General features: G+C 40.6%; 6 protein-coding genes and 2 long non-coding RNA genes across 33 annotated transcripts; 2 read left to right on the forward strand and 6 right to left on the reverse strand.

The window, feature by feature from the left end:
- Positions 1 to 905: 905 nt before the first annotated feature.
- MRM1 (mitochondrial rRNA methyltransferase 1) lies at positions 906 to 55,863 on the reverse strand. Of its 2 annotated transcripts, none has more exons than XM_056816466.1 (5): positions 54,385 to 55,863; positions 53,160 to 53,253; positions 51,060 to 51,192; positions 50,784 to 50,903; positions 906 to 1,051 (listed from the first exon to the last, which is right to left on the reverse strand). In XM_056816466.1, the coding sequence occupies exons 1-5, from the start codon at positions 55,137 to 55,139 to the stop codon at positions 975 to 977; spliced, it is 1,179 nt and encodes a 392-aa protein (XP_056672444.1). In that variant the 5' UTR covers positions 55,140 to 55,863; the 3' UTR covers positions 906 to 974. The 2 variants fall into 2 exon arrangements, with proteins under 2 accessions (XP_056672444.1, XP_001370730.2); XM_001370693.4 differs by lacking the exon at positions 906 to 1,051 and adding an exon at positions 47,846 to 50,645.
- A 152-nt stretch (positions 55,864 to 56,015) lies between these two features.
- Positions 56,016 to 66,295, reverse strand: DHRS11 (dehydrogenase/reductase 11). The gene is made up of 7 exons (XM_056816467.1): positions 65,873 to 66,295; positions 61,865 to 62,074; positions 59,031 to 59,125; positions 58,089 to 58,218; positions 57,442 to 57,534; positions 56,922 to 56,987; positions 56,016 to 56,602 (listed from the first exon to the last, which is right to left on the reverse strand). Exons 1-7 carry the CDS (start codon positions 66,116 to 66,118, stop codon positions 56,561 to 56,563), a joined length of 882 nt encoding a protein of 293 aa, XP_056672445.1. The 5' UTR covers positions 66,119 to 66,295; the 3' UTR covers positions 56,016 to 56,560.
- Positions 66,296 to 75,700: 9,405 nt separating this feature from the next.
- Positions 75,701 to 105,622, reverse strand: GGNBP2 (gametogenetin binding protein 2). Of its 13 annotated transcripts, XM_007481878.3 has the most exons (16): positions 105,519 to 105,622; positions 105,065 to 105,142; positions 100,624 to 100,849; positions 93,850 to 93,930; positions 92,124 to 92,377; positions 91,215 to 91,313; positions 89,168 to 89,293; positions 88,958 to 89,071; positions 82,690 to 82,899; positions 81,344 to 81,518; positions 80,066 to 80,260; positions 79,421 to 79,568; positions 79,122 to 79,247; positions 78,878 to 79,026; positions 78,252 to 78,500; positions 75,701 to 76,357 (listed from the first exon to the last, which is right to left on the reverse strand). In XM_007481878.3, the coding sequence occupies exons 2-16, from the start codon at positions 105,112 to 105,114 to the stop codon at positions 76,154 to 76,156; spliced, it is 2,406 nt and encodes an 801-aa protein (XP_007481940.1). In that variant the 5' UTR covers positions 105,115 to 105,142; positions 105,519 to 105,622; the 3' UTR covers positions 75,701 to 76,153. The 13 variants fall into 13 exon arrangements, with proteins under 13 accessions (XP_007481940.1, XP_007481939.2, XP_056672429.1 ...); XM_007481877.3 differs by lacking the exon at positions 105,519 to 105,622 and having other exon boundaries at positions 82,696 to 82,899; XM_056816451.1 differs by lacking the exons at positions 105,065 to 105,142; positions 105,519 to 105,622 and adding an exon at positions 102,893 to 102,910.
- Positions 105,623 to 107,191: 1,569 nt separating this feature from the next.
- On the reverse strand, positions 107,192 to 109,002 carry PIGW (phosphatidylinositol glycan anchor biosynthesis class W). The gene has a single exon (XM_007481883.3). The coding sequence runs from the start codon at positions 109,000 to 109,002 to the stop codon at positions 107,476 to 107,478; it is 1,527 nt and encodes a 508-aa protein (XP_007481945.1). The 3' UTR covers positions 107,192 to 107,475.
- A 1,689-nt stretch (positions 109,003 to 110,691) lies between these two features.
- Positions 110,692 to 170,500, forward strand: MYO19 (myosin XIX). Of its 12 annotated transcripts, none has more exons than XM_056816461.1 (26): positions 110,692 to 110,773; positions 128,117 to 128,255; positions 128,615 to 128,763; positions 129,244 to 129,357; positions 130,943 to 131,075; positions 131,677 to 131,746; positions 132,480 to 132,582; positions 146,448 to 146,544; positions 146,768 to 146,844; positions 147,733 to 147,823; positions 148,235 to 148,406; positions 148,504 to 148,577; positions 150,894 to 151,015; positions 151,337 to 151,450; positions 152,731 to 152,907; positions 156,941 to 157,087; positions 157,589 to 157,696; positions 157,822 to 157,892; positions 160,311 to 160,423; positions 161,472 to 161,647; positions 162,837 to 162,966; positions 163,736 to 163,821; positions 164,272 to 164,562; positions 165,816 to 165,938; positions 166,886 to 169,003; positions 169,877 to 170,500. In XM_056816461.1, exons 1-25 carry the CDS (start codon positions 110,765 to 110,767, stop codon positions 166,955 to 166,957), a joined length of 2,958 nt encoding a protein of 985 aa, XP_056672439.1. In that variant the 5' UTR covers positions 110,692 to 110,764; the 3' UTR covers positions 166,958 to 169,003; positions 169,877 to 170,500. The 12 variants fall into 12 exon arrangements, with proteins under 12 accessions (XP_056672439.1, XP_056672438.1, XP_056672442.1 ...); XM_056816460.1 differs by lacking the exon at positions 110,692 to 110,773 and adding an exon at positions 119,218 to 119,354; XM_056816455.1 differs by lacking the exon at positions 110,692 to 110,773 and having other exon boundaries at positions 127,772 to 128,255; positions 166,886 to 167,073; positions 168,885 to 169,003.
- LOC130457203 (uncharacterized) lies at positions 113,372 to 128,092 on the reverse strand. 2 transcript variants are annotated; one of them, XR_008916318.1, is made up of 3 exons: positions 127,956 to 128,092; positions 119,180 to 119,326; positions 113,372 to 113,645 (listed from the first exon to the last, which is right to left on the reverse strand). It is a non-coding gene; the product is annotated as an uncharacterized LOC130457203 (long non-coding RNA). The 2 variants fall into 2 exon arrangements; XR_008916317.1 differs by lacking the exon at positions 113,372 to 113,645 and adding an exon at positions 113,685 to 114,168.
- ZNHIT3 (zinc finger HIT-type containing 3) lies at positions 167,028 to 172,664 on the reverse strand. The gene is made up of 6 exons (XM_056816468.1): positions 172,501 to 172,664; positions 172,291 to 172,322; positions 171,697 to 171,783; positions 170,221 to 170,302; positions 169,359 to 169,439; positions 167,028 to 167,047 (listed from the first exon to the last, which is right to left on the reverse strand). Exons 1-5 carry the CDS (start codon positions 172,581 to 172,583, stop codon positions 169,436 to 169,438), a joined length of 288 nt encoding a protein of 95 aa, XP_056672446.1. The 5' UTR covers positions 172,584 to 172,664; the 3' UTR covers positions 167,028 to 167,047; positions 169,359 to 169,435.
- A 19,656-nt stretch (positions 172,665 to 192,320) lies between these two features.
- Positions 192,321 to 221,602, forward strand: LOC103101793 (uncharacterized). The gene is made up of 4 exons (XR_008915938.1): positions 192,321 to 192,375; positions 195,906 to 195,954; positions 219,354 to 219,393; positions 221,445 to 221,602. It is a non-coding gene; the product is annotated as an uncharacterized LOC103101793 (long non-coding RNA).
- Positions 221,603 to 288,358: the final 66,756 nt, after the last annotated feature.

The following is a 288,358-nucleotide window of genomic DNA, read 5'->3' on the forward strand; positions in this document are numbered from 1 at the left end:
AGTCATTATCTAATGCCCATCATATGCTTGAAATGTTATCCTATGTTAACCAGTTGTTTTTCTTAACTAGCATAACACTGACATTAAGTCATTCCAGACAACAGCTATATTCAACTATTACTGACTCTCAGAGATGAACAAGTTCTTTAGAAACCATGCAGTTTGAGCTCTTCATTTTATCATAGTATACATGTGATACAATGTAAAAGCCTTGGAATTGGGGTTCAGGTCCCATTTCTGACAGTACTATACAACCTTGAGTAGGTCTTTTAATGAGTAAGACTTTTAATGTCTCAGAACCTCAGTTTTCTCACTCCTAAAATGGGTATTTTTTTCTTGCTCTACTTATATTACAGGGTTGTTACATAGGAAGTACTTAAAGTGCTAACCAGATAAATTTGAGTTATAATTGTTGTTATCGTTGTTATTATATTGAGATCCAACATTAAGAGACATCCATTCTCCACATATATAAGATATACAGGATATGAAAAGAAGCACTGCCTTCGAAGACATGTAAAAGTCTTTTGAGGGGGCAACTAGGTAACCACTAGTAGATCTTGGTGGATTGAGAGCCAGCTCCAGAGACTGGAAGTCCTGGGTTCAAATGTGACCTCAGACTCTTTATAGCTGTGTGATTCAGTCACTTATTCACCATTATCTAGCCCATACCACTCTTCTGCCTTGGAACCAATATGTAGTATTGCTTGTAAGACAGAAGATGAAAAGAAAGGAGTCATTTGATTGCTTTTGCTGATTTCTTTTCCTCTTCTTCCTCTTAAAAAAAATTTTTTTTTGTTATATAGGATGGCTCTCTGAGAATGGGGGTTTATAGGGAGAAAATTTAGATGATATAATAAAATTTTCTTCTTTTTAAAAAAATCCATTTGGTCCAGCCACCAGTATCATGCCTCCAGGCATCTAGGTGATGAAGTGAGTTAGAGTTCTGGTCCTGGAATCAGGAAAAACTGAGGTCAAATCCAGCCTGGGATACTTACTAGCTGTGTGAATCTAGACAGGTCAATTAACCTTCTAGTGGCAGTCTGTTTATCTGTAAAATGAAAATAATAATAGCCCCTATTAACAGGGTGGTTATAAGGATCAAATAAAAAAATTATATATATATATATATACACACATACATATATATTCACACACACATACACTCAGTGTTTTAAAAGGGCTGAATCCAAGATATTAGAGTGAGATGGTTTCCTTTGCTACTACTCCAGTTTTCTTGAAGTAGAATTATGACACTCTTGTCACCATATAGACAAAATCTTGGAGAAAGGTTACTACTTCTGGATGTCCCATTTCTTTCAGTCCTGGACCAGCTCTTGAAGTATACTAGAATTATTCTTACCCTTTGACCAAGAGATCCAGCTTCTAGACTTATAGCCTAAGGAGGTCAGATTCCATCTATAAATGAATAAATTGTGGTATATGAAAGCAATAGCAGCTGATGTTTCTGAGTGCTTTAAGGTTTGTGAAGCACTTTGTGTAGATGAATTCATTTGGTGTCATATAGAATATTCCTGCCTTAGAAGAGACAACACTTATGAAAAACTCAAAGAAGCATGGGAAGATTTGTCTGAACCAATGTGTGAAGTAATCAGAATGGGGAAAATACATTACACAATGACCACAGCAATATAGACAGAAAGAACACTGAAATAAATGAATAATCTTGCCTCAGAGAAAAAGTGAGAAAATGCATTTCCCTCTTTTTCTTGGAGAAGAAGGGAGGGAAGGAGGGAAAAAGGAAGAGAAGAAAGGGGAAAAACATTTATTAAGCACTAACTATGGATTAGGCTCTTTGTAAATATTATCTCATTTGATTCTCACAACAACCCTATGAGATAGGTATAATTGTGGTCCCCATTTTAAAGTTGAAGAAAATGAGGCAAATAGAGGTTAAATGACTTTCCTGGGATCATACAGCTATTAAGTGTTTGAGGCTGGATTTGAAATCAGGTCTGTTTCTCTCCAGGACCAGCATTTTATCTACTGTGACACCCAGACAGGAGAATATGAATATTAAGTATTGCAGTTAGGGGTGGCCACTGTTTAGGAGTGGGTTTCACCCAATCATCTTTCTTTGTTACAATGAAAGCCTTATTTGGAGATAGTAGTGGAGCTTCAGAATTGAATTTAAAAATAGAAAACATCAAAACAATTTTAATTTTTAAAATATTATTAATATACTGATTAACATGAAGGTCCTGAGTCTCTTAGGTACCTGCAGAGCCAAACCACATACAGAATGAGGTTATGGTACCAAGCTTGCCCACTGAAGAATGGAGATGAAAGGAAGGAGAGAGAGCTAAGGAGAGAATATCCCAGAGGCAGGAACTGGCTGAATTGTTTTCTTTAGGCTTAAGAAGAATGGCGGGAAACAGCAAATTGGGATCTCTTCTCCCCTCTAAGATTAAAACAGACCAAAGCTACAAATCAATAACCAGCTGTGAAATATCCCCAGCTAAGCTTCAAATGAAACTAGAAAGAGAAAAAACTAAACAGGGTCTCCGAAAAGGCTATCAAAGAGGAACGAAGCTCACACCTGGTCATCCACCAACTATCAAGCAACAAGCATTTATTGTGTTTGTTGTATATGGGACATTGTGTGAAGCATTGACAATTCAAAGACCAAAGTGAACCAGTCCTCAAGAAGTTTATTATTCTAGCAGATAGGTACACACACATATATTATTTGCCATATAAATGCAAAGTAATTTTGAGGGGGTTAGGCACTGACCACTTGGGAGATAAGGGAAGTTTTCATATGAAAAGTGATGTTTTGGATACTCAATTTGTTGTGAAAACTCAAAGGGAAAATGATCAAAGAAAGAGGACTAGGACCCACATACACAAAAATATTCATAATAGCTCTTTTTGTAATAGCTAAGAACTGGAAACTTAGGAGGCTGCCCATAAACTGGGGGGATGGCTGAAAAAACTGCCATTTAAATTTGTAGGAATACAATTGGTCTCTAAGAAACAATGACAGGGACAATTTCACAGAAACCTGGGAAGACTTGTATGAACTGATGCAGAGTAAAGTGAGAAGAACCAGAAGAACAATTTATATACAATGACAACAGTATGGCAAAGACAAATAATGTTGAAAGATATAAGCTATCTGATCAACATGTCCAGTCATGATTCCAGAAGACTCACGATGGAGCCTGCTTTCTACCTCCTGACAGAGGTGATGGACTCAGATACAGGTTGAGGTATATATATCTTGTAGACATGGCCAAATGTAGGAATCTATTGCTGATTAATTATGCATATTTGCAACAGGGAATTTTGTTTTTCTTTCTTTTTCAGCGGAGGTTAGGGTGAGGGGGATGCAAGGAAGGAGAATTTTCATTGATTGAAAACAATTAAAAAAAAGAAAGTCAGGAAGCCTACGATCATAAGGATCTTCCTTCTACTCTTAAAAAAGGGGGAAAAAAGAATAAAGCTCTAGTTTTTAATAGCCATCTCCATACCCTGAATTGTTTTCTAACGCAGCTGTCATGCTAGATTCCTACTCAGTGTCCTTTAGGACTTATTCTGCCTATCTTGATGACAGAGGAATAAAAAGGGAAACATTTTCCTGGGTTCCTTTATATTAATCAATTAGCAAGCATTAGTAATCTACTATGTGCTAGGTACTGTGCTAGGTTCTGGACACAGAAGCGCAAATAAAAAAAGTCATTCTTCCCTTTTGAGGAGCTTACATGCTATAGATGATAGATAGATAGATAGATAGATAGATAGATAGATAGATAGATAGATAGATAGATAGATAGATGATAGATAGATAGATGGATAGATAGATATACATACATATACATATATATGCAGAAAAATACATCATACTTAGGGAAGAAGGGGCCTAGAAATTGGGGTGTAAGGGAAGGTAATTAGAACCTTCCTTCCCCAAATTTAGCTTCCAGAAACTATGTAGGGTCCATGTGTCCATCCCTCCTAAATGCTCCCTCTCTCTCTGCCACCAAAATGTAATCTTCCTTCTATATCAGTTTAAAAAGGAAGCAAGAGCTGCCCATCAGATTTAATTAGGAGCTTCCAATTGATATTTATGGCAGATACTGGGGGCCTCTGCCAAAATGATATCTGCTCTCACAGACCTTGCCAGCAGACTGAAGGACAAATAAAGCCTAAGAAAAGACCTCTCCCAAGGAAATTACTCTTTATTATCTGAACTGTACCTGGTGTGGAAAGGGCAGGGGCATTGTCCAAATACTGTTTTTACTGGGCCTTGAATTTTCCTGACCTAAGGGAAGTCAACAATCTAAAGATGGCTCTCACTCCTGACCCTTGTCCATTGGTTGGCAGAGAGTAAACCTGAGAAGGGAGAGACTGGAGAAAGGATTTGGGAAGAGGATGTGAGGGGTACGGTCTCTCTGATACCACTCTGAGTTGGCTGGTTTGCAAAAGACAAAAAGAAAGAGAATTGTGTATAATTTTTAGAAACAGAACCAAAATGGGTAGGTAGGGAGGTTCTGATTGGTATTTCTCCAATAATCCAATTAATTTGGAGCTTCTTAGCATAATACAATGGGACATAGGCTATTCATAGAATTAAAGGCCTTGATTTAAATCCAAAAGGCTATACTCAAGTCCTATTTGTGGGACGGCAGAAAAACTACTTCCACTCTCTGGACTTGGGGGGCCAACTGCAAAATGATAGAGTTGGACTAGACAATCAATAAGGTCTCTCCAAGTTCTTTTTTTCTCCAAGTTCTAAAATCCATGAGTCTATAACATTGTACTAGACTATCTCTGAGGTTCTAAGAACCACATTACTATCCTCAAGTGGGATCACAAAAAATATGGTAGAGTTGTGAACTGATCTTACCATTCTGAAGAGCAATTTGGAACCATGCCCAAAGGGCTTATAAAATTGTGCAGACCCTTTGACCCAGCTATACCCCTAACTAGATCTGTATCCCAAAGAGATCAAAGAAAGGGGGAAATGACCTATTTGCACAATAATATGTATAGAAATTCTTTTTGTGGTGGCAAAAGAATTGGAAATGGAGGGGATGGCCATAAATTGAGGAAAAGATGAACAATTGTGGTATATGATATCAATGGAAGATTATTGTGCCTTAAGAAATTATGAACGTGAGGTTCCAGAAAAACCTGGAAAGATATATGAACTGATGCAAAGTGAAGTGAGTAGAACTAAGATAACACTGTACACAGTAACAACAATATTGTACAATGGTCAGCCATGAATGATTTAACTATTATCAGCAATGCAAAGATTCAAAAAAACTCCAAGAGGCTCATGACAAAAAAATGTTCTTCACTGCCATAGAAGGAACTGAGAGAATCTAAATACAGATCAAGCATACCACTTTTCACTTTATTTCCCTCATGTTTCTTCTTGTGTGTGTGATGTGTACCTTCTTTCATAACATGAAGAATATGGAAATATGTATTGCATGATAGTGCATATATAACCTATCTCAGACTCCTGGCCATCTTGGGGAAGGAGGGAGGAAGGGAAGAAGAGAAAGAGGAAGAGAAATTAGATCACACAATATTAGAAAACAAATGTTAAAAACTGCTTCTATGTGTAATTGGGAATAAGAAATGTAATAAAATAAAATATCAGAGAGAAAAAAAGATGCTGGAGTGTTTTTCCATTTCATTTTCCAGATCATTTTCCAGATTAGGAACTGAGGCAAACAGGGTTAAGGGACTTGTCCAGGGTTACACTAGTAAGTATCTAAGGCCGGATTAAATTCAGGAAGATGAGTCTTCCTGACTCAAAGCCCAGCACTCTATCCACTTTGTCACCTAGCTACCCTTTCACAATAAACATACAGAGATGAAAAATTCTACTTTTGTCTCAGTTATTTACCTCAACTGAGCAAGAGTGGAAAGTTGGAGAAATCATGTAAATCAGATAATCATAAATTTAAAGCTATATTTAGATATATGTATGTAGGTGTGCATATATATACATATATGCATTTTAGTAAGCCTCTAAGAAGTGTTTATCTATTTATTATCTATCTGTATTCATCCATCCATCTGTCCATCTCTCTCTCTACATATATATATATATATATATATATTTCTACCTATCTTTCTATCATCTATGTAATAGAAGGATTTGAGAGGGGAATAGTTGAGAGGGGAAACAGGGGAAATGGAATGAGAGAGGGAAATGGGGAGAGGAGAGAGAGAATTCTTCTTCCCCTTTCTTTTACTGGGAGAGAGGTAGCCAAGTCCCCCTGACAGAGGGAATATGTCTCCTCAGAGAATAGTTCTGGGAGATGGAGGATACCCACTGTCACTTCTCTTCAGAAACCTGGGGTCCCCCCACTATCAAGGAGAGATGTTGTTCCTTGGGTTAAGCAGTTTTGATCCCTGGGATCCTGAGATAACCTTCCCCTTTTGGGGAGAGATATGATTCTCCCCAAATCTTCTGTCCCCTTTCCTAGCATCAGAAACCCATCAGACCTAATTCTAAAGTAATAAACAATTTATTTGGATTCACACAAGGAGGGAGAGGTAGGGGTGTCAGGCAAGGAAAGTGGGGAGTAGGAAACCCTAACACTGGTTGCCTCTGGCAGACTGACCCCCCAAGTTCTTGGGGTTCAAGGCTGAGTGCCTCAAACCCTCCTCTGGCCAGCTGCTGGTTGCTCCCTATTCCTCAGTTAACTAGCTTTTAATTCAGAAGTCTAGGAACAAGTCAGGGAGAGAGAGAAATCTCAGGGAAAGATCTGGATGACTTGCCAGCATGAGTCCAAATCCAAAACCCCCTTGAGAATTCTGATAGCTGTTCTTGAAGAATCTTAGTGGAGGTGTTTTTGGGTCCCAGAAGGAATAACAGGTCCCATGCCGATGGGCTCTTCCTCAGCTTCCAGGAAAACCTCCTTTCCTCCTTCACCTCCCAGACTGGAAGGCTGTTGATAGTTGGAGCTTCTCTCTCTCTGCCCCTCCTCCACTGCTCTTCAGCTGATCTCTCCTTCAGCTTGGCTTCCCATTGCAACCCCTTGGATCTCTCTTTCTTACATTACATCTATTATCTATCTTTCTATTTCTAGCTTTGTATCTATTATCTATCTTTCTATCTGTCTATATTTCTATTATCTATCTCTTTCAAGCTTTCTACCTATCCATCTATCTATCTATCTATCTGTCTGTCTGTCTGTCTGTCTATCATCTATTATCCACCATCTGTCTATCTATCTATCTATCTATCTATCTATCTATCTATCTATCTATCTATCTATCTATCTATCTGTCTGCCTATCTGTCTGTCTGTCTGTCTGTCTATCATTGGAAAGGAACCCAGAGTCCCTCTAGTCCAGTTCTATTTTTAAAATGAGATGCCTGAGACCCAGAGATGTAAAATGACTTGTTCATGGTCACACAAGCATTGAACATGTGATCCAGGATTTCAATTCAGGTCTTCTTAACTCTCCAAGGCTAGGGCTTCTTACAATCCCTCACTTCCATTCAAATCCTGTTGCTGCTTCTGATTTAATTAATGCTCTGGCTCAATTCACAGATTGGAGGGGTGAGTAGGGAAGGAGCTATATGTCCTCCCCCCACCCCTACTCCTGCCCCCAATTCTAAATGTTCCAGGTAGAGTACATTTCTCTCTACCACAGGAGTTGGAACTTTGCATAGGGATACTGGGCAAGACTGCAAGCAAAAGGAAAAGGAGACAGCAGAGAATGAAATGAATAGAAAAGTGTCATGGAAACAACAAATATAAACTTGGACAGACTTTGAGAGATATCGGAGTATAGAAAGGTCTGGTGTTCTATGGTCCATGGGGTCATAAAGAGTGGGACACCACCGAAAGACTGAACAACAACAGTAGAGATCCAAGTCAGAGGACTGGTGTCTGCATGTCCCTCAGCCAATCAGCCTTGGGTGGGTAGGTAGAGGTGGCACTGTTAAAAAGCCCTAATTAGCAATAAGTGGTTCTGAACACACAGTTTCCTCTTGTCATCACTAACAGTCAGGAGACACAAATATTTTGAAGACCTTTAAAATAAAAATGAATTAATTCCTCCCCCCCCCAGCCTGTTCTCCAACTAGGCTGCAATAAGTGTAACAAGACAAGCAGAAGGAAGAACAGGATGTCAGGTTGAGTGCAGTGATTAGGGGATGATGGAGGAGGATATCCTATCAGATTAGAAGCTTGGATGGCAAGGAAATGAAAACACCTGTGACCTCTGGGGAACGAGGTCTCTCAGCCAATGTCAAGCCCATCCCCACTACCTATTGGACCCTGATCCCACTGCAATCAGAGAGAGATTTATTTCTTTACACTTTCCCTCAAGGAGACTCTGGAGAAATGGCTCATAATTCCCAGCTTTAGCCTTCCTTCCACACCTGTGGTAGCATCCTAGTTCCCAGAGCTCCAAGATAGAAATACCACCAATCTTTAAAGGAACAACTTATCATAGCTCCCTCAGCCATGTTGCTTTCTGGTCCCCTGGTATCTTTTTATTCTTATTTAGTAGAATATAATCTCCTTGAGGGCAAGACATGCTTCAACTTTTCTTTGTATTCCTGGTATTTGGTTGTGTGCCTGATGGATGTTGTGCAGTTGTTTTAATTGTATTTGACTCTTCATGATCCCATTTAGGGGTTTCTTAAAAAGATACTGGAGTGGTTGACTATTTCCTTCTCCAGCTTATTTTACAGATAAGGAAACTGAGGCAAAAAAGGTTAAGCTACTTGCCCAGGATCCTACAGATGGTGTGAGGTTGGATTTGAATTGATTATCATGAGGATAAGTCTTCCTGACTCCAGATACAATGTTCTATCCACTGCACCACCCAGCTGCCCTGACTGGTGGTTAGAAAGCACTTAATAAATAAATGCTATTGAATTGAATTTACTCTACTCGCTCAATGAACATTTAGAGGTTCCTGTTAAATGGAGAATGTAATATAAGGCAAGGAGAGATGCGAAGATACATTAGACACTGCATCAGAGTACTTCCAGTCTAGTAGAGAAGAGAATCCATACTAAGTATCAGTTCCAAGACAGAAGAGAAGTCAGAGGAGAGGTAAGGGCTAGGCAATTGGGGATTAAATGACTTGCCCAGGAGGCAGCTGGGTAGCTCAGTGGATTGAGAGCCAGGCCTAGAGACTGGAGGTCTTAGGTTCAAATCTGGCTTCAGACACTTCTCAGCTGTGTGACCCTGGGCAAGTCACTTGTCCCCCCATTTCCCAACCATCTCCCCCATTTCCTCTGGGGTCAGGCTGTCTAGCCCCTAGAGAGACCACTGCCACCATCATCTCTAGCCTTTCAAAGAGACCTGGGAGAGGAAACTTCAGGGCCTTCAGCATCTGCACCATCCAAGCTTAGATTTCAAGTTCTCCACCATTCTCTTTCCTCTTGTCCATCCACCGACATTCAGAAAGAATTGGCTAATATCCGAGTGCCACCTAGTGGCTCAATGAACCCAGTGGTCTGTGGCTTGTATGTTTTGCTTCCAAACCTCTCCAGTCCCACTGTCTGTCTGTACAATTCTGTTCTTTGTCTTTGCCCATCACTGAGTCAATCAACAACTCCTGAGCATGTGTACAAGGAGATCCTTGCTGTGTCTGTCCCATTGAGTCCACCTCTCTCCATCTCTCTTTGTCTTGTGTCCTTCTCTGACTGTTTCTGTCTGTTTCTCCCCTACTGGCTGTCTCTCTGTCTCTCTCCTCCCATTCCTTTGTCTGTCTGCCTGTCTGTGTCTCCTAGTCCTATAGATCACTTTGGCCCCATTTTAAAAATACAGCCCTATTTTTTCAGAGCATTTTACTTCCTCCAAATTTCAATAGTCAGAAGAGTCCCCAATTTGAGCCTATTAAAAAAAAACTGGTGAGAGGCCCCTGGGAGATCCCTAGACTTAGTATCCACCCCACATCCTTCTGTGTACATAGAAGATCCTCCATCAGTGTTTGTCAAAGGAATGGCGATATTAGGGTCTGGTACATTAATCTAAAAAGGAAGTAGAGGGCTGGCAAGGGGGAAATGTGTTGGGGAGGCTGACAAAATTAAAACCTATTGAAGGCCTTAATAAGTGACTTATTTAAACATATTAGCAAGTCTCACAGAAAACTCCCCCCACTCTGTAACTGGGGAAGGTGGGCAGTGGCAGAGAAGAGGGAGGAAAGGGTGTCACTCTCTCCTTTCTCAGGGGATAGCCCAGGGAGGGAATGGGAGAGATGCCAGAGAGAACAGCCTCTTTATTAACACAAATTATTTTATTTGACTAAAGGTAATCATCCTAAGTGAGGTCAACAGGGCCTGGCACCAGGGGAGCAACTCTGTGGGCTAGTTGGTGTTGCCATGGTGATGGAGCCAAGTTCACTTGGAGAACTGATCTCTTGTTGCCCTGGGCTGCTCTCCCAAAAGGAAGAAGCTCTGGTCTGCTACCAGCCTGGAATTCTCCCTCCATGGACCTCTTTGCCAACCAGAAAGAACCCAAAAGAACATGGGGATATCCAATATATCCCCTTCAATTTCCAAGAGAGAGAGAGAAATGATGAATACCAGGCTCCAGGTCTCTGGGAAGCCAGTTCTAAGGGAAGCAAGGGGCAGAATCACGAACCCAGATACCAACATAATACCAGTTGACATTTGCCTTCAGGTTTGCAAAGCATTTTCCATACATCATATCTCATTTGGTCATCACAACAGTCTGGTAAGGTAAGTACTATTATTCCCATTTTACAGATAAGGAAGTTGAGGCAAGAGAAGTTAAATAATTTGCCCGAATTTTCACATCTAGTAAATTTCCGAGGTAGGATCAAACCCCCAGTCTTCCTGGGTCTGGTATTCTATTCCTTTTGGGATATGTGGTAGATGAGGGGGCAGCTGAGTAACTCATTGGATTGAGAGCCAGACCTAGAGATGGGAGGTCCTGGGTTTCAAATTTGGTCTCAGACACTTCCCAGCTGTATGACCCTGGGCAAGTCACTTAACCCCCATTGCCTAGCCCTTACTGCTCTTCTGCCTTGGAACCAGTAGTTAGTATTGATTCTAAGATAGAAGGTAAGGTTTTTTAAAACAAACAAACAAATAAATAAATAAATGGTGGAGGAGAATTTAAAGCTCATGGATGTCAACCTCCTATATTTTATAGATGTGGAAACTGAGATCCAGAAAGGTGAGTCAAGTTGCCCAAGGTCACCCAGGCTAGAATTAAGCCCAGGTCCTCAGAATTCAAATCTTATGACCTTTACCCTAGATAATTCTGCATTCCCCTATCAGTCAGTCAACAAACATGAAGCATCATGTGTGTATGTGTGTGTGAGAGAGATTCTGTGCTAAGCTCTGAGGACATTGAAGGCATCAAGAAGCCTTCCTGGTCTCTCCAGTAAATCACTAGATCCTTAAAAAACATGTGCAAAGCAGATAGAGAATAATCTCAGAGGGGAAGGCACTAGCAGCTGGAGAGACTGGGAAAGAACGTTGGCAGAAAGTGGAATCCAAGTTGACTCTTGAAGGAAGCCAGGAAAATGAAAGGGAAGTGAAGGGAATATTCCTGGCATGGGAGACAGCCAGCGAAAAGGAGAATGATGGGAGAATGTCCTATTCAAAGAATAGCAAATAGGCCAATGCCACTGGGTTGTAAAGGGTGTAAAGGGGATAAAGAAAATAGAAGGTTAGGAAAGGAGTCTTCCATTAGCAAAATCATTGCAGAGAAGGGCTTAGAGCATCATCATCAAATCAATGGGGCACTGGGGCTACAGTGCTGGACCTGGAGTCTGAAAGATTTAAATTTAAATCTGGCCTCATTTCCTAAAAGTATGACCCTGGGCAAGTCACTTAATTTGTCTGCCTTAGTTTCCTCCTCTGTAAAATGGGGACAATAATGGCATCTACCTCTCAGAGTTGTCATAAGGATAAAAAGAAATAATATTGGGAAAGCATTTTGCAAACCTTATAGATCCACATAAAAGTTTGTTGTTATTATTAATTATGGAGGAATCCAATTTCTTTCAGATGCCAGACCAAGGAAGGATCTCGTTTCCTTTCACACAGTTACTAGGGTACCATGGGGAGTCCAGAAAGCACCAGGCTTTATATACTCCATAGCCTGGAGAATAAAATGAAGGAGAAAGATCCTTTAGTAGCCTTTCTCTACCATTGGCATCAAATGGACCAACACAAAGACAGTCAGTCTATCAAAAGAACATAAGCCCTTCCTTCTCTCTCTGATAAGCAAGAAGGTAAACTGAGGCAACAAGACAATCCTTCTAGGAATTGGATAGAAGATAAGACAGACTGGGAGGCAAGTCAAGAAGACTAAGTCAAAAGAGATCTGAAATTGAGTCTTTAACTGTAGGCAACTCATTTAAACTCTTTAAGTCTTAGTTTCTTCATCTGTAAAATGTAAAAGTACAATGTCAATAGTACTTACCCCATAGAATTGTTGTCAGTATCATGTTCTGCCAACTATAAGGTCTATATAAATGTCAGCTGTTATTCTTAGTTTCTGCATCTGTTTTCCTACCTGGTAGAGACTATAAGGAAGCTAGGACCTGAAGAGAAAAGGGCTTACACACACATATACATCCCTCCTTTCTCACCAGTGGCTCTATTTTCCCTCTAGGCTAGAATAAAATCTTCTCCTTCACAGTTTGATTCCAACTTATCTTTCCAGACTAGTTATACCTTACTGGCTTACTGAATGTTCTCCATAGCTAATAATCAATCTCCCACTTCTGCACCTTTGTAGGGACTGTCCCTCATGTCTGGAATTACCTCCCTCTTCACTTCTGCTTTTCTTTTTCTTTTTACAAAATTTAATTAATTAAATTAGAATATTTCCATGGTTACATGATTTGTTTTCTTTCCCTCCCCTTTCTTTCCCCCCTCCCGTAGCCAATGTGCAATTCAACTGGGTTTTACATGTATCATTGATCAAGACCTAGTTCCATATTATTATTTGCAATAGAGTGATCATTTAAATCTACATCCCCATTCATGTCCCCATTGAACCATGTGATCAATCATATATTTTTCTTCTGTATTTCTACTACCACAGTTCTTTCTCTAGATGTGGATAACGTCCTTTCTCATAAATCCCTCAGAATTTTCCTGGACCATAATCGCATTGCTGCAAGTAGAGAAGTCCATTACATTTGATTGTACCACAGTGTATCAGTCTCTGTACAATGTTCTCCTGGTTCTGTTCCTTTCACTCTGAATCAATACCTGGAGGTCATTCCAGTTCACAGTTCATTATTCCTTTTAGCACAATAGTATTCCGTCACCAACAGATACCATGATTTGTTTAGCCATTCCCCAATCAAAGGACACCCCCTTGCTATGAATATTTTTGTACAAGTATTTTTCCTCATTATCTCTTTGGGGTACAAATCCAGCTTTACTTCTGATTCTTAGAAACTCTAGCTCCCTTCCAGGGTAAGAATCAATTGCTATCTTACGCCTTCCTCAACTCTCCCATTTATTAGTGTTCTTCTTCCCTGTCCCCTGCCCTCCTCTTAAAAAGGTTTTATTGGTGTGGAGTCATTTTTCAGTGCTGTCTGATTCTTCATGACCCCATTTAGGGTTTTCTTGACACAGATTTCAGAGTGGTTTGCCATTTCCTTCTCCAACTCATTTGACAGATGAGGAAACTGAGACAAAAAGGGTTAAGTGACTTGGCCAGGGCCACACAGCTAGTAAGTGTCAGAGGCCAGATTTGAACTCATAAAGATGAGTCTTCCTCATTCTAAGTCCAGTACTCTACTGTACCACTGAGCAACCCCCAAATTACTTTGCATTTATTTCATATTGACTTTGTAACTACTTTTCTATACTTTTCCCCCTAGTAGAATGAACTCACTGAAGGTAGGGACCATTTTCTTTTTTCTTTTTTATCTTTATATCCTTAATGTCCAAACCTGGCATATAGTAAGAGCTTCATAAATGAATGATGAATTTCTTTGAATGGCAGGGATTAGACTGACCCTGATATTTATGTTTATGTAAGGGGGCAGAGGGATATACTAGGCATCTAGGTAGCAAATTGGATAGTCAGGAAAACTAGAGTTCAAATCCAGTCTCAGATACTTACTAGCCATGTGACCCTGGGCTAATCACTTAATCCTGTTGACCTCAGTTTCCTCAAATGAGCTGGGGAAGAAAATAACAACCCACTCCATTCTCTTTGCCAAGAAAATCCCAAATGAGGTCATAAAGAGTAAGACATGACTGAAAAGCAACCAACAACAAGAAGGGTTACCACATCGGAGGAGAGCAAAGTCAGATCTGCCCTATTTCTGCCCAAAATGGGACAGGGACTTTACACAAATGCTCCAGGAAATCCATCATTCACAGCCTTCAGTATCAAGCCAGCCACCAGATTTCCTTGTCTAAACACTTCTCAGAGCCAATCCTGTAATAGCGTTCAGCTCAAGCCTAAACTTTAATCAATGGATCTGAGACTCAGACACAATCAAGAGATTAGCAGATGCCTAGAGCTGATGGGAGGGAGGAGAGAGGGAGCGCTAGTAATGGGATCTGGGGTTCTTTCACTCTCTCTTCCCCACTGATGGCTGCAAAGGGTACCAGGGCAGCACCCTGGTTACATTGCTGCTAAGTAGGAATTAAAACCAAGGATCTTTGGACCCAAGGAAGAAACCAGAGCCTGTATTCTCAGGTCATTTAAGAGGTAGGGGAAGACCACTGTTCTTGGGGAGGAAATAAAGACCCTGGGACATCATCAATAGTCTCTTTGAGGAAGCTATTGCTTGAAGTGGAGAGAAGGCTGGGAAGAAGCTCTCCTTAGCCCATTCATTCCAGTTTGCTATTTTAACTTATTAATCTTGCTAGCTAGATGTTAAATTGTCATTTCTGTTTGCTGAAGGATTGCAACTATTGTCAGTGCCATCTCAATTTGATGGCCTGGGACAAAGCCCAAGACATGATGCTCTAGAAAAAGATTTTTTCCCTTAGCCCCAGGTCTAAAGAAATGGAATTCTGGAGTAGAGAAATGATTTACTTAAGGTCACACAGCTAGTTTGCAGCCAAGTTGGAACTGAAACCTGGGAATGAATGGAATTCCATGGAAAGGGAGGAGGCACAAGACCTTGGAGCTCTTTCAGAAAAGAGAGATGCTGTAGAGTTCCACTCTATAACTGGGCTATGGCTTGATGCCATCTTTGTGGGAGACAGGAGGCAGGAGGATGGATGGAATTACTGCTGGAGGTCCCCTCCACCTCCTCTGGAGACAGAGGGTGGGAAGAAGGAGGAAACAAACGGGAGTCACCATCTGCCCTGAATAAGTTATTAACACCCAGGCAAGATTAATCAAGCCCAGAAACCTAGAGCGGACCCCTAATTAGTTGCTGCTGATAACTATATTTGTCATCCTCTCCCAATTATTCTACTGTAAATTTCAGAGTTTAATTGCACCTTGTTCTTCATTGAAAGTGTCAGTGTTTGCACACGCTCCCCTAATTCTTTAGCAAATTTGACAAAATTCAGCATTAAATATAGATTATCTTTAGATTTCCCTAATTAACGCAACCAAACTGTCTCAGGCCTAAATATTTCTCCCAGGCCCATAAATCTGGCCTGTCCCCCAGAACATGGAGGGCACTGTACAAGAATTAGGCAGAGACCAGCAGTCATTCAGTCAACAGTTACTTATTTAAGAGTGAGGGGCAATGGCAGGGAAAATATAAGCGTGAACTAACTTTGAACTTTTACACTCATATGAGATCCAGAGTATCTGAGGCACAGAGAATGGAATTAAGGCCAAACTACAGGCAAAAAAGGCCTATATCCCATTTACCAAGACAGTTGCCCCCATATAAGAAGCTAAAAAAGATCAAAGCCCTCCCTAGGGAATGACAAATGGTACCCAAACTTTGAGAGGCACCACTGGTGACTGTGGCTAGATACACTGAATCATCTGGAGTAATGAGCAAGGGATGTGGGGTGACTAACTGATGCTAAAAGGAGAGGTGGAGGAAAGAGGGAAGATCTAAGGTTCATATATTAAATGTAACATGTTCTTAATCCTGTAGACTCTCCATGGCCTCTTCCCTGACACATTATCATCATTACAAAGAAAAAACCTTCACTGTGCCCAAGTTTTGCGATTTCATCTTCTCTTCATTGATGTTCATTTTAACACAATTTCAGTTGTTGGGAAGGGTTTATTCAGTACAAGTAGACAAGTATGTTTATCTTGAGAAAAGGAAAGGGAAAAGTTGTACTATTTATTTCCTGGGGTTGTTGTGAAGAATGTTCCTTGCATACTTTAACATATCCAGTAAATAGAAAAATCTAAATAATGAGCTATTATTATGATTATTGGGCATGATAGAAGATCTAACTCCAAGAAGGCCTCAAACCTTCTTCCCTATCTTCTCTCCAATACCTCTAAAAACATATTTTTTCTGATGTAAGGCATTGTCCTGGGCTAAAATGTAATCCTTCTTATATTAAATTAAAAATGGAGGAAGACCTACTTGTACAAAAATATTCAGAGATGCTCTTTTTGTAGTGGCAAAGAATTGGAAATTGAAGGGATGTCCATCAACTAGGGAATGGCTGAACAAATTGTGGTATATGATGGTGATGGAATACTATTGTGGTATAAGGAATGATGAACAAGATGATTTCAGAAAGAGCAGGAAAGACCTACATGAAGTGTTGCAGAGTGAACTAAGCAGAACCAGGAGAACATTGTATACAGTAACAGTAATATTGTGGAATGATCAACCGGGAAAGATTTAGCTACTCTCAGCAATACAAAGATCCAGGACAATTTTGAGGGACAAAGAATGCTCTCCATGTCCAGAGAAAGAACTACTGTTGAAGTCAGAATGTAGATGAAAGCATATGATTTTTCAATTGTTTATTTGGGCTTATGTTTTGGGGTTTGGGTTTTATAAAATTACTTATAAAATGAACACTATGGATAAAAAATAAAATAAATAAAATTTAAAACTTAAAAAATATAATCTTTCTTATATCAGATATCTCTGATAAGCATTTGCTATACAAATCTATATAATATTTGATAATATATAAATACTAGAATGTAATATAATATTTAATAATATAATCATAATATAGCCACTATTTATATAGTATCTATAATGTGCTCCAAGCTGAGTGTGTTACAAATAATATTTCATTTTAACCTCCTAATACCCCTGGGAGGTAGATGTTATAATTGTCCTCATTTTATTTATGAGGAAACTGTAGCAAACAGAGGTTAAATGACTTTGCCCACAGTTACGTAGTTATTATGTGTCTGAGTTCAGATTTGAACTCAGGTCTTCCTGTTTCTGGAACCAGTATTCTAGCCACTGCAACACCTAGCTGCCTTATTACTGCCAGATGCCTTTTCCCAGTAGATAAGTAGTCAAATGATATGTTTAGCTAATGCTTATAAGAATTATAAACCACAAATAACCATATGAGAGAATGCTACAAATCACTAATAACAAGAAAAGGACAAATCAAAACAATTCTGATATTTTTATCTCCCACCCAGAAAATTGACAATGATGCCAAAGTCAGTGTTGGTGGAGTTGTGGAAAGAAAGGTATGCTCATATAGTAAACTGTTGGTCTAATTATTTTGTAAAGAAATCTGGAATTATGTGAAGAAAATAACAAAAACATCCATTCTCTTTGTCCTGCAGACTCTCTATGTATAGACCTCAAAAAGGTCAGTGACAAAAAGAAAGGCCCCTATATACACTCAGATATTTCTAGGAACATTTTTTGGTAGTAGCAAAGCACTGGAATCCAAGTTAAGTTCCCATTGACTAGGCTAAACAAGTTGTGGCATGTGAATGGAATGAGCTATCATTGTACCTTATGAAATGATCTATGTGACAAAAAGAGAGAAGCATAAAGAGACTTATACAATCTGATGCAAAATGAAGTAAGCAGAGCAAGGACAATAGTAGACAGTAACTACAATATTGTAAACATAAAGAGAGGTGATAATAAAACAGCAAAAACTGAATCATGTAAAATTATAAACATTAAGTTTTGCCCCAAAAAAGAGCAACAAGAAGACACCTCTCCCTCTACTTCTTTGCCAAAGTGAGGAATTATGGGTGTAGAACACTACATGTAATGTTAGGATATTTTACTTGTTGATTAATTTTGCTGAATTGGGATTTTTTCCCCTGTGTTTTTTCTTCTTTTTTTTTTAAAGGACTGATCTCTGGGAAGGGAGAGATATACCTTGGGAAATATAAATGAAATACAAACAAAAGAGGTTAATCAAATTTTATTTTTTTAACTTTCTCCTCTCTTTAATTTTAAGCTTTATAAGTCATACCTCAGAATGTGGGTGAACTTATTAGATCCTTTTTACAGAAGCAGGCTTTGAAGAATGGGAAGGATGAGAGAGAACAGGGGACAGAAGCATGGAGGGAGGAAAGGAGAAGAGAAGAGGGGAGAGGAAAGGAGAAGAGAAGGGAGGGGAGGAGAGGGGAAGGGAAGAGGAATCTGACTCTAATCTTCACCAAGGGTCTACCATCCCTTCTTTTTTAAATTTTTATTATTTTTTAAAATCTTACCTTCCATCTTAGAATCAGTACTGTGTATTGGTTCCAAGGCAAAGAGCAATAAGAGTTAGGCAATGGGGATTAAGTGACTTGCCCAGTCACACAGTCAGGAAGTATCTGAGGTTAAATTTGAACTCAGGACCCCCCCCCCCATCTCTAGGCCAGAATCTCAATTCCCTGAACCACTTAGCCATTCCCCATCCCTTCTTATACATGACCTTCTAAACTAGAAATTAAGTCCTCTGAGGGCAAGGACTCCAGCTAAAGCAAGGTAAAAAAATTTGTAGCTCCCATAGGGGAGCCCAGGGAATAATTCCTCACAAGTTTCATATATACCCAGTCGCATAGAGCAGGGAGTACTTTTATACACAGCTTGAGTCAGAAGACAGAGGAATAAAACCTCTGATCTATCAGTCTCTGTGTGACCTTGGACAAATTCCCTTCACCCCTTCTTTCCTCAATTTTCTCATCTGTAAAATGAGTAGGTTGGACTATACAATGCTGAAGGTCTCTCTTGGCTCTAAATTGCAAATTAATCTATTTTCCTGTTTAATTCTTAATCCAAATGGAGATGAATAAAGCAAGCCTCTGGCTAAATTGAGACATCTTTGAAGTTCATCTTATCCCCCCCCCCCATGCTTCCAGTTCCCTTTTCCCTCTCAGTGGCATCACTGCCCCCCCCCCCCACCTCCCCATCTGTATTATTGCATTCCTAGAAGAGAGTGAGTTTCTCTCACCCATGGCAGTCCTCCAAAGAAGCCTATCTCCAGAACTCAAACCTGGTTCCCCAAGCCAGGACTGAGGAGGGAGAAGGTAGGCTAATTCCCTTTCAGAGAAGCCCTCCCCCATTGGTCTGTTTCAGCCTCAAAGCCCCTTCCCACCTAACCTCCCCCACCTGAAGCAGAGGCAATAGCCAAGTGCAATAGAGAGCAGAGAAGCCAATGCACAGTCAAGAGCAGAAAAAGGCCAGGGTCTCCCCCATCTTTTCCTTCTGTTGTCTCAGCCCAAGAGCTCCCATTCTCTCAGTCCCAAGCCACTGTATGATCTCTAGTGCCCAGACCAAACTGCTGCTCAGAACCCCCAGGAGAGGGCAAAGTGAGATGATCCCGCTCTGTTCAGGAATCTTTAAAAGGCAGAGATTTGGGGTGGGAAAGACCTTGCCAGAACAATAATCAGATTCCTAGGTCTCACCTGTCTTGGGCTGGAGGGATGAAGGAGTGTTCAGGGTCCCCATTGGGTTGGTAGCATAAGGGGGGCTCAACCCCACATTTGGGGGTCCAACAGGAGCAGCTTCTCTGTCCTCTCTCCAGTCACTCTTCCTCTTTCCCCCTCCCCTTCCCCACCATCCAGCCCTGACATTCTCATGCTGGGCTGCCCACCCCTCTCCTTTCAGAAAAGGAGGCTGTATTGAAAGGGATGAAAAAGGGGGAGCTTATGAGGGGGAGGGATGGGAATGGGAGGGCAGTCACATCAAAGAGTCACAAAATGTATTAGAAGCAAATTTGGAAGGAAATCAATGGTATGTAATGAGATTTGATTTTTCTCCATGTTGGGTTGGGCTAGGGGTTATATATGGGATCTCTGTGTGAAAGGAGCACGGAGATTAGACTTGAGGATGAGGGCTCGGCCAGGGGGCCCAGAGCAGCAAAGTGTGACGGCTCCATCATCAGTGTCAGGAGGGGAGAGAGAGGGAAACACACACACACACACACACACACACACACACACACACACACATACTCACAGAGGCAGAGAATGAAACATAGACACAGTAATGAAGAGATAAAGGAACAGGGGGACACACAGACATACATATATATTTAGAGATGGAGACGGCACATACACAAATATACAGAGAGGGAAACACAAATACAGAGAAAAGAACAGGGCACATCGCATATACATTTAAATAAAAAATTGGTACATACATATAAAGAAATACCCCATCATAGAGATGGAGATGCACAGACACAGACACAGAGAAAAAGATACATACACATATACACAGAGCACAGAGAGAGAGGGAGAAAGGCATACAGACACATAGGATCGAGCTGTACTAGCTCATGAGAGCCAATTGTTCAATTTTCATTGTGAGCATTACATTGGAAACTGGCAAACACTATAAACCAGAGTCTTATTTATTGCTTTATTGATTCTAGATTTAAGAAAGTAATGAGGGGCAGCTAGGTGGTTCAGTGGATTGAAAGCCAGGCCTAGAGATGGGAGGTCCTGGATTCAAATCTAGCCTCAGACAGGTCCTAGCTATGTGACCTTGGACAAACCACTTAACCCCAAATTGCCTAGCCCTTCCTGCTCTTCTGTTTTGGAACTGATAGTATTGATTCTAAGATAGAAAGTAGGGAGAAGAAAGGAGAAGGAAGAGAAGAAAGAAAGAAAGAAAGAAAGAAAGAAAGAAAGAAAGAAAGAAAGAAAGAAAGAAAGAAAGAAAGAAAGAAAGAAAGAAAGAAAGAAAGAAAGAAAGAAAGAAAGAAAGAAAGAAAGAAAGAAAGAAAGAAAGAAAGAAAGAAAGAAAGGAAGGAAGGAAGGAAGGAAGGAAGGAAGGAAGGAAGGAAGGAAGGAAGGAAGGAAGGAAGGAAGGAAGGAAGGAAGGAAGAAAGGAAGAAAGGAAGGAAGGAAGGAAGGAAGGAAGGAAGGAAGGAAGGAAGGAAGGAAGGAAGGAAGGAAGGAAGATAGAAAGAGAAAAAGAGAAAGAAAGAAAGGAAAGAAAGAAAGGAAAGAAAGAAGAGAAAAGGATAATAAAGATTAAACTTAAAAGTGCATTTTCCTTTTTTTTCAGAGAGCCAGTTGTTAAATATTTACCAGTCTATCTCTGCATACATCGAGATAGCAAGGGACACAAAGATCCACTTGGATAGCTGTATACCTATATACATATAGAAACAGAAACAGAGCAAGAAACCCAAAGAGACAAAAGGAACATATACAAAGAGGGACAGACACACATACAGAGACAAATACACATATACACAGAGATAGACATACACATAAGCATACACAAGGATAGAGATACACATAAATATATGGAGATGGGAACAAAAATATGCATACACAGAGAATGACATCTACAAAGAGGAATACATTCTTATGAAGAGACAGAAATACCCCCCCACACACACACACAAATACCCAGAGACAGTGAAATAGGTAGGAAAAGCTAGTAATAGCCAGTTATAGGGGAAGGAGGAAGAAGGGAAAAGAAATAAGTATTTGCATAGCATCTACTATGTACCAGGTGCTATGCTAAGGGCTTTACAAATATTATCTTGTTTAAAGGAAGAGACACATGCATATACACATATATAGAAAGAGATCTACACAGAGAAACACACATAGCAAAGAGACACATACAACCACAAAGACAGAGATAAACATGCACAGAGTTAGAGTCACATATATATACACAGATACAAACACACATAGTCAGAGGCAGTCACATCAAAGTTCACATAATTAGAAAGACAAAAAAGCAGAGCCAAGAGAGCAATCTTTGTCTAGCACCTGCTTTCCCAGGGTTAGAATACACCCAATTCTTTGTCCTGTCACCCAACCTCCATCACAGAGGAAGCTGGAACCCAGAATGTATAGTTCTAAAATTTGCCAGAGATCACCCTAAAAAGCTGAGCTAAGAATGGAATATAGTATAGGAATTTTAATTTCCTGGGCCTCTGATGTGGTTGTGGAGCTGTCCATGGTCCAAGATCTCTCAATATAGTAGATCAGAGGGATAGGAAAGAGGAATATACTCAAGAAAGGACCCGTGAGAAGGCATGGGCATTTAGGGGGTCCTAGAAGTACCCATTTGTGATTTTCAACCACTGGTTGAGAAATGCACTAGAAAGAAGGACACAGACTGTTTTCTTGGTCTTCTTCTCCTAATAAGACAGATGGGTCCTGATAGTGATCTGGGAAAAATGTCTTTTTCTCCCCTGTATTCCCCATCTCATGAAATCTCAAGACTCCCAGGTTTCGTGGCCATGAGTGTAACTCAGGGTCAGGGGGAACATGCCACTCTTTTATTCCATCATCACCCCCTGCCCCTAATCCATTAATTCCCCCAGCTGCTATTTCCCACAGTTGGCCCCAATCCCCAATATCTCCCATCAATACTGTACTTCTGGCAGCTCTGCTTTGGCTCCCATCCTAATCAATAAACCAGCAGCTGCTATTGATGAGCCTGTAGGATATTTGAAGTCGGCAGGAACTGAGGGCAAACCAAGCAGGGTGAAGAGTACAAGGCCATTCCTGGGGTTAGGGGAGACCTGGGATCTGGACTGAATTTCCATTGCTTAATAGGGGCACAAAAAAGGGAAATAGAGAAACTGGGACACTCTGAAAGGGGAGAGATACCCCCAAATGGCAGAAATAGGGAGATGGATAGAGACAGGGGCACTGAAACAGACATTCATTCAACAAACTTTTATTAGGGACTATGCTAGGTGCTGGGAGAATGCAAAAGTTAAACAAGACAAAGTCCCTGAATAGAAAATGAGAACAAGATAAGCTAAGGAGAAAGTTATAAGCAGTTGGTGGGAGATGAGTCTCTTATTCATAGGAAGAATCAGGGAAGGCTGTGAAAAAGAGGTAACAGTTGAGCTGGACATGAAAGGACAGATATAGTTTAAATTTTTTTCCAATTAAAAAATATTTATTTTTCCCTCCCATCCCACCTCTGTTGCAAAAGGTTGGAGCAGGGGGAAGAGAAATAAAACCTTTGTAACAAATATGCTTAGTTAAGTAAAATAAATTCCCACTTTGGTAATGTCCAAAATGTATGTCTTATTCTGTACCCTAACCTAAGCCATGATCTCTTTATTGAGAAGTGAGTAGCATGCTTCATATCTAGGATCATGGTTGGTCACATCACTGATGAGAGATCCTAAATTTTCAGGATTGTCTTTATAATATTGCTATTGTATAAATTGTTCTCCTGCTTCTGCTCATTTCACCATGTATCAGTTCAAGTCTTCTCAGGTTTATCTGAAACCATTCTGGTGTTTCCTCCAACATTTCTTGTGACAAAATAGCATTCCATTACATTTATAAATAATGTTTTCTCAGCCTATATTTGGCTGATGGGTACCCCCTTAGCCTCCAATTCTTTTCTATCACTCATAAAAAAAAGTTGCTATAAATAATTGTGTATTTAGGAAGACTTTCCTTTTTTCTTTGATCTCTTTAGAATATAGCTCTAAGTGATATCTCTGGATCAAAGAGTATTAGTGACCGGTAGTTTTAGTGACTTTTGAGGCATAGTTACAAATTGCTTTTCAAAATGGCTGGACAGCTCCACCAACAGTGCATTCATGTATCTGTTTTCCTGAACCCCCTCCAACATTTGTCATTTTCCTTTTTTGTCATCTTCACCAATTTGATAGGATGAAATCAAAATAGGTAGGATTTCTATAAGAGGAAAAGGAAGGACATTTCAGAGATTGCATGATGTAAGTACAAGAGAGATCTGAGAATCACTGTTTGAGTAAAATAAATAGTTTGAGGAAGGGAGCAGTACCAAATGAGTCTTAAAAGTTATGATGGCCTCATATCATGGAGGGCCTTGAATGTAAAACCAATCAGTTTAAAAAGTTAATTATAAATTATTTATAAATATTTTATTTTATATTTTAATGATCTATTATAGATTTATATCTATATATTTATATTATTTTATAAATATAAATAAATATATTTAGAAAATTATATAAAATTTAAAAATAAATTTTACTCAGTAGGCAATAATGAACAATGGAAGAGTTTTGACACAGGAGTGAGGTTACCAGTCCCAAATGTTAGGAAAGGAAGCTGGAAATGGTAGAAAGGTTGAATTACAAATGAGGAGAGACAGTAGGGAGAGCAGAAATGGAAAAAAACCTGTTAGGTAGCTATTGAAATAGTCCAGATGAGTGGTAATGGGGACCTATACCAGGTGGCTATAGAATCAGAGGAAGTATTCAGATGCAAGAGAGGATGTAGAGGTCAAACTGACAAGATTTATTAACTCACTGGATATGACAAGTGAGGGGAGAGAAGAATAAGAGCTAAATCCGAGATTACAAGTGCTAATGCAGAGAATATGATGGTGTCACTAATGAAAAGAGTGAAGTTAAAAGGAAAAGAAGGTTTAGGAGAAAAAATTTGGCTTGGGGCATAAACCAGGCATAAGAATCTCCAAGGGTCTTTGCTCTGAGTAAAAATTCCTAATATTAGGAAACTTTCCAAAATAGTATTAGTTAGATAGATATAGATATAGATACAGACATCGATGATAAAGACTTAGAGATAGGGACAGACATAGAAATATAGATTAGATAGATAAATATAGACATAGATAATATATGGGAAGAGAGCCACATAGAAAGAGGGGAGTAAAGTAGAGTAAAATGGCTGCTTTTTTGCTTAGCTTTTGTTTTTACTCACCTTTATTTGTATGTCAAACAAAAAGGCTCTTGAGAGTCAAGTAGGCTCCACTAACTCAGCCTACTGGGTAGTTAGGTTTGAGTTGTTTTTTTTTTTTTTAAGAATCCCCAAATGGGTTTTATGAGGATATCCCTCTTAAGGGAGTAGTTAAAAGAAAATTTCTAACCTTAAGTCAGATTGCTGTCTGGAACCACGGACTTCAAATGGATATGAAATAATCAATATATTAGCATGAAGACTTCCTGGTCAGATTTTGATGGCTTCCCTTATCTGGCCAATGATAGTTATGGTGTTGGTTGTCTCTCGAACTGAGGATGACGATTGTCTTTGTGCGTTTTTGTGCACAAAGACACCTGTGCATGAAGATTTAAGTGGAAAAGTCGATGCACAGAGACAGTCCCACTCTCTCAGCATTGGAAGCCTGGGTCCATTGGCACGAAAAGTCGTTACACCTGGAGACTTCCTCAGCTGCATTGGATGGCCCTGTTGTCTTTTGTGCTCCAACATGCCCTAAGCACTCCACAGTGCCTTGCTGCATCGCCATCTCAGCCGTTGAACCTTCTTGTTGGTTTCTTCCGCCTGTTTCACCGAAGCAGTCTTCACATGCTGGGTGAGCAAAGCCCTAGTTCACCAGGGGTCGATGACCCGATGGCTACCCTCACAAGGTTTAGCTGGCCTGTTGAAGCCGTTGCCCAGGGTGTGGCCACTGCCGCATGCTAGCAGCTACTGGGAGCCACAAGTGAGAGCTGGGTGTCAGGTGAGGGTCAGAGGTTGGAGAGCTGCCCTAGAAGGGCACGACAAGCCCTCCATACCAGAGATATTACCCCTCCCTGAGCACCCCATACACCCCAAGAGTTAATTGCCCTAGTCAATGAGAAGTTTTCTGGTCATGAATCGTTAACCAATGGAAATTGGGAGCTCACAATAGTGTCTTGAAGAATTAAAATCTAAATCTAAAATCTGGCTAGCTAAAATTAAAACATTGATGGAGTCTCATGAACTATGATTTTGAGAAGGGTCTGACTCACAAATTGCCTTGAATCTGGAGTAGTACTCTATGATGAGCTGTTCTGCCCAAGCTTCATTGGTGAGGGAATTGGGAAACTAAGGCAGATTAGAAGCCATAATAAAACTTTTCCACACTCACAGACTAGCTGTGCATTTGGTGAGATGGGGTGATGCAGGATCAGAAAAGGAATTTAGGATAGGAAGAGAGAGACCTGATTTTACTCAGCAAGAGCTTGGCATTCTACCCAGAAGTAAGAGTTCAATAAATGCTTTTTTCCCTTCATTTATTTGTCCATTCCATCTTTTTTGGCCCAACAACTTTGTTACAAACATGCCCATCATGATGTAATACTATTATGCTATAAAAATAATGACTTCTATAAGAACTGGAAAGACCTCCATGAATGATGCAAAGTGAAATATGCAGAACCAGGAGACCATTATACATAGTAACTGAAACACGGTGGGATGATCAAATGTAATAGACTTTGCTAATAGCAATGCAATGATCAATTTTGAGGGACTTATGAGAAAGAACATTATCCACAGCTAGAGAAAGAACTGTTGGAGTAGAAATGCTGAAAAAAACATATGATTTATCACTTATTTATTTGGTTATATGATTTGGGGTTCTGGTGTTATAAGATTACTCTTACAAAAATCAATAATATGGAAACAGGTTTTGAGTGGTAATACATATAATCCAGTAGAATTGCTTGTCAGCTCTGGGAATGGGGAGGAAAAAGGGGAGGGAGACAACAAGAATCATGTAAATTTGGAAAACTTATGTATAAATTTGTCACTGGAATAAAATAAAAAAAAATAAAATAAAATAACCACAGAAAGAATAAAAAAATATTACCATCAGTTTTCTTTCAGCTACACTAGGGCTGGGGAGAATCTTACTTCAGATACTCAAGTTAACATTTCTAGTTGGCTTAGGGATGCTATTTGATTTTTGTTCTCTTCAGCCATTTCAGAGACATCGAATTTTAAGTTTGGAAGGGACCTGCAAGTCCTCCTACTCAATTGTAAGCTCCAAGGAGGAAGGAATTGTGTCTTGATTTAGTATTCCCCCTAATGATTATCACAGTGTTTTGCATGCAATAAGAACTCAATTTTGTTGAATTGACAAGGAGTAAGCAAGCTGAACTCATACTTATTAACTGTGTGGCCCTGGGCAAGTCACTTAAACCTCTGTTTTCCTTAATCTACTGAGGAAGACAATGGCAAACCACTCTTGGTTCCTTTGCCAAGAAAACCCTTTGGACAGTATAGTCCATGCAAGGGAGAAGAGGACTGACCAGGAGAAATTTTACTCAAGAATCTGGGGTTTGTTGGCATGGTAGTTCATAGATCATAACCACAGATCATATAAAGTCTGAGAGGGCTGCCTCTGAAAAGTTAAAGATCTACCCAGCATCATTAATATCATCATAATAACTAACATTTATATCATTCATATAGCATCTTCTATGTGCCAGTCACTGTGCTAAATGCTTTACAATGATCTCATCTGATCCTCATGACAACTCTGAGAAGCAGATACTATTATTATCCTCATTTTACAGACAAGGAAATTGAGGTGAACGAATCCAATGACTGGCTCATGGTCACACAGCTAGTAAGTATCTGTGACCACATTTGAATGCAGGTCTTCCTGACTAAGACCAGCACTCTATCTACAGTACCACCCAGATGTTCAGTGGATAAAGGATTAACTTTGAGACTGGAAGATCTGAGTCTGAATTCTGCTCCAGAAACTGTGTGACTCTGAAGAAGTTATTTTAAGAAAACAAAGGATCTCTAAGGTCCCTTCTAGTTCTAAATCTCTGATCCTTTGATAAATGTCAGAATTGAAATTTGAACCTAGGTCTTCCATAGTCTAGCTAAAAACGACATTAGCTGTTTTAATATTACCTTTTATAAAAATGTTCTAAATCATTCTTGATTATAGAAGTGCAAATTAAAACAACACTGAGGCATCATCTCACACCTATTAGATTGGTCAACATGACAGTAAAGTGATAAACGTTGGAGGGAATGTGGCAAAATTGAGACACTAATGCATTGCTGGTGGAGTTGTGAACTGATCTAACCATATTGGAGAACAATTTGGAATTAAGCCCAAAGGGCTATAAAACTGTGCCTTTGATCCTGTAATGCCACAATGGGTCTGTATCCCAAAGAGACAATAAAAAATGGGAAAGGACTTACTTGTACAAAAATATTCATAGTAACTTTTGGTGGTGGCAAAGAATTAGAAATTGAGGGGATGTCCATCAATTGGAGAATGAACAAACAAATTGGGGTACATGATGGTGATGGAATTCTATTGTGCTATAAGAAAAGCAAGATGATTTCAGAAAAAGCTAGAAAGATCTGCATGAACTGATGCAGAATGAAATAATCAGAACTGGGAGAACGTTGTACACAGTAACAGCAATATGGGACAGTGATCAATTGTGAAAACTTTGCTACTCTCAGCAATGATCTCAGACAATCCTGAGAGACATGATGGGGAACGCACGCTATCCATCTCCAGAGAGAGAACTCTTGAAGTTGAATAGATACGGATCAAAGCATACTATCTTTCATATCAGTGTCTTTATGGTTTAATTTTGGGGTTTGGGTTTTTATGAGTATGCTCTTACAACAGTGACCAATATGGAAATGTGTTTTGCTTGATAATAAACAATTAAATTAAATAAAAAATGTTACCTTTGATTATTCTATTACAAAAATGAATAATATGGTAATAGTTTCTGAGTGAGTGATAATACATGAATAACCCAGAGGAATTGCTTGTCAGCTCTGGGAGTGGGGAGGAAAGAGCAGAGGGAGAGAACATAAATCCTGCAACCATGGAAAAATATTTTTTAAAAATTAAATAAAAATTATATCTTAAAAAATTAATTAGAGTTCTGGGTCTAGAGTCAGGAAGTACTCAAATTCTTGTTCAAACACTTGTCTGCTGTGTGACTTGGGCAAATCAATAAGCCTCAGGTTCCTCAACTCTAAACCAGGGATAAGAAGGGCACCTCCTAGGGTTATTGTCAGAATTAAGTAAGATAATATTGGTAAAGAACTTAGTACAGTGCCTGGAACATTGCTCATTCCCTGCTCTGGACTGCACCCCCAATGGCATTTGGATATTTGTTTTGAGATGAGTCGTTTTTTGAACGTGATACGGAGAAGTCTCAAAGCTTCTAATGGACAATAACACAGGGCAATAAGCAGGAAGATAAAATTTTAAAACCTTACCCAGGGCACACAAATACTTTGTCCCAGCTCATCATTGAGTCAAGTGGCTCTCAAAGGCTAGCGTGTCTCAAGTTTTACCAGATGTGCCATGAACATTTTAAATATTATGTTTGTTGCAGTTTCTGTTCTGTTCTGTTTGTCGTGTCTGACTTTCTGTGACCCCATTTGGGGTTTTCTTGACATAGATACTGGAGTGGTTGGCCATTTCCTTCTCCAGTTCATTTTACAAACAAGGAAACCGAGGCAAACACAGTTAAATGATTTGCCCAGAGTCATACAGCTAATAAGTGTCTAAGGCCAGACTTGAACTCAGGAAGATGTCTTCTTGACTTCAGGCCCAGTACTCTGTCTACTGCACCACCTAGCAACCCCTAAGTATTAAGTTATTGCAGATCCAAAAAATTCACATATAATTTTGTTTATCCAGAAAGTTAAGTGTTTGCAAAATACTAACCTCAAAGTAGATCATTCCTTAAATTTGCAAAATGCTGTTTTCTTTTTCTTTTTTCCAGTGGAGGAAACAAGAAAGAGAGAAAATAGGCTTTTATTCATTGAAAAAATAAAATGTAATTCTTTTTTGACTCATACCTTCTGACTTAGAGCCAATAAAAAGCATTGGTTCTAAGATAGAAGCACAGTAAAGGCTAACGACTTGCCCAGAGTTACACAATTAGGAAGTGTGTGAAGATAGATTTGAACCCTGGACCTCCCATCTCCAGGCCTGCCACTCTACATCCACTATGCTACCTAGCTGCCCCTAAAATTTAATTTAAGGAGGGACAAAAGGAAAGAGCTTTGCTTACTAAGGGAACATTGTTCTCATATGTCTCCTGACTCTTCTGTTAGGAGATGTCCTCAGTGCCACTATTCCATATGGTAAAGAATTTTGTGCTAGAAGCATTGTCTGAGAAACTCACATCTAGTTCAGCCCCCTCCTGCCTCCCTTATTTTATAGAGGCAGAAAGTAAAGTCCAGAAAGGGCAAGTAGTTCCCCCTAGATCACACAGCAACTTAGGGGCAGAGCTTGGACTAAGACTCGGGAGTTTAGGGGACCCACACTATCTCTCCTATTTCCCATACTATGATTGGTGTTTATATTTTTTAAAAAGGAATAAATCTGAGGTTTAATATATAAATATGTATTTATGTGCATACATATAATCCACAAATTAGATAATCATGAGCTACGATTTATCCATTCACATATTACTCCACAAAACAGAAGGGCCCAGGAGATGGGCTGGTGGCTTGGGGAAAAGACCCCCTCCATCTATCTGGAGGGCTCTGAAGCTAGGGGAGGAGCAGCAACAAGAAGAGGGCTAGGCACCCTCACCCCAGGCCCCAAAGCAGCAGCTGGTGAAGGGCAGCCTCTGAAATTGAATATTGTAATGAAGGGAGGGCAAAGCAATAGAAGGAGGAGGGAGGGGGAATGGAGGAAAAGGAAGGCAGAATTGACATAATAATCCTTTCTAGATTCTAATAGGGAGGGAGACTTATTTAGAAGCTTCTTTCCCAATGATTCTCCTAGTACTTAAGGCATAAACCCAGCAGCCCAATTTGCAACTCCTCTCTGGGACAATGTAAGAAACTGAGAGAATTAAAAGGGAGGGGGCTAACCTTGGAGCTCTTCTCCTGCACATGAAGTGACTGGTGGATGTCTTGATCTCACCTCCTCCCTCCTTTATTAATCCTGGAAAACCTGAATGAGCCAGGCAGGCAAGAGGAGCACAAGCCTAGGGGAGAAAATAAGCCAGAAGGAAGGGGGAACGGGGAACATCCCTGAATGCTATTAGCAGTTTTCCTATAGGAGGGAATATTCCTTGGAGGTAGCCATGATTGAATAGAAAGGGTACTGGATTTGAAGTCTGAAGACTAGGTTCAAATCCCAGTTCTACTACTTACAACCTATGTAACCTTGGACAAAGTTCAAGTCCTCACCTTTACTACATCTTTCTGTGCCTCCATTTCTTTCCCTATAAAGTCAGGGAAGAGGAATGGTTAGTTAAGATCAGGGATTATTAACCTGGGATTCACAAATCCCAAAGAAACTCATGGATCGATTTCAGCAGGTCTATGAACCTGGAAGGGGAAAAATTACATCTTTGTTTCAATACAATTGATTTCCTTTGTAATCCTCTGTACTTTATTTTATACATTTAAGAATATTATTCTGTTGCTTGTGAACTCCAGGAGGGGGGAAGAAAAAGGGGAGAGAGACAACATCAATGATGTAATCTTGGAAAATTTACGTGTAAATTTGTTACTGGAATAAAATAAAGAAAAAAATTTAAAAGAATATTATTCTGGGGGGCAGCTGGGTAGCTCAGTGGATTGAGAACCAGGACTAGAGACGGGAGGTCCTGGGTTCAAATTTGGCCTCAGCTACTTCCCAGGTGTGTGACCCTGGGCAAGTCACTTGACCCCCATTGCCTAGCCCTTACCACTCTTCTGCCTTGGAACCAATACACAGTATTGACTCCAAGATGGAAGGTAAGGGTTAAAAAAAAAAAGAATATTATTCTGAGAAAGGGTCCATAGACTTCACCAAGCTGTCAAAGGAGCCCATGACATAAAAACTGTCAAGAACACCTGGTCTGAATCATCTTTAACATTCTTTTATTTCTAAAATCCTATAATTTTATTTGCCTGTTAGGAAGGATACAGACCTGGAAGGGACCTTAGAGGTCATGTAATCCAACTCCCTAATTTTGCCATTGAGGAATTTAAAGCTCAGACATGGGGAAGCAATTTGATGAAGGTCAAGCTAGTAGTGAGTGACAAAGCTAGGACTGGGACCCAGCTTAGAGAGACAAGAGATGATAGGTAGGTAGGTAGATAGATCAATAGATTGATAAGTGATTGATAGGTAGATGAGAGAAAGATGGATAGATAAATAGATAACTGAGAGAGAAGTAGGAAGACAGTAGATAGGCTGATAAATAGATGATAGAGATAAATGGATGCATGGGTGGATTGATGGGTAAGTAGGGAGGTGATTGACAAACAGAAAGTTAAGTGGGTGATTGCTAGATGGACAGATGATAGAGAGATTCTAGTTAGAGATAGAAAAGTAGGTAGACAATTGCTAGATTAAAAAGTAGGTGTGTAATTGACAGGTAGATGCTAAAGAGATGGATGGACAGATAGATAAATAGCTAGGTAACTGATAGGGAGGTGATAGCAGGATGATAGATAAATATTTAAGTAGGTAGATGTTTGATAGATTCATACATAGATGGATAGGTAGATCATTTATAGGTAGATGATAGGTTGATGATTAATAGATGATAAAGAGATAGAGATGGAAAGATAAGTAGATGGATTGAGAGAGAAATAATAGAGATAGAGATGGATGGATGGATAGATAGATAGAAAGAACTAGAGGGGACCTTAGAGGCTATCTAGTCTAACTCTACCTAGTCCATTTTACAGATGAGGAAACTGAGGCCCAGTGAAGTCCTTTGCCCAAAGGGTCACAAAAAGTAACAAAGCAGGGATGTTAACTCAAGTCCAGTGACTTTATGTTCAGTGCTCTTTCCACGATAGCACAGCTTGAATTCAAATCCAGGGCACCCCCAAATAGGGAAAGGAGAAAAAGTAGCCTGATCTCCTGGCAAACACTCTGCCCCCCTCCCCCAACCTCCTGGGAGGTTGTTTGTACACCTCTCTCAGCTGGCCAACTCTCCCTTATTAAGAAGGTCCCCCCCATATTCTCTAAAGCTCCTTATCTCTGGGTACACCTCAGTCTCCCCAGACCCTCCTCCTGAGCCCTTTTGCCCTCATTCTCTCTGGAGCTCCCCTTATCTGGTCACCTCCCCACCCCCTACTCACTACAGAGAACCAACCCTGAGCTAACTCTTCTCCCCATCCCACCCCCCCAACCCCCCAATCCAACCAAACAGGAGGCCACCTGGGGAAGTGATAATGAATCCCAGCAAGCTGTGAATAGGCAGACACAGGTGTAGTTTCAATTATCCAGCTCCACCTCCCACCCATACCCCCACTTTAATGAGCAGCACTCTACTCCTCTCTGACTATCCCAGAGAAGTTATTTGGTCTTTTCCCTTGCTCCTCTTACTCACGCAGGCTGCCCTTAGGTTCTGAGAGAATACCATGGGGATGGACTTCAGCATCCTCTCCTTCATGATGGAACCAACCAGGGACAGTGGTACCAAGCAGTGAAGAGTGCTGATTCTGAAAGCACAGGATTGGACTTTGGGCTCAGTCACTTGACACACTGTGTGACCTTGCAAGTCACTTCATTTTTTAAAATCTCCTACCTTCCACCTTAAAATCAATTCTGCGTATTGGCTCCAAGGTAGAAGAGCAGTAAGGGTGAGGGAAGTAGCATTAAGTGACTTGTCCAGGGTCACACAACTAGAAAGTATCTGAGGTTATATTTGAATATAGGACCTCCTATCTCTAAGCCTGATTCTCTTCTGCTGAGCCACCTCTGCCACTTTCTATGGGACTCAGTTTCTTCATCTGTAGAATGATTAATTTGGACTAGACAATCTCTAAGATCCCTTCCAGTTCTGTGATCCCATGAATGTTTGTGGTTGTTTCCAGTCAGACCTTCTGAAGACCTAGACAGCCCCACCAGATGAAGGAATCAGCCTGTGGGGTGGAATCCCTGAAATTCTCCCTCCCTCCCATCAAGAGAAGTTAGAAAGTGTCAATTCTGGTCTGCTGGTTCTCTCACTGTCCAGCTCCCTCTAGCCACCACTGTCTCCTAACTCTGTGTGTCTCTCTGCCTCTGCCTGTCTTCCTCCTACTCCCTCTCTCTTTCCTGTCCTTTCTTGGTCTGTCTCTGCCTTTCTCTTTCTTCTCTCCATCCTGCCCCCTCCCAGTAAGCTTCCCACACCTTTATTCCTAGAAAGCTGCCTCCCTACTCATTTCACTTCCTGGGCATCCTTTCATTTTGTTTGTTTTTATATCTCCAACTAGACTTGGAGTCCAGAAGACCCAGGTTCAAAACCTACTTCAGATAATTATACCTCTAAGCCTGATTCTCTTCTGCTGAGCCACCTCTGCCACTTTCTATGGGACTCAGTTTCTTCATCTGTAGAATGATTAATTTGGACTAGACAATCTCTAAGATCCCTTCCAGTTCTGTGATCCCATGAATGTTTGTGGTTGTTTCCAGTCAGACCTTCTGAAGACCTAGACAGCCCCACCAGATGAAGGAATCAGCCTGTGGGGTGGAATCCCTGAAATTCTCCCTCCCTCCCATCAAGAGAAGTTAGAAAGTGTCAATTCTGGTCTGCTGGTTCTCTCACTGTCCAGCTCCCTCTAGCCACCACTGTCTCCTAACTCTGTGTGTCTCTCTGCCTCTGCCTGTCTTCCTCCTACTCCCTCTCTCTTTCCTGTCCTTTCTTGGTCTGTCTCTGCCTTTCTCTTTCTTCTCTCCATCCTGCCCCCTCCCAGTAAGCTTCCCACACCTTTATTCCTAGAAAGCTGCCTCCCTACTCATTTCACTTCCTGGGCATCCTTTCATTTTGTTTGTTTTTATATCTCCAACTAGACTTGGAGTCCAGAAGACCCAGGTTCAAAACCTACTTCAGATAATTATACCTGTGTCACTCTAGGCAAATCATTTACTGTCTCTAGACCTCAGTTTCCTCCTCTGTAAAATGAAAGGGCTAATTAGACCTAATGGTCTCTAAAGAATCTTTACAGCTCTAAATTGATGTTCCAATGTAACTTCTGACATTCTTCATTGGATCTAAGACTGAGTGCTGGAAAGGACCCTTGAGGCTTTGTCATGGAGGCAACCCAAAAAAGGTTTACCCCAAGTCCCAAAGGCAGCGATTAACAGAAACAGGTCTTCTGACTCTAAAATCCAGCTTTCTGGCCAGTGAACTTTGCTCCTCCCAAACTAAAGCTGCCTAGTTCCTTTATTTTATTTTTTATTATTAAGCGCTTTATTTTCCCCATTACACAGAATAACAATTTTCCACATACATTTCCCGAATTTATAAGATCCAAATTGTCTTCTTTCCTCTTCCCGGAGATGGTAAGTGATTCGGTCCCCAGTTGCTTTAGCAGAGGACGACGGTGGGTCCCTCTCCCTGCCGGCACGGAGCCCCACTGCCCTCTGGGTATGCTCATTTGCCAATATCCTCTCTTTAGGACGGTGACCGGAGCCTGGGCCACCCTGCAGCCTGGGATTGACCGGCCTTCCCTCTGCCCCCGGGATGATGCTGGAGCTTTAAACCTGGCGAGCCGAGTTGCTGAAAGCTGGGGAGGTCCGCTGCCCCGGAGGGAAATGCTCCCTGGGCGCGTGGTGACAGATTGTGGGAGCAGGAAGTGAAGGGGAAGGCTTGTGTGCAACACCCGGGTGTGTGGCGCATATTTGTAAACATCATTAATCAGGGATTAGCAGATGGGGATGTTAATTGCACCTGTGGAAGCTTGAGACCTTGAGGTTGATTGCCTTTACAAACTGTGGGGATCCCAGCCACCTGGCTGTGGGGGAGCACAGCGGGGAGGAGGCTGGGAGGAGCCTGAGAGAGCCAGGATCTTGCGTGATAGTGGGGGGGGGACGCTCCCATCCGGGGACCCCTCTGCTCAGATCTCTGTTCAGACCCGCCTCACTTGGGAAAAACCATAGGAAGGGCCTCTCCCGGGCACCAAGAGGGGAGTAGTAGAGGCTGGGCAAAGAGAAGATCCGGACTCCCTCAAGTAGACCCTCTCTCTGCCTTACTCTTACTTAAGACTCAAGAGTTTAAGGTCAGGAAAACTTCCCAGATGAGGATGCACAATTGCAGCCCATTACAATTAACTGTCATTTCGTAGGTACTGTGTCTGCAGATTTCTGGTTAGGGTGCCTTGGGAAGAGGAATGAGACATGCTCCCTGACTTCAAGGCTAACTAGACAGAGAAAATATAAGCATTTGCACACACAAGAATATATGGGGAAAGTGTAACAGACACTGATCACAATTCATCTAGGGCTTTCTTCCAAGAATTTACCAGAACTACATAAAGGTTAAGCAAGTTGCTCAGGGGTAGGATTTGAACCCAATACTTTCCACACTCTCCCCAATAAGCAATGCTGCTTCTATATATTTGTACATCGCAGACAAGTGAATGAATGATGATCCAAGATGTATTAAAAACCATAGAACATCACAGCTTTAACGGAATCTTGGAGATAATCTCAGGCACTTCCTGGCTGTGTGACCCTGGTCAGGTCATCTGTGAAATGGGGGTAATAACAAATGCATCTACCTCACAGGGTTACTGTGAGGAACAAAGAAAATAACATTCATAAGCACTTTGGAAACCTTATATGAATGTAAAAATGCTGTAAATATAAATGTTTAACTGTACAAATACTAGTTGTTGCTGTTCTTATTGCGTGAGATGAGAGATCTGGGGCTGAAAAAGGGAAAGAATTCACCAAAGGTCAGTCAATAATTTATTGCAGAGGCAGGGCCAGAATTCACTTAGGCTTCCTAATTCCTAGCTTAGAATTCTTTCTAATATATCTCACTTTCCCTTTCACGGACAACCAAAACTTATTCTGTCCTTGGTATGGTATTTGTTTAGTCTGGGAAAGACTTCCTAGTATAACAATTAACAACGTGGACCTTAGGCATTGGGACCCTGGGCCCTCCTTCTTTCTCTACTAGAGGGTCCCTGTGCTGTAACACACACACACACACACACACCATTGTGTGCCCAGAACATTAAATAAATTCTTAAAGCTTGGGTTTGGCTTATGCTTAAAGTCTCCCCAAAAGGAGGAATAAAAAGCTATATGCAATGTAAATCAAGTATGGGAAAGCTATTTATTTCCTCTATACAAAAGAAATGCTTAATACACAGAAGACCCACAATTGGCTGTAAAAAGGTCTTACATTGTTACTGCTTCTATAATCTCCAAAGAGGTTGCCATCAAAACATTTTGTGGGACTTCTGAATATTTTCTACTCCACCTTGGTTCTGCACTGTACAAAAAAATTCCCCCTAGGTTCCGTTCTCTGGGCCATCGTTTGGGCTCATTGTCTTGTCAATGACTGTCTTCTCTGGAGCAAACTCACCCTGGAGCCAGTGGGCTCTGACCAATGAATCCAGGACATCTGGACCTTCCAAATTCACAAGGTCCCCTCCAAGGCTGGACATATATCCATCTCGGGATTATTGTTCAGGTATCTAAATTCAGATAAGAAAACACAACGCATGGCTACAGGAGGGGGGTGGGAGGAGGGGAGGAAATAAACAAGAATCATGTAATCATGGAAAGATATTCTAAATTAATTAAATAAAGATTTTCAAATTAAAAAAACACAATGTAGAAAACCAGGCTCAAGCTCACCTCGTTGAGCCCCCTAACTCTATCTGCCCACTGGAGTAGTCATCATTTCTCTTGGGGTCAAGAAAGGACATTATTGCTCTTCTCCATCACCTCTTCAGGGAGAAAGACTTTAATTGACTTCATAAATGTGGAGTTGAGAAAAGGAGGCAGAGGCAGAGACTAGGATACTCCCCTTAAAAACTCACAGAGAACTAAGGATAATTTGTGTGAAAATGCATTATTACGAGCCTTGGAAAGATCCACAGTCATCAATTGGTTCTTCCTGCTCAGTTAGAGACCAACTCTAATTCAATCATTCTCTCCACCTTCCCCAGGTCCCTTACACCTGGGATGGCTCTCTGCCGATTCCTGGTGAAGAAATCAGAAGAATGCAATGAAAGGATTGCAGCTGGATTTGAAATTTGAATTTGATTTTGAATTTGAAATTTCAAATCAGAGGATAAAACTTATGTTCTCTGCATAATGTTGGGCAAATCACTTAACTACTATGGAATTCTGTTTCTTCATCTATAAAATGAGAGTTGGCATTACCAAAAAAAATACCTTTGGAAAATTTGAGAATTGTGATCAATGATCAGCCATGATTCCAAAGGATCAATAATGAAGCTTTCTATCTACCTCTTTCCTGAGAAGTGGTAGATTGAGGGTGCTGAATCAGACATATACTTTTTTTTCTTCTTCTTTTTTTTTAATTAGACACTTACCTTCCCTCTTAGAATCAATACTAAGTATTGGTTCCAAGGCAGAAGAATGGTAAGGGCTAGGCAATTGGAGTTAAGTGACTTACCCAGGGTCATATAGCTAGGTAGTGTCTGAGGCTAGACTTAAACCCAGAAACCCCTGTCTCCAGGCCTGCCTCTCTTTCCACTAACTTGCCTAGTTGTATTGGAATTAACACTTTCATACACTGCTATTGTAGGAATTTGTTTTGCTTAACTATGCATATTTGTTACAAAGGCTTTGTTTTTCTTTTAATCTTTTCCGTTGAGGATGGAAAGGGAAGGAACAAAGAAATAGAGTACCCCAGAAAATAAGGGGGGGAGAAAAGATGGTCACAGGCATTTTTTAATACAGAAAAAAATGAAAAGTCAGAATCACAGATAAGCAAGACAACTTTGAAAGTTACAATTTGATTTTATTATGTACTTAAAAAGGAAAGTAAGCCATACAGAATAGTGACTCACAGTTGCATGAACACTTTTTTTTCTCTTCTACTTAGTATATTAAAAAATGCCTATTTTATTTGGTATCTGTTAATTTCAGCATAAAATACATTTTAAAAATGAAAGTTGGATTAGATAACATAATTCCATCTTTAAATCTATGATCCGATGATAACTGGGGACTTTCCATAATCCATTATTAGAGAAATCACATGGAAAATACAAAAAACATTTTCTACTCCCAGTCAACAAAAATTCTAATGCTTTTTTCTCATTAAATACTTTATTTGTGCTGGTTTCTTTTCTTTTTTTGCACATCACCATCAATTCCCAGTGACCAGTCCCCAAAGAATTCTCTATGGTAACAAGTAAATACAATTTAGCAAAACAAATCAACACACTGAGCGTATCTGTAAAATGTATGCCTCATTTCCCACCTGTAGTCCACCACCTTTCTGCCTAGTGAGGGAGGCATGCTTCATGATCAGAATATTAAGTCAAAATAGGGCCTTGCAGTTCTAATTCTTTAAAAAACAACAAAAACAACAACCACCACCACCTTCCTTTTGTCTTAGAATAAGTCTGGTTTCAAGACAGAAGAGTGGTAAAGGCTAAACAATGGGGGTTAAGTGACTTGCCCAGGGTCACAGAGCTAGGAAATATTTGCAGTCACATTAGAACTTAGAATCCTCCATCTCTAGGTCTGGCTCTCAATCCACTGAGTCACCTTGCTCCCCCTCCCCCCCACTGTAATGATTTTTTTAAACTGTGGAAGTTCTTCTCTCACAGTGCCCTGGTGTGATTGGACAATGAGAGTGTTCCCCAAACTTCCAAAAGAATTCTCTTAGTTATAGGAATATGCTACCAGTACGTCTTTTTAGGAAAGGCTGAAGGGAGATTGGGGAAACAAAAGGAACAAAGGGCCACCTTTCTGTTCAATTCAGACTAATATGAATATGAATCTTTGTTTTCATCACGATGACTAACTCCTTAAACCTTCCCTATCTTCTCTGTTCTGCCTTCAGTTAATTTCCATGGACTCCATGGTCAGCCATTCCAACAAAGTCCTCTCCATCATCACCTTAGAATCCTTGCAATCTTTGACTATCTACCACCTAAATCCCATCCTCTACCTCCTCTATCCCCAGTTCCAGGGTTTGCTGGAAGAAATCACAAGCCTATTCCGGCTACTTATTATCAGCCAACTCTGTGAGACTACTCAAAGAATCTTTTATCTATCTCAAGACAAGTCCTACCATGTTGAAATCATAAATATTGAGCACTGTCTGATCACAGGGGTCGATGGGGATATGACTGGGGATGAAGACTCTAAATGGTCACTCTCTTGCAAATATTCATAATATGGAAATAGGTCTTGATCAATGACACATGTGAAACCCAGTGGAATCGCTTGTTGGCTACAGGAGGGGAAGGAAAGAACATGAATCATGTAACCAAGGGAAAATCTTCTAAATTAATTAAATAAACAATTAAAAAAGAAACATTGAGCACTGATAATGGAAAGTTCTCTGGGTTGTTTCCTCATTAGTAAGATAAGGAAGTCCCATCCAGCTCCAAATCTATGATCCTAAAAGCTTGGTATAATAGTAGTGAGCATTTATATAGCTTCTTAGGGCTGGCAAAGCCTTTTACATACATTATTTCATTCAAACCTCACAAGAAGGTGAATGCTTTATTATCCCCATTTTACAGGCAAAGAAACTGAGGCAAACAGAGGGTAAGTGCAGGATCATGTATCTAGTAAGTGTCTGAGGTCATATTTGAACTCTGGTCTTCCAGATTCCAGTTCCTGTGTTCTATTCGCTACATCATCCGCTGTCTCTAACCCTAACCCTAACCCTAATTTCTGAAGTGGTATAATACATTGGAAAGAGCCCTGGCTCTTGAGTCAAAAGACCTAAGTTCTAATTCTGCCTGTGTCACTTACTACTTGCATGACTACAGGCAAGAATTATGGGTCAAATCTAATTAAGATGGAAATGAGAAGGGATAAATATAAAATCACATGGGTTAAAAAATCAATTTCTCAAGTGTTAAGTAGGGAAGCTAACAAGTCAATAATAGTTCCTGTGAAAAAGACTCAGGCAAGCTCAGTGTGATTCAGCAGTACAACATGGTGGCCAAAAGAATTGGAGATCTTTGTTGTGTTGTTGAGTCATTTAATCTTCAGGACCCCATGGACCATAGCATACCGTGGGGTCTTCTTGGCAAAGATACTGAAGTGGTTTGCCATTTCCTTCTCCAGTAGATTAAGGCAAAGAGAGGTTAAGTATCAGGGGAGCCATTTCAAGTTGGAAGGAAGGGTAGGGGAGCCTATACCCTGGTCTTTTCCAGTGGGTCACATGTGCTCTGGTCCCTTCTTAAAGGACATGCTCAACCAGTGGTTCCTGGTAGGTCACTTAGTCCTCTTGCTGGAAGTCCAAGGAAGGAGGTGTTGGAAGCAGACCATAATCCACCTCTCCTCCATCTTTATGGCTTCTGGTTCTGTGTCTATTTCCTTTGACTGAGCATCCCCTTCCTCTCCTTGGAGGGATTTGGCAGTAATCACAGGTTGAGCATATCCCTTAGCATGCTTAATGGGATTCCTGGGACTTTCCCACTCCTACTCCAAGCCCCCCTCCCCAACCTACTAGATAAGAAAACAATTTCCTAAAAATTAAAAAATTTGAAATTTTATTATGAAATTTTTATTTGGAGGTTTATTTGGAATTGAGAGTAAGGAGGAAGCCAGATGGTTCAGTGGATAGAGTGCCAAGGCTAGAGATGGAAGGATTTGGGTTCAAATTTGGCCTTTGACATTAACTAGCTATATGACTCTGGGCAGGTTATTTAATCCCTTTTGCCTAATCCTCACTGCCCTTCTGCTTTGGAATAAAAACTTAGTATCGATTCTAAGACAAAAGGGAAGGGTTGCTTTTTTGTTGTTTTTGTTGTTTTTTTAAGTGGAAAGGACCATCTCAGGAGGTGATAGGTTTGCCCTCATTGGAAGTCTTCATCCAGAGGCCAACTTGTTTTTTAGGACTGGAGTCAAGGAAATTCTTAGTCAAATAAATATAGTTTGGATAAAATGACCCTTGAGGTCCCTTACAACCCTGAAATTCTGTTATTTTCACCACTGTATTCCCAGAAACATATTAAAACATATTTGACTCTTCTCTCACCCTCATCTCTCACATCTAATCAGGTACCAGGATTCTGTAGATTCCAAATCTGTCCCCTTCTTAATTCCCTTCTCCTTCCAGCCTTTATTACATCCTGGCCAAATACTGAATTAAATTCCTAGTTCGTGAGTGATGACCCACTCCAAATCATCCCATATACCACTATTTTAAACCAGATATTTCTCAGTTCAAAAACCCATTAGCTCCCCATTGCCCTACCCCCAAATAAAACCAAATTTCTTTAGCCTGGCATTCAAGGCCCTCCAGCATGCAGATCCAATTCAGGTCTCTAGCCTCACCTCACTACTCCCCTGTGGAACTGCACATTCCAGACTGGTCCCCATTCCTCTTGCTCATGCTATCCCTTCCATCTGGATTGCCTAATTCCTTATGTTCCACCTACTGAACTCTCTTCCTTTCAAGAGCCAGGTAAGATACCACTTTTTTCCCCCATGAATCGTTTCTGGGTCTGTCTTTTCAGGTTCTGAATATAATCTGCTTTCTATTGTTGTCATTTATGCACATGTATTTGTCTTAATAAAGGCAGTTAGTTGGCTCAGTGGAGAGAATACTGAGCCTGGAGTCCAGGAAGACTTGAGTTCCAATCTGGACTCACCAGCTGTGTCATTTAACCTCTATTTGTCTTAATCCAGTGGAGAAGGAAATGGCAAACCTGGTATCTTTGTGAAGAAAATCCCAAAGGCAGAATTGGGGTGTTATGCAGTCACAAAGAATTGGATGTGACTGAACAACAACAACCCATTTCTCAATCCCCTATCTGGGTATGCACTCCTGGAAGGCAGGGACCAGGCTCTGTTCATTGTTTTACCCCCATACCCACTGCAAGCCTCCAGCATAGTGCCTCTCATCTGGCTACTTCTTGGGAGATGTTTTCTGAATTGAACCCCATTCTCCATTCAGGTAGAAACTCCCCTGTGATTGAATGTTGGCAGTCAGTAACACAGGGGAAGCCTAATGATCTAGGATGCAGAGAGATCTCTGGTTTATCTAGTCCTTTGTGGGGGCAACTAGAGAGAAATTGGAGAAGACCTACAACAGGTGAAGTTTCTGGAAATCAAAAGATGGATGTGGGGGAAGCCAGAATGAGCCAAATAAAAACAGCAAATTCTGGTCTGTAAGCCATCAGGATCCATGAAGTTTCACTATTAATTCAATAAGCATTTATTAAATAATTGCCATGTGTAAGACCCATAGAGAGATACTGTGGAAAAAGCTGGCTTCACAACCAGGAGGACTTGGGTTCAAATCTCTTAAAGTCTTCAGTGTTTTAAGGTCAGAGATGTCAAATACTTGGCCTTCAGGCCATTTGCAGCCCCCAATACTCTAGAGTATCACCCAAGCCAGATTAAAATGTAATTGGATAATGGGTAGAGTAACTGGGTCAAGCCTGGAGTTGGGAGAACCAGGGTTCAATCTGGCCTCAAATACTTCCTAGCTGTGTGACCCTGAGCAAGTCACTTACCCTTGATTCCCTTGGCCCTCCTGCTTTTCCGTCCTAGAATTAATACTAAGACAGAAGGAAAGGGTTTGTTTGTTTTTAGCTTAATTGGGAAATATTTAACAAAACAAATAAAAATATAATAAAGCATAGAAAATATTAATAGATGGTTTTCTAAGTTAATATGTGGCCTGCAAGGATCCTAATTAATGAAAAGATAAATGGCTCACTTCTTTTTGAGTTCGACACCACTTTCTTAAAAATTAAAATAGGAGTTCTTAACTATTTTATGTTATGGGCCCCTTTGGCAGGTTGGTAAAGTCTATGGATAACTTCTCAGAATAATATTTTTAAATAATTGAAGGAAATGCAAAGTTCCAGTTAAAGGTTAATTAAAATAAAGATATAATTTTCCTCCATACAAATTCACAGATTCCCCAATTAAGGACTCCTGCTCTCTGATTATAAGTCACAAAGAATGTCTTGACCTGAATTGGCACAGAATGTTTCCTCATCTAGGAATCCAGATGGATGGATGGACGGGCAGATGGACAGACAGATAGATAGATGGATGAATGGATAGACAGACAGACAGATGATAGATGGGTAGATAGATGGATGGATGAATGGATGAGTGGATAGATGAGTAGATCGACAGACAGAAAGATAGCTATAGATACACACCTGTATAATCATAGATTCAATACTTCTCTCTGTCCCTGGGTGAAAGGCCCTGTGCTAGATGACAGAGACAAACCAAGTTTGGGGCCTAAGAAATTAGGCAAAGGTCCAAACTTTGGAAATAATATTCTAGGTCTAAGGACAAAGATTGGAATGTGAATATCTCCCCTATCCCAGTAGACTAAATATCTTAGGAAGTGGCACAGATGGTTAGGAAAAACAATCTTGAGAAAGAATATATTTTTGTACCCATTTAACCATGAGCTTGCTGAACCCCACAGTACTCATGCTCCCCCCCCCACTCCTTCATTCCTGTGGTTTTTTCCTTTATAAACCCTTCCCCTATTCAATAATCTTTGCTGGCATTAGTTATCAGCTACCAGTCCTTCTGACCCCCAAAAGATTCTAATTTGTCTAGTCTTTTATTTCTCGATCCTACCTAAGGGACCCTCGGCCCCGTCCTGAGCCTTTGGGGCTCTTCTCCCCCCTCTAGGCTCTAACAGCTAGGTGCTAGGGAGTTTACATTCTACTAAGAGGGGAGATTTGTGTAAGCTGAGAAGTAATTATGGGGTCAAATGGAGAGGGAGAGTTATAAACAGGTGGAGTGATGAAAGAAGGTTTCAAAGAGGAGGAAGCAATTGAAGGTAAAGATTCCAAGAGTGCAGGTTTGGAATAAGGGAGGTAGGCAGACAATGCAGTGTTGAGTTTGGGGAACCCTTCTGTGTAGTTGGCTATAATATAAGAGATAGAGCTGAGAGCAATATGAAATAAGATTGGAAAGTTGGATACTCATTTCTAGTGGAATCCCAAAATTGTTGAATCCTTTTGGAGACCAATGTGGTAGCATACATTGACAGTTTCAAACAATATCTCACTTTTTGACCCAGTAAATTCCATTTGGGGAAATATGCTTTCAAGGTGTTATCAAAAACAAACCAAGAGGCAGGTAAATAGCTCAGTGGAGAAAAGTACCAGGAGGATTTGGGTTCAAATCTATATATACTCAGATACATCCTACCTGTGTGATAAGTGATAAGTCACTTAATCTCTATTGCTTAGCCCTCACCACTGTTCTGCCTTGGAACTGATATGTGAATCAATTCTAAGAGAGAGAGTATGGGTTTTTTAAAAAATGAATGAACCAGAAAAAAGACCATCTATTCAAAGATCTTCCTAATATTATATATAGTTATAAATCTTAAAAACAGCCTAAATGGTAAATTTTGATGGTTGTAGTCAAGGAAACACAAGATAGGGCAAATGTAATGATAACCTTAACTAGAGGAGGGGATATGTCAGTTAGAAAGAAGAGCATGGATAAGGAACATGTTGTAGAAGTAAGATTTGACAAGACCTTGACAATTGATTGGACATGGGGGAAGGAGGGATGGAAAGAGAAATCACACGTGGATAATTCAGATCTGCAAATTTTTCTATCAACATTTTTATCACTGTCTGTAGGCTATGAAACGCTTCTAGCTAAGGCTAGAAGTGACTTTAGATTTCGCTCCACAATGCCCCTCCAATTTATTTCAGATGCGGTATTGGGAGACTGGAGACCACAGGCATGTGTTCCAAGAAGCTTAGAAGCTGGACTGTCTAAGAGACTTCATCCCTGCTCTAAGGCAACTGGATTGGGGAAGGAATGGCCTCCACTTCACCTCCCCTACCTTGATCATAGTTAGTGCTCTGGAAGATACAAGGTCTCTTATTCTCTGTACGCCTTCCTCATCTTCCTCACCATCACACAGGGAAATCCTTAGCTGCTTTCAAGGCTCAGTTTAAGGGAACCCCTTACATCTCTTACCAATTCCCACAAGTGGCTGGTACCCTGTCCTGAAATGATTTTGTTCTTTTTTTGTCTATAATTTGTCTGCATGTTGCTTCTTCCCAGTAAGACTGCATAAACCCCTGGAGGGCAGAGACTATCTCATTTTCATCTTTGTACCTAACACAGTGCCTGGCACCAATGAATGTCACTAATTGCCAGTGATGATGCAGAAATGTTCCCATACAGATCAGAACATGCTGGAAAGCCAGGGACAAAGTTCTGTTCCTGGGATACAATTACGGAAGTATTTACTTACTGAGTCACCTCCACACCATGCAGTCTCTACATATTTTCTCTTCAGGTCCCAGTGGAAAGTTGGATTTCACACCTGGAGCTTCTTGGGAAATTATGGCTTGTACTTGTATTCCTAGGACTTGGCACATGGTTGGTTGCTGTCCTTTGTACTCAAAGAAGACCAAAACGACATCTTTGGTGTCAACTTCTGGCTCTCACATAAATTGGATTTAAGTGAGGCAGAATTGCACAAAGTCCTCAGCCTGACTCTCTTTTTCAGAGTCATCCAAGTCCAGTGACAAGACCAAAGTCAAGACAACTGGTGAGGGCTTGGGATGCAGGGGATGACGCTTAGTGTTTTCAACGTCTAACCAAGCACTAAGTGCTCCACAGCACCAGCTTCTGCCACCTTTGTGGCCACTAGAACAAACTGTTCCTTTTTTTGCCAGGGTAAGTCTTCATGTACCTGGCGGTAAACACTCCCCTGAATCCCCCACAACTTTACATCTTGTCAGTAGTCCCAGGACTTAGTACATAGTATGTGCTTAATAAATGCTCCTTTTCTCTCTCTCTCGCTTTCTATCTACCTATTATGAAAAACAAGTGAATGGAACTCAAGATCCTACCTTTGTGAATCTTCCCATCAAGAATATGTCTATTTTCTTTTCCTTTCTTGAGGGAAAAAATTTTGAACCAAAATGACCAGTGTATATTTGTTTGTTTTGTTTAAAGATCTCCCTAGGGCATATGATTCTTAGTATTAATCCTACACACAACCAAAACAATAAAATATACCCACACCATGGAACCTTAGGATGGGGCAGCCTGTCATCTTCTTCCATGAAGAACTGTATTTGGAATTAGAGAACTTATGTCCAAATATATGCTTTGCAATTTACCATCTACATGACCTAGGGAAAATTATCAAACTTTTTTGGCTCTCCATTTGCTCATCTATAAAATAGGGCCTTAGCTATTAATAGTAGCTAATGGGCTAAGTGCTTTACAATTATTTTCTAATTTGATCCTCACAACGACCCTGGAAGGTAGATGCTATCATCACCCCCATTTTACAGATGAGGAAACTGAGGCAGAGATTAAGTGATTTGGCCAGGATCACACAGATGGTTAGCCTCTGAGGTTGGATTTGAACTTGGATCTTCCTTACTCCCAAGCCCAGGGTTCTATCTAATGCTTCACCTAATAGAAAAAGCACCCTTATGTGCAAAAGTATAGCAGCCCTTTTTGTTATGACAAAGAATTGGAAATTAAAGGACTGCCTATTAATTGGGGAATGACTGAATAAATTATGGTGCATGAATGCAATTTCAAAGAAACCTGGGAAGAATTAACTGATACAGAGGGGGGTGAACAGAATGAGAACAATTCATACAATACCAACGTTGTTAAGACAAATGCCTTTAAAATATTTTAGAACTCTGATCAATGCAAAAACCAACCATGAATTTCATGAGGCCAGTGTGTGCTATCTGCCTCCTGACTGAAAGCTATACATTTTCAGACATAGTTAATATGGTGACTTGTTTTGCTGTACTGTGCATATTTGTTATAAAACTTGTTTTTATTCTTTTTTTGGCAATTGGGAGGAATGGAGGGAGAGGAGGTTAGGGTTAGAATTTCTTCCCACCCCCCCACCCCCAAAAGAAATGAAAATGAAAAGAGAGTAGAAGACCAGAAAAAAAATCACATACAAGCAGGCCAGCTTTGAAAGTTACAAGTTGAATTTATTTTAGACTTTAAAAGCAAGCTCTATGATTTCACCTGTATATTTGATATCAAATTGCTTGCTTTCTCAAGGAGGTGGGAGGGATGGGAAGCAGAGAATTTGAAATCCAAAATTTTAAATGGAAACGTCCATTTTATTTGGTTTTTAAGTTTAGAATAAAAATACAAAAAATAAAAATGTTACACTAAATGAGCTATAAGGTCTCTTCCTGGTCCAAATCTGTGAGATATTATGATTTCTATAATCCGGAGACTAGGCACTATGAGGTTAACCTGGCTTGAGAAAGAGATTTATTTTATGCATCCCAGAAAATCTATGCTGCCTCCAAAGGGAGAGGTCAGGGGCATCCACCAGCCTTCACCACTTCCTTCTATCTCAAAGCCTTTGACTAGAGCACAGGCCAACTGAAGAACAAGGGTGCCACCTAATGGAGACAGCCAGGTCTCATGAACCATTCCTAGAACCCTTAGGTGATTCTTTCAAAGCCTCTGGACTGCCTCCATCCTAGTGGGACCAAACAACCAAACTATTAGTCCTTCCACTTCTCCCTAGCTCACTATGCTGAAGATGCATAAAGGTGCAGGACCCCAGGGGCCCAGCTACCTAAGGCTAGTCATCAGATATCTATGGTAGCAAGATATCCATGAAACCGTATTTTCTTCCTTTTTTTTTTGACACAGCTAATATAGGATTTTGTCTTTTATAATTATATATATTTAGAATAGGTTTTGTTTTTCTTGCCTTCTTAATGGTGGGGATGCGGGGAATTTAGAATAGAAAAAATTGAGTCACAAAAAAAACCCATTTTTTAAAAAGGCAAAAAAGAACAAGGCCTCTTTCTATATAGAATACCACAGGAGAGCCCATAGAGCTGAGAAAAAAACAGACCCAGGTCAGCCAGTCACACTCAGCATACCCTAGCATGTCATTTGGGGTATAGTGGGAGAAGATGGGAAAAGAAATGAAGTCCAGTAGAAGCTTTCCATCTTTTTTTCCCCAAAAGGAGAAAGGATCTAGATTTTCAAGGGAAAGCCAAATCTGAATGAACATCCAATTTGGAAAGACTTCTATGAACTGAGGCTGAGTGAAGAAAGAGCAAAAGTGAAAAAACATGTTCACTGACCCCCAATACTAAGAGATACCAGAATTTAGGTGACCTCTCAATGGCAGCCCTTTTAATCCTTGGAAAATAGGAGGAAGGTGGGGTGCAACTAGGTGGGTTAGTGGATAGAATACTAGGTCTAGAGACAGGAAATCCTGGGTTCAAACATGACCCCAGTAACTTCCTAGTTATGTGAACCTGGACAAGTCACTTAACCCCTGCTGCCTAGCCCTTACTGCTCTTCTGCCTTAGATCTGATACTTGTTCCACCTAAGTGTACTGAGGCCTCCATGCCCCCAATGGCCCAAGGAGGAGTTGAGGGGGTGGGCTCTGTAATGGGATGTAAAAGCACTATACCAGGATTGGAGACTTTAAGAGCTCTAGTCCTGGCTCTAAAACAAAAAAGCTGTGAATTTCTTTACCTCCCTGGGCCTGTCTCCTCCTCTGTAAAATGATGATAAGCTAGTATCTTCTAGCTCTGACATTATCCATGTTTCTGTTACAGATGAGGAAATGACCTCTTCAAGAAGTGATTTGGGATTTGAATTCAGATCCACCAGACTCCAGTCCAACTCTCTAATCTATGGTCAGCCAGAGGGACTAGTCATTCCATTCCCTTCCTTCCTAAACCACCTTTCTTTGCCTAGAGTGACAAAGTTAGATCTCAGCACCACTAAACACATATGCACAGAAGTATAATAGCAGCTACATTTATGTAGTAATGTGGTTTTCCTTTGACTTTCTCAAGAACTCTCAAGGGAGGTAACTATCATTATCCCCTTTTTATAGCTGAGGAAGCTGAGGGCAAAGAGTTCCTAGAGTCATCCATTTAGTGTCGGAGGCAGAATCTGAACCCAGGTCTTTTTGACACTAAGTCCAATATACTATCCAATGTGCCATTCTCTTAAGAAAGGAAAATTTCTCATTCTAAGCATTTACCTTCTTTTTGTCCTTGGGGAAGAGAGGTGAGGAACACTGTTGCATTCAACAAAACGAGCAAGTGGCTATTCTCAAATGGTTCTTCCAACAAAGCTCAACAACACAATGAATGAATTACCTTCCCTCAGCCCCTCTACAGAAGACTGCCCAATGTGGGCTGTCTTTATTATCAACAATTGCACATGGGTGTGCTTGTGAACACATTCATAGACACGTACTCTCGAGGATTCAAATGCATTTGGAACTGCCCCAATGCTCAATTTCAATCGACCAAGCACTCAGGTACCTTGAGATACACAGACAAAAGTGACTTGGCCTTGCCCTCAAGGAACTCCCATTCTATCAGGGAAGATAACACTTACAGATCCAAAATAGTTGGGGCAAGAGCAGAGACAGGGCCTCCAGCAGGCAGAAGAGAATCAGGGGAGGCTTCATGCAGAGGAACATGAGCCAAGTCTTGCGAGAATGGCCAAACACAGAAACATAGACACCTGCACACAGTCAATCTGGAAATGAGCAAGTGCCCAAGACCCCAATCAGCTCCCCTTTGGTCTTCCTGATCAAGGCTCTGCAGCTGTAGCTGGTGCCCGCACCCCTAGGCCTTGGCTGGCTCTAGGGTCAAGTTCTTCAGAAGCAGCTGAGGGCTCTAGGGAGTCACAGAGAACAGCTCTTGTCTCCTCCTTAAGCAAGCTGTCCTGTCCCTTCCTCTGGCTGATGATGGAATGGAGAAGGATTCCTGTTCAACACAAAGAGGGCAATGACTCAACTGGTGAGGGGAGAGGAGCTCCTTGAGAGATAGGCTTCTTGTTGTCTTTGAATTCCTAGCACTTACCCCAGTGCCTAATACACCAAAAGGAGGTAAGAGAGCCCTTACCTGCAGCCACGGAGACATTCAAGGACTCCACTTCTGGGGGAAGCTCTCGCCCAGGTAGGATGGTTAGCAAAATATGGCACAAGTTTCTGATCTCATGGGACAGGCCAGAACCTTCATTCCCTACAGGGAAGTGATGAGGCAGAAGAGATAGTATTATCCACAACCTGAGTTTTAGAAAACAAGAACATCAGGGATGTCATGTAATAAAGGGATATAAAGGAAAAAGACAAAACTGCAACAGGTATCCAACCTGGTTGCTGGACTCTTGTCACCCACCTAACACCAGGAGAGTAGATCTGTCCCAAAGAAACTCTAAACAACTGGTGATGGGAATGTCAGAGCACTGAGGAACTACAGACCCTGGGCAGCCCACAGTGCCAGCCACAAGCCAGCCTTGCTGAGCCTTAACCTGGCAAGGGAAAGGAGAACAGTGTGATTTCCTGATTTACTCACCAGGCTTTATCAAGAAACTATGCCATTAATCAAACATTTATTAAGGACCTTCTATGTACCAGGTGCTAGGCTAAATGCAAGGAATAAAAAGGCAAAAATATTTTTATTTTTCCCTACTCTTAAGAAGTTTACATTCTAGGAACAGTGGAATCTCACAAAGAGAGAATAAAAGGGGGCCTACACTGGGTTTTGTGTGAAAGAAATCAGGCTGTAGGCAAAGAATAATGCTGATGGATTAGGAAATTCCATCTCTTCTGCAAAGTTCTTGGAACCTGAGGGAGATTAGTAAGAGATTCTTCTGAATTCTTCTCTACCATTCCCCTTATTACATACAGCTGGTCCCTTGCCTGTCTTCCTTATTCTGAAAGGCTGGCTCCTCACTGCCCTGACCTGGTGCATGGGAAGGGGGGCTGCTAAATAAAGGACAACATTGCCTCCATGTGGCCAACAAGAGAGTCGCAGCTAAAAATTCAGTCAAAGATGTTCAAGGAGTTTATCAGCCTGATTTCTTCCCAAAGTCAAGTACAGTTCTGATATAAGCTAGCCAGGCACCAGCCAGACTGACAGGTGGGTTTAAGTAGTTTTTGAAAGAAGTCAAAACTATATTGAGTCATATGAAAAATGCTCTAAGTCATTATTGATTAGGGGAATGCAAATTAAAACAACTTCGAGGTACCATCTCACATCTGTCAGATTGACTTAAGTGATAGAGAGGATATAGAAAAATTGGACACTAATATACTGTTGGGAGAATTGTGAAATAATTCAACCATTTCAAAGAGAAATTTGGAACTATGGCCAAAGAGTAAAAAAAGCAAACCGTGTATATCCTCCGACTCAGGAATACTACTATTGGGTCTGTTCCCAAGGTAATTAGGGAAAGAGGAAAAGAACCTATATGTTCTAAAATATTTATAGCCATTGTCTTTATGGTGGCAAAGAGCTGGAAATTGATGGGATGTCCATAAATTAGTGAATGGCTAAATAAATTGTAGTATATAACTGCAAAAGAATACTACTTAGGCTATAAGAAATGATAAGCAACTTAATAAAAAAAAAAAACATGGCAAGACTTGCTTGAAATAATGCGGAATGAAACAAGCAGAACCAAAAGGACACTGAATATAGTAACAGCAATATTGTTCAAAGAGTAATTATGAATGACTAAGCTATTCTGAAGTAATGTGAACATTCAAATCAAATACAAAGCAATTATGAAGGAAAATGCAATCCATATCCAGAGAGATAACCAATATATGGAAGTTTATATTGAATAGCTCCACATCTATATATCAATATATAATATGTTGGCCTTCTCTAATGCAGGGCTGAGAGACAAATCAGAACTCAAAATGCAGCAAGAAATACATATATAAAATTTTTTTAAAGAAAATATTAAAAAAAAATGTCTTTAATTCTTTGCATTTCCCAGGGTCTGCAACACAATAGGAGCTTAATAAATGCTGGTTACACTGAATGGAATATAATTAAATTGAATACTCAAAAAAAAGGGGGTCTGATCTGGAACTCTCTTTGGTTAGAGCTCCAAAAAGCATGGATTCCTTCTCCTTTGGGCTGAACTGGGGTCCCTCCTTGGGAATGAGGATGCATCCCAAACACAATGCCAGACCTAGGAGATTCATCTGGGCCTGAAAAACTAATCTCCCTGAAGTCTAGAATGAAGTCTACATATAATAATAACATTACCATTTGTCAATCTCAGTTGTTCTATAGCTGGGTAATCAATTAATAAGCATTTAATAATTGCTTACTATGGCCAGGTATTGTGCAAAAAACAAACAATAACAAAGAAAACAGAAACAATCCTCTCCCTCTAGGAGTTCACATTTGAATGGGAGAGATGACAGCTTTCTAAATGAGGTAACCTTGTAGTAGATACAAGTATAACCCACTGCTAATTACCTTCAGCAAGCCTGGAAGATCATCAGTTGCAAAGACATCCATTACCTCCATGGTTCCTGCACTGGCCTTGCTAACCACTGGAGTCAGAGGACAACTGTAAAGTTCAGTTTCAGTTAGACATAACATATAGTAAGCACTTACTGAGTACAAGACACTAGGGACAAAATCAAAACAGTATTAGCTAGGGGCAGCTAGGTGGATAGAGCCAGGCCTGGAGATAGGAGGCCCTGGGTTCAAATTTAGCCTCAGATACTGTCTAGCTTTGTGACTCTGGGGAAGTCACTTAACCCCACTCCCCTAGGCCATACCACTCTTTTGCCTTGGAATCAACATTTACTAAGACAAAAGTAAAGATTTAAAAACAAAACAATAGTAGCCCTGAGAGTTCAAATTCTTCTGGGGAAGGGGTTCTCTACCTAGAGTCCATGGATAGATTTCAGAAGGGAAATAATAATTTATTTAGCATTTAATATGTGTCACGCACTATGTTCAGAGGGCATATGAACTTGGATAGGAAAAATTACAACTTATGTTACAAATAATAATACATCATATGATTACATTTTATTTTCAGTTTCCTTGGAGAGAGAGAGAGATGGATAAGATATCATGATATAGGGAGGGAAAGAGCCGAGTATGGCATCAGAGGACCTAGGTTCAAGTCAGCACTCTCTCACTTAGGATGTGAGTAATTCTGTGTTGGAAAATGGAGAGTGGAACAGATGACCTCTAAAATCTCTTCACGTTTTAAAGCTATGATCCTAGTTAAAAAAAAATATATATATATATATATATTATATATATATATTTGAGAAGGAAGGCAGAGGATTTGTGCCATATTACCCCAAAGTATGAAGTTAAGAAACCACAAATCCTCCTCACTCCTTACCTCCAAACCTGTACTTCCTCCAATTCAGTCCGGGAAGCTCTGGTCTCAAAGGAGATTAATGTAAATTGGGAAGAAGGTGGAAAGGGAAGGATTGAGTTTGGAAACAAACCGCAAATCTTCTTGGCCTATGAGTTTGGGCTGATGGACAAAAAGCTACTAGTTAGAGCCAAGGCCACAGGTCTAAGGAGCTGGAGTCATGGGGAAGGGGGGGTGGGGGGGGGAGAGGAGGGAGGAAGGAGAAGTATTTATAGGTGGTCAGTGAGGTTCGACCAGAGGTCAGGTTTCTCCCAGCTGAGCAGGAAAGGGGATAAGCCAAGGAGGCGGTGAATGTTTTACCTGTTTCTCCGGCTGGTAATAACCTTGTCCACGCCCAGAAAGTGTGCGGAGCGCAGCACTGCACCTAGGTTTCGAGGGTCTTGAATCTCTTCCAGTATTAACCACAGGCGTCGTGAGGCTGGATCCTCTCTTGGCTCATTCTCTCTGCCTTCTGGCCAGGCTTTGGGGAGCAGCGGGGCTACCTCCATGCACAAGCCCTGATGAATTTGGCCCCGGCAGAGGGCATCCAGCTCTCGCCGCCGCATCAGCTGCACAGGGATACCCAGAGCCTCGGCGTCTCGGGCCACCTCGGCCCGCGGCCCGGAGCCCACGACCCCCTTTTGGAGGAGGAGCCGGGTAACAGCCCGACGGGCGGCACGCAGAGCTAGGGTACAGGGCGCTAACCCGAACAGGATTTCCAACCTCGGGGCCGAGGGCAAGTCATCCTCCCGGAGGCGGAGCAGCTCTGCTCCCCCTGGCCGGGCCTCAGGTCGGGACCCCGACTTCCAGGGGGGCCTCCTCCGGGTGGAGCTGTCCCAAGAGAGGAGCCGCGTCGGGTGGAAGGCCAGAGCGCGCCGGACAGAAACTCCGGGCCATGCCGGCCGTAGTAACAGCATGGCCAGCACACCTGACATCCAGCAGCAGTCGAGTAAATGACGTAGAGGCCACTCACTCCAAGCCCGGAGGAGCGGGCCTCTGGAACCCGAGCAGGGTAGAGGTGCTAGGGGTCCTGGCTCCTTACTGTAGAGGTTCTGAATGGCCAGCACCTCCACCATGAAACACGCGCGGTGAGCGAAAACTAGCAGGTATGTGTCACGTGCTCCCGCACTCACGTGAACGGCCCTCCGTAGACCAAGCAAAGTAGGATTTGGGGCACTGCGTTAGGTAATCACTTAGCTCAGCTTGTGGTTTGTTCTCACAGCGCCACCTGCTGGGTCGGGGGAAGGCCTGGAATCCTTGGTCACATACTTTTAAACGTCGTGGCTTATAGGAGGTAAAGGTTTCATTACTCTTGTCCAGCCAGAACTAGCTTCATGCTCCCAGTGACCTATATTTCAGGCCTGAAATAGAAGGGCTGGGTAGGACTCTAGTGATGGGACAGTGTGTGGAATAAGACATCTATGCAAACACAAGTGCCAGTGGGATGATTTGATGATGATTTTATGCTCTTTCTCCTCTCCACCCTCCCATCCCTCCATCAACACCATGGATAGTTGGAATGATTACCTAGGTTTTTAAAACTCCTCTTCTCCCAGACCAAAAGAATTGGCTGGCACTCTGTGAAGGGCACTGTGTGTCCTGTATTTCACCTAACTACAAGCTCAAGAACAAAGTTTCCTCCTAACAGTGCATTGCCCTAATCTAATATTTTTTTGAAGCTTGCTTATATTTTCAACCTGAATCAGCAGGGGCTTAGAGGCCCCTTAAATTTATTACTCATTCTACTTATCGTTTTCATTTCTCTCCATCATCAGTAGGGCAGTCTGTCCCTACACCAACACCCAGTCCCTCTTCTCTCTCCCTCCAACCCTAAAAGCCATAGAGCTTCCCTTGGGTAGATGAACCTCTTGACTTAGGAGAGCCATATAATATACTATAAACCCCATCACTGTTGAAAGGAGTAAATGGAAATAAATTCTCAAAGCCCAAAGTTTGTTTTTTTCTCTTTTAATTCTAGAAGTGAAAAACTTCTTGGGAGATTGCTGCTGTGACCAGAGTGGAATAATCCCTCCAGAGCCCAGAATCAGATAGAATGGAAAAAAGATTAGTAGGAAGAAAGGAAATAGATACAGGAGAAAGGAAGGAAGTCTGGAGCCACAGATGAGGACCTGATTCCTGACCATAAGAGGAGGTAGAATAAAGAGAAAGAATAGTAAATACTGCTTCTGATCTTGGCCTCCTTCCCAAGAAGGAAAGGAGATAAAGTAGGAGGAAAAAGACCAATGAACCCCAAATAAGGAATATTGGGTAACAAATTAAGAAGTAGAATAGACAGGAACCCAACCACCCAGTTTTCATCTGTAAGTCATATCTGTATATGAAACAATTTGAGATTACCAAAAAAAAAATTTTTTTTTTTAGTCCTGGGGGCAGAAGAAGGAGGTCGAGTCCAGGGTTCAAAAATTAACACCTACAATCCAGATTTAGGAGCCAGGCAGTAAGGGTCCATCCCCCAGGCTCGGCTCCCAACCAGATGCTATGTCACCTGTTCCGTTGGCCTCATCTGGATGTCTCCAATCTGCAAACAGTACAGTGGAGTGGGCAAGACTTAAGCTCTCTCACCTATCTTCCCCAAGAAAAGGATCTCTCCAGAGCTAAAGAAGATCACTGAGAAATACCACACATAAACCCACCCACCCCCAAGCCTCCAATTTCACATATGGCTTTCTGGTAGTAGTTATTATAACAATCCCTCCCTCCAATCCAGAGAGAAATCAGTATAGATATTATGTATATGTGTTTCCCATTTCCATATCTTTTCTACTCCTCTACTGTGAAGTAATATTCAGGGATTCCCCTGGAGTCCCTAAAGGAACAATGATCAAGTCTAGACTCACCTGGACATGTGGTGGGGTGCTGAGGACAAAGATGACGGCTTCAGCTACATCCTCAGGTTTGAGACACTGAGAGCATCAGGAGAAGAGATGAGAGACCATTTCTACTCCTACTCTCCACCCCAATTCTCCCATACACTTGTCCTCTTCCTGATCTCAGCCCTTAGTCATGAGAGGCCTACTGATTATAGGACTTGGCCATTCTAGAAAATGACACTTTTGGCTACTGAAATTTGGGGGTTTAGGAAGTCAGTGACTTGAAGACCGGATTGAATCAAAAATTTTTAGAGCTGAAAGGTCCCTTAGAGATCATCTAGTCCAACCCCCGAATTTTATAGATGAGAAAAATGTAGCCCAAAGAGGTTAGGGCAAATGATTTGTACAATGTCACAAAGCAAGTCAGAAACAGAGCTGGGACTGGGTGGAATCCAGGTGGCCCAACTCCCAATCCAAGGCTCTCTGCATTATACTATGAGGCCTTGTCCTTTCCCCTTGGCTCAATGTCCAGCCCTTCAGATCCCACCTTCATGTGCTCGTAGGTCTCAGCTGCTTTCACAGGGTCCTGGTCATGAAGTTTGAAGGCGAATCCTGTCTCCACCACCCCAGGGGAGATGCACTGGAGGGGCAGAGGGTGCCTGCTCAGGGGATAAGTCTCCATTTCCACTACTCCTCCCCTTCCCATTCCTATCCCATGGGATGGAAAGAAAATCAACAAAAGAGAATAAGCCATGGCGAAGAGACCCACAATAAGAGACCCCCAAATATGCAGAAAAATAAATTGTCTAGGATTCAGAAATGACCCCTCACTGTCTAGCAGTCTTGTCCCCTCCACAAGGAACATCAAACCGTAATCTCCTGTCCTTGATCATATCAGCAACAATCCAAACCCATTTCATGGGAGCAGCCTTCTTGATGCAACCCTGCCTGAGGTCTTTCCTTCCCACCTCAGTGCCTTTGTTTAGTCATTTTGTCCTGGGTTGCAAGTGAGGAAACTGAGGCTTAGATCAGGACCATGAAAACAACAGCAGAGACAGGAAGAGACCCCTAACTTCTGTCTCATTCTGCCTACCACAACTGAATGTACTGTGCATTGAAAAAGGTGAACTGAATTCCCTCTAAGATAGAGATTCACCCGCCTCAAACCCCCCCGTGGGGCAAGTGTTCCCTCACTGTGGCTCGGATGTGGGTGTTGGCCTCTCGAAGTTCCTGCCGAAGTCCCTCGGTCAGTGCAGTAATGGCATACTTGGTTGCACTGTAGAAATGTACCACAGACTGGGGTACCACATGGTGACCAGACATGCTGTTGAGGAAGGGTGAAATTGGGGTATGAGATAAATTCATCCTTGTCCCACTATTTACTGCAAAGCCCTTCCTGGGACTGTTCCTCAGTTACTCTGTTCTCTCCTTACTCCAATATTTTGAATACCTCAGCTTCTTTGCCTACCCTTACTCTCCTGAATTTACTCACTATTCCTTTGACCTCTCTTTATTTGAACTATGCCTGAAACTTCCTTCTCTATCAATGGATTTTCATAGGATCACAGGATTTAGAGAGCTAACCCAGGGATTCTTAATTTTATTTGTGTTAAAGACCCCTACTCAGAATGTTGTAAAATAATTTAAGCAAGTGTAAAATTTTTGTTAGGAGCTAGTGAAAATAAAGATGTAAATTTTTCCCCTATCCAAGTTCATAAACCCTCTGTGATCCAGGGGCCCTTTGAGGGGACTCAAAATCATGAACAGAATTCTGGTCTAATGCAACCCTTTTATTTTACAAATGAGGAAACTGAGGTCCAGAGTGGATAGTTAGTTGACTTATCTAAGGCCACAGAGTTAGCAGAGTTGGGATCTGAACCCAGGTTCTCTGAATCCAAATCTGACTACCATGTTGCTCTCAATTTTTCTCATCATCTGAGTAGTTCCTGAAAGTCTACCTCCTCAAAGGAATCTTTCACAAGTCCTACCAAAAGCTTACCCTGTTCAGATCAATGACATAAATACTTCTGCTTTCTCCTCAGACACGTTTCTCAGTCTAATAGAATAACTAATGGTCAAACATTGCAAAACAATGGCATTGAACCACCCCTGCATCATCACCCACCCACTATTCACCTGTTGATGTTGATAATGTGTCCATCATCCACATTCCTCTCCTTCATGGATTGGTATGCCTCCCGGGTACAGATACTGACCGCCAATACATTCACCTGCAGGTGAGGATTGGGAACTGAGAAGCCCTACCAGGAATATTTTCAGGTTGGACCAGTCCACAATAAAACTGAATGAGTCTGGGAATGCTAACAGTGAAGGAGAAATGGCCTGGGATGATTGTATTTTTAGTAATTTTTTTTCTTCTGAAGATTCTTTAAAGTCATTGGAGGTGAGGAATGGGGGAGAGGAAGATTTATTTATTCTTGCACTTTTTTTTTTAAATGGCAGGTGTGATATTTGTGTGATATTTGAACCAAGTCATGACAGGCCCCAACTCCTAATCTCTATCCATCAAGCCTCACAGCATCTTTTCCCCAACCTGATGTATTTTTTTTTTAACAAAAAAGCTAACAGCATGCAAACTGGGTGATATCTCACAAATGGAGATCTGAAATGTTTGTATCATGTCTTGCCCTGCCCCCTCCTCAAGCTGTTAGCTCATCTCCAGAAAACACAAGCTCACTGTTCCACCAGGGCATCTGCCTGAATCCTACACTGGATGAAGGTGCTGAACAATTCCAGATGTAGCAAAAGATTGGTGCCTCCTTGTCTCTGTCCTTCCCCCATCCTTCTGAAGTAGTGTCTACTAGTGATTAAGAGAACAAGAGCTGGTGCCAAAATGTTGGAGGCCAAGGGACCAGGAAACCTCCCTCACACAACTATCTAGGAACCTCTATGAATGGGTTCACCCAGATCTGCTATGAACTCCCCATTTTACCTTCCATTCTATATATCATAGCCTCCATACTGGGTATCTCCTATTAAATGTTTTGCTCTCAGAATTTCTGGTGTCTCAGCCCTGTCCTTCCTTTCCCAGCAAAGTACTGGCAACAGAATGAGGAATCATGATAAACATCTTTCCCCAGTATCATCCTCCTCCCCCTCTAGCCCCACCTTTCCATACTTCCTACTATTATTTTCCTTCTATTCCCAGAAAAAGGTAGGTAAGGTGGAGATCTGAGGAAAATGTGAATTAAGACAGTTAATTATCCCCAAAGTTTACTCATCCTTGCATATAGGAGACACAGGCTAGCAGCCTCTTCCTCCTTTTGGCCCTTTCTCCAGCTTATCTACATGATATCCCACTAACCCTAAGCTCCTGGCCTAATTACAAAGTTGATTTAGCTTGTTAATGTGGGGGAGGGGGCAGGGGTCTGTACTCAGAGGTCCAGTGAATTACCTTTCTGTGCATCATCAAACCCACATCACCCTGATCTAACTTGTCCTAGCAAAGAGGGGCACTTCCAGAATCTCAATTCTCCAAAGAAAATGGCAAGTAAAGAACTGACTGTACTGTGGCCCCACCATAGCACATTCACTGCTCAAAGACAGAGAGAAGCCTTTCACCAGTTTTTCACATTTTTCCCCTCAAGGAGAGGGGCAACTGGCTAGGAGATTAGATGTTTCTTCTTATTAGATATCAGACCAAAGCCTCAGGAATGGAATACTCAAAGTTTGAACCTGCTTCAACTCCTATTGATATTGAGAAATAAGTCACATGGAGGAGGGGGGTGAAGTGCTCTGTCCCTCTGAGACTTTATGCCAGTAAGCTCTGTACTGAGCAAATATAAAAATAAAACAAAACACCAGGAAATAAGCCCTGGATGTAAGCAAAGAGTAAATTCTGAGCAGGCCAAATAGATTCCAAGAGAAAACATTTTAAACTATAGAAACAATTATTAATAGATCAAGGGATAGCTATGTGGCTCAGAGGATAGAGAGCTAGGCCTGGAGATGGGAGTCCTGGGTTCAAATCTGGACTCAGACCCCTCCTAGCTATGTGAGCCTAGGCAAGTCAGGATAAGTCAATTAATTCCAAATGGACTAGCCCTTACCACTCTTCTGCCTTGGAACCAGTATGTAATATTGATTCTAAGACAAGGTATGGGTTTATGAAAAATAAAAAAATCACTAGATCAGGAACAAAGATCTACTAGGGGGGGGGGGGGGTGAAGATGGTGAAGCCAGGCTTCCAGCAGAAAAGTAGAGAGTTGGAGGAGAAGAATCACAGGAAAATAGGACTTGCCCAGAATCACACAGAGCTAAGTCAGAGAAAGGCAAACCTAGAAGTTGTAAGAACTAATTCCCAGGACTGTGCTCTTTCTACTACACCAAAAGTCACGTTCCTTCTTGTCAAAAGGAATAGAATAAGTTTTAGGGGGAGGGAGAAACTACCTATATAGCCCAATCTTTTAAAGTACTTTCACATATATTCGTATTTAATCTTCATTGTGATTTAAGAAGAATTGTGCTTCTCTAGCAGAGAGCCTTGGAAAAAGCAGACAATTACCAAGTTTTGTTGAGATGAATTATTTTAAAGAAGAAGAAACTGGTGGTTCTTATAGAGAATAAGACCTAAGGTCATACAGCTAGCTACTGGCAGCTTCTGGGAAACAGAATATAGATCTTCTGATTCTTGGGCTGCTGCTTTTTTTTTTCCAGGCAGTAATATTTTCCCAAACTTATAAACTATGAAGAAATAGATATACAGCAAAACTCTGGGGCCAAAGGAAGCAGCAAGGCTAAATATGGTAGTTAAATAGAATGAGGGACTGAAGGGGATTATTAAATTTCCTTCTGTAGGGAGACACATGTCTTTACCAGGGCCTCATTTAGTAAATTCTGGTCCTGAATTATCCACTCCAAGAAGTTGATTGTTCCACAGCATACCCCATCCTCTAAGCAGGCAGGCTCCTCCTTTTCCCCCTATTCCCAACAAAAGCTACAGCTCTCACATTCAGCATATCTTTCCAGCCGCTGGTGTGGCCACTGAGTAGGGGCTCAGGCCGGGCCAGGCCAGCATTATTGATGCAGATATCCACACCGTTGTGCTGATTTCGGACAGCTGAGAACATGGATAGAATGTCCTCTTCATTGGACAGGTCACATTTGTAGGGGAGCAGAGTCCCAGGGTAGCCAGCACTCTTACATTCAGCAGCCAGTGTCTGGGAATAAAGAGAAAAAAATCTGGTCAAGGGACCAAAAGATATGAATTGTTAAGCTCTCTCCCTGGCAAGCCACAACTCTCTCTCCTTCTAGCATAATGTAGCCAGCCTCTGCCACAAAAAAATTCCTTTCCAGTGGTCACCACCAACTTCCCTCTCCACAACGAATGGTTCACTGTCTGAGTGATGAAAAGGCAGAGAGAGAAATGAAGCTGGAGTTAGGTCTTAGTGCCAGGCCTCAGCTCTCTTATCTATAAAATAGGGAAAGAATCTACCCAACCTCTAGTTGTAAGGGGGAGGACTGATCTAGACTACAAGGTAGAGAAAGGGATGGCAAGTAGATTGGGCAAAAGAATAATGTTAGTCTCCATTTGGAAACTCTTCTCACCTGCTCAGCAGCTCATCTCAACCTACTTTCCTCCATTCTGGCCAAAAAATTTCACTGAGCCAGTAACCATAGAGCTTCTAATCTCTACCCTGACAGACCAGGAGCTACTCTTCCTACTTCCCAGAAGGGATCTAGGAGCCACCAAAAAGCAGCTTCCCACCAACCTACCCCCTACTGGACAGGGAGAGAATGAAGTTCAGAAATTTCGCTCTAGAGTTCTTACAGATTTTTAAAAAGGCAGGAGAGGGCTATACCTAGCCTCAGTTCTTCTATCTAACCATCCAGTGACATACCATCCCTAATCTTCTCTCTCCTAATAAGAAGTGTCAAGTGTCCTGGATATATTCCCCCTTTAAGCTTTTTCTTTGGGATTGTAAAATAGGGGAGTTGGTGATATGAGCACGTGCCTCCTAGTGAGGCTCCCTGCAAGCTCCTGCTTCCCCAGGAAGGGTACAGGATATCCACTCTGCAGCTACAGGAACTCTAGAACAGTAGGAAACCCTGAAACAAAGACTCTAGGGAGCAAGGCCAAGACAGAGAAAGAATCAGATAATCCCTAGGTCCTTATGACACTACAAAGAAACTGTCCACGAGGTGCAGCAGCAGAAGGAAAACAAGCTGGTAGCTGGGGGGTGGGTAATGTCCATCTTCCCTGGGCACCTGGGTCCTATGAAAGACATATGGGTGCTTGAAATCCAGGTCAGCTATCTGCTAAGACCTGAGAGAGAGAGAGAGCTCCCTTCCTTTCCACCAGTAAAAGAACCCCCAAAACACATAATTCCTATGTCTCAGAAACAGCTTTTATTCCCTAATCTGACCAAGTACAGGAATACTTCCTTGCCAGGAAGCCAGGCCCCAGACAGTCCTATGTAGAGAGCAGGCACTAGCTTAAAAAAAAAAAAGTCAACTTATAGGTGAAGAAGCAAATGATTTGCAGTGGAAACCTGTGCCTCTCTCCATACCCACCCCTCTCCCAGATAAAGGCAAACATCCCTCCTTCTCTAGACTCATAATGGGCAGGCCAAAGCACTTCCCAACAGAATATTTTGGACTTTAGCCTTGGAGGAACAAGGAAAGAGTGAGGTAAAAAATCCCCATGGTAAAAGTCTGGGTGAAGGGGTCATGGAAATTCAATTCTCCTTATCACCCCCTTTCCATCATCCTTTCTAGTTTTCTGTAATTTTCCCTCCAGAGATCTCCAATAATTTCACTTGCCTCGACCCAGAGGCATTGTACAAAGATCCAAATAAAGACTGTGATCCTGGAGTTTACCCAGTTAGATTGAGAGCCTTCTTGGAACTCAATGACTGTTTCTCTGGGGTTGTTTAGTCCTGAAAAATATGACTATTTTGGTGTTAAAGGGCTAAAAACAGAAAACTAGTAAGATCTGGCCCTCTAGACACCAGGCTATACTGCCCACAGGTCTGGGACTGAGTATGCAGCTTTTAAGAACTGGCTGGAGTGGAGGGGGATGGTAAGGCAAAGGACAGGTGGAGCCAAGTGACCTTGAGAATATCTGAGAAGCTATAAAATGAACCAATGGTCAGTAGTGTCTAAGGCCAGGGACTCTGCCCAAGAAAGTAATAATCTTTCTCACAGACCTTTACCCACAAATCTCTACCTTTACCCCACTGGGACTTTGAACAAGGGATAAATGAAAAAGCAAGGAGCCAAGCAATAGCTCATAAGCCCCAGAAGAAATAAGATTATGGGCAAATTCAAATGTGATTTACCATAGAAAATGCCCTCTGTCCCTATGCTTTGGCTGCTCCCACTAACTCTGATTTCAACCTTTGCTGGGCTGTATTATCCACAGGGTACTTGATGTTCATAACCCCAATACAATCTGTTAGCTCTGTTGGAAGCTGGGACCCAGGTTATGGGAGTCTCTTCCTTGGGGTTCACATATTTAAACCTCAATTAAACACCTGTAATATATAGGATAGTGTAAATGACAGACATATTCCAAGTATCTTGGCTCCATAAAGGATTAATAAACTGTCAAGTAGTTCACCAAGTTGGGATTGGGAAGGAGATATTAACTCTCAGGAATCCTTCTCAGGCTAAAAGTGTGGTGATGGAGAGGGGAAGGAGAGTCTCTCTCAAACTTGCTGCCTAGTTCCACCTGACAGGTCTGGAATGACAAATCCAATAATGAGGTGAACATCCCCTTCTTCCCCCATCTCCCACCAAATATCTGATGGCTCCCCCACCTTTTCTTCTTGGCTTCCCAGTTGGCCAGTGTTCTCTTATTTCCTTTCTCTTTTGATCTAAATTCAGAGGGCTATGATTCATTCCATCAGTATGGATGTCCTGGAGGTAGGTTAAAAAATGCATCTACTAAGAGGAAACTATACCCGGAGGAAGTACCAGGTTTAGGGATGTGTTAGGAAAGATATGGGATTCCTAGCCTTTGAAAGCCACACAATCAGCTTCCAATCAGCTCTGATTATCTCCCTCACGTATCATCCTATTCTCTCTAGGAGAGAGGTTCTTTTCTGTTTTGTTTGTTTTTGTGCCCTAGTCCCCTTTGGCAATCTTGTGAGGGCTTATACACTCCTTAGAATCACCCTTTGAATATCCCAGATCCTAAAAACTCCAGTCAGTCCAGAACTCTCATCTTGTCAGGGCTTGCCTTCCCTCAGATCCCTGCAACTACAGCCTCCAAACTTCCCATCATAGCCTAGCCCTTTTACAGACACCCAATCCCAAATCCTGGAGAACATGGTCTGTCTGTCCCACAGCTCCTTCAAGATCAGAATCCCCAAACTCTAAATAAAGGACTGAAGAGTTTAGACCCCTGTACCTTAACACCCACACTTAGAGCCTAATAATACACATTTAACACAGTTAAAAAACACACTCATAAAAGTATACTCCCCAAATCTCCAGGTTAACTAACTTTCCCCACCCTCATAAGGAATTCCAAATTTCCACTGATCAGAAACCCCTCCCCCCAAATATCCACAATCAAGACTCCTGGGACATCAGTAAACCTGAAACTCCTTTCTATTACAACCCAACACATACATTTCCACTATTATGGCACCCCAAAACACAAAATCTTCATGGTCACAAGTCCCTAACCACATGGGGCACCTTAAACTCCCATAGATCGTAGCCCCTACCATATCTGTCCCTCAAATCAAACTTCCTAAGAGACCCTTGAACCTTAACCTCCCCCCACTAGTACAGTTCTCCAACACAGTCACAAAATATCCTCACTCCCCGCCCCAGGCACCCCAAATTCCCAAAGATCACAGCCCCAACTTCTTAGCCCCCCACCCACCCACCTCTATCCCTCCCCACAGCTCCCCAAAGCCATCCTCATACCATCTGGGCAGTCCCAGTCCCGCCCCTCCCTCCGGGAGTCCTCAGTTCTCCCCAGCTGCGGGCGGAGCAGTAGGTACCTCGATGTTGCTCACGGTGCGGGCGCACCCCAGCACCTTCAGCCCGCGTTGCACCAGGGCCCGGGCCACAGCCGCCCCGATGCCGGCGGAGGCACCCGTCACCAGCGCCAGCCGGCCCCGCCAGCGCTCCATGCTGGGGGTGCTGCAGTACTTCCGAACGCAGCAAGACGTGCTGGTCACGGACGCCAGCTTCGCCTCCTGCCCCAGCAACAGTTCCACCGTCTTCTCCGACTCTAGGGGGTTCATCTTCCTCGGGCCCTGGGACCAACTGGACCTCTTCGCTCCGCTCCGAGTCCAGCTGACCCTAACTCAGTTGGTAGGCCTGTCAGCCACCACTCAGATCCCACTCCGGCCCCACCCCAACCCCGCCTGCTCGGGCCGCAGCCCTCTCCACGCCCACCGTCTCCCAGCCCCGCTGTGCCAGAAGCTCCGCCCCCAGCGCGAGGGAGACTACTCGCCCGCCTTCTCCAGCCAGAAGTCCCGCCCCCAGCGCGAGGAAGAAGGCGTCGCCATACTCGGCCCCTCCCACATCTGAGGAGCAGGTCCGCCCCCCAGCGCGAGGAAGAAGGCGTCGCCATCTTCGGCCTCGCCTCAGGCGTTGTTCTGGACCGCGGGGTTTCCGCACCAACTCACCAGTCCCCATTCAGGTACCCGTGCCTGGGCATCCTGGGCCCTCACGCCGCCTTCAACGGCTCTAGAGCGTGGGCGTGCAACCCAGGCGGGCTTAGAGATTGTGCCTGTCTCCTGAACTAAAACCAGAAGATGGGGTGGAGATGGGGGAATGGCTCTAGCGTGAGGTCTCCAAGGGACCTCTGAGGTCACCTAGTCCAATCCCGGCACTTTACACAGGAGGAAACTAAGGCCCAGGGAGAGAAAGTGAACTTGCCCAAGGTCACACAGGTGACCATTCAGCCAACGTGCATCGACTTTCAGTGAGAGTATGATAGTGGCAGAACCAGAATTCGAACTCCAGGTTCTTTTACTCCAAGTTCAGTGCACTCCGGTGACCATTCTCCAGACTTATTCATTAAACATGTGTTTAAGAAGTAGTTAAATGATGCTGTGGATAGAAGAGTTGAATTTAGACTCAGGAAGACCCAAGTTAAGTTAAAATTTTGCCTCAAATCTCAGCATGTCCCTGGGCAAGTCACTTAATCACTGCTTGCTTCAGTTTCCTCTTCTGTAAAATAGGGATATTAATAGCACTTACCTCTCAGAGTTGCCATGAGGATCAAATGAAATGACATGTAACCCTCTTTGCAAACCTTAAAGTGCTATTCAAATACTATCCACCTATTATCATTATTATCAATTATGTGAACATATATCAGCATTCAATATGAAAGTATCAGAGTTGGAATTCAAACTCAGGTCCTTGGACTCCAAGTTCAGTAGGACAGTTGTCACTCTACTTTCTAAGAAGGGAAGAGAAAATGTTCTGCAGAAACCTTCTGTTCCTTTCTCTAGACCAGAAGGAAGGGTACAAGCTGAGCATTCTTTACTAAGAATCTTCCTGGGGTGGGGAACCACAGAGAGAAGATCAAGATGTGACTTGCCCCAAGACATATCAGGGAGGTGGGGCTGGGACAAGGGCTTCAGGAAGATAAACTGGAGGAGGTGGTTCTAATTGACAAAAGATGGGGAAAGTAGAGGCAAAAAACCGCTGGACTTGGAATCCTGAGACAAATAGGTTCAGATTCTGTCTCTGAATTACTAGTTGTCAGCCACATCCTGGTTTCATCTGTAAAATGGAATAATAACAGTAATGCCCACTTCATGGGTTGGGTTTAAAGCTTTTTTTTTTTTTTTAACCTGAAAGTCCTCTGTAAGTGTTGGCTATTATTCATAGGTTCCTTTTGAGGGTGAGATGACTGAGAGCCAGAGAACCAGAGAAGGGGAACATTCAGATATTAGCTCTGATACTGTGTGCCCCTGGGCAAGTCATAACCTCACAAAGTCTCATTTTCTGTATAAGAACTAGAGAGAGAACTGGATCCCTAGGGTCCCCAAATAGCTCTGAGTCTGTGAAACCTTTTTTCTCTTCCTCTTTATGCTTCTCTACCAAGGCACTGAAAGAACTTCTGGCCTCATCTAATCACAGAAGAAATTAGTCAGTGGTTGAGGAAGGTAAAAGCATCTCCACCTCTGCCCTGCTGGCTGATCTTAAGAAAGTCTCTTACCTAGTCTTCTATGCCAAGGAGGGTAGAGTAAGCAAAGAATCCAGGCCATAACTGAAATCATTTTGGCATTGATTTTTAGGACCAGGTACCTCTCTCTTGAAATGATGAGCTCTGGCCTGGAGATGAAATTAGATACTGCCACAAAGGAGACTAGGATGCAATACCAAGTCTTTGGATTCCTAAGTTTGTGCTTCATGTTTATCCATCTCACTCCTTGCCTCCTCTTACTTTAAAACCTATGTGGGGGTTCACATGGGATTGAGAGCCAGGCCTAGAGACGGGAGGTCCTGGGTTCAAATGTGACCTCAGACACTTCCTAGATGTGTGACCCTGGGCAAGGCACTTAACCCCCATTGCCTAGCCCTTATCACTCTTCTGCCTTGGAACCAATACACAATATTGATTCCAAGACAGAAGGTAAGGAATTTTACTAAAAATTTAAAAAACAAACAACAGCCTATATATTCGTGAGCACCCTCCCACCCCACCCCACATTCCCCAAAACTTTACAATCAGAAGGGAGAGGATCAGAATGATGTACATTCCAACTTTCAAGTGCTGAAAGTGATATCCCATCAAAGGGATGATGTTTGGTAAACTAGATTAGGATGAATAATTAGTTATTCATTCAACAAACATTCAAAGTGAATCTACTAAAAGATTCAAGAAGGGAAAAGGGTAGTGTATTTTGCTAAGCACAGGGACAGATGCAATCTTTGGAGCTTACATGGCAGAAGAGAATGAAACAGAGGTAATACACAGTATGTCACATGCATTAGAGAGTTGCAAAATAGGGCTGTCATGTCTAAGGTCAGTATTGAAGGATCAGGGAAGGCTTTATCACTTCCAAGTGATATTTGAATTAAGGTTTAAAGGATAGATAGGAATGCAGAAGACAAAGAGAGGAGTAAAAAAGGGAAATCATCCTTTAGAAGGAAATGAGTGAATGAATTTAAAAAAAGCATTTATTAAGGATTACTGTGTGCTGAGCCTTGCACAAGACATTGAGAATATACATAGAAAAGCAAAGACAGCCATGTCCTCAGGTATCTTACATTTCTATGGGGGGAAAAGGAGGGGAATGATAGCTAGGTATTGTATTGGGCAGTTTGGTTACTGAATGGTTGCTGGATGGGAAGATATGGTAATAACACCTGTGGCACAGTTAATTAAAATTCAGTTCAAATGCTACCTTCAGAAGGCATTTCCCCTCATACCTCCCCTCTGAGATTACTTAGGCAGTGTAAAATTAGATTTTTCTCCCCAGCTTCCCATGTTCCTTCTCATGTTCCATGCTGGGGGGGGGGTATAAGATTTATGTAGCCCCCTCTCCCTTCCCCTTCCCCTGATCATGGCTGCAAAAGCTGGCTTTATGCCAGGCAGGAGAATCTATACACATTTTGTTAGATAATTAGGTTTGAACTTATATTTCTTTTAGTTTATTTTCTTTCTATTTCAAGTAATTATTAATAAATTTTATTGGATATTAATTTAAATCTTACAGCAGCTAGAGGGCAGTAGATAGAGTACTGGCTCTGATGTCAGGAACACACATATACATTAATACCCCTACCTTCCTCTTCACTTCCTTCCCCTCTTTTTGTAAACCTAGGGAAGTCATCTAATTTCTACCTCAGGATCCTTATTTGTAAAATAAAGATAATAATAGCACCCACTTCCCAGGGTTGTTTTCAGGAGAAAATGAGATATTTGCAAAATGCTTTGCAAACCTCAAAATGCTACATAAATTGTAGCTATTATCTTCCATTTACACTGTATCTATTTTATACAGTTATTTACATGTCTCCTTCCATGAGGATGAGATCCTTGAGAGTAGGGACCATGTTCTTGCCTTTCTTTTGTATATATAATGATTATCATAATTCCCAATACATAATTTTTGCTCAATAAATGCTTGTTCAGGGATCCAGAACTGGAGAGTGTGGGAAGGAAAAAATGGGCAGGCAGGGCAACAGATGGCAAAGGACATAACATGAGAAAAAGTAAGTGTGGTCTTCCTGAAACAATAATCCAAAATAGGCAGTCAGTAATCCAGAGTGTGATCCCAGGAAGAAGTTTCTTCTAGGGCATGGTTCCTGGATAGGGCAGGTGGCTGGAGAGGAGAAAGGGATGTCAGAAGCCAGGGAATCAGTCCAAACCAAACCTGATTTAAAAAAAAAAACACAAACTCTTATGACTTTAAAAAGTCATCATCCCACTTTCCCTTGAAGGCTACTAGGAAGAAGGAACTAAGGACCTCCTGAGGCAACCCATTATAGTCTCTTAGGAACATTTTCCCTTATACTTTCTCTGCTATTCCATTCCTCTGAATTCTGTTCTCTACAGCTAAACAGAACAAATCTAATCCCTCTTCCAATTCAGATCTCCCTTTTCTTCAAGTATGTGAAGATAGAAATCTTTTCCCCCCTTTTCAACTAGATCTTTCCCTAGGAAAAACATTTCCAGTTCTTCTTACTGATCCTTGGAAGGTGTGGTCTCAAAATCTACCACAATCAATCAAAAAGCATTTATTAAGCACCTTATATGTGCTAACTGTTTCTCTATGGGCTTGCAGAGACAAAATCAAACCAATCCCTGCCCTCAAAGAGCTTACATTTTATCTGGGGAAGTGACATGTATGTATATTAGTAAATTAGATACATATATATGTACACATAATACACCAAAAATACAAAGTAATTTCTGGAGAGAAATACTGAAAATTGGAGAGGCCAGGAAAGGTCTCATGTTTCTAAGGCAAAGGCAAACAGGAAGTATATTTAAGGATTTGTGCAAAGCTTTATACAGAGATAGGTCATAGAATGCCGGGTGTGAAGGACAGTGGTAGGCTAGTTTTGTAGAAATGTAATGTACAGAGCAGGGTATGTAATAAGCTTATAAACATAAGCTGGAAACAGAATGTGAAGGGATTTAAATAACAAATAGAAAAGTTTGTATTCTATCTTACAGCCAAATAGGGAGCCACTAGTTTTCTGAGCAGAGTGACATAAAATGTGTTTTATTACTATTGGCACCTATGTTAAGGATGGACTGAAGAGGGGAGAGACTAGGAGTGAACACATAAATCATAGAATTTCAAAGTTAGAAGATATTTTACTGGCTATGTAGTCAAACCCATACATACATGGAAAGGAATCTTCAGTTATAACTCACAAATAAGTCACCTAGCCTCTATTTGAAACCTCCATGAAGGAGGAACATAACCTCTAGAGGCTACCGATTCCATTTGGGGACAGCTGTAATTGTTAGGAAGTTTTTACTGACATCAAGTCTAAATTTGCTTCCCTTTTTGTGCAGTTTCTGCCCCCTGTTGGCAGCCAGTTGACAAAGTATGCTGTGCCTGGAGGCAGGAAGATCTTAGTTCAAATCCAACTCCAGATTCTTACTAGCTGTGCAACCCTGGGGGAAAGTTATTTAACTCCAGTTTGCCTGTTTCTTCTTCTGCAAAATGGGGATAATAATAGCACCTACCAGGGTGGTTGGGAGGATCAAATGAAATGTTAATTATAAAACGCTTAGCACAGTGCCTGGCATACAAGTGCTATATAAATAGTAGGGATTATTATTATCATCATTCCTGATTCTTTAATCTGGGAACAAACAAAACAAGTCTAATCCTTTTCACCATAACCCCATACCTACTTGAAGACAGTTATCACATCCTCCCTAAGCCTTCTTTTCTCCAAGTCAAACATTTAATATCCCTTTAGCAGAACTTCATACGACATGGGCTCATGCCGTTTCAATATCCTGGGTGCTCTCATCTGAACATATTCCATCTTATCAACGTCCTCGTGGTCCCTGGAATTAAATATACTATAGATGAATTCTGACCAGAGCAGACTACAGTAGAACTATTATCTTTCCTTCCTGAAAGTTATGGCCCTTTTAATGTAGCATTGGCTTTTTTTTGGCTGCCACATAACAGTGCTTACCAGTACTGAACTTGCAGTCCACCAAAACCCTAAGATCTTTTGTCAGACCAACTTTTGTCTATAAATGGCTTCCTTATCCTGTGTTTTTTTGTTTTTGTTTTTTTAATTAAGCTATGTCTTAATATTTATCTGTACTAAATTTCATCTCAGCCCAGTGCTCTAGACTGTCAAGATCCTTTTGGATTCTGTCATCCACTGTGTTAGCCATCCCTCCCAGCTTTGTGCCATCAGCACATATGATGAACATATCATCTCTTCCTTTGTCCAAGTCATTGATAAAAATGCTCATGGCAAAGCAGAGATTCCTGGAGTATTCCACTGGAGACCTCATTGACGCTGAAGAATAAATAAATACTTTCACAAAAGCCTTAACATTTTTCTTCTACTACTTTAGTAATCATCAAAAAAGAAAATAAGGTTAATTTGGCAAGACCTGTTCCTGAATAAGCCTAGGCTTTTTGTAATCACTGCTTACTTTTCTATATGTTCTCTAATACTTCCTTTAATTATTGGCTCGAGAATTCTCCCAGGAAGCAAAGTGAAACTTACTGGCTTATAATTTTTAGCTCTTTTCTTTTTTTGGGACATTTGCCCTTCTCCCATCTTGTAGTACTCTTCCTACTTTCCATGTTCTTTTAGATAATCACATTAGCTGGGTCTTTAAGGACCCAAGTGGTAGTTCATCTGGGTCAAGTGGTTTGAATTCATAGCAAGGCAGCTGGTGTGCTTAATGTGTTTATCTTGGGCATAAACAATCTGTTAAAGTTTGCACCGAAAGGTTCACTTTGCAAACACAAAGAATTGAAAATGGCTGCTTTTTCTCTGTTGTCAATTACTACCGTCCCAGCTACCCTAAGTAAAGGTCCTAATCCTTCAATCCTTTTTTCCCCCAATATAGCTGAAACCTCCATGTTTGTTGTCCTTAACTTCCTGCAGCAGCTTTAGCTTATTCTGATACTATATTTAGCATTCCTGACACTTTTTATAGTAGCTAGGTGGCCCAGTGAATAGGGCACTGGTCCTGGAGTCAGGAAGTCCATGATTCAAATCCAGTCTCAGATACTAGTTGTGGGGTTGTTTGCCTCAGTTTCCTCTTCTGTAAAATGGGGATAATAGTGGCACATATCTGAGAGCTGTCTTGAAGATCAAATGAGATAACTGTAAAGTGCTTAGCATAATGCCTGCAATATGTAAACATATAAATATTATCTTCCATTATTATAGGAACATGGGAGAAGTGAAAATCAGAACACATTTGGAATATTGTGTTCAGTTCTGGATGCCACATTTCAGGCTACTTTCTCCTCTTTCAGTTTTCATGACACTGATCTCTCTTGGTTCTCTGACTCCCTATCAGGACATTCCTATCTCCTTTACTTCATAATTCATGTCATCACCTAGCTCTAGCTGTACCCCAAAACTCTGTCCTGAGCTATCCTCTCTGCACCTTGTTTTAGTAATCTCATGCACACATAGGTTCATTCACATTACTATATATGTACAGATGATTTCTTAATCTACATATCCAAATGATGTAGAGATTAAAACCCAGGGCTTCCTGACTCCAGCACTGTGCTATCTTCAAAGACCAACAAACCAAAGAATGTGATCTTAGGCAAAGAGATGGTTCCACATTTTGCAATATGTGGTATGAAGAAGGGATTGGAGAGGAGGCAGGCACAAGTGGAGACAGGAAGACCTTTTAGGACATTGTAGCAATCTTAAGTAGGAAGTGAGAACCTGGGGAAGTGACTGGGACTTTGGATTCAAAATCAGAAGTCAAAGATCAAAAGGTTATAAACATGGTACCCAGATTAATACCACAGTTAAGAGGTTTATGGGTGTAATATTTAATTCAATATCAATAACTTCAAGTATTAATTTTATAAATTTTATTAACTTGAAGTAGAAGGAATAAAAAAGGAAATAGAAGTATAAAAACTTAATTATCTAACAAAAATAGGATCACGTAAGTCTTTCTGCCTGGCCCAAAGCCAGCTTCTGCAGCTTCAATCACGAAGGAGAGAGAGGGGAAGGAGCTACACAAAAATTATATCTTCCCTACATTAGAACATAACATGAGAAGGAATATGGGAAGCTGGGATTTAGAGTCCTGGGGAGAAAAATCTAATTATACATGGGGAAAGGAAAATTCCATTTTAGACAAGTTCAATTTGGGGTGTCAGTGAGACACATACATAGAGGATGTACGTGGATTTGGAGCTCACAAGGTATCCACATATTATAAAATGTTTAATACTATATATACTTCTCATCATTTTATAGTTTATAAAACATTTTCTCATCCTCATGATTTTATTAATTACACAGGCAGAATCACCCTCATTTTACAAATGAGGTAACAGGCTGGGGAAACCCAATTTGCCTAGTCATATGGCTTGTAACTGATTTGGGTCATGGTTAAGAACTTTGAGAAACTATAGCATATGATCTCTTTCCTCCAAGGAACAGAATATGCAGGAAGAAAATGTAGGTGTTAAAAGAGTGGAAAAGCACAAAATGGAAAGAGTTAAAGACATGGCTATACCTATATCTATACCTATATCTATAACTAGCCACATAACCTTTAGCAAGCCACTAAAATTCCATGGGCCCCACATTTCTCAGTCTATAAAATGAGAGGGTTCATCTACTCATCTACATCAGTTCTTTCAGCTTCATTTTAAATGCTGGATGTCAGCCAAATTTCCTCTCCAGGACAATGAGGGCACATAGGGCAATAGTCTTTCCCCTGGTCATCATTATTAGAGCTTCCAGGCAGAATGAGAAAGGAGCTAAAGCAGAATCATGGACTTCATTTAACATCTACCCTTGATTTGTAGGGCTCTAACTAAAAATAAAGCATTTTAGAAATCACACACACACACACACTTAATTACACACAGTTTATCAATTCCGTTTGAAGCCCAAATATCAGATTCACACCATTCCTATGATGCCAAGGGTATTGTGGCCCATTTACTGATAATCATCTGCTGGTATTGTCCAGTGCTGTATGTACAAAATCAGAACAAAAAACACCCCATGTCCCTGTGTTTACTCAGCTACTGACTCAGATTTTTAAATGGAGAAGTGCAAAGCTGGCAGCCAAATGCTTCTCCTCAGGGAATATCTTTCTCTTCCTTCAGTTCTTCGCCTGCCACAGCAATAAGCTGTAATGCAATAGTGACTTTATTGTTAGAAGCCAGATAAGGCTGAACATGCATTTATGCAGACTTCAATGTGTTTAACTACTCAGTACAACTCCTGATCCTAAGCTTTATACAGCGAGTAATTGCCCTATTAAGCAATCCTTAGTTGAAAGTCTGCCAAGTTTTGTTTTCATTCTTATGGATCAATATGAACCTATGAATTCAAGCAGTATTAGGGCACTATTAGTAAGACCAAGTGAAGTATCCAGGAAAATTAGGGTACTAGTATATTTAAAGACATTCTAGTGGATTAAAAAAAAGTATCAAAACTATTTTTTGCAAATTAACTAGGTACATTAGAACAAGTGATCAAGGGAAGGATTTATTCTTCTGCTGAAATCTGGGAGTCACTTTTCTATGAATGTTCATCGAGATTTTCCTCACCATCTCCCCCATCAAAATAGAATTACCAAGTCAGGTGATTGGCAAACTAAACATGGAAATACTATTATTGCATTAAGTAGAAACATGTACACCAGATTGTACTATGCGTATTAATAAATATTCTTTATTTTTAAATTTTGCACATTGCGCTTTAACATATTACATCCAAACATTTTTGCAAGTGGATGTCTACTTTGTAAAACCTTATATTCAGCTCATCATTTCTGTACAGAATTATAAGTACAACATTACTTTTTGCCACTAAGTTGCTTTTTAAAGTCTCACAGTAAGAGAAACATTTAATGAAAAGAGATGGCTTAAATTATAAGGCAGGCTTGCACAGCTACTCAACTAAACATACAAGCCTGAAGAAAGAACAAATTAATGAAGTTACCTCCACCAGCGTCCCCGAAAACAAAAAAAGAGAAAAGAATCACGTTGATTTAAGATAAAATTCTGCCATAAGTCACTAAATTAAGAGTTTTTGAAAGAGAAGGCGCAGTAGTCATCTTGAGTGTTTCAATGAAAGACAGAGCTATTTTATTTATTTTAGTTTGCTCCGGCCGTTGTCAACCAGCCACTACAAATGGGCCTCTTGTGATCATTTAAGCGGCAGTATTTATTAAATTTCTCCTTCAGATGTTGTCGGTACTGTTCTCTATTGCTGTAGAAAGACTGGTTGTTTGCCATAAATGACTGTATTTCATCTTGTGAGATAAAGATTTCCTCATCTGAAGTGCATTCAGACTCATCCTGTAAAGGAAAGTAGCTGTTAAACTAGAACTTGTAAAACAAAGAATGGGAAAGACAGTATAGGATATGCTAATTGAGAGGGAAAATGAAAAAAAAAGGCAGGCTTTTTTAAAGTTTCAATTCAGTTAACAGGCAAGAGTTTCAAATGTAAACCCTTTTAAATAATCTGTTAAAAAATTGATGGCTATCAAAATAAGCAAAATAAGATGATGATGAATAATAATACTAACAACAACAACAGTGGCAATCTGGAGTAGGGACCAGAAGGTAGGGCTGAAAGTCAGAAGTCCTAGGTTGCAGTCACACACAAATAACAAGCTATGTATCCCTGGACAAGTCACACCCTCTCAGTGCCCCAGGCAATTCTCTAAGATAAGTGGCAAAGCAGATGCTGACCATCACTGGCAGAGGGAGTTTCATCTCTCTAAGAGCTTCCTATACTAAAGGAATCACAAGTATAGTTCAAGAATAGTAAGAATAAGTCTAACAAGTGGTTTGAAATTCTAGGCCTGACACTTTGGCTCCAATCCCTTATTTCTTTACCTGAAAATATCAACTAACCAAAGAAGATTCCAAATATTTGTCAACTACTAAATAATCAAATGAATAACCTCTGATAAGGGCAACTAGGTAGCACAGTGGATAGAGTACTGGGCCTGGAGTTGGGAAGCCATTCTCCCCAGTTAAAATCTCTCTCAGATGCTTACTAGCTATACAACCCTGGGTAAGTCACCACACCCTGTTTGCCTCAATTTCTTCATGTTAAATGAGCAGGAGAAGGAAATGGTAAACCACTCCAGTATCTTTGCCAGGAAAACCCCAAGTGGGGTCATGAAGAATCAGACATGACTGAAACAACTAAATTAAAACAACAAACCTCTAAGAGAATAAATATTTGTGTGCAGTTTCTTAAAAAATAAAATTCAGCCTTCATTATACCCAGGGAAAGCACAATATTATAAATCCAGTAAGAACTCCGTTATAAGATCTGAGTCCTCAGCACAACACAAAAGGGCCCTAATCACAGTTAGTAATATCCCAATCCTCAACTTGTATGAGCCAGGTTATCTGAGGTCAAGTACAATTTGCCTATAGTCCCGGCTTTGCCATATTCCTACACGGCATAAAACAGAGACAGCAGGGGACTGTTACATTCTACTTAGCCTAAGCAGCATATTCTTCACTTATCTAGAAGAAAGGCTCTCATAAAAATGACATACAGAGAAAAAGACAGTCAGATATAATCAAGTTTCAAGAATAATGATACTGTACAGCATTTGCAATGAACAGAAGTACATTGTAAATCTAACTTTTTGCCAGAGCTTGATGTAGGGATATATAATAACAAAGAGAGTTCATTCTTACATTCCAACCATTCTTCTACCCTGCCTCCAGGAGGACAATCCAACTCCTCACTTAAGACACTGAACTTTGAGAAATGAAGCAGGGGTGCTGTACAGCAGCCTGTGCCCCCTCTGAAGTAAAATTGAACTGGAGTCATTTAAAAAGAAAAAAAGTAACCCCAAAAGGAAGCTGAGGTATATAGCACAGTGGAAAGAATACCAGGCTTGGAGTCAGGAGGATTAGGTTCAAATCTGGTCTCAGACACCACCTAGATTTGTAATGTTGGAAAAGTCACTCAACCCCTGTTGCCTAGCACTTGCCATTCTTCTGTCTTTAGAATTTATACTAATTTGAGGGTCTTAAGATGTTATCATATCACTAATAATGCATTTTGAAAACTAGTATCCACTAAAGATTTTATAAATTGATACTAAGAAGGTAAGAATTAAAAAAACAAAAAACAAATCCTAAAGTAGATTGTCTTACTTTATTTTTCTTCCTAAGCATTAGTTATCCCCCAAGTTTGTTGGCCATATATCAGGATACTTACAAGGAGTTCAACTAAGCTCTTGGCACCTTTTCCAGAGTCAGGACCGAGTGACGTTTCTGCAGGTTCTGCAAATTGTGGTATGTTTTTCCTATGTTCAAACCAAGGCAGTGGCTGCCCACCCTTTTCGGAGCTGCAGCAGTTTTCAGCATGCGAATCTTTGGTCTTGTCACGGTGAAACACTGTGTGCACGGTATTTCCTGAGGTCTCTCGATTACTCGGATCTGTAATACAGCTTCCAAGCTTTTGGATCTAAAACCACACCAAATAATTAGGCAAATTAATTACAATTCAAGACAGAAAACTCCTTAACAAATCTGTGGAAAAGGTACTTAAGCAGGAAGAGATTGTGAAAAAAAATGAATGAGATCAGTACTTTGAAATGGAATCTAACCCTTAGGTTGAACGATAAAAGGGACAAAGAAGACCAATGTGATAGAACAGCACAAAGAAAATACAAGTCACAGCAGCTCCTTAAATACCCCAGAAACTCACAAAATAAACCCACTGATAACTTAGGGGTTTTTTGCTTTATGATTCCAAGTTTTATCACTTTTAGATGCTGTTAATTGTATAAAATTTTAAAATGCAAAATGAGAATCTTGCTATAGACAAATTATGACACCTACGTGTTCATCACACTTCAACATTTTGCTTTTCTTTTTCTTCTTTTTGTTTTTTCCCTTTGTGTTATTCTCTTCAGAATTAGCCCAACATTCCACACAGCTATCGCCGTCCTCCTCTTTGTCATCACAGTGATGAACACAGGAATCATCACCTGAAAGAGGGAGTACTCTCTCAATTGTGCTCTTTAAGAAAACCAACTACTGGCTACTGTAATCAAAATAAACAGGAAGCTCATTCTGGACCTACCATGTTCATCATGGTTACATATGCCTTCAGTGCAGGCTACATCTGAGCCCTCCCGAGAACCTGTCTCACTCCCTTCCATGCTAGAGGAGTATCCACAATCACTACCATTACAGTGTGGAGATAAACCTGAGAATAAATCAGAGGTTACAGTATAATTTGTACCTGTAGTTAATATAATTTTCTCACAATTAAGAAAAACAGTCCTCGAAATCTGTAACTTACAGATCTATAATTTTATTTTCTTTCATCTAAAGATAAATTAGGACAAACTTAAAAGAATACATGCTTTAAAAGCTCACCTTTTTTTATTTTAGGAGACCCCAATAGATTGCCACTACTCGGACAGGTACACGAAGTATTTTCATTGGTAACAATTACTTCTACGCAGCTGTTACCTTCTTCTGCATTGCCACAGGCTTTGCAACTGTTTTCCACAAAGCCTGTCTCCTTAAAGGATCAAGGCACAAATGATTATAAAAGTCACTTAAATGATTTCTTAGCATTTGTAACACAGATAAAAGATAACAAGGGGGGGGGGACAGCCTAATAATATTCTAGAACATTCAACTAATACAAGCCCCCAAATGTACAATTGTGAGTAAATACTTACAAAAAGGTATATTTTAGAACTTGACAGATTCAAGACCTAATTATTTCAAGTAAGTCAAACACAGGAGTTTTTACTTTGATTTCTGCAGGGTGGACTGACAAATACTACTACCTGATATTATCTTTAAAGTTAGAGAATTCAAGTTTGAGAAACAAAAAAGACATTACATTTCTTGTCCTAATCCTAATCTACTGATTTTGGTAGTAAATGATACAAAATTCAAATCGCAAAGAAAAGTACAATCAAATACACTTTAACCATGAATACTCAAAAAACACACTTAGTCTTACAAGAAGTGGGAATTTTTGATTCACTTCTCATGAGTCAAAATTACCTTTTCTTGGCTTATTTCCTTTTCATCTGCTGTTTGCAAGGGGGCAGGAATGTCACACACACACTTATTTTTCCGCCTATTCTTCCTTTTTTGGCGCTTCTTTTCTTGCTTGAGTTCTCGTACTCTTTCTTCTTCTGAGAACTCTTCACAGAGTTGTTCTAATCGGCTTATACCCTGTACTTTTTCCACAGCCATCTATTTAGAGAAAGATTATACCACTGGATAATTTTTCACTTTAATTTCACAGTGAGATATTATCAGACGCAAACTAATGATGCATTTTGAAAACTAGCTTCCATGGAAGATTTTGTATTTCGGAGAATTTTTTAGAAATTTATAAATATAATGTAACATGACAGTACACTACCTAACCCTCCCTACACACACACCATTACTTCAAGCCAACCATATTTTAACATTTCATTGTTTCAAGACACCAAAATATTTAAATAGAACTCTATCTCAATCCTAGATTCTGGATTATAAGGATAGCCAAATTCTCTTAAAAGCTCTAATTTCTCAAGATTTATAAAAGGGAAAAGAATAAGACAAGGAACAAGTGAGAAGACCGAAACTTTTACAAAATGGAACACACTCTATAACCTAAAAAGCTTATCACAATGGGATATTTAATAAATTTATTTCTCTCAGAATATAATTGAAAATTTCTGACCAAAGGCATTTGGAGTGACTTTCCATCTAATAATATTGAGACAAAAGTCAGTCAAATTGGTGTCTGCACATTTTCAAACCAGTAGCTGTATTCTGAGAGGCTAACCTGAATGATATTAAAATAAGGCTAAAAAGAAGTTTTTAAAAGGTAAATTATTTAAAAGGTAGAAGGGGAGGATGTGGTAGGAGACTTTTGAGTGTAATAAGAAAAAAAAAAACCCAAACCAAAAGGAACTATGAACAGAGAAAGCCAAGTGATAAAACAATAAAAGAAAAAGAGAAGCATCTTAAAATGAATAAAATGTACTTAAGGTTTTATTACATATGTTCTTAAACAGCTATGTATTTCCAAGGGCTTTGCAATCTCTTATAAGTTTTCTTATAACATCCTCTTGAGTAATCATTAGTCTATTTTTTAGGCTAGGAAGCCAAGGATAAAAAAGTGGTAGGTAGATCAGGAAAGAAAGAAAAATTATATCTCCCTATCCAAAAAGACTGTTGGCCACAAATGTTAAGAGAGGAGAATTAGTTGGTTGCCCAGTTTTAGATTCAGTCCACTATTTTGATCAAGCACTCTCAGGTACTGAAACATCTCCCCTTCCTTACCTCAAAACTCTTGCGTAAAGCATCAACACCAAGATAGAAAAGCATCTGCCATGTCTGCTCTTCAGCCCGTAGTTTTTGCCAGATTCGATGCAGTCTTTCATAAAGATGAATACCCAGGCAGGTCAAAACTTCTTCTTGGGCTATGTCTATTGTCTTAGCATGCCTTTCCCTCCGCCTATAAAGCATTAAAATCAGGCAGTGACTTTCCAACAAATCAAGCACATTAATGCTTTTTGTGTAATCAAATTCATATTTTAATACAACCCGAACACTAATATGTAGTAAGAAAGCTAGGTATCTATAAATATACACAGATGTGTATATCTATGTTTATGTAAACATACATGCATGTCTGTGATATCAAAGACACAGAAACACACATGTGAGACTTAAATCTTACAATAGCTAAAAAGGATGGTAATTCAGGAACTGGCACTTGAAAGATTATAGCAACACAATGCTTGCTATGTAGTAATTAGAACTTTGGAATTACCCAGTTAAATACAACTCATTCAGTGTTTTTGTTTTTTTTTTTACTAGTGACAAAAAACCCAGAGCTTTTCAAAGAACATTAAGGAAGCAGGAAGATAGGGATGATAAGGTCTATATTATTCAGCTATATCTCTTATAGAAGAGAAGTGATCCTAAAATGAGAAACTAGTTCACCCACATGCAAAAAAACGATGAAGGGATTAAGAATGTGCTCAATTAAAACAAGTGACCAACTTTTATTTTTTTCTAATTTTGTTTTCATGATACCTAGCCAAAGATTACATTTAGTTTGGTTTTGTTTTCCTTTCTTAAATTTAAAGTAGCATGCACAGTTCATGAATTGCTTACCTTAAAAACAGAGCAATTCTATCCAAAGTGCTGACACCCTGCTGCCAAGCCCATAATCTTGAGCAACATTAGCAAAAGTGGTTTTTCCATAAAACTATTGGAGGCCCATTCACAGCAATTACCCAAACTAAAGCTTTACAATTCCACATGAATGGAAAAGTCACTTTTAGATCATTTCAACTGAAAAAATGACATTCATATAACAAAAAAAATGTCCATCTCCTTTTGATCCAACTTGGAGCATGGAACTGAACCAATAGTCACAAACCATTTTCTTCCTATTTTTTAGTCATAGAATAAAGAAATGTATATATTTCTGTATCAACAGACAGAACCAAGAGAAACATGTATTATGAAGGCTGACTTCAAAACATAGGCTTTATATCTAAGCATATGTAATGAGGCAAAGGTGCAGAAGAGATTTATTTACAAGGCTTAGAAACAAACTTTCGGTAATAAAATAAAGAAGCAAAGCGCTAGATAGCCCATTCTAGCAAATTACATACTCATACCCTCCTGCGAACTCTGGCTCAGCTCGACCCAACAGATGTGCAATGAAATCTGTTTCACAGCATACATGTATGTGTCGTTCATGTGGACAGCACCGCAAGCCTTCATATAGTGCAGCACAATAACCCTTCTCTTTGCTGCAATCAAGCTCACCAATAAGAATATTGTATGCTCGAAGTACTTTATTTTTGCAGTCAGTACAAAACCTAGTAAAAATTTAAAAAGGCAAGCAGTCAAAATAAGAATTGGCTATGATGTAGACTCAAAAGAATGTTAGTACTGGAAGGGATCTTAAGAGATCATTTAGTCCAATTCCCTTATTTTACAAATGAGAAAACTAAGGCCAAGAAAAGGCAACTTGCCCAAAGAAACAGAGCTGGTGATAAGAGTAGGGACTAGAACCCAGGTCTCCTGAATTCTGCCCAATTCAGGGTCTTACTATGTCACTCTGTCTCATTTAATAGCATAATGATGAAGACATTCTTCTCAGTCTACATCATTAAGCAAGCCTCTAGGAATATGCTGAATCAACAGATGAATTTTAGTTTTCATTAAAATATACATTTAAATGTATCAAACAGCTTAAAGTTTTCCATAGTCTTTAAATTCCATTTTACACAAACAAGTTTATTAAGTATTGGGCTTGGGGGTCAGGAAGACCTGAGTTCAAATCCTGCCTCCCTTACTAGCTGTGTGGTCCTGGGCAAGTCACTTAACCTCTCTCAGCCTCAGTTTCCTCATCTGTAAAATGGGGATAATATAATAGCACCTACCTCACAGGGTGGCTGTGAGGATTAAACATATGTAAAGCGCTTTGCAAACCTTAAAGCGCTATAGAAATGCTAGTATTATTATTATTAAATAAGAAAAAAAAGATTAGGTTCCTTATGTCTTAATATTCTTTAAGCTGAAGATCTTGTCATGATGTGGATTACTAGCATCTGCCCAAGGACTGCCAATCTAAAGTGTGCAAGTGTATGTATGTGTGTGCATATATGTGTATGTACATGTATATGTATGTAATTGAAAGAAAAAGCTGTCATGTTCACTACTCCCTCTACTTAGGTCCCCTCTCTTCCACAGCCTCCTTTACCAACAAGGGGTAAGCATCCCCTTTTCTCCACCCCAGCCCCCAACTCCACTTCTGGTGCTGGAGGGGGGTTTCATTCTACTCCCCTAAGACCCATTCACTATCCCTTTAACTATCAGGAACTAAATTGTCCTTCCCTGAGCATACCTTTCCTATGTGTTATTTCCCCCTTTAAAATATAAGCTCTGAGGGCAGGGACTGTCTTTGCTTTTTTATTTGTATCCCCAACACTTAACAAAAACACAGTTCTTAGCACACACTAAGTGCTTAATAAATGCTTTTTCATTCATTCATTTGATTCAAAGTATTCTTTTTCAAATTCAAGCATTTCAGTAGACATGGTAAAGAGACCGACACTTGCAAACTAACACTGTCACTCCTAGTTCATCAGCCTTTTTAAAAAAAAGCATTAAAAAAAAGCAATGACAGTGAAGTATTTTTTATTTTTTTCAGAAAGCTATGTAAGACAGCTAAATACCATAGAATTAGAAGTACAACTTAATTTTTGTTTGTTTTTTTTTTAAATTTTTGCTATACAAAGAATTAAGGTATGTGTTTAACTAGCATAACTGTAAGCATAGAATCAAATAGCACTCTGCAAATGAGTAATAGAGTGATTCTTAGAGTTTGCTAAATCACTTAACAAAGGCAGTTTTACAATTTTTATACATTATCTAAAGATGTGTTATGACAGCACTTAATCCACTAATATAGAGTGTCCCAAAAGTCTATTTTAAGGTATTAAAGCTTAGGATTGCAAAAAGACTTTTGGGACAATCTGTAGTACAGTGAAATATTTACTACTATGTGTTCAGGAAAGCTCACATAAAAGTAGATGATGCTAAAAAAAGGAGAACTATCTGGATGTTCATAAAACATGTTATAATTTTCTACAATGAGGCTGACAAATGACACCTTTAAAATTCAAACCATATCTCAACAATGTTTAGAAACACCAAGTAAAAAGTAAGGATTTGAGATGTTTCAAAATCAAGAATTTGATAGGCAGCAGTTACTCAAACACTCACTACTGGGCTTATATATTGGGAAAAGTCTCTTCTACCAGGAAGGAATTTTGCATCCTATAGCCTATTTATAATAATGCTTGTCCTCTTCCCTATCTTTGCTTCATTTTAGTAACTTTGGTAAAGGTTGGGCAGAGGACAGATGCTAAATATAATGATAAAATAAAGTTCTGATTTGCCTGAGCTATTTCCCCTCCTTAGTATATAATAATTCAGAAAGTTAGTTATGACAAATACTTAAGTTTACATTTGAAACAGATGTTAAAATTCAAGGCATTTTAGAAAACAAGCAATGATTTCTTTTATGACAGCTCTTTAGCAATATTACATGCAGAAGGCAGGGTTTACAAGTTGTTTCTCTTATTGGCAAGTAAGGCAGGAGAACCATTAAAATAAGAAACACAAAATTCTTAGAGTCAGTTAATATAATCTTCTTCAATTATAATTCCTGCCCAAAATATTGCTTACAAAGTAAGAATTCTTGACTGGAGCTGTCCTTTTCTCTCTATTAAAACTGAGTATATGCATCCCTAATATATAAATGATGCCATAAGAAAAACAATGTTGATATTAACTACAGGTATACAGTACTCCAGATCATGAGCTCAGAAAAAATAAGTATTTAACCAAGTAGGACATGGCAAAACTCACTGAAATATAAATTACCTTTGTCTAAGAGACATTGGTAGATATAAAGGTAGAGCTTTGTGAGTGAAGGGGAACTTATTTATTTCCTGTCTATACTAATTACCCCCTTCAAAAATCACAAGTACACTGAAGATAAATGTGTTTTGCCGAGTAGAGCAAGCTACAAAGATATTATATGCTACAACCAAGTACTATAACTGAAAGAGTTATAGAACTGAGCTATAGTAAATGTTTAACTTGAAATTTTAGAGGGTCAGCTCCAAAATTAGCTTTTTTCTTCTCAGAACATATTTAGGAGTAAAAGGCAGCTTTCTGTAATACCAGTCACTCCTAATTGTCTTCTCTAAGTTTTCCTAGAAAGTTTACAAATTGTTTCTAGGAATCACTCAAAGCAGATATGACTACATATTTAATACAACTAGATTTTTAAAAATAAGGTGAATAAAAATTTCTAAATTCAAGTAACTCTAAAATCATGTTTTACTATTAATGAGAAAGGTCTAGAAAATCTATTCCAGAGGCATGAAGGTGAGAAATACCATATAATAGCTAGTTAATAGTTTGTATGTATAGGGTCTTGCCCCATAGTAAGCACTTAATAAATGTTTTGGTTGAGCTATGGGGCAAGAGGGGAGGAAGAGGTTTCATATTTCTATAAAATTTCATTCTTTAGAATTATTTAAAGATAAAAGAAATCTTTACTGTCAAGGGGGTCTGGTTTCTTTTCCACAAGGAATACATGAATAAAGCATTTTTTAAGTGCTTACCATGTGCAAACCACTGTGCTAATTGCTGGGGATACAAATAGAAAAGTAAGACAGTCCTTGCTCTCATGGAGCTCACATTCTAAAATAAGGGAAACAAATACATATGGAAAGTTTAAGTTTCACATCAGATGGAAAGGTTTCATGTTCCTTAGGGTGCATCAGCAAAGCAGATGTTAAAGTCTCTTCTTTAATGTCATTTCCAGTCATAATATCTTATCAGTTTCTGATGATGAACCATTTGACAGTGCCAAGGACTCTGGTGACAAGAACTTTCTTTTTTGGGGTCTTCAAAAGATGTGGCTGTAGCATCTGCAGGAGCAGTTGCCAAGCTGCATCTCCACAAGGGTTGCTTCCCAAGATGATGGCTGTGGATTGTTTTGGAAACATTGCTATTCCAAAGATTCTTGGGTTCAGGGTCCTGGGCTGTCTCCATCAGGGTCTGAGGGGAGATGGTGGTCAAGGTGATTTGACTTGCCTGGCACATGCTGCCTCCTGTCTCTCCCTCAGGGTGCCTTGCTGCTTCAGCTAGGCTGGCTTGCCTGCCCTGTGTAGCAGTTGATTGGCAGCTGGTGGAGGATGACTGGCCCCTTCTCCATAGGAGCTGCCTCCCTGGATGATGGCTGTGAGGGCTGGAATGGAAGCAGGACCGGTGGTCTGGGGGTGCTGCCACTCCCAGGGCACTCCTGTGCCTATCTGCCTGTTGGTGGCAGTTGGTCAGCAGTTGGTGGTAGTGATGAGGAAGGTGGGCCCCTTCTCCACAATGATTTCTCCCCTCAATGGTGGCTGTAGGGGCTGGGCGGAAAGCAGGTCTGGTGGTTTGGGGGACAAGGCTATTCTCAAGGCCAGCCCTTCTACAAACAACCCCATCACCTCCCCATCTCCTCCAACAAATTACCCCACAACCATGCCCCTTCCAGCTAAAATGTTTTAATCTCACACTCTCTCTCCTGACTCTTTCCTACTGTCTATAAACATACCAGATCTACCCTAAATTTGGGGGAAAGGGGGGGACACAACAACTCACTGGATCCTACCACTCCCTTCAAGTGACTGGCCTTCATCTCTCTTCCCTTTCAAAGCCATATTAATTCAACTTCTTTTCTCAACCTGTTGTAGTCTGGCTATGGAGTTCATCACTCTACTGAAACTGATCTCTCCAAGAATTGTCAAACCCTAGTTTTTTCAAAATCATCATTCTTAGCTTCTAAGCCACATTTGACATTACTGACCACCCTTCTCCTAGATGCACACCATTTTCTCTGAGTATTCATGCTACTACTTATTCGTTAAGATTTATCTCCTTTCTGACTTCTTCTCAGTGTCCTTAACTGGAACATCCTTTCTCTCTACATATACTTTCAGTGATGTGTCAGCTTCCATGGGTATATTTATTATTTCTATTCAAGATGACTATGTTTCTAGCCCTAGTTCCTTCCTGTGCTCCAGTCCTATATCACCAAATTAGGCATTTCAAACTCAACATGTCAAAAAAAGAATTCATCTTTTCCTCAAAACCTACCCCTCATCTAAAACTTCCTATTTTAAAGGTACCACCATCTTTCCTTAGTCATCAACTTCACTCTCCTCCCACATATCTAATCAGTTGCTGTCTTGTCTTTCTACTTCTACATCTCTCACTTCTGTCCCCTTATTTCTACTCATACCTATTTCAGATTCTAACCTCTTACCTAAGCCATGAAACCCCAATTCTTCTCCTTGCAGCAAAGCTCTCCCCTCTTTGTTCTATCCTCCACCCTAATGCCAAATTGATAATCCCAAAGCAGAGGTCTGACATATTATGCAATTTAATAAACCCCTCTAAGACCAAAATACTGTGTTTCATGCCCTTCACAATCTGGATCCAACCTACTTTTCTAAGAGCAGACATTGCTTTGGTCATGCATTTTGGTCCAGTCAAACTGATATTTTTGTTCCTCACATATTTTTTCCTCCCAACTCTATGCCTCTACAGAGGCTGATCACACCAGGAATTCACTTCCTACTCCACACCTCCAACTTCCTAGAATTCCTTGCTTCCTTCAAGATTCAGCTTAGATGTTACCTACTACATAAAACTCTTCCTAATAAAATTTCCCCAGCTGTTAGTGCCTCCCCTCAAAAATTACCTTGTATTTGTTTTGTATATACTTATGTACATGTGGTCTCCTCTGATAGAGGGAAAGCTCCTTGAGGGCAAGGAGTGTTTCATTTTTATCTTTGTATCCTCAGTGCCTAACACAATGCTTGGAACATAGTATAGAGCTTAATAAGCATCACTGAGTGATAAAGCTCCCCCAGTGTGGCTAGGGAAGGGATGGTGGGAAAAGAATGGGGAAAAGGGTCCCACACTACATTTGGGGAGGGTGGTATACCACTACGTCTGGCCTTCTGCTATCTGCAACACCTGGAGAATGCTGCCTACTTATGAATGATTGCAGCTGGCTTTGTAACTTATGATCTCAAGAGGGCACTCAGTGCCTGGAGCACTGAGGTTAAATGACTTGCCCATGGCCACATAGCCAGTATGTTTCAGAAGCAGAACTTACATCCCAGGTCTTCCTGGCTATGAGGCTAGCCCATTAGCCACTATGCCATACTGTTATTATATATGAAGGATTGTTTATTTATATCTAGTCATTTTGAAAATTGTGCTGGAAAATGTTTCATGAAAACAAATGAGGGCTAGGGACACTAGTCGTTTAATAACATTACTACACTTTATCTTGAGACTTACCTGTGTTTTCGCAGATAGGTTTCTAATGTTTCTAAAAGACAACTAGAATCAATTAAAACTACTTCATCCCTGCATTCCTGGGACATTAGTTCCCACACATCCATCCAACAACCTCTGTATAAAGAAAGAAAAATGAATACTAATATAAATGATGACTAAATATGGACAATAGCACAATCAAAAACAGGGTGAAGGATTTCTTTGTTTTACCTGGCTGTTCCCTGGAAAGGTCCATAATGGAAAATGATCCTACACTTGCTGTCCTTCCTGTGGTCTTCACTACTTTTCTTATCTGTACTTAGCTTCTCTGAACTGACACTGTTACTGCTCCCTTCACTGTAGTACAGTAGTAGTATTAAAAGACAAATATAAAATCAAAGCCTCACAAATCTTTAGCTATAAGAAGGTATAAAAATTAAGCTAAATCTGTTTTGAACTAAAAGATATAGGTCAAACCCTATTACAGAGAACTCTAAGATACTCTTCAAATTTATTAGTAGTATTATAATAATGTAACAATAATTGCTTAGAATAAGGAGGTCACTAGCTAAGGGTTCTTATGAGTCTAAGTTATAAGAGTTTTTTTGTAATGGAATTTGACCTTACTTCAGTGCTTTAAAATAGTAAACTAATGCATTTCAAGAATTAAATGATACTGATAATCTAAAATAGAATTAAGATTATATCTTTCTACAAAAAAATTGTGATTAAGTATGAAAAAGTTACAGTTAATACTAAGATAAGCAGTAGGTAGTTAGTAAGAATTATCATCAAGCCTAAAGGGCTTGAAACATCATTATTTTAAACATTACATTTTTCCACTTAAATGATTATATATCAAAATGTTAACTAAAAAGTCTCATATCAGTTTTTTTAAAATCAGTTTAAAAATTAGTCCAATAGTTATATCTACCTAGGAAGAAACTTAAAAGTAGCTATAAGTCAAAGGAATATCACGAGACTGTGACAGGTTATAAGTTCTTTATCTTCAAACACACCATCTAGATTTTATTTATGATCTGCCTTAAGTTATGTAATAATAGATTTACATGGATTTAAAACATATTTAGGTCCATCTGTTTAGGTATCAAATAGGTTTGGTACATGTTTTTTAAATACAACTAGAATACCCTGAAGGCCTGACTTCTAAACTCAAACAATACACTGGATTGCAAAACAATTTTATCAGGCCACTAATGCAGAAGCTATTTATCTAAGCAGAAAAACTCACCAGAAAGTATATATAGTTTTCCTCAGAGGGTAAAAAAAAACCAACCAACAGGCATATATAAAGTGAGTGGTGCATTTATTTCATTAAAAAAAAAAATCCATACCTTCTGTCTTGGAATCAATTGATTCCAAGGCAGAAGAATGGTAAGGGCTAGGTAATTGGAATTAAGTGACTTGCCCAGGGTCACACAGCTAGGAAGTTATTTGGTTCTTTCTTACAATATAATAAAAGAATGCATTCAAGGTTAAATCAAGAATGAATTGAAGCTGATTATTAATTCTAATCCAGTTTATTTTATAGAATGTTGACCTCTCTAACAAGAACACTTGATACGAATTATACTTCTTTCTTGACATAACTTGATTTTTTCAAAGATGTAAGAAAAAATTTGACTTTAATTTATATTCCATCTTAGATAAACAGGAGCCACTTTCCAATAACTATATCCTGGTTCCTGTATGACTGTAGCCTAGGATTTGAGAGATCATGGAAGGGGGTTCTAGGGAATAAGTAGAAGATTAGGCCTATGTCTCTAGAACTAACTTCTTGAAAACGACTCTGTGGTGATCTGATTATCAAGAAGGAGAAGCCTTCTTGATTATTAAGTATTATGTACTGCTTATTGACTTGGAAGAATGGTGTACATATAAAAGTTGGGTCATTAGAACAATTAAAGGAAACAAACATTTATACATTTATACTTAAAGCTATTGCCATGATCCAAAAATGGTCAGAGAAACATTCTTATTCTTACTAGTTAAAATAAAATTAATAACATAATTAAACTATGGATCAATTCCCTCCCCCAAAACTTTAAGTTCTAATGCAAAAATATACTTTATGATCAAGTGTGTTCAAAATATCAAGGCAAAAAGTCTTATAAGTATCATGTTCAGATTGACATTTTTGGAAAATATAATCAACTATGAAGAAATTTGTGTTTTTCTTGGTCACTAACCATTGCATTGAACTAATACTTATAATTTTAACAATGATAAATAGCATCTTTTGTTCAACCAAACTTACCCCAAGGGTTTTGGTTTGTGTGTATCTAAGGAGTGCAACTGACATCTCTTGTTCTTCTTACTTTTTGGAATTGCATCTATCATGTCATTTAGTTTGGACCTATATAAAAAGAAATGTATTAAGGTTTACTCAGATATTAAAGACTATACAATTGCATATAGGATCTATAAATCACAGAATATAAGGTTAAACTATTATATGAGTTTTTATTAATGCAAATTTCTTTTCTGAAGAGTGTAATCATCTTAATCATCTTTGCCCTCATGATGATAATAGCTAGCATATTTACATATAATTATGTCATTTAGTTCTCATAACAATCCTATAGATAATATAATTATCCCGGTTTTACAGATGAGAAACCCAGAGAGGTTAAGTGACTTGCCCAGGGTCATAAAGCCAGTAGGTATCAAGAGAAGACCAGGCTCCAAGGCTGGCTCCCTATCCACTATTGTACACACACATTCTTAACATTTTTTTTGTGTCAGAACTCCTTTGTCAGTCTAGTATCACTTATGGGCAAATGTTTTAAGTACATAAAATAAAATAGAAATAGGATTACAAAGAAGATTTATACTGAAATGCAATTCTCAAAATATTTTTAAAAAAAGAGCTAGGCTTTCCTGCACTATACCAAAATACATATATACCACCATAACTATGTATATAGATTTTTTCCTTAACATTAAAAAGCATTACCTTATATAGTCACCTGTCAAATCTAAAGATCTGTCATGTCTACTGTGCTAAGCATTCTTTTGACTATTCTATCATTTCACCATCAGCATCCATATACATGCCACACTGGGAGACAAGGACAAGCTTTTTATGCAAATCTGAAATATTTTATCCATTCTCCAAAATTGTCAAAAATCACAATTTAAACATATTTTTCTTTGTTTGACTTACCCATGCACATAAAATAACGTATAAAGCTTCTTTGCATCAGTCATACAGCTTCGAGTAACAGAAAGGACTCCCTTGGGCCCTACAGTAAGAGGCTCAAGGGCAGGATTTCCCGACTCTACAAGCTGGGAAAAGAGGCGCTCCACACTGCGACGACAACCAACACATGGGACAAGCTGAGAAAGTGCACTCAAGACTTCACGCGATGTCACCATCATGGCAATATTCAGATCTTGCTGCTTAAGCATGCTATGTCGCTGAGAGCAAAAGGGAAAGCAAAAATGAAAAGAAACCCTTCAAAAATGTAACTAATAGAGGTAACACTGCTGAATGAAATACATATGTGTTGATACCTCTAATAGCACATTTTCAAAATAACATATCCCTGTTCAAGAAAAAAAAAGGATTTGAAATTTTAAAAAATCCTTGTTTTCCATCTTAGAATTAATACTGTATATTGGTTCCAAGCAGAAGAATGGTAAAGGCTAGGCAATGGGGGTTAAGTGACTTTCCCAGGGTCACATAGCTTGGAAGTATCTAAAGCCAAATTTGAACTCAGGACCTCCTTTCTGTAGACCTGCTCTCAATTCACTGAGTCACCTAGCTGCCCCAATTAACTGAAGTTTTAAAATAAAAATTCAAGTGGATTACAAGTTTAGTATATTTTAATATTTCTCCAATAGATGATGCTAAAGTGGAAAAGAAGGGAATAAACATTGATACTATATATAAATTAGTGGACTCCAAAAAGAGGCATGACCCCAGAGTTTGTGAAAAATCAGCTGTAGGGTGGGAAGATGAAATCACATCCTATCCTTCTGAAATAGCCAACCATGGGGCTTCATCTTTAAAACAACATGTGTATCATTAAATCATTACTCTCCTACAAGACTCTCATTCCCTGATGAAAGTGTACATTGTCCTAAACTTTCCCCTTTTAGGCCAAGTATTGGTCCCTTGGGGCATATAACCTTCACCACAGCAACAGTCTGCAGTCTGCACTAGCAAACTAGATACTCCCTTCATCCTTTCAACAAACCCATCAGAAAAAAAAAATTACTAATGGGTAGGAAAGCAAAAAAGCTTGGAGACTATTGCTATAGAGCAATATAGAAACTGTATTATTACGTGTTCCCTGTAGTGAAGTGTTTGTTCTTGCAAATTGTTATCTATATTACTAATATGTTCTCAGTTTAAAAAGGCCCCAAAAAAAGTTATGAAAAGAAATAGAGATTAAAAGTAAGACAACCAATTATTAAGAAACTCTCAATTCATACTTGCATTCAAATTTTCATTCACAATTTTTGGAAATTTGTGAATTAAGACTTGTAATACAAGATAACAATTTTTGTTAGATCAATTCAAAACACAATGTCATTCTCTTTTCTATTTCTACATCTATTTTCTATTCAAAGTGAAATGACCAGAAAACTAAAAATTTCTTTAGCCTTTCATATTAGTACCAAAAAACTCACCATATATTTTGTCTGTTCCCTCCCCCAAAAGACAAACACAAAGACAACAAATTATATTTAGAAATCTCAAGTCTTAAATACAATTTCCTATGCATAATGGTCACCTATGACCATTCACTTTCAATCAAAGACTGGTGATAAATTAAAAACTACAAAATTGATGCAACTTACCCAGTTATATCAAATCAATTGATTTAACAAATTAAACAATTACAGTTAGTAAATATCTAATGCAATAATATTTGAGACTTTACCTGAATGAACTGCTTTAGTTGTGCACCGTTATTCTGATGCCCATCAAGATTTAGCACATTATCAGGAAATTCCATCACCATCTTAAAATAAAAAATAAAAAAAATATTCAAACCAAAATTCTTTCCCTATCCTAAAACATACAAAGCAATTTTTATTCATTCATGTGCTGAATGCCAATATATTTAAAGTAGATTTGCATGAATGGAATACCAACAAGAGGATGTTTCCTCAGCCATGTCCTACTTGGATGCCTCAATAAAGTCGTGGTAGTAACTTTGGGTCCTCTCCGGCCATATTAACAAAAATGTAAATTCTAGAAGGCCTTAAAGAAATTACAATCTAGATCAGTAGAAACAATATCCATAGTGTCAAAAATCAGAGATTCCTAGAACTTCTTAAACAGAGAGGATATCAAGTTTTATCTGAGCTGTCTTTTCCAAACATTGGGAACAAAACAAGCACTTAATTTTGTGAAAGAATAAGATAGTCATATTAACATAGATAACTCTCGACAACACATATCCATCAAAAACTTCCTTGCAAACAGGTTTAAAAAAGAGCAAGCAAAAAGATGCAGGCCAGGACTTTACATAAGAGTTATGGTATGAAAAGGTCACCATTAAATATTCATTCATTAAGTATGAAACCAGGAGTCCTGGAGTAGAAAGTAGAAGAGTAGAAGGAAGAACCGTAACAATGATTTCTATTAGGGAAGTCTGCCATATAACTTGTGCAAGAGGCAGGGGAAAAAAGAGCAAATTCTGGGGAGAACCTGCCAAAGTGAAAGTCAAGTGACCCCTGATAGTACCCAGAATAAAAAGCTTTCTGGGGTATCAAAGCTCTAGAGTTGGAAGGAATCTCTTAAGTCACTGTTTAACTCTTGTTTTATGGATAAAAATCCAGAAGCTTTTCAAACGAAGTTAAAATGCCTCAGCCAAGGACACATTGCTAGTAAGCAACAGAGCAAGGATTTAAATCCAGGCTGATTACCAATTCAATATTCTTTCCACTAAACCAGGCATACTTCTCTATTCCTACATTATTTCTGAGGGACTCCTAACCCTTCTAATTTTTCCATTTTTCCCTGACTAATACTCCTTTCATTTAAGAAATAGTAATTTAATTAAAAAGGCACATCCATTACACAATTAATTACTTGGTCTAAAATGCAAATGCCATGTGAGATAATCCACTGAATGTCTACTAACAATTACAAGTAATTATAAGTGAGTGGTACGAATGTGAAGAAGAAAGTAAGAGCTCTAGTTATTGAAGGGGAAATGGGGGGAGGGGACAAAAATTCACTACAATCTGTTAGACCTGTTTTCTTTCACCTGGGTAGCTTCCAAGAATAAATCCAACTAACTTTTGTCATTGACCACAAAAGCAAGTTGCTGTACTACCTTAATTTGATTTCTTTTTAATTTCTAGTGAAGGAATTCATTTGAGAAGGATTCAGTTAGGTAAGGTATCAATTGCTCTATTTATATATAGTATTATTCTTCAGCTTTCTAAGATAGCATTAAAGTAATCACTGTTTCTATAAGAGTGATAAAGTTAGATATTATACCTACCTAATAGAAGATCTACACATAAAGACACTGAATTTACAAGCAAAATAATTAAATAGCAATTTTTAAAAATCATGTCCACTATATGTATTACCACATCCCTTCCTAATCTGCTCAACACTTTTGAAAGACCAGTGCTACATACACCTCCTTATATATATTAGTCTCATATGGTAAAATCTAAATCACACAGGGGTTGATTATCCAGTTTAATGATTAACCTTTTTTTGTTTGTTTCTAGTTCTCCCCAGCAGCCTGTCCACACTTTTTACTAGGGTATTAAAGTAGCAGAATAAAGGTGCATTCAGGTTATTTATCTTAATTTGGATAATGCAACTTTAAATGGTTTGATGAGGGAAAAGGCAGTTAATCCCAAAACCTTACTTTAACCAGGAATTTTCAATTATAATACTCCTGTTTCTTTTATCATGGGCTGAACTCAAGCTCAAGTTCTATTCCAATTGAGCCATTAAATAATAATCTGGTTATCAAATGATCTTAACTGATAAGAAAAGCCCAAGATTTTATATACTAGAGGCATTAAGGTTTGATTTTATACATAAACATAATTTAAATTAGCAATTAATTAGGCATTAAGACAAATCTTTGGAGCTATAAAATTCAACAGAAGCAACATGCCATCTCATACCTAACTACTTAAGCAAAGTACTTGCAATCTGTATCCCTCAACTGCTTAAATGAGAAATATTACCATGTTATGTTGTAATTGGGCATTATACTAACCTATGATTTAAATCCAATTACACAAAATTTATTAGTAGCTCATTATTTACATTGTTTTCAGTCAGTCATCAAGCATTTATTAAGAACCCAAAATATCAATCTTGGAAGACTTGGAGGTATTTTTTAAAAAGACACATACTTGAAGATCCAGTGTATGATGTCCCAAGTTCTGACTATATAACTGTGATTTTTCCTTTCTTCTAATAATGTTTAGCTGTCTTATGAAAGCACAACAAAAGAAAATGTTTAATATAGTATAGATTTCAATGCTTAACAGAACATTTATTCAGAAGAAGCTCACAAGAAGTATTTATTAATCATATACTGTGCTAATTAAGCCCTATAGATATAAAGGGGTTTGGGGATGAGCTCATCAAAAACTCACAGTCTAATGGAGAAGACAACATACAACCAACCATGTACAAACAAGACATAGGCAGGACAATAAAATAAAGCTAATTTTAGAGGGAAGGCATTATAGTTATTATTATACTCTTGGCTTTATGAACCTTTATGGTAGGTTAGAGATCAAGTTATTATGCCACAAATAATTTTGCCAGTCTTGAAATGGGCAATCTCTAAGCAATGGATAATTTTCCTTGCAATAGTTTTATGCCATTTTTGTTAAATACTCAGCATTCATGTACTAAAGTAAGTTCTTTCTAATACATACCTTTGAAGCATTTTGGCCATACTCTACATGACACTATTTTGTCTTCTCTTCTTTCAAATAACTTCTTAGATTATCTAAACCGTTATTATCAAATATTCTGCATGTGGAATCATCTAAAGATAGATTAGATGCTCTCCTCCTTAGGGTTGCCATGAGGATCAAATAAGATACTGTGCCTGAAATTTGTAGGTGCTTAATGCTTGTTCCCTTCCTTTGTTCTTAAATTATTCCCCTGCTATTCTACCAGCAAGTAAGAATATATTTATCCAAATAATTTTCATTTGTATTCCACTAAAAGGAACCCTGGGCCTTGCCATTCCTCTATTCTTTTGCTGCACACATTATGTGTTATTCTCCCCCACTCCCCTTCCCCCAATTAGTGTGAGCTCCTTGAGTCAGAGTCTGTCTTACTTTTTCTATTTGTGTCCCCTCTACATGGCACACAGTAAGTGCTTAATGTTTTTTCATTCACTCTGAATTTCTACTTCTTTCACCTTTCATTTGCAACATCTCTTTGCAAAATGTATTCCAATGCTATATAAATCAAGACTCCAAAGGGAAAACATGAAACCACATACCTTTTAATAGCACACTAAATCTCCAAGTAGATATTAACATTTATCATATACTAAGTCCAGAGTTTCTTTTTGGTACTTTTAAATATGCCACCTTCTCAAAGGTTTCACTAAAATACAAAACTGTGTTCCTGGAATTTTCTAAATTTGTAAATTTAACAACATAAAGTAACATGTTAATGCAGACTAACCTTTGCTTTCCCAAGTAATCTAGAATATTAATTTTTAGGATTCCTTCTCAAATAAAATAAAAATGTCTGTATATTACAGCATTGGATTTAAATATTCAAATTGATTTTTCTAAATCTGGCACAGTCTTTACTACTGTAAGGGCCTCCTAATGCTGAAGGTTACATGTCTTTGTAACCTTCAGCATTAGGAGGCCCCTGCACTATTTAGTAGTACCTGAGGTTACTTCTTTTAAAAGACTTTAAGGGTCAAGAGACTCTAGAAAGGATTAATATAGACTTATAGATTTTAGTTTAACTGCTAACAAAAATCCATTTTTAAGAGCTATGAATATTTCATATTGTTAGAGGAATGTTAATTTTTGCCCTCGTTTCAAGTACAAATACTAAATGTGAACCCATACTATTAAATTCAACTGTAGCTCCTTTCTGTTTCAATCTCCAGTCTGATATAGATATCCACTAGATAAGATTTTAATTTGGCTACTAACAAAAATCACTTTTTTAAAAGCTCTAGAAATATTTCGCATTGGTTTCTAAAAAAATTTCTAAAATTCTATAATTTCTCCCACCTCCCTAATCCATTGTTATTGGCTTCCTAGATCATAAGGCAGTCAGGAGTAGAATCCACTAAGCACATGGCTACCCAAGAAGCAATCAATAATGAGATGACTATTAAAAATGCACAATGCTTTTGCAGAGAACATACTTTACTCAGGACTTTATCAAATGAATAAAGGGAACCAAAGCTCAAACTCAATGGACTTCATAAAGTCACTAAACCCTTTCACACAAAGTCCTACCAACACCTCTTTCAAAGGGACCATTTTAGGGTTTGTCTCCACCCCTAGGCAACAAACAACAGGTGACTGACTTGGCTGTTTCTCTTCACAGATTAGGGAGGAAGGGTTCTGCAAGAAATTTTTTTCTTCCATTATGTTTTATCTGAGGGGAAAATATTTCACTAAAAATTATTTAGCAATCAAAATGTTAAACTTCTAAAGGATTTCATTCTCCTAAATGACTTTTACATTTTTAAAGGCACATTTTTTCCAACATAAAATGCTTTTCTTTAAAGAAATATTGCTTAAATTGAGCCCAACCACTTGCAGCTTTCTTTTTCCTAATTCCAAATGCTCTTAACTCAAGAACCAAAATAAGACCTAGAAGCCAGGAAAAGTCAATTTTAAGTTATTTAAGAAATAAAAAATGTTCAGAATGTAGAGAGGGAAAAGCTTCTTGCAAAAAGCAAAATTTTAAATCATCACTGACATATGCTTATTATGCATCCTCAAATACTATCTTCAAATGTTGAGTTATTAGCATATCATTCCTCATTAGGAGCTAACTGACTGCCTCATACAATCTTTTTTACAATCAATCTCCTTTCCCTCTTTATTCTGTGGTAGGATTTTTTCAACTTTAAGCAGAGGGGAAAGGTTATTCTGGGATAAACAAAAAGAGTTAGAGTACAAATCCTGCATGAGAAAGTGGTGAAGGGAAAAGGAATTCATTATTCTCTCCTAATAGATTATTTAAAATGTCAAATATTTAATATTAATTTTTTTTCTATTCAAAATGAAGTTTCCCTAGACTTTTGATGTAGAAGGTAGAAAAAAGGTACTCGGAACATAAATCTATTTTCTGATAAACAAAAATAAAAGTACTTCATTCTTTTCCTAAGGAAAAGTAACCCGACTAATTATAGCTTTTTGCTTCAAACATTCCAACAAATCACCCAGTTAACTCATTCACATTTTTCAATTTTCAGCAGAAGTACTACACCTTAATCCAATCTTGACACAGGACAACAAGTGTAACATCTCTAACAATGACTTGCATTTTAACAGCTATTGTAAATTTTAGGTGGCCTTATTTTCACAGCTGCATATAAAACCAATTGACAAAATGGGTTTGAAACACACAAACCTTTCTTTTGAAAACAAGTTTATCTTCCCCCAAATCTAGTATTAAAATCCAATAAACTTACACACTTCAGGATACACAAAAACAGATTTCAAAAGATAAGAGAAAATGTTGATCAGAGATCTTTAAAAATAGTGACAAGCATCTGCACTCTTTATTTCCTGTTAAGATTCAATTGTAAGTTTTTGCCATTTCCTTCAAAAGGAAACACCTTTTTTTTTCACATAGTATAGTTTTAAAAGAGCCAGATAATATTGTAGAACTATTAACTCTTGAAAGGAAAGCCACCCATAACAGTAAACCACTCAGGCACAGGAAGCTGAAATTCTAGGGGTTTGTGTGCGTTTTACTGGTTTACACCTTTTAAAAAAAGATTATAAACAAATTGAACACAACGATTTTTTGAAAAATGTCAGAAACATCTATTTGAGGGAGAACCAGCTTAGTAAAATAAATCATTTCCCACGAAGCTTCTTCAATGGGTTAAACTATTCAGAAAATAAAGACAGCTCCCTGGCCAGGATGAGAAATTAAAAACAAGGCAGAGCTAAATAAAATTAATTCTTTTGAAACTGTTACTGAATGCCTAAGCATGCCAGTAAACTTAAATATTTAAGATATATATCCTGTCTGTACAGTGCCGCATATACTGAAATACAAAAACCCAGGTAGCAGTAACCCAGCTGTGACAGTTGCAGATAACCATTAAGTCTCCTGAGGGGTGGCTGGTTTCAGAAAGACATAGGCCCTAAAATGCCCACGGCTCTGGCGTTCCTGTGAAAAGGCGTCTGCTCTGCCCAGGGACATATTTCTTGAAGTGGGACAAGCCCATCAGGGGTGGAGAGGTGGGAAAGCCTAGAGAAAAACAGTGAGGGGGCCAAGGGCGGCCCTGCCCAACCAAGGGGCAGCGAGTCTGTGTGTCGGGCCTGCGGAAAGGGAAGGCCTAGCCTAATAAGTTGCAACATCCTCGTCTTTCTCCAGTGCGCAGCTCTCGGGCTGGGGGAGGGGGAGAGGGGGGAACAGCTGCCAAGACGGCGGAGGAAGAGTAGAAGAGGAGAGAGGCGAGGCCAGGCCATCCCTGGCCCGGCCCGCTCACCGTGAGGGTGTCGTCTATGTAGAGGGGAATCTGCCTCCGCTCGAAGGGGAACTCCTCCTCCCCGTCTCTGCACACTGCCACCAACCGCGCCATCGTCTCCGATGTGGCTGCTGCTGCTGTCGCCGCCGTCACGACCGCTTCCCAGCCGCCGCTGCCGCCGCTGCTGCCGCTGCCGCTACCGCCGCCGCCGCTCCTGCTGCTACTGCCGCCTCCTCCCTGCTCCTGCCTGCAACAGCCAAACCCCGCGAGCGTAAAGCGAGGCCGCCGCGGCACGGCACATTCGCCACGGGGGGAGAGAGAGGGAAGGCCGCGCACGGACTCAGCGTTTTCCATCGCCTGATTCAACACGCGCGGAGCCAATCAGCGTCAAGAAACGCCCGAACCCGCCCTCCCCTCGCCTCCTCCGCACCCCCTCCTCTTCTCCTCTGCCCACGCCTTCAGCCCGGCCTCCTGTCAGGTTCGCAAGGAGGCGGAAGAGATCCGCCAGAGAGGGGGCTTCCCCAGCCAGTCAGAGCTGCCGTAGGCCCGGGCCCCGCCCGTCCCAGAGTTCAGAGGCCAGCCCCTCCTCCCTTGGCCCGGTTGTCAGGCTCCCCCAGCCCAGGCTCGGCCCCGCTCTAGCACCCGTTCTGCCCTCCCGCCTCCCGCCACCACGCGCGCCCCTTCTTCTTCCCCTGTCCTCCCCTTCCAGGCGCGCTCCCGCCCTGTCAGTCCCCACTCCGGGCGCGGCCCCGGCTCGCCGTTGCCAAATGCAGCCCCGCCCCAGGGAGGGGTCAGACCCCCGCCCCGAACCTCAGGGGGCGCAGGGGTCGGAGTCTTCTCCATCCCCCTCTCGAAGCCCCAAGCAGGGTGGGGGCCAGAGACGTCCCAAGTTTCGCTACCCCTGCCTCCCACCTAGCCTAGGCCCCGGCTATCCCCGCCTAGCACTCCACCCTTCTCCATTACCGGCTAACGAGGCCCGGGGCGGGGCCGGGCTGGGCTGGGCGGGAGCGCGGCTCTGAGGGCCGTTTCCTCTCCCGGGTCTGTCAGCCGCTCGCGCCGCGTGGGGAGGGAGGAGGGGAAGGGGGAGGGAGAAAGCACCGGGACAGAGGGGAGGGGCTGGGAGGGGGGGGGAGGGAAAAGACACCTACCTCCCGGAGCCCCGCCCCCTCTCGCGAGATTCCCGCCAGCCAACGGCCGCGCGCGGGATCCTCGCTTTTCGTAACCGGCCCTACCCGGCGTCCCCAACGGCCGTAGCTGTGGCTCGGTCCTCGAAACCGGGACTGCCGGTCGTGATCTCTGACCCACGTCCTCACCCCAAAATCTACTGCGTTAAATCAGCCCAAAACAAGGGGGGGAGGGGTCAGGGCGGGAGCCGCCAACCGAGGCCAGACCAGAGTAGGCGGGCAGGCGGGCGTGAGGAGAGGCCGGGCTAGGCCGCGGCGGTGGTCCTGGGGCCTGGGGAGCAGAGAAGAGGGTCTATGAGGGGCAAAGAGATGGCGAAGGTGGTGAGTAGAGAAGGGTGAGGGAAAGTGCAGGCAGGGTGGTGTGGGGGATGTGGAAATTTGAACTTTGGGGAATAGGAATATATCCTTAGCCACAGGTTCATCTTGCCTACTGTTGAGAGGAAAGGTCAGGAAAGCCCTCTTCTCCCTACTCGCTTAGAACCAACTGCCCAGCGAAGCCTTAGAGCCATGTGTAGGATGCTAGACGTAAAAGAGTTGGAAGGCACCTTGGAAGTGATCTATTCTAATCCCCTTTTCTTATAGAAGTGGACACTGATCTTTAGAAGTGAACTGACAACCCAAATGAGGACTGGGAGGGAGGTGATATCATCTGGACTAATTATTATTTTATCAGTGTCCTGAGATTCCCTCAAGGGAAAAATTCCACCACGTTAAGTGGTAATGGTTATTATGCCAAAATCAGATTGGGGTGGAATAACCCAGTTGCTTTTTCTGAATAGGTCAGAGAAGCCTATGAGGGTTAATAACTCAAAAAGGTAGATGGAGGGCACTGATTCACTTGGGCAAAGGGCAGAAGACCCCTCTGGCCTTTTCTCGAGTAGAGCTGCCACAGTGGCTGTTTCAGTATTCTGCTTGCTGCTGATAGCTGAAAAAAACAAAACAAAACACCTGACCTTAAGGATTTCTGTAAAAAGGTTTTGTGTGTTTTTAAGGGAAAATTTGAAGCCTTTCAAGGATAAACACTATTTTACTGTTCCTTATATTAGCTAACTCTTAAAGGCAGATAAGTGAATCTGGGGAGAATAGCCTGAAGCTGTGATACTGACCTTTAAAAGCTATTTTGGTCATCACATGAAGTCTTAGAGATTCACAACAAAAAAAAAACCTACAGTGCATCTTCAGCCATGTTGACTTATGACATTGTGTGGTCACTGTGGGGTGGGTGACATAAGCTGGAAGAAGCATTGTTCAGTCCTAAAGGTATGATTATTCAACAGATATTTGTGCTCTTTGGTGATGTATTAGAAGGACAGCTGGGAGTGCCATGTGGTATTTTGTATGTATTTGTGTATGGATCCACCCTCCCACCCCCATCCCCCACCTTCCTGAGTAAGCTTCAAGAGGACAGGGAGCCTGACACCTAAGCTTTGTATCATACTTTAGCATCAAGAACAGTATGATTATTACTCTACAAAATGACAATTTGTGGTGTGCAGGATTGGAAAATTAGGTTTTGGTTAAAAACATTTTCTTTAAAAAGCTACCTGTAAATTTAATGTTAATGTCAAGATTGGTGATCCTGTCAAATAAGAAGCTATCACTTTCCTTTATGTTGATCTACTTATATCAGTTAAAAGTTCTTTCAGTTGGTTATCTTTGAAAAGGACAAGCTTCAGTGTAGGTCCTAATTTTAATAATGTTACTGAGGTCAGTCTTGTTCCTATTTGAAAAACAAAACAAAACCAAAACATGACCTCTTGCCCTAGAGGCTTATCTAAGTTAGAAAAGGCAATAAAATATGGATTTAAAATATATCATGTGAAAACTACTAAAATTTCTTCCATGTGTTATTGCTTGCTTCCTGTGATTTGGATTTGACTTGACTTTTGGTCCCTTGAATAGGAGCTCCTTGCTGAGTACCTTGGACAGTTTCATGTACTTTAGGCATTCAATGAATATCTTTTTTATTACTGAAGGACTAGAGTACTTGCTAAACTGATTACTCTCAAAGAATATAGTGTTAGGAGTTAGGAGGGAGTCATCTCATTGCATATTTAGGGGAAAGTAGTATAAAAAAATTGATAGGTTTAGCAATTATTTCTTTGCTTGCTGTATGCCTCCCTGATTTCAAAGGTTTTTTTGGTTATTAGTCTAAATGACTAAAAAAACAATTTTACTTTTGCCTCTCATTACCATTTATAACATATATTTATTGAGTGTTCACTATATACATGGCACTATGCAAATTATAAACCAAGTCTTACAGAACTTACAACTTAATTCTTTGACCCCCTCAAAAAAATCATAGCCATGTTTTTGCCAAACATGGAGGGGAAGAAAAGGTGCAATCATCATACTCCATGGTTTCCTTAAGAATTGTATCAAAAGAAAAAAAAGAACTGGGTCTGCAAAGAGTAAGGTTGAGTAGTTAGGGAGGCCCTGGGTTGGAGGAAGGGAAAATAAGCTGGCAATAGAGCAGAATGCTTTACTACTATCTAATAAGGATTGTTTAAAGTGGAGTTGTTTCTCCAGTCATTCTGAATTTATCTCCTTGGAAGATAGGACACCAACTAGACAAAATGAAAACTTTTTCCTCCCAACTGTTTTAAAGAAAGTTCTTTTACTATTTTAGGTCATTTTTTGTCTTGCATGCCTTATGCAGTATTTTTATAAATGTGGAAATTTCATAGGATCTTGGATTTATAGCTAGAGGGAAAACTGAGGTCCAGAGGGGTTAAGTGGCTTTTCCAAGTTCAAAATGGCATTATAAGAGATGGGATCCAAACTTTGATCCTTAGTCCTCTAACTTAAAACAAATGCTACCCCTACTGCACTCTGCTATTGAGTATGTTTAATTAAAAAAACAAACAAACAAACAAAAAACAGTGAAGTGCTTTGACAAATCATGCGATCATATACCTCTTAATCCTGTTTATACATTCCACCTTCATGATTATTGAACTTTATACACCTTACATACAAACACATTCCTACTTTAGTGGCAAAATCCCTTCTATAATCTGGTTTAGTTGTAAACCAGAGATATCTTATACAAAGTCATGTAAGTGAATCATTTTGTGAAGATCACAGCTAGGGTGAAATCCTATTTGAGACCAAATTCCTTCCTAAAAAAATTCCTGCTCTCATTTTTTTCCATATTCTAATGTTCTTTCCTCCCTCCTTATGAATTATTAGGCTTTTTTTTGGTAATATTAGCAGTTAAGATAATTTGTTTTTCATGGTAGTAAAATCTAACAGCAGAATGTGATATTAATTACCTCAGTTGTCCAAATGTGTAGAATCTGTGAAATTGAGCTTTCTTTTTCATGAGCTGACAGTGGGAGGTTCTGTTGTATCTGTCAAAAATACATACACATTTCCCCCACTTAGATCTTAAAGAGAAAGGTAACTCCTGTAAGCTACCTGTCTCCCTATACACCAGAATCACCAAGTGAGAGGTCTTATCTGTGTTCTATGCCTTCTGTTTGTTATGTAGGCTATTCATCAAGTTTTACTTACACGATTTTCTAAGTGAGAAGAAAAAAAACACAATCCACTTTGATCTTTTCAAATTATGATTTCTTTCCATAACTGTTTGGACTTCAAAATCTTCTGAGATATTTACTTTATTAGGTACCCCTCCCCCAGCCATAGGAGAGTGAAAGAGTGACTACAGACAATAAAAAATATACCATTCAGCCAACATACTCATTAAGTCATTGGATAACTTACTTTAAATTACTTTTTAAAATGAGAGACCAACACGATTAATGCCCCTCTGCCCTCCTCTGCTTCGATATGAAGAGACCAGTTGTGAGTGCTGGGACTGTGACATAGACAGCAAGTGAACCAATCACCTTTCCCTGTCATGCTTAATTTGCATATTGCAATTTTATTGGCTAAATGCCTAAATTCTTAATTGAAAATAGAAAATAAACTCGATATCATTTTAATTTTTGTAGCTACAAGAACTATCCTTTGAATGGATCTCTTCAGAAGAAAAAATAAATTACACCCAATAATAGAATGAAGCAGGATAATAACCAATTATATAACATATTCTACAAACATAAAACAAATTCTTAACTGGTCAATATATGGAAAATAAAATGATCATTATAAAGCTAGAATTTATTTGATAATTTTAGGTTTGCAAAACACTTTGCATATTCATTTGATCCTCAAAAAAATCCTTATCTTTAGCATTATGCTATTATCTGCATTTTATATAAGGCAAACTGAAGCCCAGAAAGGTTATTTGCCTATGGTCACAGAGCTGGTACTTATCAGGGGCAGGACTTGAACTTGAGTCTTACTCAATTGAAACTCTGTTACTCTTTCCACCATAACATGCTAATTAGCTTTTCAGATTAGGTACTAGAATAGGCCCAAAAATAAATGAGAGAGAAAAAATTAGTTGCAGTCACAATTCAATATCAGCATCAAGAGGAGTGTACCGAATCAAAGTGTAATAATAATCCAGATTTCCTTGCCAAATACAAGTATATTTACAATCCAAATATCATAATCTGGATAGATTTTCATTCAGGAATACAGAATACGTGACCAACATGAGGTTATGATCTTTTGCTATCAAGATTTTGCACAAGCCTATAAATGTTTTTTTTTTTTTAACTCTTACCTTCCATCTTGGAGTTGACTCCAAGACAGAAGAGTGGTAAGGGCTAGGCAGTGGGGGTCAAGTGACTTGCCCAGGGTCACACAGCTGGGAAGTGTCTGAGGCCAGATTTGAACCTAGGACCTCCCATGTCTCTAGGCCTGATTCTCAATCCACTGAGCTACCTAGCTGCCCCCCTATAAATGTTTTCAAGGGAAATCAGCTCTTATATGTGGGGTAGGGAGATAATGATGTTAAATCATTAAAAGAGTATATGTGAAGACAAAGTTAAATTTCATTAAGCCAGACTGCATTCTAGTTATCTAAAGACATTTCTTTTTCAGTAGGTACTTGTGTCCAAAAGGAAAACATCTAAAGCCTCATAATTACTTGATATGCAAATCACATCATATATCTATTTTTAGAGTATTTTACTTATTTCCTTGTGCTATCTGTTATGTTGATTGAATGTCACTCATAATATGTACTTTAGAATACCAGTACAGGTTTTGAATAATTGTTATATTTAGGCTAAAAGTTTGTTTTATGAGATTTTTTAAAAAATTGAACTGTAATGAAGAATCCACATCTTGACTAGAATATCATCATTTAATAAATAATGGGGAATTTCAGAGTCAATGCTTCTAGCTTACCTCTAGTATGTTAAGGTATGTATATATATATATATATATGTAATGTTATAGTATAGTAAATAAATAGGAATCAATACATGTTATATATATGTGACAGTGTAAAAATTAAAATTAATGTGCAATAATAAAAATAATATATTTAAGGGATTTATTAAATATCATTAGAAATCAAGGAATAAAGAGGATACAAAATAAAAACCATGTGCCCATTTCAAAATCCCTGCACTTAGCTTATCACCACCACCATGTTCACAGCATCATGCCAAAAAGAGGGAGAGCCTCAATGCCCACTGACTTTATCCTCTGTCTAAAGTAAGTATGTAATGACAGGAAGCCAGTGGACTCCCAGGAAATGTAATTCTTTTTTTAGGGTAATAAACTATGGGTTACAAAATGATCCATATTTAACATTTAATATTCACCAGCATTTTACAGTAATATTCTGTATATGCAGGACATACATAATTAAACAGTTACTGATCATGTATAGGTATAGTACAGTTAAAGTCCAAGAGGGACTACTATGTAGAGTGTCAACAGTCATGTTGACTAAACCTGTCATAACATTTGTCAGCAAGAAGAAAAGTAATTGATTTCTATTAATAGCAGCAATTAAACAAAGACTTGGAAGCTCTTTTCCTGTTTGATGGGCCAAGGACTCTGAAGGATTTTTATCTTTGTTGAGTGTCTGGATGAGATCCCAAGAACATGGCACAGTAGCTCCTTTAATCAGGAATTTAGTGAAGACCAAAATCAGATTACTTACTATCAGCCAACTAAGAAATAATAGGCTGTAAGCAACTGTCCAAATGCAAAAGGCTAAATTAGCCATTTTTCTGGAAATGGCATCTATATATATTTGACATATATAAAGAAAAAGAAGGAGAATGGCAGCTATCAGTAATAGGTGACATCCCACTTTAATCCAATCTCTCACAAGTGGTTTTACCCTTAATACATACAACAGGTGACATCCAGTTTGTACACCAGCCATATATATTGCCACATACCCAAAGATGGAAATGATTCCCTCACGGTTTGCATTTAGGAAACCAGTCCTTGTGCCCTTGTGATCGATGCCATGCAAAACAATCATCTTGAGTTGTGCAAAGTCAAGAGATATTTGATAGATTATAGCAATGATGACAGCTACAAGCCAAGATTTGTTTAAGGGGAAAAGAATCAAAAGTAAGGAGGCTACCACTTTTACGACTGCTAAGGTAAAAAAAAAGTTCCAGTGCACTCCATATTCAGATAAATGTTCATGATATTCTATAGATTTTACACTGATCAGTCGCCCTAGCCCTAATACTACTAATGGCCAAACAGAGAACAACTGCTTTGCAAGGTAATAATATCTGGACTGTTTGGCCCCTAGTTTTCCTCTAACCTCTGGACAAACTATAGCATTTCCAAAAACAAAGCCTCCCACTCCAAAATCCATCAGTCCTGTTCCATAGAGCTCTGTTTTGGCATATCGTCTAGGATAAAGTGGGAAATCCACAGCCAGGATGTTGATCGCAGTAGCCAAAATGATGTAAACACGGAACATAGTAACAGATGGAATGTTTTTGGAATCTACATTGATTTTCAGGAATGTACCAATGATTTTATGGGCAGGTGCCCTGGTATAACAGGTCCTCTTGTTATATATCACATAGAACAGCCATGTACCTAAAATGGTTAGGGCAGGTGGCAAAAGGAAAACCACATTAGAAAGAATAGTGCAAGAAGCCACCAAAGGCCCTACAAGTACAGCAAAATCAGTGAGGAAACGAGCTCCCCATCTACATGAAAATGGTGCATGGTGAAGTTGTGACAAAATGAGTATTAGTCCTCTACACACAGTACAAAGTGGAGGCAATGCTAAACCTGCTGAAATTTCCAGTAGGCTGGTTCCATTCAGATTGCTGACAAAGGCCTCCTTCATTTGCCTTTGAGACATTTTTTTCTTCCTATATAAAGCAAAGAAATGAACTCATAAGAAAATTGATGACTGTAAAATTTCCATACTTTTGAGGCCAAATTTTTACCATAATATAAGGAGAAAATTTAGAACTGGATAATTGAATGACAGAATCAGAATCTTATCTGTTTGTACTCAGGCCAGTACTAAGGACACTACCACTCTGAATCTAAAGAATCTGAGGTGGAAGAGAACTTGGGCTCTCTAGCTCAACCCCCTCATTTTACAGATGAAGAAACCAATGACTTACCAGAGCAGCTGGGAGTTGAGCAGGTTTTCTCTAAACCCTGTGGTCATTCCACGACACCATCCTATTACACTAATCTAACTGTAACCAATCTAATATCCTCATAGATGAAACCCAGTGCTAGAGAGGTGAAGCGATTTGCCTACCACCACAAAGCTTAGAGCTACCATTTCTCAGTACAGTGCTCGTTCCATTGGGCAATTTTCTAAGAATATAATCCAGGAAGTATCATTTGAAAAGAACCATTTAAGGTTTAAAATATTTTCCAAAGGCCCAATTTGATTTGCAGAGATGTCATATTATTTAGGCAGCAATTACGCACCATTTGAACAAATTTTCACTCTCTAGCCCCCGATTCTTGAAATGTGTGTGGGGGGTTTTCTAAGGTACCTATAGCAATAAACCCTATGAACTTCAATAAAAACCATATATAAAATCTTAGAATCCTGCTCCAAATTGGCTCAAGAGGTACGCTACCCCACTCCCAAGTCATAGTGTGCTGCCCAGATTCCCCTAGCTTCATCAAAACACCCCACCTCGTCCCACCGTGCGGGTTCGAACCTCCGACAGCCCCACCTGTATCTTTGATCTTCCACCAGTAGTTTAGGTTTAGGTCTGGCCTTTTTTTTTCCCCCAGGGAGACCAAGGACTGGATGAGGAAGAGGGGGCAGAGGAAGGACGTGCAGGCACTGGGAAGAGCTGCCACCAGACTAAAAGCATTCTCTTTCTAAATGTCCAGCCTTCCCTTTACTTCCCAAAAGTAATACTGCTTTTGGCATAGAGGGAGTCAGCCTCCGGATCCTGACCACTCGATTCCATACGCTTTCTGGCAAGACAGAAGGGTGGACCTCACAGTCTTCTCTCCTTCCCGCTCTTCCGCTTTTCCCAGCACATCCGGTTCGGATTACCGCCTCCGAGCGCGGCGGGCGGGGAGAGGTTGTGGAATGTCGAGGGGCGAGACGGAGGAGGAGCGCGCAGCCGCAGAGCCTGAACTGAAGGGCCCGGGGTACCTGGGCGCCAGCCTTTCAGAGGTCGGGGCGGGACCGGGAGACCCGGCAGGGGTGGAGCCAGGGGGCAGGCGGAGCTACCGGTTCACCACCCACAACAGCCGAAAAAGCCTCTCACTTATGTTCTCAGGTACTCCCCTCCATCACTGGTCTCTTCCAGGCCCCAGACGTACTCCTGAACTTCTCCGGGACTTAAGGGCTCTCTTTTCCTGCCTCCACCTTCCCGACTACTACAGCCATTCCCGAGATCCCCCGAAATAACCAGCTTCCTCTTCGTTCTCCCACAAAGAGCCCCGGTACCGCTTGGGCCACGTGCGCCTCCCGCCACGTGGACACGCTCCGCCCCGAGGCGGGGCCGACCGGCGACCTCTCTCCGCCTCCTCCGCTCGCCCGGACCCCTCCCCCAGCTACCTCGTTCACTTTTTCCCTCCTTCATCCCCGTCTTTCCTGACCGCCAGGGCGGGGGCCACGCAAGCCGACCCGGACCATGGAAACGGTGAGTGACCCCTCCCCCGGCCCTACCGGGAGGCCTCCCTCCCCTTCCTTCTTTCTGTGCCTAAGGGGTCTGAGAGTGGGGAGGGGCCGCGGTCCTGGGAGTGACTGGCGGGTAGGGGACCCCCAATCGCTCTGGACGCTCCCTTTCCTCTGTGCTTCTTTGTCCCTTCTCTGCCTGAGGGAGCCAGAGGTCCCCTGCTGGAGCCGAGGACCTTGCTGGGTTGTCTCTCCCCGCCGGTCCGGACTGCTTCAGGTGGGGAAAGGGAGTCGGGAAGGAGAAGTAGGGGGCACCCTGGTAAGCCGAGCTGGGGGAGGGGCTGAGACAAGCCGGGCGTTGAGCAGCATTCTCCCCCGGCTTCGGGAAGCAGTCTCAGGTTCTAACCCGAGGGACCTGAGGGGCAAAGGTTCGGACAGTGGAGTCTTTGAAGGACAACCTCCCGATCCTTAGCCAGGTGCTTCCAAAGAAGATGCACCCTAGCCCTCGCACAGTCGATTGCTCAGACTTGGGCTGGGTTTAGGGGAGGCGGTGTTGGGCCAAGGTCCCCTTCCCACGTCCTGCCTTGCCTTGCCTTGCCTGCCCTGGGGCGGATGGAATCACTGCCGGAGCCCTTGGTGTTCTTTCTATCCAAGTTAACTGGACTGGTCAGGAGGAAAAGAGATTGGCCGTCGGTTTGTTTGCCTCTCGTCCTTGTGCTTGTCCTTTAGTGGTTTGGTGACAAGTAGTGCTCCAAGGGTGACCCTGCCCTCCTACCTGCTTGCATACTCTTTCTCTGTTGCTCCAACCAATCAGGAGCAGGGAGAAGCCGAGGCAGCTGACCTGAACCAAATCTTAGCCATAGTTACAGAGAGTTGTTTGACGCCCACCCCGCAAGGTAGGCTAGGCTAGGCGACTCGCTGTTCTACTTGTAAATGAGGAAACTGGCTCACAGTTCACTAGTCTAGTTCAGTCATTGGGAAGAAATTAAAATCTGGAGTTACTATTGACTGTTGTCTAGTGCTCTTACCACTATTCTTCCTGAGAAGTAGGTAACTTGGGCATGGGCCGGCCAGGAAAGAAGCTGCAATTGAATTTGCTGGATCTGGAAGTCCAGAGGATTTGAGTCAGCTCTGCCACCCACCACCACCACCACCACCACGGCTACCACTACTACCACTACTACCGCTACTACCGCTACTACTATTACTACTATTACTACTATTACTACTATTACTACTATTACTACTATTACTACTACTACTACTACTGAGAAATCACCTCTCTTGCCCCTCAGTTTTCTCACCAGATCAAAATGAAAGGATTGGGCTAGATGGCTTTTCAGCCTTATTTCTATGATCATGGGATCCTTTGGGGAATCCAAGTCTGTGGCATCTCCCACACATTAACCATGACGGGCAGTCATTTAATCCCACAGCCTGTTTCCTTATTTGTAAAGTGGAGATAATGTATATCCTGCCTACCCCAGAGTTAATGAGAAGAAAACACTTTGAGAACCATCAAGCACTGCAGAAATGAACTACATTATTGTAGTTGCTGCTATTATTGACCCCATGATATGATTTCTCCCCATCCCAGTAGTAAGGAATAATATAAAATCATAAGACTATTAGAGCTTGGAAGGACTTTAAAATCATCTAGATATCAACCCTCACAGGCATTGAGGTAGGATTAGGATCCTGGTGCTATTGACACATGTCTAGTGCTCTTTCCATGACACCATATATGTCTTCCTTGTATGGCATTGAATATAAGAAAAAATGGGTAGATTACTTGGCTAAAGAGAGGAGCTGCAATAGTAAGGAATCAGATAACAATGTGGAGAATTAGAGCTGGAAAGGGCTTTACAAATCACCTGGACTGTTCCTTTTTTTTTTTGCCCATCAGGATATTGAGCCTCAAAGACAAGTGATTTGGATCATCAGAGGTGGCATCCAGTTCCCCACAAAAAAGTGTCACGATTAAAATTCAAGAAAGTGGATTTGAGTTTGAATATCAGTTTATTGATTAGGCTAGCATTATAGTCAATAATGTGGTAGATCATTGACCTCCTAGATGACCAAAGATCCCGAAACTCTGTAATGCAGATCTATAAATATAATTTGGAAGCTTATTATTTATCTCCTGCCTTGAACAAGACATCTCTAATTGGTAAATAGCTAAAGGAGATGATCTATCAAACTATCTACCCCTATCTATCCCCGTGTGATGGCGGTTGAGTAGGCAAGAAAAGAATCCTTGTCTCATTTTGCTATTTACCAAATTTCATTAAAAAATAAGACATTCCTTGGGATTCCTAAGGACAAAGAAAATGTAAAAATTCACCAACTGGATGGTGCCTATGATTCAAAACCCTGGCATAGGAATTCTAATATACAAGAATTGATTGGGGCTTTTCTAGTAATTAATATAGTATATGAAAAACAAATTCTCTCAGTACTCTTCTCTGCTTCTTGGGAAGAATGGACCTCAGTTTCCCCATTGAAACATGCCCCCACCCAATATGATGACTGTATATTACATGGAGGGCCTAACTATAATGTTTGGGTGTTTCTTAACATGATATTTTAAAAAATGATTAATAGATGCATCGACAGATAGCTATTAGGGGACACTTCCTTCTGGTACAAGGATCTTACAGATAGAATAATGGCACATGAAAGAAATATGAAAGGTATAGATGACTCAACTTCCACTGTCCAGTCCATTATGTCCAAGGAGTCAAAGTCTTATAATGCACAGTTATCCAGTTTTTGGAGACATCTTCTATTGCTGTCATCCTCTTAGGATTTCTGGAACCATGCTGGTCCTCAGAGCAGTTCCTCTGGCAGATCTGCTTTTCCCAGTCCAGGTCACTGGTAACCTGTTTTCCCAATTGCTTGAAAAAATAAATCTCAATATAATTTAACATTGTCACCACAATTTTATATTGCCAATTGTTAGGTCAAATGGTGAGAGCTAACTCAAATCCCTAATTTTCTTATCTTACCTTAGCATGAAGGATATACTTCTTTCAGAACAAAGTAATTAATTACTTTGGAAACTGTCAACTTACTGGACAGAAATTTTAAAGGCTCTATAAGGACTTGACCTTTAGAGCTAGCTTTTCTAATTAAAAAAAAAATTTTATATACACCTGATTTCTACAGTGTGTTATTAGAGAACATACTCAGTGCCTTAGATACAATTAGAAACTTATATTTGACATACATGGCCTTTTATTTTTTTCCAAAAAATTTTCACTTCAACTGTATCTTCAATCTTCTCACTTCCCCTTATGAGGAGGAGATTGTGCTAAAGATCTTATCCTTATACAAGGGCTGTAGATGACAACATTCTTTGCAAACATGTGGCTTCTGTATTTGATGACAGCATATGAATTTGCTCCAAAGATATTTCACCTTTAATTATAATAATAGACTTAGGATAGGATTTATAAAAAGTGAGGCAAATTATTCTATATTGTATCAAATAAGTTATCTGTAGTAAAATATAATTAGCCTCTAATCATGCTCAAATAAACTAGATATTACATTCATGGAGACTAATGCTCCCAGATCTTCTCTATATACTTGTGTTATCTACTTGCTAAATATACTAACATACATCCCATACAAAAGGTTTAACCTTTTTTTTTTTTTAATAACCCCTTACCTTCCATCTTAAAGTCAATACTGTGTATTGGTTTTAAGGCAGAATAGTAAGGGTTAGGTAATGGGGGTTAAGTGACTTGCCCAGGGTCACACAGCTAGGAAGTATCTGAGGTCAGATCTGAACCTAGGACCTCCCATCCCTAGGCTGGTTCTCAATCTGATGAGCTACTGAGCTACCCAGCTGCCCCCTCATTAAGAGGAATTCGGTATGAGAGGAAGAAGAAAGTGACATAGTCTCAGTACTGTTCCTTAGTGCTTTTGAATTCAGGTATGAATCATAAAGGCTCACCATGAAGCGACAGGGAATCACTTAGGTGCCTTATTTTTCAAGATTGGGAAAACCCCCAAACTCAAGAGAATCCTACCTTCACCTTTGCAAGGTCATTTTCTCAACTGGCCTAGCTGCAGCCAAGAGACTGCAGGACATGGTTTTTCCCTTAAATGAAGGTCATAAACTGATACCTGAAATCACAAGTTAGAATATCATTGACTTAAAGTCCTCCCCACTAGCTGCTCCCGCCCCCCCCAAACAACTTCCTCAAAAGCAAATCTTCATCCTTTACAGTTTAGGGTCAGAGTATTGCTATTTTCTTCATGGCATAATAATCAGTATATACTAGCGATCTGTTGTAAGAATTATGATCTAAACTTTCACAGTTGAATAGTAGTTTCATAAAAGTAGATCAACTAAGTTCCTGTTATTCATAAATACAATGTGATTTTCCAAATGATTTGGGAAAAAATTCACTGATCATAACCCATTAAAATTTATTACTTAAAAGAGAGAAAAACCTAATTCATAAAATGTGATCTCACAACTTAAGCTTTTCCACCATCAATTATGGGAGGCAGGTTCAAATATTTCACCCCCCTGTAAAGAAGATTACATTACATTTCAACCAAGTCAGTTCTTGATTACTAATTACTAATTACTAAGATATTAAACTTATTTTAGTTAAATGACATCAGATTATTTCAAAGTAAAATTATGAAATCAGATCATAACTCTTATTAAATAAATCATCTGAGGGGAGCTGGGTATCTCAGTGGATTGAGAGCCAGGCCTAGAGATGGGAGGTCCTAGGTTCAAATCTGGCCTTAGGCACTTCCCAGCTGTGTGATCCTGGGCAAGTCACTTAATCCCCATTGCCTAGTCCTTACCACTCTTCTGCCTTGGAGCCAATATACAGTATTGACTCAAAGACTGAAGGTATGGGTTTAAAAAATAAATCAACTACAGAAAACAACTTCATAACTCACATTTAAACAGTTCTACAAAATAAATATGCACAGCAAAATGTCATGCCTTTTAGCTGTTATAATATTACACAGCCTGGATTTTAACTCAAACCTTTTTTGAAACTATATATTTCCCAGAATTATTCTTTGAAACAGCTTTTGCTTTATCCCCCCAAAATAAGGCTGGCGCAAGACTAAGGAAATTATAATACAAATTAAGAGATATAGTATTGATGTTTTAATCCAGGTGGGTTTCTAAATTTCTAAGGTGAACAAATTCACACAGACCAGCTTCCCTAAGAGAAGCTGGCCACCCCTTTTGTCACCCCCTCCTTTGAATTTCCTTGTCCCTCACATTTTCAAAGGTAGTGAAAATCAGAGCATACCTACACAAATTCTTCAATGGAGTCCCCAAACCTCTCAGGTCAAGTTTTTCAGAGGGGAGGTTCACATTACAGTTAAACCCTATAAAATGATTATAGTGGTTGTCTATTTTTACTTCACCTGCAACAGATTGCAGATTTTTAGGCAGTATTACTCAATTTGTTAGAGTTCAAAATTGTCTTTGAACCTAGACTATTACGTCTACTAATACCATGAATTATCACATTCATGTTAGGCTAACAAGTTGGTAAACTGAGATAATTTTTACCCAACATCCTGCTTTTAATTTAGAATAAGAAAAAACTAAAATCACTGATCCCACCTGGATGAAATGTCATCATCACACAAAATACACAAGTAATAATACCTTGAATTATTTAGTACTAACTTATTATACTTAATTACTTTAAAGCTCACTGATTTTAGCTAATCCAAGGACAGGAATTTAAAATAGCTATTAACCAAATAATAGGTTTTATAACTGTTAACATAACTTTCTCCTCTATTTACATTGGAATCATTCACTCACCCCAAATTCTCACATCATAATTTAGAAATTTTTCCAACAGAAAATTTTTTACCAACACATTTAAGTTTTTCTTCATTTGTGCCTTATTCTCTATAATCCCCATTATTTGGCTATTATCTGGAGATTCAAGGGAAAAAAATAGTTTACCTTTTTCAGGACATTAAACAAAATACAAAACAAAAATTTTTCTACCTTTTACAAAGAAACAAAAAAAAATTAAACACATAGACAAGACAGATCAAGAAGATCTTTCCATTATGAGTCTTTAAGAAAACCTTTTTCTATAATTTGCAGTAACAACTGTAAATCTTGAAATTTCTCAGACTTGTGAATGTTAAAAATTTCCACATTGAGGAATCCTCCATTGGAACAAATTCCCTACTGGGAAAACATTCCCCATTTTGATGTGAGAACTCGCCAGGATCAGAAATGGGAGGACCTCTACTCCACCCATACTTAAGACTGCTTTAGGGGAGAAAACTCCTTGCTAAACAATGAAAGTACTTGGACCCATGCTTATAATAAGGCAAGGAGTTCTTTGAGCCAGGCCTGTTTTTTAGAATTGATACAATGAGATGCTAGGTACCTAAAAGGGTCGGGCAAGTTTTCTCTTAATGAGATTAGTTGACTCAGCTGTGTTTTCACTGGTTCAGACTTACTGAGGAGATTTGTTGACTTAGCAAGAATTCAGATGGGCAGTCCTTTGGGAAACGTCTACAGTGATTGGTAGATGTAAGGACTTAGGGGAGGTGACATAGGAGAAAAACCTCCTATATAAGAAGCAGAATCTCTTGAGGAAAAGGATCCTTTTGGAGGATCTCTGATGAGGATCGCTTGGGAAGAATCTCTTGAGAGAGGCTCTGGAGAAGGGAAGCTCTTGGAGGACAATCTCTAAGGAGGTCTTGCTGGAGCTCCTCTGAGGGGACTCTGTCCCTCTGGAGGCTCTGGAGAGAGGCCCTTTGGAACAGTCTCTGGCTGGAAGGCTCTTTAAGGAGGACTCTGGCTGGAACTCTTTCTGGTGAAGTCAGCTGAGATGGAGCTGGCCTGGTGTCACTAGAATCCTTGCTTAGACAGACCTTGTGGTGAGTGTTAAAAGACTGACTGACTGATCTCTCTCTCTTAAGACTCAGGTCTAGACCATGTTGGCTTAAGGCCCTTCATACTTATTTCCTTTTTCTCTCTTCCTCTCTTTTCTTTAATTCCACATTTGTATAATTAAAATCTCTATAAACCCAGTTGACTTGGGTATTTGAATAATTGGGAATATTTCCCTGGCGACCACCTTATATTTGATTTAAAAACCAAGACACTGTCGTGAAACATATTTCCTGCAGTCAAATTTACTCACCCTCTCTTATATCTATCACAATTTATATCTTCCACCATTTTAACTCACTACAGTTTACAACAACACTCTTTTAACTGTTACAGTTTAAGGCTTTCAACCATTTTAAATCTAACAGAACCAAATTAACAAATTATCACGTTTCCTAGTTTAAGCCAATCAGCTTCAAAAATAAGTAATCAAGGTAGAACAAATTCTTAGCTGAAGTTATTACAGATTTTTTCAGGTGTTACAATGCAACACTCAGCCTTAATTATAAAAAAAAAATTTTTTTTAAACCCTTACCTTCCGTCTTGGAGTCAATACTGTGTATTGGCTCCAAGGTAGAAGAGTGGTAAGGGCTAGGCATTGGGGGTCAAGTGACTTGCCCAGGGTCACACAGCTGGGAAGTGTCTGAGGCCAGATTTGAATCTAGGACCTCCCATCTCTAGGACTGGCTCTCAATCCACTGAGCTACCCAGCTGCCCCCTTAATTAAAAATGTTTTTAAAAAATCAAACATTCCCCCAGATCTGGGTTTATTTCAGGAAAATGTCCCCCAAAATGCCTTTCACTTCACAAGTATATTTTATCCTTCCTCTCTCTCTTTGGTCTCTGTCTAATTCAGTAATTCCAGGAATTATCTCATAAGAAATACATATACACAAAAACATGACCTAAAAAAGAAACACTCAAAAGAAATATAATTCTTATCCATAAAAGATCTGATTGTCAGAAACAGAGAGACTTCCATTACCCCTTCATTTTCCCTATCTGAAAGGGAATCACTATGTAGGAAAAAAACTTCCACGATCTTGGAATGAAATTTTCTTGATAAGCAAAAGATTTATTTATGGTCCCTTCAGACTGATCACCATAAAGGGTACCATAACACTTGAAATTTCTACCTCAGATCCTTGGGACAAGAATGAGCATCCTTCCCCTGAAATACTGATCTAGATGATATGACCTAAACCTTTGTTGCCAAACTAGCATTCCCTCTTGGCCCGGATAGCCTAAGTGTCCTATAGCAGGGCTTTCATAAATACTTTTCCCCAGGCTCCTAATTGGCAATTTGCAGGACAGACCCTCATTCTCTGTCATTTCAACAGCTTCTCAATGCTGGGTCATTGACCTCATTCCCAGCTTCCCAGAGCAGCAGTTTGCATGCTTGACTCAGTCCCCAAGTGAACAATCTTTACCATCAGAGCTGAGCTCAACTCTATAGGCCTTCATCCATGTGCATATGTACAGGTGGACATACATTGATTTTCTGATATTTACCCTCATTATTTCCATTCTCTTCTTTCAGGTCCTCATCTTGATTTTCCACTGGTTTCTCCAAACCAAACCCCTTCACAGTGCCAGTGTTCCAGCTGTTCCACATTCAGAACCATAAAATCCTCTTCATTTGGTGGCCCAAAGCCCCAGCTGGAAACAAAGCAGTATGCTGCATCAGGTAACTCAAAGATGGCACTAGTGAAGCATCTGCCTGGCATATACTACTCAAGAGAGGGCAATGAAAGAACTTCTAACACAATGTGCTCTAAATGCACATTTTAAGTGTTAGAATATTCTGTTTTTCCTGGCAGATGAGGATTTGTTTTGTGGCAAGACAAATTGGATGAGTTATGGCATAAGCGCAAAGAATGCAGTGGACAGGAGTACCAAAAACACAGTTTTCACATCTTGCCAAGGATTCTCAGATGCCTTGCTCTGTCCCTGACAGTACCTAGTATTTTAAAACATTTATTTGTTTATTAATTGCATTAAAATTTCCAGGTATCTCCTTCCTACCCCTCCTCAAAATGGAGAAGGCATATATATATATATATATATATATATATATATATATATATATATATATATATATAAAACTATGTCTTGCATTCTACTATTTATCAGTTCTTTCTCTGGAGTGGATGTTCAAGTTATTCTTCAAACATAATTTCTGTCACTGTATATACTGTTCTCTTGGTTCTACTTGTTTCACTTTTTGTAATTTCACATTATCTTTCTATACTTTTAAAAAATTAACTTGCTCATCATTTCTTATGATGCAATAGTATTCTGCCACAATCATACGCTACAACTTGTTCAATTGATGGGCATCCCTACCTAGTTCTAGAATATCCATTATCTTCCTGGCCTTAAGGAGAACTTTTCTTAACTCTTGTGTCTCCTAGAGCTGCCTGCGCTGTCTAAGCACTCAACCTTGGTCACAACCTTGTGGTCATCTTCAACTTTTCACAATCAGCAGGAACAAAAATGTCTCGTTTACCACTTCCCAAGCAGTAGGAAGGTATGATTTCATCGCTCTGAGCAATAGGCTCCCATGGTGGGCCCTACAGTGGCTGCCCTTATAGGTACAGACAAAACTTGGTAGTGGTAGCAAATATTTAGAGAACCTTTATTTATTTTATTCCCTGTAAATTTAATTTCTCTTAAAAACAAAACCAAGAACAAAAAGCTGCTCAAGGACAAGCCAGGGTAGGTCACACAGCTGAATGCCAGAGGATCACAAGTAGATCCTCATCTTCCTGCTGTCACTCATTTTCCATACCCAGATCTCATTGGCACCAACAGGGCTGATCACACAGTTGATCTTAGTGTTTTCTAGTGTGTTCTTTGAACACCAGTTGGATAGGTTGGCCCTGGCAGTGCCATCTTTTGTCAGAGTAGAGTTTGCCATCTTCTTTCTGAGCTTCAAACTTCTGGATAATAAGACTGCAGGGGTAGAAGGGAGATGCTCTGGAGATGAGGGGAATAGTGGTCTCTTGGGTGATTTAAGGTTATTTAATGATCCAAGTTCCTCCATGGTCCTCCTGTCTCCTGTCAATTAATAGTTCAACTGTACAGGGGCAGGTTTCTGCCTCTTGTCTAGGATTGGAACTGAATCATTTGGCCTCTGCCTCAATTTTCTCATGATGTTGGGCTCTACTTCCATTGAGTCACCTGTCTGTTCATAGTTAGCTTCATTTTCATTCACTTTCTTCTTAAGTTAAACATTCAGGTTCTTCTTCTACCTTCTTATCCTCAAACTTCTTCCCAGCAGCTTTTTTCTCCTTCATTCAATTCCCTCTATTTGTTCTGTTTCCAGCTGGTGGAAAAGTTCTGTATTTCATATCTTTTCTTTAGATTGCTGGTCGTTTTTTCCTCCCTTACTGATATTCCTACCATATACCTTTTCTTGTATTTGTTGTAATTGCCTCTTGAGAGATGCCAGTTTGAGCCGATATATCTGTGCCTTCATTTTGACATAATCTTCCTCATTGTGCTTTGCCAGGTCAGTTTCACTAGCATCCTTGATATCTTTGTTGGACTTGGGCTCCAGCAGTTCCACTTGTCCTCAGCACTCTCCCAACTCCTCCCCCTCCAGGAGGGCAGGCAGCACTCTGGGCCGGGCCAAGCAGCTCAGCCTCATTCATACTCTGCCCCACAGGGGCCTGGGGCGGGCTATGAGAGGCAACAGCCTAGGGCTTAGAGAACTTTAAGAAAATGGAGAAGGAAGGATTCCATGTGAACAACAATTGAAAACAGCTGGACCTGAAGGACCAGCAAGTGTTCTTCCAAAGGGCCAAGAAATGGCCTCTATTGTACTCTGTGTAAGGGAATCCAGTTCAGATCCTGAATCTGGCAGAGGCAGGCACCATGAATTGTTCACTCTAGTAACAAAAGCTTATCTGAGAGAAGCTATGGGAATCCCATGGAGAATTTTCTTTTGTGAAGAGAAGGACTTTGCCCCAAATGAGGATCCTGCACCTTGGAAAACATCACATTCTGGTGGCATCTTGTGAGCTTCCAGCAGCTCTTGGAAATCTAGGAGGGAGGAGGAGGGCATGAATCTCAAGATCAGTTTTGTGCCCATATCTGCAGCATTGACTTGAAGGTCAGCAGTTTCTGGCCTGATGGAAATTGTTCTCATCATGGAAGTATGATCCTGTCAATTGCTGGGTCTTGTTGTTTCTGTCTCTACAGTTTCTCTTGTATCGGATTCTTTTCACTCACATGGTCACCACCCTCCCACAGGCCCCTCCCACCTTTCACCTGGGCTTTTCAGATGGCCTCTTCCCCTCTCCAATCTGTCTTTCACACACATAGCTTCCAGAATATATGATATTCCTACAATACAGATCTATGCCATTTCCCTGTTTAAGAAGCTTCACAGGCTTCCAGATGCTTCTAAGATGAAATCTAGATTGCTCAGCTTGATGAACATAAAGCTCTTCAAAGCTGGAGTGGCTTGCAGATTTATTTCAGATTAACCCCCTTCATATAATCTGTATTCCAGCCAAACTCACCTAATTGTTGTTCCCCATCGCCTTTCTGCATCTTTGTCCAGGCTGACTTATGTCTGATATGTACCTCCTCCCCCACTGCCAACTCAACCTCCTCCCAGCATCCTTTAGCTTCTTTGGAGGGGCATTTCAGCCACCACCTCTTGTCAGATGACTTTCCTGTTCTCCCTAGTGGTTAGTACTAGCTTCCTCCTCAAAGGAAATATTACTGACTGAGCGCTATATAAGTTGTGTCCCTCTGATAGGATGTAACTTCTTGAGATCAGGGACTTTGGAGGTATATTCCTCCAGTGTCTAGCAGAGTGCACCACAGCAAATTGTGAAGTTGAATTGAGAAGGGAGGGAGAAAGGAATTGAGGTTTGTATGAGCAGAAAGTCTCCAACTTGTCTCAGATATCCATTCCAGGGACTCTGAAGCCATAAAATTATATTTTATGGCCCCTATTGTCTGATCCACACAAGTCCTGCTATATTTGGTTCAAAGCTTGCCGCTATTATGCCACAGATTGTGATCCTTATCAGTTTGAGAATCAAATCAGTTGTATTCTGCCTCATCCTTTTTTTGGGTACTGTCTTTTCTGAATGAGTATTTGGAAACTTCACCTGAGGTATCAAGGCCAGAGGGAGCCAATTGATGGATAGGTAATCCTTAAAAACCAACATACTATTAGAGCTGGAAGGGACCTTCAACAGCATCCTATCATTTTTATAGAGGAGGAAACTGAGACCACAGAGGAAAGGAAATGACTTACTCAAGGTCACTCAGTTTGAGGGCTAGGGCCAAACCTCAGATTACCTTACTCCTGATTCTGAATTTTTTACAATAGCCCAGTGTCACTTTTAATGAGCAACAAACAAAAAGAGCCCTATCTTTCCTGGAAGAGCTACAGAATTGAAAACAGAAAACTTCTTTCCCTTTTTCTTAATATAAAATAAAATCTTCCACAAGTATCCTTGAGACCTGAAGGGCTTTTCCAGTTGGATTAGGTCTGTGTGACTCAATGTGTTATCTTAGGCAATTCAGGCATCCTTCTTTGCTTTCTTCTTTAATGGTCCTTGCCCTATTTGTCCTCAAGTTTGAGGCACATCCGCACAATAGAGGCCTGGGGTTGCTAAGGAAGAGAACATTCTGTGGCTCACCTAGGTGTGATAAACATCTCCATCCAGCTCCTTACTTTCACTCTCCCTGGTTTCTCCTCTTCTAAAATGTCTGTTTTGATTGAAATGAGTTCAAATGTAGAGCAGGCTGAGAAAGATTCTTTTTGGACTATGAAAAAGGTGCTCTTGGTTCTGATTTAGGAGCAGCTCTGGCAGGCTACAGGTAGGTTTAGGTCTCTGCCAGATTCAGGATCTGAAACACTTTGGTGCAAAGTCCATAATGGTCCATAGTGGATCCAAAATATCACTATTCAAAACAAGAAAAATACTGGTCAAGGAAGCATCTTCAAAAGGTAAATCTTAAGACCAAGCTTTACTTCAAAAGGATGATTAGACTTCCAGCACATGGTAGATGACAATGGTAAGGGTTTTAAGGGAGCAAAGTAAACAGCAAAAGTACAAGAGGAGTGCCAGCAGTTTATGGTAATTTCATTTCAACTAGAGTTTAAGAAACATAAGAATAATATGGGGTGATGAGATAAGGCCATCAGGGCAGGGTGGCACCATTTTGCAGAGGTCCTCAAATGCTGGGGAAAAGAGATTGGACTTTATTTGGTAGACAATAGGGAGCCATTAATGGATTTTGAGCAAAGCAGTGACATGATTAAAGATGTGTTGTAGGAATGTTGTTCTCAGCAGGTATGGAGTTTAAATTGGATGGGAGTGGTAGAGAGTAGTTATTTCTATTGTTGTTGTTATAACTTCTTTTGGTGATTGATCCACTTGCCAAGTGCCTCTCCATGGTGCTCTGATAAGGGGCAGTCTTTTGGTTTTCACTTGGATTGGGTCATAGTGTATGAATGAATTTATGAATGAAGCAGTTATTAAGCACTTAGTATGTGTTAAGCACTGTAGTTAAGTCCTGTTGTTTGGTCATTTTGGTCATGCCTGACTCTTCCTGACCCCATTTGGTGTTTTCTTGGCAGAGATATTGGAGGGATTCCCCATTTCCTTCTCCAGCTCATTTGGCAGACAAAATGCTGAGGCATACAGGGTTAAGTGACTTGCCCAGGGTCCCACAGCTAGTAATATTTCAACTCAGGAAGGTGAGTCATCCTGACTCCATGCCCTGAGCTCCATCCATCAGGCAACCTCAGCTGTCTTAGTAAGATCTAAGGATACAAATAGAAAAAATGAGACAATCCCTGCCCTATAGGAGTTTACATTTTAATATCCTCGAGAGATATTTTGGTTTGGAATGTTACTGGCCTGGTTCTGGAAGCCTTAGGGAAGTAAATTGCCTCCCAAATCCTTTTTAGGAGGAATGACATAGTTGATTTGATTGTGGTTCCAGAACGGAAAGGAGTTAGGAGTGATACACTGGGTGGCAGCAAGGTGGTTTGTCAAGGAAGTAAAACATTAAACACAGTTGGAGTCTGGAGACCTGTATGCAGTGGACAATTGAAGCCACCTCCATTCAGGAGAGGTGAAAGGGTGATTATGTCCACCCACACTGGGCAGGCACTGCCTTTATCTGGGAAGCAGCACTTCCAGAAAGGAGACACAGAGCAGAGAATATACCATATGCACCCATGTGTATCTGGCTTCTAAGAAGCCCAACATTGCAGGTTCAGGTTCATTCCAGATATGGACTCAGGAAAACACCAAGCAAGTCCTGGACAAGTCTTATTCACTGGATAGGACCCAGCCTGACCATGTGTCTAGTTGGTCTACGTATAGCTCTACCTCCTTCAGAACAAGAACCATTCCAGGCCATGGGGAACAAGGCTAGCATTGTCTTCTGAGAGCCAAGGGGCTCCCCTATCCTACTCCCATTCCCTGCTGTCCCTAGGAAGGAAACACCACATTGTGGAAAGTGGAGAAAGGGGTAGGGAACATCCTCACTAAAACTCACTAAAACAGGCGGGGCCAACATTGAGGAGGGGGAAGGCTGCATTAACTGGACAGGTTCTGAGGGAAAGAAAAAATTATTATTATTTTAATCCTCGCCTTCCATCTTAGAATCAATACTGTGTATTGGTTCTAAAGCAGAAGAGTGGTAAGGGCTAGGCAATGGGGCTTAAGTGACTTGCCCAGTGTTACACAGCTTGGAAGTGTCTGAGGTCACATTTGAACCCACAACCTCCCTTCTCTAGGGTTCCTGGCTCTCAATCTACTGAGCCACCCAGCTGCCCCTCCCTCCCCCCCCAATTTAAAAGTATCAGAAAGCAAGTTGTCCAAACTACAAGGCTCTCAGACATATGTTTGAAATTTCTCTCCCCCCACCCCCCCCTCCCCAGACCCTTAATTAAAAAAAAAAATTTTTTTTTAATTCTTTACTTTCTGTCTTAGAATTAGTATTGTGTATTGGTTCCAAGGCATAAGAGCAATACGAGCTAGGCAATGGGGGTTAAGTGACTTGCCAAGGGTCACACATCTCAGAAGTGTCTGAGGACTATTTTGAACCCAGGATCTCCCTTCTCTAGGGCTCCTGACTTCAATCCACTGAACCACCTAGCTTCCCCCTCCCCACCCTTAACTTTTTTTTTCTTTAGAATATTTTTCCATGATTCGTGAATCATTTCCCAGCCCCCAGCCCCCAGCCCCCCCCCCCCCCCCGCCCCCTGCTCTTTCTTCCCCACTCCCTGAGCTGACAAGCAGTTCCACTGGCTTATACATGTATCCTCATTCAAAGCCTATTACCATGTTATTCATATTGTGCAGGAGAGTGATCTTTTAACATCAAAACCCTAATCATATCCATATTGAGCTACATGATCAATCGTATGTTTTTCTTCTGCATTTCTGTTCCTATAGTTCTTTTTCTGGATGTGAATAGTGTTCTTTCTCCCAAGTTCCTCTGGATTATCCTGTATCATTGCATTGCTGTTAGTCAAGAAGTCCATTTTGGGGGGCAGCTGGGTAGCTCAGTGGATTGAGAGCCAGGCCTAGAGACAGGAGGTCCTAGATTCAAATCTGACCTCAGACACTTCCCAGCTGTGTGACCCTGGGCAAGTCACTTGACCCCCATTGCCCAGCTTACCACTCTTCTGCCTTGGAGCCAATATATAGTATTGGTTCCAAGACAGAAGGTAAGGGTTTAAAAAAAAAAAAGTCCATTATGTTCAATTGTCCAACAGTGTATCGGCCTCTGTGCACAATGCTCTCCTGGTTCTGCTCCTTTTACTCTGCATCGATTCCTGGAGGTCGTTCCAGTTCACATGGAATTCCTCCAGTTCATTATTCCTTTCAGCACAATAAAATTCCATCACCATCAGATACCACAATTTGTTCAGCCATTCCCCAATTGAAGGGCAGCCCCTCATTTTCCAATTTTTTGCCACCATAAAGAGTGCAGCTATGTGAATATTCTTGTACAAGTCTTTTTCCTTATTATTTCTTTGGGGTATAAACCCAACAGTGGTATCCTACTCTTAACTCTTGAAGTGATGAAGATAAGAGAGGGAGGTAGGAAATAACTCAATTTTGTCAAAAGGGGTAGGAAATTGACCTCTAACAAAAGTCATTGGCTTGTAGAGTCATCCCTAGACTTAAAACAATCACCTTTTGGTTGATACCACCAAGCTGGAATGGGAAGAGATGTGCCCAGTTCAGCCCATGCTTTTACGGGCCAGGTCTCTGGACCTTGTGACTAAGCTTACAGAATTGATAGCAGAGCTAAATGCCAGCACCCTGCTCCCCAGTAAGGTAGGGGAGCCTTTTTTGTCTTGGCCTCTTGATTTTAGAGTCTTAAAGCAGCTGACCAACCTCCAATTTTCCATACTTTTAGAGGTGGTATAGCCTGAACTCATTTTGACTTTCAACATCATCTTCAGATCGGAGTACCGTAATTCCTAACTATTTCAATTCCACAAACATTTATTGAGCACCTACTCTAAAGCAGTCACTCTCTAGACTCTGGGGATACAAAGACAAAAAAGGAAAACAGAGCCTGTCCTCAAGAAGCTTACATTCTACTGGAAGGAAGCCATGTGTACACAGATTTTTTAGATTACAAAGTAACTTTGGGGGCTTTTTTTAGGAGGGGAAAAATACAATGATTAGATAAGGCCTTGTGTAGGAAGTTGCATCTTGAAGGGATCAAGGGTTCCAGGAGGTCAAGAGGAGGAGAACATGCCAAGCTTCTAGGAAGGCAGTTACTCCTTTCTTTTCCACTCCTAGGGTCCAAGATGAAGGGAAGGAAGAAGGAAGACTATGAACTGGTGTGGATGAGATTGACTAGCAGAATGGGAGATGGAAACATGGAGAAAGTCAGCAACCAAATTAGGGCGAGAAGGGAACTTTGCTCCAACTAAATATTGGATTTATGTCTCCATGAACTGAATACTCCCTCCATGAGAAACAGGCTAATTTTAGGTCCCCACAGTAAGATCATTACTAAATCAAACAATTTCTTTAGAAAAATCTTGGAGGGAGGACATGAGTTTTAACTTATAACCTTTTTATTTTATAATATTTTAACCTTTTAATTTATAACCTTTCCAAAGTTTGTACTTGCCCTCCCTTGGTTTCTTCCCTTCCTTCCTTTCCTCTTCTCCCTGGTCTGTTTGTTAGCCAGCCTTACTTACTCATGAGGACAGAAAAGCACCCAGACCTCTGGCTGGTTTGGGGTTTTACACAAATAATTGTTAGTGGCAGCTTACCTGTATGTTTGTTTGCAAATCAAGTCCAGGCAGTCTGCATATTCAAGGATTTGCGCTGGTCAGGGATTTTTAGCAGTGCCTTGAACTTTTCTCCACTAGTGAGAGGAAAGGTAAGGACGTATAACCCAGCACCTGTCTGCCCTCTCATTTCCACTTTACAGGTCAATGGCCAAAAAACAGACTCCTTTTCCAATGGCAGTGACCCTCTCAGAGAAGATCTACATGTTTTTCTAGAGAGTGAGGTCCAGTTGGCTGAGCTGGATGACCTCACAAAGGTGAACCCTGTTACTCCAGCAACAGGTAGGGAGAAAGTCTCTGACAAGGTGGGAGGACTTGGGGGTAATGGGCCCATTTTCCTTAGAAGGACCCAAGGGCAGGTTGGTGGGAACCAGAATCCCAAGCCAGGACTGCTGATTCAGATCTCTGTCATCAGAGAACTTCCTCAGCTTGGGTCTCAGAGCCAGGGCCATTCCTAGGTGAGCTTCATTTTAATTAGATCTGAGCTGAATCTGCAGAGGAGAGTGTATAAAATGGGATCTGACTAATAATGAGAGAGGATGATCGGTTAGTGTGGTGGCTAGGTGGGCATGTGGATGTGTATGCTGTATTCATTTACTCCAGCACTCTGGGTTCTTCAATTAATGGTGCATCTGTCTCAGTCCTGAGGTGTCTGCAGGAGAGGTACCACGGGGATATATTCTACACCAATGCTGGCTGCACTCTTGTGGCTCTGAACCCCTTTAAACCTGTACCCTACCTCTATTGCCCTGAGCTGATGAAGGACTACCACGTAGCACCTCAACTCCAGGCAAGCTTTACTCCTTCCCTCCTTCCCCTGTTTGGGTCAAGAAGCAACAAGCAACAGCCCATACACTGTGATTAATCCAGGGGGAGAATCACCCAAGTGGGGTCCCTCATCCTAAAGTTGCTGACTTTCCTAAGTCTGACACAACTCCTCTCCTGGAGGGGGCAGGTAGAGAAAGCAGAATGAAATCTTTCATTAAACCAACATACAGAAGGCTGGAAAAGCATTCTCTTGTTTGGGCTATATGTCTGGGGTAGAAGGCAGAGAAAGGGGCAAGGAGAGAAGTGACAGGCATTCCATTTCCAGATTGGGAAGGCTTGGGCACAATCTCTGATCTATTCAGGAAGTTCTTCTGCCAGGCTGGGGTGGGGGGTGGCAAGAGAGGAATGCTTTGCCTATCTTAGCATTCACCCAGTGGTGAATTTGTTAGAGCAGAGTTCCTTTGGGTATCCCTTAATGTGCTGGTTTCCTTGGGTTTTTCAGAAACTAAAGCCTCACATCTTCACTGTGGGCGAACAGACTTACAGGAATGTCAAGAGCTTGCTGGAGCCTGTTAACCAGTCCATCATCGTTAGTGGGGAGAGTGGAGCAGGGAAGGTAAAGAAACATGCTTTGTCCCTGTTGTGGCATTATTAGATTGTCTACCCAGATTTGAAACCCCAGCTCTTTTATAGGAGTATCTTTGACTGCTTTCTCAGTTCCTTGATCAGTCAGCCCTGTAGTAGGAGAGACAGGAAGGGAAAGGAGTAAGCATTAAATGCTTACTGTGCAATATCAGAGTTGACCTAGATGAGCACCCTTTTCGTGCTAGCATTCTGTGATTTCATGCTCTATCTGACTTTGGATTTTTGTCCTTGGGGACTGGCTGGGTCCCCTCCTCCTCCAAGCCTCCAAGGTTATAGGAAGGGCTCCATGCTGGCTGATGGAGATGGGAGGGAACCACTAAGAGGGTGTTACTCTCAAGACAGAGGCCTCTGGCTGGCATACCAGGGAAGCTGCCATGGAAAAGATTTCACAAGGCTGAAAGCCAGAGTGGCATAACCAGTCCAAGCAGCCCTGCCTTAGAACCCCGCCAGGAATGGGCTGCCTGCTATGCTCCCTGCCTTCACCTCAACTTGCTTGCCTTCTCAGAGCAATTTAAAATTCCCTTTCAGTCTGTGATCTCATTTGATCCTCACACTCTCCCCACATTCCTGAGAAGTGGGCAGGGCAGGCCTCCTCCCAGGGAGAAAAACAGGCCTGCTTAGAGAAAGTCAGTAACCTGAGGGGGGCCTCCCAGCAACCTCTGCAAGAAAATGGCCCTTCTGGGGGCCAAGCCCGTCTTTCTGCCATGCCAAGAGTCATCAGACCAGAGAGCCACAATTAGAAGGAACCCTTCAAGGCCCTCGGCTTCCTCTCTGGGGCACACTGTTTTGGCAGACCTTGCCTGTTCCTTGTGCTGGCTGTCTTTCCTACTGGCATGTTCTGCCTCAGCACCTCTTTTTTTTTTTGTTTGTTTGTTTCATGGCTTCAGTTCATATCACCCCTTCTGCAGAAGGCCTTTTCTGTCATCCCACACACACACTCCACTGCCTTCTGTCAACTGCATATAGCCTGTTGCCTGGTTATTTGTATGTTGTTTCACGACCATATGTTCCTTCAGGGCAGACAGCATAGAACAACAGAAATATTGTACAGCAGTTGTGAAGACTAAACTATTATCAGCAAAACACAGTTCCAAGATAACCCCAAGAGATTCATGGTTTTTAAAACGTGCTAGCCCCAGCCAAAGAAGAAACTATTGGAGTCTGATTGCTGATGAAAGCATGCCATCTTCTATTTTATTTCTTTGATGAGTTTTCTATTGTATGTGTGATATGTGCCTTTAGTCACAACATGGGGAACATGAAAATACATATTGCATGAAAGTGCTGATGTAACTTATATCAGACTCTAGTGCCTTGGGGACGCCCAAAGGGCAGGGGAAAAGTCTCAATCAAAAACTGTCAGGAAAAAAATCGTCAAAATTTGTTTCTACATGTAATTGAAAAAAGAACAGATGTTTCTTGAGGTCCAGGATGATATTTTTACCTTTCTTTGTATTCCCAGTGCCTGGCACAATAAAAGACTTAACTTACAGACCCATGACAGGGCCTGGGAAAATTCTTGGACATAACTTCCTTAAAGCTGTCTTCCTCTGCAGACTTGGACATCTCGGTGCCTGATGAAATTCTATGCCACAGTCGCTAATCCCTCTGCCTCTCAAGAGAGCCATGAGACAGTGGAGAGAATTGAGAAGAGAGTCCTGGATTCTAATCCAGTCATGGAGGCGTTTGGTAAACCCCCCTAGGCCCTCTTCAGCTGGCTGAGGACACAGCCTTCCATCTGCCCCCTCCAGGATCCTGTGATCCAGGGGGCGCCCTGGACTTAGACAAACACAGGCATCAATGCTATCTCTGTAGCTGGCTACATTAACAGCACCACAAGTCTGGAAAAGGACTTTGGGGAGGAACTTTGGCTGTTCTTTGGACACCAGACTACAATTATTGAACCAATCCTATATTTATAGACTATGTTTCCCCACTTTAAGAGAGGGGACCTTTTTGCCTCCCCTAGTTGTCCATTTCAGTACTGCAGATTTCTTCTGGGCAGGAAATCCTAACTTATCTAGCCTGAATCTCCCTTTCTGCAGACTGTACTCGTTAACCCCTAACCTGTCCCTTATGACTAGAGGACATCTAGCCCCTTCTCTCCAAATGGGAACCTTGATGGGGACCTTGTTGGGAGGGGAAGGGCCTAGAGAGATCTCCCACTGACTTCACCTTGGAGTGTTGTAGCTAAAAGGTCTGGGCCTCGGAGAAGGAAGCAGGGCACCGGTGGGCAGGACCCTATGATGGAGGGTAGAGGAGAATATTAGTGACTTTCCTTCTTTCCCAGGAAATGCTTGTACTCTTCGCAATAGCAACAGTAGCCGTTTTGGAAAGTACATCCAGCTTCAGCTGAACAGGTAAAAAAAAAATAGGTTCTGGGCCATTGCTTTGGGTTACCCTTGGAAGGAATCCAGAACAAGACCACTGAAGAAAGGTTCAGGATCTGGCCACTGTGACCCCTCTGGCCTTTATTCTGCAGGACACAGCAGTTTGAATTGGGCTAGTGTCCCTCTAGATGAGGAGCCCCACTGGCATGACAGGGCACAAGAATAGGAGTCTGGAGGAGGGGAGAACCAGCAGAATGTCTATAGGAAAGCAGAGCTTCTCTTCTCAGAACTTTGCTTATTCACAAGTTCTTCTTTCTGCTCCTATTTGCCTAACAGCTGTGGTTTCCCCAGCCCTGGTCTCCCCTTGCTTCCAGCCATTGACGAGTTCTGGACCTTATGGCTTATATGACATTTGTGCACCCTGGGCACATTCGGGCAGCTCCTTGTCCCCTGGAGGCCTCAGGCCTTCACTAGAAATGTACAGCCTGACTCATCCCAAAAGAGTGATCACTGTGACATGGAGAATAGGATTCTCTGGCACTAACATATATGTATTTATAAATTTGCATGAGAAAAGTGACCCTCCTTATACCCTTTTTGCATGCAACATGGTGAGGAGTAGGGACTATTTACTTTGCTTACCCCTAGACCTAGCAGTGGACCACATCCTATCTACAGGCTTAGAGGGGGATCATGGTAAGACAATGTGTAAAATAGCAGTCCTTGGATTTTGCCATCCATATATTCACCTTCTATTCCTTAGAGCTCAGCAGATGACGGGGGCCTCTATCCAGACATACCTCCTGGAAAAAACTCGAGTTGCATACCAGGCCCCACTGGAGAGGAATTTTCATATTTTCTATCAGGTCTGTATCAGGTTCCCGGGTCCAATCCTGGGACTGTAAATTATAATACTCTTTCTTATAGACTTTAGAGATGTTGATTTTTATAGCCCTCCAAGGGATCTGCTGCTCTCCCCACTACCCTCCTTTTTAGTCACCTCTTTTAGAATATTTTCCTAGACAAATTCCAACTGATTCTGGCCTCTTCTGTCATCTCATTGTTATTCCTAACATTTGTATGTAGATGTATGTTTAATTAACTGTCATATTTTAAAGTAATAATGATATCTAACATTAAATTACATGTTACAGTTAATAGAGGTCTTTACATTTGATCCTTACGGTTAGGCCTACATTGTTGGAAAGTGTAAGGGGGAAAAGGGGTTAATTTTTAAAGGATTGAACTTGATTATTTAAGAGTTTGGTCACCAGAAATTTAATTCCAAAGAGATTTTATTTACATTTTATTTACAAAATATTAGAAAGAGTGAAACAAGAAATCAGAGAGAGGATAAGGTAAGCTATCTAGCCTGAGCACTAAGTAATTTACTTAGTTTAGTTAGTTTCAACTAGTCTCAACAAAGCTGAGGACCCAGGAAGTCTTTTCAGAAAATCCAGCAGTTAAGAGTCAGCTTTTTACCCACCAAGTGTCAGTCCAGTCAGCAGATTCTTCTGCTCCTCTTCACCAGCTTCAACTTGAAAGCATGAAGAATTGACATCTAGCAGAAGTGGAGGTCCAAGTTGAACTCCACTCTAAGAATCCCCAAGTCTGTGTAGCACTCCCTCCTTTAAAGGCCTTTTCTCTTGCGTCACTTCCCCTAATTTCATATCTACCAATCATAGCTGACGCTCTGCTCTAAGACTGCCCAGAAGGCAGTTAGTCGATTCATATTTGTTACCTACTGTTGCACACGTCACAGACCTCCCACTTCATGATTAAGTGGAAGATTTGCACTTTTGGTGATTAGATCTAAATAGGCAGATCTTCATAGTTAACTTTTAAGTACTGTGTTTGTACTTTTTGTGATTGAATCTAAAAATAGGCAGGTCTCCATACTTAACTTTTAAGTAGGATATTTACACTTATGGGGATTAAAATCTAAAAATAGACATGAGTCACAATTTAAATCTTCACAATCAGGGAAGAGCTAAGTACCTTCATTGTTACAATCAAGGAAGAGTTAAATTTAATCTTCACAAAAGACAAATATTCCTGTTTTGTAAATGAGAAGACTAAAACTTAGACTGGTTAAAGAATTTGCACAGTTATGTAGATGATAAGTAACAAACTCATAGCTAGATATAAATCTTCTAATTGTGAATTCTGGAGTATCTGTACTGTCCAGATTGCAAGTATATGCCCACCAAATTCCCATCAGATGGAAAAAGCTAGGTGGAAAATGAGGCAGTGCCCTGAAATATATGTGGCGTGCAGAGCAAATACCTCTGACTGGGATCCTGATTGCTAAAGACTTATTAACTAAAGAAGAATTTTTTATTGGAAAATTTCATCCACATTTATTAGGAACCTGTCTGATAAAGAACACTGTGCTAAGTAATATGGGTAAATACAGAGTTTACTTCAGCTGAAGCACAATAAATTTTGCTGTGGCCCCTTATCTTTATTCTGTATCTCCCTGCCTCAACTATGTTTCTTGTAAACAACATATTGTAGGATTCTCGGTTTTTAATCCATTCTGTTATCTGTTTCCATTTTAAGGGTGAATTCATCCCATTCACATTCACAATTATGATTACTGTGTATTCCCCGCCATCTTATTTTCCCCTTTCGATTTTGCTCTTTCTCCTTTCACAAGTGTTTTGCTTTTAATCACTATTCCTCACTTTCCCCTTCCTTCTATCACCCCACCACCATCACCCACTCACTCCCAACCCCCGCACCTTGTTTTATTCTACTCCTACTTCTCTATAGGGTAAAATAGGATTCTATACCCAAATGAGTAACTCTGAAAGAGTTCTAATGACAGTAAGGTTTAAGTATTGCCTGCCATCACCCTCATCCTCCCCTCCACTGCAATAATTTTTTCATGCTTCTTTAGGTGAGATAATTTGTTCCATTCCACCTCTCCCTTCCCTCTTCTCTCAGTGCAGTCCTCTTTTTCACCCCTTGATTTTTTTTTAGCATATCATATCATCCTAATCAGCTTACTCCCACATCCTCTGTCTGTGTATATTCCTTCTAACTTCTCTCATAACTTAAAAATTTTAAGTTATAAATATCATCTTTCCCTCCAGGAATATAAACAGTTTGATCTTATTGAATCCTTTTAATTTTCTCTTCCTTATTTACCTTTATATGCTTCTCTTGAGTCTTGCATTTGAACATTATACTTTCTGTTTAAGTTTGGTCTCATCAGGAATACCTAGACATCTATTTTATCAAATGATCATTTTTTCCCCTGAAAGAATATACTCAGTTTTACTGGGTAAGTGATTTTGGTTGATAAACCTAGTTCTGTTGCCTTCTCAAATATCATTACAAACCTTTCTATCCTTTAATGTGGAAGCTGCTAAGTCCTGTGTAATCCTGACTGTAGTTCCATGTTATTTTAATTCTTTCTGGGCACTTTCAGTATTTTCTCCTGGACCTTGGAGCTCTTGTAAATGATCTGTGAATTCTTTCAATTTTTATTTCACCTTGTTCAAGAATACCAGGGTAATTTTCTTTGATAATTTCTTGTGATGTGACATCTAGACTTTTTTTTTTTAATCATGACTTTCAGGTAGTCCAATAACACTTAAATTGTCTCTTCTGGATCTATTTTCAAGGCCAGTTGTTTTCAAGATAGTTCATGTTTTCTTCTATATTTTCCTTCATTTGATTTTGTTTTACTGTTTCTTAATGTCTCATGAAGTCATTAGCTCCTCCTTGCCCAGTTCTAATTTGAAGAAATAATGTTCTTCCATGAACTTTTCGATCTCCTTTTCCATTAAGTCAATCCTAATTTTTAAAGAATTCTTTTTAAAAGTCCTTTTTGGGCTCTTTAGAGCCTGAGACCAATTCACATTTTTCTTTGAAATTTTGTATGTAACTGCTTTGATCTCACTTTCCACTTTCTAAATCTATGCCTTGCTCTTTGTCTCCACAAAAATTTTCTGTGATTAAGATTTTTTTGGTTTTATTTTTTTTTTGTTGTTGATGTTTGCTTGTTTCTCAGCCTTTTTGATTTTTTGCTTTTAAAGGTAAGCACTGTTTTCTGGGTAGTTGGAGGCACTCTCTTAACTTTAGTTTTTCCTTGCTGCTACCCTTAGCTTTAGCTCTGGGTTTCTGCAGGTTATAGTTCTTCCAAGGTGGTATGATGGCCAGTGGGCTGGAAGGTCTGAAAACCAACTCCCATTGCTGATTCAATCATCCCCCTAGCACTGTTACTGGCTTGCAGAGCTGAGAGCACTATGAACTACCTTGTACTGGGGCTCACAGCCTAACCTCAGGCTTGTGCAAGGGGCTTTGGACCTCTTTCTGGGCTTATACACTCCAGTTGCACTGAGGGCTTGCCTTGTGACTGGGGTTCAAGTCCTCAATGCAGGCTTGGGAAGGGGCTCTGGGACATCTTTGGCTGGCACTAAGCTAAGCACCCTGCTAACTGCCTTGTAACAGTCTTGGGGTCACAGTGTTGGCTTGGGCAGGGGCTTAGAACCTCAGTCTGGACCTGCACCAACCAGACATGACATAAATGGTCCTGTACTAGGTAGGACTTGGGGATGTTCATGGGAGCAGTGCTCTGCTATTAGCTTAGGCAGCATCTCAGGGCCTAGAGTTGGCTTAGGCCCAGGTTCAGAACCTGAAACAATAGATGTGGGGTGTCAGGGTTTGTTGGCTTACACTGGTACTCCTTAGTGCCTCCTTGCTGCAGACTTCACCTGTCTCATACCAGTAAGCCAGACCTTCTCTGCCTCCCTTTCAAGTTGTTTTTTGCAGTAAAGTTGCTTCACTCTGTCCTCTTGTTGGTTCTTTCACTCTAGTATTCATTTTGAAGCATTATTTTAAGATTGGTTGGTGAGGATTCTCAGAATAGTTTGCTTCTGCTCTGTCAGCTTCCATAGTTTAGATTGGACAAGGTCCCTGACCTCAGGAGCTTATAGACTTACAGTAGGAAGAAAGCCTAGAAACACAAATGCCTAGACTACCTAATATTATGTCATAAATGAGAGAAGTATAAAACAAAGGACTTTGTGAAGACTCGAGGAAAAAGCAATAGTGTGTAGGCTATACAGACCAGATGCAACAGGAAGAGCTTCTGAGAGGAGATAACATCTTAGGTGGATTTTAAAGAATGGATAGGAATACTTGAATCCAAGAAAAAGAGAGAAGTGGGGCATTTCAGGCATAGGGGATCGGGTTGAGCAAAGACATGGAAGTATGAGAGTATGGTGCATACTCTAGCAGGGAATTATTAAGTCTGACTAGAATGCAGAATATAGGGTAGGATAAAAGTCATTTGTTGGCAAAAAGGCCCTACTATGTACCAAGTGTTGTGCTAACTAAGCTCTGAGGATACATATTAAAAAAAAAAAAAGATATCCCTTTCCTTAAAAGAGCTCCAATTCTATGAGGGAAGACAATACAGAGCTGAAAAATGGAGTAGGAGGCAGCGCCAGAGTGTGTAGAATAAGAAACATAATGTTCATGGATTCAAAACCAAGTAATATAGCTGGTAATAAAAATTAATAAGATTTTTTGGACAAATTTTGGGATCATTTTATTATATTTAATTTTAGTCAACCAGTATTTATTACAATAAATACAAGCAGAAAGAACATCCTTGCCCTCAAGGAGTTCACAATCTTTTTAAATTTGTATTTTTATTTCCTTTAATTGCAGAAACAATTGCTTACAATTGTTTTCTGACATTTTGCAATTCAGTAATGTGAAATTCAAAAGACAGGATAATTGGTTCATATCCCACCTCAAACACTCACTATGCAATCCTGTGCAAGTCACTAAACTTCTTAATGCCTCAGTTTCCTCATATGTAAAATGACATGGTTGGACTAAGGGCCCTTTCAGCTTTAAATATATGATCCTATAAATGGGAAAGTTGTGAGAGGCCCTGGGACACTGAGCAATGATGTAGAAACTTTATTCCATAGATAGTTGGAAAATGTGGAAGATGTTTTTGAGCAAAATGATGTAAGAAGCCAGATCTCTTCCTAAACAAGAGCATTGAAGGATTGCTTGAAGGGGACTAAGGCTTGAGGCAGGAAGACCTGTTAGGAGGCTGTTGTTGTCGTCCAAGTAGTTGGAAATGAAGACCTATGCTAGGCTGGTTAGGTGTTAGTGGGGGAAAAGAAGGAAATAGATGCAGGAGAGGATACAGAAGTGAGAACAGCAAGACTTAGCAATTGAATGAGAAAAAAACTAAAGGTAGCCCCAAGGTTTAAAAAATGGGTAAAGAGAAAGGGCAAGTTTTTGGGAAAAGATAAGCTCAGTTTTGAACATACTGATTTTGAGAAGTCATCTGCACAGCCAAGTGAACAGTCTTTTAGCCCATTGGAGATGTGGGTCTGGAGTTTATGAGAAGTTGAAGTCTATACATAAAGATGTGTGATTCATCTCCACAGAGGTGGCAATTGAAGCTGCACAAATAAAATTATCAGGAGAGCAAAGTGAGCATGGGAGCCAAGAGGGTGGTTTAGTAACAGTGAAAACTGAAACTGCTCTGAGAATCCTTCCAAACCAGTCTTTTTAGAGTGTCTCAAAATGATATGAGTCAAAAACTAAAAGCAAGATATGGTCAAGGGGCTCTCCTGCTGAACATAACTTGAAAGGTAGGCAGAGAATCAATTTTCTCAGGATAAGAGGGATCCAGAGGCAAAACTACATACAGAGAAGAGCTGGCTGGCTACCCCCCACCTACTGCTCTAGGTTCTAAACCTGGGCATAGGACAACTTTGTGATCTCAGAACCCAGCCTACATCAACAACAGAACACTGCACACCCCACCCCCACCCCTTGAAGTCCCAGGCCCTGGCACCAACCCATAGTGGGGCCTAGAAGTTCAGAGCACTTAGCCCTGTCAAGCCTGCTTTGTTGTGAAGCAAGCCTTTAGCTCCTGAGCAAAATAGCTCAGAATACTGAGTCCTGCACATCATGAATAGGAGACAGAATAAGCAGCTTTCAGAACTCCCAGTCCACAGACAAAATCAGGGCTGGGAAAATGAGCAAACAGCAAAAGAAACATTGAACCATAGAAAATTTTTTTGGAGACAAAGAGCAAGGTACAGAGTCAATAGGGGACAGTGAGATCCAAGCAACCACATGTAAAACTTCAAAGAAAAATGGTAATTGGTCTCAGGCACTGGAAGAACTCAAAAAGAAATTCAAAAATCAAATAAGACAGGTCAGAGAAAAACGAGAAAAACAAATGAAAATAATGCAAAAAGAAAATGACTATTTAAGAAGCAAAATTGGTCAAGTGGAAAAAGAGGCACAAAAATCCAATGAAGAAAAGATTTCCATAAAAAAAATATCATGGACCAAAGGGAAAAGGATCAAAAGGTCCTGGAAGAAATGTATTTTAAAAAAATTAGAATTGGGCAAGAGCTCCCAGGTCAAGGAAAAAATACTTCAAGCATTCAGAAAGAAACAATTCAAATATGATTAATCCCCAGTCAGAAGATAATGACTTCATGAAATATCAAAAACAATCAAATCAAAAGAATGAAAAAATAGAAGAAAAAATATCTCATTGAAAAAACTGACCTGGAAAATAGATCCAGGAGAGACAATTTAAGAATTATTGGACTAGGGGGAAGTTGGGGTAGCTCAGTGGATTGAGAGCCAGGCCTAGAGATGGGAGATCCTAGGTTCAAATCTGGCCTCAGACACTTCCCAGCTGTGTGACCCTGGGCAAGTCATTTAACCCCCATTGCCTAGCCCTTACCACACTTCTGCCTTGGAACCAATACATAGTATTGATTCTGAAGCAGAAGGTAAGGGTTTAAAAAAAATTATTGGACTACCTGAAAGTCATTATTTTTGTTAAAACCCTTACCTTCTGTCTTGGAACTAATACTATTTATTGGTTCCGAGGCAGAAAAGTGGTAAGGGCTGGGTGGGGGGGTGGGGTTAAGTGACTTGCCCAGGGTCACACAGCTGGGAAGTGTCTGAGGCCAGATTTGAACCTAGGACCTCCCAGTCTCTAGGCCTGGCTCTCAAATCCACTGAGCTACCCAGCTCTCCCCTGAAAGTCATTATTTTTTAAAATGCTTAGATATAGTATTACAATAAATTATCTAAGAAAAGTGTCCTGATAGTCTTGAACAAGAAAGTAAAATGGAAATTGAAAGAATCCACAGGGGGCAGCTGGATAGCCCAGTGGGATTGAGAGCCAGGCCTAGAGAGGTCCTAGGTTCAAATCTGGCCTCAGACATTTCCCAGCTGTGTGACCCTGGGCAAGTCACTTAACCCCCATTGCCTTGCCCTTACTGCTCTTCTGCCTTAGAACTAATAAGCAATATTGATTCTAAGGAGGAAGGTAAGGGTTTAAAAAAATCCACATATCACCTTTTGCAGTAAATCTCCAAATGACAACTCCCAGGAGTGTTATAGCCAATTTCAAGTGCTCCCAGGTCAAGGAGAAAATACTGCATCCATCCAGAAAGAAACAATTCAGATATTACTCAGCCCCAGTCAGTATTACACAGGATCTAGCAGCTTCCACATTGAAGGATCAGAAAGCTTGGAAAATGATATTCTAGAAGACAAGGAAAATGGGTTTATAACCAAGAATCACTTATCTGTCAAAACTGACTGTTTTCTCTCAGGAAATAAGGTTGTTTAATAAAATAGATTCAAGCATTCCTGAAGAAAAGACCACAACTTAATAGAAAATTTGATGTCTGAACATAAAATTCAAGAGAAGCATAAAAAAGTAAATAAGAAAGATAAAAAATTTAAGGGATTCAATAAGGTCAAACTATTAGTTTTTTTTTTTTAATCATTATCATAGTAGTTAGAAGAAATATACATGGACAGAGGGTGTGGTAGTAAGCTATTTGGGATGATGAGCCAAAAAAAATCTAGGGGTGAATAAAACAATTTGTACTATGAAATAGGAAGGGAGAAGTAAAATGGGGTAAATTATATCAAATAAAGAGATTGTGGGGAGGGGGGAAAGGGAAAGAGCTACAGTAAATGGGAGAACGAGAGTGGCGATGGATAATACTTTAACCTTACTCTCATTTGAATGGGCTCAGAAAGGGAAGAACAGCCTGATTCTTTGAACTATAAAATTCTATTTTACCTTATAGAGAAGTAGAAGAGGAATAAGAAAGGGAGGGGAGGGAGAAGTAAAATAAGGGAGGGGCAAGGAGAGCAAGACACTGGTGTGGAGGGAAAGAGTGTAAGTAGAAAGGGCAGGATTAAAGAGGAAATCAAGATAGAGGAGAATACACAGATGGTAATCATAACTGTAATTGTGAATGGGATGAACTCATAAAATGGAAGCAGATAGCAGAGTGAATTAAAAACCAATCTTACCATACGTTGTTTATAAGAAACATGCTTGACACAGGGAGACACACACAAAGTATGGAGCAGAATCTATTGGGCTTCAACTGAAATTAAAGAAAAAAATCAGGAGTAGCAATCATGATCTCAGACAAAGCTAAAGCAAAAATAGATCTGACTAAAAGAGATGAGGAAGGTAATTACATTTTGATAAAATGTAGTATAAACAATGAAGTAATTTCATTACTTAACATTATATGCACCAAATGATATAGCATCAAGATTTTTAAAGGAGAAACTAAAGCTTAAGGAGGAAATAATAAAACCAATCTAGTGGGCGGAACCTCAACCTTCCCCTATCATAACTAGATAAATCTAACCAAAATAAATAAGTAAAAGAAGTGAATGAAATTTTAGAAAAGTTAGATTTAATAGATATCTGGAGAAAATTGAACAAGGATTAAAAAGGAATATGTTTTTTCAGTTGCACATGGTGCACATATAAAAATTGATCATGTACCAATACATAAAAACTTCATAACTAAATGCAGAAAAGTAGAAATAATTTTTTCATATCGTAATACAATAAAAATAGTCAATAAGGGTTCATGGAAAGGCAAATTAAAATTAATTGGAAGCTAATCTAATTCTTCAAAATGAGTGGGTCAAAAAACTTATCATAGAAACAGTCATGGATTTCATTGAAGAGAATGGCAATGAGGAGAAAACGTGTCAAAATGTATGGGATACAACCGATACAACCAAAGTAGTATTCAGGGAAAGAAAAGGGCAGATTCATGAATTTGGACATGTAACTAGAAAAATAATGAATTTGAAATCCCCAATTAAAGACCAAATTGGAAATCCTAAAATTCAAAGGAGAAATTAATAAAATTTTTAGTAAGCGAATTATTGAATTAATAAATAAGACTAGGAGTTGGTTCTATGAAAAGACAAAAAAAAATAAAATAGAACTTTGGTTAATTTGATTTAATGGAAGAAGACAAATTACCAATATAAAAAAATGAAAAGGGTGATTTTTACCTCCAATAATGAGGAAATTAAAGCAATCATTAGTAGCTATATGACAGTAAATCTGATAATCTAGTTCAAATAGATGAATAATTGCCTCAATTAGCAAAAGAGGAAATAGAATACTTAAATAATCCTATTTCAGAAAAAGAAATTGAGTAAGCCATGAATAAACTTCCTAAGAAAAAATCCCAAGGGCCAGAGGGATTCACAAGTGAACCCTATCAGATATTCAAAGAACAATCCCGATACTATACAAAGTTTTTGGTAAAATAAGCAAAGTAGGAGTTCTGCCAAATTCTTTTTATGAGACAAATATGGTGCGATTCCTAAGCCAGGAAGACCAAAAACAGAGAAAGAAAATTCCAGACCAGTTTCCTTAATGAACATTGATGTAAAAATCTTAAATAAAATACTAACAAAGAAGACTACAGCAATATATCAAAAGGATTATTTACTATGACTAGGTGGGATTTATATCAGGAATGCAAAGCTGGTTTAATATTAGGAAAACTATTAACATAATTGACCATATCAATAATCAAACTAAAAGAAATCACATGATTATCTCAGATAGATGCAGAAAAAGGCTTTGACAAAATACAAAACCTATTTCTATAGAAAGCATAGCAATAAAAGGGCTTTTCCTTAAAATAATAATTAGTGTTTATTTAAAATTATTAGCAAGTATCTGCAGTGGGGATAAGTTAGAAACCTTCCCAATAAGATAAGGAGTTGAAGTAAGGATGCCCATCATCACCACTGTTATTTAATGTTGTACTAGAAATGGTAGCTTTAGTAATTAGAGAAGAAATTGAAGGAATTAAAATAGGCAATTTTAGGATTTGGAATAGGAAACTAGACTATCATTCTTTTTAGATGATATGATGGTATACTTAGAAAATCCTAGAAAATCAACTAAAAAACTAATTGAAATAATAACTTTAGCAAAGTTGCAGGATACAAAATAAACCCACATAAATCATCAGCATTTCTGCATATTTCCAACAAAGTCCAGGAGCAAGAGTTAGAGAAACTCCATTTAAAATCACTCTAGACAATATAAAATACTTGGGAATCTATTTGACAATACAAATGCAGGAATTATATGAACACAGTTACAAGACACACAAAGTTAGAGCTAAACAATTGGGAAACATTAATTGCTCATAGGCAGGCTGAGATAATGGAATAAAAATGACAATCCTACCTAAATTAATTTGCTTGTTCAGTGCCATACCAATCAAACAACCAAAAAACTATAGAATTAGAAAAAATAATAAAATTCATCTGGAAGAACAAAAGATCAAGAATATCAAGGGAACTAATGAAAAAAATGTGAAGAATAGTGACCTAGAAGTACCAGATATTAAGTTGTATTATAAAGCAATGATCATTAAAACTATCTGGTACTGGCTAAGAAATATATGGGTAGATCAGTGGAACAGAATAGGAGTAAATGACCTCAGCAATCTAGTGTTTGATAAACTGAAAGATTCCAGCTTTGGGGATAAGAACTTACTATTTGACAAAAACTGCTGGGAAAATTGGAAAGCAGTATGGTAAAAATTAGGTTTAAATCAATATCTCACACCCTATACCAAGATAAAGTAAAAATGCATGTATGATTTAAACAGTGATATAAATAGAAGAACATAGAAAGGAAGATTTTATGACCAAACGAGATAAAATATTACAAGATGTAAAATGAATAATTTTGATTATGTTAAATTTAAAAGGTTTTGGACTAACAAAACATACAACCAAGATAAAGGTCTCATTTCTTAAATATATGGTACAAAGTCAAATTTATAAAAAATACAAGTCATACTCCAATTGATAAATGGTCAAAGAATATGAATAGGCAGTTATCAGATGAAGAAATCAAATATCAAGTCATATAAAAAATGTTCTAAGTCCCTCTTGATTAAAGAATGCAAATTACAACAATTCTGAAATACCATCTCATCTATCAGACTGGCCAGTATGACAGTAAAGGAAAAATGATAAATGTTGGAGGGGATGTGGCAAAATTGGGACACTAATGCATTGCTGGTAGGGTTGTGAATTGATCCAACAATTCTGGAGGGCAATTTGGAATTATGGTCAAAGGACTATAAAATAAGGTATACCCACCAATAGATTTATATGCCAGAGATTTTTTTAAATGAGAAAGTACCTGTTTGTACAAAAATATTTATAGCTGCTCTTTTTGTGGTGGCAAAGAATTGGAAACTAAAGGGATGTCCCTCAATTGGGGAATGGATGAACTGTGGTATATGATGATGATGGAATACTATTGTGCTATAAAGAATGATGAACAGGATGATTTGAGAAAGAGCGGGAAAAACCTACATGAAGTAATGCAGAGTGAGATAAGTAGAATCAAGAGAACGTTATACACAATTATTGAAATATTATGGAACAATCAACTGTAATAGACTTTGCTACTAACAACAATACAGTGATCCAGGGCAATTCTGAGGGACTTATGAAAAAGAATGCTATCTACCTCCAATTTTTCTAACATTTCATTAATTTCCCTTAACTTCTTTTTATTTATTTTTTGGTTTGATTTATCAAGTTCTGATAGGGGAAGGTTAAGGTCCCCCACTAGTATGGTTTTAGTATCTATTTCCTCCTAAGCTCCTTTAGTTTCTCCTTTAGAAATATGGCTACTATACCATTTGGTGCATATATGTTGAGTATTGATATTTCTTCATTATTTATACACCCTTTAATCAATATGTAATTTCACTACCCACCTCCAGAGAAAGAACTGTTGGAGTAGAAATGCAGATGAAAACATGATTTATCGCTTGTTTATTTGGGTATGTGTTTTAGATTTTTGGTTTTATAAAATTATCCATTTACAAAGATGAATAATGTGGAAATATGTTTTGAGTGGTAATACTTATACAAATCAAATTAAATCACTTGTTGGCTCCAGGAAAAAGGAAAGGAGGGAGGAAGAAAATTTGGATCATATAACTTTGGAAAACTTATTATTTGTTATTAAAATAAAAATAATAATTAAGAAAAAGCAAAGTGAGAGAGGAGGCCCTGGGTAATATCCATATCATGCATTTAGCAGGAAATAAAAAAGAGAATATGGATCCTGAAGCTAGAGGAAAAGAAAAAGCATCTAGTAGGGAAAAGGCGGTCCCTTGAATCAAAAGCTGCAGAGAAGGCAGGGAGGATGAGGACTGAAAAAAAGGCTAAGAGATTTGGGAATTAGGAGTCCTGAATGAGAATCAGAAGATCTTTGAGAAAGCAGTTCTAATAGCCTTATGGGTGGACTAAAGCCATATCACAGGAAATATGGAGGAGACCCCAGGCCTTTTAAGGAAATGGAAACATTGGGTCCAGATAAAAAAAAATTGGCAGTAAAAAGGGTGGGGGGAGGGGGAGAAGTAGAACTGTAGCTTTTAGAAGGGTCAAGGACAAGATTGTTTGTTTTTTTTAATTAAGAATATTTTTCCAGGGTTACATGATTCATGTTCTTTCCCTCCCCACTTCCCCCACTGGGTTTTAATTGTATCATTATTCAAAATCTATGTCCACATTATTAATATTTGCAATAGAGTGATCATTTAAAGTCAAAACCCCCAATCATATCCCCATTGATCTTCATGATTGAGCAAATGTTTTTCTTCTGTGTTTCTACTCCCACAGTTCTTTCTCTGGATGTGGATAGTGTTCTTTCTCATAAGTCCCCCAGAAATGTCCTGGAGCAATGCATTGCTGCTAGTAGAGCAGTCCGTTACATTCAGTTGTGCCATAATGTATCAGTCTCTGTGTACAATGTTCTGGTTCTGATCCTTTCACTCTGCACTAATTCCTGGAGGTTGTTCCAGTTCACATGGAATTCCTCTAGGTCATTATTCCTTTGAGCACAATAGTATTCTATCACCAACATATACCACAATTTGTTCAGCCATTCCCCAATTGAAGGGAAACCCCCTTGTTTTCCCATTTTTTTTCTACTACAAAGAGTGAGGCTGTGAATATTTTTGTACAAGTATTTTTCTCTATTGAAGGACAAGTTTGTTTGTTTTTTCAAGATTGAGGAGACCCTTTGTGTTTGGAGACAGAGAAACTGGTGGGGAAAAAAGAGACAAACTATACTTGGAAGAGGGAGAGGATTACCCTCAGATTCTTTATCAAGCTATTGCATACTCTTTCAGGAGTAGGAACAGGACAGAACTTCTCTTGGTGTGCTATTGGGAGCTCCTCTGGCGCTTTCTCTTCTGTGTCTTATATAGCAGGTGGAAGAATAGTGTTCAGGGTCCTGTCTCTAGGGTCTCTAGTGTCTCAGGGTCCATTGGGGTTCACCTACAGTTATCTATCTAGGCATCTCATTGGAACATTTCTGGTTCCCCAGATTGCCAAAGGAGCCAGTTCAAGAGAGAGGCTAGAGTGGCACCTGCCTGAGGGAGCAGCTTTCTACTGGCTGCCCAATTCTGAGAGGACCTTGGAAGGTAGGGAGAGCTCTGAGGGGCTTCTGCTTCTTTGGGTTGGCAACAAGCATGTGAACTGTACGCCGAGACTTCAGAGGGCAGTTTATCTCCTGGACTTTGCATTCCAGGCCTCAGACCTACCTCCTCAAGTCTGAGATCTGGGAGTCCCAGAGACATTGGAATGTTCTGGGACACTGAGTTGGCTATCCGTGTCAGTGACTTGGGTGTTTTGTTTTATTTCCAGAGGATTGCTTTGAAGTGACAAGAGATGCCATGCTCCACCTGGGCATCGATCACTCCATGCAGAACAACATCTTTAAGGTCAGAATAGAAAAATGAGTCATGTTATTTGGGGAAGGGGATTAGCCATCACCTGGGCAGGAGATTCTACAACTGGCAACACCTTTTTTATTGATGCAGTGGCTGGGCCTTATCTCCTCCAGAGGCAGCAAGATCAGCCAGTGAGCTGGGGTGGCTGAACTCCAGGGAGCTGCTCTGGGTGTCCCAGGGTGCATGGGGCTACAGTGAGGCTTAAAGCCTTGGGGCCAGTCCATGGGGAAGTTGCCCCAGGAAACCCCCAGGCTTTTCAGTCAACCAGAAAAGACTAGGCCTGAGCACTATGGGGAAAGCATAGTTGAGGAATTGAAGTGAACAGACATGTTATTGTGGGGAGTGGCAGACCAGGGCTGGGCAGGAGTCTGCTTACTGTGGGCCCAGGACAAGAAGGCTGGCACGGGGAGGAGCAGTTCAAGGGGCAGTTTCAGGGCTTTAGTGATCAGAGCCTGGCTCCGGGCCTCAGCCAGAGGGGCTGTGCTCTGAATTATTTTGAATGCTGCCTGCTGGGTGTGGATGACCCTTGAAGAACTTCATCAAGGAAGGAAGGTGGGGGGCCTGGGCCCTTTGACACCGGGGATCTGGGGTGCTCCCTCCAGGTGTCACCCAGGTCTGCAGGGCTGTAACACTTAGCTGACTAAGCAGGCAGGAAGAGAAGAAAGTATCTCTCCAGAGGCAGGGATTCCCTGTAGCTCTCCAGCTACAGAAATGAGGCACAGAAAAGAATGACCACTGAGGACGAAGCTCCTTCCTTCCCCTCCTCCAAGCCCATCACCAAGGGGTGAAAGTGGGGTGTGGTCACCCAAAAAGCCTTTGGAAGTGGGCGCTTCCTCTGGGGTCCAGGTCTCTGAGTGTGCCGTCCCGCTGTTCCTACAGGTCTTGGCAGGCTTGCTGCACCTTGGCAATGTCCACTTTGCTGACTCGGAGGATGAATCCCAGGTTTGCCAGCCACAGGAAGATGCTAAATGTAAGAGGGAAGGAGCTCACCACCCCTGCCTGGGAACCCTGAGGACCCAGGGGGGCTCCCAGGAACCAGGCTTACAGACTGATAAAGAGGGCAGGCTGGCACCCCACAGGCTGGGGAAGGAGATTTGTGTCCCGGGAAGAGCCTGAATCTGGGACAAAAGGGGTTAGGGAGAGCCTGGCGCAGGTGCTGAAAGCACCCTCTCTGGCCCTTTGTGTTGCCGTGGCCATCGCAGTCAGTGTTGTGGGGTGGCCAGAGCAGACCTTCTGTCTGGGGCCAGGCCAACAGGGGTGTCTGAGCTCCTTCCTCCAATTCCTCCAGGACCTGCATGGCTGGCAGGGGCCCGGGGACTTTGCCGCCTCATCAGCCCGCTGCCCGCATGTAACCACGTTGTTGCTGTGGTCCCCACACCAGGTTGTGTAGCGACAGCAGCCTCTCTGCTCCAGATCCCCCATGAGGAGCTGTTGGACACGCTCCAGGTCCGGAGGATCAGTGCCGGCAAGCAGCGGCAGGTCTTCAGGAAGCCGTGCTCCCGGGCTGAGTGCGAGACCAGGAGAGACTGTCTGGCCAAAGCCACCTACGGCCGGTGAGTGAGCCCGGCTGCTCCGTGGGGGGCTCCGCAGGGAGACCTGGCTGCCAGACCCCTGCCCTTCGGACTCACCGTCCTCCCTGGTCCTCCACAGGTTGTTTGACTGGTTGGTGTCTGTCATCAATGGGAGCATCTGCACAGAGCCCTCCTCCTGGACCAACTTCATTGGTACGTGTTCTTCTGCCTCCTCACCTTTCTGACCCCTGCTGCAGGCCCTCCCTGGACCCCTTGGGCAGCACCTTTCCCCCGTTTCCTCCTTTGTAAAATGGGGGGATTAGACTAGACAATGGCAGCCCCAAGCATTTACTAAAGCCATCCTGTGTGAGGTGCCTCCCCTAAGGAGTTCCCATTCCAGCGGCAGGGGAGTCAACATGAAAAAGTGACTCATGGAGGTGTGGCAGAATTGCTGGGGAGGCCTGGGAAGAGCCTCCTGTACCATCAGGGTCCACTGGAGGGGAGGATGGGAGGGTATTCTAGACACCGCAAAGGTGTGGAGGTCAGAGATGGAGCAGTGTTGTGTGTAAGGAGTGACAGGAGAGCCTGGGGCCAAGGGTCCAGTGCATGGAGTGGAAGGCTGAAGAGGCTGGAAGAGGCCTCAACCTGGGCATGCAGGGGGTTCCAGGCATCACTCTCCAGGGCATCCAGAAGGGCCCTCCTGCCTCCTGCTGGAGGAAGTAATGGCTCCATCTGCCATAAGCAGTGGCGAAGCCTCCCAGTGAGCTCCCTGCCCAGTGTTCTCCCCATGTGCCAGTTTGCCCTGTCACACTCCCCCGAAGCTGCCCTGGCTCTCCAGCCCTGCCAGGGTGCAGAGCTCAGAGCACATGCAAGCCTTTTGTGGCCTGGCCTCTGCGGCTCTCACCGGTAATGAGACGCTGTTCCCGTCACGTGCTCTGGGCTTGTATCCCGATGGCCCACTGGATGTTCCCTGTGAATAATTTCCCATATTCCTGCTCTCATGCCTTTGTACGTCCCCAGCATCACCTCCACCTCCCAAAACGTGAGCCTCTCTTGAAGGGTTAGCTTGTGCCACCTCCTCCAAGAAACCTTCCTTGATTTCTCCAAGTTCTGCTCCCTCAGTTTGTATTTGCTCATTTATGTACCTATGTTCAGGCAAGTAGATGGCACAGTGGATAGAGCACTGGGCCTGGAGGCAAGAAAACTCCTGAGTTCAAATCTAGTCTCAGCCACATAATGGCTGGGTGACCCTGTTGGCCTCAGTTTCCTCATTTAAATGTAAAATGTAAAAATGTAAAAATTGTAAAAATGTAAAATGTAAAAAATTGTAAAAATGTAAAAATGTAAAAAATGTAAAAAAAATGTAAAAATGAACCAGAATGAGAATCACGGGGACTAAGATGCAACTGAACAACAATCAAAAACATGTTCTCTTCCTGCTGGGATCTGAGCTCCTTGAGGGTGGAGTTTCTTTTTGCTCTTTTCTTGGTACCTTAGAGGAAGTGCCTGGCAAACTAAAAATGTAATCATTAAAACTTACTGAAGTGAAAGGGGAACCAAACAAAAAGGTATTGGTGAGTTGAATTAATTGGATGTCAGACTTCTCCCTGAAAAAGGAAAGTCTCCCACAGGAAAGTCTGATCCAACCCTCTCATTTTGCAGATGAGGAAAGGCAAGTATGGACTCCTAGTTCATAGAGCCGGAATTGGAACTCAGATTCTCAGGCTCCAAGGCCAGGGCTCTTTCCTCTATCCCACAACTTTGAAGTGTCTTCCTTAAATCAAGTCTTTCCCCCCTCCCCTGGGGGTGGGGGAGTGTCTATGAACTTGGTTTCAGGGTGAGAGTATTTTTAAAACTGCATTTCATTATAATGGGTTTCCATTGTAATCCCATGTACTTTTATTTATTTATTTTAAATCCTTACCTTTCAACTTAGAATCAATATTATATTGGTTCCAAGGCAGAAGAGTGTTAAGGACTAGGCAATGGGGGTCAAGTGACTTGACCAGGCTCACACAGCTAGGAAGTGTCTAAGGCTAGATTTGAACCCAGGACCTCCTATCTCTAAGCCTGGCTTTCCATCCACTGAGCTACCCAGCTGCCCCCTACTTCATTTTATGTATTTAAAACATTCTCAATTAGATCCTGGTTCTTCGGGCAGTGTGGGCACAGCACTAGCTACCATCATGGCAGAATGAGAGCTCCAGAGAGAAGCCCAAGTGTCACATTTCTGCCCGATCTGCCACGAATAAAGAGAGGGCATGGAGAGAGCCCAGGTGCTTCCCCTGGGGAAGAAAGGTTTGCTTTATGTGTTCCAGAACAGACACACTCCTCATCCCGGCTTTCTGATAGCCATCGTGCCAGGCTTGTGCCAGTGAGGGGCCCCAGGGACTCCTGGCTCCAGTGTCGGTCTCTAGCTGGAGTCAGACTGCAAATCCAGACAGGTGGGGGGCAGCCAACCACCCTTCCCCTCCATGGTAACTGTGCTTTCTCCCCCACTCCTTCCTTCTGCTCCTTCCTGTGGCCCAGGGCTCCTGGATGTGTACGGGTTTGAATGTTTCCCCAACAACAACCTGGAGCAGCTATGCATTAACTATGCCAATGAGAAGCTGCAGCAGCACTTTGTGGCTCACTACCTGCGAGCCCAGCAAGTACGGAGCGAGGGGCAGGGTGGGCAGGGAAAGTGGGGAATGGGCCGTACAGTGGCCGCAGAACTGTGGCCAGGGCTGGGTGGTGCAGGGAAGGGGACTAGCCTCTTTGGTGCTCCTGAGTGCACCTTCTGGTGCAGGGCCTTAGGAACAAGGCAGGGTTTCATCCCATACTGCTGCCTCCTTAAATGCCCATATTTGACTCAGCATGTCCTCTAGAGGTCAGAGAGCCCAGACAAGAATGTCCAGGAGCTCAGGTCGCTCCTGCTCCCCTCTCCTTGGACCCCCTCCCTCCCCCCCAATCCTGCTCTTCTCCCGCTCCAGGAGGAATATGCTGCGGAGGGCCTGGAGTGGTCTTTCATCAGCTACCAGGACAATCAGAGCTGCCTGGACCTGATTGAAGGAAATCCTGTGAGCATCTGTTCCCTCATAAATGAGGTGAGTGGGGGGGGGGGGGGGGGCACTGGGCTGATGGGTCACTTGAGCACAGAAGGTTTGAGCCTCAGTGGGCATCCACACTAAATCCAATATTGTGAGCCCCCTCCCCCCCCCCCCAAGTGGAGAAGATGGGGAGAGCTACTTAAGGAGGAGAGAAATGGCCGGTCCAGTCTTTATTATCTGTCAGCAGTGGGCTTGGCCCATGACTAGCCGCTGCACTGCTAGAAAGGGGAGGAAGGAAGGAAGGAAGGTTGGGACAGACTGAGTTTTAAAACCACGGGAATGATCAGAACAACTGATGGTCTTGAGGTTGTCCTGAAGGAGGGAGGTGATGAATGGTAGGAGCCTTGATGAGCTGATTCCTACTCTCACTCCTACTGAGTAATGCTGTCAAGGGGTGCTTCTCAGAAAATTGGGGATCCACTGTTAAGTGAGGGTGATGGGAAGATGAAGGAAGGGCTCCCCATCAGGTGATATAAATGGTACCCTAAAATTCCTTGGCATGAAGAGGTCAAGGGGATAAGCCCCCCTCCCCCTCATTCTTTTGACTCAGTGGGGGAGGGATCTTGATTAGCACTCAGTTATGGCTGATCTGTAGCCTCAACAAGTTACCTCCTTTTAGCTCTTACAAATAAGAAATTATCTGACTGTGTATAAGAAGTTTTAATGGGCAATGACTATAAGGAAAGATGGGGAGCTGGAATGAGGAAATCAGGGTCCCTGATCTATATCCCAAAAGGTCTCTCACTCAGGCAGCTGTCAAGCCAACCAGAGTTTCACCTTCCCTTTCCACTATTTCCTTTACTTCTATTTTAATACTGTTGGGGCTAAGGAATAGTCAGAGCAGGGTTAAAAGGCAAAAGGGAGAGAGCCTGGCTCTCAGGCAGAGAGTCCACCATCCTCTCAGGTCTGAAGAGTCTTGATGCTCTGATTAGATGTTCTCAGAGGTAAATGTTGTTGAAATAACTTTCAAGGTGTCGTCTCAGGGCTAAACACAGATGAATCCTCTATTGGCTCTTGGCAAGATCTCCAGCAAGGAATATCCTTCCTGCCTCTTTGAGATCTCCATTCAAAAGCCCCCCAGAGTTCTTCACTGAGTTCCTCTAAGTCCATTCTTCTCTCTGCTACCATCCTCTAGCATCCTCTGCTACCATCTGCTATCATCCTCTGTTTCAATGTTTGTGTTCCATCTTTCCTTTTGCAACCTGCCCTTACACAGTATAAACGTAAAGTTTCCTTGTTCTTACTGCCACCTTTATCTTCGTGTTGTCTGTGTGCAGGAGTGTCGCCTGAATAGACTATCCAACAGCATCCAGCTCCAGACTCGAATTGAGAAGGCCCTATCCAGCAATGCCAGCCTGAGCCGAAACAAGCTTAGCAAGGAGCCCAATTTTATCATCTCTCACTATGCTGGTCCCGTGCAGTATCAGATCGAGGGCATGGTGGAGAAAAATAAGGTCAGCAGAAAGCAAGGGAAGCCTGGATCCTTAGTTACAATAACAGTGCTCAGTGACCTTTAAGAACTTCCTATAGAGAGCTTTTATAGATGCTCAGAGATGGAAAGGATCTCAGAGATCATCCACACCTAACCAGAAGTCTGTTCTACCAGATCCCTAAAGGGTGGTCTTTCAGCCTCCTTGAGGTGAAGATGTTTAGAGAGAGGGAACCTCTAGTCTCCCTTGGCAGCCTGTTCTGCTTTAGGGGCAGACCCATTTGTGAGAACTCTCTACAGGTTCCATCCACTCCCCATGATCATGTCCTCTTGGGCCAAGAAAAACTCATCCAATATGTTACTGGGGTGGCAGCCTTTCAGATACTTAGAGGAAGCTCTCTTGTCCCCAACTGAGCCTCCTCTTCCCCACGTGAATCATCCCTAGTTTCTTGTCTGACCCGGTGTCTGGACAGCTATACTCTGGTGCTTCTCCAGCTTGTCAGTGTCTTTCCCAAAATATGGGGGTCCCATTAGTTAGTCAACAAGCATTTATTAAGTGCCTGCTTTGTACCTGACACTGCCCTGGACTCCAGGGACCAAGGTGAAACAGGCTCAAGGACCTAGGACAACATACACATGGAAGAGAGTTATGGGTTGATTTTGAGAGGGTCACAAAAAACTTCATGGATATGAAGGTACTTGGGCTAATTCTTACTGTAAGCAAGGATTCTCTGGGGTAGAAGAAGGGAGCATTGCAAGCCTAGAAAGGCATGGAGCAGGATATTAGAATGATACATGTAAGGTACATCAAGAAGGGCAGGATAGTTTGAATAGACCAGAGGTTACAAGAAGGAGAATAATGTTGAATAGGGTTGGGGGTCAGATCATTAAGGGCTTTAAATGCCAGAGGAGTGTATTTTGATCCCAGAGGCACTAGCCTCTGTAGTTTATTGAATTTGGAGAGTGGCCTGGTGAGATCTTAGGACAATCACTGTGGCAGTTGTGTAGACAGGCCTGAAGGAACACCAAATGAAGAGCTTAATTCAGTGGTCCAGTGAGAGGTAAACTAGGGTAGTGGTCCTTTTGTAAAGAATGGGATAGGTTCAAGAGATGTGGAAATAGAAGTGGCAGAATTTGGGAAATGATATGAAAAGTGGAAGAGATTGCCAGGTTGCAAACTCTTGAAAGATGAGTGTCCTCAAGAAACATAAGAAAGGTCAGAGAGGGATTAATGAAGGATGAATTTCATTTTATATATGTTGAGTTTGAGATATCTATGGGACAGCCAGGTTAAAATATCTAGGAAGTAGTTACTGATATAGGACTTTGAGCTGGGCATATAAACCTAAGAATCTTCATATCCAAGTTATAGTTAAACCCTTGAGGAGAATCCAGGGACTGAGACGGAATGGTTAGACAGTTTAGGCAGAAGGAGGACCTGGAGAGAGCAGCAGCTAAAAAAGAAAAGAGAGAATGTATCCAGGAGGAAAGTGTGGTCAGTGGCATGCAACAGAAAGGTCAAGAAGTTGAAAATTTAGACACAGAAGTAAGTTCCTCTACCTGGTCCAGAAATGCACAAAAAGATGGCCAGAAGTTGGGGGAGGCTGGAAGAAAGGGGTTAGACCTGGGAAGCCAGCATATGTGTAGGTGTCCAGCCTACAACTAAGTCAGGGAAAGGAGCCATGCTAGGGAGGGTACAGCAGGGAAGCCAGCCAGTTGTGAGCTACACTACAAGTCCCAACATTGCCTGCTTGGAACCAGGATAACTCTGTGCCTGGGACCAGTGTGGTCCCCAGGAGGGCCTAACAAAAACCACACCAGAGGATGGAACCTGCTCCTAATTGGGGATCATTTAAGGAGACGCCACATGCTTGTCAAGGCTAGAATCCAACGTGACCAGGAGATTGAGACCTAAACCAGGGATTGCGGGTGGTGAGCAGCCATCCCCACCCCATCAGCAGCAGGGATAGGAGTAAACAAAGCCTACCATAACCCATCTATGAGGTTAGGAGGGGACTGGCCTGAGCACAATATCTTATGGCTAGAAGTATGAGTAAACAGAAGAAGAAAACAAACATGAAAAAATATCCCAAAGGTAAACTCCAAAGAAGAGAGCAGCCCCCTGCAATAAGAGATTCAGAGGAAAAGAATGACTTGGTCACAAGAACTACAAAAGTGGCCAGAAGAAAAGAAGGAAGGGGACTTAAAAATGAAAGAGAGAAAACCAAGATCTAGCAATTAAGAAGAGGATCATTGGTATATTTGGAGAAAGCAGTTATTGTTGAATAGGTTGGAAGGTAGATTGCAGAGAGTTGAGGAGTGAGAAGAGAGGAAGTAAGTAGGGACAATGAGTGCAGGTGGCCTTTTCTTTTTTTTAAAAAAGCCTGACTTGTCTTAGAATCAAGTTTAAGTATTTGGTTCCAAGGCAGAGGAGTGGTATGGGCTAGGCAATAATAAATAAAGAGATCTACCCAGGGCCACACCTAGGAAGTGTCTGAGGCTAAAGGACCTTCCATCTCCAAGCCTAGCTCTCAAACTGAGCCACCTTGATGCCCCTAGATGGCTCTTTCTAAAAGTTTAATTGAGAAAAGGAAGAAAGATATAGGGAGACAGTTTAAGTGGATGGTAAGACATTTTTTTAAAGAATGAAGGAGACTTAAACACTTGGTAAGGAGTAAGGAAGGAAAGAATAGACAGGAAGATAGTGAAGCCGAGGAAGGGATGATTGAGAGTATAGTCTGGAAAAAGAGAAAATCTAAGGATGGGCCTTGGCAAGGAGAAGAGCCACCATCAGGCAAAGGTCTTTGACTTGAAAAGAGGGAAAGAAGGGATCTCACATCAAAGGGTCTCCGTTTTCTCAGTACAAGATAGGGGGGCCTCAGCTGGGAAAGTGGAGTGAGGGGAAGGTGAATTAGACTGGGAGAGAGATGAGGAATTGCTTTTGTGGGGACTGAACTAGGGAATCGATTAGGGAGAAGTAAAATGACAACTTGGCTGCAATGAAGACCATGTTGGAGCTTGGTAATGTGAATCTTTGAGTACCCAGTCAGCATGGTTGTGTGACATCTTCCAGTCCCATTCCAGAGCCGGTAAGGACTGTGGTAGGAGTAATCCAAGGTTGGGTTTAGGGAAACGGAATTACCAAGAGGACAAGGAGGAAAAAGATAGGCTAGAGGATAAGCTGGAGTTCAGTTAGTTAACCATAGGCTCCAAACTTGGAGGGGAAGGAAAGAAAAGTCAGAGCACTTTTGGTGATGACCAAGAAAGTATTTCTAAGAGGTGGAGGGATTGAAGGGAAAAATGAGGTGGAAGATACATTTTAGGGGATAGCTTAGGTAGCTGGAGTGGCTGGAGAGCCAGGCCTGGACGTCCTGGGTTCAAATCTGGCCTCAGACACTTAAGTTGTGTGATCCTGGGCGAGTCACTAAACCTCAATTGCCCCTTCCTGTTCTTCTGCCTTAGAACCAATACTTCATATCAATTCGAAGACTGAAGGTAAGGGTTAAGAAAAAAGGAATAGATTTAGAAAGAGGTACAGGGAGGACTGAAATGATAGGTTATGGTCAGATAAAATAATTAAGAGTTTGATGACAATAGTATAACTCTTGTAGGTAAGGATGACCTTTAATCATCCCTGTATGTGTGGCTGAGATGGTGTACAGGAATAGGTCATAGAACCTTATTGAGATTAAGGAAGTGGACATTGGGGAGTTTTAAAAGAGCATCAGCATGAAGGTTTGACTGCACATAGGCCTTGGGTCTGGCTAAACAGTGTGAAGTGGACTCTTTTTCTATGTAGTTAGTACCTCAGTGTCCAGGTGGATAGAGCTCAGGGAGACAGTGTGAGGTGGAGGAAAGAATTCTGGAACCCAAGGGCCCTGAGTTCAAATCCCACCTCTACCAGTTTACTTTCTATGTGACCTTGGGCAAGTGACTTTCCCTCTTTGGTGGGTTGGATTAGATGGCCTCTGTGGTCCCTATGATCCCCAGTCCTGTTCAGAAGAGTAAAGGATGGATAGTGGTCATCCTTGGCTATCTGTTCAATGCTGCCCCCACAGGATCCAGTTCCTCCAGAGCTGACTCAGCTCCTGCAGCATTCCCAGGACTCTCTGCTTCAGAAACTATTTCCTTCCCAAGAAAAGGAACAGAATGACCCTTTGAGCCAGAGCAGAGCCCCTGTAATTACTGTGGTATCCAAATTCAAGGTAGGTCTGATAAAGCTGAGAGGCATGTCTTTCCCCCACCTTTCCCGGGGAGACCTAGGTCTTGGAGCATTCCTAGTTATTTCTGTCTTAATCCTTCCTTCCCAGACACCTCAGGAGACCAGTTATTTACTGAGCAGAGCCAGTGGTGTCCTGGCCCCTGGGTGGGAGTTGGGAAGAGTAGAAGGGGAGAGAAAACCCCCTCCTTCTCTTAGAGAAGTGATGACCTTCTTGGAAGAGAAAGGACCAGATGACTGGTACTTAAACAAAGCATCCATTATGCCATGGCCCCTGCCTCCTTCTGGGTCATGCTTTGAAGCTCTCAGGGAATTTGGGGTGAGGGTGAGTCCAGGCACTTTAGGGTTGTTGAGGGGCCAGGCTGGCTCTTGTCCTGATCACTATCTAAAGAGAAGCTCCAAATAACCAAAAGGCAAATGAAGGCAGCCACTGGTGCCCTGATCTGCGTGGCTCCCTTTTCTCTCCTGTCATCTGGCACCTCCATAGGGTTCCCTGGAGCAACTCATGCAGGTCCTGCACAGCACCACACCCCATTATATTCGCTGCATCAAGCCCAATAGCCAAGGCCAGGCCAAGAAGTTCCAGACAAAAGAGGTGATTGACTGTAACGACCCCCCTTCTTCTCCTTCATCACTTCTCCTTCCTTCTCCCTCATCTTCTTTCCTCCTTTGACCCTACCACCCAGTGTCTCCAGTCCCCATCTGACTTAAAACTTGCAGGTCCTGAGCCAGCTTGAAGCCTGTGGCATAGTGGAGACTGTTCACATCAGTGCTGCTGGCTTTCCCATCAGGTGAGTTCAAGCCAACCCCAAAAACTTAGTAAGTGCCCCTTACGTTGTAGAAGGTCCATAGAAGATGACTTGGTCCCTGTTCAGTGTCCAGTTGGGTATGTGTCATGTACCCAGTTGAGTGTAATGCCAGGCTGTGTGACCGAGCAGGAGATGTTGGGAGTTGGGAGTGTTTTAGGAGTTGGGAGAGGACACTTTGAACCAGGCCCCCAGGAAGTTCTGTAAGATAGCTAACCCATTTGGGCTCTTAAGACGGTGATGTTTTCAATTGTGCACTCTAGTCAAAAGTCCTCAAGCCATACACCCTCCCCAAATATATGTGTACTTATAAATTACATAGTTTTACTACTGTTTTAATAATTCCCTGCATTCTAAAATCTATACAAATTCTGAAAATCAAAAAAGAATAGTAAAGATGAAAACATTTTGAAAACCGACCCCATCCACCAATTATGTAAAGGTTTTTATTGGAATTTGGTTATTAAATTTCCATATTCATTAATGTCAAACAATTGATTAATAGGAAAGTTGGTTCAAAATTTTAATTTTTAACACGGATTGAGGACTCACTCTAACTCTTCATTTGGAAGATTTTTAAAACATTTTTTCTATGTTCTTTCTGAGTATGAAGATAGATACTTTTATAGGTTCAGAAAGAAGAGAGTATCCAGGAGAAGAGAGTGATAGTGTCAGAGGCTGCCAAAAGGCCAAGGAGGATGAGAATTGAAAGGAGGCCATTAGATCTTGGGTAAATTAAGATATCATTGGTCCCTTTGGAGAGAGCCATTTCAGTTGAATATAAGACTTCAAGGATTAAGGAGGTGGAGAGTTTAGAAGACTGGAAGGCTGGTGGTGCCCTTAAGGGAAATTGTGATATTAGTAAGAGTTGTAATATTGGGGAAAAGATTATGTAACAAATTCTGAGATTCCATCCATACCTGCTCATTCTATGAAACTTGCTTCTACTGAAAAACTGACTATTGGATGCCATGCAGGGGATTGCCTGCCTGTCAGAGCCCCAGAGCACATAACCCACCTCCTGAGGTGCCTGGGGCAGCCACAAAGTGGACTGGGGCATGGGAGAGGTAGAAGCTAGCAAATGAGTGCTGGGAAGCATTAAGTAATAATAGTATATAGTATTGGAGCCAAGATCACGATTAGCTGAAAGGGTACTGGCCTGAGAAGGATGTTTTCACACTATTTGGTCATACTCTAGGGACACATAACTACTAAGTTTCGGAAGGGTGGAGTGTAAAATTTGGTTCAGGTATCCTGATTCCATACAGTGCCTTCTGACATTATTTGGGCAGCTCTGAGATGGATGGGTTGAAAAGGAAAGCAGCTAGAGGCAAGGGAAATGAGTTAAGAGGCTATTGCAGTAGCTGAGGAGTGATGAGGGCTTGAACTTGGGTGTTGGGCAGGCGAGTGATAAGGATGTTGTGGGGTACAGGCTATTAAGACTTGATAGCTGATTTGGGAGGAGTGGAATGAAGACAGTTAAGAGACTGACACTGAGGTTTCAAACCCAACTCCAATCCCATCTAAAACTTTGGCCCCAACCTCTTTTCCAAACACCTGTTTGAAGGATTCGAGGCAATTCACAGAATTAAACATGATGGCAAGGATACAATCAGAGAATGCCAAACTCAAGCTGCCCTTTGCTCCAATTCTTCCCCCTGCCACGTCCTTTCCAAGACCTCTTTTGGAGCACTCTAGACCCCTCTTCTCCCCCATGGGCTGAATTAGGAAGGAGGGGGGAGGGCTAGGGAATGACAGTGACATTATTTATGAAAGAGCTTCTTGTTGCTGAGATATAACCCTAGGAATCCAAGGCCACCCAAAGAGAGGGAGAGGGAGAGGGAGCAGGGCAGAGATGGGAGGCCCCTGGCTGATGAGTAGGTCATTTAGGCAGGAAACTCTGGGGAGTTTGACAAGTGAGTCAAGGGCAGCCTGGATCACAAACTTCATGACCAGTCAGTATCCTTAAGAGCAGATGATCAGTCACTTCATTCTAGGGTAGTTATACCCCTAAGTGCTCCAGTAAGGGCAGGAACATTGTGAAGGTTATATAAAGAACCTGGGGGGAGACAGGTCTTTATCAAAGGCCAGGAAGAGCCATCTATTTCCCATAGGAAGCAGGCCCATCAGTGGTAGTGTCTGGTTTTGCCTGCATCTTTTCTTCCTCAGCTTTTAATCCTGTGATTCCCTCTGTTCCTTTAGGGGAAATTGTTTAAGCAGAGGCTGAATGAATGGCTCCCAGGGGTGGTCTAGAGAAGATTCACAATCTGGATTGGGGTTGGATTAGTTGCTCTCTACAGTCCCTTTGATGTTTGTAGGGGTAGAATCCTCATTAACCAGAAATTCCTCAAAATAAAGGGCCAGCATCATTGATGATTTGATGGGTTTCCCTTGGGTTCTCAGGGTCTCTTTTCAGAGTTTCCTTGAACGGTATGCCCTGCTGAGAAAGTCTTGTCCACCCCAACCCAGCCCCTCCTCCAGGTTGCCCAGCTCTTCTCCCACAAGGAAGGCCTCCGGTGAGTGTTTGGGGAAGTGGGAACCCATTCTAGTCTCCACAATACCCTGAATCCAGCAGCAGCCCTAGCACTGAGACAGCATCTCCATCAGGGCTTTTTGAGAGCTGCCCCATCCCCAGCTCCAGGCTCAGTGCCTCTTCTGAGACTGAGTCCTCTTTTTGCCAGAGGTCAGTGTCACAAAACTGAGGGTTTTTCTTGTTATCTTCCAGAGGTTTGTTACTTTCCTTGCTTTTTCCCCCCTCCCTCTTTCTCCTTTCCTTTTTCCATAGTCTGCCTTCCTGTTCTGTCTCTCTTGCCAAAACCATTCTGGTCACTAGTCTTAAAGGATTTTCCTGCTGCCACCTCTGCCTCTCCACAGCTTCTCTCTTTGCCAATCTGTCTCCAAAGAGGCGATGGTGTTAAGTGCGGTAAGACCAATCAGGTAATTAACTCTATGTTCTGAGTCAATCTTGGGGAAATTAGGCCAGTCAGCTCTCCTAAGAGTACTATAATTTCTTAGCATCCACTTTCCAATTTGTACAGAGGGTGGAGAAGCTGTAGGGGCAGAAATGATGGGCTTGCTCAGCTTCTGTTCTATCTGTGAAGTATGTGGGCCAAGAGGACTCAGCTCTGAGTTGGCTGAGGTTCTTGGGTAAGATGGCACTGTTCAGAGGGACAGCAAGATTTGGTGAAGCCATCAGGGCCCTGACAGACTTGGGTCAACATCCAAACACTCTGCAAGCCTGACTGTTGGCATGGTTGTGGCTAGAGGTTGCCAGGCACCCTGGGGCACACCAACAGTGAGGTCATTGGAATGTCTGCAGAGACAGCTGTGGTTGGACTCACCTAGAACAGCTGGGGCCCTTTTCAGTCCCCACCCTGCTGCCTTCCTGCCTCCCTTTCTATTCAGAAAGGTAACCAGTGGTCAGAGAGCATGTCAATGACATGGCCTGTGTGAGTCCTCTCCAAAACCCTATACTCTTAACCTTACAGACATTCATGGGGCACTATTGTCTGCTAGACAAGGCTGGACTCATTTGGGCCTCTGTCTCTTGACCTTGACCTTCAGGACAGCAGCTGACCTCTGAGGAGGATGCCATGCCTCAATCCCTCATCAGGGACATTCTTCTGACTCTACCCCACTCAGTTCAGACAGCAACTGTTCTCAGAGATCACCCAGAGGCCAGGCTGGCTCCTGGCCCAATTCACTGTGGAAGAACCAAGGTGTTCATGACTGACTCTATGGTAAGTGCTCTCCTTTGCAGTGCTATAGGCCAGGGATCACCTGCACCTGCAAAAATGAGGAATAAAGAGGAACCTGGGAAGAAAGCAAGTGAGAACAAGGGGAGCTCCAGAAACTCCTCCAGGGAAAAGGAAGAGCAGTTTTTAAATGATGGGACCTTTTCCCTCAAGCATCAAAACACAGCTTCCTTAGCCATTTCCCTCTTTTTTACTCTCATATACACCTGTGACCCTAGCACCAAGAGGATTGTACATATACATGCATATATACATACACACAGTCTCAAATGCTTTCATCATCCATCATAAAGCTATCAAGTCAATCCAGTAGTGTTGAAGAACCTGCCACATGCCCTTGTAACAGAAGGAGCCTCTGTTCTCCAGGAGCTTCTAGTCTAATTGGATGGGGGTGAGGGTGGCATAATTTATATCCATGTATCAGTGAATACAAGACAACATGAAATCAAATACCAGTTGTGTGGTAGGCTCAAAACTGTAGAAACTCAGAGAAGGAATAATTCCATATAGTTTGGAGTGGTTCAGGAGACCTTCCTGAAGGAGGTGGGACTTGAACAGAACCTTGAAAGACCTTAAGGATATGCCATCCGATAAAAGCAGTTGTTTTTCTTTTGTGTTTCTACTCCCAGTTCTTTCTTTGAATGTGGATAGCATTCTTTCTCATAAGTCCACCATTTAGGGTTTTCTTGGCAAAGATACTGGAGTGGTTTGCCATTTCCTTCTCTAGCTCATTATACAGATCAGGAAACTGAAGCAAACAGGGTTAAGTGACATGCCCAGGATCCACATAGTAAGTTTCTGAGGCTGGATTTGAACCTGGGTCTTCCTGACTTCCAGATTCCCAGGACTGATGCTCTATCCACTGCACCACTTACCTGCCCTATGAGAGAAGATCACATGATAAAATAGGCAATTTTGACTAAATAAAACTAAAAAGGTTTTAGCACAAACAAACCAAAGCAGATTTGAGAGGAAAAATCTGTTGCCAGTTTTTCTGACTAGGTTTCATTTTCTAGATATATAAGGAACTGAATCAGATTTATGAGAATAATAGCCATCGCTCAATTGATGTGGTCAGAGGATATGAAAGTCAGTTTTCTATGATAAAAGAGCCCTTGGATATCTTGTCTGACCATGAGCTCTACTCCATCTGATTATCCTCCTGTCTCTATAGCTGGAGCTGCTAGAACACTGGCGAGTGCGGACCCTGAATAAGTGTGCTCGATGCATCCAGTTCTGCTGGCGGCGGCATCAGCACAGAAAGCTGGAGAAGCAGAGATGGGCAGCCACTCTTCTCCAAGCAGGTAAGAAGCCCCAGCAGCTAGGAAAGAAGCCAGCCCCCTTCTCAGCATGGCCTAAACCAACTTCCCAGGAGATCTTTAGCCAAAGCACCTGCCAGTGTATGTAGGTAAAAGCCTGATATTCCTCTGGCACCAAGTCTCCTCATGATGCATTTAACTAACTAGAATTAATCTACAGACTCTCAGCAGAAAGCCTCTGTAGTAAGTAATTTGTAAGTGTTTCTCATTCATCCATTCTCCACCCAAACAATAATCACAGATCTTCAGCAGTACACAAAGTTAAGAATTCCTGGTTTAAAGGGGAGGAATTCCCATTAAAGAAAGTCTGAGCAACCTGGCTCCACACAGTCCCTTGATTCTCTGGTAGAGGCTGGTAATGTGCTCTTTTGGTTATTGATACCATCAGGTTAGACAGCTCCAAAGGGACTTGATATGGAGGGAAAGGGGGAGATGACTCCCCAGTCCACAAGCCCTATCTCCCAGAAATCTCCCTTTGTGGATCACAGGCCAACTAGGCCAACCCTACACACACACCTATACACACACTTTAGATAGAAACTGAGTCCCAAGGTGATTTGCCCAGTCACACAGATATCAAAGGTGGGATTTTAACCTAAGACCTCTTACTGCAGAGCCACTGCCTCCCCTAGATAACCCTTGGTAGGTGCTCAAGCCATCAGGCACTCTCACAACAGAGGCTAGCCTTGGCAAATAAGTTCAAGTCTTGAATGGCCCTTAATTCCTTTCCTCTGATCTGTGATAAATCCACCAGCAACTCGATCCTGGCTAACACGGAAACGGATCCAAAGGTTACACGCCGCTGCAACCTCCATCAAGCGTGCCTGGAGGAAATGGAGGGTGAGTACCTTCTTCCCAAGCTTGCCCCTTCTCTCTGGAAAGGGAGATAACTGTAATGCACAACCAAACTGTTGAGGCAGGAAGGAGAGAGTCCTGGGTGCTTCCCCCAGCTTTTCAGTCATGAAATTATGTTTATCATTCACCGTGTTTTCCTCCAAGGCCATCAGAGGAAAACCTGTTTTTAAGAGATGGAATAGGACTTGCCTCACTCACTCTCCCTTACTTTATCAAGGAGAAAAGGAAGGCCCAAAGTGGAGAAGGCCAGGCACTTGGGGAGTGGCAGATGTGGGCCTGCCACACAGGCTCCACCACCCTTTGAGAGTAGCTTCACTTTCTATTTCCCTAACTCCACCCAAAGAAATTTCATAGTGGCTATTAGGAATGATATGCCAAGTTCCAGGGCAAAGGCTTATGATGGTAAAAGGCTTCTCATGGGGGTGTCCTTTGAAGGCTAAAATGGATTCCCTAGTATCCATAGAACTGGATAATGTGGAAGAAAGCTGCGTTAGCAGAGTGCCTGAACCTCCGCTCTCCACCACACTGCCATGGCCTCCACGTTCCACAGTCCAGCTTTGGCCCCTGGGCCTCGTACTGTCAAATTCACCTGTGGGTGTAACTGGGATGCGGAGGAACCTGTCCCTGCAGGCCTGTCTGCAAATTCCTTGTCACAGCAACACCTACAAGGTAGAGGCCACCCAGCATGATCAGGCTGGCATCACCTCCATCAGAGCACTGCCCCAGGTAAGGAAGAGCTGGGGGGGGGGGGGGGGTACTACTACTTATGTTAATAACAACAATATGTAGCCCTTTGTTCTTACTATCCCCATTGTTACAGATGAGCAAACTGGGACTTAGGTTAAGTGACTTGCCTAAGGTCACACCAGTAAGGGACTGATGCAGGATTCAAACTCAGTTCCTGACTCCAAGGCCAGTGCTCCAGCCCCAGAGACATAGTGCTCTAATAGGCTCACTCTGGCCATATAGAGCATAAAACAAATGTCAGGAACCCACTGGAGGAAGAACTAAAGATAATACACATAAGGACAAGGGATTGTTTTTCTTTAAAAGGCAAACAGGCAGTGTCTGATTCCTTTGCAGAGCTATAGCTGAGAATGTACCTAAGTCTTTCACTACTTCTATGGCTTTCTGAAAACTCTTGTTCAATCCTCCCCTAATACCTTGATTCACAGCCCCAGTGTTTAATAAGTATCACTGATGTGCCTATTATGAAAAGAAAAATAAACCCTGTATTCAGGGAGCTGACATTTGAAAAGTGTGTAAAAAATATGGTTTCTGCAAGGATCAGGAAAGCCCCCATATAGAAGGTAGGTAGTGCTGACCTGGCTCCTCCACCAACATCCCCCTATTCTCAACCTTCTTATTAAGAGTTGTGGAAAGCACAAATAGTTTTCAATAACAAGGTGAAAACCAACTAGCTCCCCAACCCCCCTGCCAAAAAAAAAGTTCATCATAAAATATATAGAAGCACAACTTGGGAATCCCAACTCTTCTTCCCAGGTAATTGAAATACAGCCTAATGAGATTAGCTAGTTAACCAAAGGAATCTGTTTTCATTTACTAGTTAAGACTACTACTCTGCAACTAGAGAATGGATGGACAACTCTATAGCCTATTTACCTGGGTGTAAAAATAGATCTAGGCACACTGAGCCTGGAGTCAGGAAGAATTGTCTTTCTGTTTCCAAATCTGGCCTTACCTAGCTAGTGTGAGGTGACCCCATTTTCCTCAGTTTCCTCATCTGTAAATGAGCTGTAAAAGAAAATGGCCTGTATCTAGTATCTCTGCCAAGAAAACCCCAAATGGAGTCACAAAGAATGAGACACAACTGAAAAATGAATAGAAGAAAATATGAGTGTCCTCGGAATATTCTCTGGAATATAATATTAGAAGATGATTTAGGGTGTAATGTGGGTTGTTGGGGCCTGTGTTCTCCTAGGAATAAAAAACCAAGGATCATTTTACTATCTCCCTAGGGCTCCATCAGGTTTCACTGCAAGAAGTCACCCTTGCTCTATGCCAACATCAGCCCTGAGACACAGAACTGTGACATCACTGGTTTTAATCAAATCCTCCTGGACAGGCACAGACTGATTGAGGTGTGATTTTCCTCTGGTCGTTGCCCCCCCACCCTCCCTGGATTGGGGGCAAGTCTGCACTTTTGGTTCCTCTAGGTCTAGGCCTCCAGATGCCTTTGAGTTGCACAATATTTTCCTGATACCCAGTCACCTTCCCCTAGGGACCTCCATCATACCTGAGAGACCACACCTCCCTGTGTTTGGAGTCCAGCTTTGCTTTTAGAAACACTGATTGGACCACATGAGCACCCTAGCACTGATGGGGTCGGGGCACTTTAGGCTCATGCTCCCCAGCCACAGTGTAGCTCCAGGATAGGAAAGAAAAAAACGTTCAATGCAGAATTTTTACAGAAGAACTAGGACTATCCCTACCCTCGTGCCTCTGTTGAGTACAGTTCAAACTTGGGACCTCGATTCTGTACATTGTCCTGCGGGAAGGCAGTGTGGAAATGTGGCCCAAACCAAACTATTTAAAGTTACTTTGAATGATTAGCTTATTCTAGACCAAAGATGAATCAGCAATTCAATTTTATTTAAATGTTATTATAAGTCACATCCAGGAACAGGCTGAGCCAAGCTAAGGATGTTTTAATTAAGATGCATATGAGAGGAAGACAAACTCTGCCAAACAAACCCCTCTCCTAGGCTTGTCTTGATATGTACCATGAACAAATAAAATGTTTTTTAAAACCAGTCCATGTTGCCAACCAATATTCTTATAACAAAATAAGCTACCTCTGTTGGATTTGAGCACATTGCTCACTGGCAGGGTGAAAAGCAGAGGCACTACAGCCAGCCTCTCAGGCTGAGCTCCTGTTCTGGGGAATATTCCCTTGCTCAGAGCTCTATTCAAAACTCCAGAGTGGGGGGGACAAACCTCCAGTTTTCTCTTTCTAAGAGGTTGCCCAGTTCCTTCTTTGTGCTGGCAGGAGTTCATCCCACTACATCCAAAGTGTTTTCTTTCTCAGGAGGGTCAACAATTCTCAGACAGCAGTCAGCAAACTCCACAAACAAGGGCTCTCGCATGTGGCTTTTCATAAGTGTCTCTTTGTCTTCTGCCTGGTCGATGCTGACAAGCAACTGTTGGAGGTGGGGATTGGTCAATAAGTTTCTTAATTCTTTCGAGTCCCCTTGAAAACAGACAAGAATATGAGAGGTGAGCATGGGGTGGGGGGTGCAGAGTCTCTGGAAATCAAATGGAAGAGAGGAAGCTGCTTTTACTAGGGCAAAAGCTTTAATCACACATGACTACTTTATTACCTGGCCTATGTAAACCTGAAAATTTCTTAGACTTATAAATGTTGGAAATTTCACCATTGGGAAATTTCATACTTGAAAAATTTCCTACTGATAGTCTATTGGAATGTGAACCCCCTTGGCATGGGAGGGTCCTTCTCCTCCCTACTTAAGATTACTTTAGGACAGAAACCTTTTGCTGAACAATGGAAAGGGCTTTGACCTATGCTTAAGCATAGAACAGGAAGTTCTTTGAGTCATGATTGATTTTAGAATTGATACAATAGAGATACTTGGAATGACAGAACCAGGTCTTGGAACTTACAATCTCCACCCTATTCAGTCCTAACAGGATTTAGGAAGGGCTGCAGCATAGATCAAAATTTAATTATTTGAGAATATGACCTTCAACATACATGTGCAAAGCCACAGACCTCTGGGCGGTCCTGGGTTAAGGTAGAGCCACCATTGGCACAGGGAAGACATGGACAGTGATTGGTAGATGTGAGAACTGAGGGGAGGGAACTGAGATGGTTTCCTTAGAGATAGCGGGGTCTGAGGACTGGGGAGGTTTGAGAGGTTGTGCTCTAAGAAGCTTGCTCTGAAGGAGGCTGGAGGTGGAGGCCCCTGAGACTGTTTCTCCATTTTGGTCATGTGAGTGATAGGGTCTGTCTGTCTGTCTGTCTGTCTGTCTCTGTCTCTGTCTCTGTCTCTCTCTCCTTTCTTCTTCCTGTTTGTAATTAAAAACTCCATAAAAGGTAGACTGCTGACTTGAGTTTTCATTTAGGAATGACATAGCTGAATTCCTTGCCGACCTTAAATTATTATATATCAGTCTTTTAAAGTGATTTCCTTGTCACACCTATCATCTATGGCATCATTCACACAGAAGTTGAAATTATCAGCATCAGAAGTCAATCCAAGATACAAAACCAACAACGCTAGACTACTAGGATAATTTTAAAGTACGGATCTTGTTTTCAGTGTCCTTTTAAGAAAAAAAAAAGTAACTTTTTTTTTTAAAGCACCTGGGTTTCAAGTGAGGGAAAATGTTCTGTCACAACTTTTACCATTTCAGGAACCAGGTCTTACCCCTTTTTTGGGTACTTCACAAATAAAGAATTGCTTGTATGCATACTTCCCCCACTTACTACAAGAGAAGACAAAACATTTAATACTAAGGCGAGTGTGCCCCAGAGCAAGCTTAATGATTTAATAAGACCATACACTTCTTATACTTCATTTCTGAGGTCTCCTTGCTGCTATGAGGCTAAATAGGGAACAGAGGAAACAAAGTTGAACATCATGTGGCAGTTGCTGTGGCAGTTGCTCTGGGGTGAAGGTACTTAATCATTATTAACAAGTGGAGGAGTTAGGCCTCCAACATTATCTACTGCCTCAGCAAACCCACCAAGTTTGAATAGAAGAAACTTGTCATCCTTATCTGGTCATCACTATCTCATGATCATACAGAACTTTAAGTCATAGCAGCATATGGAGAAAGGCCTAAATTTACAATGATGCTTATCTGGAATTTACTGCTATAGCCTAGTATTCCATGTTAAAAATACACTTAGTGAGTTCTGATTTAACTCAAAGCATACACATGTATAAGTTAAAACTACAGGTGCTTGAAATATATGGTAGGGATTATAATTATTCATTAAATAGGATTCAAGCTTTTTCACTTTTTGCATAATTTGCTTAATAAACCAGTCTCCTTCCCTTTAGTCATAATAGAAATTCAGCAAGAAATGTGCTTTGAATGTCCCAAAGACAGCATTACAGGATCATTGATCAGAAGCAGCAGGGCCTTCAGAAATCATCTAGTCCAATCCTTCATTTTAAAGGTAAGGAATGGAACTGAGGAGCCTCAGAAAGTTGCTGACGTGGCTCATCCAATGTCCCAGCAATAAGCAGTGTCCTTTCCAATGCATTATGGAAAAATAATTTCTCACAGGGAGTTACTCTGACAATATTTTTTGGAGATTTCTTGGGAAGCCACAGAGTCTACATGTAATGATCATAAACAGTTCCCTTACACAAGAGAGCTATAAAGAAGAGCCTCACTAGGGAATCTGTCAAGAATTGTTCCATATTTATAAATTTTAGTTAAGTTTTGGCCTAATAAATGCAAAAAACTTCCATGCTATGTGCCTATTAAACCACATTCAAGATTAAATTTGGTAAGTGGCATTGGCTTACCCAGATCCTTCAGTTTCCAAATGGAGACTCTATCTTTTTCGTCATCACTATCTAGGATATCTGCTACACACCAATCATTACCTAAGGAAAAAAAATGTTATTTGCTAATCTCCACCCTTTTTATTCCCCCACCCAAGTAGAGGAAAAGTCCTTTAGTGCCATTAAAATGGTCAAAAGAAGTGTTCTGCAAAGAATAGTGGAAGCCACAGGGCACAGGTTCAAATCTCCTTCTGATAGCTACTGCCTGGGTCTGAATTTCCTGATCAACAAATTAAAGGGTATTAGAGAGACAAGTTAGGTGGCTCAGTGTTTACAGAACCAGGCCTGGAGATGAAGGTCCTAGATTCAAATTTGGCCTCAGTGTCCCCCTGGGCAAGTCACTTAATTCCAACTGCCTAGGCCTTATCTCTCTGCCTAGTACTGATTCTAAGGTCTTAGAAGGTGTTTTGTTTTTTTAAAGCATTAAGACTAGATGGCCTATGAGGTCCATTCTAACTCTATAATCTTTGGTTCTCCAGGGCCCCACTGCCTAACAAGTAAAGGGAAATGAACAACATTACAAATCTATGAACGCAAAGTACTAAGTCTCAGAGTTTTCTGGGTGGAAGTCACCTAGAGAGGAAATAGTGAAATCCAGTTCCATCCCCAACAACACTCATATTTTGGAACACTATTTACAGAACTCTAAAAAAGGAAGAAAATGTTATGCTATTATTCCTATGTTCTGTCAACAGTATCAGGCTATTGTTAACGAATCATCAATGCAACAGTCTCAGCAAACAAACATTTAATTGTGAGCACAAGTCACTGTTCTAGGAGCTGAAGAGCTGAGAAAACAAGGCTTGGTCTTCTAGGAGCTTACCTTCTACAAGAGAGGATGGAACAAATCAATGAATGTAGAGTGTGAAAAGAGCAAATGCAGATGGCATGCCCCCCAGGAAATTCTGAGGAGGAAGAGAGAACACTCAGAATATCAGGGTAAACTTCCTAAAAGGACAACTTAGCAAGAGTCCCTACTGCACCCATTCTCCTGCCACCCTCCTCAGAAAGGCTTGCATTTTATGTGTTCCCCCTAAAGCACTTGACATAGCTCCAAATATGTAGTTTTCTAGGTGCTAAATAAAATACTTCATTGAACTCTTCATGCTTAGGTTTGCCACCTTTTCTTTTGAGTGTGGGGCCTCTCATACTGCTGGTACTTGTCAGTATCTAAACTGAAAGGGCAGAAAGACATCAGCCAACCTTTATCTCAGTAGCATCCCCTTCTCCCCCCTTAAACCCTTACCTTCTACCTTAAATACTAATCAATACTTCCAAGGTAGAAGAGTGGTAAGGGCTAGGCAATGGGGGTTAAGTAACTTGCCAGGGTGTCACAGCTAGGTGGTGTCTGTGGCCACATTTGAACCCAGGACCTCCCATCTCTAGGTCTAGCTCTCAATCCACTGAGCTACCCAACTGCCCCCTCGGTAGCACCTTTGAATCCATTACCACCCAGGACTTTTGGCCAAGCCCCATTCCTTTACTGATTCAAACCCTGGGAATTCCCTCAATGGCTTTCTCCATACCCAAACAGCAAAATAATCAAAATCCATAACTGGACCATCATATTTCCACTACAAATCAATACTTTCTATCCTGCTACAACTATCACTCCCTGACTACCAAACTACTTTCCTCAAACACTGGCCCATTTTGCCCATTTAGTCCTTCCTTTCCTAGCAAATGACCTCATCTCCTACTATTAAGAACATCAAATGTGAGCTACCTCAACTTTCCTCCTCTGAATATTACCTATTCCTACCCCTCACCCCCACGTTTTTGGAAGTGTTTTCTCATAGTCCTGATCCCATCCCACCCTATCTACCATGTTTCAATTTTATGTTCTGCCTTTTCCCTCAGCCTAAAAGCAAGTTCAGGTCTTCTTTTATTGCTAAAGCCTACTAATTGCTCTCCATGGGGCACATCTCAACCCCATTCTAATCCATCCTCCACCAAAGTAGTTTTCCTAAAGCATAGGATTAACCATATCACCACATCCCTCCACATCAAATTCCAGTGATGCCTAGTACCTTCAGAGACCACAGATCAATTTCTCTGGCTGGAATTAAAGTTCTTCACAATCTGGCTCCTTTAATTTTTTTAAATAAATTATTCAACTCCTCTTAAGGCCTAGATAACCAGGATGTTCCAGATCCCATTCTTATGCATTGCCTGAAATGTAACCACCCACACAAAGATGTAGCACAATTTTATCACGTAAATGTTTTTTTCCTCCCCGTCAGTTTTCCTTTTCTACTCTTTAAGCCTTCCAGTTGCACAATTCCAAAAAGTCATTTACCTTTGTCCTCCAAAAACTTTGTTTTCACAAAATGATTGCCCAAATCTCCATTTTTCATAACAGGTGGGGGTTTGGAGATGCATTGCTCTGGAAAAATTAAAAAAAAATCAAGGTCTCTTTAGAACACAGGCCAACCCCATGCAAGCCCAAGCCTGAAGGAATTTAAAAAGAAAAGCAGCCTTCACCCATTTACAGTTCAAAATAGAACATGGGGAAGAGAGATGGCAGGAAGAAGTTAAGGGATCCGGGATAAAGGCAGGAGAGAATAGAGAAAGGGCAGACCACATCAGAAGACAGTGAGATTAGAGACCAGGAGAGGACAGAGTGGAAGGGTAGAATGATGAGAGGGGAGAGCTGACAGAAGGGAAGAGTAGGGGAAAGAGGATCGAAGACAAAACGGGGAGACGGCATGAGGCAGAGAGAGCGAAAGGATGGGTAAGAATTAAGGGAGAGCAGAGACAGGAGCTGATGGGGAAGTTGAGAGGCACAGAGCTGGATGGAAGGAAACAGGAAAGCAAGCCGAGGCTGCAGGGTTGGCCGGGAGAAGTCACGGGGGCTTTGCTGGAAATCTGGGGGTGCCGAGACCGTCCCTACCTTTGTGCTTCTTGTAGCAGGGAACGGAGCAGCTGCAAGAGAACCAGGGACCAAAGGATTAGGGCAAGAAGGCGGGTTCTTCGGGAGATGGGACCCGGAACTGCCGCAGCCTCCCCCCTGCCCGGCCTCCGGAAACCTACCAAGTCCCGGTTTGGAGCCCATAGGGATCAGCCCACTATCCCATCCCTTCCCAGACGAGGTCGTACGTACTACGGGACGCGGCAGGCGGGGCAGCGGTACTTCGGTTCCTCTTCGCAAACGCCACACACAGAACCTAAACCCAGAGAAGCCATCACTTCCACCGCACCTATTACACAAGCGTAGATAGGACTTCCTGCCACGCCCCTTCAAGTGGGTGTATCGCGAGAGAACCCAGAAGACCCCGTGATGCGCCGCCTCAGGACCTACGAATCCCGAACAAAGCTAAAAACTAGACCGAAGGAATCGATCCCCGTCCCCTCAGCCTACGGAATCAGAAAGTACAGCCCGAGAATTGGATCAACACGTGGGTGGGCCACCTGGTTGGAAAAACCTCGTGGTTCGCTAGAGGCAGGCAAGCCTCTCCCGAGCTGTGTGAGCCGCCAAGATACTTGGGAGTTGCTTTGGGAGTGAAGTGGGACACTTCATAAAACGAGTCCGGACACCCAAAAATTCAATTATTGGAACTATTATTTATTGATTAATAAAGAATCTACCAGCTGGGACAGACAAGATACAAAGTTATTTCCTTTCACAAATAGGTTCTTATTTGAGAGTCAACAAACCTTATCACAAACATGGGTATGTGTGGTCAGAGACAATACTTAGGCTATTCAGGGGTTGTTAATTTTTACTTAATTGTACTTAATTCACTTATCCCTAGTTAGCTAAGTGTTATCTTGCATTCCATCCTGGCCTCTTTGATATTCCTGAAATTCCTTTGTTTCTTGACCTTCCTAATTTTCATCCCTAGTCTAGTCTGTGCCAGCATAAACTGCTTGACCTCCTGGAGGGACTGGATCTGTTTCCTAAAAAAATGCCGGAAGGCCAGGGGCAGCTGGGTGGTTGAGTTGATTGAGAGCCAGGCCTAGAGTTCAAATTTGGCCTCAGACACTTCCCAGCTCTGTGACCCTGGGCAAGTCACTTAATTTGCATGGCCTAGCCCTTACCACTCTTCTACCTTGGAACCAATACACAGAATTGATTCCAAGATGGAAGGGTTTAAAAGGGTTTTTTTTAAATGCAGGAAGGGATTGATCTGCTATCTACTTCAATTTTATTATCTTCCCTTAGTTGGACTATTTCAGGAGGCTGTTGAAATGGAAGATAATCAATAATCTTTACCGCTTAAGTCCTACTCTGAGCCAAGATCTGTGCTAAAGAGTTAGGGATACAAAGAAAGCAAAAGGCAATCTCTGCCCCTAAGGAGCTCACAATCTAATCGGGGAGGACAACACATAAAAAGAAGCTGAAGAGGAGGAAGCTTGGGTACCTGGCCCTGAAAGGGCATGACCAGATTCTGCAGTCAGGGTGGGAAATGATGAATGACTGCCTCAGGTTCCCTACTTAAATGGAAGTTCTGGGAAAAGTTCTCCTAAGTTCACCTTTCACCTCCAGTCAAAGGGAAAGTTGCCTCAAAGCAGTGATACCGAGGAAATGTGTTTCAGAGTTGATGTGATCTTGCTAGAAGATGAATTTCTGGACATCATGATGGTAGAGATTATTTTATAAAATGAGGGAATTGGCTAATTTCTAAAGCTCCTTGTATCTTTAAATCCCATGATGTAGATTTCTCCTAGATCATAGCCAAGGGGTCAAAACAATCCTAAACTTCCTCTCCCTATCTTCAGTGAAGGGTGTCCTTGGACCAGGTTCTAAGATTATTTACTTTCTTGTTTACACATGACTTTACATAAAACTGAGTTTCACCTCACCCCCTCCAATTAATCAATGAACATTTATTAAATGCCCACTATGTGTCCAACACTGTACATAGGATATAAAAAAGAAGCTAAAGACTGTCCCTGCCTTCAAGGAGCTTAAAATTTAAGACATGCAAACAAATATATACAAAGCAAGCTAAATACTGGATTAATAGGAAATAATTAACAGAAGGAAGGCACTGAAAGTAAGAGGGATTAGGGAAGGTTTCTAGTAAAAAGTGAGATTTTCTTAACCAGGGAGGTCAGTAGTTGGATCAGAAGAGAGATCATTCCAGGTATAGGGACTGCCAGAGAGAATAACTGGGGCTGAAAAATGGACTGTCTTGTTTGTAGAATAGCCAGGAGCTCAGTATCACTGAATGGAAGAATACTTATCCTGGAGTAAGATGTCAGAAGAATGGAAAGGTAAGAGGGAGCTAGAATGCAAAAGGCTTTGAATGCCAGAGTGTTGCTTTTGGAGGCAATTGGGAGTTTACTAACTATGGAGGTGGTGATGGGGAGTGATTTGTGCTTTAAGACATTAATTAAATCTTTGCTTTAAGAAAATCACTTTGAGATTTTAGTGACTGAATGGAAGATAGATTAGAATGGGGAAAGACTTGATGAAGGCAAACCTGGAAGCCACCTATTGTAATAATCAAGGTGAGATGAGGAGGGCCAGCACTAGAGTAGTGGTTGTGTTTGAGGGAAGAAAGGATCTTTTTAGAGAGGTATTTGAGAGAACCTGGTGTGACTCTGAAACTAAGGCAAGCACATCCAACCTGGTGAAAGCATTCCTTTGGATTTCTTTGCTTGGGTGTGCCAGTCAGAGAAGCAACCAAGGCCTAGAGTGGGAGCCTGACCTTCACACACCCAACATGGCCCTTCCCTTCTTGAATCAATGATAGCTCCTTGAGTCCTTTTTCAACCATCTCTCTCTCTTTTTTAAACCCTTACCTTCTGTCTTAGAATCAATACTGGGTGTTGGTTCTAAGGCAGACGGGTGGTAAGGGCTAGGCAATAGGGCAATAGTGACTTGCCCAGGGTCACACAGTTAGGAAAGTGTCTGAGGTCAGATTTGAACCCAGGACATCTCTGGGCCTGGATCTCAATCCACTGAGCCACTTAGATGCCCCCTCCTTCAACCATATCTTCAAGAAAACCGAGGTGGAGAAAGATCTGAAGGGATACAGATGGAGGTGGCAAGGAATAGAGACTCATATCTTCTGTTCATTTACTCTCCCCTGGGGTGACCACTCTACCTTTTCACAGGTCCTCTTCTGTCCCCTCTCCTATGGGGACCAGAAGACAGGAATTAAGGGCACTCCCACGGCCAGAGCAGAAACCAGGGTTTTTCCCTAGAAGATATGAAAGATATCCAAGGGAACCTCACCATCTGCCAGAGATGATAATTATCTCTGTCATGTAGAGTAAATGCTATAAATGCTTTAGTGTCTACTTTCTGTTCCCATGAAGTGTTCAAACAACTCAACCCTCATGCTCCACCCATCCCTCCTGACCCCTACCTTTCTCCTCCTCCTAACCTTTTAGATGATACTGCTTTGTCTTGCTCTGACTATGGCTCAAATTCTGACTTGAGCCTTCAATGGAGTAGGGCAAATGGGAGTCATTGCCTCCTCAACATTTTATCACTGTTTTGATCTCCAGCCTCCAAGAATTTAGAAGAATATCAGAGAGGGTAAGAGATGGGAAAGAATGAGCTGAAGGTCTCCACGATCTATTTTAAAAACAAACAAGGGAAACCTGTCACTTAAGACCTAAAATAAAGACTCCTTTTATTGTAGTGAAAAGCACAATGATTTTGGCAGACTGATAATCAGAGTCTAAACCCTGGTTCTGCTATTTACTGCCTAAGAAATTTAATGTGGGACCTAGAGGCCTAGAGTTATCGTAAGCTTTTGATAATACCAATTTTATTTTTTTAATTGGATGAATTAAAATTTTCACTTCCAATTCCTTTTCTCTTTTTCAATTACATGTGATAAGGCCAATTTTTTAAAAGATAGGTCCTCACTAGGACTCAATTTCATCTTCTGTAAAAAAGGCAACCTTTTTATGGTTAAAAGTGGTTTTGTATTGTCTTTTTAACCTAAGGGATGGAATAGGAAAGTGCATTGGAACTCAGGGACCCATTTAAGGGACAAATCACTTTTGACTTTTTCACCACTCTTATATATGCATGTATTTATTTATTTTTGCACCTGACCTGTGACTACATTGGTACAGAGAGGTCTTGGTGAGGAACCTCTATTCAATCAGATTGACTGGCATCTTATAGCCTTAGTTTCATGAGGTACTCTGAAGGTTAAATGAATTGTCCAATTGTCCACAAAGAGAGGACTTGCACCCTTGTCTAAGATCAGTTTTCTAGCCATAACATCTAATAAAAACAAGTTAAAATGGTCCTAGAATGGAGAGGAATCATGCAGAAGTGTGGAGTACCTCAAGCCACTGGCTCTGCTTACTTTGTGATTCAGCCACCAGGAGCTGTCCAGCCCCATCCAGTGCTGAACCAGGACCAATATTCTTTGCCTCACAACTTAGAAGACCAGAATATATGGAAAGAGCCCTCTTTCTTCAAACTCTCATCAGAAAGTTAAAGTGACCTTGATTCCAGGCCACTATTTCAATAACTCTGAGGGGTCCCTGTCCTTCACACACTGAAAGTTTTTGTCTAAATGAGTCTGGAGCATGATCATGTCTGATAAATGATCAGACAATCCACTGATTTCTCCTAAGTGATTCAAATCCTTTTTTTTTTTTAATATGCAGTTAACCCCTGTCCCTGCTGCTTACATAGTCAAAATGAACTATTCAATAGCAATGATAAAAAAACATACAGATTTCTAACCGATCCCATCTTTGGGAAAGGTTATTTATCAAGATAATTGAAGAATTTCCCCTGTGAATTATATATATATCCTTTTGCCTTAGAACGAATCCAGTGTAGATGATGCCCACCCCCATTGTGTTCCTGGCAATATCCTGTTTTCAGAGAAGGGATAGTCATAAGGAATTCAATGTCTCTAATGATTTGCATTCAAGTATGGTTATTGGAAGCCACCTACAGAACAGAAGAAGAAATTTGCTGCATAGACTCTAAACCTTAAGGATATAGAGTACAGGGAGGAGATAAACATCAGGTATTAAATGTACATAATGATTTGTATTTTGATCTGGTGGTTGGAAGAGCACCTAGAGAAGAGAAGAAACTTACTGCTCAGATTCTTAACCTTGGAGTTATAGAGTTCAGGGTTCCTTAGGGCATTGAGGGTGATCATAATGACAGTCACATTTCTAAACACAAAGAAGCCAAGGTATTGATCCTTAAGGCAATGCCGGCCAGTCCCATCCACCAGAATACCAGCAAAAAAGGGAGCATAGGAAGCCAGAGTCAGCAACTAAATAGCAATGCTCACTGAAACCCCTGCATGATTCTCCATGGCAGTCTCCTGTTTCATTACAGCAGCAAAACAATACTCAGATAGCTGAAAAGGGGCAGAAAAAAAAGCCACCACACCATGAGGGATGGTGATGAAGATTAGATAGTCTATACCAAAGGGACCATGGAGTTCCAAAAGCTGGTAACCACCCATACAGAACATTCATTCCAAGATAGCAGAGGTAGTTAATCCAGAGTAACTGCAAGGATACATTTAACCAAGATTACAGTCATTTCTTTTCTCTTACCATAGCTAGAGCACTCAGTTCCCTATCCACTAATATCAGGTATTGCTCCATACAAATATTGACCAGGTTGTCGATGGGAGAAAGAATCAAGGTTGAAAAAAAGGTCATATGGTACCAGGAGATCATGGGAACCCCAAATGATGTTGTTGGATGATCCAGTAATAGCATACAGATCCAGAGGCTAGATGAGCTGGACAAAAGGTCTGACAAGGCCAGGTGGCCAAAGAGCATGAAGATGGTGTGGTAGAGATCATGGTATGCCAAGTTGACTGTGGTGACCATCCCATTGGAGACCAGAGACAGGATGCTGAAAGTTATCTGGGAAATGCCTAGTGCCAATACCAGCTGTGGGCTCCATAACTGGCTACCATTCCAAGAACAATTCCCATTCAAGGTCGTCATAGTCCCCCCCACTAATGTCATAGATCTCCACAGTCCCATACCACACTATTGCAAATGGAAGAGTAAAGCACACACACACACACACACACACACACACACACACACACACACACACACACACACACTCCCCTTTCTTTCCAGTGGCTGATTAAATTTTAACCACCTGCCCAAGAAAAATAACTGCTACCCTCCCCCACCCCTTGGTTGCTATGATAAATGCCTGGGCAAAATAGTTCTAATCATAAACCAGCAATCTGACCACAGGGAACCCTTATCAGGAACCAAAGATGTATTTTTCCATAACTGAATTGGAACAATCAAATTGATATTTTAGGTAGAAGTTTCTTTGGCAGACGAGTGTTGTCATACCTTAGAGTAAGGGTTATCAGGTCTTGAAGATGGGAGGAAAACTAAGACATCCTAATTCATTCATCATGTTTCTGCTTTCCAGTAAAGATCTGTACAGTAATATAGAAAAATAAACAAGACATCATAGAGCAAAGTAAGAGGAAGGGTTGGGTGGAGGAAACCAAGGAAGTGGTCTTGAACTCTAAATATTATCTCTTAGTGACATGGGCATTGTACCCACAGAAACTCAGGCAAACTATTATCAGGGAAATTCCTTTGCTCCCATACATCCTCGTGACTCCTAACCCAAAACATCTAATAACTCCTATAAAACCCCGAGAAGATTATCCTCCTTTGATCCTCCTTTAGATTTAAGATGGACAGAGAGATACATCTCCAGGCTACACCTCAATACTATCAGGCTGTGTCTCAGACATCTGTCTGTTCCCTAAAACTAAAGAATCTTTTATGAGGGTCATTCCCTGTGTCTCCAGGCAGACCCCAGTCAGATAGCCAAACCCCTGACCAAATGCCTGAGTGGTTACCACTCTAGAGTCATGTCCACATCATGACACAGCATCTGTTGTAAAGAGTATAAAATCCCCAGAATTGATTTGTCTGGGGAACAGCTTTTCCATACATGCTGTCCTCCCAGGGTGACAGCCTTTCCATCCATGCTGTCTTCCCAAGGAGCAGCCTTCCATCTTGCTGTCCCACCTGTACTATCCTCCTGGGCATTCTCAAAATTACTTTCTTTTTTTTTTTTGAAACCCTTACCTTCCTTCTTGGAGTCAATACTGTGTATTGGCTCCAAGGCAGAAGAGTGGTAAGGGCTAGGCAATGGGGGTCAAGTGACTTGCCCAGGGTCACACAGCTGGGAAGTGTCTGAGGCCAGATTTGAACCTAGGACCTCCCGTCTCTAGGCCTGGCTCTCAATCCACTGAGCTACCCAGCTGCCCCCCTCAAAATTACTTTTTAAATTAATAAATTTCTCTTTTATTTTTAAGCTAAGTTTCGGGGTCTTGCATTCTTGCAAAAGGTATCCTTCCTGAACCCCAGGGGTGCACCTCTTCACCCCCACAACATTAGAATCATGGAATTACTAGTATCCACAGCCAGTTAAGAATGGAGAAAGAACTGATCAAGTTTACAAGATATTTTAGCTAGCACTAAGGAAGAACCTTCCATCCACCAACTAAAGGAGAAGATAGAGAGAACCAATGAACATCAGAACTTACGGAATCTGAGCACAGACAGCAGAGGTCACTGTTGCTTCAGAAACACACATCTGACCATCTACTTCCTTGTTCCACACACACATAGTTTGTAAATATTCATAAGCACCTATTATATGCAAAGACACAGCGCTAAGTACTGATTATTCATAAATAAAAATTATACAATTACAATAAAATAATTAGTATCTCTGCCTTCACTGAGGCAGAGATAACTGGTAAGAGGGAAGACAATGACATGTACATAGATTCTTAAGATACAAAATAACTGATGTTAAGGGAAAGTTCCAGATATGTAATAGGTAAGAGAACACTTTCAGCAGGGAAGACAGGGAAGGCTTTATGGAGTAGATGAAGCCTAATCTGAGCTTCAAAGAATGATGAAGATTCTTAAAAACTACTCATAGAGGTATATAAATGTAAGGGCACATGGGTGGCCCACAACATACAGAGCTAGGCCTGGAGTCAGGAAGACATGAATTTAATCCAGCCTCAAATATTTACTAGGTGGGTGACCCTGGGCAAGTCACTTCACCCCGTTGGCCTTAGTTTCTTCATTTATAAAATGAGCTGGAGAAGGAAATGGCAAGCCACACCAGTATCTTTGCCAAGAAAACCCCAAATGGAGTCACAGAGTAGGACATGACTAAAATGACTGAAGAAGAACACATAAATGTTCTCATAAACACACAAAGAAAGTTCCTGGAGTCAGGATGACATGGGCATTGTACCCCCAGAAACTCAGGCAAACTATTATGGACAGAGAGATGTACCTCCAGGCTACACCTCAATCCTATCAGGCTACATCTCAAGATATCTGTTTGTTAAGGAATCTTTATGCCTCCAGGCAGACCCCAGTAAGATGACCACCTCACCCCACCAAATGCCTGAGTGACTAGCACTTTAGGTCACATCCACACCATGACATAGCATCTGTTGTAAAGAGTATAAAATCCCCAGAACTGGTGTCGTCTGGGGGACAACTTTTCTATCCATGCTGTCCTCATGGGGAACAGCCTTTACATCCATGCTGTCCTCCCAAGGAACTGCTCCCCATCTTGCTGTTCCACCTTGCTATCCTCCTGGCCATTTTCAACATTACCTCCTAAATTAATAAATTTCTCTTTTTGTTTTTAAGCTAAGTTTGGAGTCTTGCATTCTTGCAAAAGGTGTCCTTCCCAAACCCCAGGGGTACACATCTGCACCCCATAACATCTTGGTGCCCAATGTTTTTGGCTCTCCTGAAAGCTACTCCTGTACCCCGGATGGTCCATGAGGACACAGCTTCTCAGGTAGGAAGGAGCCTTTTCTTTGACTCCTGAAAGCCCCATCTTTTGGGTGATAAATTTGTGGGAACTCTTTCATGCTCTCTCTCCCATCAGCCCCAGATCAGTCTGGCCACTGGATTTTGGGGTCTGTCTATCGGCTTCCCCTTCTGATACTGGAAGACGTTCTGGTGTATGGGAAGTCTTGCTCGCCTCAGTGTTAAACTGAGTGCTCTTGGTTGGGCAACCTCTGTGGATGCACAATTGTTGACCCTCCGGTGTGGAATTGGCCATTCTGCATCTAAATGGGACAGAGACAGAGAATACCATGAGATTCCTTTTTGGGTGTACACTTAAAAATTGGGAAAAATGGCACTAAACAGTTTAAAGAAAAAGCAACTAATTTCTTTTTTTGTAATGTTGAATGGCCACATTACATCCTTGGTAAGCAAGAGGCATGGCCTATCCATAGCACCCTAAAATTGTAATACCATCCTCTACTTACAATTGACATTTTTTTTCAGCCTGAGGTCAAGCCAGATAGGGACTAGCCAACCCAATTAAGACAAAGGGAGAAGCATGCTTGCAGGCCTCTCCTATTGGGAAAAGATCAAGTCTAAGCAGCCTGAGAGAAAATTCAGTGGGATTTTGTTTGTTTGTTTTCTCTCATGTTAAATAGCTGAGCAATATCAAGGGGAAAAAATGAGGAAATTGGCTTTTTGTTACCCTAACTTCTAACACCAGGTGGCAATTGGACATATTTTATGGACAGAAGCCCCTTACCTTTTAGCTTTTATCCCCTCATTAGGCTCCCAGTTCTCCAAACCCTACTCTTTACTTGGATTTTTTTTTTTAATATTTTTTTATATATATTTTATTTGATCATTTCCAAGCATTATTCGTTAAAGACATAGATCATTTTCTTTTCCTCCCCCCCCCACCTCCCATAGCCGACGCGTAAGTCCACTGGGCATTAGATGTTTTCTTGATTTGAACCCATTGCTTTGTTGATAGTATTTGCATTAGAGTGTTCATTTAGAGTCTATCCTCTGTCATGTCCCCTCAACCTCTGTATTCAGGCAGTTGCTTTTTCTCGGTGTTTCCACTCCCATAGTTTATCCTTTGCTTATGAATGGTGTTTTTTTCTCCTGGGTCCCTGCAAGTTGTTCAGGGACATTACACCACCACCAATGGAGAAGTCCATTACGTTCGATGATACCACAGTGTGTTTGTCTCTGTGTACAATGTTCTCCTGGTTCTGCTCCTCTCGCTCTGCATCACTTCCTGGAGGTTGTTCCAGTCTCCATGGAACTTCTCCACTTTATTATTCCTTTTAGCACAATAGTACTCCATCACCAACATATACCACAGTTTGTTCAGCCATTCCCCAATTGATGGGCATCCCCTCATTTTCCAGTTTTGGGCCACCACAAAGAGCGCAGCTATGAATATTTTTGTACAAGTCTTTGTGTCCATTATCTCTTTGGGGTACAGACCCAGCAGTGCTATGGCTGGGTCAAAGGGTAGATATTCTTTTAGCACCCTTTGGGCATAGTTCCAGATTGCCCTCCAGAATGGTTGGATCAGTTCACAGCTCCACCAGCAATGAATTAATGTCCCTATTTTGCCACACCCCCTCCAGCATTCATTACTTTCCTTTGCTGTTATGTTAGCCAATCTGCTAGGTGTGAGGTGATACCTCAGAGTTGTTTTGATTTGCATCTCTCTGATTATAAGAGATGTAGAACACTTCTTCATGTGCTTGTTAATAGTTTTGATTTCTTTATCTGAGAACTGCCTATCCATTTCCCTTGCCCATTTATCAATTGGAGAATGGCTTGATTTTGTGTACAATTGATTTAGTTCTTTATAAATATGAGTAATTAAACCTTTGTCAGAGGTTTCTATGAAGATTTTTTCCCAATTTGTTGTTTCCCTTCTGATTTTAGTTATATTGGTTTTGTTTGTACAAAAGCTTTTTAGTTTGATGTAGTCAAAATTATTTATTTTACATTTTGTGATTCTTTCTATATCTTGCTTGGTTTTAAAGCCTTTCCCCTCCCAAAGGTCTGACATGTATACTATTCTGTGTTTACCCAATTTACTTATGGTTTCCTTCTTTATGTTTAAGTCACTCACCCATTTTGAATTTATCTTGGTGTAGGGTGTGAGGTGTTGATCTATTCCTAGTCTCTCCCACACTGTCTTCCAATTTTCCCAGCAGTTTTTATCGAATAGTGGATTTTTGTCCCAAAAGCTGGGATCTTTGGGTTTATCGTATACTGTCTTGCTGAGGTCGCTTTCCCCCAGTCTATTCCACTGATCTTCCTTTCTGTTTCTTAGCCAGTACCAAATTGTTTTGATGACTGCTGCTTTGTAATATAGTTTTAGGTCAGGGACTGCAAGGCCCCCATCATATGTGTTTTTTTTCATTATTTCCCTGGATATCCTTGATCTTTTGTTCTTCCAAATGAACTTTGTTATGGTTTTTTCTAAATCAGTGAAGAAGTATTTTGGTAGTTCAATGGGTATGGCACTAAATAGATAAATAAGTTTGGGTAGGATGATCATTTTTATTATATTGGCTCGTCCTATCCATGAGCAGTTAATGTTTTTCCATTTGTTCAAGTCTAGTTTTAGTTGTGTGGCGAGTGTTTTGTAGTTGTGTTCATATAGTTCCTGTGTTTGTCTTGGGAGATAGATTCCTAGGTATTTTATTTTGTCTAAGGTGATTTTGAATGGGATTTCTCTTTCTAGTTCTTGCTGCTGAGCTGTGTTGGAGATATATAGAAAAGCTGATGATTTATGTGGGTTTATTTTGTATCCTGCAACTTTGCTAAAGTTGTTGATTATTTCAATTAGCTTTTTGGTTGAATCTCTAGGATTCTTTAAGTAGACCATCATGTCATCCGCAAAGAGTGATAACTTGGTCTCCTCCTTGCCTATTTTGATGCCTTCAATTCCTTTATCTTCTCTAATTGCTACTGCTAGTGTTTCTAGTACAATGTCAAATAGTAGAGGTGATAATGGGCATCCTTGTTTCACTCCTGATCTTATTGGGAATGCATCTAGTTTATCCCCATTGCAGATGATATTAGCTGTTGGTTTTAGATATATACTGTTTATTATTTTTAGGAATGACCCTTCTATTCCTATGCTTTCTAGTGTTTTTAATAGGAATGGGTGTTGTATTTTATCAAAGGCTTTTTCTGCATCTATTGAGATAATCATGTGGTTCTTGCTAGTTTGCTTGTTGATGTGGTCAATTATGTGGATGGTTTTCCTAATGTTGAACCAGCCCTGCATCCCTGGTATGAATCCTACTTGATCATGGTGAATGATCCTTCTGATCACTTGCTGGAGTCTTTTTGCTAGTATCCTATTTAAGATTTTTGCATCTATATTCATTAGGGAGATTGGCCTATAGTTTTCTTTCTCTGTTTTTGACCTGCCTGGTTTTGGAATCAGTACCATGTTTGTGTCGTAAAAGGAGTTTGGTAGAACTCCCTCTTTGCTTATTATGTCAAATAGTTTGTGTAGTATTGGGATTAACTGTTCTCTGAATGTTTGATAGAATTCACAGGTGAATCCATCAGGCCCTGGGGATTTTTTCTTAGGAAGTTCTTTGATGGCTTGTTGGATTTCAATTTCTGATATGGGATTATTTAGGAATTCTATTTCCTCTTCTGTTGGTCTAGGCAGTTTGTATTTTTGTATATATTCATCCATTTCTCCTAAATTGGTGTATTTATTGCCATGTAATTGGGCAAAGTAATTTCTAATGATTGCCTTAATTTCCTCTTCATCAGAGGTGCTGTCCCCCTTTTCATCTTTAATGCTGTGAATTTGCTTTTCTTCCTTCCTTTTTTTAATTAGATTGACCAGTACCTTGTCTATTTTGTTTGTTTTTTCAAAGTACCAGCTTCTTGTCTCATTTATTAAATCAATAGTTCTATCACTTTCGATTTTATTAATTTCTCCCTTAATTTTTAGGATTTCTAATTTGGTTTTCTGCTGGGGGTTTTTAATTTGATCACTTTCCAGTTTTTTCATTTGCATTTCCAATTGATTGATCTCTGCTCTCCCTTGTTTGTTAATATAAGCATTCAGGGATATGAATTTACCTCTGATTACTGCTTTGGCTGCATCCCAAAAGGTTTGAAAGGATGTTTCGCCATTGTCATTTTCCTCGATGAAATTATTAATTGTTTCTATGATTTCTTCTTTAACTAAACGGTTTTGGAGTATCATATTGTTTAATTTCCAATTGGTTTTAGATTTGGTTTCCCATGTACCATTACTAATCATTATTTTTATTGCCTTGTGATCTGAGAAGGCTGCATTCATTATTTCTGCTTTTCTGCATTTGTGTGCTATGTTTCTGTGACCTAATGTATGGTCAATTTTTGTGAATGTGCCATGTGGTGCTGAGAAGAAGGTGTATTCCTCTTTATCCCTATTTATTTTTCTCCATATGTCTATTAATTCTAATTTTTATAAGATTTCATTCACTTCTTTTACCTCTTTCTTATTTATTTTTTGATTTGATTTATCTAAATTTGATAATGGTTGGTTTAAGTCTCCCACTAGTATGGTTTTATTGTCTATTTCTTCCTTCAATTCTCCTAGTTTCTCCATTAGAAATTTGGGTGCTATATTATTTGGTGCATACATATTGATTAATGATATTTCCTCATTGTCTATAGTCCCTTTTAACAAAATATAATTACCTTCCCTATCCCTTTTGATCAGGTCTATTTTTGCATTGGCTTTATCGGATATCATGATTACCACTCCTGCCTTCTTTCTATCAGTTGAAGCCCAGAAGGTCTTACTCCATCCTTTAATTCTGACCTTGTGGGTGTCAACCCGCCTCATGTGTGTTTCTTGAAGACAACATATGGTAGGGTTTTGGATTCTAATCCATTCTGCTATTCGTCTACGTTTTATGGGTGAGTTCATCCCATTCACGTTCAAAGTTATGATTGTCATTTGTGGACTCCCTGGCATTTTGATTGCCTTCCCTAATTCTAACCTATTCTTCTTCGGCTCTACCTTTTAGTCCAGTGATTTACTTTGAAACAGTCCCCCTTGTCCCCTCCCTTGATGTTTCCCTTTTTAGTCCTTCCCTTTTTGTTCCCTCCCCTTCCCCCCTCTCTTTCCCTCCCTTTTTGTTCTCCCTCTCCCCCTCCCCCCCTTGGTTTTCCCTTCTCCTTACCCTTGTTGGGTAAGATAGAATTCAAGATCCCAATGGATCTGGATGTTTTTCCCTCTCAGAGTTGATTTCCCTGAGATTGAGGTTTAAGTAAATCCCCCCCCCTCTTCCTCTCCTTCTTATAGGAGTTTTCTTCCCCTCCCCTTCCCATATGAATCTTTGTGTGAGAATGATTATTCTATTTGGTCTTTCTTTTACCCCCTATTTATACATTACATTTTCCCCACATATTAGTATACATAGGTTGATATAAATGTAGTCCTTATAGAAGAGAGTTTGAGTAAAAGAAGAAGATAACATTTTCCCCTTTCCTTAATATTTACCTTTTCAGGTATTCCTTGCTCTTTGATTTTCGGTATCAAACTTTCCACAGAGCTCTGGTCTTTTCTTTGCAAAAAGTTGGAAGTCTTCTATTTTGTTGAATGCCCATACTTTCCCTTGGAAGTATATAGTCAGTTTTGCTGGGTAGCTGATTCTTGGTTGGAGACCCAGCTCTCTTGCCTTTCTGAAGATCATGTTCCATGCCTTACGATCATTCAGAGTAGAACTTGCAAGGTCTTGTGTGACCCTGATTGGCATTCCTTTATATCTAAATTGTCTTTTTCTGGCTTCCTGTAGGATTTTTTCTTTTGTTTGATAGCTTTGGAATTTGGCAATTACATTCCTGGGAGTTGTCTTTTGGGGGTTTAGTGTAGAAGGTGTTCTGTGGGCTCTGTCAGTGGCTGTATTGCCCCCTTGTTCTAGAATCTCTGGGCAATTTTCTTTGATTATATCTTGTATCACCATGTCCAGTTTGGTGTTTATTTCTGGCTTTTCTGGGAGTCCAATTATTCTTAAATTATCCCTTCTCCCCCTATTTTCCAGATCTATCACCTTGTCGGTGAGATATTTTATGTTCTCTTCTAATTTCTTGGTATTTTGGCTTTGCTTTATTGATTCTTGCTCTTTTACACGATCGTTGTCTTCCAGCTGCCTGATTCTGGCCTTTAAAGCCTGGTTTTCTTTTACAGTTTGGTCAAACTGGTTTTGTAGATGCGTGAATTTCTTTTGCATTATTTCCAACTTTTCCTCCCAGAAGGCTTCCATCTTTTTGGTCATTTCTGATTCAAATTCTTCATAGGTTTGTGGAGAGTTTCCATTTCCTTTGGAAGGTTTTGGAGCATTTTCTTTTATATTATCTTCTATCTGCTCTGTATTTTGTATTTTGGCTCCATAGAATGTGTCCAAAGTCGCCCCTTTCTTCTTATTTTTCTTGGTATTTTGGGGCTTCTGTGCTTCTGTGGAGTTTTCCATCTCTGAATGTGGAGGATTGGTTTTTCTTGTCTCTGTCTGGTGTTCAGAGGCTTTAGTCCTGGGCAGATGGTTCTATGACTTTCCCTGGGTTAAACTGAATATGCCTCACTGGAACTGGAATGGAAGGGTCGGACCACGTTGCTTTCAGGAAGTTGCCTTCAGAATTGCTGGCCGTGAGGCTGTTTCGTCAGCCTGCGGGGGGGGGATGGGCTGCAGCTAGCCCAAGCTCTGAGGGCAAGGACTTTCACTGAGACTTGGATAGCAGGATCCAGCCCGTGAGGCTGTCTTGCCCGCCCTGAGGGTTGCTGTTGTTTCGACCAGCTCTCTGCAGCGGAAGCCCCAGGCAGTAACTTTCACAGGGACTGTAGAAGGCCCTGAGGGTTCTGCTCTCTGAGCCCAGCCGGCAGGGCTGCGGCTTCCGGGAGCCTTGGACTCTGCGCTCCTACCCCTGAGGTCCGAGGGATCTCGGGTTCTGGCTTTTGAGGGGAGCCGTACCTTTTGAACCGGGTCCAGGTCCAGGAGGAGGGTTCCCAGGGTCTGTGCTGTTGATCGTTTTGAATTTCGGCGCCTTAGGAGCTTATAGTTTGAGATCGGTCGGGAAGGTTTTTCCGGAGATCTGAACTTGAGCTTTCTCTAAGCCACCATCTTAACCGGAAGAAGCAGGACTTGTAGTTTTTAATGTAACAGATTCTAATTACACTTTATGATCCAAAGTATACTTGTTTCCTATTGTGAGTTTAAGACCACCAGTTTATAGGCACTAGGGCTTGCTCAAATTGATTTAGCACAAGCAACAGAGATTAGAATCATATAGTTGAGGATATAACAAAATTATAATATATGGTGCTACCAGATTAAGGATGGTTAGCACCAAGTGAGGGAATTATTTAAAAATTTATCCAAATGTGCCCTAATTTCCAATCCCTTCGGAGAGATGAGTGATAGGAAACTGCAAAGGAACATATTAGAAGTCCTTTCATTGACAAAGGGCCACATAGACAAACATTACCAGCTTCTCATAGCGAAGTTTCTCTATGTTCTAGCCATGGATGCTTTGATTACTGCTTAGAAAATTAGTTATCTATCCAGATTATAATGACAATATTAATTCATTTCCTTCTTAATTTGTATTTGTATCACTTCTAAATTGGTTATTTAAAATTTGGGGGTAGCCAGAATTTCAGGCCAGGTCCACTTAATACTAAGTGCCTAATGTGATAATAAATTCCTCCTGCTATAATTTTTTCCTGAACTTGCCTAATTTTAGGGGTGAAGCCCTAAAAATTTTCCCCCCTTTCAACAACCTACTATGCAAGGCATATGACAAATATTTTCTTATTGGATTCTCAAAACCTACTTGTGGTCAGGGAGGGGATGCTGTTATTATCCCTATTTTTCAGAGGAGGAAACTAAGTCATATGGAGGTTGCTTGACTTGTCCTGGATTATACAGCTAGTAAGTATCTGAGACTAAATTTAAACTTGTCTTCTTGACCCCAGGTTCAATGTTCTGTTTACTGGGCCACCTAGTTTCTGTGAAAGAGGAATTGGGAAAGTATGCAAAAGCCAGAGAGAAAGCAAGCAGCAAGACAAGAAGCAACAGAGTGATGACTTGACTCAGTCAAATCAAGATTCTGATTTGGAATGTTACCGGAAAGACAGTTTGGAGCCAAACCAACTGAATTCTGGACTTGGCTGATGGTGGTTGCCTTTGAATCAGGGTCCTGACTGATTTCCTGATTGCCTTTGAATCAGGGAAGGAAGAAGCTGGGTTTATCTCTGGGACTTGGGATAATCAAGCTGGAGGTGGCCTAGTGACTTTGAAGGCAGAAGAGGAAGAAGGACAATAGTCCATATATCTCTCTAACTTGTACTGTTGGTGATAGTGACTGAAATACTAGACCTATTAACCATTCTCTTAATATCCTCCAATCTAAGGCTAATTATAGAATTAGCGAAACCCCCAACCCTCTTACTTCCATCCTCCATCTCTTCCTGTCTTCCCCCAAAAAACCCTTACTTAAGATAAAAAAGATAGTGTTTTCCTTTGAAACATCATTAACTCACTCTGACTGATTTAGAAATCAGAAGAACAAGGGAAGGGGAAGTTGAAGAGAAGAAGAGGAGAGGAAGGAAGGCTGAAGAAGAGTGAGGAAAAGGGAGAAAGGGAGGTATATAGGGAGGAGGATAGGCAAAAGAAGATAACTACCTGATTTATTAGTTATCATTTACCCATCAGATATACCTCCTCAATATTATCTATTACAACTCCTCTGGATCTAAAGGAGGAATAATTAAAACTATAAACTATACTATATATCTATACAAATATCAATGTTGATAACCAAGTGCTCTCATGTTTACAATTTCATTATAGTTTCTTAAGGTAGGCTCTAATACAGTGATGGGCAAACTTTTGAGCTTGGTGTGTCAAAATTTGCCAAAAAAACAAGCATAGCTCGGGTGGTGTGTCACTTTGAGAAAAAAACCATAATTTCATGATATTTATAATTTAAATAACAAAATGCATAATTGTAATATATAACTGTATTTAATAAACCAAAAACTAATTATTTATCACTTAGTGACTTCTTTGTTCATCTGTCAGTTGGTTTCTTTTGTTGGTCTTGATATTATTTAACTTGTCTGGGATGCCATGAACTAAGATAAGTGAGGGGGAGGGGGCATTCTTTAACTAATCTGCCTATTAGTGACTTTTTTGTTGCTGAATTTCATTAGCTAAATCTGCAATTAAAGGTTGGTATTTTGTACACTTCAAGCCCAAGCAAGCTCTACTAACTTTATCTGTCAATCAGTTTCTTTTGTTGGTTTTGATATTATTTAACACTGAGAATAAGGTCTTACAAAAGTACATAGAAGGAAAAATTGTGAGTAAAAAACCATTGCTATATTTTTCAGGGTGCTAAAAGTGTCTGATAATGGGTTCTAGGCACTCCTCTGTTGCATGTGGGCCAGAGCCCCTCCAAGTATTTCTCCAGCCTGGCTCTGCCCCACCCCACCCCTTCGCAGCCAGTCTGCCACCTGGCATGTGCCACCAGCTGCTCGCCCCCTGTGGCCAGCATGTGGAGCAACCCTCCCCCTGGGCCAGGCCAGGGCATGGCCATGGCCATGGCTGTGCGTGCATGGCTCCCCGGGTGGCTTCTGGGCCCTGAGGCGTGCTGAGCCCACATATAGCCATGTGTCATTGAAAATGGCTATGTGTGTCAGTGCTGACACACTTGTGATAGGTTCGCCATCATGGCTCTAATATAAGTTAGACAAAGCAGATAATTATTATCCACTTTTTGCAAATGAGAAAACTGAGATCAGAGAGGTCAAGGTGGTATGGGACTCTGGGTTTCCTTTTATACCCCAAATTCCACAAGTAGAAAATTCTTTCTCTTCCTTGTTATTCTTGTGATGCTGAGGAAAAGGTGACTTTGGGCCTTAGAGACTCATGATAAGGTAATAACCCCGAGAGAAATATTCCTTGGAAACTCCCCTAGATTTTGAGATGGACACAGAGATACAACTCCTGGCTATGCTTTGATACCATCAGGTTGTATCTAAGACAACTGCTTGCCCCCTAAACTATGCCAGTCACCCCTTGTGTCTTGGGACATAAACCCTGGTCAGATAACAAATATCCCCTACTCTTGACTAACCTCATTCCATTCCCTTCTCTAATCATATAGCACCTGTTGACAATAGGGTATAAAAAACCCAGAATCCATCTTCTCTAGGAAGCAGTGCTCACTCTTGCGCCTATTCTCCCAGGTACTTCAACATTAATTCCAAATTAATAAAATTCTCTTTATTTTTAAGCTAAGTTATGGAGTCTTGCACTCTTGTAAAGGGCACCTGTCCCAAACCCCAGGGGTTCACCTCAAGCTCCCAGCAACAAAGAGACTTATCCAAGGTTACATAGCTAGCAAGTATCACATAGTAGCAAGTACCTGAAATTAGACCCTAGAGTTTCTGAGCCCCTGTCCAGTGATATGAACAGAAAAGAGAAAAAGAGAAAGGGGTGGAAGGGGCAAAGGACCAAAGAAGGTAAAAAATATAGAAGACAAGGAATCTACTCAAAACCCACTAATCATGCTCTAGTTCCAATTGGGTCCCTCAGCTTAAGGATACCACCTCTTTGAAAACTCTTACACAAAACTAAACAGTCTATCTCTTTCTCCATGATCCATGGACATAGCCCTTTCTAATTACACTGTACAGTATTATGAGTAAGGTAGCTCTATATCACTTGGATAGTGTGAAGATTAAATTTAACTCTCCCCTGATTATAAAAATGAAAATACCTAACTCTCCCCTGATTGTGAAGATTTAAATTGTAACCGAGGCCTGTTTTTAGATTTTAATCACCAGAAGTATAAACATCCTACTTAAAAGCACAAGTATGAAGATCTGCCCATTTTAGATCTAATCACCAAAGATATAAACACCCTATTTCACATATTAAGTGGGAAGTCTGTGACCCATGTGTGAAATAGTGGGTGACAAATCAAAAATCAACTGACTGCCCCTGGGCAATCCTAAAACAAAGAATCAACTGTGATTGGTAGAAGTAAAATTAGGGGAAGACACAGGAAGTGACACAAAGGAAGCATCTTTAAAAGGAGCTGTTACTTCCTGTGAGAGAGAATTCTTCATTCTTTGATCTGCTGACTGGACCTGAGATCCTGTTCCTGACTGGACTGACACATGGTGAGTGAAAAGCTGACTCTTAACTGCTGGTTTTTCTCTGAAGAGACTGGCCTCAGGAAAGAACTATCCTCTTGAGAAACTTCCCAGGTCCTCGGCTTTGCTGAGGCCAACTGAAACTAACTCTCCCTACCTGTGTGTGTGTGGGGGGAGGGGAGGCTGGAGTGGAGATAAATTACTAAGTGCTTAGGCTAGATATCTTACCTTATCCTCTCTGATTTCTTACTTCACTCTTTCTACATTTTGTAAGTAAATTTTAAAATAAAATCTCTTTGGAATTAATTAAATTCCTGGTGACTACTCTTAAATAATCAAGTCCAACCCTTTCAAAAAATAACCCCCTTTCCCCTTTCCCCCCCTTATAATGGGTAACAGCCCAAGCCTGCAACGATTATCCCTGGAGCTGATCAGAACCTACTGTCCTCAGGATAAAATATCAAGGTAGGGGAGAAAGAGAAATGGGTAACTGTTAATATTTAGGGGCAACAGATGAGAACAGATTTCAGAGATAAGAATGAGAAATAAAGTAAAAATCCTTAGAGTGACCCATCTAAGAGCTAGAGTCACTCCTCTAGAGTTATGGATAGAGGAACAGAGTGAACTCTAAAGCCAGGGCACAGAGTGACTACTTTTTCTCAGGCAATGAAGAGACAACTTTATGGGATGATTCTGCCTCACACTACTTCCCTAGAATAATTCCAAACTCCCAGGAATTCTGACAACCTCATTTCAGCCAAGAGTTCTACAGTTCTCTCTCACTTTCCATCTCAATTAACTTGAGATACAAAGGGAAAAAATGGGAAGGTTTATCCCTTATTCATGCATACATTTGGAAGTTATTATTAAGGAGTAACTCTGAGGCTTGCTAGAGAAACCCAACTCAGGGGGACTGCCCCTCTCCTTCCCTAATTCAGGCCTAAGGCTCCCTAGGAGGGGCAGTTCTATGGAAGAAATGTTGACATTGGGTTTTTTTCCATTTGAATAAGTTTATTTAGTCAATTTAGAACATTATTCCTTGGTTACACTAATCACATTATTTCCCTCCCTCCCCTCTACCCACTCTTTCTCCCCCCCCTCCAGCCAACACTCAATTTCATTGGATATTACTTGTGTCCTTGATCAGAACCTATTTCCATGTTGTTGTTTACACTAGGATGTTCATTTAGAGTCTACAAGAAATGTTGATATTGGGCAAAAGGTCCTGAAAAAACCCCCTCAGTCTCCTGACAAAGGTCCATGAGACCACCTGGCTTACTAAAGGCACAATTCCCAAGAGAGAGATAGGAGCTTGAAAGGCAGCCTGACACCCTATAAGTCTTATTGCTAGAAGAATGCTTATACACATTTTTTTGGAAGATAAATAGTCAGGGTAGAAATAAGGAATGGATTCTGAGATTGAAGGAAGAGAAGAAGTGGAGAAATTCTCTCTTACTCTGGCTCCTTCACTGGATTTTTGTGTAGAGGGCAGGAATGAATTCTCACCTGCAAATAGACTTCCTGGAAATGTCTCATATGAGGGCCTGATCCTGTGCTACTTCTAGATTGTAGTGGTGGTTAGTTGTCTTTTATTCCAAGACTAGAGCTCTTTATTATTGAGTTGCAATAGCTACCATTTATATAAGCTTACAAAGCACTTTTCATAAATCTCATTTTATCCCCACCTGGGATGTGGGAGCTTTTAGAGATGAGATAAGCAGGCTAAGTGATTTCCCCAGGATTAGATTTAATAAGTGAGGGAGGACTTGAGTCTTCCTGATTCTAAGTCTAGCATTCTGTCCACTAAATGACCTAAGGTTGCATTTACTTGAAGGGCTGTCATGGAGAAACCCATTTTATTTTGTTTGGAGTTGGATGATGTCAACACACTATCTTACTAAGTATTTGACTCCACTGGACTAGAGTAGAATTCAGTAAGAGGAAGATACCAGAGACTGAGGAAGCAGAAAAGGGTATTTTAATGCATTCCTCTCAGCAGAATATGCATGTATGAGGGAATCCCTCTCCAAATGAGAGGAGCCCCATAAATACAAAAATTAGCCAACTTTTTATTGTTTCAAAGATGAAGTAGAGAAAAAGAAAAAATAATATTATTCTTGGGGGACAGGTGTTAACAGCAAATTCTTGACAATAAATCCTTGGAGTGAGTTTTGGGGTCTTAGGTAGATATGCTGATAATAGTGATCTAATCTAGAAATCTCTGGTTTGATACTGAGTCAAAATAAGGCACCTAAGTCACTGAAAAGTTTGAAAAAAAGGATACAGGAGAACTTAACTTCTCTGGATGCATATCAATATAGAAATGAGTCTGATCATCAGGACAGAAGATAATGAAGGACATGGTAACTTGAATAGTTTTCAGAAATCCACCAAATACTCTGCATAGCTAGAAATATTAAGACTTTTAGGTTGCCAGGAAGTTATGTCAGCAAAGCTAGGGCCAATCAGGTATAGGGAGCAGCTTTGCCTTGAAAAGATTTATTCTTAATGCTACATCATTTGATTTTTAATATTGCTCTGTAAAACTGCATTTTATGTCCAAGCCTTTTCTCCATTTCTTTGTCCTAACTGACCTAGGAGTGTACCTTATATTCCTTGCCCCAAGGTATCTTCTAAAATTAGAATAACTAAGATTGATAATATAAATTCCATCCTTAATTAAATTAATTTTGGCCAAATATTGCCAGTGTGGCATGTTTATATCCATGATTTCTTCCATTAGGATGAATGATGGAAGTCAAACATAACCAGACTGCCATAACTTGATTTTTTTCACCTAGATCACTAAGGATATTGGAATACTGTGATTAGGCATGCAATTTCCCCCTCTATTATGAGTGCATCAGGGAAAGACTGGAAAATGTTAGCTCACCTCCTCATAAAGTATCTATCAATTAGAAGTGTTTTGGGCTATCTAGGTAAAGGCTGAATAATTAGCCTTCAGAATTGTATTTCAATGATTCAATGAATAAATTATCTTTGATCACCAAGAGAGATTATGGACCAATAATTAATTGATTATTTCTGGCCTAATCAATAAAATGACTTTTCTTTCCCAGAACCCAGTCTTGGAATTTTTATTCATCAGAGTCTCATTGTTGTTGTTGAGTCATGTCTGACTATTCATTTCCCCTTGTGAAATTTTCTTGGCAAAGATATGGAGTGATGTGGCATTTCCTTCTCCAGCTTATCTGGCAAATTAGGAAACCAAGGCAAACAGGGTTTAGTCATTTGCCCATCCCAGAAGATGGGAAAGAAAAGTGAAGTGGTCCTTCATAAATAACAGCCCACAATGCCTTACCCTGTTACAGATAAACATTTCAATGAGGTTGAGTGAAAAGAAACAAATTAAGTATGGATATAATAAATATCAAGAGATTGACAGGTGGCCTACAGGGTGCCCACCTACTGAATTAACAGACTAGCACATGACAGGAAGAAGTAATGTGGGAAGAGCACTGGATTTAGAGTCAGATGAGGCTAATACTTCTACTTACTAACTTTATGAAATTAAACAATTTGCTTAATCTCTTCAGGACTGTTTGTTCATTTGAAAATAGAAGAGTTGACTTCTACTTCTAAAAGGTAAGAAAAATTGCAGAGTAAAGAAAAAATGCTCCAAGCTCACCCAAACCCACCTTCAAACAACTTCAAAAACAAAAAGACTAAAAAAGTGCCTCAAAATGAACTCTGGAACAGCAGAATGAACAAAAGACAGAGTGAAAAGACACCCAAGACAATTTAGAAAGACCACATGTCTCATTGAGATAAGAGAGGAAAACAATCCAGGGCATGTAGCACTTGGGGGAACTAGCAGTAAGGAAAGGGTAATCTAGTTTAATATAGCTAAATCCAGCTCAGGTGGCATCTGGACAAGACAGGTGCAAGCATCCCCAAAGCAAGCCAAACAGGCCACCCTTTAAAAGTGCATATTGTAATATATGTTGGTGATGGAATACTAAAGTGTTGTAAGGAATGATGATCTGGAGTATTTCTAAATGAACTGGGAGAATTTCAATGAACTGATGCAGAATGAAACAAACAGAACCAGGAGATCATTGTACCCAGAAAGTAAAATATAGTGGAATAATCCAATGTAATGGACTTTGCTACTAGTAGCAATGCAATAAGCCAGGACAATCCTGAAGGACTTATGGGAAAGAATGCTAAACATATTGAGAGAAAGAACTATGGGAGTAGAAATGCAAAATAAGAACATATGACATCCCTTATCACATGTACATATGAGTATGTGACTTGGGGTTTAGGCTTTAAAAGATTGCTCTATAGCAAAAACGAATATAGAAATAGGTATCAAGTGATAACATTTGTACAATCCAGTAAAATTGCTTGTTGGTTCTGGGAGGAGGGAGAGAAGGGGGAGAGAGAAGAGGGGGGGAAAGAAAATGAATCATGTAAACATGGAAAAAAATATTTAAAAATTAAAATTAAAGCAAAAAAAAGTGCATACTACAAGACCCAAAGACAGCCAGAAAGATGCTAAGTACTGGAGCAGACCATAATACAATCCTAGGACAGTACTCCCTATATCCAGGAAACAGAGTTGAAATAAGTAAATAAAATAAAAACAAATAGACAAAGTTATGAAGAAAAATTAGCAAAAGGCAAAGAAAAAAAAATCTGACCATAGAAAGTTACTTTAGGTGACAGGGAGGATAAAATTGCAAATGCAAAAATGTACAATGTAAAAACAGAAACAGGTGAAGCTTCAAAGGAAAGTGTGAAAGGGTGTTAGGACCAAAAAGAACTCTTAGAAGAACTCAAAAAGGATATCAAAAGTAAAAAAAAAATAAAGAGATATAGAGGAAATTTTGGGGAAAGAAATGAGAGAAAGAATCAACAACTTAGTAAAAGATATACAAATATTCACTGAAAAAAGCAGCCTCATAAAAACCAGAAATGGCCAAATGGAAAAGGAAGCGCAAAAATCCATTGAAGAAAACAATTTTCTAAAAAGGAAAATTGGCTACAAAGAAAACACAAAGGCTCAATTAAGAAAATAACTTCTTAAAAATTATGTAAATATTTAAATTCTTCAGAGGCAGTATTTCTTAATTTTAATGTAATTTATTAAGTGACCTGTCAAGACATCCTAATTATGATCAAAGAATATTTTTGAATTATCCAAAGACCCCAGAAACTCCTGGTCTACATACCTAGATGCACTTTTGGAAGCTCATTATTCATTTCCTCCCTTAAACATCCCAAGACATTTCTAACTAGTAAATAGTTAATTAGGAGTTGGCCTATCAAACACTCAGCCCTTCCCTACACCAACAGACCAGCAGGTAAAGGTTTGCACAAACACTGGAAAGCAATCATTGTAGGATCTTTTTTTTTAGCCAGAATCTAAAAAATGAACACATTCCTCAGGACAAAGAGAATACAAAAATCTGTAGACTTGATGGTGCCTGGGGTTCAAGAAAACCTCTATTACATAAGAACTGCTCTACTCTAGGGCCCTGATATGATAATTAAAAAAGTATTTGAAAAATAAGTTCTTACAATTAGAATTAGATAAATGGAAGCTAATGACTCTATTAGACATCAGGAAATGATAAAACAAAATGAAAAGAATAAAAAAAATAGAAGGAAATCTGAAATATCTCACTGGAAAAACAACTGACTTAGAAACAGATCCAGGAAGACATTATCTATCTATCATCTATCTAGACAATTCAGTGAACTCCCTGAATGCCACAATCAGAAAAAGATCTTGGACAACATATTATAAGGAATTATCAGAGAAAACTGCTTGAGGGGGAAATAGAAACTGAAAGAATACACTTCATGAAAGAAATGACCAAATAAAAATTCCCAGTACTATTATAGGCAAATTAGAAAATTTCTAGGCCAAGGAGAAAATACTTCAAACACTCAGAAAAAAAACCCCAAATAACTCAAATATCATGGAGCCACAGTCATGATTACACAAGACCAAGCAGCTTCTACACTAAAGGACTGGAAAGCTCGAAATATGATATTCTGGAAGGCAAAGGATCTAGGATTACAATTTTAAAAATCACCTACCCAGTGAAACTGAGAATAATCCTCCAGGGGGAAAATGAATATTTAATGAAATAAAGGACTTGCAGGCATTCCTGACAAAAATACCAGAGCTGAACAGAAAATTCAGTAAGGAAATATGATGCCCAATGGAAACACAAAAAGGTAAACAGAAAAGAGAAAATCCAAGGGATTCAGTAAAGTTAAACTGATTATATGCATGCATGGGGAGGTGAGAATTAAGATACCTAAGATTTCTATGACCCTTGAGATGCTTAAGGTACTGAAGAACCCTATCACTATTAGGGCAGTGAGAAAGAATATATGTAGACAAACAGAAGGAAGTAAGTTGAATATGATAGAGTGATATTCTCCACCCCACCCCCAAAAATGAAGAAGTGAGAAAGAGGGACATACTGGGACAAGAAAAAAAAGAAACAGAGCAATGTGGGGATAAATTATCCACACAATGAGGCACAAAAGAGTCAATATAGTAGAAGGGAAGAACCTTACTCTCACTGGAATTGGCTCAAAGTGGGAATAAAATCCACACTATAGAGAAGTAGAAGAGGAGGGACAAAAAGGAGGGTAAATGGTGGGGCAGTGGTCAAAATGAAAACATTTGTGAACAGGGAAAGGCTGAAAGGAGAGACAGAGAAACGGGGTGGGGGATAAAATGGAGGGAAACAGTAATTATAGCTGTGAATGTGAATGGGATGAATTCATCCATAAAATGGATAGAGTAGATTAAAAACAAGAATTCTATAACATGCTATCTACAAAAAAAAAATTTAAAGCAGAGAAACACACAGAATAAGAAGTAGGGGCTCGATTACAATCTATTATGCTTCAGCTGAAGTTTAAAAAAAAGCATAGATAGCAACTATGATCTCAGGTAAATCAAAAGAAAAAAATGATCTAATTAAAAGAGATAAGGAAGGAAATTATATTTTGATAAAAAAGTACCACAGACAATCAAATAATATCAATATTAAATATATATGCATCAAACAGCATAGCATCCAAATTCCTAAAAGAAAAGTTACATGAATTATAGTGCAAATAGACAGTAAAACTATACTAGTGGAGAAATTAAAATTTCTTCTCTCAGAACCAGATAAATCTAACTAAAAAATAAACAAGAAAGAAGTGAAGGAGATAAATAGAATTTTATAAAACTTAGGTATGATAGCCCTCAGGAGAAAACTGAATAGGGATAGAAAGGAATATACCTTTTTCTCAGCTGTACCAAAAAAAAAAAGCATAAAAGCCTCACAACCAAATGCAGACAAGCAGAATTTTTTTTTAAACCCTTACCTTCCATCTTAGAATCAATACTGTGGATTGGTTCTAAGGCAGAAGAGTGTTAAGGGATAGGCAATGGGGGTCAAGTGACTTGCCCAGGGTCACATGGCTAGGAAGTGACTGAGGCCAGAGTTGAATCCAAGACCTCCTATCTCTGGACCTGACTCTCAACCCACTGAGCCACCCAGCTGCCCCCAGAAAAGGAGAAATATTAAAGGCATCCTCTTCAGACCATAATGTGATAAAAAATACATTCGCCAAAAGGCTGAAGAAAGATTAGAATTAATTGGAAACTAAATAATCTAATCCTAAAGGATGAGTAGGTCAAAGAAGAAATCATAGAAATAATAATTTCATTAATGACAAAAAAGAATCTATATACTAAAATTGATAGGATGCAGCCAAAGCAGTCTTTAGGAAAAATTTTCTATCTCTAAATGCTTGCATCAATAAAATAGAAAAAGAGCAGATCATTGAATTGAGCATGCAACTAAAATGTTTAGAAAAAGAAAAATTCATAATCTACAATTAAACACCAAATTGGAAATCCTGAAAATCAAGGGATATATTTTAAAAATTGAAAGTAAGAAAATAATTGAATTATTAAATGAAATAAGGAGCTGGTGTTATGTGTGTGTGTGTGGGAGCCAATAAAAGAGATAAATCATTGGTTAATTTGATTTAAAGAAGAAACAAGAAAACCAAATTACCAATATGGAAAATGAAAAGGGTAAATTCATTACCAATGAAAAGGAAACTAAATTAATGATTAGGAATAATTTTGCCCAATTATATGACAATAAGTCTGACAATCTAAGTGAAGTAGAATATTTTTATAAATATTAATTGCCCAAATGATTAGAAGAGAAAATAGAATACTTAAACTGCCCTATCTCAGAAAAAGAAATTGAACATACCATCAAGAATTCCCTAAAAAAAATATCCCCATGGCCAGATGAATTCACAAGTGAATTCTACCTAACATTTGAAGAATAAAACCTATTTGGAAAAAATAAGTGAGAAAGGAATTTTGCCAAAAATCCTTTTATTACACATGCTGATAGCCAAACCAGGAAAAGCAAAAACAAAGAAAACTATAGCCTGATCTCCATAATAAATATTGATGTGAAATTTTAAAATAAAATACTAGCAAGGAGATTACAGAAATATAGCACAAGGACCACACACTGTGACCAGATGGGTTTTATAATGGGAATGCACGAATGATTCAATATTGGGAAAACTATCAGCAAAATTAACCATATCAATAACAAAACCAATAGAAACCATATGATTATCTGAAAAGATGAAGAAAAAAACTTTTGACAAATTACTACAGACATTTCTATTAAAAACACTAGAGAACATTGGAATGAATGGAGATTTCCTTAAAATGATAAATAACATCTAAAACATCAGTAAGCATTATCTATTATGGGGATAAGCTAGATGTTTTTCTGATAATAACGTGTGTGAAGCAAAGGATGCCAATTATCACCACTACTAATCAATATTGTACTAAAAATATACTGCAGCATTGACAATAAAAGGAATTAGAATAGGCAATGAGGAAACAAAGCTATCACTTTTTGCAGATGATGGTGGTATACTTAGAGAATCTTAAGAGAATCAACCAAAAAAACTAATCAGAACAATTAACAACTTCAGCAAAGTTGCAGGATATAAAATAAACCAACATAAATCATCAGCATTTCTATATACTATCAACAAAACCCAATAGCAAAAGATAGAATAAGAAATCCCATTTAAAATAGACAACTAGGTGGCTCAATAGATAGAGAACCAGGTCTGGAGATAGGAAGTCCTGGGTTCAAATGTGGCCTCAGACATTTCTTAGCTGTTTGACCCTGGACAAGCCCTTAATCCCAATTGCTTAGCCCTTAATATTCTTCTCCCTTGGAAACAAGTCTCAATATAAATTCTAAGACAGAAGATAGGGCTTACAAAAAATAAATAACTGTAGACAACAAAAAATACTTGGAGGTCTACCTGCCAACACAAACCTAGGAACTATATGAAACCAATTACAAAACACTTTTCACACAAAGTCAGATCTAAACTATTGGAAAAACAATTGCTCATGGGTAGGCAGAACCAATACAATAAAAATAATAATTATACCTAAATTAATTTACCTATTCCATGCCATACCAAACTGCTAAAAAAATAATTTCATACAGCTAGAAAACATGATATAAAATTCAATTGGAAGAAAAGTTTAAAATATCAGTATAATTAATGAGGGAAAATATGAAGGAAGGTGGCCTGGCTATAACAGATTTCAAACTGTTTTATAAAGCAATAATCATCAAAACAATCTGGTATTGGCTAAGAATTAGGGTAGTAGATCAATGGAATGGAATATTTACACAATACACCATAGTAAGTGATTATAATAACTCATTGTTTGATAAGCCCAAAGAACCATGCTTTTGGGGAAAGAATTCATTATTTAACAAAACCTGCTGGGAAAACTAGAAAATAGTATGACAGATAGTAAGAATAGATCAACATCTTACACCATATACCAAGATAAAGTCAAAATGGATACATGATTTAAAAATAAAGGGTGAAACCATAAGCAAATTAGGAAAGCATGGAATAGTTTACCTATCAGACATATGGAGAAGGGAAAAATTTATAACCAAAGAAGGCTTAGAGAACATTACAAGATATAAAATGGATAATTTTTATTACATTAAACGAAAAAGTTTGTACAAATAAAACCAATATAACCAAGAATAGAAGGGAAACAAAAAAACTAGAGGTATCTTTTATAGCAAATATCTCTAACAAAAGCCTCATTTCTCAAATCTGTAGAGAACTGAGTCAACTGTACAAGAACACAAGTCATCCCCATTGATAAGTGGTCAACAGATATGAACAGTCCATTCTCAAAGGAAGAAAATAAAACTATCTTTAGACATGAAAAAAATTCAATAACATTATTGACTAGAAAAAATGCAAATTAAAACAACCCTGAGATAAGATTGATTAATTTGACAAAGAAGAAAAATGATAAATGTTGGAGAGGATGTGAAAAAATTAGGACTCTATTACACTGTTGATAGAGTTATGAATTAATCCAACCCCTCTGAAAAACAATTTGGAACCATTTCCAAGGGACTTTGAAATTGTGCATACTAATTTGACCTAGCAATTCCACTATTAAAGATGTATCCCAAAGAGATAAAAAAATGGGGAAAAGGACATATTTGTACAAAAATATTTATAGCAACTCTTTTTTGTGATGGCAAAGAACTAGAAATGGGGGACTGGCTGAACAAGTTCATGATTATAATGAAATACTATTGTGCCATAAGAAATGAAGAACAGGACAATTCCAGAAAAACCTGGCAAGACTTATGTGAACTGATGTAAAGTGAAGTGAACAGAACCAGGAGTGCATTGTACACAGTAACAGCAATTGTACAAAGATAAACTATGAATGACTTAAATATTAGTAATGCAAGGATCTAAGAAAACTCCAGCAGCCTCATCATGAAAAATGTTATCCACCATCATAGAATGAACTGATAGAATCTTAATGCAGATCAAAGCATACCATTTTTCACTTTATTTCCTTTCTGAGTTTTTTCTTGTATAAGTGGTATGTCTTTTTTTACATGATGAATATGGAAATACTTATTGCATGATAGCTTATATATAACCTGTGTCAGATTACTTCCATCTTAGGGAGGTGGGAGGAGAAGAAGGGAGAGAAAGAATTTGGATCACAAAATGTTAGAAAACAAAAGCTAAAAATTTTTACTATGTGTAATTGGAAAAAATGCAATAAAATATTACTGGACAGAAAAAAAAGAAAATGGAGAGGTTAACTAGATCTATGAACTGAACTTCTGAGCCAAAAGGATCTCCAAGATGTTCTTCTAAGGAATGTTATCATTCCTTTTTAAATAAAAAAGGTTAAACTATAGAAACTGAGACCCAGAGAAAACCCATCTGTACTCCTAAGTAAGGCCAGTGTTCAGTACTTAAAGATGACTGATGAACAATGAAATAATCTGTGGACATATATCAGAGATAGAAGATAGGAAGCTACTTATTAAAGATCAGATTTCTTTTCTTGACTCAAAATTTAATATCTGCTCAGATGCTGTATATAATGTACCCATTTAAAGAACAAAGGGTCACTATTCAGAATGGTGCATTAAAAACAGGCCAGTTCATCATTCTTGGCTTTGTTGGTTTGCTTGAGCCAATGGTCTGTTTTCAAGAGAGCAACTTTTGAACATTCATATGTGTACAAATTCCTCTTCACCAACATTAATAAATCAGCTTGTTCCAGCAACCACTTGAGTTCCAAATTCCATATGCTTAGACAGGAAATTTTCAATTTTTTTTTCTTCAAACTGTGTTTTTACTTTCTCTGCCAGAGGTTGCATTATATCTTGGCTGCCAAAGCTCCTCTGAACATCATTCTTGCAGGTTGAGAGAGCAATGTGGTTAGGTTAAAGATCTTTCCCTTCTTTTCCTCTTTACTACCTCCACTCTGACTCGGTCCTCTTAATGGGAGCACAGAAGAACATAGGATCAAAAATTTAGACTAGGAAGGAATCTTATGCCAGTACAATCCTCTCCCTTTACAGATGAGGAAATTAAGTTTATGTGATTTCATCAAGATCATGTAGTTAGTAGATGACAGGGTCAAAATTTGAATCCAGTTCCTTCAACTCCAAAACCAACCTTCTTTGGACTTGTGGATCTGACTAGGCAAAGGGTCATAAATAACTCCAGGTGCTTTGGGCTTGGTAAGGTCAGAGAAACCAGAAGTGAATGGGAAACAGAGGTTGGGAATGTATAGTGTAGGAGCTGGTATAAATGCTCCCTCTTCAACATATCTGGGAGGATGAAATCAACTCCACAGAGTTGTGTGATTCTGGGTCAGAGGTTACTGGAGTATAAGGGCTGTTCCTGTACCTCATGTTTGTGGAGGAGGAAGGTTGTCCTTGGAACAAGGAAGATCTGTATCTGTAGAGGGAGTCACCTCCATTTGGAGTTCCACTTTGTATTGTTATTGGGTAACAACTCAACAAATCAGATTCTCCCACTCGACCCACTTGGTCCAAAGAAAATCTCTTCTCAGGTTTAGAGGAGATGAGAAAGATTTCTATGTCAGGACTGAAGAGGGCTATCAATATATAGGGTGGTGGGACCAGATTGTCCAAAGCTTAGTTGGCAAGGCTCTGGATTGTACTGTGCATATGGACTACTAAATCTTCCCATATCTCACTTACCTCCTCTTCCATGCCTTTCCCTTCCTCAAAAAAAAAAAATGAACTCTGGATCCAGCAGAAATATGCATTTTGGGAATGAGTAGGGGAAGAAAGAAATGTACATAAAATCTCTGCCCAGATCTAGAGGGTTCCAGATTCTGGAAGTTACCCTCCCCACAAAGCATTTCAGTGCATGCATTTGGCATCCAAGAGATGAGGTCTCTTGATATTTGAGAAAAAATCTGAACTTCTTTTCCTCTCCCACCAGCTGACTCCTCCTCTTATCCCAAATCTTCACTTCCCCAAATGGTTCTCCTCTCTCTTTGACTAAGGACCACCTGGGTTCCCACTCTGTTCCGATCACCTATGCCTTTTGTTATGTGGGGTTCCTGGAGAGAGGGCACTATTGGAATCTGGGTGGACAGTAGAGATTTAAAGAGATCAGGCAGGCAGGAAGAAGTCTCCCAAGAACTTCTCCAGCTGTTTCTATTCCTCCATTTCAATTTGGTAGAGTCTGATTCTGACACCTTCCTATTAGTCTTAGCAGTTTCTTTTATTGTCAACATTCTTGATCTCATATCTCCCACTAAGAAATTAGGAGGCTCTAGGTTGGGTTTGGGGGTAGAGTTGGGAAAGGCATCTTTTTCTGGTTTTCTTTATTTAATTCAAAGTTATTTTATTTACCAAATTACATGTAATAACACTTTTCAACATATGTTTTCCAAAATTATTATATTCAAATAGTCTCCCTCCTTCTCTTTCCTCACCCCTAATAGAGATGGTGTGATATGGAAATCACTTTAAAAGACTGATATATATTAATTTAGGTCACCAAGGAATTCAGCTATTTAATTCCTAAATGAAAACTCAAGTCAGCAGTCAACCTTTTATGGAGTTTTTAATTACAAACAGGAGGAAGAAAGGTATTAGAGATAGAGATAGAGAGATAGATAGATAGAGAGAGAGAGAGAGAGAAAGGGGAGAGAAGGGAATAGGGCTTAAATATCCCCTCTGTTTAGGCTGGGCCAAAAGGCCCAAGCCCTTAGATAGCTGAGGCAAAGAAAAGAGATCAGTCCCTATCACTCACGTGACCAAAATGGAGAAACAGTCTCAGGGGCCTTCACCTCCAGCCTCCTTCAGAGCAAGCTTCTCAGAGCACAACCTCTCAGAGCAAAACCTCTCGAACCTCCTCAGTCCTCAGACCCCGCTATCTCTAAGGAAACCATCTCAGTTCCCTCCCCTCAGTTCTCACATCTACCAATCACTGTCCATGTCTTCCCTGTGCCAATGGTGGCTCTAGCTTAACCCAGGACCGCCCAGAGGTCTGCCCCTTTGCACATGTCTGTTGAAGGTCATATTCTCAAATAATTAAATTTTGATCTATGCTGCAGCCCTTCCTAAATCCTGTTAGGACTGAGTAGGGTGGAGATTGTAATTTCCAAGACCTGGTTCTGTCATTCCAAGTATCTCTATTGTATCAATTCTAAAATCAATCATGACTCAAAGAACTTCCTGTTCTATGCTTAAGCATAGGTCAAAGCCCTTTCCATTGTTCAGCAAAAGGTTTCTGTCCTAAAGTAATCTTAAGTAGGGAGGAGAAGGACCCTCCCATGCCAACGGGGTTCACATTCCAATAGACTATCAGTAGGAAATTTTTCAAGTATGAAATTTCCCAATGGTGAAATTTCCAACATTTATAAGTCTAAGAAATTTTAAGGTTTACAATGGTAAGCAATTTTATCTGGATTATACATGTATTATCATGCAAAACATACTCCCATATTGGTCACTGTTTTAAGAGAATACTCATAAAACCCAAACCTCAAAACAAAAACGTCAATAAACAAATGTGAAAGATAGTAGGCTTTGATCTGCATCTGACTTCAACAATTCTTTTTCTGGAAGTGGATAGCATTCTTTGTTATAAGTTCCTCGGAGTTGTCTTAGATCATTGTATTGCTGAGAGTAGCTAAATCTTTTGATCATTATACAATATTGCTGTTACTATGTACAATGTTCTCTTGGTACTGATTGTGCTCTGCATCGGTTCATGTAGATCCTTCCTTGGTCTTTTTTCATCCTATTTATCATTTCTTATAGCACAAGAGTTTTGCATCACCAACACATTCGACAATTTGTTCATCCATTATTATAACGTATGATGTTATTCATTATATGGATGTTCATCCATCCATGTTGGGCATTACCTCAATTTCTAATTCTTTACCACCACAAAAAGAGCTGCTATAAATATTTGTTTTGTACAAAGAGGTCCTTTCCCCTTTCTTATAATCTCTTTGGTATAGAGACCAAGTAGTGGTATTACATGATCAAAGGGTAGATATGGACATTGTTTCAAATTGCTCTCCAGAAGCTTAGATCAGTTCACAACTCCACCAACAATGCATTAGTGTTCCAATTTTACAACATCTTTTCTAACATTTATCACTTTTTTTTAAAACTATCATATTGTTTGCCTGGTATTCAAGGAATGCCCTTATCATTTGTCCTATGGAAAACTTAAGGTCTGAGGCTGGTGCTCATAGCTGGAAGACAAAGTTGAGAGACAGAGACAGGGACATGTAAAGACACTGATTGAAGCAGAGAGAGAAAAAATGATTGAGAAAAAAGCTAAGACACAAACCGTCGGCTCCTACACCCAAGGTTTAATTAATGCTACCTCTACTCCTCCCCACCTGTAGCCCCTTCAGGCTGACAGGTCACTGAGCAGTTTTGCTCTCCACCTATACATTCTAACTAGGACAGTTCCAGAGGCTGAGATGTGGAGACACCAGGTCCTGGCCCCAAAGTCTATCTGGTGAGGAGGAGAAGGAGAGAAAGAAAGAGAAGAAGGGCAAAATCTTTACTTCCAGGGGACTTCAGGTCTACTGGCAGTTTTAAGTTTGTATACCTGGTATGTTTACAAGGTGATACAGAAGTATAATGGTTAGCACCAGAGACTGGGCAGATGAAGGTTGCAAAGGAAGAGAAATGGGGAAATTCTCAGGATTCCAAGTCACTTGAAAGAGATATTATTATGGAGCTCTGGAAACCAGGATCTCAGGTATGCATTTTGAGTCCCACCCTTTCCTTTCCAGCAGGAGAGACCAGGAACAAAATGACGAGGAGAGGATTGATTAAGGGCTAAGTATTAATTATAAGCGTATCCTTCCCCAGGATACCAGGCTCCTTTATCCAGTTATACCTGTGCCCTCTAGGAGCTGAGCTAGGAACTGATTAATGGGAAAGTCAAATGACATTTCAGGGCCCCTTCTCCTAAGCCCTGCTTCCCATTGTCCTCCCTCTGTCCTGGAGAAGGTAGGACACCTACCAATTAGACCATCCCTGCATTGATAATATGCCATTCATCAGAGAAAATGACCAGGTATAGGGAGGGGGAGGAATAACAAGGATTTGGGTAGGAGAGAAAGAATTTTTAAAAAGGGAGTTGCGGGGAACTGTGAGCTCCTCCAGGGCAGGGGCTGTCTTTTGTCATTTTTTGTACCCCTAGGCTTGGCACAGTACCTGGCTCTAGTAAGTGCTTAATAAATGATTAATGACTGAATGAATAAGTGACTGAAATGAAAGGAAAAGAGAAGAGGAGGAGAAGAGTGGGAACAATGAAATAAAAGGGGAAATGGAGAGGAGAATAAATGGGGAGGATGAAAGAGGGGATGGAGATGGGAGTGGGAGAAAAAAGAGGGAGAAAGAAAGATTCTGGGAGGGAAGGGGGGGATAGAAAATTGAGGAGAAGAAGAGAAGGATTCCAGAAGAAGTGGGAATAAGAAGAAAGAAGAGAGCAGAGGGAGAAGCCCAAATGAGGTGTCCAGCTCTCCTAGATATCTGGCCCAGGCTTGCTGTTCCTCTATAAAAACCCTGGGACAGAAACATGACTATACAACAGACTGGGGCTCATTTTTGACCTGACACGTAGCCAAACAGACAGCTGAGTAGCAAAGGATGAGCCTGTTCCAACTTCTGCTGGTCCTCATATTGGCCCAGCCAATGACCACCCAATTTTTAGGTAATTTAACCTCTTCCTCCCACCAGTCCAGGGAACCACCCTCCATTCAAGATGGATTCTGGTAATAGAATTCCCTGACCTGTCAGATGGGTAGTTAGGTAAGAGGAATCCACTGGCCCAGGAACAGAGGAGAGGTTGGAGTCAGGGGGGATGTTTGTGTTATGTGTGTGTATGTAAATACATATATAATATATATGTCTCTCTATATATCTATACATACAGGAGACAAAGACAGGAGACCAAGATAGGCATAAAGCAGACAGATAAAAGACAGAAACAGAAGAAACGCAGATATATGAAGAGAGAAAAAGGTCCATGGAGTTTATGTGACTTCCCCAAGATCACAAAGATATTAAATGGCAGAGCTAAAATCTAAACCCAGGTCCTCTGACTAGGGGAAAACTCAAAAGACAAAGACAGACATAGGCAAAGAAAATGAGACAGAAAACAACATACAGATGGGGAATGAGACAAGAAATATAAAGAGACAGAAACTAATATAAAGAGATAGAGATAGGCAAAGACACTGGGACAGATAAAGAGAAATAGACTGAGTCAGACAAATAATAAACAAAAAGAAATAAGAGATAAAGACTGAGGGATAAAACAAAACTTGAGACAGAGAAAAGAGATACAGAGAGAGACAGAGATGAGAAACCAAAAAAAGATGGAGACAAAGAAAGACAGAGATAGATAGGTGGAGACAGAGGCAGAGGCAGAGAGAAGAGAGCAGAGGGAAAATCAGGCAGAAACAGAGAAAGAGAGAGACAGATGATGGCAGAGAAAAGTGAGACAAATCTACATGCTCCAAGAGAGAACAGAGCCAGAGGAGACAGAAAATCTCATGAGGGCTGGGCAGTCAGTCACCCTACCTTTGCAGGTCTCTCTGCCCATATATATTACCACTGTACCTCTGTCTCTCCCCTGGTCTGTTGATTTGGGATAATTTCCTGTTCAGTTTCGATGCCACTACTCCTTTGGGTGAATCAGGGTCTCTAGGACATAAGGTTGGTCTCTGATCAGGTGAGAAATGGGTCTGCTATAAGGAGAAACTGGAAACTCTGTAGTTGGTTTGCCTAGTTCCCTGGTAATGTGCAGCAACCAGTACTGACCTGAAGCTCTCTTCCCAGAGAGGAGGGGGTCCCCTGAAGGAAAGCTGAGCTCTGTTTTCTGCTTTGCCAGCTAACTTCTCTAGGAGACAGGGTGAGGGATTATAGTGTGGTCTCAGGAAGTGAGAGGTCCTGGCTCAGCCACTGTTTCCAGTGGCGGTTATTTTCTTTAAAGATTAATAACAAAACAAGGTTCTTAATTATTAAATCGAAGAGGAGGGTGTTAATATTTCATAAGAAGCCGGGACCCATGCATCTGGGAGACCTGGAAGGGACATTATCCCATGCCTTGATTGGCCCCTCCCTCATCCCATCCCCCCAACTCTTGCATCACTGGAGCTGTTTCTCCTGGACAGAATACTTCAGGAAAATAGGTCTTTCTCCCTTATTCACCCACACTTACCAGTCCTTACTCTCTCCAAGTTCCTCCCCAATAAAGTCTTTCAGGGAAGGTTGAAATTCCCAGGAATCACTATATAGTTGTGTTAGTGTCCGAGTGGAAGACCACCCCAAGGAGCACAAGGAGACAATGCAATCCAGGCAAAGGGAAATCTTTATTACTAGCACGCTAGGGCTGTCCCAAGAAGGGGGGCCGCCCTGGCTTGACTGGGGGAACACCTTTTATAGTATAGTGGGCTAGTATGAACAATAGGATTTTGTGATTTGGCAGTTGCAGCTAGCTGAGGGGTTCACAATACAGGGAGTGTCTGCTTAGCTGCTGGAACGGTTATGCTGACTTGGACAAGAGTTTACTCCTGGCTCCCAGAGGTTGTTCTGACCTCCTTCATTCCCCATTTCTTCTATTGTACATGGGGAATCTTCCTCATGTGACCCTCATAAGGGGATTCAGTGGGAGTCAGAGTTTGATATTGCTGGTGAAGGACCATAGCTGGACAGTATGATTGTGATCCTTGACAAAGGTTACTAGGCTACTAGGCAATTAAGAATGCATGGAACTAGCCCTGGATGATCAACATAAAAGCAAAGAATCCTTAGGCTAGGAGTCAAGGGAGCAAAGGAATTTCCCTGACAATAGTCTGCCCAAGTTTCTGGGGGTACAATGTCCATGTCATCTCCCCCCTCTCCAAATATCTAGGGGAAAGGGGGTGATGGTCTCAGTCTTCTGTAGTTTCTTCAGAGCTGAGAATGGTTGTAGAGCTATTCTTGACTATTGTTAGGAGAGAGAGGTATTGACTATAGGCAATGTCCAGGGCTTCAAGCTGGAATAGTTGCCAAGGTTACAGTGGCATCTGGATGACTCCCATGAGTGCTTTTAGAAGCAACTAGAGAAGTGACAAGGTTACAAATGCAAGGTCCACATATCCCATAGGGGAGTAGCCAAAACTTGAACAGGGAGGGAAAGGCTATATGCACAGGATCTTTAGGGGAGTGTCCTCAGTGAATGCCTGGGTCCTAGGTAGGTGAGGACCTGCTTGGAGATCTGAAGGATATCTAGCAGCTGCTTCTCCCATTGGCAGACAGGTCACAAGGTGGAGAGTCAGCTCTTAAGATAGAAGTGTAGAAACCAGGACTGGGGGAAAAACTAGAACACCAGATAGAAACAGAGAAGTCAATAGACTCCATCTTCAGAAATCATCTTCTGACAGGAATAGATCCCTTTAGGAAATCTTGAGTAACAATATTTTGCAGATGTATTTCTTTACCCCAAATTCTGGGGGAAATTCGAGAAAGTTTTGAGCTATATTTCCTAGCTCAAAACTCAAACTTCAACTGGGGTAAATTAAAGCTACAAATACAAGCCATCTATTAATAAACTTCACCTACTTCTCAAAGTATGTTCCCTAACAATTTAAGAATTTTCAATTATTAACCTAATAAGTTGTTTGAGGAATTGGAAACTTTAATTTTACAATTTGCATTATGTGCTGATTATGGGAATTTGTCACAAAGGAAAAGGCCGACAGGGAAACATTTCCTCATGTCCCAAGGGACACATAGTGAGGGCTTCATTTACAGGCCAAAGCTATCATTGGCTCATATAATCACTGTATCATTCAAGGACTAACAGCCTAGATGGTCAGAAAAGGTCTATTCCCAGGTGAGCCCAGAATATGCCTTTGTAACCATCCCAGGACATTCTCTGTCCTTTGTGTACTTTGTCACCATTAGATCCCAGAAGCCTTCTTTTTCCTTAAAAGACAAGTCTCACCCATTACAGCCCAGAGAAATTCTGCTTATCAGCAGTCCAGAAACAAATTTCCATACTCTCAAACAAGCTTTTTATATCCCTACAAGGCTGATCACTCAATTATTTTTATGTATTTTGGCAAATATTTACATATCACACTTTAGTCACAAAATCCTGAAATAAAGAACATGAGTACTGAATTGAGTAGCTCCATAGTAATCTAAATCAGAGATGTGTCATCTCTTGGACCTAGGCCATCTGAAAGACTAAGACAAAGCCATACAGGAATCACTTCAGGGTAACTTACCAGAGAAATTATCTATTATAGAATCATATATGATTTTCCCATAACACATGCATTAATTTTAGAAATTATTCCTAGGTAAGGGATCCAATTATAAGAGTAGAACATCTATCTGTTCTCTTTCACCTCCGTACTTATCTTTAAGTTCTATCACACAGTGGTTGTCAACTCTGTGAGGTCCCTATTTCAATCCTTAAGTATCAGTGTGGAACAATCATAGGCACTTCCTTCTCCTTCCTGTGTCCAAGGAAGGGGTTAATAGCTTGTGAGCAATTATCCTAAGGCTTCTTGGCTCAATTTAGGTTTTAACCTTGTCCCATCCTTCTTTAACAAGTGAGCTTAGCTTACCACAATTTAAATTTTGAATGTATCAACCACCCTTCATAATAATTTACTCTCAGTGGATTATAGTTTGAATTCCACAACTTCCAAATGACTTTGATTAAGTCCTTTAGTAATCTTTCAGTGTGTAACCAAACTGAAGTTCAAAGCATTTATCTGTATTCCTCTCAAACCTCTGTCTAAAGTATAATAGAACCTCCAGTTTAGATTTCTTTTAGCTCAAAACATTGCCACATATCTGACTAAATTCCATCAACATTATTCCAATTTATAATTTGTTGTATCTATTTCACACTAGAATTCATAGTATCAACTAGTTACTAGTTCTGATAAACATTAAAATAACATCTAATTTTTAAAAAATCCCAAGTTTAAATTCTAGAATAAATTCTTCTCAACAACATAACAACTTTCTCTGTAAGACTTTTACATCTATAAAGTATCCAGTACAATTTCAGTCCTTATAGAATAAAACAGTGTCAGGCTGGCTATCAATCACACTTAGATAATTCTCAAATTCACTGAAACCATTATGCATTGCAAGATCTAACAAAACAAACTTCTAACCATGAGTTTTGTTGTGCTCAAGAAAATCTGACTAACATTTCACATTTAACTGACACAATACATGAATTTACATTTGAACCATATCAAATTCAATAGCAATTTTCCCAAGTTGTATGTATCAACTCTTAGAATTAATCTTAAGTGAAAAATAATCTGTTTGAATCAACTCTCCTATCCTCCCAGTAGTAGAGGAAGGAGGCAGATCTGATCAGTGAACTGATAGTTTCCAGGTGGCCTTTTTTTCTGATCATCTCTACCTGGATTTCTCAGTGGGCCCTTACCTTAAAAGCCAAGCAAAGAGTAAGGGGATTCTATCCATATTATGCCCTCTTTCTTGTAAGGTATGTCCAATTGCCACCTGGTGTTAGAATTTAGGGTATCAAAAAGCCAGTTTCCTCAGTTTTTTTCCCCCTGATGGTGCTCAGCTATTTAACATGAGAGAAAACAGGTAAGACAAATAAACAAAAAAACCCCGGAACCATCAGCTGGACTGTTTGGACTGGGAGGGCCATTGTGGAAGAAGGGGGGTTGTTCTTGGAGGGGGGTAGGTGGCAGAGGTGGCATCAGGAGGAAGGGGAGGTGGAAACCCAGGGATCTACAGCCACACACAGGACAAACTTGTTACCTTTCTTCTCTGGGCTCACCAACCCCTAGGGAGAGCAAAGATTTTCCCAGGTAGAAACCCCAAACCCCCATTGATTGTCCTAAAACTCCACACAGGCCATGGACTTGTCCTCCCATTTAAGCCCACCCAACCCCAGCCCCCACCATCTAGCCCATCCGGCTCTGAGTGGGTTACACCTGGGACTGGTGAAGGGCTCCTCTATGTGTCAGTGGAGCAAAAAGGACATGGCAGGGGGCCAGCCCATTACTCCACTGGGTTTTTGGCTTAACTACTTTTCTGCCTACCAAGAGTTCTACACCAGTAGCTGGAGCCTGAGAATAGAGGAAACCCAGGGATGTAAGGGGGTGGGGGTAATGGGGGGTCCAGGGGTGGTGACCAACATGGGAGGGGATGAGGTCGGTGCCTTGGCCACCAGGATGGTAGAGGGGTTGGTGGCCAACACCAGGGAACAGACCCAGGGAGGGGGATCCAAGACCAGGTCCTTCCAGGTCAGGATATAGGGCATTTGATTGGGAACACAGACAACAAAGAGAACAAGACAGACAAAACGACAGACAAAAAATCTCTTTGTGGAACCAAACAGAGTTTGGAATGGGGATGGAACTTTCTCAGGGCTCCATCCCACCTTATCCCTGGTGTCCTTTTTTAAAAAAGGACCCAGTGTCCTTTCACTTGCCCTGTGCCTTCCTGGAATCTAATTCCACCAGGGACTCTAACCCTGGACTTTTCACCAGGGACTCTAACCCTGGACTTCTTCACCAGGGACTCTAACCCTGGACCTCTTCACCAGGGACTCTAACCCTAGACCTTTTCCCTTATTTCCCCGGGGTTTGGGGGGACAGAGGGATTCTAACCCTCTGAATTTCCCTATCCCATCTCCAAGGTTTCGGACGACTCCCTTCCCACCTGTCTTAATGGACTCACTTCCCGACTTTCCCGACCTGGTCCCTCACAGGAAACAGAAACTGTAATAGTCATCAGTCCTTACTCAGAAACAGGTGGGAAATCGGATTTTAATCCAAGGGTTTGACATAGGATGACCCCTATAATCTAGGGGTATGGGATCTCCCATCCACTAAGCCATATGCCCTTCTGGAGCCTGATATTCCCCCAAAACCAATCACACAACCAATCACACTGCACAGACACACTGCTCACCTCTGGAGAGTCGCTCTGAAAGCCAGGAGAGAACTTCCCTTGTTCTGGTGGTCCTCAACGGGTCGTATCCGTCCCAGACGAGCCCCCAAATGTTGGGTCTAAGTGGAAGACCTCCCCAAGGAGCACACAGAGACAATGCAATCCAGGCAAAGGGAAGTCTTTATTACTAGCGCGCTAGGGCTGCCCCAAGAACAGGGGTCTTCTTGGTTTGGCTGGGGGAACACCTTTTATAGTATAGGGGGCTTGTATGAACAATAGGATTTCATGATTTGGCAGTTTTAGCTAGATGAGGGGTTCACAATAAAGGGAATGTATGCTTAGCTGCTGGAATGGTTATGCTGATTGGGACAAGAGTTTACTCCTGGCCCCCAGAGGTTATTCTGACCTCCTTCAGTGGAAAGACCCTAGAATTGGATACAAAAGAATTAAATGTATACCCTCTGACAATTCCTTGGACAAGTTACATAATCTCTCTGAATCCTTACAATTTCATATGTAAAAAAGGAATCAAAGACTGGAACTTTATCCCTCACAGGAGCTATCTCCCTATGCATGGTTTGGGGCTTTAATTGTTACTAGGGATTCTAGCCAAGGTTTTCCTTCAAACCTTTTAATAAGGACCCCACTCTTAAAGTTCTTCATCTTTCCCTTCTGAGAGATGGACGTGGGCTTGGGAGTGGGGAATCATTCTCTGGTTTGGAAGTGCTTGGATGCCAGCAACATCACCAAACTAGGATCTCCTCTCCAACTTTTCCTGTCTGTCAGTGTCAGCGGAAGGGGCAGGGGAGGTCTGGGACAAGGGAGACCTATATGGTTAGAAGGGGTAAGGAAAGACTGGAGAGAGAATCAAGGCTGAGAGAGACAGGATTCCTGTCCCTGGGAGGCAAGTCCCTACTGGGTTAGACACCAGTCAGATAGTTAGCTTCTCTCTGCCCTCTCCTTTTTGTGGATTGGGACAGTAGAGATGAAAATCCATGGGGTAGACTGTCTATAGGATGCCAACCCTCTTTCTCACTCCTTTTCTCATTTCTCCTGGCCTTCCTCTCAACCCCACAAAACACACACACACTCACTCATTCATACACAAGATACAGCTTCTGACTCCATCTCAGAGACCCCTGGGTTAGACTAATACAATCCAAAGCCTTCTCCCTCCTTCCCAGATACCTAGTCTATTTCCTGTCAGCAACTCACCACTAAGGCTACCACTTCCCACCACCTCCAGAGCTTCAGGGTTCAGGTTGGATATCTGCGTGGGTGTTTTTGGTCTTACCTCCTTTTCAGAAACTTTTCTCCTTCAATATCTCAAGACTCTTTGGAGAGACAACCAGGGACCTTCCTTCCACTAAACCCTCAATTTGGGGAGGGAAGAAGCTGGAGTCTGAAGTGAGGCCAACTTGTTTCCCTCCCAATATTGGTTTAGATGCAAAAACAGAAGAATGGAGCTGTATCATTCCCTATTCCATATGCAGTTCCCTCTTCAGGGGTTGAGCCTTTCAGTGCTCAGAAACATGGGCTTTGCTGATCTGCTGTTGGAGGAATGGCAGTGGGGAGGAGTTGATGGGCAAGGTCTACAGGGACTCTTCACTCTGCTCTCAATCAGCATGCAAACTGAGTGGGACCTAGAGCCTTTGAGTATGGGATGCATGAAGAGAGGATACAAACACCTCCCATGATTCTGACCCCATTCCTTCTTGAGGCAAATTGACAAGGACCTGGGGACAAGGAATAGAATGCTGATAGCCCTCTCTTTAAGTAGGCTTGAATGTTTCTTATGGGATGGACTAGAGGGAGGTTTTGGCAAGGTTGGAGTCTCAAGAAATCAAAATGGAGGATACACTTAGCTGATGCACACTTTAAAGCCAAGGACACTTGTCCATCCTTCATCTGAGTCTCAGATTTATTCCCTCTCACCAATCACTAATATTCTAACTGTTCCTTCCCACTCCACAGCCCCCAATAGGTTCTGGTCTCTTTCTGTTCTATTGTTTCCCTGGCTTAATTCCTTTTGAGATGAGTAGGTACAAGCATACAACACTACCTTCAGAAAACAAACTCGAAGTGAGGATACTTCTCCCAGGGATGGGAAGGGATATGTAGCTCCCAGCTCATTGTTAGTTATGTCCAGTCTGGCTGCCTAGGAAGATGAGGGCTAAGATCCCCTACTTTCTTGCTTTTCTTTTTCTTTTTATTGTTTCATTGACTTCCTTTGTTCTCATATCACCATCATTTCTCCATATACCCCACCACTACCAAAACTACTAAATAATTTCTTGTAATAAAGAAAAACAGTTAAGCAAAAAGGACAAAGGCTTTGGAGCTAGAAACCCATGAGTTTGAATCTTATCTCTGCCACTGAACTAACTGCCTATATGACCTTGTGTAAGACATGGTATTCCTACTGTTCTCAGTTTTCCTCACCTCTAAGAAGAAATGGATGAACTAAACACCTTCTAAGGTCCCTTCCAATTCCAACTTAATCTAGGATCTCATGATTCTATGTTCAATTGACAACAGGCAAAGGAGCAAGTATTTGTTTGCAGGACAGATATGGAAGAGTTTCCCCAGCTGCTTCTTTTCCCAAAACAGAACATTGGGATATGTGTTGGAAGAGAGAATGTGGAGAAAAAGGAATCCCAATTTCCTGGGAAGAGGCTCAATCAGACTTGGGGAGAAAAACTCTCCTTACTCTTATCCAGTGGATGATTTTGGAGATTTCTTGGGGTTGCAGTAATAGATTTTGGATTATGTTGTAAACCAGTATATTATCAGAACTCTCTAGTACTGGTTAAGAATAGAAAAGCAAATCCATTCAATAGAACAGACCTACAACAAATAGCAGTAAAAAGACTATAGAAACCTTGTGTTTGACAAAAATAAAGATCCAAGATTTTGGGATAAAAACTCACTATTTCATAAAATGTGTTGGGAAAAATGAAAAGCAAATCTGGCAGAAACTGGATATAGACCAATATCTTAAACCACTTACTAAGATAAGATAAAAATTCATACATGTTTTAAACAAAGGGAGACATCATAAACAGGGAACATATTACCTTTTAGATTTATGGACAGAAGAAGAATTTATGAATAAACAAGAACTAGAAAGGATTATGAGATATAAAATGAAAGATTGAATTCATTAATTAAAAATATTTTGACAGAATAAAAGAAATGTAGCTAAGATTAGAAGAAAAGCAGAAAATTGGTGGGGGCGGGGATTTCTCCAGACAATTTCTGAGACAGAAGACTCATATTTAAAATACATAGAAAGATTTGTCATATTTACAAGAATAGGAGTCATTCTCCAATTGACAAATGATCCAGAGATATGAACAGATAGTTTTTGGATGAAGAAATCAAAGCTACATATAATTATATGAAAAAATGCTCTGAATCATTATTGATAAAAAATGCAAATCAAAATTACTCTGAGATATCATCTTAAACCAACCAAATTCTCTCATATGAAAAAGGGCAAAATGACAAATATTGGAGGGGATATAGAAAAAGGGGCACACTAATACAAGGTAGAACTGTGAACTTATCTGACTGTTTTGGAGAGCCATCTGGAATTATGCTCAAAGAGTATACAACTTTTGACCTAGCAATACCACTATTGTGTTTATTTCCTAAGATGATCAGGAAAATAAAAAAGAAAGAACCATGTATTGAGAAGATGCCTATTAACTGGAGAATGGATGAATTATGGCATGTGATTGTGATGAAATAAACTACTGTATAATAAGAAATGACAAACAGGTTAATTTTTTTTAAACCATGGAAATAAATACATGAAATTATGAAGAGGGAAATGAGCAGAATGAAAAGAACATCCTACACAGCAACAAAAATATTTGAAGAATGATTTGTATATATCTACCTCATTAGAAAGAATTAATAAACAGAAACAAGCAAGACATAGTTTTATATATACATATATCTGTCAAGTGATGCCTTTTCTAGAGCAGAAAGGAAGGAGGGAGATAACCTGGGAATTTTGGTGTAACAAACAAACAAATAAATGAAAAGACTTCTCATTCTCCCCATATTCATTCCAACCTACATATATTCACTCTCTCCCTCTAACTGATGTTGTGTTCTTCTCTTTCCCAGAAAACTGGTGCTATGATTACAAAGGTTATAAAATGTGCAGGTGAGTTGGGGACTACAGAATCCAACACCCATTGCAAACTCAGCATGGCTAGCCAGGTTCAGAATATCTGAGCAAGGTATTTCACCTCTACCTCAGTTTCCTAATCTATAAAATGGGGGTGATAATACTAGCATTTGCCTCCCAGAGTCGTTCTAAGTATCAATAGAGATTACAATTCTGAAGCACTTTGGAAATCTTAAAGTGCTATATAAATGTTTGCTACCCTCTTTTGGAGGGGGTCACTTTTTGAATCTTTAGATGAATGATCCTCTTTGTAAACCATCTCTGATCAAAGTCTAGTTCTTGGCTTATTTTCCCTCTCCCTTTCTGCATGCTCTTGGTTCCACTTCCCCTAAAATCAGTTAGGGAGGGTTCTCTAAGAATGGAGAGTTTTCTGAATCAGCCAAATAATGTCTGGTCTTTATCACTTTTAAGAGATAAAGCTACTAAAATGAAAATAAACCAAGCATAAAATTGCAAAAACACCCAGTAACAATTTATGAAAACAAAGCAGAAATGGTTTGGAGATTCTCCACTGTTTCTAACAGAGAGCTGAGAATTGATTATATTCCACTGAGGGTTTCCCTTCCCTTTCCCTTTTCCTGCTCTAGTTATGAGTGTCAGGAACACAGCTGGGACCAGATCCAGAGAGAGGTCGGGGTGGGGAGGGGTCAGCAGAATGAGAGATTCACAGGATGCTAAACCAGAAAAAGATTTTTAGGGATATTCTAGTGTAGACCTAGCTACTTAAAAAAATAAAATGTATTGGTATCTTGTTATTAAATCCCTTTCATTTCTGAATCTATCAGCACCTTTACTGAGACATCCCTTGTAACAAAGACCCTCCCCAAAAGAAAGCAAAAGTTTAGTAAAACCAAAACATATGAGTGAAGTCTGACCATGTAGCCTTTATTCTACACATGTAGTTCAATGTTCTCCCTTCATGTGAAGAACAGGGAGAGATGAATTTTCTTAATTCTTCTTCATGGTTAAGCCTCTTGGTCATATAACTGAACAAATGCCTTATCTGGCAGAACAATCCACATAGCCTAACCGTCCTTAGTCCCAAACCATAGGTCCTCAAGTTCTCAGAAATCCATGTTCTAAAAACTGAGGAGGGTTAAGATGATGATATAGAATATAATAAATACTTTAAAGTGTTGAAGGTCCACTTGGTAACAAAGTCCTCTTCTCAAAGTACACAGCCATCATCCAGTGTAGTTTAGAATCCTAGTGGTGGAATCAGGAGCCCCAAATTTATCCTCTAGCTGTGTGGAGGACCAGTAATTTCTGCTCTCTGGACCTTCTTTGTCTCTTCTGTAAAATAAGGAATTGAGTGGACAATCTCAAAGGCATCCTCTCACTATGGTATTCTGTGATGCTTTAATCTCCTTTTTTTGTCTCACTGAGCAGCTCAGCAGGTTCAGGTTCAACCAAGTCTATTTTATAGGAAAAGGGGGAGACTAGCCCAACAGGAAACTAATATTCACTCAAGTATTTCTGTAGCGTCTATTATGTTCTCAGCTCCACATTAATAAACTAATCAATTCGTAAATATTTGTTAAACATCAATTATGTGCCAGGAACTCTGCTTAGTGCTGAAGAGACAAAGAAAAATAATAAATAGTTCCCTTCCCTCAAGGAGCTTACATTATAATCAGGAGACAATAATTATGCAAATATGTGTTCCAAAAAGTTTAAGTGTAGCACTAAGCTTCTAGCTTAAAGATTCCCTAAGACTTGTGAGACATCATGGATAAGGAAATGCAAAATAAATGAGTCATTCGGGGATAGAAGGTATGAGGAACTGGGGGCATTTGGAAAGATTTATGTAGACAATGAAGGAAGCATGGAATTCTATGAGAGAAGGATGAGAAAGAAGTGCATTTGAGGCAAGGGGTGAGCCAGTGAAAAACCCCAATGCTGGTGTCTATAATGGTAAGACAGAATCACACAAGATGCATCCATGGTTAGGAAGTCTTCTTCCACCACAAAGCCCTTTGCTGTGAGATCTGATATCAGTGTCTCTTCATTTCTCTTCTGTTTTCTAGTCCTCCAGTTGAAGAGGCATGGACTGGGAGCTGCCAAAATAAGGACAATCCCCAATTAACACTCTGAGCACAAGAGTCAAGAATCTTCCCTCACTGGGTCGTTTGAGGTTCAAGAACTATGAAATGAAGAATGTAAGGCCTATTAAAAACAATGGGTTTTCTGGTCAGTCATTTCTCAGTGTTATGGGGAAGGGTTAAAGGGAGAATGTTACTCTTTTGTCCTCTCTCACCAAGTTCAGCATCTCTTGGTGCCTGGGAACCATTTGAAAGGGAGGGAGAAAAAGGGAACCTCTAGGTTCCATGTCACTACATTCTTTTTCTTCTTATTTACTCCATTCAGCTCCATCTTTGTCTATTCCATTCTATCTTGCTCTATTCCATTCGTCTCCATTCTGTCTCATTCCATTTCATCTTACTCCATTCTACAATATTTTCTTCTTTCTTATTCCACTCTACTTTATTCCTCCTTTCTTTTCTACACTCCATATCACCCCAATCTATTCTCCTCATCTTGTCCCATTCTACTCTGCTCCTTCTTATCCACTCTGCTCCATTTTACTCTACTCCATTATTATTTGCTCTGTTCTAACTTGGCATACATTTAGAGGATGAATGCTTTCCATATTCCAATAGCTCCTATTTATAAAGCACTGCAAATGGTAGGAGAAAAGTGAGTGATGATCTGCTCTTAAGTTTTGCTGAGTTCAATATAGGATGAGCTAGGAGGTTCTCTCTCATTAGTGTTTATTAAGGTGAGCTTTTTGTGGGAAATATCAGGTGCAGTGGAAATAATATAAGGAAAGGTTCTGGGCAGTAGCAGGGAAACTGGCCAGGATTAAGACTACACAGTGAGATATGAAGCACCTACAGTGGTGGTGCCAAGAGGATCTTACAGTCCCTCACCCTCTCTTTTACCTCTCTTTTATCCCACCAAGTGGAAGTGGTCTTTTTAGATTCAGTCAAGATCTCTCATGGTGGCCTGAAGGATAAATACAAGGGAGTTGCAATACATCTGCACTGGTTGAACACTTTGGAGAAGGGCTCTGAATCCACTATAGATGGGAAGACTTATGTCATAGAGGTGAGAGGCTCATATCTCCAAAATTTGGAGAGAGCCAATCCCATTCCCTTGTCTGTTCACTGCCTAACTGATGAGGGATGGGGGGGGTGGAGGGGTCCCTGAGATTTGATTTAGATCATTCTATGATCTAACTATATCTATAAACTAAGACTCAAAGAGAAGAGGTGATTGCCCAGAGTCACATGGTCAGTTAGTAGCACAGCAAGGATTAGAATCCAGATTTCAGAGAGATAATTTTCCCCTAAGTCCTTTCCAATCTCCCCTTTGGAGCTATAATGAAAAATTTCTAACCCCTCTCCATACAGTGTAGTCCCCCAGAGCTCCCTGCCCTGATCTCCCTACCCCTCCTCACTCATGGCATAATGGAAAGAACACTGGATTTTTCATCAAAGGACCTGGGTTCATATCCTACTTGTCATAGCATACCTAGGTGATCTTGGGCAAGTCACTTTACCTCTCTTAGTTTTCTCACTTATAAAAAGAGAGCAATAGCTCCAAATCTATGATATTGTTATTTAATAATTGACTTAATCTCTCTTGGCCTCCATTTCTTCATCAGTTTCTTCTAAATCCATGATCCCATTGTTCTCTGTTCAGAACTCAGAAACCACTAAGGAAAGGGCTAAATGCCCATATTAACCTATTTCTCTTCTGCAATTTTGACTAAGATAAAAATCATCCACATAAAGAGCAAGTTTAAACATCTGACAGATTCACTTGCCTCACAGGACAGGGATGCAGTCACTGTTCTGGGAATCTTGGTAGAGGTTAGGACCTCCTCCCCATTCCCCATCCTCTTCCCATTCTTACTCACTTGCCAGAATCTGCCTTTCCCCTTTTCTATTTCCCCCTTCAACTAGCAGAAGACAAGGAAATGAAGCAATGGAGAAAGAAGAGAAAGATAATCTGTATCTGTCTTTCTCTACCTCAGACCCTTTTCCTCAGTCCCTCTCTAGGCATGTTTGTCTTTTTCTCTTCTCCACATTCTACAGGCATGGTGGGAAGAAGAGTCAATCCCAGGGAAGAGGATAGGGAGACCTTCTTCCTGCTAATAAATCAGAACATGATGCAGCACCTCACCCATCAAGAAAAGGAAAGGTTTCCTGAGAATGAGCCTGGAGTCTGAACACAAAGATTCCTCCTATCCTTCCCCCTAACATCCTCCTACCCCTTATCCAAGGGTCACTTCCTGGCTTGTCTGAACAAAATGGTTCTCGTTCTAGCCTGAATCTGAAAGTAATAGTGGTTTTGTCGATCTGATAAGGTCCCTGGATGAAATCAAATACAAGGGTGAGCATCTACTATGTCCTAGCTAGGGATGTGGATGGAAGTGGATTGATGGTGGAGAAAGAGCCTAGAGGAGGATAGGTTTGTATGTGTGTGTAGGAAGGATAGAGGTGAAAGAACCCCTGAAATTGGAGTCACCTTGTCCATATACAAGTTTCCCCAAAAACAGTTAGCCAAAGGAGCTTTGGGGAAGAATGGTTTTAATAACCAGTGAATATGGTTAAGGTTGGGGTGGGGTAGCACTGGGTAGACACTGAGAGATTGGGGGATAGGACTTCTTTAACAGGTTTGTGGCAGAGGAGAATGGCAGCTAGGAAGATTTGATGGGCAAATCTAGAGCAATAGTCTGTAAGGGTTAAAATTGTGTTTGAGACTGAATGTAATAATTATATTTGGTCACCAAGGATTTTATTTATAAAATCCTAATGAAACACCCAAACTCAGCTGAAAATTTTATGGTGATTTAATTGATATAGTGGAGGAGATTAAGAAGAAGGAAGAAGGAAGGGGCTAGTACCAGGTGGGAAGATTAGGAGATCTAGAAAGTAAGGTTTTGAGTGTGAAGGAGGGAAGAATCAGCCTGACCTCCAAAGGGGCTCAGCTAAGATGCCCGAACCTGAATCAGCTCAAGGGCAAAACTCACCACCAACACTCCAAGATGTTAAAATGCCTAGCACACTCTCAGCCAGAGTCATCTCTCCAGGGAAAGAGGAGGAGAGAGGAAGTGATGTGCCTTATATAGACAGTTTTACATCGCTTTCCTGCGTCTCATCTGTACCAATGATGACTTAGCTTGACTTACGACAGACCAGAGGTCTATCCTTTTTTCTGCACATGTCTGTTGAAGGCCATTTCCTTAGATAATTAAATTTTGAGTTTGATGCAGACTTTCCAAATCTTGTTAAACTAAGAAGGGAGGAGAAATGTAGAGTTTCCAAGACCTGATTCTGTTATTCCAAGTATCTCCATTGTTACTGATCAGGAAATAGCTAAATCAGATCTTCTAAAGAATGGTCTGATTAGGGTGGAATAGTTTTAAAATTCACAAATCCTGGCATTGGAGGGGAAACCTCAAAGGGGAATGTGTACTGTATATGTGCTTAGAGTCATTCTGAGGGAAGCAGAACTTTTCTCCAACTTCATGCTAAGAGACCCTCTGGGTCTTTTATCTCCTTAGCAAAGTAGAAGAGTTCATCCTTTTTGATTTGCTCCCAGATATGGAGAACCTGAAATATCATTACCATTACATGGGCTCCCTAACTTTTCCTAACTGCCAAGAAAAGGTTGTCTGGACTGTGTTTAAGATTCCTTTAAAAGCTCACGGAGATCAGATAACCATTTGGGGATCTTTGGTTTTAGATTAGGTTCTCAAGGTGGCTGGTGGGGGATGGTAAATGAGAGACTCTGGGCATGGTAGAAATGGAATCAACAAGCTAGTCAATTGACCAACTTCTATTGTGTGCCTACCCTGTGCTATGTGCTCTGGAGATACACAGAAACATGTCACAGTCCCTACCTTCAAAAAATTTGCAGGCTACTTAATAAAACTAAACTAATGTCAGAGAACATTCAAACAGTGTATAGGATGATAGGATTTAGAACTGTGAGGATCCTTACTATGGAATGATTTATCCTTAGGAAACCCATGATTTTATAGATGCCAGGGCTTGGCCACTGCTGCATTCACACTGAGTATCTGTCATCTGAGGGCTAGACTAGTTCACATGGGCTCAGCATGTCAGACTAGCCACCAAATGGTCCTTTTGGGGGGGTTCTCTAGCCATTCTAGCACTCTCTAGCCAATCCCCATCAAGAAAAGATATATCATATTCCCCCACCTTGACTCGTCTCCCATAACTCCCCTCTTCCAACCATGCTCAAAGGCTGAGTTATGTCCACAATCTCAATTAAGTCATTTCTGGAATTTTTTAGAGTCTCCATGAAGACAGTGGAAATTATTCATGTGCCACACTGGAATAGTGGGTGGTGGAGTAGAGAGGGTTGAATTCAATCTGAGTGGGACAAACTGAAGGAACAGGGGGGGAAGGTAAACATTCACCCCAGGTGGATCATCATTTCTACTTTCATCTCTCCTACCCATCTCAAGTAGGAAAGGGTCAGGTTATTGATGAAAGAAGTCATCAATAAATGGATATAAAGACCTTAACCAAAAAGATTAGGGCTCTTTAGTATGAAGAGAAATCAATCAATGAACATTTGTTGAGCACCAACTCTGAGCCAGGCCCTCTGCCAGACTGTGGACAAACAAAGAGAAAAAAAAAGAAATAGCCTCTTCCCCCAAGGACCTTGCACTGTATTGGGTGAAAGAGAATGTACATATATATGAGGTCCTATATACACATATATGCAAAACAAGTAGATCAATACAAGACAGTCTGGCCAGGCGCTTGAAGTTGAGGGGATTGTGATCAGGAAAGTAACCTTATCGAAGGACATGCTTGAGCTTCACAGGAAACTAAGGAACCTAAATGGCTAGTAGAAGGATGGTAAAGTCACTGAATTCCTGGTCCTTTATAGATATTGAAATTCTTCAAGTCACTGTCCTATAACAGGACACATGAGAGAGAGAGATGCTCATGATAGACAACTTCCAGTCCATACAGACGCCAGGAAATCAAGTTGTCTAATACTCCAGGGTAGGAGGACTCTTGCCCCATGCATGGCCCATTCTTCTGGTCCCTGTACTGACCTACCTCCTGGCTGCCTTCCTTTACTGAAAGAATCTCTGGTGCCTGGACTTTTGACCTGCTGAACTCTGGGTTTTCACAGATATACTGTGATATATCAGCACCTCACTGCTACCCTTGATGGCCACCTCACTGCTACCCTTGATGGCCACTATTCTCTGTTATAAGCATGACATATCTTATCTTACTAATAACACATTCCATTGCCCAACTCAACCCTGTCCCAGTGTCTCCTGCCTTGTCAGAGTGGATAAACCTCAGCTGCAGTTTCCTGCCTCCCAGGCTGCTGTGCCTACTCCATTTCCCCTCCTCTTCCCAGCCCCTATACTGAAAGACTAAAGTTTCTTTCTGATAGCTTTCTTCCTATCTGCCCTTTCAGTCTATCATTGCCCTTTCTCCACCCTGAGCTGCCTGCCCTATTCTCAGCTGGGTGACAACTAAATTGAACTGTTAGCCAATAACAATCTAAAATAGTGATGGCAAACCTTTTAGGAACCCTATGTAGGGCCCTGCCCCACCTCCCCACTGCATGTGGTGTCCTACCACCCTATATTGGGGGTAGGGCCAGGCTCCCAACCCACATCCAAGTCATTTCCTGCTGCCATGGGGACCCACCCCTGTACCCAGCTGCATGGGGGGGAGGGGCAGAGTCAGGGGACTGCTGCCAAAGAAGCCTGGGGGGAGATAACTCAGAGTCCCAGTCCCCTCTCCCCTGAGTTGGAAGGGGGGGGGACTGGGCTCCCAGCTGGCTTGCCCCCAGGGGAAATCTGCCTCCTGTAGCCATAGGGACCTGCCCTCCCCTGCAGCCAGCCTTCCTGGTGCTTCACTCAGTGGTGGGAGCTGGGGAAGGAAGGAGTGCAGTGAGCCTTTGGGGGATGGGGCCATCCCCCAGACAGGTGGTTCACCAGGAAGAAAGTGGAGATCTTTTAGGATGTGAGGCTAGGCCCAGTGGAGGGAGAAGAGACCCATCTGCCACCCCCCTGCAGTTCCAGACAGGGGAGGGAGAAAAGGAGAGGCATGGCCTGAATGCTCCCCTCAGGGAAGGGAGTAAGCACCTAGGGGTTGGGAGGTGTTGGGGAGGAGAGGTGGAGAGGGGGAAGGGAACAATTGCTGGGAGAGGTGCAGGTGTGTTCACAGTGATGTCTTTGAATTTGCAGTCTTTGGCACCTGTGCCATAGATTTGCCATCATGAGTCTAGAATATCCCTTGCCAGGGTTGTCTCTATTTTATCAGAGTCCTTGTGACAGCAAAAAGAGCATCATGACCTAAGGAAATGCATAGACAAAATAAGGATGTTTCACTCTCAAGAGACTTTCCATGACCTAACTCAATGAAACTAATCAATCTCAGTCAATCAATAAATTTACTCAGTCTCTTAACTACCCTGTTCCAGGCACTGTCCGAGGTGCTTGTTGTACAAAGACAAACTTGACTATGAGATGGATTGCTTATTCCAAGGCCACTTCCAAATGCAGGGGATGTCATGGAGATAATGCTGCACCCACAAGGGTGCCCCAACCCCTTCTGAGGACCTGGAATATCAGGATTGGAATGGACCTTAGTCCAACCCTATCATTTTATAGGGGAGAAAATTGAACACCACACAGGAAAAGACTTACAGATGGTTAGAGGTAAAATCTGGATTACAATTCAAGTCTTCTGACTTCTAGCAGCTGTGCAATTTTTTGCTGGGAGGAAAGGAGAGGGAAGAGAAGGGGAGGATAAATAGGAGGATGGAACAATAGCTAACTCATAATAGTTAATATATCCACTTAAATTTTGTAAAACACCTCCTTTGAGATTTGCAACAAACCTCTAAGGTGGATAAATTTTATTGTCATCATTTTCCAAATGAAGAAATCAAGGCTTAGAGTTTAAGTGTATAGTCCAGAGTTATATAGCTAGTAAATGTCCATGGTTAACTTTGAATGAAGATCATCCTGATTTCAAGTCCAGCATTCTAATTACTATATACCACTTAGCTTTCTGTCAAAAACATGGAATTTTTCTGAATAATGGGGAAGTTTCCATAAAAGTCATTGAAGAAGCATGTGTGACCATTTTTTTCTCTTTCTCCATAGCAGATGTGTCTCTGTTCTTTCCTTCTATGGGATAAAAGACTTATGGGTGGAGGAGAGTGGGACAGGGTAGGGGCTGGGAGTGGTAAGCCGGCAGTCCAGGGAGATAAAGGAGTGAGCCCAAGAAAATAACAGGGCTAGAGAGGAAAGCAAAGAATAATAACAAAATAAAATAAAAATAAATGCCCTTCCCAAACTTGCCTGGATCTCCTCAAGCCACAGGTATACCCTCCTCTCTTCAATCTCACCCTTACTGCTTCTGATTTCTGGTCCCCCACCTGTCTTGGCCACTCCCAGGAGAGATCCCGAGGGAGCAGGGAAGGGGAGGGCTCTTCTATGGAGACAGGTCTTTGGAGACTGTCTGCTCTCCAGGCTTCAAACAGTTTTGGGGTGAGGAGTAAGAAAAGTGAGGGGGGAGAGGGGATGGTCACACTGCATCTGAAATTCTTACTTCTGGGGATTTGAAGTTGAAGAAAGAACTTGGCAGTGGGAGGTGGGTCCTAGGTGACCAGAACTGGGAGGACCAGGATTGAAAGGATCAGAGCTAGATTCTTTCATTTAAGAAACCGTTGTAAGACCTGTGGACTTTTAGTCAAGAGAAGAGAAGACCCAGGGAGAGAAAGGAAAGTGTCTTTAAATATCTGAAGAGTTGTTTCTGGCATGTAAGGGGAATTAGTATATTTGGGGCTAATGGACCAAGGACTGAGGTGGGGTTGGGGAAGATAGAGAATATCTTCATGTAGTATAAGGGAGCTGAGTGTTCCAAGCATTCATCAAGCTGTAAACACTGCCTTCTCCATATTCAGCTCTGAAGCACACTCACATCTCCCAAGGGAAAATACTCAGGGCCACTGTGTCCATTCTGTATCTCTACCTTGTCCTGCCCACTGTCGGCCTCTAATCACAGTATTTCCTCCAAAGCTATTCCTGATTTCTCTTCAGATCATTGGCCTTTATCTTATTATTGTGGATAAACATTTACAATGTCTAGTTTTTTTCCATCCCTTATATGAGTTCATCTCAATTCCAAGAACCCTCACCTACCCAATAACTGGTTACTACAAGCATTTTAGCAGTGGCACCAGACTATAAACCCGAGGAGGGAAATGCTGCATGAGTGGGGAGTAGGACAGTTCAAAAGACCCAAGACTTCAACCATTTTGGTGGAGGGATTGGGATAAAGGTTCAGGGGACATCAAAGAATAAGAGCTCAAAAGGAGGATCTAAGAAGAAAGGAAGGAACAAGCACTTATTCAGCACCTACTATACCAGGCACATGATAAATATTGTCTCTGTATTTGGATCCTCAAATCCTCCTTGTCAGGGAGGTAGGAATTGCTGTTATCCCCATTTTTCAGAGGAGGAAACTTAGACAGATGGAGGTTATTTGACTTGCCCTGGGTCACACAGCTAGTAAGTATCTGAGGTTGGATTTGAACCTAAGTCTTCTTGACCCCAGACTCAAGTGTTCTCTCTATTGTGCTACCTAGTTTTCTCTAGACCTAAAGAAGTAATATTGAAATCTGAAAAGTATATTATATGTATACAAATGTCAATTCTAATTACCAAGTGCTCTCATGTTTACAATTTCATTAGTTTCTTAAGACAGACTCTAATGTAAGTTAGATAAAGCAGATAATTATTATCCTTATTTTGCAAATGAGAAAACTTAGGCAAGAGAGATTAAAGGACTTACTCAAGGTTACATTGCTAACAAATGACTTAGATGGAATATAGCCCTTCATTCATAATACTTTAAGTGTATAATTACATTAATAAAAATAATAATTATATCCACTTAATGGATTTTGAAAGATATCTTGACTCTGATTGTTTGGTCCCAGCCTGCTGATCCATTGATGTTGGGCAGAGGCGTCACTCAGTCCCTGAGATCTGGCACCTAGGCAGGTCAAGTACCCCATCTGACCAAGTCCAGCAAAGTGTCACATATCTGATGAGCTGCAAGGGTCCAACTTCTTTTGCTCATGTGAACCCATCAGAATTGTCTATCTCATGATGAAATCCAAGCAGATCTCCAGCCATGAGCCCATCAACAAGTTGCTGCCATGCTGCCATATTTTTTTAAACATTATTTTATTTGGCCATTTTCACACATTATTCATTGGAAACAAAGATAATTTTCTTTTCCTCCCCTCCCCTCCATAGCTGATGCATGATTCCACTGGGTATGACATGTGTCCTTGATTAGAACCCATTTTCATGTTGTTGGTATTTGCATTAGGGTATTCATTTAGAGTCTCTCCTGAGTCATGTCCCCTCCACCCCTGTAGTCAAGCAGTTGCTTTTCCTCGGTGTTTTTACTCCCACAGTTTGTCCTCTGCTTGTGGATAGTGTTTTTTTTTCTAGATTCCTGCAGAATGTTCAGGGACATTATATTGACACTAATGGAGAAGTCCATTACGTTCGATTGTACCACAGTGTTTCAGTCTCTGTGTACAATGTTCTCCTGGTTCTGCTCCTTTCGCTCTGCATCACTTCCTGGAGGTTGTTCCAGTCTCCATGGAATTCCTCCACTTTATTATTCCTTTTAGCACAGTAGTATTCCATCACCAACATATACCACAATTTGTTCAGCCATTCCTCAATCGAAGGGCATCCCCTCATTTTCCAATTTTTGGCCACCACAAAGAACGCAGGTATAAATATTCTTGTACAAGTCTTTTTCCTTATTATCTCTTTGGAGTACAAACCCCATGTTGCCATATTTTAAATCAACTTCTTTTAATTTCTTTGGTCTGAGTTTTGCCTTGTTAATTGGGATAGAGGCCCAAAAGGAAAGAACTTTTCTTACAACATGGGTACCAGCCCAGGCCCGCAGCCATTATACTTGGAGATCAGAACTTACTGTCCTTGGGGTGACATTTAGAGGTAGGGGAGAAGGTAGCAGGTGGCCATTAATGGTTAAGAACATGGAATGAGAACAGATTTTAGAGATGAGAGTGGGAAATTAAATAAAAACCCTTAGAGTGACCCATCAAAGAGCTAGGGTCACTCCTCTAGAATTATGGATAGAGGAACAAGGTAAACTCTGGTTCCAGGGTGACTACCCTTTTTTTTTTCCAGGAAATATAGAGCCAAGTTTATGGAATGATATTGCCCCACACAACCTCCCCAGAAGAATTCCAAACCCCCAGGGGTTCTGACAACCTTATTTCAGCCAAGATTCTACAATGTTCTCTCACCCGTTTCCTCTCCCCCTTAATTTGAGATACAAATGGAAAAAATGGGAAGGTTTACTTCCTACATTTACTTCCTACTTCCTACATACATTTGGGGGAGCTATTATTAAGGAGTAACTCTGAGGATCACTGGTTAAACCCAACTTAAGGCCTGAGGCTCCCTAGGTGGAACAGTTCAATGGAATTGGTGTTGGGCCAAAGGTCCTGAACAAACCCCCTCAGCCCCCTGACAGAGGTCCATGAGCCCATCTGGCTTACTAAAGGCACAATTCCCATGGGATAGATAGGAGCCTGAAAGGTAGCCCAATCCCTGGTTTATCTTATTGCTAGAAGAATGTTTATACACATTTAATTTGGAAGATGAACAACCAGGGTAGTGGGATATTGGTGAGGAATGGGTTCTGGGACTGAGTAAAGGGAAGAGATGGAGAAATTCTCTCTTACTTTGGCTCCTTCGTTGAACATTTATGTAGAAGGCAGAACTGAGCTCTCACCAGCACAGATTTCTGGGAAATGCCTCATTTGGGGACATGATCCCATACTACCTCTAGTCTGTAGTGGTGGCTAGTTCTATGCCATGCCAACCAAACTACCCAAAAATTATTTCATAAAGCTAGAAAAAACAACAACAAAATTCATTTGGAAGAACAAAAGACCAAGAAATATCAAGGGAATCAATGAAAGAAACTATGAATGAAGAAGGCCTAGATGTACCAGATTTTAAACTATACTCTAAAGCAGTAATCATCATAACACTTTAATACTAGCTAAGAATTAGAATACTGGATCAAAGGAACAGATTAGATAATCAACACATTGTAGTTAATGTCCATAGCAACTTAACGTTTGATAAACCTAAAGATCCAAGCTTATGGAGAAAGAAATCACTCTTTGACAAAAACTGCTGGGAAAACTGGAAAATGGTAGGGCAGAAACTAGACATAGACCAACATCTCATACCATACACCAGAGTAAAGTTAAAAATGGATACTTGATCTAGAAATAAAAGGTGACACCATGAACAAATTAGGGGAACACAGAAAAGTTTACCTCTCAGATAAGGAAAGAATTTATGACCAGCACAAGAGAAAGCACTATAAAAAATGAAATGGATAATTTTGATTCCATCAAATTTAAAAAGTTTGATAAAAAAAACCCAATACAACCAATATTAGGATAAGAAAAATTTTGGGAAAAAAATGTATTGCAAGTGTCTCTGACAAAGGCCTCATTTCTCAAATATCTATATAGAGAACTAAGCCAAAGTTATAAGAATACAAAACACTCCCCAATTATGTGGTCAAATGATATGAATAGGCGGTTCTCAGAGGAAGAAATTAAAACTATCTATAGTCATATGAAAAAATGTTCCAAATCATTATTGATTACAGAAATGCACATTAAAACAATTCTGAAATACCCTCTCCCACCTATCAGATTGGCTTAACATGACCAAAAAATAAAATGATAAATGTTGGAGAGGATATGGGAAAATTGAAACACTGATGCATGGTTGGTGGAATTGTGAACTGACACAACCATTCTAGAGAGCAATGTGGAACTATACTCTAAGGGTCATAAAACTACAATATAGCCTTTGACTCAGCAATATCTTTACTGGGCCTGTATCCCAAAAAGATCAGAAATAAGGGAAAAGGCCTAGATAAAAATATTTTTCACAGCTCTTTTTGTAGTGGCAAAGAATTGGAAACTGAGGCATTGTTCATCCCTTGGGGGAATGGATGAACAAGTTGTGGTATATGGTGTAAAGTAATACTATTGTTTAGCTAAACCTTGTGAGGGTTGCCAGCGGGTCGTCATGGACCCCTGGTGAACTAGGTGAACTTTGTTCACCCAGCATGTGAAGACTGCTTCGGCTGAACAGAAGGAAGAAACCAATAAGAAGGTTCAACGGCTGAGATGGCGACGCAGCAAAGCACTGTGGAGTGCTTAGGGCGTGTTGGAGCACAAAAGACAACACGGCCATCCAATGCAGCTGAGGAAGTCTCCAGGTGTAATGACTTTTCGTGCCACTGGACCCAGGCTTCCAACGCTGAGAGAGTGGGACTGTCTCTGTGTATCGACTTTTCCACTTAAATCTTCATGCACAAGTGTCTTTTTGCACAAAAACGCACAAAGACAATCATCATCCTCGGTTACCGAGAGACGACTACTACTAATACTATTGTACCATATGAAATGATGAACAGGATGAATTCAGAAAAAACAAGACTTTCATGAACTGATGCAAAATAAAGTGAGTAGAACCAGGAGAACAATGTATATAGTACAGAAATATTATACAATGATCAAATGTAAATGACTAAACTATAATCAACAAAGTCAGTTCCCAAGATATCCACAAGGGGTGACCCATGATGAAGAATGTTAATCATAGCCAAAGAAAGAGCTGTTGAAATCTGATTACAGATCAAAGCATTCCATCCCCTACTTTATTTCCTGCATGATTTTTTCTTGTTTGTGAGATATGTGGCTTCTGTCATGACATGAGCAATATGGAAATATGTATTGAATGAAAGCCCTGGTATAATCTATATCAGGCTAGAGTCTTGGAATGGGGGTGGCAGGGTATCAGAGAAGGAAAGAGAGAATTTGAATTTTAAAATTCATAAAACAATTGTCAAAAATTATTTCTACAAGTAACTGAAAATGATTTTAAAAAGAATAACCTATGAGTTATCTTGTGTCTGCTTAATGGGAAATCTGATTTTACTTAGAGTTATTATTTAAACTGAGCTAAAAACTTGTGTGTAGACTACATCCTGAAATGCAAACAGGACAAGAGTTACCTTGAAGATGTTCTCATTGTTTAAAAGGGCTTCTGAGAGCAGTAGTTTGTTTGTGTGATACTTATGTCCATTTGAACATGGTTAATGACTGAATATGTTTTTGTATTGACAACTTGTTTTAAATAAGCTTTTTTCTGTATATAGTTTAGACGTATATTTATGGATCCCATCTCAGGTTTTTATGATTATAGTTGAATAAGTATCTTTTTTTTTTTTTAATAAAACCCTTACCTTCCGTCTTGGAGTCAATACTGTGTATTGGCTCCAAGGCAGAAGAGTGGTAAGGGCTAGGCAATGGGGGTCAAGTGACTTGCCCAGGGTCACACAGCTAGGAAGTGGCTGAGGCCGGATTTGAACCTAGGACCTCCTGTCTCTAGGCCTGGTTCTCAATCCACTGAGCTACCCAGCTGCCCCCTGAATAAGTATCTTTTAAGCAAATTCATTTGTGGAACCCAAGGATTAAAAGCATCTTCTTGCAATGAGGACTGCTAGCTATGTATTCCTATATAGCAATGATGGTGAACCTTTTAGAGGTAGAGTGCTAGGCCCTTCTCACACACCACCCCCCAAGACCACATGCTATGCCCCCTCTTCCCTTACCCAACATAGGGGAGGAAGAAAGCACTCTCATTGGGCTGCTAGGCAGAGGGGTAGATGAAGTGAGGAATGTCCCCAGTGAATGTAGAGAGGACAGGGGTGACCTGAACTCTCTGCTCCCCTCCAGCTCTGCCACCTATGAGCTGCCCACCCTACCCCTGTGAGCTCCCATGGGGTTGATGGGGAGAGAGGCAGGGAATGGGAAAAAAATGTCATCAGGCACAGAGGAGAGGGGGAGGGGAACAGCTCTGCCTGAGTCTCTCTGCCGTTCTAGTAACAAACTTGGGGCGGGGGAGGTGACTACATGCTCATAAAGAGCTGTCTGCATGCCATCTTTTGAGATCTGGGCCATAGGTTTGCCATCACTGCTATATAGGATTAGATCTTTAAGGTATTTCTTCCTCTTAAGGCACAAATTTGCAACAGTGAAAAGTTTTGAGTAGGTAATAAGGCAGAGTGAATATAAATATTGAATAATAAACTCTAGAAATTGGGTTTGGGATTTCACATATTAAATTGCATTGATAACTATAAAGAATAAGATAGAGACAGTAAAAGGTATGTAATAACTGAGATTCTCTGAAGTTTCACCTGAACTATGGTTTCCAATATTGATGTTCTTACAACTCTGTAATCAACAGGATTAGAATCACAAGGTTAGGGGTAGTTTTGACCACATGGCCTAGGTACTAGGAAAAGCCAATTTAGGAGGGTGTACTTTGAGACTTGTCACTGAGAGATTTGGTAGAATTACCTAGGACTCTGCAGATGACCTTCAACCAGAGAAGAAAATCCCTCAGAAACAAGACCTGTTTTTTTTTTTTTTCACAGAGCTGCCTGTGAAAAAGGTCTATTCTGTGATGTCCAGGGGAAGATGTTTCCAGGGGCCAGACAATTATATGGGACATCTGGGACTCAGGATAAAACGTGCAGGTAAACTGAATATTGTTTGTGGATTACCAGGTTACAGGGAAAATTGATGTTATTTAATACTGGTGATTAGTATTATAATACTTTGGCCTTCTTATAATTATTATAGCTATATTATATTATATCATAAATATATATTATTTATATGTAAGCATATAAGTATTATATAAATATAATTATAATACTTTGGTCTTTCATTCATCGTATTCATGTTTACTGAATTTCTTGTTGACCCTGCTGATATCATCTCCCCTCTGAAACTGATAAATGATGAACCCTCTAAATGGCTTCATCTGTAATGCATCATCTAATGCCTTAGTTTATCTAGAGAGCCTATATCAGTGGTGGTGAACATATGGCATGTGGAGTGTTCTCTGTGGGCACGTGGTCACCCTCCCACCCACCAACCCAAGCTCCTTACTAGAAAGGCAGAGGGACTCAGATGGAGCTGCTCTCCTCCCCCTCTCCACCACATCTGAGGACAGTTTCCCATTCCCCGCCCCTCTGCCCAGCAGCCAATGGGAGCACATAGGGGGTAAGGTGGGTGGCTTACAAGTGGCAGAACTGGAGGGGAGCAGAGAGCTCAGGCCACTCTCCTTCCCCTCTCTACACTTGCTGAGGAAATTCCTCCCTTCACCTGCCCCTCTGCCTAGAAGCCCAATGGGAGAGCTTCCTCTTGCCCCTGTGTGGGGTAAGGGTGGGATGGTGGGTAATGCCCAGCACTCTGTCTGGGGCATGGGGTGGGGTGGGGCTCAGCACCTCTAAAAGGTTCATCATCTCTGGCCTATAAAATAAAGTTTATCTCCTTGGGGAAACATGAGGTTATAACTCTGTGTATCTAAGTTTGTTCAACTTTATGATGTTGATGGCAAAATGGGATTATGATTTTTGACCTACTGTATAATTGTTTCCTGTGTAAAATCAAATCCCCCACTTTATTGCTGCTAGTGCTTGTTCACATTGATTTGGCCAAAGCAACAATAATTAGGATGATGCCAGTTGAGGATAAGGATAGATCAAAGACTGAATGTGGTGCAGAACCACATGTATATTTTGTCCTGTTGTTGTCATTTCCATATCTATGATTAGCCCCAAATATGGGAATAATTGAAAGATATCTTGACTCTGACTCTGGTCCCAGCCCTGCTGATCCATCGATGTTGGGGTTGGGAGAGGCATTACTCAGTCTGTACCTTCACAGTCCCTTCGAGATCTGGCACCTAGGCAGGTCAAGTACCCCATTTGGCCAAGTCAAGCAAAGTGTCACATATTTGATGAGCTGCAAGGGTCCAACTTCTTATGCTCATGTGAACCCATCAGAACTGTCTATCTCATGATGAAAGTTTTATTATGAAAAGCTTGCCCACTCTGAAATCCAAGCAGATCTCTAGCCATGAGCCCATCAACAAGTTGCTGCCATGCTGCCATATTTTAAATCGACTTCTTTTAATTTTTTCATCTGAGTTTTGCCTTGTTAATTGGGGTAGAGGCCCAACAGGATACCTGAAGATCAGAACTTACTGTCCTTGGTGTGACATTTAGAGGAAGGGGAGAAGGTAGCAGGTAGCCATTAATAGATAGGGACAAGGAATGAGAACAGATTTCAGAGATAAGAGTGGGAAATGCTAGGGTCACTCCTCTAGAATTATGGATAGAGGAACAAGATGAACTCTGGTGCCAGGGTGACTACCCTTTTTTCAGGCAATATAGAGCCAAGTTTATGGCATGATGCTGCCCCACACAACCTCCCCAGAAGAATTTCAAACTCCCAGGGGTTCTGACAACCTCATTTCAGCCAAGAATTCTACAATGTTCTCTCCCCCCTTTCCTCCCCCCCTTAATTTGAGAAACAAAGAGAAAAAATGGGAAGGTTTATCCCTTCTTCATGCATATGTTTGGGGGAGCTTTTATTAAGTAGTAACTCTGAGGCTCACTGGAGAAACCCATCTCAGGGGTGCTGCCCCTCCCCTTCCCTCATTGAGGTCTGATGCTCTCTGGTTGGAGCAGTTCAATGGAAAGAAACTTTTCCATGACATGTGATCCTTTTCATGTATATTCTTGTCCCTGCTAATGAAGAATATAACATTATGTCTGCCTGATAGTACTATACTAGATACAATCAGATAATGCCAAAATCCACTCTCAATCTAATTGAAGGTGGTTCTAATGCCAGCATTCCTACCTTAGGGTTTGACAGTCAGGCAAAATAAGGCACTTAAGTTACTGAACAGTTTGAAAAAGGTTTACTTTGTCGTGATATGGCAAGGATATGTAACAAGAAGACAGGGCCTCTGAGCCTCTCTGTCTGGTCATTAGGACAGAAGATGGGGAAGGGTGTGACGACTTTTCAGAAATTCACTAAGTCCAAAGGGCCTGGACTATATGTATCTAGAAATATTTATGCTCTTAGGTGGCCAAGAAGTTATGTCAGCAAAGCTGGGGCCAGTCTGGTCCAAGGGACAGTTCTGACTCCTTCTTGTAATTTTTTATCATGTTTGATTTTTCATGACCCTTTGTGAAATTTCCTTGGCTAAGATACTAGAATAGTTGACTATTTTCTTCTTAAGCTCATTTTACAAGTGAGGAAACTGAGGCAGATGACATCAAGTGAATTGCCCAGGTCACACAAATAAAGTCTGAGGCTAAATTTGAACTTAGGAAGAGGAGTCTTCCTGACTCCAGAACTGGTGCTCTTCCTGCCTCCACTTAGGAAAGGCATGGTGCAGGAGAGGGAAAGGGGCCTGGACCTATTCCATTTTGTAGGTAGGGGAAAGAAGAAGAATTCTATCACACCACCTCAGAAGACAGGAAAGAGACAGTCAAGTGGTCCTTCATAAATAACAGCCCATACTTCTGTTAGAGATGAACATTTCAATGAGATTAAATGAAAAGAAACCAATTTAGGAGTGGATATAACTAATGCCAAGAGGTCCACTAGTATCCTGCTGAGTACTCACTCACTGAATTAACAGACTACTATGCAGCTTCCTGACAGGAAGAAGCAATGTGGGAAGGGCACTGGATTTAAAGCCAGATAAGTCTAATACTGCTACTTATCAACTTTCTGAAATTAAAAAATGTGCTGAATTTCTCCAGATCTTAACCTGTTCATTTGAAAAATGCAGGGGTTAATAAGATTATCTCTAAATCTATGAACTAAAAATAAACTTTGTGACTGTCCCAGCCAAAAGGTTAGCTCTCCAGCATGCTTTTCCAAGGAATGTCATTGATTCTTTATGAATTGAGAGGGGTAAGCTATAGAAACTAAGACCAGAGAAAGCCCAGCTGTACTCTGAAGTACTCCTTGGAGATCACTGATGAACAATGGAATAACCTGTGGAAATACATCAGATAGAAGATAATTAAAGATTGGATTTCTTTAGTGCCCTAAATTTTAATATCTGCCCATATGGTATATATAATGTACCCATATAAAAGAACAAAGGGTCACTGTGCAGGAGAGTGCATTAAAAATAGTCCAGTTCATGATTCTTGGCTTTGTTGGTTGGTAACTGGATAGAGCCGATGATTTGTTTTCATGAGGGCAACTTCTGAATACTCATATATGTACAAATACCTCATCACCAACAGGAACTTTTGTAAAGTAGCTTGTTCCAACAACCACTCGAGTTCTCAATTCCACAAATTTAAAGACTGGAAACTTCCTTTAAAAAACAACCCAAACCTCTTACCTTCCTTTTTAGAATCAAGACCAAGAATCAATAATATGTATTGATTCCAAGGCAGAAGTGCAATAAGAGCTAGGCAATGGGAGTTAAGTGACATGCCCAGGGTCACACAGCTAGGAAGTCTGATGCTGGATTTGAACTCAGAACCTCCTATTTGTATGCTGGCTGTTAATGGATCCAGTTGAGGGAGAGGCTAGACTCTCCACTGGTGGTTTGAAGATCACCTGGCAAGGTGCAGCTGCCAGTACTAATCTGGGTTTCCCCTTCCCAGGAGAGAGGGAGTCTCCTGAAGGAAAGCTGAACTTCCCTCTGCTATGTCAGCTACCTTCTCTGGAAGATTGACAGTAGAGGGAGGAAGGGTAGGGCAGTGCTTTTCTCAGAAACTCAGAGGTCTTGACTCAGCCAGGCTTTCCAGATGGGATGATTTTCATTTAAAGATTAATATCAAGGCAAGGTTCTTAATTAACAGGTTGTGGGGGAGGGTGTTAATAATTGATAAGAAGTCAAGATCCAATCAGCTGGGGGGCCCTGCAAGGGACATTATTGCATGCCTTGAGTTGGCTCTTGCCTCACTCTATCCCGCAACTCCTGCCTTACTGGAGATGTCTCTCCTGGAAAGAAATTTTCAGGAAAACAGGTCTGTTCTCCCTCCCTCCATCACCCACATTTACCAGCCCTTCCCTTCTCTAACCTCCTCCCCAGTAAAATCTTTCAGGGAAGGTCAAAATTATCAGAAAGTCCTGTATAGTGGAAAGACCCTAGAATTGAAGACAGAAGAATGGAATGTATACCCTCTGACAATTCCTAGCTGTGTGGAATGAAATTCTTGGGGGCTTGTACCCCCAAAATCACTCTAATGAGCAGACAGGAGACTTGATGCTGGCAGAGTTCATATGGCTTTATTCAGAGGTGTGGGGGATATAGAGTGAAGGACACTGTCTGGGCCTTAGATAGTGTCCTCAGAAGGTCAAGGAGGGCTACTTGGGCATAGATAGCAAGTTCACAAGTGGGGGGAAGGGGGAATGGGTGAGGCTTACTACCTGGGCATAGGTAGCATGCTCATAAGGTGTGGGAGTGTAGGGTGAGGGAATACTTGACTGGGCAGGGCCAGTATTCCTCACAAGGAGTGGGGATGGGGGGAAAGAAAGACAGACAGAAAAAGAGAGAGAGAGAAAGAGAGGGGGGTGGTTCCACAATCTGAGGTCCCAGAACAGAGGGCATTAATGCCTGGATTTACTTAGATTTTATAGGGATCCAACACAATGCTATCTCTACTTTCCCATCATCTGTATCTTATTCTACACTCCTTCTTCTATCCTCTTCAATCTTTTCCCAGTGCTTCTGATGTATCTAAGTATAGGAATATTCCTTAGGTTTGCAGTTTTTAGTTGCGTCGTGGTTTTAGGCCTGACTAAAGATTTATCAGATTGTAAAAATTCAGGCTGAAAATACTCTTTGAAACATTATTTGGGACATGTCGTCAACATTTATAACTTGTAAGTTTTGAGATTTCTCTCATACGAATTAGATCACCTCTAAACTTTTCCTCATGGGAAGAGAAGAAAAGGGGTGGGTAGTCTCTTAGTCACATTTGAAAAAGTATATTAAAGGTCTATATTAATATATATATATATGTATAAAGCTGCTGGGGAGGGGCTTCTTCTACTTTTCAAAAGGAGAGATTGATATCTCCTAGTGGAGGGCACCTAACTCCACTATGTTTCTATAGGAAGTTGCCAATCTATAATTACTAATGCTAATCAATTGTAATAGCCAGATGCAAAGGAAAGGATGGAATGTTGAGGGTGATCTGACTGACAGGTGAAAATCATTGGAATGGGAAGCTGGGAGAGATCCCAAGAGAAGTAGGAGCTTTTTGGACCTAAGATCTGAGGGTGAGAGGAGGTTTCTTGCCTTACTTGAGATTGTCCAAGAGCCAATGGAGAGACTAGCTCAGAGTATCAGCCTAGAAGGTTCCCAGGTTAAGACTCAATGTGGAGTGGAGAGACTTCCGGGTAAGCATAGCGGCAGTCTAGACGCAGGGCTCTTCCTCTCCTCAGCACCCACAGATATAGAATACTTCAAAAGACCAAAAAAAAAAAAACCCAAATTCATAAGAATGAAGGGACTCTACAGTAGGGCACAGCATTGAAGGTTCATGGAATTTGGGCATTTCCACACTATAAGGGGGTAAAAAAGCTCCCACCAAAATGTGAGCTGATCTACTCTCCCCCACCCAACCAATGGAGCCAGAGTCAGAGCCAGAGCGGGCCAGAATCAGTGAGTGAGCTAGGGGCACCTCTAGAGTGAGTAAGGGGCACCTCTATGTCCTTGTGAGCTGACTAAGACCACCAAAGACATACCCCTGAGAGCAGCTACACCTGAAACCCCAGTGGGCTAGGGAGCACAGACTGTGGACGCTCTTGGGAAGGCAGCGCAGAGAAGGGCAGTGAACAGCAGAAGCTGCGAAGATTCGAGAGCTTGCCTCAGGCAAAATCTTTGCTCTTTAACTCCATACACAGAGAGCCTGCCCATCTCACTCATATTTCTGACTAAAAAGGGAAGGAAAAACCTCCACAGTGATGGCAAATTGTGCCCAGGAGCTAGAATATCCCTCCACAAAATAAAAGAAGGCATTGACCCTGAAAAAATTTTATGAGGAAAAACCCAGGCCACAGAGGAAATGGAGGAGGAAATTAAAAAAAACCCAAAACCTTCCCCCCAAAATGGAAATTGTCCACAAGTTCTTGAAGAATTTAAATTGGAACGTAGAAAAAAGATGGAAGCCTTCTGGCAAGAAAAGTGGGAAATAATTCAAAGAGAAAATAACAGTCTAAAGGACAAGAATTACCAATTGGAGAAACAGCTGGAAGCCACAAAAAGCAGGATAGACCAAACCGAAAAGGAAATTCAAAAGGCTATATCAGAAAATCAAAAGATTAAAGCAGAAAACCAAAAGATTATACCAGAAAACCAGGCCCTAAGGACCAGAATTGGACAACTGGAAGCCAATGATCTTGCAAAACAGCAAGAATCAATAAAGCAAAGTCAAAAGCCAGACAAAATAGAAGAAAATATAAAATACCTCACTGACAAGATGACAGATCAGGAAAACAGATCATGATGAGACAATTTGAGAATCATTAATTTACCTGAAACGTCAGAAATAAACAGAAATCTTGAAATCATACTACAAGAAATCATCCAAGAAAACTGCCCTGATGTTCTTGAACAAGGGGGAAAAATAGACATTGAAAGAGTTCATAGAACACCCTCTACCCTGAATCCTCAAAAGACAACTCCCAGGAATGTAATTGCCAAATTCCAGAGCTTTCAAGCTAAGGAGAAAATTCTACCAGAAGCCAAAAAGAGACAATTCAGATACCAAGGAACACCAATCAGGATCACACAAGATTTGGCAGTTTCCACACTAAGGGACTGCAAGGCCTGGAATATGATATTCAGAAAGGCAAGAGAATTGGGTCTTCAACCAAGAATCACCTATCCATCAAAACTGCCTATATACTTCCAGGGGAAAGTATGGGCATTCAACAAAATAGAAGATTTCCAAGTATTTATAAAGAAAAGACCATAAATAAGAGGAAAGTTTGATATCCAAAAACAGAGATCAAGAGAAACATGAAAAGGTAAATAATAAAGAGAGAGAAAAGAGGAAAATGTTTTTTTTTAATTCAAACTCTCTTCTTTAAGGGCTACAATTAGATCAAATTATGTATATTACTACATGGGGTAATGTTATTTGTAACTCTGAAAATTTGTATTCATTATTATAGTAATTAGAAGAATCATTCACAGGAAGAGATTGGGGCATTAAGGGATATAAGATGTTATGCACACAAAGAAAAAGGGTGGGGAGGAATCAAAGAGGGTACCAGGAGATACTTGAAGAAATAAAATAAATAGAATAATCTGTTTTACACAAAGATACACATGGGAAGGGGAGGGGAAGAATACTCTTATAAGAAGGAGAGGAAGAGAGTGCTAATACATAATACTTAAACCTTACTCTCAGTGAAATCAACTCTGAGAGGGAAGAGCATCTAGATCCATTGGGATCTTGAATTCTATCTTATCCTACAGGGTAAGGGAGAAGGGAAAACTAAGGGGGTCACGGGGGAGGAGTACAAAAAGGAAGGGAAGGAGAGGGAGGAGAGAACTTAACAGACCCTAAAAAAAAACAAGAAGGGAACAAAAAGGGAGGGACCAGAAGTGGAAGCATATCAAGGGAGGGGATTATGGGGATTGATTAGAAGTAAATTGCTAGTTTAAAAGGATATAGCAAAAGAAGAAAGGACAGAACTAGGAGAGGATATCAAAATGCTAGGGAATACACAAGTGACAATCATAACTTTGAACATGAAGGGGATGAACTCACCCATAAAATGAAAACAAATAGGAGAGTGGATTAAAATCCAAAATACTACCATATGTTGTCCAAAAGAAATGCATCTGAGGCATCTAACCTCACGAGGTTAGAATTAAAGATTGGGGCAAAACCTATTGGGCCTCAACTGATAGAAAGAAGGCAGGAAGTGCAATCATGATAAAAAAAAAGCCAAAGTAAAAATAGATCTGATTAAAAGGGATAGGGAAGGTAAATACATCCTGATAAAAGGGAGTGTAGACAATGAGGAAATATCAGTAATCAAAATGTATGCACCAAATGGTATAGCATTCACATTTCTAAAGGAGAAACTAGTGGAATTGAAGGAGGAAATAGATAGTAAAACTATACTAGAGGGAGACCTGAACCTACCACTATCAAATTTAGATAAATCAAATAAAAAAATAAATAAGAAAGAGGTAAAAGAGGTGAATGAAATCTTAAAAAAAATAGAGTTAATAGATATATGGAGAAAAATAAATAGGGACAAAAAGGAATACACCTTCTTTTCAGCAGCACATGGTACATTCACAAAGATTGATCATGTACTAGGTCATAAAAACATGTCAAACAAATGCAGAAAAACAGAAATAATAAATGGAACCTTTTCAGATCATAACACAATAAAAATAATGATCAGTGAGTGTACATGGAGAGCCAAATCAAAAATTAATTGGAAATTTAATAATATGAATCTCCAAAATCAGTTAGAGCACAAGTCATAGAAACAATTAATAATTTCATTGAAGAAAATGACAATGATGAGATGTCTTTTCAAAATTTATGGGATGCAGCCAAAGCAGTACACAGGGGAAAATTTATATCCTTGAGTTCATATATTAACAAATTAGGGAGGGCAGAGGTCAGTGAATTGGACATGCAAATAAAAAAAACTTGAAAGCAAACAAATTAAAAATCCCTAGAAGAAAACTAAATTAGAGATCCTAAAAATTAAGGGAGAAATTAATAAAATCAAAAGCAAAAGAACTATTGAACTAATAAACAAGACTAAAAGCTGGTATTTTGAAAAAACAAACAAAATAGACAAAGTACCGATCAATCTAATTTAAAAAAAAGGAAAGAAAAAACCAAATTAACAGTATCATAGATGAAAAGGGAGACCTCACCTCCAATGAAGAGGAAATTAAGGCAATCATTAAAAACAATTTTACCCAATTATATGACAACAAATATGCCAATCTAGGTGATATGGATGAATATTTACAAAAATATAAATTGCCAAGATTAACAGAAGAAGAAATAGAATTCTGAAATAATCCCATATCAGAAAAAGAAATTGAACAAGCCAACAAAGAACTCCCTAAGAAAAAATCCCCAGGGCCTGATGAATTCACAAGTGAATTCTATCAAACATTCAAAGAACAGCTAATCCCAATACTATACAAACGATTTGACATAATAAGCAAAGAGGGAGTTCTACCAAATTCCTTTTATGATACAAATATGGTACTGATTCCAAAGCTAGGCAGGTCGAAAATGGAGAAAGAAAACTAGAGACCAATCTCTTTAATGAACATAGATGAAAAAATCTTAAATAGAATACTAGCTAGCAAAAAGACTCCAGCAAGGGGGAAGCTGGGTAGCTCAGTGGATTGAGATCCAGGCCTAGAGACGGGAGGTCCTAGGTTCAAATCTGGCCTCAGACACTTCCCAGCTGTGTGACCCTGGGCAAGTCACTTGGCCCCCATTGCCTAGCCCTTACCACTCTTCTGCCTTGGAGCCAATACCCAGTATTGACTCCAAGATGGAAGGTAAGGGTTTAAAAAAGAAAAAAAAGACTCCAGCAAGTCATCACAAGGGTTATTCACTATGATCAGGTAGGATTTATACCAAGAATGCAAGGATGGTTCAATATTAGGAAAACCATCCACATAATTGACCATATCAACAAGCAAACCAAAAATCACATGATTCCATCTCTTTGTACATGAAGCAAGAGGCATAGCTTCTGGTCCAAACTTTAGGACCCAATTTTAGGCCATTGGCATATTATAGTACACAGTGGGATATAATTGAGAAAGGAATAATTCCTTGTTTGAGAGCAATCGCAGCCACAGAAACCACGATTCAAAAGTCATCTGATTTGATATTAGGATCAAAACTTTATGTCTACTTGGCACACCAACTAGAATCCATATTGAAGAAATGTCTTTTACAAACTTGCACACAGCAAAGACTTTCTCAATATGAAATTGTGTTACTAAGCAATGAAAACATCACTTTAAAATGTTGCCAACCATTGAATTCAGCATCCTTGATTCCGGATCTTCCATTGGAAGGAGAACCCATACAAATATCATTAGTAGAAAAACCAAGAAATGATTTAAAAGACACTCCCCTGGAACAACCTGACATTGAAATGTATACTGATGATTCAAGCACAATCGTTAACGGAGAAAGGTATATTAGAGTGGCAGTAGTAACACTAACAGAGACATTATGGTATGTGTCCTTACCAAAGCACATGAGCACTCAAGGGGCAGAGCTAGTTGATTTAGTAAATGCTTTGCAAATCAGTAAAGATAAAGAGGTCAGTATTTATACAGATTCTTAGTACGCATTTTCAGTAATTCATGCCACAGCAGAAATTTGGAAACATAGAGGATTTTTGACAAGTGCAGGCAAAGAGATCGCATATGCCAAAGTGATAATGCAACTTCTTGAGGCTGTACAACTTCCCAAGGAAGTGGCAATAATCCACTGTAGATCACACACAGGGGCTAATGATCATGTGTCCTTAGGAAACCATAGAGCTGACATTACAGCAAAATTTGGAGCTAGAGAAGGATCTTTACATGTATTGAATTTCTCAATAGTTGAACAGGACAATGTAACTAATGCCTATAATGAACAGGAAATTCAATTATGGATAAAGAACTTAGGAGCAAAACAAATAAGAGCAATATGGTTTTCACAACTAGGCAAATCCATCCTGCCTAGAACTTTATTTTATCACGGGTGCAATGCAATACATGCACAAGGACACTGTGGAATCCAAGCTGTGATTGATTCAGTGAGATGATTTTGAACAGCACCAAGAATGTCCTCATATGCCATAAGAATTTGTCAAAAATGTAAAATTTGTATGCAGTTCAAACAGGGAGTTTATAAGACCAAAGGGTTAGGAGGTCGTCCCTTAGCATATACTCCATTTGAATGCATACAGATAGATTTTATCAATATGCTAACAGACAAAGGGTTTAAGTATTGCCTTGTCATCATAGACAGACTGACTAGATGGCCAGAAGTTTTTCCTGCCAAAAAGAACAACGCAGCATTTGTGGTCAAAATCCTATTAAAAGAAATCATACCTATATTTGGGATTCCCTCAATATTGGACTCAGACTGTAGAAGTCACTTTACTCTATCAATATTAAATGAAATTTATAAAAATCTAGGAATACAAGCAACATACCACACACCATATCATCCTCAAAGTTCAGGGCAAGTGGAGAGATTAAATAAAGACATCAAAACATTGATAGGAAAATTTTGTGCAGAAACACACCAAAAATGGGCATTCTGCCACTAGTTCTGTTCCATCTTAGAACATGACCCAGTGGAGATTTGTACATCTCTCCATTTGAGATGCTATATGGACATGCAGTTTGGCAAGGAAGGGCTTGTAAACCAGCTTACATTGTAATGATAGGTGGAGACTGTCAATTAACAAAATATATACAAGCTTTAAAAACAAGAATAGCAGAGTTGCATGAAATGGGCTTAACACAGCAAACAGTACCCCTGGATTACAATTTGCACAACATCAAACTAGGAGACATAGTATATTTTAAAATTTCAATAGAAAATTGGCTACAGACATAAAATGGACTGGGCCACATGAATTATTGCTTACTACACCAACAGCTATAAAAGTTACAGGGACAGACTCATGGTTCCACTGTTCCCACGTAAAACCAGAAAAATTCAACATCACTGTAACAGTCATAGAAGATAATTAAACAAAAGATAGTGTTGAGAAATGAAAATAAAAACTGATTAACGTCAAAAAGTACACCACAAAGAAATAATACTGACACATAATGTTTGAGACAACTTTCCAGCCCAAAGGAAAAGCATTCCAGAGGAAAAAGCAACCCAGAGGAAAAGATTTTAAACCAGCTCAGGGGAAAAGATTTTAAACCAGCCCAGAGGAAAAGCATCAAGAAAAGCTGCTAGAGAGAAGAAACAAAGAGGGAAAGCTGAAATGGACAGCTAAGACTTTGAACTTTGTAAATTTGTTTAATAGCTACTAGAGAGAAGAAATGAAGAAAAAAACTGAAATGGACAGCTAAGACTTTGAATTTCGTAAATTTGTTTACATAAGAAGAGGACAGATGGAAAACAAGACATATGTAAGACTGAGTGTGTTGAAATAATAAAACAAGAGTAATTTCACATATTAGGGAAATAGCATGCATCACTACATAACTTGGAAGAAAGAAGAGATCCATCAATCAACATGAGAAGTGGAAATCTGAAGAAACTTGATAAATATTAATTCAACACAACACTATTAGACACAAAACACAAAATCACAAATGGACATATTGAGAGACCTTGTTTAAATAAACAAGTGTCTGAAATTGTATTTATGCAAAATGTAAATATGTATATAGTTAGTTCCATAAGGTTTTAGGCAAATAGAAAGATCAAAAGATATTTCTATTTGACTGACATCAGGATGTGGAACAATGTATATTATTGTATTATTTGTAAATAATCTCTATAAATAATGTATATATTATAATTAGGTTAGAAACATAGTGATAGAGTCTGTAAATATTTATCATAGCATGTATATATGTTGTACATAAGATTAAGTTATAGATTAGACTAGAGATTTAGATAATAGTTATAAGTAGGGAATAAATTAGGAGTAAGTTAAGATATACATAGCATAGACAATTAGTTATACATAGGAATAAACTTAAGCTACATTTGCAGATAGTAAACTTTTAATTGTTTAATGTAAAGCTGATGCTGAAATTGTGTTTAATGGAGATATATATATAGAGATAAGATAGTCTGCAAATGATAATATATATAAGATGGGAAAACTATTTGTTTTAGTTAACTTAGCAAAAGTAGTATTAGCACTAGAATTCAAATTTCTTGTAATAGTTTTGTTCAAACATTTATTGTACTGAATTTATTGTACAACCCCAAAACTACCCTTACCCAAACTTTCCTACTAAGAATTCCTTAGAGTAGATTTAGTAAATTGGTAACTATAATATAAATAAGTGACCTTGGGAAGGTCACAACAAAAAAAAAGTTGACAATTGTGGGAAGGAAACAAGAACAAGTTCTGGACTTTCTTCCACTGTGTTGGAATAAGCAACAGTGGGAATATCAAGAGAGAAGAAATTGTCAAAACTGACAATTGGTGGAGGAAGGGGCAACTGGGAGAGGCAGTTTGGTCTTGTTTCTAGCACTTCCTTCCTGCCAGGTGGACTTCCTTCCTGGTGTGGGAAGTGGCTTCCCAGTCTGGATTCGGAGTGCCTCTTCTCAGTTCAGCCCAAAGACACAGGCCCAATCAGCTCTGAAGATTAGAATTTTCCTTGGTTGCTTGCTGTCTACTGCTAAGTTTCTGAATTTGACAAAGCTAACACAGATATAGAGTAGATGGGCATGGGAGAAACCCTCCACCAGCCTGTGAGGCTGAGCCTCAGCTCCAAGCTGAGGAAGGTTCCAACCTTATTTAGGGACATCCCTTGCCCCTTTTTCCTGATACCTCTCCAATCCAAACTGGTTATTAAATTTTATCTTATTTGAATTTGCAGTCAGATAAGTGGGCTATCTTCTGGGGGCATAGAGGGAGCTGAACATCAGTTCAGTCATTCAATGACAAACAGTCCTTATCAGACCCCTGCTGCTTCCTCTCAGCAGGGGGCATCTCTCTCCTTTGCCTCACCAGCAGCATTATTCCCTCTCTCCCCCCTCAACTCCTCCATACCCTGCTACAAACCTCCCGTATCCCCTGTTCTTCATATCCTCTCCATCTTTTCCAATAAATATAACACTAGGTACAAGCATACAACACTATAAAAATCAATATGATTAAGAGCAGAGCAGAGTCATAGCTAGAGAACAGAAAAGCCTAAGGAAAATAAAGTCCAAGTGAGGACACTTCTCCCAGGGATGGGATGGGAAGTGTAGCTCCTATCTCATCCCTAGCTATAAGCAGTCTGGCTGCCTATGAAGGAGGGCTGAGATGCCCCACTTTCTGGTTGCTCCTATATTTTCCTACTTATTGTATTATTTATATATTATTGTTAAGATATTTGTTCCTTTTGTTCTTATACCACAATAATTTCTCCATATATCCCTCTACCATCACTACTGAAATCTCTTATAATAAAGAGAAACAGTTAAACAAAAAGGATGGAGCCTCTGGAACTATAAACTGAGTTTGAATCTTGTCTCTACCACTGAACTAACTGCTTGTGAACTTGGGCAAGACATATTACTACTCTTGCCCTCAGTTTTCTTCACATCTAAGAAGAAGGAGCTGAACTAAATATCTTCTAATGCCTCTTCCAATGCTAAATCTTAACCTAGGATTCTATGATTCTATGCTTAACTGACAATAGGCAGAGGAGTAAACAAGATAGATGTGGAAGTTTCCCCAGCTTCTTCCTTTCCCAAAAGCAGAACATTGGGATATGCACTCTCTGTGAGGGTGTGGTGAGTATAGAGAAAAAGAGGCTGCTATCTGGACATCTGTGGGATTCCAGACTCAGGTGTTAAAGAGCAGGGGAAGGTCTCCAGGGCTGGAGCAGAGCTAGAGAATCAGCAGTGTGCTGCATGTGCATGGAGTTACCACAAAGAGTCTCTGGGTCATGGATTTCTACAAGTATGTACTACACCGAAGGCATGACAGGGCACATGACCAACCTCTATTCTTTACCAAGTATGGGGTTGAGAAAAGGACTCCAACAATCTGTATTTTAGGACCCACTTTCCTAGCAAGAATCTTAGTCATATTTAGGGAGGGCAATTCTCCATAGCCTCATCTCCACAACCATCATGACCTGAGTGAGAATGAGACTTTCAGCTGATACCACTGTGCTGGTATCTAAGTAGTCTGGTCCATTATCTGCCACCATGGGCTAAGACTTCCACTTTGGGATTCTCTTTGCTGCTTCAGAGGGATGTACTATTCTTAGGGAGTTCAAATGGTCTTTCCTGACTCATGTATCCCTGATCCTCCATCTCTTCTGGTTTCCAGAAGAATTGGCCCTCCTGACACTGCAATATGGGCACCAACTTAGTACTCTTCCATTCAGTGGCACTGCCCTTCTAGCTGATCCATAAATAAGACAGTCCATTTTTCAGTCCCAGACATTCTCTCTGGCTGTCCCCCATACCTGGAATGCTCTCTCCTCTGATCCACTACTGACTTCTCTGGCTTCCTTTAAGACCCAATGAAAATCTCTCTTTTTACTAAAAGCCTTTCCAAACCCCTCTTAATTCCAGTGTCTTCCCTCTTACTATTTCCTATTCATCCTGTCTGCAGTTTGCCTTGCATATATTTGTTTACATGTCATTTCCACCTTAGATTATAGCTCCTTGAAGGCAGGGACAGTCTTTAGCTTCTTTTTATATTCCAAGTACTGTGCTTGACACATACTAGGTGTTTAATAAATGTTTATTGACTGATTGTTTGAAAAGGGTAGGATGAAACATTTTTTTGGTAAAGACATATGTAAATAAGTATTTAAGTCATCCTGGAAGCGAGTCCATGTTACAAGAAATCATCCCATGACTTTCCCAACTGAGAATTTAACATTCTCTTGCCAACCCTTATTGAAAATCCCAAAGCAGAGAGAAATTAATCTAGAAACAGGTCAGGCTGAGGCACTGACAAGAGAGTTAGAAGATAGTTTCTCATTAGCAGCCTCTGCTTTCTGAACCAGCTCAATTTTCTCCCCACTCCCAGAGATGCACAGGTACATAGAGCACAGGATCTTAGATCCTGAGCTCAGGGAATGAAGCAAGACTGGGCATTATAGAGGAGAACATGGCCAAGAAGTTACTTGAATAATATTGAGATGATGGAGCATGTAAGCAGCTCAAGAGACTTGTGTAAGATTTCTATCATGGCAAGTAAATTCACACAGCTGAACCACTAAGTCTGATTGTTAAGCTGATGGTAAGGGGAAAGACAGGACAGAAAAGAATAGTGAAGAGAGAAGAGGAGAGGATGAAGAACAGGAAAATATGGTGAGAAACAGGAGGATTGAAGTCCAAAGAGAGAAGTATGAATCAGACAGAAAGGGGAAGAGACAAGGATGGGGCAGAATTAAGGGAGAACAGAGACAGGAGATAATGAGGAAGTGAAGAGTAGATGGGAGAGATCGTAAGAGAGAACAAAGTGGAATGGAGTGAAGTAGGGAGTAAGCCCTGGCTGCAGCAATGGCCAGAAGTCACACAACTCTGCTGGAGATAGGGGTGGGGTGGGATGGAGGGTGGGGGAGGTGGGTGAAGTGGGTTTGATATCCCGCCTTCCTTTGTGCTTCTTGTAGTAGGGCATAGAGTAGTTATATGAGAACCAGGGCCTGTCAGGAGGGCTTCTCTGGGGATGGGACCTGGAACTATGGCAGTCTCCCCCTGCCCAGCCTCTTGAAATTCCCAACTCCTGGCTGGAAGCCCAAGAGGATCTGCCTGGATCCCACCCTCTACCTCATTTTAGGGCATCTGTACTACCCTACTCAAGGTGGCAATACTTCTGCCCACCCTACAGCCAGTGCATCTCTTGTGTAAGCCCAGCATTCAAGTGGGTGTATCACGAGAGAACCCAGAAGACAGCGTGATCTGCCTCCTCAGAAGCTGGGTATCTCAGGCCACCCAAAGCTAAACCAGGCCAAAGGAATCCTTCTGGCACCCCTCCTATCTACTAGACCATTGATGGGCAGCCTTTTGAGGTTGGTGTGTCAAAATTCGCCAAAAAGCCAAGCATGACTCAGGTGGTGTGTCACTTTGAGAAAAAGACCATAATTTTGGGATATTTATAGTTTAAATAACAAAAATGTATAACCATAATATATAACTGTATTTAATAAACCAAAAACTAATTATTTAACTTACCTGCTTAGTTACTTCTTTGTTCATCTGTCAGTTGTCTTCTTTTGTTGGTCTTGATATTATTTAACTTGTGTGGGGTGCTGTGAACTAAGATAAGTGAGGGGGAGGGAGAATATTTTAACTAACTACCTATTACTGACTTTTATGTTGCTGAATTTCATTGGCTAAATCTTCAATTGAAGGTTGGTATTTTGTACACTTCAAGTCCAAGAAAACTCTACTAACTTCATCTGTCAATCTGTTTCTTTTGTTGGTTTTGATACTATTTAACGCTGAGAATAAGGTCTCACAAAAGTATGTATAGGGAAAAATTGTGAGTAAAGCCATTGCTATATTTTTCAGGGTGCTAAAAGTGTCTGGTAATGGGTTCCAGGCCCTCCTCTGTTGCATGTGGGCCAGAATCCCACCCAGTCTTCTGCCAGCCTGGCCCTGCCCCACCCCAACACTCCCCAGACAGTCTGCCACCTGGCATGTGCCACCAGCTGCTCACCCCCTGCCCTCTGTGGCCAACATGTGGAGCAGCCCTCTCCCCCAGGCCAGGCCAGGGCATGGCCCTGGCCACAGTTTGGGTGCATGGCTCCCTGGGTGGCTCCTGGGCCCTAAGGCATGCTTAGCCCACTTGTAGCCATGTGTCATTGAAAATAGCTATGCATGTCAGTGCTGACATGCATGTCATCGGTTCACCATCACCGTACTAGACCCAGATAGTGCAGCCCTAAGATTCGATCAACAACTGAGTGGGCAGCCAGGCTAGAAAGACCACATGATTCGATAGTGGTAGGCAAACCTCCATGGAGTTGTGTTTGCCAGGGAGCCACTTAGTAGCTTTTGGAGGTCTTTGACATGTTATGCCCTATTATGTTCCAGGCACTGTGATAAGAGCTGGTGAACAAAGAAAGCAAAAGGTAATCCTTGCCCATGATGAGCTCACAATTAATCTGGAATGATGGCACTTAAAAAGAAGTTGAAGAGGGGTCTAGGGTAGGGATACCTGGCACTACAAGGGCATGATCAAATCCTGCAGTTAGAGTGGGAAGTGAGTATCCTCCCTTAATAGACAATCTCTGTAGTTAATAGAAACTCTCCTCTGTTCACCCTTCAGCTCCAATCAAAGGGAGAGGTGCCCAGGAGCTATGGTACTGAGGAAGTATGTTTCAGAATTAATGTAATTTGGCCAGAGGATAATTTTCTGGACAATATGATGGAAGAAGGAATTGGAATAATATAAAAAATAATTTAAAATGAGTTGGACTAATTTCTAAAGCTCTATCTCTAAATTCTATGACCTAGGAGTCTTCAAGATCACAACCACCAGATCAAGGCAACCCTAAGCTTCCTCTTTGTCATCAGTGAAGGGAGCCCTTGGACTCGTTTCCAGGATGATTTAAATACTTATTTACATATGTCTTTACCAAAAAAAGTTTCATCCTACCCTTTTCAAACAATCAGTCAATAAACATTTATTAAACACCTAGTATGTGTCAAGCACAGTACTTGGAATATAAAAAGAAGCTAAAGACTGTCCCTGCCTTCAAGGAGCTATAATCTAAGGTGGAAATGACATGTAAACAAATATATGCAAGGCAAACTGCAGACAGGATGAATAGGAAATAGTAAGAGGGAAGACACTGGAATTAAGAGGGGTTTGGAAAGGCTTTTAGTAAAAAGAGAGATTTTCATTGGGTCTTAAAGGAAGCCAGAGAAGTCAGTAGTGGATCAGAGGAGAGAGCATTCCAGGTATGGGGGACAGCCAGAGAGAATGTCTGGGACTGAAAAATGGACTGTCTTATTTATGGATCAGCTAGAAGGGCAGTGCCACTGAATGGAAGAGTACTTATCCTGGAGTAAGATGCAAGAAGAATAGGGGGCTAGATTACAAAGGGTTTTGAATGACAAACAGAAGATTGTTCCTGAAGGAAATAGGAAGCCAATAGAGTTTTTAAGAACAGTGGCTGGGGAAGGTGATATAGGGATTTTAGTGGATGAGAAGAATGTATTAGACTGGAGAAAAACTTGAGGAAGACAAACTCAAAAGCCACCTATTGCAATAATCAAGGTAAGGTGAAGAAGGCCAGCCCACTAGAATAGTGGTTGTGTCAAAGGAGAGAAGGGATCTTTTTGTTTTTTATTATTTTTAAAATTCATTTATTTAGTAAATTTAGAACATTATTCCTTGGTTACAATAATCACAATATTTCCCCCCTCCCCTCCACCTACCCTTCCTGCAGTCGATGAACAATTTCATTGGGTATTACTTGTGTCCTTGATCAGAACCTATTTCCATGTTGTTGGTGTTTGCATTAGGATGTCCATTTAGGGTCAACATCCCCATCCATATCCCCTTGATCCATGTATTCAAGCAGTTGTTTTTCTTTGGTGTTTCTACTCCCATAGTTTTTCCTCTGAATGTGGATAATGGTTCTTCTTGTAGATTCCTCCAAGTTGTTCAGAATCACTGCATTGCCACTGATGGAGCAGTACATTACATTTGATTGTACCACAATGTATCAGTCTCTGTGTACAATGTTCTGGTTCTGATCCTCTCACTCTGCATCAATTCCTGGAGGTTGTTCCAGTTCCCATAGAATTCCTCCAGTTTATTATTCCTTTGAGCACAATAGTATTCCATCACCAACAGATACCACAATTTGTTTAGCCATTCCCCAATTGAAGGGCATCCCCTCATTTTCCAATTTTTTTGCCACCACAAAGAGCGCAGCTATGAATATTTTTGTACATATATTTTTCCTTTTTATCTCTTTGGGGTACAAACCCAGCAGTGCCTTGGCTGGATCAAAGGGCAGATAGTCTTTTATTACCCTTTGGGCTTAGTTCAAAATTGCCCTCCAGAATGGTTGGATCAATTCACAACTCCACCAGCAATGAATTAATGTCCCTACTTTGCCACATCCCCTCCAGCATTCATTACGTTCCTTTGCTGTCATGTTAGCCACTCTGCTAGGTGTGAGGTGGAACCTCAAAGTTGTTTTGACTTACATTTCTCTGATTATAAGAGATTTAGAACACTTTTTCATGTGCTTATTAATAGTTTTGATTTCTTTAAGTGAAAATTGCCTATTCATGTCCCTTGCCCATTTATCAGTTGGAGAATGACTTGATTTTTTGTACAATTGGTTTAGCTCTTTATAAATTTGAGTAATTAGATCTTTGTCAGAGGTTTTTGTTATGAAGATTATTTCCCAATTTGTTGCTTCCCTTCTAATTTTGGATGCATTAGTTTTGTTAGTACAAAAACTTTTTAATTTGATGTAATCAAAATTATTGATTTTACATTTTGTGATTTTTTTCTAGCTCTTGCTTGGTTTTAAAGTCTTTACTTTCCCAAAGATCTGACAAGTATACTATTCTGTCTTCACCTAATTTGCTTATAGTTTCCTTCTTTATATTCAGGTCATTCACCCATTCTGAGTTTATCTTGGTGTAAGGTGTGAGATGTTGATCCAAACCTAATCTCTCCCATACTGCCTTCCAATTTTCCCAGCAGTTTTTATCAAGTAGTGGGTTTTGGTCCCCAAAACTGGGATCTTTGGGCTTATCATAGACTGGATGAGGTCATTTAACCCAAGTCTATTCCACTGATCCTCCTTTCTGTCTCTTAGCCAGTACCAAATTGTTTTGATGACCACTGCTTTATAGAATAGTTTGAGATATGGGACTACAAGGCCCCCTTCCTTTGTATTTTTTCATTATTTCCCTGGATATCTTTGATCCTTTGTTCTTCCAAATGAACTTTGTTATGTTTTTTTCTAATTCAGTAAAAAAGCTTTTTGGTAGTTCAATGGGTATGGCACTAAATAAGTAAATTAATTTGGGTAGGATTGTCATTTTTATTATGTGAGCTCGTCCTACCCATGAGCAATCAATGTTTTTCCAATTGTTTAGATCTAGAAGGGGTCTTTTTAGAGAGATGTTTGAGGAACTCTAGTGAGACTCTGAAACTAAGGCAAGTAAATCTAAAACTAAGGCAAGTACATCTAACCTAGTGAAAACACTTTTTTGGTTTTCTTTTTTGGGGTGTGCCAGTCAGAGAAGCAAACAAGGTCTAGAATAGGAGCCTGAATTTCACATAGGCCACCCAACATGGTCCTTCCTTTCTTGAATTGGTGACATCTCATTGAGTCCTTCTTCTTCAACCATCTCTTCAGGCAAACTGAGGTCAAGAAGGAAGGCCTGAAGGGATAGGGATGGAGGTGGCAAGGAATAGAATCTTAGGTCTTTTCTCCTAGGTTTTTTGCTTTTGCCTGGAAATGATACCTCTACCCTTCCACAGGTACTCTTCTGTCTCCTCTCCCATGGGGACCAGAAGACAGAAATTAAGAGTACTCCCATGACCAGAGCAGAAATCAGGGTTTCGGTGATTTTACCCTGGAAGATATGAAAATAATCCAAGGGAACCTCACCATCTGCAAGAGTTGATAATGATCTCTGTTATGCAGAGTAAATTCTCTAAATGCTTGAGTGTCTACTTTCTGTTTTGCTGTCAGGTCTGTTCCGGTGAAGTGCTCAGGCAACTCAACCCTCATGCCCCACCCATCCCTCTTGCCCCAGTGTTTCTCTCCTCCTCCTTCCAGTCTATTAGGTGACAGTGCTTTGGCCTACTTTGACCATGGCTCAGATTCTGGCTTACACCTTCCTAGGGGTAAGGCAAATGAGATCATTGTCTTCCCTACCTGTTGGCACTTTGTAGGTTCTCAGACTCCTGGAGTTTTGAAGGACAACAGAAAGGGCAAAAGATGAGAAAGAATGAGGTAAAGCCCTCCATGGTCTGTGTTAAAAACCAACAAAAAATTAAAAAATAAAAACAAACAAAACTTGTCACTTAAGATCTAAAAGAAACACTATTTGTTGTTGTTGTTGTTTTAGTGAAAAGCACACTGCGTTTGGCAGACTGAAGATCTGGATCTGAATCCTGCTTCTGCTATTTACTGCTGTGAAGATTAAATTAAAAATCTTCCCTGATTGTGAAAATGAAATTAACTCCCCTGCCCATTTTTAGATTTAATCACCAAAAGTGTAAACATCCCACTTAATCATTAAGTGGGAGAGCTCTGTGATGCATGTGTGCTATAGGGGGTGATGAATCAGGATCAAACTGACTGCCCCTGGGCAGTCCTAAAACAAAGCTTCAACTGTGATTGGTAGATGTAAAATTAGGGGAAGGCACAGGAAGTGATGCAAAAGAAAATATCTTTAAAAGGGAGTGACAATTTCCTGAGTGGAGCGCAACTTGGACTTCGGCTTCTTCTGGAGTTCTGAGTTGGAGTTGGAGACTGAAGAAGAATCTGCTGACTGGACCTGAGACCTTGTTCCTGGTGAGACTGCCCTTAGATCTCTCCCTTTGGACTGACACATGATGAGTGAAAAAGCTGACTCCTTTCCTGGATTTTCTGAAGAGTCTAGCCTCAGGAGAGACCCACCACTTGAGAGAGACTTCCCCAGGTACTTGGCTTTGCCAAGGCCTCTTGGGTTAAGGACTAACTCTCCCTACCCCAGTTGAGCCAGGGGTCAGGAGTAAATTACTTAGTGCTTAGGCTAGATATCTTACATTATCCTCTCTCTGATTTCCTACTTCATTCTTTCTATATTTTGTAAATAAATCTCTTTGGAATAAATTAAATTCCTGGCAACCCTATTTTAAATATAATCTAGCCCAACCTTTTAATAATTAACCCCCTTTTCACCTTTACACTGTCTGAGAACTTTAATAGAGTGCCCAGAGCTTTATTCAGAGTCATAATAGGCTATGGGTAACACCAATTTACACCAATGGGTACACCAATGGGTAACACCAATTAACACCAATTTTAAATAGATAGTTTCTCACTGGGAATCAGTTTTATCATCTACAATTAAAAAAAAAAAAGAAGGGATTTGGATTTATAATCTCTAAATTCCTTCTCCTATGGGAATTTGATGTGGTCTGGCAGTGGGCATAATGGGGCAGGAATAGGAATGGGACCCTCATACTCTGAAATCTTGCATTTCTCGCTAGTTAGTGCTAGTTAAACATCAACGGCAAAACCTGTAGTTTCAGTTTAGTCAAACATGAATTGTAGATTGTTTAGTTATTCACTCTGTGTATCAGATCAGTAATCTTTTATGCTAGGCAACAACTTAGTATCCATTCTGTTAAATTAATTATTTGTATTGTTCTTAGAAATAATTAATTACTTATGGTGGTCCTCCAATGTACTGTATCCCTTCCCCATGTTCCCTCTCTGGAAGGACATCAAGACCTCTTTCTGACAAATGATGAAAAAGTTGAGAATGAAGGAACATGGAACCTGGGCACTGAAGCCTCCAATCTTACACATGCTCCTTATTCCCTATGACATACCTCTACCTGAGTTATCATCCTAAGCTACCAGACCCCTATAAATATACCAACCCTGATTCATAGGTTGTGGAAGCTGCCACTGTACAAAGGAAGCTACTACCCATCAGTGGAAACTGCCACTCTATGAAAGAAGCTTCACTCCTCAAAGGAAGCTACCACCCTGCACCAGAGCTACTATTCCAGACTATCAGCTCTAAAGAGGCTAACCTACTAGTCCCTGGGCTTATCCATCAGCCCTGGGCTACCCAATTAGCCCCTAGACTATTCCATCAGTTATTAGGCTATTATACCACCATAAACCACTTTTTAAAATAAAATTATTTTCTTACTTCTGTACTGAACAGAGTTTGAGTCTCCCATTCTTGGAGTAAGACCCTGCTAGAAACTTGGGTGCATTTCTCCTACATTAAATTCTAATATTCTCCCATCTCACTTACTTCTCTTCAGGTATCCCTTTTAGAGTGAAAACGATGTTTGGCATTGTCATTTTAACCTGTTTTTATTAGATATTGTGACTAGAAAGCTGACCTTAGACCAGGATCCACATACTGCCCATGATATAGAGCTGTGGTGTCAAACCTATAGTGTACGTGCCAGAGGGGGGTACTCAGAATCCTCTCTGTGGGCACATGCCCATCACTCCAGCACAGAATTTGCCAGGGTTCGTTATTAGAAAGCCAGAGGGAGATGGGACTGGGTTGTTCCCTTCCCACTTTCCACACATGCCTCAGGACATCTCTTATATTACCTGCCCATCTAAAAGGTTTGCCATTACTATCCTAAAGTATAAAGAGAGGCAGCATGCTGTAGCTATGTTGGCTGCTCCACTCCCCTTCTCCATGTATATCTAAAAACATTTTTCCTATCATCTTTCCCTCTGCCCAGCAGCCCAAGGGGAGTGCTTCCTCTCTCCTGTTACAGACAAAAGAGTGGTTGCCATAAACTGTAACCATGAAAATATGGTTTCAAGACTCCAAATTGCTAAAACTGTAAAGATAATTTTGTGTCTTGATTTTATATTAAAAATAAAGTGGTCGCCATGGGAAAATTCCCAAATATTAAATATACCCAAGTCAGCTGTGTTTTATGGAGATTTTAATTAATACAAATAAAGGAATTAAAGAAAAAGGAGAGAATAAGAGAAATATAGTATGAAGGGCCTAGGCCAATATGGCCTAGGCCTGAGCCTTAAGAGAGAGACTAGTCAGTCTTTTATCAACTCACCACAAGATCATTCCAAGCAAAACTCTAGTGTTCAGAGACCCTCCAGTTTAGCTCAGGAAGCTGCACTCAGTTCAGAGCCCCAGCAGCCTCCTATGACTCCTGACCTCCAATTCAGCTCCAAAGCTGAATCTCACTCAGAGGCCTAAACCTCTTCCTTTTTTTTTTTAAACACTTACCTTCCATCTTGGAGTCAATACTGTGTATTGGCTCCAAGGCAGAAGAGTGGTAAGGGCTAGGCAATGGGGGTCAAGTGACTTGCCCAGGGTCACACAGCTGGGAAGTGTCTGAGGCCAGATTTGAACCTAGGACCTCCCATCTCTAGGCCTGACTCTCAATCCATTGAGCTACCCAGCTGCCCCCACCCCTTCCTTTTAAAGAAAAATTTCTCCTATGTCACCTCCTCTAAATTTCTATGTCTACCAATCACAGTAGATGTTTCCCAAAGGACTGACCATTCTTAATTCACACCTGAGTAGACTAAAACTTTTGAGTAATTCATACCTAAGTAGACTAATCTTGTCCTTTGCAAGTTGCCTGATTAATTTGATCTTCATAGGTACTTAGCACCCCTTTGTATTAGATCTAAAAATAGACCTAGCTTAAGGGTTCTTGCTTCACTTTAAGCATGGGTTGGGGACTTTTCATTGTTCAATCAGGAGTTTACAACTTTATCTTCTCCTAAAGTATGCCCAAGTATGGGTGGAGTAATGTTAGAAGTCCCCACTTTCCTGATCAAGTACCTTTATTGTTTAAAATGGGGAATAGCCCTAACTAAATATGTTCCAAGGTAGAGTCTGAGAACTTTTAACATTCACAAGTCTAAGAAATTTTAATATTCACACTCCCCTGGGATGAGGGGGCAGATAACATGCAGCATGAGGGTTGTAATTTAGGCACTTGGTCTCTAAAAGGTTCACCATCACTGAAATAGAGGGTAATCTCTGTCTCAGATGCTTCCTGACCTTAGTAGCAAGCACCAATCAAGTTGGAGTCATAGTTCCTCTAATTCAAACAAGGAGTGCTCTGAATATCTGCCTCAAGAAAGTATGCATTTATTTTTGGGAGTGTGAGGGAAAAATATTAAAGAGAGAACCAATAGGAAGGAAGGCACCCAGCCAGGAGAATCTTCTCTCCCTCCTTCTTCTCTCTTTTATTCTCATTCAGTCCCAGAGAACCCCTTCCCCACTTCCTTCATGGCATGGTCTCAAAAGCAAACTTCTAAGGTCCAGGAGTGGAGAGGAATAATGCAAAAATCTGTAGTACCCCCAAGCAATTGTCTCTGCTTACTTTGGAACTTAGTCAGCAATGCCTACAACCCAGGAACTGTCCAGCCCCTTAGGTGCTGAACTAGAACCAACAATTTCTGCCTTACATCATAGGAGAGGAAAGATCATCTAGGAGACCAGAATATAAAAACAAACTCCTTCCCTACTGTCTTCAAACTCTTATTAGAAGGTTAAAATGACCTTGACTTTAGGCCACTATGCCAATAGCCCTGAGGGCTCCCTGTACTTCACACACTACAGACATTATTTAAATTTCTGGAATAGCTACCTAAATGATTAGACAACCCTCCTGATTTCTCCTTAAATGATTAAAATCTTTTTCTTTTTATATCCAGTTAACTCCTGACCCTGCTTCTTACACAATCAAAATGGACAAACCATTCACTAGCAAAGATAAAAAAACACAGATTTCTCACCCATTTCAATTATGAGAAAGGTTATTTGTGATTATTAAATCCTATCAAGGTAACTGAAGAATTTCTCCTGTGCATTATATGCAGATTGGAGTTTCTCTTCCCCTACTGTATGCCACTGCCTCAGAATGAATCACTAAAAAAAAAAGTACATTTTAATAACAGGATCCTGAGTAAATACCTTAATTGTGCTTTCCACAGTTTATGTTCAATCCAATGCAGATGATGCCTACCTCCATTCTGTTCCTGGCAATATACAATTTTGAGGAGTGGATAGTCATCAGGGATATAATGTCTTTAATGATTTGCATTTGGATCTGGTTGTTGGAAAAGCACTTAGGAAACAGAAGTATGCTCCCCAGATTCTTAACCTTGGGAGTATGGAGTATAGGATTTCCTAGGGCACATAATGGTAGTCACATTTCTAAACACAAAGAAACCAGGGTATATTTAGATCCTTAGGATAATGCAAAGAAGGGGGCATAGGAAGCCAGAGTCAGCAACTAAATAGCAGTGCTAGTTCAGACCACTGGACCAACCATCAACTGACCTGGAGCCCACTCCTACATGTCTCTATGGCATCCTCCTGCTTCTTCAGCACCAAAACAATATTCAGGTAGCTGAAAAGGGGCAGAGCCAAGAGCACCATACAGTGAGGGATGTTGATAAAGATTAGGTAGACTATATATAGGAAACCATAGAATTCTGAAGGCTGGCAGCTGCTATGCAGACCATTCATTCCAAGATAGCAGAGGTATGACTGGAATGACTACAAGGGACCAGTTAGTAGAGACTACTGTCATTGCTTTTTTCTTGGACACCCTGTTTGGAGCTTGCAGTCTCTCATTCGCTACCACGGAATAATTCACCTAAATAAGGATCAATCAACTTTCTTAAAAAAAATAGAGAAAAATGGATATGTAAATTTAAAAATTATAAAAGTCTCTGATATTTATTCACTGTCTATTGAAGATAGTTTATATTCTACAAGTACATAGGTCAAGTGAAACAATTTTGCAATTACCCACCATCTGATATTACTAAAGAAAATTGCCATACCAAAGAAAAAAAGTATAATAAAATCCAATTTCTACTCTATACAAGAGCCATAGGGATAGCAAACCAGAGTCAGAGCTAAATGAGAGTATTCTCCACAAAAGTAGATGATGTGTTAGGCTTAGTCAGAAGAGCCCTCCCTTGGAGTCTTTGCTGGTTGCTCTTTGCCCCTCCTCTGAGACAGCTCTTCCCATTCTGGCACTGGTATATATCATCCCCATAGGGATTGTTGACATCTGTGATCATCAACTTATTAGCACTGATCAATGGCTTATTAGCTCTCCCTTTGTAGTTTATCTAGAATCAGACTCAAACTTTGGGAAATGCAATGCTGTCCAGGCTGTTAGGTATTTTAAACTGGTCCTTCAGGGGGCAGCTGGGTAGCTCAGTGAATTGAGAGCTAGACCTAGAAATGGGAGGTCCTGGGTTCAAATCTGGCCTCAGACACTTCCTAGCTGTGTGACTCTGGGCAAGTCACTTAACCCCCATTGCCTACCCCTTACTACTCTTCTGCTTTGGAACCAATACACAGTATTTATTCTAAGATGAAAGTAAGGGTTAAAAAAATAAAATAACTGATCCTTCAATACCAAATATCAGGTATAATTCCATAAACTCGAATTAGGAACAATACTCAAAACTAACAAAACAAAAGAGAAGAAAAAAATCAAAAGGAAAATAATTTCCCAAATGCTACTCAACAATGTTAACAGTTAAACTTATGTATTTTAAAGAAACAGACTGATTACTTAAAAGTTAAATCCACTATATCTCTAGTATGATTTCAGTATACATATACATAAGTTTTTTCCCCTCTGGTAAAAGTTTAGAATATGCTTTAGTACAACAGCAAGATAGATTTAGCCAGTGTCAGTATAAGGAACTGGTTTTACCTGAGAGAAATGACTCCAAAAATCTTTTTCTCCATCTCTTTTGATGGCAGTCAGAGTAGTCAGCAACAAAAGAAGCCTTCCCAAGAAGCAGGCTGCCTCACCAGTTTGCTGAAGGTTCTTTATATACACCTTATTTCCTGGATGTAGATAATAGAGTAAGAAGTCCAAGGGTCCTGCCTCTACTGCTGCCCCAGAGTCATGAAGTTAACATAATCTGACTTGCAATTACTGTATATAAAAAGTGACAGAGATGTGTTGCTCCTTCTACCCTCCCCCAGGAATGATGTATATACAGGGAGAAAAGGTGTGGCCTAAATAGGGGATGTCCAAAATGCATTTCAAATTATAAGACCTGTAGATCTCCCTTTGGTCTGACTGATCTCAGGCCACTTCAAATGAGTATAGTTTGTCAGTTTTAAGTTCTCTACTCATATGTTCAACTTGGCCTGAGTTCTAGGGATAGAAGGGCATATGGAATTTGGGAATAATTCCCAAACAAGAATAAAACCTGTGATAAAACAGAATCAGTAAAATTAGTATCCTTATCAGAATCAATTCATGGAAGTGGATCAAATTGGTCAATAATTTTCCTTAATAGCATTTTATTTTTTAAAAATGTTTTATTTTGCCAATAATGTGTAATAACAATTGTCCACCTGTTTTCTAAAGTTATAAGATCCAAATAGTGTCCTTTCCTCCTTCCCTCCTCACTCTCAGAGATGATAAGCAATTTGATCTGGGTTATACATGTAAAATATATTTTCATATTGTTCATTGTTGTGAGAGAATACACATATGTAGCAAGGGAAGGTAGAATTTTCAAGAATGATTGATGGGGGAGGGGGGCAGCTGGGTAGCTCAGTGAATTGAGAGCCAGGACTAGAGATGGGAGGTCTTAGGTTCAAATTTAGCCTCAGACACTTCCTAGATGTGTGACCCTGGGCAAGTCACTTAACCCCCATTGCCTAGCCCTTACCACTCTTCTGCCTTGGAACCAATACACAGAATTGAAGACAGAAGAAAAGAGTTTAAGAAATCCCATTCAAAATCACCTTAGACAAAATAAAATACCTAGGAATCTATCTCCCGAGACAAACACAGGAACTATATGAACACAACTACAAAACACTCTCCACACAACTAAAACTACACTTGAGCAATTGGAAAAACATTATCTGCTCATGGGTAGGATGAGCCAATATAATAAAAATGAACATCCTACCCAAACTTATTTATTTATTTAGTGCCATACCCATTAAACTTCCAAAAATTTTCTTTACTGATTTATAAAAAACCATAAAAAGTTCATTTGGAAGAACAAAGGATCAAGGATATCCAGGGAAATAATGAAAAAAATACAAAAGAAGGGGGCCTTGCAGTCCCAGATCTCAAACTATCTTACAAAGCAGCAGTTATCAAAACAATTTGGTACTGGCTAAGAGACAGAAAGGAGGATCAGTGGAATAGACTGGAGGCAAGTGACCTCAGTAAGACAATATATGATAAACCCAAAGATCCCAGCTTTGGGGACAAAAATCCACTATTTGATAAAAACTACTGGGAAAATTGGAAGACAGTGTGGGAGAGATTAGGTTTGGATCAACACCTCACACCCTACACCAAGATAAATACAAAATGTGTGAATGACTTGAACATAAAGAAGGAAACTATAAGTAAATTAGGCAAAGACAGAATAGTATACATGTCAGACCTTTGGAAAGGGAAAGACTTTAAAACCAAGCAAGACATACAAAGAGTCACAAAATGTAAAATAAATAATTTCGACTACATCAAATTAAAAAGTTTTTGTACAAACAAAACCAATATAACTAAAATCAGAAGGGAAGCAACAAATTGGGAAACAATCTTCATAAAAACCTCTGACAAAGGTTTAATTACTCAAATTTACAAAGAGCTAAATCAATTGTACAAAAAATCAAGCCATTCTCCAATTGATAAATGGGCAAGGGACATGAATAGGCAGTTTTCAGATAAAGAAATCAAAACTATTAATAAGCACATGAAAAAGCATTCTAAATCTCTTATAATCAGAGAGATGCAAATCAAAACAACTCTGAGGTATCACCTCACACCTAGCAGATTGGCTAACATGACAGCAGAGGAAAACAGTGAATGCTGGAGGGGATGTGGCAAAGTAGGGACATTAATTCGTTGCTGGTGGAGTTGTGAATTGATCCAATCATTCTGGAGGGCAATTTGGAACTATGCCCAAAGGGTGATAAAAGACTGTCTGCCCTTTGATCCAGCCATAGCACTGCTGGGTTTGTGCCCCAAAGAGGTAATAAGGAAAAAGACTTGTACAAGAATATTCATAGCTGCGCTCTTTGTGGTGGCAAAAAAATTGGAAAATGAGGGGATGCCCATCAATTGGGGAATGGCTGAACAAATTGTGGTATCTGTTGGTGATGGAATACTATTATGCTAAAAGGAATAATAAAGTGGAGAAATTCCATGGAGATTAGAACAACCTCCAGGAAGTGGTGCAGAGCAAAAGGAGCAGAACCAGGAGAACATTGTACACAGAGACTAATACACTGTGTTACAATCGAATGTAATGGACTTCTCCATTAGTGGCAATGCAATGTCCCTGAACAATCTGCAGGGATCTAGGAGAAAAACACTATCCACAAGCAGAGGACAAACTGTGGGAGTAAAAACACCGAGGAAAAGCAACTGCTTGACTACAGTGGTTGAAGGGACATGTCTGAGGAGAGACTCTAAATGAACTCTCTAATGCAAATACTAACAACATGGAAATGGGTTTGAATCAAGAACACAGGTGATACCCAGTGGAATTGTGCGTTGGCTATAGGAGGGGGGGGGGAGAGGAAAAAGAAAATGATCTTTGTCTCTAATGAATAATGCTTGGAAATGATCAAATAAAATACTGTTTAAAAAAAAAAAGAATTGACAGGTCTCAAGACTTAGAATCTTTCATGAGCTGGCTGGGTCAAAGCTCTAAGGAGCAGTTTTCCAAACGACTCAGGCTGGTGCTGAAGTTGAAGAAGGAAGGTGTGTAGCTGAGACTCCCTGAACAAACTACCTATCATGCAACTGGCCTTTGAGGATTAACTGGTTGAGGCTGAGAGGAAAATCTCCAGTCTTCCTAGGGGACATATTGACTGGGGAAAAGACCTTTATCTTGCTGGGACCATCTGAGGACACCACAACTTGGATTTCTGATACCTGACCAACCATTGACTCTGTGTGTGTGAGATTCTGGGTTTCCTGTGGGATTTATTCTTAATAGTCTTTAGTTGAGATAGTTAGACAATATAAGCTTAGGTAATTAAATATAGTGGGTAAAAAGACAGAAACTACCCCTTTCCCTTATTACTTCCCCATCATCCTTCTCTGTTAATAAACTCAAGTTATTTAAATGTGGTTTCCCTTGTGTATAAACCCTTTCCCCTTTCATAAAATCCCTATAACATATAAAACACAAACCACAAAACAAAAACCCAAAGAAACTAAAGTGAAAAATTATATGCTTTGATCTGCATTCTAACTCCAACAGTTCTTTATCTGGAGGTGGATAGCATTCTTTGTCATAAATTTTTCATAATTGTCCTGGATCATTGTATTACTGAGAGTAGCTAAGTCTTTCATACTTGGTCATCCCACAATATTACTGTTACTGTGTATGATGTTCTCCTGGTTCTGATTGTTTCACTTGGCATCAATTCATGTAGGTCTTTCCAACTCTTTCTGAAATCATCCTATTCATCATTTCTTACTGCACAATAGCATTCCATCACCAACATTTATCAAATTTGTTCAGCCATTCCCCAATTGATGGATATCCCCTCAACTTCCAGTTCTTTGCCACTCCAAAAAGATCTGCTACAAATATTTTGTAGGTCCTTCACACACACTCACACACACACACACACACACACACACACACACACCTTTTTTATGTCTTTGGGATACAGGCCTAGTAGTGGTATTACTAGGTAAAAGGGTATGTAAAATTTTATTGCCCTTTCAACATAATTCCCAATTGCCATCCAGATTGCTTAGACCAATTCACAACTCCAACCCCAATAATGCACTAGTGTTCCAATTTTGCTACATCCCCTCCAACATTTATCACTTTCCTTGGACAATCTGTTAGGTATGAAGTGGTAGCTTAGAGTTGTTTTAATATGCATTTCTCTAATCAAGAGTGATTTAGAACATTTTTTCATATGATTATAGATAGCTTTGATTTCTTCATCTGAAAACTGCTTGTTCATATCCTTTGACCATTTGTAAATCTGGGAATGCTTGTATTTCTTATACATTTGATTTGGTTTTCTATATACTTGAGAAATGAGAACTTTATCAGAGAAATTTGTTATACTTTCCCCCTCTGTTTGTTGCTTCCTTTATAATCTTCGTTACATTGGTTTGGTTTGTACAAGGTGTATAAACCAGGGGTTGCCCACCAAAAGCTATGGCATGAAAAGCATGATAATTATATGCTTGGCAGATAGGGCATATACACAAGAGGGTATATTGGTAATACATGAAGCCACCCAACTCTTTTAATGAAATCCACAATACCCTGAGTACTAAAGTGATCACTCTACCAAACAGATTTGATGGCAGAAGCTTCAGTAGGGGTATTCTTCCAAAAACACTCAAACTCCATTAATCTGCCTTACTTTAAACTTCTTATTTTACTTCTCCACTTCCTGTATAAGAATTAAAAATATCTTGGTCATAGTCCTGAGCTAAATATCTGACTTTATTTGTGCGTGAATACAATCATCAATCTCACCATACCCAGCCTATAGCAAGGACATTGTTTAGATGTTGAAAAGTTTGTTTTATAGATCTTTGACAGTTAATTACAATGAGGATCATATGTTCAGGGTATACATTAGAAACAGGTTATAACATTTTATTAACATTTGTGTTGTGGTTAAAATTGAGAGATTGGCCATAAATTTTTATTATTTTATTAATTAGAAAGGAATAGAGGAGAAGGATGAAAGAGAGAGAGGAGGTAGATAATTTTTATGGAAGATTTACCCTAGCTTCTCCATTTAGCTCGCTGTTCTGCAGCAACTATTTGGGCTACCCAGTCAACACCAACACAGAAATCAAGAGGCTGAAATTCAGTCTTGCCTCTGTTTATCAAACTTTCTCTCTGCTCACTGACTCTCACATGTCACACTTCATGGGCCAACTGTCTCCTTTCTCCTTTGCCTGGGGCACTGTAAAAGGGAATTCTTTGTTCTCTCTGAGTTTACACTTGTAAAAGGGAATCCTTTATTACTTAGAGAACTCACAAGTCACTTACTTAGAGAGCTCCACTCTTTTAACTCAGTCCCAAATTTGTAAATCATATGATCAGAGTTTACTTCCTCAGAAACTTAATCAGTGAACCCTTTTGATGAGTATTCACTCCTCCAGAAGGTGAGAACTGGTTCCCATAAACATTTCCCCCTGGGCAGTGCTAGACAATTTGGAAACTGTGATTGGCCCCTGTGAAGAGGGGAAGGGACAAGGAGCCACCATAAAATCTATGAAATCCTTTGGCTTGAGGCAAATGGTCTTTGAGAAGATACTCTGAAGAGAGTGTCTTCTGGAGATAATCTTCAAAGGAGCTTCACTGGAGACTACAGCTTGGATTGTGGGCTTGGAGATAGGCTTCAACTTAGACTCTGACTCCTAGACTACTTCACTTGGTGAGTGAAAAGGGTTGACTCCTTTCCTAGTTTCTGGAAAGAGAGACTCGCTTCCATCTTGGAGAAGGCCATGTGATTACTCACTACTGGCCTTCCTGGTTGAGAGATAATTAATCTCTGACTGGATTAAGATATGATAGATCACTTTTCTATTCCCTTCACATTTCTCTACTTCATTGTTTCCTCTCTATTTTGTAAATAAATTTTTGACTTGAGATATAATAAATATTGGCAACCACATAATTTCATAAAATTATTTTATTCACTTTTACACCACCCAGGAGGCAGCCTAGGGGACAGCATAGGCCTGCTTCCTGCCTTGTGATCCCTTACCTCACTTGCTGACTTTTCCTGTTAACTACAGGGGGCATCAGAGCTTCCATTCAATCCTCATGATCAAAGTCCCTATTTTTCCTTCACACAATCCCACCCCACCTGATTCTTTGGGAGACCAGCATGTTAAATCTCCTCACTTGGGTTTTTCAGGAGATTAACATGTCAGGTCTCCCCAGTGAATCATTCCTGAGGAGTCTATACACTTAAGATTCTCTCACTAGGGGGTACATAATATTTCACCTTAGAGGGAATTACAGCCATCTTGGGAATAAAAGGGAAAGAAAGAAGGAAAAAATAATTGATAGGTACACTGGTAAAAAGCCAATTGGGGGCACTCATAATAAATAGTAGGTTTAGCTCCCTTCAATTCAATTCATTATATCCAAAAATTCACCCTGGATCTCTTGATGTAATGTGTGATTTCTTTTTTTTTTTTAATGCTTACCTTCTGTCTTGGAGGCAAAAGAGTGGTAAGGGCTAGGCAATGGGGGTCAAGTGACTTGCCCAGGGTCACACAGCTGGGAAGTATCTGAGGCCAGATTTGAACCTAGGACCTCCCGTCTCTAGTCCTGACTCTCAATCCACTTAGCTACCCAGCTGCCCCCTCTAATTTCTACAAGGAATTTTTTAACAACTTCCCCAGAAGATCTACTTTACTGGTCCAGGAAGTTAGTGATTTCCTTTTCCTTAAATTAATTTAAAAGATCTTAAACTCTTAGAATAATTACACAATCCCTTCACCTCAGGAGGGGTATATACCAACAGCAGAATCACTCCAAGATGCATGACTGAGCTAGAAAGTGTATAAATCAATTCTAAAAAAAAAAAAAGAGGAGAGAAAAATAGATTAAAATATGTACAAAATCCTATGTGTAAAAAAAATTATGAGTGAAAATTAAAATCATAACAGGTTCTTGATTCACCTGCAAGGTCCAATTGAGGTAGCTTATATCCTACAAGTATCAGGACAGTTACAGCAATATTGCACTTATCCATTGTCAACCAGGACTACAGAAAATTGCCAAACTACCAAAAAAAAAGGGGGGGGGGGACAAAAGCTTGAGGTAAAAGGAAAATATGATTCCCTTGTCTAATTTTTCCTTCAATCCCAGGGATTGGGGAGTCAAAGTGAAAGCCAAACAGGGATACTTATAGAAATTGGGAGACAGGGAAGTCCAGTGTCCAGTTTTGCCAAACAACCACTTCCCTAAATCCCTCAGACAAGTCCTCTGCCTTGGCATATATCCTCACCAACCCTACAGGGATCATTGGTCTCCTTGACTTTCTGCTTTTTTGCACTGTGTACTGGCTCATCAGTAGTCCCTTCTTCTGAAATCAGACACAAATATCAGTTAAAGTCCCATAATATTTAACAACCAATAGCAGGTTTCCATAATCCAAAGCTTTGGGGTTAACATTGTTAGGGCTAATAGGTATTATAAACTTACCCTTCAAAATCAAAACATCAATACTGATTCCATATACTCAAGTTGAAAAAAAAATTCCAATTAGGAAGAAAGAAAGAAAAGAAAAAAAGAAAAAAGAAAATCATATTACACATCCCATTAAACAATGGGTCGGCCAAACAGAGGGAGGCATAACAGAAAGATTTCTCACTGAAAGATAAAAACTATTTCCTCTCTAGCTTGGTGATGAGCCACATTGTGAGTATACATAATTTTTTATCTGGTAAAAGCTTGGTATAAGCTTTGCTACAACAGCTAATACAAATTCTAGAGTATCACAATTCCTAAGATTAGAAAAGCCCACTTGGTTGTAGTAGCAAATAAACCAGTTCTGTGTGGCCATGACAGGTTCGACCATGTACCATCAGATGTCACATGAGTCTCCACAGTGATTTGCTGTGTGTCATTTAAAATTCTTTGAAGCTCATGGATATTTGTCACAATTTCACCAGATCTATTTATATAAAGAACAAGAAGATTGATTAATAAGGGCACATGCCCTTCCCTATGCGGGTATAAGCCTGTCAGTAGCTAGCCGGTTTTCTATAACTGTTTTTGCTAAGGAGTCAGTTTCTTCCTGTAGAAAAGAGATAGCCTTAGAAGTTTGGGAGATGGCTTAAACTGTATCTTGAGACAATATTTCAAACTCAGCTGAGATATTTCTAATAGAGTCTATGACTGCCATCATTTCAAAATTTGGAAAACCTCTATACTGCTGATGAGGATGCTACTGAATTTGGCCTTGACCTCTTGGTTCTAGAATGCCAACAAGAACCTAGATTCCTGGCCTTGGAGTTGTCTTCCTGATCAATATAGTGGTCATGAACCAATACTAGTGGAGTAACATAAGCCAAACCACAAATACTATGCCACCCTTGAGGAAGGGTAGAGAAATCTGAAGAGTTACAAACGGAATTGTCCAGGGATCACCAAGCCCATGGGAAATCTACCTTCAGCTGAAATCAGACTATAACAGTTATAAAAGACATGTATTTATGTGTCCCATTCAATAAGTTTCTTAATTTTAACTTAGCACAAATAAATGTGGAGGTAGGAAATGGAATGGTGAGGTTGGACTTCACCTTGTCATCCATATATTTGACACTTAAAGGACCCTTACCTCTCTTCACACTGTGAATCTTAAAATTTCTCAGACTTGTAAATGTTAAAAATTCTCAGAGGGGCAAAGGTGCTGGTTTGGAGGGTCTACCTTGTGAGTAGCAGGGCGCCGGGCACCGAGCATCCAGTGTGGACAGCGGGGAGGAAGCCAGGGAGAGACAGTGGCTGGGTCCCTCCATCAGGCTCCAGTCTCTCCATTGCCTTGGGGCACATCCAGACCAATCCAGTTGAACATAATCCCATCAGGACTCCTCAGAGCTCAGGGAGGCGGGCAAAGGCACTGGGGAACCTTGCAGACAGCAGAGAAGCAGCTGGAGAGAACTGGAGAGAGCCTGGGTGGCCCAGCCTTCCAGGAGTATTCGGCCTCAGAGCACATACAGCCCAACCCAGTTTACCTTAATCTGATCAAAAGCCTCCAGAGGACAGGGAAGCTAACATTCCTCCCCTAGAAACTGTACCAAGAGATCTGACAAAGCTCCAAAAGGGGAGACTGACAGCCCCAAAACAAAAAAGAGAGAGAGAGAGAGAGAGAGAGGAGCAAGAGCACAGACAAATACGGGGAGCAAAGAAGGGGTAAACCTGAGCAAACAACAGAAAAAGAAGAAAGAAATTACAATAGACACCTTTTGCACAGGTAATGAGCAAAGAGCAAATGAAACAGAGGGGGAGGACCCAGCAAAGGAAAAATCAGAAATCCCAGTGAATTGGATACAGGCTTTGGAAGAACTCAAAATGCAATTCAAAACACAATTAAGAGAGGCTGAAGACAATTGGGAAAAGAACTTAAAAACTAAGATAAGTCATCTGGAAACAGAGGCACTTGAACTAAAACAAGAAAATAGTTTCTTGAAAGCCAAACTCAATCAGCTGGAAAATGAGGCAAAGCAGATGAAAGATGAGGTAAAGAAGATGAAAGATGACCTCCAAAGAAAATCAGACCAAAAGGAAAAGGATGACCAAAAAACTAAGGATGAAATCCAGTCTTTAAGAACCAGAATACAACAACTAGAATCAAGTGACCTCACAAGGCAGCAGGACACTATAAAACAAAACCAAAAGAATGAAAAATTGAGGAAAATATGAAGCATCTTATTCACAAAACAGAGGATTTAGAAAATCGTTCAAGAAGAGGCAATTTAAGAATCATTGGCCTACCAGAAGACCATGACAAAAGAAAAAGCCTGGACATTATTTTACAGGAAATTATTAAAGAAAATTTCCCCGATATCCTAGAACAAGAGGGAAAAGTGGAGATTGATAGAATTCACAGATCACCTCCTGTACTTAATCCTCAACTGACAACACCCAGGAATGTTATAGCCAAATTCAAGAACTATCAGACCAAAGAAAAGATATTACAAGCTGCCAAGAAGAAGTCATTCAGATACCAAGGAACCACAGTGAGGATAACTCAGAATCTGGCTGCATCCACACTGAGAAAAAGAAAGGCATGGAATATGATATTCCGGAAAGTAAGGGAACTAGATCTACAACCAAGAATCAACTACCCAGCAAAACTGACTATACTCTTACAGGGGAAAGTATGGTCATTCAACAAAATAGAAGAATTTCAAGAATTCATAAAGAAAAGACCAGACCTGAACAGAAAATTTGATGTACAAGCACAGAACTCAAGAGAATCATCAAAAGGTAATTTAAAAAGAGGGGAAAAAAGAAAAACAAAACAAAACAAAAAAATTTTTAAGAGACTCAATAAGTTAAAATGATATGTATCCCTATAAGAAAAGAGGTCATTGGTAACTCTTAAAAACTGTTGTTATTACCTGGGCAGCAAAAAGAAGTACACTTAGAGGGAATAGTGACAAACTGTATAGGATGAAAGGACATGACATAAATAGGTATATAGATATATGCATGCAAAAATACATACACATGAGTATGCATATATATATGCATATATGTAACTAGAGCTTAAAAATAGGTTAATATTAAAAATTCTCGGACTCTACTTTAGAACATTTGGTTAAGACCATTCCCCATTTTAAACAATGAAGGTACTTGATCAGGAATGTGAGAACTCTAACATTACTCCAACCATACTTAAGCATACTTTAGGGGAAGATAAAGTTGTAAACTCCTTACTGAACAATAAAAAGTACTTAACCCATTCTTAAAGTAAAGCTAAAAAACCTTAAGCTGGGTCTATTTTTAGATCTAATACAAAAAGGTGCTAAGTACTTATGAAGGTCAGGCAACTTGCAAACTTGCAAGGGACAAGCTTAACAAAAAAGGGGTGAAGTTTTAGTCTACTCAGGTGTGAATTAAGAATGGTCAGTCCTGTGAAAATGTCTACTGTGATTGGTAGATGTGAAAACTTAGGGGAGGTGACATAGGAGAAAATTCTCTTTAAAAGGAGGCCAGAAGGCCTCTGAAGGGGGGAGAAAATGCAGCCTTGGAAGCTGAAGTGGAGCTTCCTGAGCTAAACTGGAGGGTCTCTCTGAACACTAGAGTTTTGCTTGGAAGGATCTTGTGGTGAGTGATTAAAGACTGACTGGTCTCTCTTAAGGCTTAAAGCCTAGACTGGCCTAGGCTTTTTCCTACTATTCCCTCTTACTCTATTTCTCTCCCTTTCCTTAATTCCTTTATTTGTATTAATTAAAATCTCCATAAAACCCAGCTGACTTGGGTATTTCATATTTTGGAATTTTTCCCATGGTGACCACTTTATTTTTGATTTAATGCAAGACACTGTCTTGAGACCATATTTTTGTGGTCACAGTTTAAGGCAACCACTCTTTTAACTGTAACAACACACAAGTCAAAGGTAGGCAGTGATCCTCCTAAGTATGTGAAAACCACTTCTGAAGACTGAAAAAAGCTGAGGAAAATCAACTGAGATTTTCAGTTCCTTAAATTTCTCGAAGATCAATGATACAGGTTGCAACAAGTTTGATGGAGTCCATATTGTCATTTATGTGATATACAACAAAGGCAAAAGGCTTTTTAGGTAACTATGACCTTTCTGTGGTCCAGGTTGTGGTAAAATCTCATTCCTATGGACCAGGATTGTTCCCCATGACAAAACAGAGCTTCTATGGATCTGGTGACAGATCCAGCATCCATAAAGACCAATGGCTTTGCCTTGGGAAAGACTTTGTCCAATTTGACTATGGACTTATAATGGCATCATTACTACTCTAATCATGGGAAGAGGATACAAATGAAGACAATGTAACAACTTATAGCTAATAACCAAAACATACTAACTGAAGGCAATGTATAACATAACATCTTAGATTAGATTAATATATAAACTTAAAGCAAAATCCAAAAACAAGCAGTAAAATGCAATGCATGTGACAGGATACAGTCACTCAGTGTCATTAGATGGTACCTTTTTATATGTGAATATTGAATCCAAGAGTCCTTTTCTCCCATTTTGATAGCTATTGGAGTAGTTAACAGTATTTTAAATTCTTTATATACACCTTGTCCCCTGAGTGTAGATCTGCATTTAAGATTGTGTTACATAGACTTCATTAAGAGGAGGAGTGAAATAATTGACATCATCAAGACAGTGAGGTCTGAAAAAGCTTAAGATTTTCCTTAAGACTCTTTGAGGTCCCTCCCCCTCCTCTGTACCATCATAAATCTTGATTCCTTTGGCCATATCCCTGGTCATATCTCTGATTATTCTGACCATTGCCCTGTGGTGCCCCACACTGATTACAGATTCCTTGAGGGAATCTGTTATGGTCTGAGTTATGATTTACCCCATTACAACCACTAACCCTGTTGGAGAGTCTAGTTGTAGTAGTAGTAGTATTTCTCCATCTCCTGTTTCTACTATATTGATTTCTCTTTTTACAGTTAGTAGCAACATGGACTTGTGTACCACAGGAATAACATTGTTTTTATTTTTTTTCAGGCAGAGTTATGATTTCCTTCAATGAACCCACTATTACCCTGAGACTAAGGTAACTGCCTCAATTTCATTTTTCTGTCTTACCTAATTCCACTATTTCAGCTCTTTCCTTTTCTCATCTTTCATGCCTTTCTAATTCCTCCTTTTCAGCTTTTTCCCTTTCTCACCTTTCATGACCTTCAAAGGCAAATACTGCTGTTCTCTTTAATTCTTCAATGTCCGTGCTAGGCCAGTCTGGGCAATTGTTCTGAAAAATATTCCCTAATTTCTCAAGAAGAGTGATTTACAAAATGATGCCTTATGATTCTACAGTCTGTCTCTTTGGAAACAACCAGCCCAAGATATCTAGACCCTAGCTCAACCATTCTGTCATAAAAATGAGATGATCTCTTATCCTTTACCTGTCTAATGTGGTCAAATTATTCCAATTACCTGACCTTGCAGAGCAAGCTTTCATTCTCTTTAATAAAGCTTCCCTGGCTTCACATAGATGTGTATAATCTGTGACTGAATTAGGGTCCCATTTGGGATCCTCCAAAGACCAGTGTGTTGCATGTTCATTTTGAGACAATGGAAACAATCATGTTTCTTTCTCTTTCCATTAACAAAGCATGAAGGAAATCCATAATGTCAGCCCAATTTGGATTATATGCTCTAAATATATTTTCAAACCTTTTATTTTCTTAATTAATTAATTAATTTAGAATATTTTTCCATGACTCCATTATTTATATTTTCCCCAAACCTCTTCCCTCCCCCCTCCCAGAGCTGACAAGCAATTCTACTGGGTTATACATGCATCATTGTTCAAAACCTATTTCCATGTTCTTCATATTTGCAATACAGTGATCTTTTAAAGTCAAAACTCCAATCATATCCTAATCAAACATTGTGGTCAATCATGTTTTTCTTCTGTGTTTATACTCCCACAGTTCTTTCTCTAGATGTGGATAAGATTCTTTCTCAAAGGTTCTTCGTGATTGTTCTGGATCATTGCATTGCTGCTAGTAGAAAAGTCTGTTTTATTCAATTGTGCTATAATGAATTGGTCTCTGTGTACAATGTTTTCCTGGTTTTGCTCATTTCACTCTGCATCAATTCCTGGAGTTCACATGGAATTCCTCCAGTTCATCATTCCTTTCAGCACAATAGCATTCCATCACCATCAGTTACCACATTTTGTTCAGCCATTCCCCAATCTATGGACACCCCCTCATTTCCCATTTTTTTGCCATCACAAAGAGTACAGCTATAAATATTTTTGTACAAGGATTTTTTTTCTTATTATCTCCTTGAGGTACAAACCCAGAAATGGTATGGTTAGATCATTTCAAACCTTTTAATCACCACCACAAACTCATCATCAAAGGAAGGAGTTTTAGCTATAAATCTGTCAGTATCCCTTTTAGAGAAAGGGATATGATTTCTAATAGTTATTAAGCTTCTCCATCTGTCTTAAGTAGAGCAGTGATGGCAAGCCTTTTAGAGACAGGGTGCCAGACTCCACCCTTACCCCACCTCCCAGACCAAGTACCATGCCCAATCCCTACCAGAGACCAAGTGCCATCTGTTACCCCAGACAGGGGAGAAAGGAAGCACTCCCATTGGGCTGCTGGGTAGAGGAGTGGGTGAAGTGAGGAATTTTCAGATGACAAATGATTGGATGTGAGAGCCAGGTGTCAGGGCTAACCCACTGTCACAGCCATGGTGAGAGAATTAACTTATAAGGAGGCCAGCTCCAAGTAGGAGAGAGGTGGGAAGGAGGTGTAAACCTTAAAATTTCTTAGACTTATAAATGTTGGAAATTTCACCACTGGGAAATTTCATACTTGAAAAATTTCCTACTGATAGTGGGAACTCTATTGGAATGTGAACCCCACTGGCATGGGAGGTTCCTTCTCCTCCCTACTTAAGATTACTTTAGGACAGAAACCTTTTGCTGAACAATGGAAAGGGCTTTGACCTATGCTTAAGCATAGAACAGGAAGTTCTTTGAGTCATGATTGATTTTAGAATTGATACAATAGAGATACTTGGAATGACAGAACCAGGTCTTGGAACTTACAATCTTCACCCTACTCAGTCCTAACAGGATTTAGGAAGGGCTTCAGCAAAGGATCAAGATTAAATTATTTGAGAATATGACCTTCAACAGACATGTGCAAAGGGGCAGACCTCTGGGCGGTCCTGGGTTAAGCTAGAGCCACCATTGGCACAGGGAAGACATGGACAGTGATTGGTAGATGTGAGAACTGAGGGGAGGGAACTTGGATGGTTTCCTTAAAGATAGAGGGGTCTGAGGACTGAGGAGGTGGGAGAGGTTTTGCTCTGAGAGATTGTGCTCTGACAAGCTTGCTCTGAAGGAAGCTGAAGGTGGAGGCCCCTGAGACTGTTTCTCCATTTTGGTCACGTGAGTGATAGGGACTGATCTCTTTTCTTTGCCTCAGCTATCTAAGGGCTTGGGCCTTTTGGCCCAGCCTAAACAGAGGGGGTATTTAAGACCTATTCCCTTTTCTCTCCCCCCCCCTCTCTCTAATACCTTTCTTCCTCCTGTTTGTAATTAAACTCCATAAAAAGTTGACTGCCGACTTGAGTTTTCATTAAGGAATTACATAGCTGAATTCCTTGGCGACCTTAAATTAATATATATCAGTCTTTTAAAGTGATTTCTTTGTCACAGAGGGAAGGAGGTTCTGTGTGGTTGAGAGAGATATTTTGAATGGATAAACACACAGCACAACAATTATAACTAGGTATCCATTTATCCATATTATGACAAAGAGAATTTTTATAGAAAGCAGAGTGCTAAGCATTACATCATTTTTAGAAGGCATTTCTTTCCCATAGAATATTGTTTATGAAAAGATTTTACCCAAAATATTTCTAGGGCTCCTCTACAAACCCAAACAAATTGAGGAAGAGTGACAGCTAGTCTATTCTGAGTAACTTGGGGAAAGTGTAAGATTTAAAATTAGGTTTGACTAAATATGAGAGTTACAAAAGTAGATTGTGGTCGCCATTTATAAAATATTTACCCTTAAGCCAGAAAAACTGTTAGCAGCTTTATTTACAACAAGGTAGAGATATTAAAGTGGGAAATACAGGGAGGAGATAGAGAATTGTCTGGCCTACCAAACTAAGTGCTGATTCGAAGAAGTCCAACTCAGCACCCAACAAAGGCTCCTTTAAATCGCAATCTCTGGGTAGCAGTGCTGGTGGCGTCTTCAGCCAGAAATCTACCAACACAAGCCTCTTACTTCAGCTTGAGTCACTCACCTACCAGGCCTCTCCAGAGCAGAATGCTCCAGCCAGGGACAAGTCCAGGAAAAGTGACTGCCTCCAATAATCTCCCTTTAGCCCAGTTCACCAATGCAAAATGAATGAATCAGTCCTTAGGCTTGGTCTTTTATACCCCCTTTTCAACATCACTTCCCGTCTTTCCCCCTCTTCTCAGGAACCAATTGCAACTTTTCAATTTGCCTAACACTCCTGGGGTAGGGGTAGTGTAGGGGGTGGGATGGGGCAGTGGCCTTTGCAGGTGTGAGCATTCTGTAGTAAGTGACTTGTGAACTCTTACTTAATGGCTAGATAAGTGCTAAGTAGGGGCACTTTAAGTTCTTGATTTGATTAAGTTAAGATAGACAAAGGGAGAGTTAATTGTCTCCACAAAAGGAAAGTCTGGGTCATTCAGTCATGATATTACAAAGGCTTTTTTCCTCTTCAAAGTAAGGAATAGCTCAAGGTTTTATTATGGCCATTTGGGGAGGAGGTCTTCAAAAGTTCTCCTTATCTGAGTTTCAGCCAAACAACACTCAAAGCTGTGAGATTTGGACCTTGCCAGAAGTCTCAGGCAAACTTACAAGCATGTCTTTTATGACTGCTTTCCTCGGTGGGTTTAAATTGTCTTAGTTTCCTCCATAAGGAATGTCCTCAGATGCATGGAGAGGGGGAGAAAAGGGGAGGGGAGCACCCATTCAGCCCCTCTCTGTGTGACTTCTCCCACTAACTTCCATTACTAAGGAATTGTTATGATTATTGTTCTGTCCGCAATACAGGAGAAATAATATAAGAGAAAATACTTACAGGGTCAACACACATATATCCCACTTTAATCCCCCCAAATTATTACCCCAAAAAGATTACATCCACAGAATTAAAACCCAAAGATCTTTACCCATTACCCCCCTTCTTTCTCTCTTAGTAGAGGTATATTCAGAGCGCCCACACCCATTTGTTAGCCAAATACACAAACACTACATCAATCACTTCTCTGAAGCACAAACTACTGACACATTCCACTAAATCCTTTTGTAGACAATAACCAGGCAACATAGTTAAGGTGCTTTGATGCAACACAAGAAAAATGTAACTTGAATATTGAGGAAAATTCCAATTCTTGTTTGCCTTAAAGTTACCCTTTAACCCCGTACCTAGCTGCAAAATGTTTTGTTAACCATCTCCTAAATAATTGTTATTGATTGTGAAAGCTGATCAAAAGCAACAATGATTCTCCTAGCTCTTCAGGGGGAACTTAACCTCCAGATCACCCTGTCTATGATCTATGTCATTTATCTCCATCATGAATATTTCTGTTGTAGCAACATGGTAAATGCTCACAGAATGCTGATTAAACAATGTGTTAATGTGTGACATATCCAGTTATCTGTAGGAGATCATGTATGTTGAAAAATGATTGTGTCAGAAAAGCATTCACTCACTGAAGCTACATAATAAACATAAACTCTGCGTGTATTAGAGGGTTGGTTTGGGTGTTATGGAGGAGTTGATGATATATGCCAGAAGGTAGAATGAGGGTGAGATGGATTATTTCCCCTTCAGTCTTCTTCAAATATGTCTCCTCACTAACCCTGCATTTACTTCCCTCTAATAACTGATCTTATAGATGAATCTTTTCCCTTGGGGAAAGAGAGAAATCAGCTCTCTCCCTCTTATCACATTAACTATTCCCTTCACTCACAAGGAAACTCAATTTAGGATATACGACAACTCTTTATTCTGACAATAATGGTCAGGGATAAACAGGAAAGTGTCTGAAGGTAAGGGTCTAGAGGAAAGAGGATAAACTCCTTTTCTGTCTAAATCTCCCTTTTCCCTCCCTCCAAAGTTGAGAGACTCAGGCTTAACAGCCTGGCCTCTGAGGGGTTCAGGTTTGTGGCCCCTGGTTTTTGTCACAGAAGAACCAATGTTCAGACCCAGGGTGTCACAGGAGCTGTGGGAGATCTTGTTAGACTGTTTCTTATTCTTCTCAGGTTTCTGCCACACTTCTTGGTCTCTTTGGGGGGAAATGGTGATTAAGTTCAATGAGGGATTTTGTATGGTTCAAGATAAAGTCTCTGATCAGACCTTCACCTTTGCTATCTCAAGATATATATATATATAGAGAGAGAGAGCCCAACTGCCTCTCCCCTGGAATCTCTCTTCCCTCAGGATTCCAGGCCTTCTCAACCATCCCCCACTGTGGATGGAAACCTTTGCATTTTTTTCCAGTCTCTGTCATTCAAAGTCGCTTGATTATATCTCAATCACATGTGCCAAGGCAGAACAATTGAGTGCTTCCTAAGCACAGGTCTGAGCATTCAGTTGTCTCTCATCTCTTCATTATTCACTTGACTGCTCCACCTAGACAGAAGGACCCCGGAGCCTAATAAATCCTAATTTCTAAACTGCTCTTATGAACTCAAAGAGAGGGATAGGCAAGATTGAAAGTTCCTCAGCCTTCATGTGTCAACCAACTGTTATGATACAAATTGATATATTGGCCATAGATTTTGTTATTTTATTAATTAGAAAGGAATAGGGGATGGAAAGATCTCCAGGAATTGATGCAGAGGGAAAGGAGCAGAACCAGGAGAACATTGTACACAGAAACTGATACATTGTGGTACAATTGAATGTAATAGACTTTTCTATTAGCAGCAATGCAATAATCCAGGAAAATTCTGAGGGACTTATGAGAAAGAATGTTAACCACATCTAGATAAAGAACTGAGGGAGTAGAAACAAAAGAAAAACATGATTGGTCACATGATTCGATGAGGATATGATTGGAGTTTTGGCTTTAAAAGATCACTGTATTATCAGCTCCTACCTGGCCCCCTCTGCCTGCTGCTCCTGAGTGGAGAGTGAGCTGGTGACAGGGGCAAAGCCAATGAGGCTGCCCAACATCCTGTTCATGGGTACTCCAGGGGTTGGAAAGACCACACTCCGTAAAGAACTTGTATCAAGAACAGGACTGAAATACGTTAATGTGGGTGATTAAGCACAAGAAATACAGTTATTTGATGGCTTTGACGAAGAACAGGAATGTCCCATTTTGGATGAAGACAGAGTAGCTGATGAGTTCAAAAATAAAATGAAAGAAGGTGGAGTTATCATTGATTACCATGGCTGTGATTTCTTTCCTGAATGATGATTTCATATAATTTTTGTCCTTCAAACAGATAATTCTGTATTTTATACAAGACTAGAAAAGAGGGGATACAGTGTAAAGAAATTACAGGACAATGTTCAGTGTAGAATTTTCCATATTTTTTTTTGTAAATATTATTTTATTTGGTCATTTCCAAACATTATTCTTTGGAGACAAAGATCATTTTCTTTTCTTCCCGCCCCCTTCCCTCCACCTATTCCATAGACAACATGCGATTCCACTGGGTATCACATGTGTTCTTGATTCGAACCCATTTCCATGTTGTGGGCATTTGCATTAGAGTGTTCATTTAAAGCCTCTCCTCAGACCTGTCCCCTCGACCCCTATAGCCAAGCAGTTGCTTTTCCTCGGTGTTTTTACTCCCACAGTTTGTCCTCTGTTTGTGGATAGTGTTTTTTCTCCTAGATCCCTGCAGATTGTTCAGGGACATTGCATTGCCACTAATGGAGAAGTCCATTACTTTCGATTGTAACACAGTGTATCAGTCTCTGTGTACAATGTTTTCCTGGTTCTGCTCCTTTCTCTCTGCATCACTTCCTGGAGGTTGTTCCAGTCCCCATGGAATTCCTCCACTTTATTATTCCTTTTAGCACAATAGTATTCCATCACCAACAGATACCACAATTTGTTCAGCCATTCTCCAATTGAAGGGCATCCCCTCATTTTCCAATTTTTGGCCACCACAAAGAGTGCAGCTATGAATATTTTCTTGTACAAGTCTTTTTCCTTATTATCTCTTTGGGGCACAAACCCAGCAGTGCTACGGCTGGATCAAAGGGCAGACAGTCTTTTATCACCCTTTGGGCATAGTTCCAAATTGCCCTCCAGAATGGTTGGATCAGTTCACAACCCCACCAGCAGTGAATTAATGTCCCTACTTTGCCACATCCCCTCCAGCATTCATTACTTTCCTTTGCTGTCATGTTAGCCAATCTGCTAGGTGTGAGGTGATACCTGTAACAGCATACCCATTGAACTTCCAAAAATTTTTTCTACTGATTTAGAAAAAAAACATAACAAAGTTCATTTGGAAGAACAAAGTATCAAAGATATCCAGGGAAATAATGAAAAAAATACAAAGGAAGGTGGCCTTGCAGTCCCAGATCTCAAACTATATTACAAAGCAGCAGTCATCAAAACAATTTGGTACTGGCTAAGAGACAGAAAGGAGGATCAGTGGAATAGACTGGAGGCAAGTGACCTCCGCAAGACAATATATGATAAACCCAAAGATCCCAGCTTTGGGGACAAAAATCCACTATTTGATAAAAACTACTGGGAAAATTGGAAGACAGTGTGGGAGAGATTAGGTTTGGATCAACACCTCACACCCTACACCAAGATAAATTCAAAATGGGTGAATGACTTGAACATAAAGAAGGAAACTATAAGTAAATTAGGCAAAGACAGAATAGTATACATGTCAGACCTTTGGGAAAGGAAAGACTTTAAAAGCAAGCAAGACATAGAAAGAGTCACAAAATGTAAAGTAAATAATTTTGATTACATCAAATTAAAAAGTTTTTGTACAAACAAAACCAATGTAAGTAAAATCAGAAGGGAAGCAACAAATTGGGAAACAATCTTCATAAAAACCTCTGACAAAGGTTTAATTACTCAAATTTACAAAGAGCTAAATCAATTGTACAAAAAATCAAGCCATTCTCCAATTGATAAATGGGCAAGGGACATGAATAGGCAGTTTTCAGATAAAGAAATCAAAACTATTAATAAGCACATGAAAAAGTGTTCTAAATCTCTTATAATCAGAGAAATGCAAATCAAAACTCTGAGGTATGTGAATCTTAAAATTTCTTAGATTGTGATTCTTAAAAATTCTCAGACCCTACTTCATAAGATTTGGTTAAGACCATTCCCCATTTTAAACAATGATGGGACTTAGTCAGGAATGTGAGAACTCTACTCCACTCATACTTAAGCATACTTTAGGGGAAAATAAAGTTGTAAACTCTTTACTGAACAATGAAAAAGTACTTAACTCATAGTATACTGAAGCAAAAGCCTTAAGCTAAGTCTATTTTTAGGAAGGTGCTAAGTACCTATGAAGGTCCAGCAACTTGCAAACTTGTAAGGGATGTCAACATGGAAATCTAGAGATCCCCAGTTTATTTAGTTTGAGTATAGAAACCCCAGGTTTTGACCTTGTCACAGGAGAGGTTTCCCCCTGAGGGAAGGTCCCTCTTCACCAGACAGTGAACTTCCTGGTAGTTTGGGTGGGAACAGCTAATCCTATCCAATATTGAACATCCCTTTTGTCCCAATGGTTTCTCCCCCTAGGCTAAGGTCCATGACCAAGGTGACCCAGCCCTAGGCTGAGTCTTTCCCTTTTGTGTCCATTGTAGGGCATCAGCCCCCTCTCTGTTATTCCTGTCTGGAACTCTTCATTTTCCTTTCTTACCATTGTAAAGTCAATCAACTGTCCCTCTAATCATAAACCCCCCAGGTCATCTAGAGTGGTATATAGGTTCCCCAAGTTCTTTTGTTCCTTGGAGCCCATCCTGAGTCGGTGGCACTCCCAGGGGCTGGTGACCAGGGCATCTTGACTCTGTGCAGTCTTGGAAAGCAGCTCTGTTTTCGTATTAGTAGCGCTAACCCCTTTTCCCTTGATTAAAGAGTGATTTTTGACTATTTAATAGTTCTGTGTTTTTTTCTAGTTGACAGGGACAAGCCTTAACAAAAGAGGTGTGAGGTTTTAGTCTACTCAGGTGTGAATTACTCAAAATTTTAGTCTACTCAGGTGTGAATTAAGAATGGTCTGTCCTTTGGAAAATGTCTACTCTGATTGGTGAGAACTTAGGGGAGGTGACATAGGAGAAAATTCTCTTTAAAAGGAGGTCAGAAGTTGAGAGAAAACACTCTCTGAGAGAACTCTCTCTGGAAGAAATTCAACCTTGGAAGATGAAGTGGAGCTCAGGAGCTGAACTGGTGGGTCTCTCTGAACACTAGAATCTTGCTTGGGACAAATCTTGTGGTGAGTGGATTAAAGACTGACTGATCTCTCTCTTAGGGCTTGGGCCTAGGCTGACCTAGCCCTTTTCTCATTGTTTTCTCTCTCTCTCTCTCTCTCTCTCTCTCTCTCTCTCTCTCTCTCTCTCTCTCTCTCTCTCTCTCTCTCTGTCTCTCTCTTTCATTAATTCCTTATTTGTATTAATTAAAATCTCCATAAAAACCCAGCTGACTTGGGTATATTTCATATTTAGGAATTTTCCCCTGGCGACCACTTTATATTTGATTTAACTCAAGACAATGTCTTGAAACCATATTTCCACGGTTACAGTTTATGCCAACCACACTTTTAACTGTTACAGGTATCATCTCACACCTAGCAGATTGGCTAACATGACAGCAAAGGAAAGTAATGAATGCTGGAGGGGATGTGGCAAAGTAGGGACATTAATTCACTGCTGGTGGGGTTGTGAACTGATCCAACCATTCTGGAGGGCAATTTGGAACTATGCCCAAAGGGTGATAAAAGACTGTCTGCCCTTTGATCCAGCCATAGCACTGCTGGGTTTGTGCCCCAAAGAGATAATAAGGAAAAAGACTTGTACAAGAAAATATTCATAGCTGCACTCTTTGTGGTGGCCAAAAATTGGAAAATGAGGGGATGCCCTTCAATTGGAGAATGGCTGAACAAATTGTGGTATCTGTTGGTGATGGAATACTATTGTGCTAAAAGGAATAATAAAGTGGAGGAATTCCATGGGGACTGGAACAACCTCCAGGAAGTGATGCAGAGAGAAAGGAGCAGAACCAGGAAAACATTGTACACAGAGACTGATACACTGTGTTACAATCGAACGTAATGGACTTCTCCATTAGTGGCAATGCAATGTCCCTGAACAATCTGCAGGGATCTAGGAGAAAAAACACTATCCACAAACAGAGGACAAACTGTGGGAGTAAAAACACCGAGGAAAAGCAACTGCTTGACTATAGGGGTCGAGGGGACAGGTCTGAGGAGAGGCTCTAAATGAACACTCTAATGCAAATGCCCACAACATGGAAATGGGTTTGAATCAAGAACACATGTGATACCCAGTGGAATCGCATGTTGTCTATGGGATAGGTGGAGGGAAGGGGGCGGGAAGAAAAGAAAATGATCTTTGTCTCCAAAGAATAATGTTCGGAAATGACCAAATAAGATAATGTTTAAAAAAAATACTCACAGAGAATGGAGATAATCTGAAGTGATTAATAGGGTAACTATATTATGTTGGGGGAGGGAGGGGTTTTAATATGGATAGTAAAGAGTTATCAGTATTAGACCTGTATGCACCAACTGTTATTACATCCAGATTTTTAAAGGAAAATTAAAATGTGATAGAGATGTAAATATATAAAAAGTCATAATAGTGGGGGCTTTAATTTCTCTCTCTCAGAACTAGTTAAATCCAATAAAAATAAGAAAGACATTAAGCAGATGAATAGAATTTTAGACAAATGAAATGATAGATATCTGAAGAACCTCCACATATTTACATGAGACTAGCAGTAGATATAAATGTGAGCATATATTCTGAAAAAGTCTTACATTAACACTCATAATATATGGTGGTAAACCTGCAATACTGAGGGGTTGTGGCATTGGAACAAAAATTCCACTGGGCATGACCAAACTGGAAAGACTTGGTTTTGGAAAGGTTATGCTGCCTAAGGCCCAATCTAGCTAAATATGGTCCTGGTAATGTATGCCAAATAAGATTAGTGTGATGTCTAGAAATAGTATTGGACTTAGTCATAAGATATGGTTAAGTTGATCAATTGTATACTGAGAGGAACATGGAGGAATATGCCCAATATTATATCT

The sequence above is a fragment of the Monodelphis domestica genome, chromosome 2, assembly GCF_027887165.1.
Source record: "Monodelphis domestica isolate mMonDom1 chromosome 2, mMonDom1.pri, whole genome shotgun sequence".
NCBI classification, from domain to species: domain Eukaryota; kingdom Metazoa; phylum Chordata; class Mammalia; order Didelphimorphia; family Didelphidae; genus Monodelphis; species Monodelphis domestica.

Coding starts and splice junctions, on each gene's coding strand:
- MRM1 (XM_001370693.4), bottom strand. CDS start 55,139: ATGGTGGAGGTGCTGGCCATTCAGAACCTCTACAGTAAGGAGCCAGGA. Junction 50,904..51,059: donor ATCTACTCTCCTGGTGTTAG/GTGGGTGACAAG, acceptor ACTTCCCTGTAG/GGAATGAAGGTTCTGGCCTG. Junction 50,646..50,783: donor GAATGTCTCCGTGGCTGCAG/GTAAGGGCTCTC, acceptor TGTGTTGAACAG/GAATCCTTCTCCATTCCATC.
- DHRS11 (XM_056816467.1), bottom strand. CDS start 66,118: ATGAACCCCCTAGAGTCGGAGAAGACGGTGGAACTGTTGCTGGGGCAG. Junction 58,219..59,030: donor CACATTATCAACATCAACAG/GTGAATAGTGGG, acceptor CTTCCTCAACAG/CATGTCTGGTCACCATGTGG. Junction 57,535..58,088: donor ACACCCACATCCGAGCCACA/GTGAGGGAACAC, acceptor CTGCCCCTCCAG/TGCATCTCCCCTGGGGTGGT.
- GGNBP2 (XM_007481876.3), bottom strand. CDS start 100,956: ATGGAAAACGCTGAGTCCGTGCGCGGCCTTCCCTCTCTCTCCCCCCGT. Junction 91,314..92,123: donor ACGTTATTTTATGTGCATGG/GTAAGTCAAACA, acceptor CTTTTTATATAG/GTCCAAACTAAATGACATGA. Junction 76,358..78,251: donor AGAGCTTAGTTGAACTCCTT/GTAAGTATCCTG, acceptor TTTCCTTTACAG/GATGAGTCTGAATGCACTTC.
- PIGW (XM_007481883.3), bottom strand. CDS start 109,002: ATGTCTCAAAGGCAAATGAAGGAGGCCTTTGTCAGCAATCTGAATGGA.
- MYO19 (XM_056816456.1), top strand. CDS start 127,883: ATGAGGACAGAAAAGCACCCAGACCTCTGGCTGGTTTGGGGTTTTACA. Junction 146,845..147,732: donor TGCAGAACAACATCTTTAAG/GTCAGAATAGAA, acceptor CTGTTCCTACAG/GTCTTGGCAGGCTTGCTGCA. Junction 160,424..161,471: donor TCCCACAAGGAAGGCCTCCG/GTGAGTGTTTGG, acceptor CTTGACCTTCAG/GACAGCAGCTGACCTCTGAG.
- ZNHIT3 (XM_056816468.1), bottom strand. CDS start 172,583: ATGGCTTCTCTGGGTTTAGGTTCTGTGTGTGGCGTTTGCGAAGAGGAA. Junction 172,323..172,500: donor CCCGCCTGCCGCGTCCCGTA/GTACGTACGACC, acceptor GTTCTCTTGCAG/CTGCTCCGTTCCCTGCTACA. Junction 171,784..172,290: donor CTGCTACAAGAAGCACAAAG/GTAGGGACGGTC, acceptor TAATTTTTCCAG/AGCAATGCATCTCCAAACCC.